General features: G+C 46.3%; 4 protein-coding genes and 1 long non-coding RNA gene across 11 annotated transcripts; 3 read left to right on the top strand and 2 right to left on the bottom strand.

The window, feature by feature from the left end:
• Window positions 1–1,806: 1,806 nt before the first annotated feature.
• LOC149352649 (ribonuclease 3-like) lies at window positions 1,807–137,989 on the bottom strand. Of its 5 annotated transcripts, XM_089581849.1 has the most exons (31): window positions 137,650–137,989; window positions 136,296–136,555; window positions 132,877–132,969; window positions 121,650–121,710; window positions 118,832–118,933; window positions 108,248–108,604; window positions 104,316–104,451; window positions 100,342–100,498; window positions 98,529–98,665; window positions 95,655–95,822; window positions 89,227–89,533; window positions 87,187–87,323; window positions 85,991–86,148; window positions 84,959–85,087; window positions 78,650–78,728; window positions 72,617–72,724; window positions 69,939–70,077; window positions 68,711–68,931; window positions 60,322–60,424; window positions 56,716–56,831; window positions 50,045–50,098; window positions 48,640–48,743; window positions 47,922–48,027; window positions 47,078–47,210; window positions 39,014–39,096; window positions 38,307–38,327; window positions 33,575–33,681; window positions 28,004–28,096; window positions 15,209–15,261; window positions 5,831–6,016; window positions 1,807–3,457 (listed from the first exon to the last, which is right to left on the bottom strand). In XM_089581849.1, exons 1-31 carry the CDS (start codon window positions 137,694–137,696, stop codon window positions 3,372–3,374), a joined length of 4,041 nt encoding a protein of 1,346 aa, XP_089437975.1. In that variant the 5' UTR covers window positions 137,697–137,989; the 3' UTR covers window positions 1,807–3,371. The 5 variants fall into 5 exon arrangements, with proteins under 5 accessions (XP_089437975.1, XP_089437976.1, XP_089437977.1 ...); XM_089581850.1 differs by lacking the exon at window positions 38,307–38,327; XM_089581851.1 differs by lacking the exon at window positions 72,617–72,724.
• A 325-nt stretch (window positions 137,990–138,314) lies between these two features.
• Window positions 138,315–144,987, top strand: LOC149352647 (uncharacterized). The gene is made up of 6 exons (XM_089581848.1): window positions 138,315–138,498; window positions 138,585–138,841; window positions 143,211–143,384; window positions 143,459–143,545; window positions 143,608–143,657; window positions 143,813–144,987. The coding sequence occupies exons 1-6, from the start codon at window positions 138,456–138,458 to the stop codon at window positions 143,895–143,897; spliced, it is 696 nt and encodes a 231-aa protein (XP_089437974.1). The 5' UTR covers window positions 138,315–138,455; the 3' UTR covers window positions 143,898–144,987.
• Window positions 138,852–140,102, top strand: LOC149352648 (uncharacterized). The gene is made up of 2 exons (XR_016290833.1): window positions 138,852–139,794; window positions 139,919–140,102. It is a non-coding gene; the product is annotated as an uncharacterized LOC149352648 (long non-coding RNA).
• LOC149352646 (WD repeat-containing protein 46) lies at window positions 144,972–175,796 on the bottom strand. Its single transcript, XM_089581847.1, has 14 exons — window positions 175,572–175,796; window positions 174,806–175,024; window positions 174,611–174,723; window positions 174,466–174,553; window positions 168,265–168,326; window positions 164,405–164,660; window positions 162,494–162,629; window positions 159,157–159,256; window positions 157,110–157,263; window positions 153,875–154,022; window positions 152,703–152,797; window positions 152,478–152,573; window positions 147,471–147,557; window positions 144,972–145,346 (listed from the first exon to the last, which is right to left on the bottom strand). The coding sequence occupies exons 2-14, from the start codon at window positions 175,022–175,024 to the stop codon at window positions 145,248–145,250; spliced, it is 1,653 nt and encodes a 550-aa protein (XP_089437973.1). The 5' UTR covers window positions 175,572–175,796; the 3' UTR covers window positions 144,972–145,247.
• Window positions 175,797–202,655: 26,859 nt separating this feature from the next.
• On the top strand, window positions 202,656–226,754 carry LOC149352645 (cytochrome P450 3A29-like). 3 transcript variants are annotated; one of them, XM_089577223.1, is made up of 6 exons: window positions 202,656–203,021; window positions 203,317–203,388; window positions 217,232–217,414; window positions 220,635–220,824; window positions 225,371–225,579; window positions 225,677–226,754. In XM_089577223.1, the coding sequence occupies exons 2-6, from the start codon at window positions 203,320–203,322 to the stop codon at window positions 226,610–226,612; spliced, it is 1,587 nt and encodes a 528-aa protein (XP_089433349.1). In that variant the 5' UTR covers window positions 202,656–203,021; window positions 203,317–203,319; the 3' UTR covers window positions 226,613–226,754. The 3 variants fall into 3 exon arrangements, with proteins under 3 accessions (XP_089433349.1, XP_089433350.1, XP_089433351.1); XM_089577224.1 differs by having other exon boundaries at window positions 203,297–203,388; XM_089577225.1 differs by lacking the exons at window positions 202,656–203,021; window positions 203,317–203,388 and adding an exon at window positions 209,004–209,287.
• The last annotated feature ends 11,421 nt before the right edge of the window (window positions 226,755–238,175 follow it).

The following is a 238,175-nucleotide window of genomic DNA, read 5'->3' as shown; positions in this document are numbered from 1 at the left end:
AATGCTCGGCTCTCATGGTTTAGATGAAAATTAGTGAGTATATGCAAACACGGCGCATGTAGAGAGTTATCGCTCCAAGTTATTATGTAAAAACAACAAATCGTCCATTGATGACGGCTTGAGGCAAGTGCGGCGCTCCTGCACAATGAACCCGGCAGCGCTGAATGTGGAGATTAATTTGGAACCTTGCAACAGTATAGGCGGCGTGAGCCACGCAGGAGCAATCGCGAAGCCCGGCCGGCCCGTCCGAGACAAATATACTGTGGCCCGAGCCCGGCCCGGGCCCGGGTGAATAGACTTCCGCAAGGCCCGAGCCCGGCCCGCGGGCCGGGCCGGGTACGGGCTTTCGGGCCGGCCCGAGCCCGTGCACAGCTCTAGTTCGAACCCGGGTACTCCGACTGAGCGGGTGGCGGTAGCGACTGATGTGCGCTGCATGCGTTGGCATTGACAACGTTGTGCCAGAAACGTGGCACTGAAACCATAGGCCGTCGGCGTTCATTGGCGTTGGCGTTGACGTTTTACACTCCGATCATTTTAAGGAACGGAAGTGCGCACAACTGGCTCCCTGGGTCTGAATCGCGCTTATAGGTACGTGGGCTGCATGCGTTAGCGCTGACAGCAGTGAGCGAACTCTCGCGATAAACGATTAACTGCCACCTGCCAAGGTGGCAGGGTGGATGGGGACTTTAATATAAACAAAGACAAACAGGAATTTCTTACCACTTATGTGGGAACATCCCATTCCTCTTGCTCTTAACGCCTCCCACGGCTGTGACAACCTCGCAAAACACTAGCACAGACGTCATTGGTGCAGGCATTGGTGCAGCTAGTCAAGCATATATCCATCTATTTCTCCGACCACAAAGCTTCCTTCATGACAATAAAGAACTATTAGTGGAGTGTTTCTTGAAGAAGGAATATGTGTGAAAAATAACAAGTTGTCTGTAATTGTACATACATGTCTTGCACGAATTCTTTGCCTAAATCTATCGAAAAGCTCAAACCACTGATGAGCTGAGCTCATATTTTGCATTAGGAAGTGACATAATCGTCGGCATTTTTTTACTGTCTCAGAAACAATGATCCAATGCAAGATCCAAAGCGTTGTATTGTTTGTTACTTGCAGAGTGCTGCATCTGTGGTGTATCTCGTGGATATGCTGCGCATTTAAATTGAAGGAGTAACAACGGCTGATGACAAGCTGACGACAGGTCATTTTGCCGACTGCGGGGAACTGAGAGCCAAGCGTGCCATAACAGATAAAACCACATGTGTGTGTACATGTTGTGAACAGCTAGACAGGACAGCACTGTTTATGCACGCAGTTGTTAACTGTAGTAAGTTTTTTTTCCTTCTCGTTTATTCGTTGTTTCTGTAATAAAACTTCACTTAAGGTATGATCTAACTGGCCGATCCAAAATGCATCGAACAAGCACACCATGTTAGCCCTCGTTTCCTTTAGTTAAGGACTTGATTTTCTTTTCATAACCTTTTGCAACAATCACATTAACTGCAAGTATGATATATTTTTTTCTTGTTATGGTGAACTCTCTACTCCACTAGTTCGTAATCCAGACTGCTGGCCTGCAGTCGACTGAAAATAATTATGTGAAACCAAAACTTGTAAGTTATTAATGAAACAGTGAATGGCTTGCACGCGACATTATGGAGACTATGACAGAGCACCACATAGCTTCCACGAAGGTTCCATGATGCAGGTAGCAATAAAGAGATGAGGCAAATGACTGCATTTTTGTCCTGACACCTATTCACAGTGCTGGGGTCAAATTGACTGGACCCCAAAAGAAAAGCATAAAGAAAAATTTATTTGTCATGCCATTGTACTGGGAAACAAATTCTGCAGCTGGAAAGAAATCATGGCATAGACACCACAGGTTTCTAAGCCTTCATAACAGAACAGAAACATAACCCAAGATCTATTGGCTAGTTGCTTTGGTCCTGAAGTACAGCTCCTTGTCAGAAATTAAACCAAAGGGAATGAATGGCTTAGAAAATATGCATATAACTGTGTGGAATTAATGTAGAAACATACACCTGTAGTGCCAAATGATAAATCAGAGGTATCCACGCAGTTCATATGGTACAGGTGATTGCATGGTAATGCAGTGCACATTAAGTTAAGCACATTAGTTTGTGACTACCATGTACGGGCCATTATATTATATCAGACATTCTGTAAGTCTAAGCTGGTATGAACCAGTAGAACTTAAGCCTACATATATCCTTGCCTCTTATCCTGACTGTTGCAATCTCATTTTCAATATCATCTAGCAAAGACAAGAAGGAACCATAACTCTTCACTAATAGTCAGGGTTGTGTGTCTTTGTATAAATATGAAAAACTCAAATTCTCTTATTTTGCACGGAGTCTATCCTAGAAATGCCAGCACTTGCTGGTTTACTTCTGGACATACTTCACTGCAAATGTCTTATTGTACCACATCTTGCAACAAAGGGCAAAAGAATAGGGTTGAACTACACCTACAGCTACCTTACTCAGTTAGCCACCCTTATATTTATTTATTTATTTATTTAGTAAGGAACCCACAGCGCCGTGGCATTACAGGGGGGGGGGGGGGGGCAATGCACAAAAAGAAGCACACATGACACCTCCGCTCGCAGGCAGAGTTACAAGCATAAAGCGTTCACCATGTACATCTCACTTCAAAAGAACACATCACAATCGCATCACATCATTAAAGAACGAAAGAACGCATCATTTGATGTCACACTCACAACATCGCTCGGTAGTCTGTTCCATTATCTAACTGACTTTGGCATTTCAAAGAGTTTAATCCATTGAAAGACACATTTCGTGTATGTCCAGGCTTGAGATCAAAAAGCGAGGAAGAAACAGGCATCAGAGTTGATACAAACTGGTTTCTTTCTACAGTAGTAGAATGACATGGATGTAATATAGAAATAAATATTGCAAGCAAATTTCAGTATATTGGCGAGTTATTCTGAGCCTGAAATACGGAAGTGTAAAGGTAAAGCTGCCTTCAGCATATGAGACTTTGAGCCACATTTGCTCGTCATTTGCAATACGACCTTCTCCGTCTTGCAGAAGCCAGCTGGACCCATACACGCATGTTCTAGACAACACATTGAACCTACCTGCACTTCTCCTTCCTCTATCACTAAGTGCCATTTCAACCCTCATTCCATGGTTTAGGTATACGCCTTTCCTTTCCTCACAACCTGCACCCCCTTCCCCACCTGCCAACCTAGTCTTGTATCAGAGCTCTTGCAATATCGGTTTTATGACGCAAGGGAAGTTGTTCGACCAATACTGTTCCCCTACATGCATGTCCTGAACTGGTACTCCTTTCAGGTTGCACAGTCAATCCGCTAGCTTTTCTTGTATCCAGTGTGAATGTCACAAGCATGTTCTTGGTTTTTGAAGATGAAACATCTTTGAGTGCTCAGAGTAGTGCCTGTAAAAATGGCAGCAAAATAGGCATTTTTATGTGAATTGTTCTTGTTGACAGTAATTTGCAGGATTTTGCATGCTGATAAATCACTTTGATCGAGAAACAGGTTTCCTTTGAATTCATGTTTCAAATTACTGTCAAAAATGCCCTGCTTTCTTGAAAAAAAAAAAAAATAATGCTGAATTTGCTGCTCTAAGCCAGTGCACCTACACGTCTTGCAGGATGGCAGTAGTGGAAGTCTTCGTTTGTTTCATTGAGAACAAACATACAATATGCTGATTCATCATGATTCTATTACAAGAATTTCTGAGCTTCATAGCGTCGCTCAAGATATCGCTGACCAAAGGTACTTCGTGTTGTGTGTTTAATCCTCAGCGGAGTCACTTTTCAATTTTTATCCCCACTGGCAATTGTGCTTGATGTAGAAGTGTGCTTCTACAACAAGTACAGTAATCCCTCGTTATAACGAAATCGCTTTACTCGAAATATCGCTTTATTCGAAATTTCTTCCGGTCCCGACCCAAACGCATGCATTTTAAGCCGCATTACTCGAAGCGCACGAAGAGCTTGACCCGCTTAGAGCGAAGTGGTGAGCGGAGGCATCGCCGCCGCAGAGCGTAGGCATCGCCGCCGTGGCGGCAACCCTTTGCGCATGCAGTGCCAAATTAATACCGCCGACGAATTAGACTCATGCAGGCATAGAACAGGCCACAAAAGTACCAAACCCACGATTGATGACCTGCCTAGTAATGGGCACCAAGAGAGTGCCGAGTGTCCCCTGCTCAGCGGGACCAAATTCCATGGTGCACCGCGCCCGAACCGTTAATCTCGGTCGGAAGCGCATTCCTGGTGTTCCCCCGTGACAGAATCCACACGAGAATAGAGTTTTCCTCGCGCTTTGCGATGCCAGAAAACCGCAGTGTTTTGGATGCGGAAAAGTGGCCGGTCATGCTCGATTCGCGCCATTTGACTAGACAACCGGTCTAAATGCGTGGAAAGAAAGCGAACGCGATTCACCGCGGCGCGAAGTTGCGAACGGCGCCGCAGCGTCCAATCGAAGCTCGCCGCCTGCGTCCAACCTGCTATAGTAGGATACAACTTAAAAAAACAGCAGTTGCTAACACTGGGCCGCGGTCCGCGGCGTCCTGTATTACTCCGCTGGCCAATCGAAAAAGCAAACGAAACCAGTTTTTTAATGTTTGACTATATCACACACTGCACGTAACAAAATTCTAGTGCTCATAACTTTTTTCTTGTGCTAAGCTTCTTGTTTATGTAACAGCAAACTCTTAAGCAGTGCACTATTTTTTCGTCGTGGAGAAATTCTGTGCGTGGAGGCTGATTGTGGGCGGAGCTTCACTGCAGACTTAAGTTGTATCCGACTATAGATGTCAACGGCGGGCCGCTCGCGGCAAACGCAACGACGGGAAGTGGGAGCCAATGCGAGCGCGGAGAGCGGCAGCGTCATGATGACGTAGGGCGCGCTCCTTTGAGCCGGGCCGGCCTGCCCAAGGCCGGTCTCGACGCGCTCGCTCGCTCCATCGCGCACGTCGAGACCGGCCGTGGCCTGCCAGCCTTGACGCCGGCCGCCGGCGTCTGCTAGCTCCGTTGCTGAAGGCGTCGCGGAAATCTAACGTATCTTTTATTATGGGACTAGTTGACAGTAAAGGGGTGCCAAGTGTAGCGCCTTTGAGTGCTGTCCAGTACCGAACCGCAAACAGCCGCGGCGTCGATGCGAAACCGGCTAGGCTTAGTAGCGACCAGGGCAGTCAGGGAGAAGCGCGCAGTTTGTCACCCGGTGTTCCTGCAGGCGGCGTCGTTGCCGAAAGCTCCACTCTTTTGAAATTTGAAAACTGTAGCATCTGTGAGGATCGCTGACCAATACTGAGTTGCCGGTAGAAGTAACAAATGTGCTACGAGCAAATTTTGTAGCAAAAGCTACGTTGGCCACGAACTTGCGATTGCGCTGTGGAAGTGCTCCGAGGAGGCACGGAGACCGACCTTGAGCCGTTGCCTAGCAACCGCCGCAGCTAGGGGACGCCGCGCGGCGTCATCCACCAGCTTCCTCGCAGTTGTGGCGCAATTAAATCTCGACTGTTTTAGCTTTTTCGAGCGGTCGCTTATATCGAATTATCGCTTATAACGAATTTTTTCGCCATCCCGCTGACTTCGTTATAGCGAGGGATTACTGTATGAGCAACAAGTACAAGCTTGCTTTTTAAAATGGTTACACACGATAGTTTTGTCAAAGCAACAAGTACATTACATGCTCTGTTTTGTCAAACAACTGATGAATCACTATGGCTGCTTTGGTGCACTATCATCAGTTCTAAGTTTCCTTGCTCTTTGATCTCGACCTTTTCCTGCTTTCACCACCTGTTCTTCTCCTGTCCAGGCTCCCATGAGGCCGTGATGAACTGTGCCTGCTTCGTGAATCCACCGTGGATTCTTCTCGTGGTTTCTTGGTTGTCAATGCAGTGCGTTCACCTTCCTTGCTAGGAGCTCGTTGCTTGAGACTTCTTTCAAGGACTCTTCTCTGATGGCTCAGCTGAGGGAAGAGTTCTGCACAAAAAAACACCACACACTCAATGTTGCCCCAAATGATTTTCCACAAAATACATTCACAAAGTTTCTGCAAAGGGCCCACTGGTGTTTGTGTCATGGCAAAGCAAAGTTCCTCATGGTTTTCAGAGAAAACAGACAACAAAAATTGGGACTGGTGCACTTGTGTCATCCCCACTTCCTGTCTACTGTCTTTTTGTACTGTAAGCCATGAATGCATTCTAACTCATCCAGCTTTCCAGTCTATTCCAAAGTTTCTTCCCCACTAATGAATACACACCAAATATGATGAACATGGAATGCTAAGAATGAGTGTAACAGTGTCTGCACACATGTACCAGACCACCTCATAATTAAAGAGAAAGGAAAACAATGCAAGAAACAAAATAAGTATGTGAAGAGGAGCATAAGGCTACATCACTACAATCCCTTATAAAAGCAATGCATTCTATCCAAAGTGTTACAGAGATGAAATGAACTTATTCACTGTCACTATATTTGCCATTCATATCAACAAGATTAACTCTTCCTCAGCATTATCAATACTTGCAGCATGGCTATAGAAGAAATTTGTTTATGCTGGGCTGAATGGTTGGGTTTCTAAAAAGAGCACGTAGCTGGAGGATGTTTGAACTCATAAAATAAACCAGCAGGTACCCAAAGGTGCATGGATTTAAAGAAACACTGAGAATAACTTCATCCAATTAACATTCTCTACAAATATTGATTCTCTGGCTATTTCGGGCTATAGTGATGTTTGTCCAGCAGCAAAATACGCGTTTATTGGTGAGAAAATTGGATTTAAAAATCTTCCCACCAGTCGATTACGAGTCTTGCTTGCGAAATCCGCTGGTGATGGGGACACCTACATTTAATTTTTTTTTTACCTTACTAGCTTATAAAAGCTCTGTTTTCAGTGGGAGTGGTCTCTTTGTGGTTAGATCACAACACCATATCAATACAAGTAAACTTCTATTTGCCCTCAGAGTCCATTTAAGTTAACTACCTCCCACATTCAAAGGGGATGCTCTACCAAAGGCCATCACAAATGGCATCACAAAAAAGTTCTTCTCCTATATGATAATATTTTTTAAAATATAGAAGCATGCCAAATATCCAGTAACTCAGTTTTTACAAACAAGAACTCGTAGAGAGGCAAACAGACACATTTGACCAATTTAAAATTCAGGGGGTACTTTGGCTCTCTAAAGTGCTGCAAGGCTAAAGCCTTTCCTTGTGCACTGGTGTGCATTGATTTCTTTGTTTTTTTCTTCTTCTTTGTATTTTTTATATTTTTAATTTCTTGCATATTTTTTTGTTGTTCTTTTTCTCCTTTTCTGTCAGGGAAGGGAGAAAGAATTGGTGTGAAGACACCATATTATTCACTAGATGCACCTTTGTTCATTCCAAGCCAATCGAGCTGGCATGGCGGAGTGGTTAGCGTGCTCGTTTCGCACTCCGGAGAACTTGGTTCGATTCCCCAACTTCACTACTTGTCTTTATTTATTTATTTTACTTGGAGCATCACTATATCATCCCCTTAATTGGCAGCATGGTTACTAGTCAAAGTACAATTGGCCCCGTTTGAAATTCGCGCGCTGTGACATCACGACCATTTCGAAAAAATGAAAAGCGTGACATTTCTGTCGACAACTCCTGCTTACAATGATGAGGCATTAAAGGCTTCCGCCTTAAAAAACAACCACAACCAACTAGTGCCAACAAAGAAGCCTATCTGCTTTGTGTTTGATTTTTTCTAAGATAAAGAAACCTTGTGAAAAATTTTTTTTTCAGAAGTGAAAAAAGCCATTAACATGTCTGTCTCTTCGATAAATTTTTAACACGTCAACTAGCATTTACTAGCAATACAGAAAATTAAAGATGAGCAAACAGTAAGCATAACAAGTAATTGTATACCATAGCCTAGAACTAGCAGATCATACTTTGTTTTTCCAAATAACAACAGCTGAGTCTACTTGCTCTGAGAGAGTATTTATGGCAGTATGTGTTACATTTCCTTGCTTTTGTCTCTCTCTGTTGCACTGCAGTGCAAATGACTTATTAGTTTTGTGTCATTACCCACTCCTGCTCAGGCCACCCAGAGGCAGCCTTAACTACACAAAATTTTAAACTAAATGAAACTTTAAACAAGCAAATCAGCAAACAAAAAACTTGGAGGGGACACTTGAGCTCTGCCTTAAAGGTATGACACGATATTCTTAATAGGTTAATGTCCATTTATGCAGAACTGGTCATTCTCTACTTTGCCCTGGAAGCCCTCACACCACTCCTGGCGCAGTGCTACAGCGGTTAAGCGATGCGCCACTGCCCTGTGATGACAGGTGCTGCCACCGGTGGGGCTTGTGCGACCCAGGCATTTAACTGCCACCTGCCACGATGTTAGTTTTCTCATAATCCTGTGGGCAAATTGTGATGATGCCGCAATGTCATGTAACCTAGGTGGCCCACTTGCCTCCTAGGTTGCTTCTTTGGGAATATTTCGTGGCTTTTTCGCTCACAGTCAACGATGCCGCTGCCGCCAACAGATTTTTTGCGACACGAGCTCCTTAACACTATCGCGTTAAAAAGTCACAAGTATAAAAGGACCTTGACGTGACACATCATTGTTACCAACGTGTGCAGAGTTCCCTACAGTAAAAAAGACACTAGCAGCAACTATGATGTAGCTGTCATTTTTCTCTGCTGCTGTAGTTATAGCAGTCTGTAAAAGCTATAAAATGTGTGCAGACACCAGTGAAAGCAGCTCCAGGGCAAATCATAGGATAGGATTGTTGCTGCCAGGGTGCTGAATGTGTTGCATAATAACAGGGTGTGTGTCACAGTCACAACTAAAGATTAAGACAATACAAATGTGCCATAGCAGCGCAGCAGATCCCCTCATCCCTACCAATTTTATGACACGCAAAACTATTGCCTTATCAGACAATGGAGACACCGGCACATTCAAACAAAAATACATTTTCAAGTCATCTTTTATGATGCAAGGTGCAAACAGTGAATGCACAAGAGCAAAGTGTGTTCATCTAAAAAAGTAAAAGGAAGCCCATCCCGCCCCCAATCCTCTTTTACCTTAGCAGCATTCAACATATCTACCATGAGTGTCACTTTTGTACTGCACGAATGAGAATAGATACAGGCACTACTTTTTTCTGCAAAACATTTGGCTTCCTCTTACTCTGCAGTTTAGTGTGTTTCATCACATACAAACCCTCGTGTGCTTGTGCCTGAACAAGAGGCCTGCAATTATACTTCTGATCTTTATCTGTTTTGCTCTTAGCATTGCCAGGATAAGGTGATATCATCCCTAGCATTAACATACTACCTTCAATCACCGTGCATCTGTGGTAAAGTACAGAGCCATATTTGCCACAAAAGCCCGCAACTAAAAACCACATGGATGCCTTGTTTGCAGTACACTAGGGTGAACAAAGGCTCATGCTTGTTATCCAATGGTAATTCCTGATTGATGTCCTGTTTGCCACAGACAATGCGAGCAAAACCCTTGTAAGACTTTAATGTGCAGGCGTGGGACAGGCAAGAAAGATTTTGGAGTAGCTCCTGGAGCAGAAAAATATGCATTCTGGAGCAGCTCTGCAGCAAATGTGCGCTCTGGAGCACCTGTGGAGCAGGTATATAACTATTACCGAGCAGTAATATCAGCATTTTGCAGCAATATAAGATCACAAACACTGTAAATGTTTGTTAAAACGAATTTTCATGTTTGAAATATTGATATGAAAATTTTTCCACGCTGCAGAATGAACTCTAAAAGGTGCTGTGTTAGTCACCATTTGTCCTGAGAAAGTTCTTGTGCCGAATTTCAGACATATTGGCCTGTGAAAATTTAGAAAAGTGCCAACAGCTAGCGGTTGTTTGTGCAGTCTATAGGTCATGCTACGTACCATGCCACGAACCAAGTTCCCCACTCAAGCACATCGAAGCATGCCTCTCGCCACTGCTCAATACTACTGTAGTTCATGTGATTCTGGTTGAGCCATGCCAAGTATGCTGCCATCAGTGAAGCTAGGCAAGGGCTGTTCCCAATGGCAAGGACAGCTGGGCATGCTAAAGGAGCGTTCACACTTGTCCAAAAATCCGGTGAGCGAAGCGGATTCGGCCAGATTCGGCCGCTTTTGATGCTGACGAAGGCGGAAAGCGGCGAGGCTGATCGGTTTGCGACTGATTTCCGTGGCGACAAACACGGCGGCGCCCTTCGAAGGAGGACCCCTTGCCTCGAAATGAATTCGTCGTTGTTGCTGCCTTTTTCAGCGCGTTCACTGGCCGTAAATGGGACACCGGTCCTTCACTTCGTCTCACCTCACCTATACGTAAACGTATGAGTGATAAATTTGCTTTATTTTTTATTTAGAGTGACGATTCTGCCGCTACTAGGCATATGAGGAGCGCCGGTTTTGTTGACAGTACTGGTTCCCGTCCTGACAAGCAGATGGTGCCACTAGGCTGGGCATTTTGTTACGAGTCTGTTTGCATATACTGAACTAAAAACGGGAATGTGCCTCCGTTTACGTACGCAAGCGTGCATACGGATATGGTACACAGACAGCATCGATTTATGCTCTTTTCTAACCATATCTGTGTACGCCGCGAGCGGTGACGTGGTGACCGGGAAACGTGTGGAAAAGCGAGAAACAGCAGTGGCGCAGCGGTACCACCTTGCCCGGGCACCAACAGATGAGAAAAAGTCCTAGTTTTTCCGGCGAACCGAATCCGTTTCGCTCGCTGGAAATCTGGTGTAGTGCGATTGTGCCTTAAAGGGACAGTGAGGAGAGCACTATTAATATTTTTTTTATAGCAAAATCTGATAGTTCGGCATGTCATGGCTTTGTTGCCACTTGGCCGGCAGCGAAAAATGCATTTATTTCTAAGAAATTTGGATTCGAAGTTGAAAAAGTTTTTCCCACCGCTCTGATTCAAACTTGGGATTCTCCTATGACGACAGAGGACTAAGTGACGTGAAATATGACGTGAACATGACGTGACGCAGACTCCGTGATTTCTGGCGGCCAGCAGTGCGGCCTAGCAGCAGCCGAAAAGAAAGCTACCGCCGGCCGCACGTTGAAGGCATCTATCGGCTATTGCGGCCGTCGCTACAGTCGCTTCGCTTATGTTTGCACCGGCGTTTTGCCAGCGTTACGATGGATCTCGTTCTCGAAGTCGTCAACGAAGTTCTCGCAAATAGACACCTTTAGCATACCGTGTACCTTGTTACCGCTAGCGGAATACCGGGAGCCCGCCTAAGGCCGGTGAGCAGGCGCTTATTGGTCCCGATGCTTCAGGCGTGCGCGTAGCTGCCGGGCACGTGGCACCATCTGGCGACGTCAAGGAGATTTGCGCATGCATTGGCTGCGCCTCAGTGATTTGTGCTACTCGTGTCCTAGCGTTGCTAGAACCATTGGTTCTAGCAACACTGTTTTGTCCTATGACGTCATGACGCTTGTACTTGCGAGTTTGGCCTGTGGCGGCGATACCTGTATTTTGGTTCTTGCTCTTTTCTATGTTACAAGAGCTTTGTTGTCAGTATGAGTGGCGTTTTTGTAATCAGGAGCTGGTATTCTGTCAATACAAGCCAACTTCAATCTCTCCTCACTGTCCCTTTAAGGGAGGATACATGCAGAACGAAGCGAGTGCCTTGGATCCATGACTCAGCTTCATTTATTTAGGGCGACAGCCTTGGAGTGTGCAAATATGAAATGTTTTAGCGCAAATTGGATTGAATATTCTCGAAACTAATTACTGGTAGCTTCAGCTAAAAGGTTAAAAAAATCTATTTTCATAAAACATAGCCATGAAAATAAACAGATGCATTGTGCACATGATCATACTTTATGCCCACAGGGCCTACTGTACAAGAGAAATTGGTGGAGGTGGAATTGTAGTAGTGAGCTTTGTTTTTGCAGACTAATAATGTACAGAATTAGTAGAATATTATTAGCTTGTCATGAAGCTTTCGAAATGATGTCAAAGAGCTTCCTAAGCTGCTCTTATGCACTGATTGTGAAACATTCTAAAGTGGCCAGATATCTCCTGCCTGGCGGAGTGATGTCAGAGGTTGCTATCAAAGTGGCACGGCAATGCTGAAGAAACACAAAAGAACGGATCAGAAAACAAATAGTGGCAACTTGGGCCATAAGGCATGCAGGACCATCCCATCCCCGCTTCCCCGTGACGCCTGAAGGTAAAGCCCCGATTCTGGAATGCAGGTTATAGGAAAAACTGCACAGCCTTCCCATATCGGCTTGACCACACTGCAAGCCGTGTGATGGGCCAAAATGCTATCACAAACCAAAGGCCCAATAACAAAACTACGCCACGAGATGCAGCACATGGATCGCTCTGTGCGAGCACCAAAAGGTTACGTTTGTTGACTGGGATTGGTTCTGGGAGCTTCTTGACACGCCGGACTAGGTGGCACCCACCCTGACTCAGAGCATCGCAGCAGTGGCCATGGATCTGCATCGTGCACGATGGAGGTGGAGGCGGATGCCCTTGCGTCAGACTGCCACCTTATTAATTTGTGGATTATAGCTAGGAGCTGCACTCCCGATATATCAACGGAGGCCACACGCATGCTGACCTCTTTCGTGTTCACATCAAGACAGCACAGATAAGGCGCCACTGCAAGCTCTTCTGCAGACAGCGATGGGAAGAACTCTGTGCTTCATTCTCAAAGAACACAGGTCCCCGGCCGCTATGAAGAACTTTTCAAGCACTGAATGGACAACAGAAGATCCAGGGCACACACAGCGTACACTATCCTCCTCAACAAGGCTTCACACATGAAGCGATCGAGATCGAGGCTGCCAACACTTTCCTTCCCCAGCTGATACAAGACTCCGCTTCCATCATTTAAGAACATGAGCTCGTCGACACTGCCTTCGAAGTCTAGAATTATTTCACACTAGCCGAGCTAGCCAACGCGCTGGTACAGGTCCATGTCAACAGTACTCCGGGTAGTACCCCGAGGAAAGATGGAGTAATCTAGACCATGCTCCGCAACCTTGGGCTGAAGCAGAAAGATGAGCTTCTCTTCTACATGAACATGGGGGACCATGGTGCAATACCAATGGAGCAGAAGCATGCAGCAGTCATGCCAATTCCCAAGTCTGGCAAGGACCCCCCCCACAAAGGCCAACCTCAGGCCTATATCTCTCACGTCGACGCTGCTCAAACTGACCGAGCGAATGGCGGCGGCCCATCTGAACCACCACCTGGAGGAGGAAGCCAACTTCCTCCACCCGTTCCAAACAGGGTTTTGCCCTAATCTCAGAACACATGACAGCCTGTACCTCCTGAGGAGAATAGTCAATTCTAAATACATAAAGAGACCCAACATCCTATAGTCACTGTGGACTTAAAAAAGGCTTCTGATACTGTAACCCACAAAGCCATCACCGACGCTCTAAAAAAAGGCCTACCCGGGGAACTTCCAAACTGCGTCCGTAGCTTTCTGAATGGTTGCACCTTTGAGATTCGTGCAGGTCGTGTGAACGCAAAGACCTTTCACAAAGGAGCGATCCTCTCGCAGCTCTTGTTCAATGTAGTCATGATCCAACTAGCTTGTTGTCTTGCCCAGGCTGAAGGGGTCCAGGAGTCCCCTTCACTACTTATGCAGAGGACATCACCATATGGGTTGAAGCAGAGGAGCACCGTACCACCCACCAGGCTGCTGCTTAGCTGCAAAAGGCACTAGATGCATTTGACATTTGAGGAAGAGCTCGTCGCCACAGGCATGCAGGGATCCATGGATGATAAGATGCAATATGGATCAAAAACTGAGGACATACAAGTGCGAGTGGAAACAACCACAAATATTTGCAGAAGTTGACTTTTCAGCTTGCAAAGACACATCTGACTTGAATGGCCATACACATGCGAGCGCAGAATAAATGCTGGGTGCAATGGCGTGCTTCTGTTTTCGTTCTCAGCTGTGCGATGCTCTTTCAACGAAATGGGTGGTAATGTGGGCCAGAATTTTTAATCTTTTTCATTCAGCCATGCTACTGGTGCAGGTCTAGCACAATTTGTCACGGAAATGCCTGTTTGGCGTGAGGTAGAGCAGCAAACCATTAGTGACGCAGTTTGGCGCAATTGGAGCAGTACTTCCATCACTGTATGTATAGTAGATGATTCCCTCTCCCTCCTCTTCATTCAATGCCTGGTATGATAAATTTTGCTCACAACGAGCAAAGTAAAATGTGTGTGTAACATACCTATTTCTTTTCATAGCTGTGTTCTGTGAAAAGCATTTGTTATTAACTACTACTTGTATTCATACTCAAAATAACAAAAAAAGTTGCCAGTTAAGCTGGTGCCTTGACACTAATAATTCAGCAAGTAACTGCTGCCGGTGTTCCGTTTGGCCATGAAGGATATCATGTTGAAACTCTGCTTCACGCACGGCTAGGTCTGATCACCGCAGACACTTTCGCTCTTGGCCGTGAGCACATTTACGAGCAGCCACGGATGGCTATTCAGTTGATACTGCGTCTACCATGCAAAACTTTCACTTCCCAACTGAAACTTTGATATTTGCACACTCCAAAACTTTGGATAAGAACTCATTTGTTACAACCATGTCAGGTATTTCATGTCTACGAGCAGTACAACTTGCCCTATCAGTTTCACGTAGGGGTGTGCAAATATTCGAATACCTGAATACTCACCAGCAATTGTATACCTCACCGACTTTCATAAGTTCGACTGTGCCAAAACCAGAATATCTGGGAAAATTATCCGTCGATCGATTTTAAATTTCCAGGAAAACAATACAAAGGTCCTGTTCCCTTCCTTCTCCGTCGTTTATCGTGTGGACCCATTAACGCCACTAGACTTGACCTCGTGCGAAATTGCGCAAGTGGGCTTCGCCACATATTGCACAAATCAAGTGATTTTTTTTTTTGAAGTCGGCAGATTTTTTTTACTGTCAGATTAGACTAACCATTTTTCCGGTCTCATCGAGTCCAAAAAATCAATCCGCGACTGTAGACAAGAAATGTGGCAAAAAGTGAGGTCTAGCTGCGAGTACATGACACTGTAGTACATAAATACTACAGCAATGTGTCAGCAAATATGAGTGCAGCTCAGCGGCCCAGATGTAACCATTTAGTGCAAAAAATTTGGGCAAAGAAATGAAACTCGGGATGCAGATACCTTTCGATGCTTCCAATGCTTTTGATGCAGCAGCCATCTCCGCTTGTTGGATGCTGAACAATATAAAAAGTTATATTAGATTTTGTCTTGATGTTGAAGAAAACAAATGGCAATATAATAAATGCTGAAAGATAAATGCAGGCAAACATGCTATGTCCACCTACAACTTGCAGCATGCTTCAAGAAAATGGAAATGCATACACACGAGTGACAAGACTCGACTATCGGAATAAAAAGTCAATGCTTAATATTTATTAATCTCTTTTACTTGTAATACTGCAGTTGAACCCTGCTGCGAGAAAATTAGCGGGATATGCAAAATATATGTAGCGAAATTAGGCCAACACAAGGACAAATTTAGGGACAAATTAGAATAGCTTTTACATGAGCAGCACTTATTTCCAGAAATCAGTCAGCTTTGGAGCTTTTTCAGTCTCAAGACTGATGCCACAGCACCATTTTTACCCCTTATTAGCAGGTACAATGTGTACTTCAATGAGATTATACAAGTTTATACGCTACAGATTTTGCCAACTGAATTTCTCACGGTCTGACAAAAATTGTTCAAGCATCAAAAACCAATTTATCTGAAACAATCATTTGAACTTCTGAATTTTCAAATGGCTTGGAGAAGCAGTAATTTTCTGCATTACGTACACTTCAATACAGTCATCATTATGAATGCAAATGACAGCATCAGTAAGGCATCTAGTATTCCATGATTCTGTAAAAATTTGTGGATTTAAGCATTTTTTATAGAATTTTGATTGGTTTATGGTTTATTAGGGTTTAACGTCCCAAAGCGACTCAGGCTATGAGGGACGCCGTAGTGAAGGGCTCCGGAAATTTCGACCACCTGGGGTTCTTTAACGTGCACTGACATCACACAGTGCACGGGCCACTAGATTTTCGCCTCCATCGAAATTCGGCCGCCGCAGCCAGGATCGAACCCACGTCTTTCGGGTCAGCAGCTGAGCGGCGTAACCACTGAGCCACCGCAGCGGCTTTTGAGTTGGCAGCCAAATTCTCACTTTTTTATATAACTGTTGTTATGGACATCAGTAGGAATGACACAATGGGAATAGGACTAATTTACCTTATTCGCACAAGTATAGCATTAGGGGGCATTTGAGACCTCAAGAAAATTTTATATAATATCATTACGATTACAATGAAATCCAAAACCAGCGCAGTTCTTTCAGTGAAAATTACATGAACCATTACTTGACGCTGAGTTGCAACAACCACCTTCAATTTTAGAAGAGGCACCTCTGCAGCATGCAAGGCATGTGCTCAAAATATAGACTTGCATGTTTCTTTCATGCATTTTATGCTTCCCGTGAAAATTTCGCGGATTCTTAATTTTGCCTCTGTGGAATTTAAAATTTTCCATCCCAGAAAGTTAGGGGCGTAAAGCATGGCAGCCATTTTTGTGCACTGGTGCTCAATAGCTGCATTACTGCACTGCTGTCAGCATGCTGTAAGCATGCTGCCAACGAGCACACGACCAAGCTTTGTTGAGACAGGAAAAAGAACATGCCGTGGTGGAAAGTGCAGTGCCCACCATACAGAGGAGCCCGAAATGGTAAGATGGAGATGATGAAAAATATAAGGCGGAACAGCCAAGACGCTGTGTGGCCATCCCTTGAGCTCCATTTTCCTGTTCCAATGTGGCTTCGTCTGCCATCTTGGGCAGCGACTTCCCGTGCCAGCTTGCATTGCCTGCATGATGCACCTGCCTTTGGCCCCACACTCCAGGCAAGGACAGTGCTGAAAGAGCTGGCCCTACTGGCTGTAAGATGCATTCCTCCATCCTGGTAAGGGACAGCCCTTCCACTTCCATGCTAGGATGGGCAACCACAGCACCCATGTCTCATCTCTCATCTTTGTTGCATATCACCAGGCCAACGCATGCAGTTTAGCAGCATTTCTGGAAGCCTCCACCCATAAGATGTGACAGCTGCATGGCACTTGTAGATATTAAAACTATTCAGGCAATCAACTTGTTCTGTAGATCACCTTTGCCTGGAACTTCCTCATGTGCCATACTGGTGAGTCAACAAATCTGCCACAGTGTCCCCTGACTGCTGCGCTGAGGGGAGCAATGTGTATGCTCCGACCCATAACTAACTTGCAGCACTACTGAAGGCAGAGACCTCCTCAGCAGATCAGGAGAGTACGTCAAATGTGTTCCTCCATGCTTAGCCGTCTGCATGTCATCTGCTCGCGGCATACACAGACATAATTAGAAAGGAGTATAAATCAACGCGGCCTACATACTATAAGCGTAAGCACACTTACGTATGCTGAACGCAAGCATGTTGCAGGACATTAAGCCATTTGTCACGTTCGCACTATTAGTTCAGCATATGCAAACAGAAACGCAACAATAAGCTCAGCCTAGTGGTGCCTTATGGTTGTTGTTGTGACTCTACCTCCGCCCCCTCCTCTCTCTGTGTGTTTCCGCCACATCCGTATCCACATACGCCATTCCCAGAGGCAGTGCAGGGTTCTGCTAAAGTAGTGTTTCTCTGAGCACGCGCTCCCGTGTGACCTCCTGAAAAGAAAGGTGGAACCGGACATGACGGACGGATACGACTCCTTGATTCCAAGTACCTCCACTGCGGCATAACTGCCGCCGCGTGTTTTTCCTGACTTAAGGAGTTCCCCTAAGCAGCACCCAACGCAGCAGTATTGACCCTGCGACCATGTATGTACATCCACCAGGGTGACATCACTCAATGCCTGCTGCCACGCACGGAGACGAGTGTCTGCTATTCATCCGGGCTTCACTCTTTTTGTCAATGGTGCGGGAGACGCCGCTGCAAGTGTTCGCCTTTGGGCGTTTCTTTGAACCAAGATATGGGAACCCCCTGGCCGGAAGGGACACTTCCAGGAGACTTTATCCAAGTGACTCAGCCGAGGAAGACGATGGAGCGGGAACCGCCGTTAAGGAGTACCCGATTTCGACAAGATGACAAAGCCAGCCAATGAGCGTCGTTAGCTCCACTCAAAGGAGGTGCTCAAAACGAAGTCGCTACGATTGGTCGAAAATGACGGGAAGACCACGGGAGGGACTATTTAAAGCGCTCGACACGTTCATCGAGCAGCGATTCCCTGAGACTCTTCTCAGCTTTACCCTGTTTGTTATTGCTTGTAACTAATGTTGTAAATAGTATGTAAATATAGTTTTCCTTTGTTTCTCCTACTCCCTGTCTCCGGCCCACGTTCCTTCCTCCGTCAGCACAGTGACGGTGCTCCTGGACCCGATGCCTAGTGGAACACGCTACTAGCTCGGCAAAACATATCATTGTTAAAACGGGAAGCATTTTTGTCAACAAACCAACACTTCTCTTTAGGAATACAAGCGGCAGAATTGTCACTCTAAATAAAAAAAGAAAGCAAATTTATCGCTCATACAATTTATTATAAGCGAGATGAGATGAAGCAAAAGCTTGCTGCCCCATTTATGGCCAGTGAACGTACTGTGTTGTGTTGTGCTGTGTTGGGTTTAGTGGCGCATAAGCATCCAAGGCTATCATGCACCAAGCTCAAGTGAACATACTGAAAACGGCAGTAACAAAGACGAATTCAGTCCAAGGCGAGGGGTCCTGCTTCGAAGGGTGCCATCATTTTGGAAGCAACGTTTCACACTATGCCGATATGTGGTTATTAGTCATGCTGGTGTGGTTGTCACTCTAGTGTGACAGACCAGTGCTTCAGCGATGGGATCGGCCGAGCAGCCCGCCGACCACCTACATCGATGTTGCGTTGACGTTGCACACAAGAGTCGCGCATGCTGAACTAGGGAGATAGCGCATGTAATGCAAGCGTATGTTAAATGCCCATTCCCATGACAGACCAAATCGGTTTCGTCTGGGCGTGGACACAGTACAATGTGACCTGGGCCGGCTTGCACGAAACAAATAAGACCGGCTTAGTTCCAGTCTAATCTTATTCGCGGTCTAAAAGCTCTCTCGGTTTTGAAGAAAGGAAAGGCGCATAGCTGGTTCATTTTGTCAGTGGACACCTCAAATGCACCACGAACTCCGACTGAAAGTTCGGTAACTCAATGTTTTAGTCGGCGTTCGTGCGCATTTGAGGCACTCACCGACAAAGTGAACCATCTATGCGCCTTTCCTTTCTTCAAAACCAAGAGAGCTTTTAGACCGTGAATAAGATTAGACTGGAAATAAGCCGGTCTTATTTGTTTCGTGCAAGCCGGCCCTGACATCACTGGCTCCGCCTTGTCCATGGACGGCGCAGGCTTTGCAAGCCGAAAATGGGCGTACTGGTTGCACACTGCCGCCCGAGCGGCAGTGTGCAGTGCTTTCAGAAGCACAGCTCTCGAGAGTGCACCCTCATCCATCAGAGAGCTCCCCGAATAACCTCAATTACTTGTAAGCATTTTCGCTTATTGTGGATAGGGGTACTTTTGTGTGATTAAATCGGTGTGGCTAGCACGGTTCTGTCACCTGCCCTATTCCTTTGTGCTGGTGCCATGGAGTTTCTAAATATTTCCAAGAGAGAAAGCTGGCACCACCATCTATACGAATTTCATAAAGGGCACTTCATCCAACGTGAGAATACTGGGAAGACAACGTGTTGTACTTGGCTTGAACCTAAAACATAACTACGACTGCAGAAATACAAATTTTTGCAAACTATATAATGCAAGGAAGCATTTTGCGATCAGTATGTCCCGCAATATGCTTACTGTACATTGCAATAAATGAGCAGAAAAGCAGACAGGCATAAACGAGCACCGAATTTTCCCCATGGCGAGAGAGGGCTTTATTTTCATGCCACCAAAGATAGCTAACCGTAGAAAATAATTTTTTTCGTTTAACAGACACACCTTTTGGAGCAAATATTCTCACAAAAAAATTGTTAACGCTTAAAATACTACATTTTAGAAGCTTCCGTTTCCGCATTGTGAAAAACAAACATTTCATTGGTGTAGTCTGCTGCTGCAGGTTCGCGTCCTATGTCCGTGCCATGAAAAACCTGCCTGAGCCGTCGCTTTTCTATGAAAAACTAGCTTGCACGAGCTAAGTGCCGGCTCTCGCCATGTCCTGGCGCTGCGCATACAGATTTTTCCAAAAACAACATGAATTAGGAAGAGGAAACCTGTCCTACCACAAGTGACGGCCGTGTCCATACTAACAAATGCAACATGCAGGTATTTGAGTGAATTAATTCATGAACTGGAAGTCCTTTCTGCATTCAATGCGCGGCCACCACCAGTCTTCTAAAATAAGCATATGCAATCCTCGAAGAGTACGGTTAATGTAAGTTGCGCTTGTCGAAGTACTTTGCGCTTTTAAAAGAAGAGTGTCTTGACTCCGACGAGAAATGTGCTGAGTGGTCAAAGTAGTAGCCGACTGTTCAGTTCTCAACTGACAAAACACTTTGTTCCCTTTTTTCACCTTTCAATGCACAGGTAGCACAGGTTCCCGTTAAGCAAACCCAGCTTGCTACGTAAATTACGCCCAGCCATAGGTGCTGAGTTTTCAATCTATTGGGGGGTGGGGGGCGGAGACAAGTTAAGCACCCTCTCCTTTTTCTTTTCTTTTTTTTTTTTGTTAAATATCATTTTAAATATCTGTTCTACCATGGAGCATGGCTACTGGAGTGAGTACACACGCCGAAGAGGGATAAGACGATGAATCAGTTAACACACTTAAAACACTTTATGTGCCAAGAATGTGGCAGTCTGTAGCACCATAGCAGAAAATATGCTGCTCCCTGACCCCATTGCTCAGTCTTCAAGGGGGGACTGGGGCTAAGCCCCCCGGGAAAAATTTCAGTTGTGGGGTGCGGCACTTGCCTCGCTCTTGGGAGGGAAGTGCAAGCAGGACAGTGGAAAGCAATGAGAGGGCGACGGCACGGGAGGGAGAGGCTTATCACAACTGGTTTTCCCGTCCGCCTGCGCAGCGGTCTACTCTCGCTGTCCGTCATGTGCATGCGAGCCACTGTCGCCCGCAGACGAGGCAGAGCAAGTGACATCAGCTGACGGGGAGCTCTGTCTGCGGATGGAATCAGTGATTTTGTTTGTAGTGTGAATTGCTCGATAAGAAAAAAGTTTGGGGCATGCACTTTAAAGAACGCTATCCCATACGCCTGTATGCTTATTTTATACTGGCACTACATCCCGCAGTGTCAGAACGTTGCCTGTACACTCATCACAGCTTCAGTAGTGCTGTGAGGAACTACTGGGATGGAGTGTAGTTCAGACCTTAGGTAGATGAGTGCACATATTGTCACGTAGTGGTGACTGCAGTCCGGTGAACAGGAACACAGCGAAAATGTCTTCGAAACGAAACTCTTTATTTGGGCTGACTTGCGCCCACAAAGAACTGAATCAATCGGCGGCGGCGTAGCAACAAGTGTGCTCGGCGGTTGTCGAACAGCATGAACGCCGCTGTCGGCCGTGCTCTTTTTAAAGCTGATAGCGAACCTTCGAGATAAAGCTTTAGAAGTTACTAGAACATTCTGGCTCAAACTAGAATCGACTCCGTCCGGATGCGATCAATCGAGATAATTCTAGGCGCGTCTTGCGTCACAAACGAAGCGATAAAGCGGCGTGCCGGCAGCCTTGAAGCATGAACAAATAAACACAACAAACAAACGCTACAAAGATTCGCGGTATTACTCCCCTTTCAAAGAAGCATCGACTCGATGCTTTAGAACATAATGCGGCTATCAACAATCAAAAACGGATTGTGCAAAAATAAACACCGAATGTGGAAACACGGCGTCCTTTAGCGTGCAGGATAGGACTTTAGGCGTACGACATGGACTACTTCGGGTCGTACGCGGCGTCGCTGGGATGCAGTCATTTGGTCAGGGACGACTTCGTAGTCCAATTCACCTAGCCGACGAAGAACCTTGTACAGGCCGAAATAGCGTCGCAAAAGCTTTTCGCTCAATCCTCGGCGGCGAATGGGCGTCCAAACCCAGACTCGGTCTCCTGGCTTGTATTCCACGTTGCGTCTTCGTAGGTTGTAGCGTGTGGCGTCGGTCCGCTGCTGGTCTTTGATCCTTAATCGGGCAAGTCTTCGGGCTTCTCCTGCGCGTTGTAGGTAGGCGGCGACGTCGACGTTATCTTCCTCGGTAATGTTTGGCAGCATGGCGTCCAGCGTGGTCATGGCCTCTCTGCCATGGATGAGCCTAAAAGGCGTCATCTGGGTGGTCTCCTGCACTGCAGTGTTGTAGGCGAAGACTACGTAAGGCAAGATGACGTCCCAGGTCTTGTGTTCGGCATCGACATACATGGCGAGCATATCGACGATGGTTTTGTTGAGGCGCTCGGTCAGTCCGTTGGTCTGCGGGTGGTATGCAGTTCTTCTCCGGTGGCTGGTTTGGCTGTAAAGGAGGATGGCTTGCGTCAGTTCCACCGTGAATGCTGTTCCTCTGTCAGTGATGAGCACATCGGGGGCGCCGTGTCGCAGAAGAATGTTCTCCACGAAAAATTTGGCGACTTCTGCTGCTGTTCCGTTCGGTAGGGCTTTTGCCTCGGCGTAGCGGGTCAGGTAGTCGGTCGCTATAATGATCCACTTATTTCCAGATGTTGATTTCGGGAAAGGGCCAAGCAAGTCCATGCCGATCTGCTGAAAGGGCCTTGAGGGGGGTTCAATGGGGCTCAGAAATCCTGCTGGTCGGGTTGGAGGGGTCTTTCGTCGCTGACAATCTCGGCAGGTTTTCACATGATGTGCGACATCGGCAGACAGTCGGGGCCAGTAATACTTGTCTTGAATGCGGCGGACGGTGCGAGAAAACCCGAAGTGTCCAGCTGTCGGCTCGTCGTGTGAGGCCTGAAGAACTTCTCCACAGAGATTTACAGGTACAACAAGGAGGTAGGCTGTCTTGTTCGCAGCAAAATTCTTAACGAGGACATCATTCTGTAAACAGAACAAAGACAATCCTCGCTTGAAAGAGGCGGGTGCTGCAGAGCCGGTCCAGTGTGTCGTCGATGCGAGGTAGGGAGTAGACGTCCTTCTTTGTGATGTTGTTCAAGCGCCGGTAATCAACGCAGAATCGCAGTGCACCGTCTTTCTTTCTCACTAGAACAACAGGTGCCGCCCAGGGGCTCTTTGAAGGCTGAATGACGTCGTCGCGCAGCATTTCTTCCACTTGGTCCCGGATGGCTTGTCGTTCTCACGGAGACACTCGGTAGGGGCTTTGGCGCTGAAGTCGGGTGTGCTGGTTGGTTATAATGCGATGTTTGGAAATTGGCGTTTGTCGGACTTTCGGCGATGACGAGAAGCACTCGCTGTAGCTTTGAAGGAGATTGCGGATCTGGTCTTGACTGTTCCGGGGCAGGGCTGGGTTTATGTCGAAAGTGAGCGAATTCTCTTGGTCAGGCGAATCTTCTACGGATGGGTCGGAGAGCGCGAACAAGTCTCGTACGTCGGATATTTCGTCGAGGTATGCAATTGTTGTTCCTCTGTTAACGTGTCGGTATTCTTCGCTGAAGTTAGTCAGCAGTACTTCGGCTTGTCCTTTGCGGAAATGTGCGATGCCTCTTGCGATGCCGATTCCTCGGTCGAGAAGCAACTGCATGTTCCCCTCGATAATGGCTTCAGCGTTATTCGCTTCCGTGGCGCCTACGGTGATGATGACGCTTGAGCGGGGTGGGACACTCACTTGTTCCTCCAGGACACTAAGTGCAACGTGATGGCCTCATCCATGGAAAGTGTGATCATCTTGGATCGCAGGTCAATGATCGCTTGATGCTCATTAAGAAAATCCATGCCCAAGATCACTTCGCGGGAACATTGCCGTAGCATTACGAAGGTGGCGGGATAGGTATGTCCCTTGAGAGTCACTCGCGCTGTGCATCGTCCTGATGGCGTAATGAGGTGGCCCCCTGCGGTGCGAATTTGTGGGCCGTCCCAAGCAGTCATTACTTTTCTCAGCTGCGCAGCGAATGCTCCGCTCATCACCGAATAATCGGCTCCTGTGTCGACTAGAGCGGTGACTTTCCGGGCGTCGATAACCACTTCCAAGTCGGATGTCCTGGCTCTGGAGTTGAACGTCGTCTTCGGCTTTGGATCACGGCTTCGTCAGGTATGTGAATCGTGGGTGGGGTGTGTGGTCGAAGCTTTTTTTGATGGCGGCGTCGTTTTGAAGGTGGTTCGCGACGTGGTCGAGGTTGTCTTTGTATGCGGCGTCTTCATACGGCGTGGTCGCTGGAGGATCTTCGTCGTTTCCTCGGCAAGCAACCTGACCACCACAGGTTGCTTTGTTTAGTTTCCCCTACGGGGGCTAGGGGACCTTCCTCGGACAGCCGCGGCGTAGCTGCGGCCCGGTGATGCAAATCGAGCGGTGGACGGCGACGGGGAGCGGGAAAGATGGCTTGCAGACCCGTACTCCCCTCTGCGCAGGTAGTCGTCGATTTCCCGTGGTCGCTGGCCGGGGAGCGGTCGAGGGGCGTCGATGGCGAAACCTCGCAGCCCGATGCGTCTGTACGGGCAGTGGCAAAGTATGTGCCCGGCATCGCCACAATGGAAACACAGTGGGCGGTTATCGGGAGTCCTCCACTGGTCGCATTTCCTAGTTCCGTTGCTTCGTTCGGAAGGTGGTCGGGCGGGAGCTAGAGGTCGTCGTTCTTGTAGAGCTGGTGCCCGTCGAAGAGGGCTTGGGGGGTCTCATCGGGGCGCATTACTGCGTAGTGCGGCGGCGTAGTTCATAGCTTCAACTTCCGTTGGTGTCTTCTGTGGCGGGGAGCCAGGTGCATGCTGAACCTCTTCACGGATGATGTCCGTGAGCGACGCCACCTGAGGGTGCTGCGTCTGCTGCGGTGGGGATGGCAGCAGCCGTCGAAATTCTTCGCGAACAATTTCGCGTACCAAATCTCTCAGGTTATCCCCGCTTGCAGCGGGTGTCTCCTGGGGGGCTTGCCGTCAGCACTTGAAGTGGTTGGTTGTAGTGACGGGTCCGCGCGTCAAGGGTCTTTTCGATTGATGAAGCTTCAGCTACAAACTCGGCAACGGTTGTTGGAGGATCCCGAATCAGGCTGGCAAAAAGTTGCTCCTTCACGCCACGCATCAGGAAGGAGAGCTTCTTTTCCTCAGTCATGTCAGGGTTGGCGCGGCTGAAAAGTCGTTTCATATCTTCGACATACGCAGCCACGGTCTCGTTTGGGCGTTGAATTCTTGATTGCAAGAGGACCTCCGCTCTTTCCTTACGTACGACGCTAGTGAACGTACCCAGTAGCTGCTTCTTAAAGGTCGCCCAGGTCGTAAGAGAAGATTCGTGGTTTTCAAACCACGTTCTGGCAGGACCGTCCAACGCAAAATAAACGTTTCGAAGCTTAGCGCTGTCGTCCCAGGCGCTCAGCGCTGCCACACGGTCGTACATGTCTAGCCAGCCCTCTACATCTTCGTGAGGTTCTCCACGGAAAGCCGGTGGCTCACGGGGCTGGCGAAGCACGACGGACGTTGGCGGTGCACTAGGTTCCATCGTGAGGGGCATAACTGGATAGCAGGCCAGCACCTCCACCAGATGTCACGTAGTGGTGACTGCAGTCCGGCGAACAGGAACACAGCGAGAATGTCTTCGAAACGAAACTCTTTATTCGGGCTGACTTGCGCCCGCAAAGAACTGAATCACTCGGCGTTGGCGTAGCAACAAGCGTGCTCGGCGGTCGTCGAACAGCATGAACGCCGCTGTCGGCCGTGCTCTTTCTAAAGCTGATAGCCAGCATTCGAGATAAAGCTTAGGAAGTTACTAAAACCTTCTGGCACAAACTAGAATTGGCTCCGTCCAGATGCGATCAATCGAGATAATTCTAGGCGCGTCTTGCGTCACAAACGAAGCGATAAAGCGGCGTGCCGGCAGCCTTGAAGCATGAACAAATAAACACAACAAACAAACGCTACAAAGATTCGCGGCAATATCATGTAGCCCTTACCCCCCAGCTCACAGCAAGTGCTGCACTGGCATTTGCTGTCATAATTATGGCATTGTTACTTTTTGCTGACACAACATTTTGCTGATACCACCCCTTATGCAATACCTCCACAAGGGGTCTTTAAAGAATGGAAATAAATAAAATGAAATGAAAAGAAATGGGGTGTTGAAATGAGGATTATGTGTTGGCATTAGAATGGTCTGTGCAAGTGGAAATGGCGACCACTGTCACATGTGGCCATCTTGGATATAACGAACTCTAGAACCAGGTTGCATCCCGAGCAACCTCTCGGGACCAGTCATTAATTAATGTGTTAGAGTTAGAGGGGTCAGTGCAAGTGGGAACCTTGTGAGGTCACCACAACCTGCCCTCCAGATTGTGATAAAACTGCCCGCTGTGGCAAGTAGCAGTTAAATTAATAGCTGGTCACAAGAGGTTGCTTGGGAAGAGCAAACTGGGTCTCACAAGCCCCACCAGTGGCTGTGTTTGAAACAGCCACCTGCCGGGGCAGTGACACATCGCTTAACTGCTGCACCACTGCGCCAGGTGTAGTAAGAGGAATCCCAGCGATCTATGAATGTAAAGTAGAGAATGACCAACTTTGCATGTTGGTCATTTAATCAGCAATACAATTTAATCAGCAGCAAGAAAAAATGCCAATGCATTTACACGACCAACTGAGGATCGTCTAAGAGTTTTAAAGTTAAATGCTAGTTGCTGTTTGGTATTGACGAAGACAGTCAGGGCTGCAATGCATTTTGCTTTGAGTGCGTCACCATCGCTTCAAAGATGGCTACCATTTTTATTCATTCATGACCTCAGCATAGATAAAGTGGAGCACTTTCTGTGGTGGGAAATTCCAAATTCTGCAGATGCAGATTTAGGAACCTGTGAAATTCCCCGGGAAGCATAAGACGCATGAAAGAAACAAGGAAGTTTATTCTTTGAGCACATACCTAGCATGCTGCAGAGGTTCATTTTCTAAAATTGAAGGTGGCTGTTGTAACTTAGCATCAAGTAATGTTTCATGCAACCTTCACTAAAAAATGGAGCTGATTTGATACAAAATCTCCATAACGGCTACAATGGAAGAGAGTACTAAGGTCATTTCTTCTATTCTGGCCCAGAAAGAAATAACATCAAAATATTCACTTTGTTTGATGTGCTTAGAAAGAAACAGTGCGAGGTCTGTGTCACAGGATTTCAGTTCTTGAGCAGTTTTCAGGTACACTTGCCATTCAGCAGCTAGGACTGGGAATTCTCGACTCAGTCCAGCAAGCATGCTTGCAAACTCCAAACTTTTTTCTGGTAGAAACCTGACCAGCAGCAGATCCTCCTTCTGCTATGGTTGGCCTGAACGGTTTCTGTTCTAATTCTAATAATACATCTTTAAAAATTTTCCTGAGGTCTCAAACACCCTGTTTGTTGTATTTATGCAAATAAGGTAATTTAGTCATTTCTGATAAAACCAAACAATGATGTCAAGCTCTGAAGGCATATTTCATTGTGCAAAAATTAAAAAAAAAATGGCAATGTTATGTTCTATGCATTGTAAAACAAATCCTCACATTTAGCTACTTTGCAATAACTTTCTTGAAGTAGAGTCCCACTCAACAAAATTGTTAGGTGGTTAGGTAATGGTGGTTATGGCTAGGTGGCAGGGAATCCAAAATACTTTGTCATAGTGGAAACTTCATTTTATTAGAACTCTTCACAGCAGGATTCAGATGTACTACTACATATTAGTTCTGGTATGAACAGACTACTATGAATCACAGCAATGCATTCCTCAGAACTTTTACTCCTATTTATTTGCTAATGTTGTCAGTGACGGGCAAGGTTAAACAAAGACAGGCATGAAAATATGAAATACTTGCCTGTGACCAGACCCTGTGGCGAGCCTTTTCCCTCGAAAATAGACAGCCACTGTGTAGACCCTGGTGTTGGTTGGCCCCTTGCATTCGATTACTCTGAAAGTGCGATAAGCAAGGTAACATTACTATGAGATCGAAAACTTAAGTGAAAGAACACTGTTCATAATGCTCACTTTTCTACATTCAAAATACGGTCAAATACTAGTAGTAGTAGTAGTAAGAGACCTTTATTCGGCCATAATTTATAGGCCGAGCATGTCGACCGCCTGGGCGACCAGAAGTCGCTGTTCTTCCTCCCCTTCAGCGCCAAGCCAGTCGAGCCAGGTGGTGGTGGATAAAGAAGGTGGGGGCTAGGAACCCGACTGCTGAGCAGCAGGGCAATAAAAGAGGCAATGGGCCAGGTCCGCATAGATACAGGGGCAGTTGGGACAGGAAGGGTCTGATCGATAGCGATAGAGAAAGAGGCGAGACGGGGTGATAACTGCATTCATTTGGATGTGCCGAAGAAGGCGAGCCTCCGGCACCGTGAGCGATGGATGAGGGGGAGGGTAAAGGCATTTGTCTAGGCGGAGCTCGAGGTAGACCTCTTTTATGGTGCGGCGAAGGGTGAGTCTCCCACCGTCCTCCGAGGGCTTGGGCCAGGAGATCAACGGTGCCCGGAAAAGTGTGTCTCGGGCGAGCTGATGGGCCAGCTCATTGCCGTCAATCCCTGAATGCCCAGGGACCCAGCGGAGGAAAACGATGGAAGGCTGCAATGCGGAGACCGCTCGTTCGACCTCCTGTTGGAGAGAAGGGGTTAGGGTGTGTTTCTGTATGTGGTGTATAGCGGCTTGTGAGTCTGAATAGACTGTGCACTCTTGAAGAGAGGGAAGGAGAGCAAATGACTGAAGGGCATGTGCAATGGCGAGGACCTCGAGGGACAGTGCATCCGGAGGGTGTAGATACGGCCCGCTGGTGTGGGTTTCAGGAGTGGAGAGGTGGGGATGGTACAGGGCGTAGCCGCAGGAACCTCGAGGAGCCACGAAGGAGGCATCCGTGTAGCCTACACCCTGGGTATCAAGAGAGGGGAATGGTGCTGCGCGGCCGCATGATGACGGCCGGCGTGCAGGACGGGGGACATGTTGGTCGGGAGGGGGAGGATATGAAGATTGGGAGCAGGGGTTGGAATAGGAGAGGTAAAAGGGGCGATGGGAATGGGCGAGATACCCGCTTGAGTCAGTAACCACTGACCCTGACGGGTGAGGGAAAGGCGGGCAAGCTGCGAGTCATGATGGAGCGAGAGAAGAGAACGGAGAGGATGAAAGAGGCCTGTGGCAAAGATCTTAGCAGTAGAGGTAGTGATAGGGAGGTTGAGAGCTGCCTTGTAGAGGCCCACAAGGGCAGTCTCGAGAGTGTTAAGTTGAGTCTGATTGAAGGAAATGTAGGGTGCAAAGTACAAGACCTTGTTGAGGGCCAGCGCGTGGGCAACTCGGCACGCGGAGCCTCGTGGAGACCAGAGCGCCGAGTGACCACGCGCCGCAGTAGGTGAGTTACGGAGTGGCAGGTGGTGACAGCGTGGTGGAGGGCTTGCACGTTCTTGGCCGCATGGAAAGGAAAGCCAAGAACTTTGCGTGACGACAGGAATGGGAGAGCCAGAAAGGTGAAGAGAGAAGAAGTGGTGTGAGCGCTGGTATGAGGAATGGTTGAGAAGGAGAAGCTCGGATTTTTCAGGAGCAGAAGAGAGGCCAGCGGTGGTGAGAAAGGAGTCAATGAGATCTAGGCCACGTTGTAGGGTGTCCTGTACGTGACCGGGAGAGCCCGACGAACACCACAGAGTGATGTCATCGGCGTAAAATATATGATGCAGGTCGGGAATTTCAGCTAGCTGGGAGGCGAGAGGGGCCATAGTAAGATTGAAAAGGGTAGGAGAGAGAACAGCACCTTGAGGAGTGCCACGGGTGAGGTGGTGGGGGTCGGACAGATGGGTGTCTACTCGAAAGCGAGCCACACGTTTAGAGAGAAATGAACGAATATAGGAGTACATGCGGGGGCCACAGTCCAGGGAGTCGAGTTGGGAAAGGATGTGGTCGTGGCAAACACTGTCCAAGGCCTTGCGAACATCGACGGTCACAAGCGCGTGAATTTGAGTGGGGGTAGGTGACAGAAAGGTGTGCTGGAGAATCAGAAGCATGTCTTATGCACAGACGCGGCGTCGGAAGCCGATGAGAGAATGGGGGAAGAACTCCCTCGCCTCGAGAAAATTAGAGAGGTGAGTCAAGGCCATTCGCTCAAGGATCTTACCAACGCACGATGTCAGGGAGATTGGGCGGAGGTTAGAGAGAGAGGGAGGTTTGTCTGGCTTTGGAATCATAGAAATGAGGGAGGAGGTCCAGGAGCTCAGCAGGCAGCCGCTGTTCCAGGCCTCATTGTAGGTATGAAGGAGGAATTCTTTGGCGCAGTCAGGAAGGTTGCGAAGTGTGGTATATGTAATGGCATCCTCACCGGGAGCCGAGCGTGTAGCATTAGCAGCCAGAACCGATTCGAGCTCTCGGAGAGTGAAGGAGTGGTCCAGATCGGGGTTAGGTCCGCCCGAGTACATCGGGTAGGAAGGTAGAGAGAGGCGAGCTGATCAAAAACATCAGAGGGAGTCCCCTGAGTGAGGGCTTTAGCTAGAGTGGGAGCAAGGGCAGGCTTAGTGCCAAGGAGGTCAAATACTATATCCGATATTAAAGCAACTCCTTTTTTTTCTTTTTAACGTGATAGTGTTAAAGGCCCTATCCACCAGAAGATCTTAGAGAGCTTTAGAATAGGGTCACTCAATTGGTTTGGGGGATAGGGGAATAGCGGGGCCCAAGTGCGCATGCACAGAACGCTGACACCACTTGGGTTTTGGGTAAGCAGGTGACCCTAACCCAAAACTGGCGAAACAGCGTGGCACCCAAATGTCGATAGGGTCGGGCATGATGGCGGCATCTGGTGAAGCGGGGGCCGCTCACTTCACCACCTATTCGTCGTTGTCGCTACTCTGCAGCTCGCATTCACGGCAAACGAATGGTGAACGAAGTTTTTTATTTGTCTGAAGATGGCCACACCACCAAATTTGAGCAGCAAAACGACTCGAATCGTGAAATTCCTACCAGATTTGACTGCGGCTAAGCTTAGGAAATACTAAGCGTTGCTTGGTCGGCATGGAGACAGGCAACTTCCTGTGTGGATAGTCTTGGCTCGGATTGAACATGTCCGCATTATAAAAAAATATTATTTTGCATCATTTTTGACATTTCCTAAGTTGTAATTGGTAACTACAACAGTTTACGTGTCGTTTTATTTACACAATGAAAAAATACAGCATATATATTAACTTATTTGTTCCGAAAGCTTCTCTTTCGCGCCGTCATGGCGCTGCCTTCAAGCAACGCAAAGCGACCACCTTCGACCCTATTCTATAGACAGAAAACGTGAACCCGTTCCCCTAACGCTAAGCGCATGTGGATAGGGTCACCCTATTCACCCCAACCCTATTCTAAATCTCTCTCTTGTGTCGGTGTTGTGAGCGAAAAATCATGGGCATAGCTGTGGCAGCTGGCACCCAGAGGGCAACCTAGGAAGCAGGTGGGACACCTAGGTCACGTGACAACCATGGCATCACCACAACCCGCCTACTGGATAGTGAGCAAACTGCTCACTGTGGCAGTTAAATTAATGATTGGTTGCTCAGGAACAGCAGCCTGGGCTACACAAAGCCCATCACTGAGACAACCTGCCATCGCAGGGTGACACACTACTTAACCGCTGCACCACTGCGTCACGAGGGGTATGAGGAGTTCCAGGGATCTATGGATGTAAAATAGAGAATGACATTCTGCATATATGGGAATTAACCCATTACGCTATCGCGTCATACCCTTAAGGCTTAAGTGTTTCCTCCAATTTTGTTATTGTGAACAGACAGCAATGAACATTAATACAAAGAGTGCACACAACACTAGAACAAGTCATCATTCAAAATTAAAAAAGATAAACAAGAATTCATGCATGTATCCAATAAGATTGCTACATTTTACTCATGTAGCAGACAAATCCAAGTTGTGCAGATTACACGTTTATTGCTTTGAGTTGTGTGCTGGGATGCCATCCTGTAGGAAACTACAAAATGGTGTGTGGTGCTGGGAAGAAAGGGAGAGGAGGGGGGTAAGCACTGACTTAAATTTGGTGCCAACTTATACACACCAATATACGGTAATTTCAAAGTTTGTCCAATAAAAGTAGTAGTGCATCCCCACAACAAAATATTTTGCATGGTCTAATTTTTTGCTGTGCCTGGTTAATTCAAAAACCTGGTTAATTCTATTTTTCTGTAGTTTTTTTTTGCAGTCGCAATGACTTCGAATTAACAAGGTTTTACCGTATTTGGACACATGTGGCATGCTCACACATTCTTTTTGTTGGCACTCATGACAAGCTGAACTCGAGTTTTCACGGGCCCTTTAAGTTCCTCTGAAAGAGAGTCTACTGTACTATTACTGTTTACTTTGCACTGAAAAGATAAAGGACCAGCCATAAAACAGTTGGGTGTGACGTTTTAAACCTGAACTTTAATAAACGCTGCCACTTATCTGCAGAAAGCTAGCAAGTTTATCCTTTGATAATGGCCATGGCAGCTACTTCACAATTACCGCAGTTTTATTGACCTCTAAGCAAGCCACAATTAGAACTAATCTGATGTATTAAACAAAGAAACGAATCAGCAAAAATGTCACGTACAGACAGCAACATACACATCACCTCCACTGAAAAAAAACCTGCCTGCAATTTCTCTTGTAAGCCATATCTGCCACAATAGCCACTTCCTGTGCTTCAGCCAATCAGTGGATATAGGGCACTTTTATTTTCTGCACTGTGAAAGTACTGATTCTCGGAATTTATTTAACTCTGTTTTGCTACACAACCTTTGATACCCAATTACACTTTCCCTTCTTGATAAAAATAGACAGGCGATCAGTGGGCTGATCCGATGAACATGCATAGCATTAGACATGACACGACACATCACACATATTACTTTACTTTACATCTAATGTTAAAGTACACTTAGCCTTGTTTGTACTCCTTAACACCTGACTCCCTTGCACACTTCCATGTCTGATCTCCAGCATCCATCGAAACTCACTTCTGAAGGTGGCTCACACACAACCACTTCAACGGACAAGTGGTATCCAGCTTGTGTGTGCTGCACTGCTATGTCCGCTCCTCTTTTCAGCTCACTTTCCTCCTCACCCTCCAACCTCTAATGGTAGCCACCTGCAGGGTTGTTCCCGTGGCAACCACCTTCAGGTTCTGCATTCCTCCACCAGCGTCACAACCTGCTCCATCCACACCAGCCTGCTTCAGTGTTCTTCCCATGTAAGCCACTTCCCGGTCTCTCCCTCCTCTCTCCTACAAGTGGAGAAGGTGATTTCCCTCTCCACACTTCTCCATCTGCCAACCGCGGCAGGTGGTTCTCAGAGGCTTCAGAGAACCCAGACAGTTCTCCCGAAATGGGGGTTCCAATGCTATCACATTAATTTTGAAACAAGTAAAAATGAGCTTGCTTACTTGTAAACAGGTATGTCTGGCTCTCCACCATCCATAGAGCGCAGTGTGAGACAGCACTGCTGGAGCTTGCTCTTAGGGTCATTCCAGTCCTGGTTCAAGATGAAGTCCTGGAAAAAAAAAAGCAGTTAAACAATGCGCATGAATGTGCACACAACCAAATGCCATTATACATACTGCACGCACATGTTTGCTACTGCACACCATCAACATTGCATTGTATTGAACATAAGTCATTATCACACAAGAATAAAATATGTCTTGAGACACACAGCTTCAATGCAACTGCTTCAAAATAGTGCAGGTTGTACTTGGACCAGGGCTCCTCAACATCTCATGACTGGTCATGAAGTTTCCTCAGAAGTTTGATACAGGAACAAAGGCAGCTGCTAGAAGTTTCGAAGTAAATAGAGGGGCAATGAAGCAGCGCTGGCACAGGCTGGTTGTGGCCAACACTATTGCTTTAAAACATATTCATATGCATTTGTGACTGTTTCTGAGGTTTCCCTTACAATTATATGCAAGTCACTGTACAGAACAAATGTTTAATTTTGACTTTTGTGGGAAAAAAATTTCTAAATCTACACTTAGCGGCTAGGCACACGAATCAGTGAAAGCTGTTACAGCTTTGATTTAGCCATATAGCCCTGCATTCTGCTGTGGAACCACCCACAGGCTGTGCATTTCTCCACCTTCATCCCAACCGCCTCCTTCCATGGTGGCCATCATTTGGGTTCTTCCCACGGCAATCACCTTCTGGTAGTGCATTCCCCGGCCGCCATAACAACCCACCCAAGCAAATAGTCCACCGTCGCCTCCCACCCTCTCTCCTTACCTCTTGCAATTCCTCCCCTAAAAGAGGGGAGGGAGATTTTCCTCTCTCCATTTTGCCACCTGCCCCCTGACACAGTCAGTGACCATTTAATTCAATAAATAAATTAATTCACAAATTAATTTAAGTTCTTCAGGCTGATGCTAGATTCCATGGTACAATGCAGGTCTACAGGGCTAAACAAAAGCTATAACAACTTTTGCTGTAAAAAGTTTGAAAGAGGCTTAAAGTGGCAATAAGGGCATTAAGTTTCAATGATGCTATGTAGTGGCTGCTGGAGAGATTTGTTTCAGCTTGATTGTAAGGCATGAAAAACTGGATTTCTCCTCACAGTTAACAGCTTACTGTTGCACAGCACAAAGCCTAAGTTTCATTTAGAAAGTGGCAGCAGCCGTGTTTAACGATGACAATCAAAAGATGTGATGTGGCTCTTCTGCTTCCATGCCCTTAGCGGAATCAGATGAAGGAGAAGCACTGAGGTCAAAAAATGAACAAGGTATGTTGGCTCCCAAAAGGTGCAATTGAAATAGATGCTACGGTGAAGCGGCTCAGGCTATGAGAGACACCATAGTAGAGGGCTCCGGACTTATTTGAACCACCTGAGGATTCCTAATGTGCATTGACATCGCAGAGCGCACGGGCATTTTGTGTTCTGCCTCCATCAAAATGCAAATGCTACAGCTGGGACTGAATCTGAGTCCTCCAACGGCCAATCGCAGTAACCACAGAGTGACCACTGCGTGTGCAACTAAGGTTTAGTATCCAGCCTGGCCATAACGAGGAATAGCCGAATTTAGTGGGTTTCTTTCTATGGTAAATAAAGTGCATTCATGCTACTTTCACAAAATTTGGTCAACTATGGACGACACAAGAAAATCTTGACACTTTTTAAACCCCGTCGTTACATTTAAACAGAAGTCTGACATGTATTGCCGAAGAATTTGCCGATGCTTACACTCAAGGACTATCACATACCTCTGCCACTCTTTGCATGGACTGACCCGACTACCATGAATACTCTGTTCACAATGGGAGAGTTGTGGACTGCCCTTGTGGGATTGCGGAGATGATGTGCAATGGGTTCTGATGGAGTGTCCAACCAAATGCTTCGAAACCTTCTGGTGAAAAGACTATGCAATTTACTCAAGTTTCTTAACGAAATTTGGGAAATGGCAGAAATTCCATCAGCCTGGTTGACAGCATGGCTGGTGCCTGTTTTGAAACCTCAGAAAGACGCAGCGGATCTCTCTTCATACAGACCAGCGTCGCTCACCTCATGCATCTCAAAATTAATGGAGAGACTGATTTACAACCGGCTGTCCTGGTGGGCTGAAACCAGACATTTCTTGCCAACATGTATGACTGGGTTCAGTTCCCGTCTCAGTGCGCAGGACAGAATTTTGGATTTAGTCAGTCTCATTGAGCACAAGAGCAATGGCCTCTTAACCCTTGCCTTATTCCTGGACGTGTCGAAATCTTATGACTATGTCCTACCACAAGCTATTCTCGCTCAGCTACATCGCATGAAGGCGACAGGCCACATTCTATGCCTTGTTCAAAAATTTCTCTGCGACCGTAGAATGCAAGTCCGTCTCGGAAAGACATTTAGCAATGTAAGGACACTGTCTCAAGGAGTGCCGCAAGAAAATGTGCTATCGCTGTTGCTGTTCAACATTGCAATGCCGACCAAGCGCACCTCTGTGGCCTACGAGGGCAATCATTGCCTGCACGTTCACTGGCTGGGCAAAGCATCCCAAATGGAAGAAGCATGGTGGGCGCGAGACAAATGCATCGTCAAAAGTGAAGCTACTTCCTGCAACTAACAGCAGCGATTTGAGAAGTTTGAATGTTTCGCTGGCCATGCTGGTCACGTGGTATGCATCATCTGTCCAGTCTACTCAGTGTTTTGCGCTGCTACCATGTGCTGGCAGTGTCAGACAGTGGACACTGCAGCTGATAAATTCCGTGCCACGAGCGCTGCGGTACTTTCATCGCTGCATGGGCCTAGGAGCAATAGATGAAGCTCTCAAAAACACACGTTGTCTGATGCAAGTAAATTTGTGGCAACACGTCGTTGACACATAGCTGGCCAGGTGTTTCCTTGGCTGTCTACGTTCCAGTGGACCACGATGTCACAGAACAGAGTGCTCCGTTGAACATCAAGTATGACCACTCCTCCACTGCTAGGAGTATGATTAATGTGACCGACTTGCCGCCAGCTGCCGCGGACGCTTCAACCATGCTTACTTATATCTCATCCATAAAGTTGCTTGTTGGCAGCAAGGGTTTCAGCCACGGAGAACACAACTGCCGTGAGAGCCTAAAAAGAGCCGCGATATTGTCTGCTATGAACAAGAAGACGCGCATAACGCAGTTATTTTCAAGAAACAGACGCCACTTTTAATGGACTTAATATTTCTGGCTGTTATACTGAGAGTTGACTTATTACGAACATCGAATATGACGAAGAAAATCCGCATGACCGTCAGGTTCATTATAAGTGGGCTCGACTGTAAATAAAATGTGTACATGCGAGAACTTGAGCAGTACCTTATAGCAGAAAAAAATGAGATGAGAAAAGCAAGCTCAGCAAAGCCCACAGCACCCAGAACTGCAAAAACTGTGCAACAGTTCAGCAGGCAAGCAAACTAGAAACAGAAACATCAGGTATGATTCCCAATTTACTGACCAAGTATTATTCAGAGATGAGTGGTAGTAGCACATCATCAGTATGGCATTCATCCATGACAGAACACTAAGAGGCCACAAGCAAAGTAAGTGAATTATACGGCCAGCACCGCACTGGCTACTTAAGTTGGACAGTAAAATTGACGTAGCATATTTTAAGACCACTAAATCTCAATTTTGAATAAACCAATTTCGAATTATTAACCTAGCATTGCATTAGTGCCCATAGAGGTTCTCATAACATGGAAACCACAAAGAAGAAATAAATCAAATAAAAATAGCACCCGATTTACCATGTTCAGCTAAGTGCGACCTAGGTGCACTAGCAAGCTTGCCCTTGTTTACCTTTGATTATTTTTGTTCAGATTTTTATAAGCTTGAAAAATATTCTTGCAGTCGTTTCTCGGCCTTCCTCTTGCAATAAGTAGCCTGAGCTGCTCGTTGCTGCTCGTTGCAATTAGAGTCGCCGTTCCCTCTCTGAAGCCACTTGCACACTCCTCTCACTGGACGCTCCTCCACCAACTTCATCATTCACATCTTTTTTTTTCTCACTCTTCTTCACGTTTCTTGCTCCTTATTCATTTGTGTCCCCCATTTAGCATGGTTATACTGTCTCCGCCACTCTGCTTCGGCTTGCTGCCTCACTATATCCACTGGGCCGGTTGACTCATGTTGGCACTCTCTTCTTTTGCACTGCTGTTCAGCTCATAGAGCATGCTGTTTAGCTTCGGAATCTGTCGAGTCACCGTTTGCTGCACTGCCTGTTTCTCTGGCAACTTCATCCTTCGCCTCTTTATAGCACTTGCACGTGACCACGTTTTTCGCTCCTCATCTTCTGAGTCCCTCCAGCTGCAGCTGGCATGATGCCCTCCTTCCATTGGTTGCAGCTAGTGCGACCCTCCTCCAAGCTTACCCAAGCTTCCTCCCCTTGGCTGCAGCTGGCGTAACAACCATTCAAGCTCACCTGAGTTACTCTGAAGCTTCATCCGCAGACAGGATGGCTTTTTCGCTAGCGCAGCGTCTAGTGCTAACGCACTAAAAAAGCAAAACTTCCTTGCTGTTTGGAGCTGCATCCTGACATTTAGGGTTCCACAGTGCAGGTTGCACAAAGAAGTGTACAGCACATTGTCAGTTCGTCGCTGCATGCTTAGGCTGCCCAAAAATTAAGCTTCATGGTGGCTTCTACGCTCCAAAAACTTCTGCGGGCAACTGTACCTGAACAGTGGTATCCAGGTGCTGGAAGTAATAAGAGAATATGTCTATTTAGGGCAGGTAGTGACAGCTGATCCAGATCATGAGAGGGAAATAACTAGAAGAATAAGAATGGGGTGGAGCGCATATGGCAGGTTATCTCAGATCATGAATGGCAGTTTACCAATATCCCTCAAAAGAAAAGTATACAACAGGTGTATCTTACCGGTACTCACCAAAGGGGCAGAAACGTGGAGGCTAACAAAGAGGGTTCAGCTTAAGTTAGGGAGAACGCAGAGAGCTATGGAAAGAAAAATGATAGGTGTAATGTTAAGAAATCGGAAGCGGGCGGAGTTGGAGAGAGAACAAATGCGTGTTAATGATATCCTAGTTAAAATCAAGAGGAAGAAGTGGGCTTGGGAAGGGCATGTAATGCGAAGGCAAGATAACCGCTGGTCCTTAAGGGTAACGGAGTGGATTCCAAGAGAAGGCAAGCGTAGCAGGGGGCGGCAGAAAATTAGGTGTGCGGATGAGATTAAGAAATTTACGGGAATATGGTGGCCGCGGCTGGCGAAGGACAGGGTTAATTGGAGAGACATGGGAGAGGCCTTTGCCCTGCAGTGGACATAGTCAGGCTGATGATGATGATGATGATGAAGCATAGCTCACGCAACTCAACTAATCAAGAAAGTGCTCAGCTGAATTATAATATATTGATTTATTTGGCTCACCTGCAGTCGTGGAAAGAAGCACACCTGGCAAAATGCATTGCAGTACTCCAGGCCCTTGTCAACAAAGAGGGCTCCCAGGAAGGCTGGAGATGAAAAGAAGGACTAAGTAACACCAATCATAGCAACAAAAACAACAACAAAAAGCACAACTCTAAGTAAGCTGTGTGATTTTCATAACAACAATATTACAGTCACAGTCAAATATTCCAAAGGCTAAGGTGAAAGTTCAAACACGCTGATAAAGCAATTTTGGACTACTCAAAAGTTTGAACCCCAGTGGCCAAGTCCACAAACAAATGCCTAAGGACTATAACAAGAAAGGCAAGACAGCTGCGGAGTGATATTGCCATGGGATGTTGAGAGGTTTGAGAAAAACCAGGGTCAAAAGCAGAGGCTTAGAAAGGCGAAGTAGTCACGCCAGAGTCCACAAGCGAGACCACCAGGATCCTCTTCCTATTTGTGCACATGGGCCGGCTCGCCTTGAGCAGGCACCAGTGTTCGTACACATGACACATATCTGCACAAGAGCGCACAGTTTAAAGATAACTTGCAGATGCTACAACATAAAGGATATGTTCTCAGCTCAGTAAAACTTTACATGCAGTACTAAGAAAATAAATTCAGGTGCTATGATGAATTCTAGCTGTGATAAGTAGCATTGTAAAAGGTTTGTTCCTTGCTCAAAAGGTGTTGTTTATGCTTCACACCTTTCATGTAGGCAAAGATACACATCCAAAAGTGGGAACCGTTTGATCAAATACGACGACTGTGGTGGTGGTAATGGGAGTTAAATACAATGGACTTACATTCATGCTATGACAGCAAAACATGCACTGTCCAAATTAATCATCAAATCTGTTTCTCTAACTACTAAGTAAGCCAAAATTACTGTATTTTCCGGTGTATAAGACGCACCTTGTTTTCAAAAATCTTGCTGGTGCGTCCTATACAAGGGTTTATACGCGAATTTTTCGTTTTTTTTTTAAGTTCAGAAATTACTCAGGTTCATGTTCAAACTTTTTTCACCGAAAAAATATCACTAGCAATAACGCGGTTGTAACACGGTTAATACTTGAATACCGGGACCGCCGTGCGCAACATTTTTAGGTGAACTTTACGTGGCGACAAATGAACAGTCGTTTGGATTTGCAGGCTTCTTCTGTCCGTAGAAGGAAGCCTCTACCGCCGTCTTGCGCATGTGTATCTGTGCAGTGCCTTTGTGCATCCCCTAGTTGACGAAAACTGCGACGAAAACCGGGACCCCTGGAAACTGTTTATCATGAAATGGGGATGACGACTTTCGGGATCACAAACACACGGCCGTTTCGGAGGCCCCAAGCAAAACTAATGTGAAATGCCGAAAGATGGCTACAATCGCACTTCTTGCCATTGTCAAGACAAGCCAAGACAAGCCAGCGTTCTTTCTTAGTCACCCTTTGCAACTTTGTTTGCTCCGTGTACGTAGTATGTACGTAGTGCAAAGAGAATGTTTCAGCTGCGTTGCCTCCAGAAATGGGCGAAATTTCTGATAGCGCATCCGAAGATGAAGAATTTGAAGGTTTTAAGTAAAAAAAAAAAAAATGTTATGGACATAAGGAGAGCTCTTTCGTTTTTCTTTCTTTTTTTGCTAAAACATGGGCGGGTATGGCGTGAGTGTTGCCTTTTTCGATCACTCTCACAAGTACGGTGCATTCCGCGATGGCTGTAAAAAGTGTTTAATTAAGCCTCACTAGCCTAACTGGGTAAACTGGGGTGCGTCTTATACACGGGTGCGTCTTATATACCAACTTTTTCAATGACAACCTGCATATATGGGGGGTGCGTCTTATACACCGGAAAATACAATATTACTTATTCATGCTCCAAGCATTTCCAGGTTCAGAAAGGAAAGAACACAATGCAGAAGACAGACTTTTGAAAACCAAAAGAAATCACATCTTTCAGTACATTACAGCATGCACAAAGGATAAATGCACACACCTTACTACACACATGAGAAAGAGAGAGAGAAAAAAAAAGAACAGCTGATGTTAGAACAGCCAGGATCTAACTAAAGGTGCATGTCAGACATTGCAAGTTCAAGAACCAGATGCCATTATAAAGATTAACTGAACTGGTTCTAGCTCTTTTCGAGAAAAAACAAACCATTCTGGAAGAGCCCTGAGAAATGGTGTAACGAAGTAAACAAAAAAAAAAAAGGTAAGAATTAGCCAAGAGCGTCAACTTGAACAGGTGTGAAGAGCTTGATGGAAATTGCCCAACATGCAACCAAAATCACTGCTCTTCAACACTTTATGCCACCCACAAGCGTACCTCACTATGCTCAGTGAGACACCTCATGCAAGACTCACTCACACTCGCAACCACTCACTCACACTCTCATCCACTCAAACTCATATCCACTCACTTACACTCACACCCACAACCACATTCCCATCCGTTCAAATTCCCACCCACTTACTCGCATTCACACTCATGTCCGCTCACACTCATATCCACTCACACTCACGTTCACTCACTGTGAAGATTGCAGTGCATGTTTATGTGTGGACAGCATCCTTCTAGAGTTATCTTTTTCCTTGTTTGCTAATGGAGGAGACAAGAGATTAACTGCTGCAGCCTACGACACCTGTGGCTCCCCTAGTGTAGCTTGGCTCGTAGAGATGCAGTGATGAGCTGCCTGGAGATTTGTCAGGCTCTTTGGACAATTTTCACAGTTTCGTAGCTTGAAGGAAGTGGTCGCTCATGGCGTGTCTTCCCTGGCCCGTACCAGTGTTATGCACATGTGCTCTTACGATTACTGCTAAGGCGATGAGCTGTTGGTTAGCATCAGCTGAGATGCTTAGCTTTACAGCCGGCACTCAGAGTGTTCTGTTTGTGGGGGTGTGCACAGATTAAAAAGCACCACTAAATGGCTGCTGTATGACACAGTTCTGGATGGTGTTTAAGTGCAGATTAACGAGTTTGCCTTGACAATGGTTTTGGACGGTGTCAAAGTACCACTAATGAGTTGGCCTTGACAATGACGTGCCCGTGAGTCTGCATGAACATACTGGACACCCATGGCGACTATGAATACTTTTAGTAGCGTGGGAAATCGAGAGTTTTTGAAAGGATCGAATACATTCACCCACAGAACGAGAAGTGGGAATGGGCCGGTTTGCTGTTGTGTACCATGGCTGCTGGTCATAAGTACAGATTAGCTTCGTGGAAAATTGAAGCAAGGGGGAGTCACCATTATCAATCTCTTTACAATAGTCGGCAGGGCTTTCTTTAAGGCACAGTTAAGAGCAGGACTGGCTTCGTGTAGCCAGAGCAGGTATGTGTGACCAATCTGTGGACACACCTGCTGCGCAGTACTTTGTCTGGCTTTACTATGCTATACGTAATGCCTGAGAACCAGTCCGCACCTTCTCGTCTGAGGCCTGTGCATGTGGAGACCATATGCGCAACTGCGTGGGCATAGGAGGTGCTAACATTGCACCTCATTATTGACCCATTCCATCAGGCCATTGGTCGAGAAAACGTTCATGAAAGAACGCTATATGCAGCTAACTTGTCAGCCATTTTGCAGGGCATGTCCTTCGATAACGGTGGTGAGGATGCTATGCGCATACACGAGATGTTATTAGAAAAAGGCTAATTTCAGAAGTTGCTCGAGGAAATTGTGCTATCCAGTTCAAAGGATTCCTCATGCTGTCCAGATACCAGAGCAGAAAGAATTACTTAAATCGGAACATGCAGACAATAGTCCGCTTACAATATTCAAAATACAAAGATCAAGCGAAATTGCGTTTCACACACCCATTTCACTCGCGCTGTGCCAAAGATTGGGCACTACCAATCAGAACCACGCCTTTCACACGCAGCATTGCCAGCACTGCTGTTCCATGTACAAGTAGCAGATGAGGGAGATGCAAATGAAAGGTGGGACCACAACAGAGGAAGCTAAGCTCTCTTATGCCTGCTCCCCCAACCTCCTGTTCTTTTCTCATCACATTTTTGGTACAGTGTCCGTCAGATTATTTTTTTCTTAGCTGCCTTCTTGGCTGCCTTCTTGGCATTGGGAGTTTGAACAGCAGCACTTTCTTCCAATATAGCCTTAAGCGAAATGATAAATGTAGCCCCTAGCTTGATTCTCATTAGCTTTCAGCTGCTTGACTTGTACTTACTTTACTTTGTAGTTTTTTTTTCTAACGAAAAGCTTGCAACACTTACAGACATTGTATTTTAAATCCATTTCCCCAAGTATAAAAGAAGAGTTTGGTGGCAGTACGCAGCGAATACGGACTTAATCTTTTCCTGTCATACTGCAGTCCTTGAAACGGAAGAATTCTTACAACGAGCCGACTCGTCCAGCAAAGACAGCTGCCCCGTCATTATCCCCAGACATTGTTCCTGTGGCTATCTGGTGCACGCGTTCTCCGTGAAGAAGCTGGCCACGATGATGGCACCATACCAGCCTACTTTAGAAGGACAACTGACAGCTGCGACTTCAGTTCGGAGACACTGCACAGCGAATACGGACCTAATCTTTTTCTGCCATACAGCAAGTGTGCCTATTTGCACTAGTCCAAGAAAAAAAAATCTATCTATGCACCACTGCTGAACACTTTGTGCGCCATGTGAGTCGCCTTCATTCTTTTTTTTTAATATAGAGCGTACTGCGATTGGTTTATTTGTATCTCTACAGTACTTGTCCCCATTTTAAAGTTTCAGTCTCGATATGAGTAAGGATGCCAAAGACATTTTTAAGGCCCTTGATGACTTGAAGCACAAACTTTGAGCGGACCTCACAGCTCTAAAAGAAAATGTTAAATTTGCAGAGACATATGTGAAGGTGTCAATGATATCAAGAAAGAGTTGAAAGAACTGCAAAAAGAATTGTTGAAAAGCATACTTGGTTCTTGCATTGGTCCCGGGCTTGAGCCGAGCCTCTGTAGTTTGCGGGACAAGCAAAGTAGGTCAGTTTCCTCAGTGGGCAATGAAAAACCCTTACGGCTCCAGGCTGGGCGAGTATTGATGTACCCATTTCATGGCCGCATTTTATCTTCGTTTTTTTTTTACCTCTTCCACACTGCTCTCCTTCTGTCTTAATCTCCTAAATTCCCCTCCCTACGCAGAGTAGCATGCTAGCGATTTTTAAACGCCGGCTAAATTCTCTGTGTTTCATTAAAGAGTCTCTCTCTCTCTCCAGGCCGGGTTCATTTGAACAATCACAGCCAGTGTAATGCTCTATTACGCTCACATCCAGACAGTGAAAACCCTAAGCGTCCACTGCAGTAGTTGGGATTCCACCTTAGGCTAATTTGTGCCGATAAGCAGACAGTTGTTGTTTCAGCGGCAAACATAGGAACTCTGCACACGAGCTTGAGCCTTGTAGGTTGTGTGACAAGAGACATCCATCCTTCTAGCGGTAGTAGTACTGTGAAATTTGATCAAAGGGCCTGCGTCCATGCCAATGCTAAACTAAGAAAAATATGAAAAGTCTGGCACTCCCACGCCAGTGGAACCCTCTGCCTCAGTCGTCTAGAGACAGCAGCAAGCTTCCTTGCCCTCGTGCATCTTAGCAGTGAATATTTGCTCCCCTCAGCTGTCAACAACAACAAAAAAAGCTAAGCAGAAACCATCCTTGTGAAACACACACAATAAACTTCGTCGTGTCCATCCACCGCTCAATCTTCTCATGTCCACTCACATCCACTCCTCCACACTCATATCCAACATGAACATTCACACTCATGTCCGTGAGTGTGAAAAAGTGTGCTGACCTATGTCCACAAAATAACAAAATGACAAAAGTTCCACATGTAACCGTATTGTTTATCAGCAGTAAGGACTGTTTCTTTCTTTTCTCTAACACAACATAATACCATATATAATATCATAATTTTCTTCACATGAAATTTGCAAAAAAATAAAATAATATAGAATGATTAAGGTTGAAAAAATCACACTTTCAAATTATTCATATTATAAAACAGGGATTCTCAACCTTTCTTGCCTCAAGGAATCCAAGCCTTCAATATAATCAATGACCAATTTTTCAGACTCCCTAGGGACCACGGAAGCGCAACTTCTGACTGTCAGTATGATGGAAGAACTAGGGGGTCACCAGTTCTGCACACATTCTGGTGCTTCGCATGGCTTTAAATCTCGCTGCATGTTGAATACACATATAATGGACGGCGATCACTTTCATAAGCTCTGCATTTGATGGCTGCACTGCATCAGCACGTTGCCGATGAAAGTGTGGGCGAAGTCCAGACGCAAAAGCGAACCTGCCACTACAGGAACTGCGGCGGGCGTGAAACGAAATGGCGAAGATGGCGATAGAGATAAGAGCCGACAACCGGCTGAAACAGGCGCTTCTTTGGCACTGGCCTTAGTAATTAGGCTTAACAAAACCAATCTCAAAACTGGCAGTATGCACGTTATTGTATGCACTCAGCTGCGGCATGCGTATAATAAAAAGCGTCTGGCCTGTCATCAAAACACAAGTTGTGACGGTGTAATGATAGAACAGTTGGGGCTATGGTGTGTTTTATTGCAGGCATGAGCTCCTCGCTTTGACAAGTACCATTTTCTTCCGCTCACAGTCTTAGTGAAGCTGTACGCCTCCCACACGCTTTGCTGCTGCAACTTTGCGGATTCAAGATGAAAGAACTCTGCAGTGATAAGTTCCGCAAACTTTCACAACTGTTCAATTTTTAGCAGTGGACGATGTCCGACAACGTTATCAGCTCGCAGCCACACGTGTGCGATATGCGACCCAGGGAAGAATATCAGCCCTGTCGTTGAAGAGGCACCCTTCTAGCTTGAACTCCGCTTTATTCGGTCAAGTTTTCGACCTCCATCCTTCTTGAAGTCTGAATTAACGAGGTTCCACTATACACTCTATATGGCGGCTTGGCAAATGGCAGCGGTGCCGCGGCAAATGTGAATTAAGTCTGAAAAATCAAACAATCGCGATGTTCCCAAAATTTTAGGCGCTCTTGTACATTGGCTTTATGGGGCCTGCTGTAGTGCCATGAAAACGTTAGAATAGTCAACTTATTATTCAGAAGCATAAGTTTGTCTCTGGACTCCTGATTTTTGGTTGCCACCTGTATATGCCAAGGATCTCCCCCATCCTCAATGTCAGTGCCAGCACGGGCGAAGCGTCACAATCGGCCAATGTTCCTAGTGAATGGATGTTGCTGTTTCGGTCTGGTTAGGTTTGGTTTATGGGGTTTAACGTCCCAAAGCGACTAAGGCTATGAGAGACGCCGTAGTGGAGGGCTCCGGAAATTTCAACCACCTGGGGTTCTTTAATGTGCACTGACATCGCACAGTACACGGGCCCCTAGAATTTCTCCTAAAAAGAAATTCAACCGCCGTGACCGGGACCGAACCCGCGTCTTTCGGGTCAGCAGCCGAGCACCATAACCCCTGAGCCACCGCGGCAGCGGATGTTGCTGTTTGATTCATCTTTGTAAGCATTTGTTTGTTTCTTTGCTTTTAGCAATCAGATTGTCATCCAGTGTCCATCTCTCACTCATGTTCAAACTGCTAACTCAACGATGATAATGCAGAGAACCAGTTGCAAAACAAACGTTCCACCACATTCACACGCTTGACTGACTGGGTTGCACACAGAATCATGTGACTGCTCGCCTAGCTTTATTGCAAAACGACGTCCACAGCGGACACTTGGCCCTACCCTGCTGACACATGTGAGATAATTTAGTATTTCAAGGTCAAGAAATAGTAAATATGAGTTCTAACAAACCAGGTACTGTGTCTGATCCACACAATCCCGCGAGAAGTGTACTGGAAAGGAGGGGACCAGTGTGGGTGCATACGGAACCCACAAAAGCGGCCGGTGGAACTCTTGGGTTCTGGAGAACCCAGTTCGAGAACCCCTGTAAAAACTAGTGAATACCATTATGCAAACAGTGCACCAATATTTTCGCTTCATTTCAAGCTCTGAGACCTAGCAACTGTACAATACAATAGTAATAGCTTGTGTGTGACTGGTCCCCCTTCCAGCTGAAAGAAGTGCACTCGACTTGTAACTCTCACCTTCAAGGATGTCAGCACGATCTTTGGTCTTGAGCTCAGCCTTCGGATATGGGTATATAGTGTATTCCACCATGCCCAGATCATCACACACTACTGCTTGCGTCCGGTTATTCACCAGGGAGCTTCGAAGAAGCTGCGAAACACACAGACAATGAGGCCATGAAGAAAGGTCTTACAAGGCCATTATTTCCTGAAAAATGACGACCAGTAAGTGGGACCACAAAACCCTCCTAAGTGGGAGGAAAAGTCAGGTGGCCAGCAGATTATACTACACAGTGGCTGTAAGTAACAGGTCTTTCATTTCGAGGAAATATAAAGTGTATTATAATACACAATATATACATTTCACACCTGCTTTTTACTGACAAAAACAGCAACAACCATTCTCTTAAAAAAGCACATGCTCCTGGCTTCTGGGGCACCCGCAGAATTATAATCCCGGATAAACCCTTGGAGATGACCACCACTTTATCACCTCATACAGCAGTACTGTAAAAGTATCACAAGCAGCTCTGGTCACATATGAATACAGAAAAAATTAATCAATTCGGGATTCACTTGTCCCACACAGTGAACTTACACAGTGAACAGACCAGAGGTGATAGTGGCCATCAATTTTCGCATGATTTACATAATAAGGGTGTGATAACTTTTACAATTATTTACAGCATCAACCCTCAATCAAGACATGCCTCACTGAAAAGTGCAAGATGCATTACAGGCATCTTTGGATCAATATACATCAATACTGTGACAATGTCAGCATACACTGCCAACTTATATTGAGCACTCTTGGGATTGCCCCATGCTCGCACTTCTACAGCCAGAGTGCAATAGAACTCACTGATAGATGGCCTTCATGATGCTCTGGGAAGTATTTGTAGAGGTACTCGGATGCCACCAATTGCAGGACAGTGTCACCCAAGAACTCAAGCCTCTGGTTTGAACCCCTGTGGGAGATGAGGAATTAAGAAAAAATATAAAACAAAAAAAAAGTTAGTTTATCTCAGTTTGAGATAGAGCAGTACTCAACATTTATTAATTTCTGGTTATTCACAATGCTATCACACGACTTCTATTGTAGTTATGTGATAGCATACTTTAAATGGTCACATAAAAGCACAGAGTTAGCTGGAAAATCATAAGACCACTGCTCTGATGAATGTCCCATTTGAGAAGCAATGAATACGAAACAAAACAAATTCATTCAAATAATAAAGGGACTGCAAGCCTGCTACTAGAACAAGAGATTTAAAACTAAAGAGATCAATTTAAATGTCAGGCTCTGCACTGCATGGGTTACTACAAGCAAACTTCATCAAAGGAGCACAATAGTGTGCTAGACAATAGTGTGTGTCTATCACACACTCCCACCTATGCTAGTTAGATGAGCAATAAGTAACTTACTAGTACTACCTTGAGATCTGTGTCATCAGAAAAGCATCCGCGCTAAAAATACTAAGGGAGAGCAGCGAAGTTCTAGTGCATGTAGAATTTCGAGCTTTACCTAATCTATTGCCAAAGAAGCACAGCCTTCTTGCATGAATAAATGGGCTACTCACAGGGTAAGGTTGTTGAATCCAATGCTGCGATGGGTGAAGGCTTTAGCCAGCAGACGGATGTGGGTGAATTCAATGCCAGTCAGCAGCTCAAACTCATTCAGTTTCTGCGAAATTATGACAACACAAGAATCCATTCCTCCGTACAACAACACAATTTGTTGCAAGATATGCACCAGCATAGTATGCCGGGTCTACACAATACAGCTTGGTTGTATCCCTTGGAGAGCGTCACCTGTAGCATCAAACTAAACTCTTCACAATAATTCACTACCTAAAGTTAAAGCTCCCAAGCACCCCCAGGTCCCTTCAAGTTCATCTTAAAGGGAGTGTACTGTACTTCACAAGGCTTAAATGCACGCAAATTGACACTGCCATTGACATTGTTTTGTGGTGCCATTAAAATTAAGATGAGCAGAGTAAAAGTGGTTGAGGCAACATGTAAAATTGAATGGCATTGCACAAGGCAGAAGAAGATCACATTTGCATTGTTTTTTTTTTTTTTTACGTCCTATTACAATCAAAATATGTCCATTGGGACTGTAGGGGGGCTGAAGAAGCACTGCCAGCTTCTGCTGGGCAAAAAATCGGGGTCCTCATTCACATGATGAAGAAGACATCCTGGCAGATCGCTTTCCGGTTGGCCTTTTGCTCCTCTGACATCACTCCCGGAACCAACTTCGCGCACACTTTCCTCATGGCTAAGTTTTCTGTCACGATCTCAAAAACTTCAGTTTGAGGAATGCTCAACTCATCACTAATCATTCTGATACTCATCCTACGATCACTGTTCAGTAAATGTTTCACTCGTTACACATTTTCGTTGGTCTTGCTGCTCGAAGGGTGTCTGGAGCGGTCGTCTTCCTTCACTCTTTCCTTACCTTCTCGGAACAGCTTTTGCCACTCAAAAAACACCTGATCTACTCATGACAGTGTCACCGTAGGCCTCCTTAATCATCGCGAGTCTCTTTGCCAGTTTTACCAAGATTTATAGAAAATATGATCGTGTATCGCTGATCCAGTAAACGCTCCATGATTCTGCGTGACGAGACATTTTGACAGGGGTTCACAGCACAAGCGTCCTGCTCTCTTCAACGGCCGAGAGCCGACTGCCGATTTTCCCCAGCATTCCTAATATCCCCCTCCAACGATCCTGCTCATGGAGACCGCCTCTCGTCCACCCGTTTGCTCAGGAAAAAATCAGTCCTACTACTTTCAGAACAGACCCTGTATTTAGGCAGTGGTCTAGGACTTCTATTCCAGCCTATTAACTTCAATACTTGGCCGCAATTCCCTTTTCCTTCCACACAAAAGTGGAACCTGCAGGTTGCTGCAATTCAACAATCCTGCATGCATTTATGCATACACTGTCCAGCACAGTGCTGTACAAAATTATGGAATAACTCACCTTCAGCAGTGGAACAGAGTCAATCCATTTTCTGTCACCTTCTGGCAGTTGGTCCTAGAATTGCAACAGCAGAGAACACATCATAGATGTTATGCACCACCAAAATATACTAAATCATGCCACCATGCTTTTGAAGACTTAATGACACCTTCAAAGAATGCAAGAACTTTTTCAACGGCAAGAACAAAAGAAATTAAAATGCCAGAGTACCATTCAGTCTTATCAGAAACATGGCAAACATAGAAAGCGCCTCGATGGAAACATTTGCACTGTGCAGCAAGGCACAGAAAGTTTATGGTAGCAACAACATAATGCTGGTCTTGCGCTTTACTAGTGCAGAACACCTGTGACAATCTCAGCAAAACTTTAGATTCTGGTCTCAAAGGCTGGAATGTCCACAAACTGTTCAATCAAAGTAACCTTTCTTGCTATCTCTAAAAAAAAAAAACATTCTGTTAAAGCTGAGTAAAAACAATCATTTCAGAGATATGTTTTTGAATCAAAGCTACATGTTTTTGCTGTGAATAAAAGCTTTTGTGCTGCCTGTGTGGGTTCTGATGTTACATGTAGGTAACAAAGTGCTTCTCCGTACTCAAGCAAAGAACAAAGAAAGCGTTCGTTTTGTTACTGAAAGTATGGTTTCAACTCAAAGCTTCTGGCTAATTGCTTGTAATTTTAGCCTGGTAATCTTCAGCAGTATAACTAAGTTTTGGCTAACTTCCTGTAAAGCGCGTCAGATGGATCAATTCTTTATGCAAGTATCTTGATATATAATTTTGCACCTCAATGTGGGTGACTAGTCTGATATATGCTCCTCATGAGTACTATGATATGTTCATTACCAAATCATTTGCACATCACATGCTCAAAGTATCCACTTATGCTGGGTGTACAACACATACAGTCATGAGCACACAAGAGTAGGGAAATGAGGGGCTCATTGAGATACATTTATGAAAGGAGCCCACACAACAACCACAGAAATCAAGATTTTTTTTTTTTTTAATGGCAGTGTTGATCAAAGTGGGAAATAAGTAGTTTGATCATTTTTACAAGGAAGATAATTTAACAAAAATATTTAACAGATAATTTACCAACAAAAAAATATCCCCCTGTGAAAATCGGTTTTTGAAGAAAGGAAATGGCGCAGTATCTGTCTCAAATATCTTGGTGGACACCTGAACCGCGCCATAAAGGAAGGGAGGAAGGTGGGAGTGAAAGAAGAAAGAGAGAAAGAGGTGCCGTAGTGGAGGTCTCCCTGTGCTTCTGTTGGTTTCAGTGACTGTTGGCTTCTTTCATTAGCACGTACAGTCATCAGAGAAAAAACACCGTGTGCTCCTCAGTACAGACAGTGCAGCGTAACAGCAGCAAGAGTTTTGTTACTGTGGTACAGTGAAAGCTCGTTAATCCGACACTGACGGGACCGCGAAAAATTGTCGAATTATCTGAATGTCGAAATATCGAATGAACAACAAAAAAACAATGTTTGTCGCAACAGGACGTACCTTTATTTGGCAAAGAAATCTGTTATCGTCGTCTGCTTTTTCGAGCGAATTTGAGCGACTACGATAGCTCTAACAGCTACCAGGTGCTCCACGACACACGCACCGTCAGAGATTTGTTCACAGAAGTCCTCCTGCACGGACAAGGCTTCTGCGGCTTCTTTCACCGAGCACTTAGGCATTTGGGGCAACTGCTCACAATCGTCACCTTCCAACGAATCGTCGTTGGCAGCGCCTGTCACTTCTTCAATTATTTCACCCTCGATGAGCTGCCAGGACACAAAGGCGAGGCGCGGAGGCACTGCGCGCTACCCAGTTGAAAGCAGCGCAGTAAACACGCTGGCAAAGCGCGCAATTGCTAAATAAGACGCCGCCTTACGGTTAAATAACCGCGATTGTGGCAGCAAGAACAAACGGAAACGACGACACACGCCAAAATGAGACTTGCTGTCAATAGGGTTAAGTGGACGACACCAACACGACGGCTGCAACACAACAAAGCACAAAGACGCCAGCCACTTCGGCCGCCGCTAACCTCACTTCCCTCGCCCTCTCTCACGCTGCTGATGATGATGACCATACGGATGGTCTATCAGCCGTACAGTAGCGCTGCTTGTGGCAGTGTTTTTTCTTTTTGCTCTCAGCGCACCGGCTTGGCGGGCTGTGGAGTGAAGTCGAATTAACCGGCGCACGGCAAAATTTGTTCAAATTAACGGGGGTCAAATTAACGAGCTTTTACTGTAATATGGTGGCCAGCCATCTGAGGCTGCCAGTGGTAGCTAACAAGCTAATAATGCTCCTTTCAACAAACTAACAGGTTCTTGGCAGCAAAGTTTTGCATGACGTTTTCTTATCTTCACCTCCTCTTTCACAATTTCATGAAAAATTATTTTAGTAAGTTCCGATTCATCTGTAATCATTCTGACACTCACCTGCCTGCAATGGTTCAGTACAAATATCACTGCAGCCACACTGCCATGTTTTCAGAGTGGACAGGTGCCCAAAAGTTAATCTTGCAAAAGTTTCTTGTCAATCCTTGAAAGCTTTGTGCCACTTGGTCCACAAGCATTTCTAAACATTTCAGGTTTCCAAAGTACTTTCATCCATTTTTGCGCAGTTTTATCTCATAATGCAGCTGTAACCTAGCTTCCATTTATCTGCAGTAAGGTACTGAAAAGGCTATCAAGATAGCAAGGATCCTGAAACTGGGCAGAAACTAAGCACAACTGAGAAGAAGCTCCTAACATACTGTACATGCCACCTCATTGTAAGGAATTTTGCTGTACCACCTTTCAAGCAAAAGACCTAATGGGCATAGCACTCGTTCTCATTTCCTCCTGAACCCATGTGGAAATCTGTGCCAATTACCGTAAAAACCCGCATATAATACGAGGTTTTTTTCCGGATTTTAGTATGTCAAATTTCTGCCTCATATTATATGCAAATGCAAGCAATTTTTGGCCAAAATCCGCAGGTCCAGTTTCGTTATTATCAAGCGCTTTTACCACCCCGCTTTGAGTGAGAGGAGGCGCTATCTAGCGGTGGCATGAAGCAGTAGTTTCGATTTTGATGCCAGGTCACTATGCTGACCTGACCTCACGACGCCCCAGCATGATCGCACCTCCCACGGTATCGGGACTACGATAGCAGTCCTTGGCTGCCTTTAAAAGGAAAGTAACCGTAGCTGCCAAAAGCGTCGGTACCGCATCAAGCGCTGCTCATGGTGTGGACGAGGTAGGGAAAGCCTGCAGTTACTGCCGCCGGACACGCGCCTCTCCAGCCACGCTGTGCAGTTGGATGACGGACGCTTGGGCTAGCATTCCCGAGGAGCTCATCGGTTGTAAACTAAAAAAATGCGGGATATCAAATGCACTCAATGGTACCGAAGACGTGTTTCAGCGGAAAGATCTCTGACAAAGGCTTTTCGGAAGACAATACACCCAACGATGACGATCACTAAAGCACCGACTACAGAACCTGCGTGCCTGCGCGTGAGCCGGTCTGCGCATGCTCGCGGCGAAGGACACGAGAAGGCGCAAGCGCAGTGCCCGATTTGTATCTGCCAGATATTTGGTGCCCGCGTTACTTGCGTCGTATCTAACACGTCGGCACTTCCAGAACATCTTCGAGCTGACTGCCTTACTCGCATTATATTCCGATGAAAACTTTTGAAGCGATAGCTTCACTACGCCAGCCACTTTGCCTCGTCGAGCGTGGTCGCACCTCGGCCGTATGCCTGTGGCTGCAGTGGACACCCGTCATCCGTTTTTAGAGGAAGGGAGGAAGTGGGAGTGAAAGAAGAAACAGAAAGAGGGGCTGTAATGAAGAAAATGAATCTGAGGAAAGGAAATTATGCAGTAACTGTGAATCCACGTCCAGGGACGAAGATGAAGAAGGAACACCCAGCGAAACGCAGCGGCAAAAGACTGACTTTGCAATTCGACTCTGCAAGTTCCACTCGGCCAGCTGTATCTATCACGTCACTCCAGGTTTAACCAGAGCTAAACCACAGCCAATTTTTTTTTCTTCTGTTTTCGCTATCCCCAAATTACACATCATATTATATGTGGCTCCGTATTATAAACAGGTTTTTATGGTATTTTAAATTTCAGACTACTGTATACAACATGCACGCCTCATACGATATACCTAGGGGTGTACAAATATTTGAAATTTTTGAATGGTGAATAGAATATTCTCCAATTAAATTTGCTCAACAAGTGCATGTTGAAAATAATTTTAAATGAATCAAATATGTTCTCAAGGTTTTGAATAGCTTTTTAATCATTGGTATGAAGTTCGAGTGAGGCATACCGTAGTTTTATTCGATAACTGTTTCAAAAACGGCTGTGACGTGATCCATTAGTGTGGCGATGTTCATACTGCTCACAGATGCGGCAGGGCTGAGGCAGGTATAGCAAACCCTGCTTCGATTCTTCATCTTGAAGGCCACGACTTATAATGCCCCTTTCATCTACTGAGATTTGGCAGTAGACTGTTTGTTGTCATCATCAGTAGCAAAAGGTAATTTTCCGGTACATTCGACATACTAGTACATTTAATATACTGACTTCGTGTTGCTTACTCCCTGTCGAAATGAGTGTTGCATCTTTTGACAGCTATAGCTATAACTCTATATAAGGAACAGCACCGTACCGCACGGCCATCACTAGTACTTTGCTAAATTATTTAGCATGATTATTTGCTTTGCACGACTATTCACACAAGTAGCAAAATTTGTAAAAATATTTTATCTGTATCTGATTCAGTTCTATCACCATATGATTAGTATTCGATTCGGTTTTGATAAAGTGCTACAATAAAAACTATATTAATTCAAACCACATGGGGACATCAAAAGAGCTCAAATTAACCGGAACTAATGATAGTCAACATTGAACACAACGCGTTGCAATCAGAAAGCAGCCTGGTAGTGAGATTATACTATTTTATTGTTTAAAGTTTGTGACCACTTTCTGCATTGTTTTCCTGGAAGGAAATGGCCAACATATGTTATAAAGCCCTCTTCCCCTTCAAACTGGAGAAGAGACTGGTAGTGTTCAGTACGTACTTACATAATTAAACAATAGAGGCTCCACACTGGAGTGACAAAGTGTGCACAACCGGCTGTGATTTTCAAACAAGGAGCAGGTTGGCAGTGCTGACAGTCACACTAGCAAGCGCAAGTCACAAGCTGCAGGTAGCTTTTCTGGAGTGGTCTCGTTAGGAACGAGAGATGTCGATTTTGACAAACCTCTCCGAGGTGCCATTGATCAGTTCAATGGTTTACGGGCAACATGAGTTGCAAGGCCAGAAGATCAAGCAGTGTGCGACTGTCTTGTGACTGTCCTCTCTTGTCAACCAAAATGGTCACACAACCTGCGAATTTAAGTGCAAATTTACAAGTCGCAGAGGTTGCAACAACATTGCACGACTGCCACATGTTGCTTGATTTTCTAGCCTTAAGACTCCAGTCACAAAACGTTAAACCAATGCCATTTCAATGAACGTCAAAAACGCGCTTTTCTGGGTCATGCGGAGTTTTGGGATGTCTCGTTTCGCTAATGGTCTGGTGTTGTCTCCATACAGGAGGTAAATAATCTCTCGAAGCATTTTGGTGTAGGAAAAAGACATGCAGTAAACATCAGCGAAAGCTCTTATTTGTTTGTTGCATGAGTTCCAGCGAGGCTGCGATGTGATCCTTTATATCTCAGTGCTGGTGGCATTATCCATTGCTTAAAAAAAAAAAAACAAGGTTATGCAAGAAGTCTGAGGTCACAAAGCAAGATACTGCCACTAAGCCGTAGCTGACGACTGAGACAGAGCTGCCAACTCCAACCCTCGCTCTTCTGGCCTTGCGCGCTGCTTTTACCTTCCTGCATGCATTTCTTCGTTGGCCGTGTAAAAAGACCACCCAGGAAAGGTGGCGCACGGTTCTAATTACTGGTAGCGGAACCAATATGCATTCAAATTAACGAGCTGGCATCAAGCTGTGCAGTTCGAATTATCCCAAATTCAAACTACTCAAGCCCAAATTAACAATCTTTCACTGTATCGGCAAGCCCTTAAACGTGCCCCATTCACAAAGAATGTGCAACAGCAACAAAGAAACAAAGAGATGTCACAATGTTTTTCCTGCAATGTTTTACAGACCACGATGACAGGACTGCATTGTGATCACCTGTAGGAAAATAATGCAGGTTTCTTTTGAGCAAGATATCAGTGCAAAAGAGTGAACTGTTGAAGCGCTTCCTATTATTTCCACTAAGTTTTACTACCCACATTCGTAAACTCCCCATGAGAGTTGGTCATAACAAGCAGTGATACTTGTTCGCATATCATCCATTGTAGCGTTGCTCCAACATGCAATACCACACTAGTATTCAGTTGTCACTGCTCTTGATACTCGTCTGACTAAGATAGCCAGCACGCATGCTATTCATGTTGTCCCTCTTTTCAATGATGCACACACATTCACTAAAAAATGTGAAAGCTGTTACAAAAGACTTTACTAAAGGACAGAAAACTTCACTTTCCAACTTAAGCTGTTTGTGTAATATGGAGCAGAGGCACCACACCATACAGGCATTCTAAGAGTGAACACGAGGGCATTATAACCTTGATGTGGCACCCCTTGTGCATACAGGAAATACAACATACGAATCTCACCTGCAAAGGATGTGGTGGATAGTTGACCCAGACATCTAAAAGGTCAGGCTCTGAGAAAAGCGTTGTAGAGAAGACACGATCAGCCACTTTGATACCGCTGTCTAAAAAGAGAGCACCTGCAAAGGCATGGAGAAAAAAAACAAAAAAAAAACACATACACTCAAATGCTTTTCTTTCAGGTCACAGAAGGCAGCAACCGTCTAGAATACAATACATATCTAGCATTACTGCAATGTATTGCATATTTTCAAGCTCACACTGAATTGCTATCTATATTTAATAACGATACTTCAATGTGGTTGGTGCCTCAAGTTGCAGCATAGCCCCAATATTAGTATTGTCAAATGAACAGGACATCAAATATAAGGAAAAAAAAAAAAGTGTTGTGAGAATAACGGACAAATAAATGTTGCTATAGGGCATCTGGCAGGATCTTGCACGCCACGAAAGCCACGAAATTGTACGAATGCCACTTGAACAAACTTTTCAGATAAATGAAGTTCTCCAAAGTCACCTGCCGAGACACCACTGTATTCAATACAAAAGAACTGCAGTTGAATGAATTTCAGCACAGTGCAACTTTCTGGTCAGCAAACATTTTGGAAAGTACTGCTTCTGGACCAGAATCCATTATGCTTGTGCGAATATTCGGAAATTTCAAATATTCTGTCGAATACTAAATTATTCGATATTCAATCTGATCCAAATGTTCGGTATTCGAAATCTCACAGTATGTCGAAAACAACTAACATTTCCGGAATGCCTGCTTTGTGTGGTTTCGGTTTAACGTACTTCTTGCAGGAGGGCGTCACTGAGTGCACAATGACGTAATCACAATTAGGAGACTGGCAGTAAGAGGTAAGTGGCAATCAAAGACAATAAAACAGCACAACTTCCATGCCTTCCACTCACGAGGCCCGGCTGGCTAGGAGGTAAATCGAACTGCCAACAGTCTTGCAGTTTTGGATTCCGATGCGATGCATGCCAATGTTACACATCCTTTGGAGATAGCCAGAAGAACTGGAAGTTTGCTCTCGTGCTAGCTACCGACATTTCGTCCAATACTGCTCTTGTCCACGAAAGTGTCCACTAGTGCGAATGAGCTAGGTATATGATGTGCAGTTCAAATTAGAGGAACCAATTTGCATATGCAATCGATCGTTTCTTTTATTTTGATATGTGGAGATCTATGAATTATGGAAAGAACTGGCACAAGCACGAGGTTTATAACACTTGTGGCTCAACCAAACTTGCCTCAGACCCCACAAACAGCTCGGCACCGCATGTAGGTCCATCCCCCAATTCCTGATGGCCATTTTTGCAAACGGTTAACATAGCTTCAGTGAGTGCAACAACGCTTCAATGAACTCTTTCTTTTTTTTTTTTCATGTCATGGCCTCGTGTGCCATGAAAATAGATTGTTTTGAAAACATCTACTGTACTTCTTTTTTGTGCCAAAAGTATTCGAAATATTTGATTCAAAACTATTATCTACTCGATTCAAATTTGCTATGAACAAAAAAAAAAAAATTCGCATAAGCTTAGAATGCATCATTTAAGGACATTTGCAGCAATTTTCATCAATGAAACTGGACGCTACAACTCTGAAATGCTTAGCTTGCAAAACTGTTGAGCGTCATTTTTTTTCCATAATGAAATACCGGGAAACCGTATCTGCTTTACACTTGTATGGCTATGCACCCGGCTTGTAGCCTGAACAGCAGCTGCATGTGCTGGCTGGCAAACTGCATTAGTCACAGTTATAAATTTACAAGACCTTCATCAAGGAAGACACTAATTAATGTTCCTAGAGAAGGTGAAACACTTTGCACTCATTAAAGATGTGTAGTAGAAAAGGTGCCAGAAACATAAGAGAACTTGCACAGTATACAATGGTAAAATTACGACGTGTAATTAAATATGCAGATAGAAATTACATTTGCAGAGTTTCAGTACTATGATATAGGTTCCTCAAGGAGTATTAAAATACCCGATATTTATTTTGGTTCATCAAAATAAACCACATTTCAGTTCGGCGATCTGTCACTCAAGCAAACATTTCCTCAAAATCCCCCGTCGCTTTGGGACGTTAAACCCCATAAAACCATAAAACCAAACCTCAAAATCCCGAGAAGTTTAAGTGCACATATTGCCACATAAGCAAAACCTCAATAATTTGAATACAGTTAATTCTAAATCATAGATAATTCAAAGAATTTCTGCAGTCCCATAAACTGTAAAGCAAATTTGACCGGATAATTCAAAGTGGCAGCCTGCACCAGCTTGGTTAATTCGAAGATTTGGGGTGCTATGCGGGAATCTTGGCCAATCCTGATTTTGCACAAACCAGTAAAGAGACGGCCCCCGGGGAGCCATGAGGCGGCGCCACAGAGCGACGCTGATGCTTGAAATGGGAAGCGCCCCAGCCCCGACACTCCCAGCACAAGGACCGGTCTATGGTATGGTTTGCGGACCACCGAAGTGCATGCCTGCACTTGTCCTTCGACACGACCCTTCTTGGTTCGTGCCTGCAAAGGGCTGACTGCACCCAATGCTGGGCTGTGCCCAACGCTGGCGAGCACAGTTGCTTTCAGTGCGGTGTTGAGGTTAGAGGGTTAGGTTACTGGCATCTCAGATTGTTTTACTACAGTCGTGTTTAAGTTGACCTTTCTTCGGAAAAACAACCATGCAATATTGGGGGGGTCAGCCTGGGGTAAAAAAGTTAATTTATATGCAAACTGGTTCCGCTAAAGCAGTTTACCTGGTTTGTTCGCACTGGCAGTTGCTTCTTAGGACGAGCGATAGGAAGAGCAAGAGCAAGAGCTGTAGCTAATTATTTAAATTGCACTGTGGAGTATCTTTTCCAGTTTTATTGCTTCTAAGGCTCTGCACACACTTATGAGCAAAAAACATACCTCAACACCATTTATCAAACTGGTCTATGCTACTGAGGATCAATTCTCATAAAAACAAAAGTCACAGTCCAGGCCTAGGAATGAGACAAGTATTAAGGAGTAGTAGTCCACTAGAATTTATTAATTAGGCACTCAGAAAAAAACTCTTTTTGCAAACTGAGGAACCAATTCAAATAAAATTGTTTTCAACTTTGAATCTGCCGTCAACCTACCAGTCGTGTGTTTTAGAAAGTTTTCTGGCAGTAACAGCTATTTTATCACATTAGGGGACATCTGCTCAATGTTTACTAAAGATTGCTTACTACCTTTATGCTCATAAAATGCTGTTACTGTATGTCTAAAACCACCCCCAAATCATCACAGCAGTTGTTCATCATGAATAATATCATTATGCACTTTCAGCCTCCTTTTGTGCTGTGGTAGTTGCACTGCCTTTCTTTTTTTGTACAGTGGAATACATTAATGCAAGCCAATTGATTAGCTGGCGCTCTGGAACAAAAGTCAAAGGCAAGATCAATGCGCAAAAGTTAAAAAGTTTATGCGAACCAGATTTTTTTCACATGTGTCTGTAAGACAGGAATCAAAGGTCCCCAAACAGTTCCCTTTATCAGAAAATTCAGCTCAACAAAAACTTATCCAAAAGGGAGACCACAATTTTTTTTCCAGTACTCTACACGGAGACAGCTCTCACCCATGAGTGCCTCAAAGCAGTTGGCCATGGCATGTCGCAGCTCCAAATCGTGACAGAGGTCAGAACCATGTGCATACAGCATGTACTTCTCCAGCTCCAGTTTCTGAAAAGGTTTAAAGAAGCATATATAAAATGGTAAGGGAAAAAAAACAAACACAAGATATGAGGTTTCAAGAAGTACTTTTCCAGGATGCATAAATAAACACAACTGGCAAACACGGAGTAAACTTATTAACACAGGTCTGCTATGTACTTTTAGAGACAAAAGTCTATAGGATGCGCAAAGCCAAAAAAGCCATCTCGTCACACAGGCATGATATTTTTCAACGGGCAATTCATTTCACTGCCCCACATTATAGCACTCAAGTAGAACTTTCACCTCCACTATTGTGAGCTGGAGCCACAAGTTAATAAGACACCCATAGACTTCAGTTGTGGCTCACATGTCCACGAGACTTTTGTCCCCGACAGTACATATGAAGTACATTACAAATTTCAGTAATTTAGAAGTGTTCACAGCAAGCACCTGACCTCTACAAACAAGTCCCAATGCTACTACAGTAGAACCCAGCTATAGTGAACTCGCATACAGCAAAAACCCGGGTATATAGCAAAGTGAAAATGAGGTCCCATTTCGCCTTTCATAAATGAGTACATTTTTTTTTCGTTTATAGCAGACATTCTTAATACGGAAGGGGCTATATAGTGGTTTGGATTACGGGGTTTAACATCCCAAAGCGAATAAGTCTATGAGGAACGCCATAGTGGAGGGCTCCGGAAATTTCGACCACCTGGGGTTCTTTAACGTGCACTGACATCACACAGTACATGGGCCTCTGTATTCCGCATCCATCCAAATGTGGCCGCTGTGGCCAGGATCGAACTCACGTCTTTCAGGTCAGTAGGCGAGCATCATAACCAATGAGCCACCGTAGCGATGAAAAGGGCTATAGTAAAGTGTGTCTGGTCATGGCAAATGTACCTTCTGCGGAATAAAATCGCGACATGCGTGCGGTCGAGGACATCTCAAAGGAACAGACACACAACGGTGTATTAGCAATGCCTGCCAACAGTCAGAAACAAATAGATATCAAAGATGATGAAACACGCTCTTTGAAATGGCTTAACTCTTTCGTTACCACACCACTATGTATCGATCTCCAGTGATCGACGGATTCAAAGTGAGATTCCAGTACTATCAGGGCTGCCGAGAATTCGTTACACTAACTAGTTTATTATTTACACACTTTACGTTCGTTTCTTGCATCGTTGGTATTTTTTTCCGCTAGCTGGAATTTTTGAAACGCCTTTGAAGTTGAGGTTCTGGTGTAGTGCACTCGTGGGACGGCGTCAGCCGCAGAGATGGCGCGCGCTTGGAAAAATCCCGCTTCGTGCAATTCTGCTGTATCTGCAGCAGATTTTTTTCGTGCTTCAAGCAGCAGTGACTCTGACAATGATACTGCATGGCTGGAATTTGATTCTCATGAAGAAACTGCTCAATGTAAACACAAAATGTGGCCACGTGTCCGCCAGTAGGCTTCAGTTTCTGTTTCTTGTCTGTTTTTTCTCTCATGGAGCCAGTTTACGCATCGCACTGTATGTCATGAATGGTATATCTGGTGTCATCATACAGGCAAAACTTACTTCCATCTACTCAAAAAAAGAATCGACTTTAGGCCCGGCAGAAATCAGGGCACCAACCTCGGATCGACGCTTCGTAATAGCCCAAAGCTGTTCGAGAAAGGTGTGGATGTCTTCAGACTGGCCCTATATCATTCAAAACGTCTTCTGAAATAGTTTCTTGTAAGATCAGTGCACTGTAGAGCATTTTCAAGCAGTTTAGAGTAAACGTAGTTATAACGAACACGGATGTTACAAATTATTGGCTTTATCGAACTCTTCCTAAATATTTTCAACAAACACATGAATTTCTTACTTTATATATCGAACACGGTTTGCCATAAAATGAATATATCAAACTGCCAAGCACCAATCTGTGACCACTCGCAAGGCAGGCAACACGCTTTGTCTGACAAAACGGGTGACTAGTGGTGGTGTGGCAAGCGTTGGTGCCATAATTCACGCTTTATCTCGCTTTTGCAAACAGTCCTACAAAAGAAACAGCAACAAGAACAGCTGACATCCAGGCAGCCAGCACAAATTTGTGCCTCTCACACCTGTAGATAGTTCCTTGGGACCAGCGACATGACTGGTTGGTGTAGCTTTCCAGCAGCCACCCTCTGCTCAAGTCAACTGTCACAAAGTGTAGGTGGTGACAACGGCATTAGCTTCAGTCTTGGCGTCCGATTTTTTATGTGACACCGCTGCATGGAGAGGAAGCCACCCTAACTGGTGTTTGACCTACCATCGCCGCATGCTGCAGTGCTTCGCAGGAAAGCCAACCTATTTGACATTTGCTGCTCGGGTTTTTTGCGGCTTTTGCAATCGCCGTGAACGGCTTCAATATGGTGGTAAAGCTACAGGAAAAGTCTGTCTCAGTTGCTGTGCTTTCGGTGATTAGATTTTGCTTCTCCAGCATCAGTTTTTGGAGAAATTTTTTAATACAAATTTCAGCTATACTGAACCATTTTTGTTTTTTACCTATTCATTATAATGAGGTTTCACTGTATTACCTCTTATAATTTTCATTGTGAGCAGATCATCACAAATGGTATGGAAGATATACTTTTTGTGTTTCTGCAATTTTTTTTTTAAACATTTTTAGCTCAAGCTAATGTCAAAAAGTACATTTATCAAGCTATATTTTGATACATCACATTTTACTTTGAAAATTATTTGCTCGGTGTAAAAAATTAATATCAAGGGCACTTTGAAGATGGACTTGCTTCATGTAGTGTCAGAAAAAAAATTTGCGAGTTACTTTTTGAGTTATAAACTCAAATTTTCTCAGGAACAAGTTGGAAACGTTTTGTACTTTCCAGAATGATTTTAGTATTCTTTCTCTTAAAGGAGTTCAGCTGTCAATACAATTTTTCTCTTAATTTTCAATTTTTTTGTGACCGCCATATTTTTTCAATATTCACATGAAGTATTTGTGTTGAAATAAACATTCTCAGAAAGCACATTTTATTGCCATCATTTTCAAGTAAATTTCACTTTTTTTACGCTTCACATATTTTGCAGGAAAAAAGTATGTCTCAGACCTATAAAAAAGTTGTTTTTCCCATGGTAACAAAGGAGTTACCCACAGGCTATACTCCATCCCAGTAGTTCCTCGCTGCGCTACCAAAGCTGTGATGAGTGCACAGGCAACATTCTGACGTTGTGGAATGTAGTGCCAGTATAAAATAGGCATACACGCACATGGGATAGCATTCTTTAAAGTGTGCATGCATCAAACACTATTCCATATCGAGCCTTAACACACGCTCACATTGCATAAGCTATTTCCGAAGTTCAGTGTGCGCGAGTCTTGCGTGCTCCAGAACATCGTTTCCAAAATGACGACACCCTTCGAAGAAGCACAACCCTTCGCCTCAGACTGAATTCGTCATTGTTACTGCCGTTTTCAGTATGTTCACTGGCCATAAATGGGGCACCAAGCTTTCACTTTGTCTCATCTCGTCTATAACGAAAAGTATAAGCGATAAATCTGCCTTATTGTTTATTTAGAGTGATGATTGTGCCGCTTGTAATCCTAAAGAAAGTGTTGGTTTGTTGGAAAAAATGCTTCCCATTTTGACGACCAGATGACACTACTAGGCTGAGATTATCGTTGCGTCTCATTTGTACACGCTGAACTAAAAATGAGAATGTGACAAATGGTGTAACGTCCCGCAAAATGTTTGCGTTTAGTGTACATGAGCGCGCTTATGCTTCCGGTGTGTAGGCAGCGTCAATTTATTCTTCTTTCTAACCATATCTGTGTCCGCCACGAGAAAACGACATGCAGACAACTAGGAACGGAAGAACACATTCAACGTGTTTTCCTGATTGGTTGAGGAGGTCTCTGGTAGCGCTGCAAGTTATGAGATGGAGTACAGAGAGCTGCAAGAAGAAGCCAACTTTTCGAAGGCCTTGGGACCTGAAACAAGACATGCACATGGGGGAAAAAAAAAGCTGGCTATAAAAGGGGAAAGAAGGCGGCGTGAGCCGCTGAGAAATGGAAGGCAGTAAAAGAGCTGCGAGATGTAGTAAAATGAAAAAGGGGGGATGGTCGCAGCACCGGGCAGCGCAAAGCACAAAGCATCAATGGCAAGAAGCAGAGGCGTAGCAGCACTGCAGGGGGGTTTTGATGCATTTGACTGCATTGTGCGCGTTTCTTAACTATCGCCTCTAAACGACACTGAGGCCGCGGATTGCGGTGCCATGTTCACGCAAAGGTTTCACTTTGATATGTAACTAGGGCTACGGTTGGGCATATTTTAAAAGCAGCGAGAACTCAAGACAAAAGTAGCCGAAAGCAGCCATGCCATTTAACCTGAGCGCCACATTTGTGGCCAAATAGAACAGAAGCGATATTATGAATATAGTTGTCATTTAAGAACAATAAATAATAGCATTTGGAATTGATGAGAGAAATGGAATACAGAGCGCAAAATTTTGGCCCTTTTGCTTGGTCTTCAAGCAAGGTACATTGCAAATAAATTAATGAATAATTATTTAGTAGTTTTGTCATATTCTAGCCAGCAACTCAGCAGGACATTGAATTAGTATTTCCTTGAAGTTGAAGACTGAACTGGATTCGTGGAATCACCATTAGCCAAGCTTCATTTTGTTGCACATCTGTTTTTCGTCAAGTTCACATGCGAGAACATGTCTGAAACAAGTTTCAAAGTTGCACCAGATATGAAAAAGGGCATTCGCCGCAAGTTTCTCTGTATGATGCCGCTGCATGCCATAAACTCATGGTGTCTTCGAGCTGATGGCACTCATGGAGTTTTCTGCATACTCGCGTGGTGCCACGCGTTCGGCTGGAATGAGCATGACACGACTGCATGACACCGTGCCACCAAGGAGACCAACAGTGGAGTGTGGTGCAATTCCGTCGTGCAGTGCGCACGAGCAGACGGTGCATGCAGACAGCGCTGTTGACACAGAGAATTTCGCTCTACAGTGGCCAATAGAAAGCTTCAACGAAGAGTAAAAACAGAAAAAGCATCTTAAGTAGACATATTTTGAAGAAATATTGAATATCATAGCTGTTGCAGTGCATTTATTTGCACTGCAATAAATGCACTGACGCAGCCACTGGCCGACAAGAAATGTGACGTGCCCATGTGAGAAAATTAAAGGTTGGTGTCAATATTTTTCATCCTGTAATTCCTACCTTCGCTCACACAGCGGACAGGATCGTACTTTTTTCTATGTTTACATATGTGAAAGGAAATCAATAAAATGACAATTTGGCGAGCTAAGATCGGATTGAAAATTGTCTACAGATATTTTCGGCAGCTACTCTAGCGAAGGCTCTACAGTGTATGCATCAAAACCTGCAAGCACACTGCAATGGTGTGCCATCTAACAAACGTGCACCACCATTCCCAGCATTTTGTGAGCATGCCCATGGGTCCCGCGTTTCCCACCGTTTCTAGAATGCCTGGTTCAAGCATGGCCCTGCACTGTTACTGAAGAGCTTGTTACTAATTGTACTAATTGCTAACTGCAGTTTACAGCGTCGCCTAATAATAAGGATGGCTTCTCGTATATTCTAGTCTTTGAGACTACGGTGAACAGACAGCAGAAACTGGCCCCTAAACAAATGCGACTAAATTCCTCTCTTCTACAGTGGGCCCTTTTCAATGGAATCCTTCAATTAGCACTTGTCCCGTCTACCTTTATGTGATGTGTGCTTTGTGTTTAGCTGTGAAGTGGTAAGTCTTAAATAAAGAGCCAACTATCCCCTAAACAGATGCTACTAAAACTCAAACATGATGTGTGATCAAGTGCATGTTAACTATTTGCAGTTGCTGTATTTCTGACTCAAGTTCGATGAAGGAACATAAAAAAAAATGCAGCTGCAGCTTCAGTATACCTTCATGGCTTTTCATGCTTTCTATGTTATCAGGATTGATGGCATGCAGCCTCTGAAGTGCAGACAAGGTATTTCGAAGCCGCTGTAAGATTTGTACAGTCATTTGCCTCAAGAACTGAAAGCAATGCTCTCTCACAGTCCCTTGATCTAGAGAAACCTTCTCTCTGAAGATGTCACTTTCTTTAGAGTCGGGCTGCATGCATGTAAGCTCGCTATTTACCCTAGCTGCATGTAGGGATGCCCTCATGAGCACGATCCTTGCTAGTGGTAATGATGCAATTCAAAATAATGGCTATTAAATGCACCAAAATAGAATTTAAAGGGAGATAATAACTGCGTACGCTTTGCTGTCGCCATCGGCTGGTGCCACGTCCTCCCTTGCACGGCATAGAAAAAAGAAAACTGCTTTTGCTTTTCTCTAATCAAGTGGAAGGGTACAAGCAAGCATCACTTTACTCCTTAAAATAAATTATTTCAGGTAAACACATTTAGAAGCGCTAAAATATTTTGCAATAATTCCAATTGGAATCATTTGGACTTGGAGGCCCTATTGTAGAATAATCAGCGCGGTTGCATATTAGTTACCTGTGACTGCTTGTGTAGTATAAATGTCACCTCTTTCGCAGTCTATATGTAACAATAAACATTTTTCCCACCAAAGATGTCTACATTGAGCGCAAGCACTTTTCACACGGCCCATCACACGTACTGAGTGTCGGTTCATTCGATGAAGAATAAATTGCATTTATCACATGTAGGTCAACAACAACAACCCAATGAGAAAGCATAACACATAAGCAGTGAACTAAAGAACATCGCCCATGGCAGCAAATTAAAAACTGGAGGACGATGTACAATCGAACTGTGGCGTTACAACGCTAAAGGTTGCAAGCCATACAGCTTTCAACCTCCAAAAAGCCCACCAACTCGCCCATGAGTTCATGTTGTGCGACCAAAAAAGTCATCACAGAAAACTCCGCATTGTGGGTGCAGCACAATACTGCTGAACAAGGCAGAAATCATGAATATGAACCCGCACTACAAGGAGCACCTACAACATACGAATACTACAACTGCTTCTGCATCGACTCAATGTTTGTGAATTTCGCATTACAAAACTTTAGTTAGTGCAATAAGTAGATGATGTGAGCTCGAGGCTGGAAATTTGGATACTGGGAGCATGACCGCTCTGCCTCTTACATGGCATGTCTCTAAACAACCAGTCCTTATCTTCAACCAGCTCAAGAGTTCCGTATGCAGAGGACAGCACACTGGCCCACACACAACCAAAAAATAACAGAGGTACAAGCTACGCATCATGTAATTTCCACGAATTCTGTGGCACCCTCTACTCCAGCAGACACAAGCGCAATTTCAAAGCAGCTGTTATTTAATTAAACTTTCAAAGAAATCACACAACTAAGCGTTTCGCACCCACTAAATCACGATGATTCCATTTGAAGTCATGCAAAAAACTTGTAAAGAACCAACAGACTTCGATTTTCTGATCTTTTAGAATTATACTCCTCCTGTACAAGCTAGTTTCTGGATATCAATTTTTTCTATTGAACAGTCTTAACTTGGGCTGCAAAGGGTTAAACGGACACAGAGGACAACTCCAGCCAATTATTGTTCCGAGCAAAAATTGATTCTCTGGCTTGTTCTGGCTATGCTGATGTTTGTCCGACAGCAAAAGACACATTTATCAGCAAGAAAATTGGATTTAAAAATGTTCCCTGTGATATATTTATGGCCATGCTGTGTTCACATTGGTTATAATTAAGCTTCAAAATTATGTGCTTCAGAGGAAAGCTAGAATGAGCTTTATACAAACAGCTACAAAGACAAAAAGACAATATCGAGTCGGGCATGCCTTCCCAATTATTAAAGCCCACAACTGCTTATGCAAAAATGTGGGGTACAAGCAGTTGAAGCCAAACAAAGCTTACAGTGCACACACTGGCATGCAAGTAAGAAAAAAATAACTGTTTAAGAAGATGGAGAGAACAATGCTGTACTCAGACCAGACAGTGCCTGTGTCATCCACCTTTATCACCCTGTTCCCGCGCTGTTCCTTTCTGTCAAACCAAACATCATTGAGAAGCTATAAATGACCTCACCTGCAACACTGAAGTGACAGCTCTAATAACTATATTTAGAAAAAGAAAACAAATGTTGGCTGAAACAGTGCTGCTTTAACAGCATGCTTATTTCACAACAATAAGCAATTTGGCTGGGCATGTTGCAAAGTTTTTTAATATCTGGCTCGGAGGTCACCTGACATTTAATCAGTTTCGCTCAGAATATTCCAAGCGTTAGTGATTCCCGAACAATTCTAGCATAAGAGCACTCGCTCCACAAACTCAAAGCAGATACCAAGTCCTCCTAGCTCACCTTAGCGAGGACAGCTAGGTGCTGGTTTTGGACAATGGCTGCTCGATAGGTGGCCAGTCCACCCTCTTCAAGGTCAGGGAACATGAAAAAGAGGTGTATGCTGGAGAGAAACTCCACGACTGCATCACCCAGGAACTCCAGTCTCTCATTATGGCTGATGCTTGATGCCGTCTCCTCTTGGCGCCCAAAGCGCGACATGATGTTGATCAACGTGTTGATACCTGTAATGTCGGGTGCACGAGAGTGAGTACAAGGACGCTCTCAAAGGCAATTACTTGAAGTCAGCTAAGACACTTAAAGGGACACTGAGGAGAAATTGAAGTTGGCTTGTATCGACAGAATACCAGCTCCTGATTACAAAAACGCCACTCATACTGACAACAAAGCTCTTGTAACGTAGAAAAGAGCAAGAACCAAAATACAGGTATCGCCGCCACAGGCCAAACTCGCAAGTACAAGCGTGATGAGATCATAGAACAAAACAGTGTAGCTAGAACGAATGGTTCTAGCAACACCAGGAATCGAGAAACCATGCATCACTGAGGCGCAGCCAATGCATGCGCAAATCTCCTTGACGTCGCCAGATGGCGCCACGTGCCCGGCAGCTACGCGCGCGCCTGAAGCATCGGGATCAATAAGCGCCTGCTCACCGGCGTTAGGCGGGCTCCCGGTATTCCGCTAGCGGTAACAAGGTACACGGTATGCTAAAGGTGTCTATTTGCGAGAACTTCGTTGACGACTTCGAGAACGAGATCCATCGTAACTCTGGCAAAACGGCAGTGCAAACGTAATCGAAGCGACTGTAGCGACGGCCGCAATAGCCGATAGATGCCTTCAACGTGCGGCCGGCGGTAGCTTTCTTTTCGGCTGCTGCTAGGCCGCACTGCTGGCAGCCAGAAATCACGGAGTCTGCGTTACGTCATGTGCACGTCATGTTTCACGTCTCTTAGTCATGTGTCGTCATAGACAAATCCCAAGTTTGAATCAGAGCGGCGGGAAAAACTTTTTCAACTTCGAATCCAAATTTCTTAGAAATAAATGCATCTTTCGCTGCCGGCCAAGTGGCAACAAAGCCATGCCATGCCGAACTATCGGATTTTACTATAAAAAAAATATTAATAGTGCTCTCCTCAGTGTCCCTTTAAAGACAAATGCTTACGACAGTTAATAGCTGAGTCCATATGAAGGACATGAAGATTTAAAAGAGGTCTTGATATCAAAAACATACCTCTTTTTCTTGTGTTGAGGTAGTGTATACGTCGATCCCCATACTCTGGCTGCCTGATGCCACAGTTGGTCAGTGAGTTGCGCGCATGGTCTGGGTTGGTGCCAAAGTTCTCCCGGTAGGATGGGTGTGTGAGTGCCAGCTGGGAAAAACGCAAACTAGCTAAACAAATGCCCAGCACACAGTTCACAGTTAAAACTGGTCTTCAGACTGCAGCAAGCTTATGTGCATGCAGTTACTCATCCTTTTACATTGATAGCGGAACTCAAAACTCCGGTATGTTGCTACCCAAGAACTCACACATTGATTTAATTAACAACAAAACAATGTTACTGGTGTGGCCCAGGCAGGGGCGCTCTCACAGGGTGAAGAAGCAGGTGGTACAGCTACTGCCGTCACTTCTTCGCCCCAGGAGAGAGGAAGTAAAGTTTGATGAGAGGAAAAGTGGAGAGGTTGGCTAGCGGTAATGTGACCCTAGCCTGCTGTTCCATAGAGGGGAAATGACGAGAAAGAAAGGGAGAGGTAGAGTTCGAATGGATGTTGATAATATCATAATACAATGGATTGCATGGGGTGATCCGGACAACAGAAATGTCCACGCACACACTGGCTGCCACTCATCTCTCATAGATTTGACGCGTAGCACACGCAGTCCATATCCTGCATACACACACACACCGAGGCATATCACTTACACGTGCTCCAGTGCTAAGCCTCCATGCCAACAAACAACTAAGCATAACATCCGTATGATGATGCAGCTTTCGTTGTGTCAGTGCTGCAGTCAACACAAAGTTGCAGAGGCGAGGTCTAACTTACACACACGTCCCAGCACATGACAATAGTGACATTCACCCCAGAATACAATCAAAAGTCTGGAGCTTCTAAGATTGCAGATAATACTTATGACATGTTTATGATACAAAATATAACATTGCAAAACTAAAGCTGAGAAAATACACCTAAAGGTTAACATTTCTCTAATGATATAAAATATAACACTGTAAAACTGAAGCAGAGAAAATACACATAAAGGTTGACATTTCTTTCATGCACCATTTCTTTCCTTTTTACAGTGCAACCTGCTATATGGAGCCTAGTTGCGGAGGAGCCTCACGTCACCTTATATTTACCATGTGATCACACGACCATAAGCCGTGACAGTCACCACGAACATGCACCCATCCAAGCGTGCTCCCTACTCGAAGAACGTGACCACTTGACACTTCTGACTGGTTGAACTACGAGCGCCACCACTGAAGTTGGCCACAAAGATGAAATAAGAAGAGGTGAGAACAAGCATGAATGAAGAGTTTCGTGGCAACAGGCAAAATTCAGGGGGCATTTTGACCGTCTAAAGTGGGTAGAGGCGGAAGCGTTTTCCGCACCACCTTCGCTGTTTCTGTAGCACTGGTGGCGTCACATATAATTGAGTACTAATTACTAAGTGATGACAAATCACTAATTAATGGCTAATTACTGATTAATGCCTGAATACTAATTAACTGATAATTAATTACGGTTAAGCTTCGCCTTTAGGAGTGGAACGCGACAGCGCGTTGTAGCGCTGCCAGGGAGTCCACGGAACGCCACCACCCGTTCGGCGCGATGCCTTGCCCTTTGAACGCTACGCTTTTTGAGGAAAGGAAATGGCGCAGTAATTCTCTGTCATTTCGGTGGACACCTGAACCGCACCGTAGAGGAAGGGAGGAAGTGGGAGTGAAAGAAGATAGATAAAGAGGAGCCGTAATGAAGAAAATGAAAATTGTATTTGAGGAAAGGAAATTACGCAGTAACTGTCTCACAAAATTCAGGGGGGCACTTTTTTGACCTAAAGTGTGGTCACTGATGTGTGGTTAAGATGTTAAGCTTCGCCCCTAAGAGTGGAACGCGACAACGTCTTGCAACGCTGCCAAGGAGTCCATAGAACGCCATCGCCCATTCGGTTCTACGCCTCGCTCGTCGGTAAATTGGTTTTTGAGGAAAGGAAATGTATCTGTCTCTCATTTGTCGGTGGATACCTAAACCTCACCGGAAGGGAATGGAGGAGGATGAGAGTGAGTGAAGACACCGTATTCACTAGACGTGCCTTTGTTCATTCCAAACCATTGAGCTGGCATGGCGGAGTGGATAGCATGCTCGTCTCTCACGCCGAAGACCGGGGTTCGATTCCTGAGCTCGACGAATTTCTTAATCGGTTTTATTTATTTATATGGCCTGACTAGTAAAGCTAATTAGGCTAATTGGGTAATTAAGCAATTAACTAAGCTCAGTCCCACTTACTTGGAGCATCACTATACGATCCCTTCAATTGGTTGCATGGTTACTAGCCAAAGTACAATTGGCCCCGTATGAAATTCGCGCACTGTGACGTCACGACCGTTTCCACCAATTGAAAAGCGTGACATTTTCTGTCGACAACTGCTGCTTACAACGATGAGACATTAAAGGCTTCTGCCTTAACAGGAAAACGTAACAGTGGAGGAGACCTTTTGCCATGTTAAGGCGACGGTAGAGGCTTTGACAGTGCCTAGGCAGTCAACAGTCGGCAATGCAGAGCCGCCACTGCCGCCACCTGAGCCCGAATCTTTTGAACACCAAGGTGCATTGCTTTTGTCGAGTTTAGCTTGTTACACAGCGAAGCATAAACACCTGGCAGTTTTTTATTCAAGGCTCCAAACCTGAAGAAGGTACCGGTCCTTAAACTCTGTCTGTATGATGCTCTCCAGAAAGTCCAGAGACTTGTGGAAACGCAGGTGGCACACAAGAACTGGAAGCAGCAGGGCATGCTGTGTGACAAACAAAAAGTACAGATAATGTTTTGACGCAAGTTCTATCCCGGCCGCGGTGGCTGAATTTCGATGGAGGCGAAATTCTAGAGGCCCGTGTACTGTGCGATGTCAGTGCACGTTAAAGAACCCCAGGTGGTCAAAATTTCCGGAGCCCTCCACTACCTTTTTGTCCCTCATAGCCTGAGTCGCTTTGGGACGTTAAACCCCAATAAACTAAACTAAACTATTAGACGCTACTGAGCATGAACAAAAGCACAACGACTCTAGACATACTTTCTTCAACAATGTTTACATACAAAAAGTGGTCTTCATTACTGCTGTCAAAAATATAGTCTCCTACCAGTTCTCCATAAAGCATTTATATATTTTATATGTGGGTACTGTTAAATAAGCATTTTACATGCTTTTTAAAGAAGATATTTAGAAGGGTGAAGCTGCAAAAAGCACAGTTTCTGCAAGGGAAATCAACTTTGTACAATAAGCTTTCCCAAATGCAAAAGACCTTGCTTGAAAACACAGCTGGAACCAATGAGTATCCAATACCAATTGGTCCCAACTGTGATTCCAGGTGTTCCAAACAGTCTTTTTTGACTCTGTTAGTAGGCAGAGCAACACTCCTGGTGTTGCAAGCCTGTTAAAAAAAACTGAAAAAGCTAGGTACTAACTCTACACCACATGCTCACAAAGCATTAGCTCAAGATGGCATCCTTGTAAGGCACTACAACAATTCCACAGCCTTTTTTTATGACTGATAAAAGGTGATGAAGGCTCGTTTTGCTATTACTGTACTGATGGCATAAACTTAGTGGAAAGCAGAGTCAGTAGTTTTACAAGATTCATGATAATGATCACACAAGCTGCCAGTGGTCTCTGCTGATAGCCATGCACAAAAACGATGAAACCACACAAATCAACTTTAGCAACTGCCCCTTACCAGCTGCTCAGTGTCAAGCCAGCTGGCAGGAGAAAACCCACAATCTTCTGCATTGTTTCAGTTAGTTTTCCTTTGCAGATTATGCTGAAAGTAGAGCTGTGGCAGGCTGCATTTTCATTTCAACTTCAGCACTGCTACAAAGACTTTTGATATTTCTCCTTATTGATGTTTGCTGAAGGAGGGTCCCTGCGTTGGCTTGTTAACAGGCAAAAAGCTAGGTAAGAAAAAAAAATGAGCTTACAAATAAAGATATTGTAGACAAGAGGTGTCACAATGCCTTTTGAAACAGGATATCAGCAGATAAAACCAAACCAAAAAGGCTCATAGAAAAACAGTATGTTGCTGAACCTTTCCTTCTTTTGGCACTACATTTCTGAATTGATACAGGCCAGCACCAGCCATCAATGTAGTGAAATTCACACGCTGCAGTGTAGCATGGTAATGAAAACTTGATGCGGGATGGATTGGTGCAAATGACACACAAGTTCCATCCGTTTTAGTGTGTACAATAAGTAGACAAGTGCAGCAAAGGTTTTGAATTCAGGAGGGGAAGTGTGGCCTCATGAGGGGCGACACTCAGTGCAAAGGGCAAAAACATGAAACAAGGCAGCAATGTTTGGGAGCAAAAGCAAAATGCTGGAGAGCATAAAGTTAAGGACGTATGAGTCAACAAAGCGGTGTTACTGTCTGACCATACAAAATATATGCATGGTTCACACACTTGTTACGGCCTGCACATGAACATTTCCACTTGAACATGACCACAGGCAAGACTGCGTGGGATGGACTTGCCCTGCTAAGCCAAATGCCGTGCAAAAATCCGCACATTCAACATGTCTAAAGAAGCATAGATAACGGATGTCAAGCACAATCATGTTCAAGGGGGATGCAGGAATCAAAACTATTTTTGTTATTTACGCATAAAATATAGCCAAATTTGCCAAAGATATTGTAACATTCAATTGTGAATGCAAAATTGCTTTTTATTTTAAGATAGGTGGCATATTTGTTGAGGAATTACAATTAACACCCTCGTAAAGTCATCCCCGGAGCATTAAATAAATACGGTAGACTTGTGATAATTCAAACTCGGATAAATTTTGGTTGGCTGGCTATATTTTCAATATTTTAAAGCCACTAAATTCAAACCATGATTTCTCTTAGATTTGGTTAATTTAAACATTTTTGTCTGGCTTCAACGCTTCTGGCGCGCTGTGATGCGCCACCAGCGCCCTTCAGCACTAGCGGCGGCCTGACGCTCGCTCAGGCGAGAAAAGAAAGGCGAAGAAAAAGAAGAGAGACGCGGGGCGTGGCGCAAGCGGCGCGAGGAGACGAGCTCGGGGAACGGAGCAGGCGAGGTCACGGCTGAACGGCTTCTTGAACCCGGGTGACCAGGCCTGGGGAAGCTGTCCTTGCCCAGTTCAGGGCAACCAGGAGCCTGCTGTCTCCTGTCTCCTGCCTGCCTCTCGCTGCCTCGGAGAGCAAGCGCCGTGCCGGGCACAGGCAGGTGCTGCCTTCCCGGAGATCCTGCCGGCCTTGCTCCCGGATCGTGCCTGCCGTCCCGTGGCTGGGACACCTTGCTGTGAAAGGGTGCCTTCCTGGCCGTGCCCGGGTGTCCGGACCTGGGCAGCCGTCTCCCCTCTGGTGCGTCGTCAGGGCCACTGGTGCTGGTGCTCCGTGCCAGACTTCTGGCCGCAGGGAGAACAGCCCCGCGGTGGTGCTTGGCCCCGGCGCCTTTCTGGCGACGGGCAGCGGAATCTCACATCGGAGCCACTCCTCGACCCTCGGCCGCAAAGCACCCAACCCATCAGAGATTGCTCTCCTGTTTTAAGTAAAACCTTTTTGTTGTATCTACAGACGTGCTCGGTTTGGGACGATTTTCTGGATCCTCCGGGGCCCCACCTCGGAGGACGCTCGAACCTGCTTGGGGGACTTTTCCCCCAAAAAATTTGGCGTCCGCGACAGGACTCGAACCTGCAATCTTCTGAAAAAGCGGCAACACGCGAAAAAGCGGCAACCAAGATCAGATGAGTCAGGTTTGCAGCGCTGCGTAAACTGAAAATCCGGCCCCTCAAAATGGTTAGCTCCAACGCGGCCTGAAAAGGGGCCAAGTCAATCGAAGTAGCCCCCTCGTTGCATAGTGTCGTTTTCTAAGCTTCGCTTCTTGCCCATGACAATCGCGGCTGTCGGACGAGTGTCTGATTCGAATGCTAATTGGCGCATTGCTGGTCCTTTTATTACAATAGCGTTAAGGAGCCTGTAAGGCAGAAAAGCTGACGTCGCTGTCGGCTTTGACATAGTGGCTGCTCGGCTGCCGCCACTCCATCACACTGCTCTTCGTGCTGACCTTGAGCAACAGCTCATTGCTGTACTGACAACGCACAGAACCAGCACCCCCTACCCGTGATGAACTGCTAAGCGGCGGCCTGATAACGTTATCGCGTTCTGCTCTTAAAGGCAAGGTTAAGAGTCCTCGACGTTTTATTTATTTTTTTTTTAGAAGGCAACTCGCAATTACAGCGGAAATGTGTGTCCCCCTCGCATCCGTCTGCATGGTCCTGTGCGTCAACAATAAGTGCTTATTATGAGCTGCTCATTGTGTGGTGAAGCCTCCTTACATGGACACTGCTGCATGTGAGGAGGCTCCACTGTTACTGCATCGTACCTGTGAAGAAGGCCGAGGAAAGCCTTACTGCTTTGGAGCAGATCTGCTTTGACGTTCCCAACAGTGGGCATGCACTACAATATGACGGAATGTCGAAAAACCGTCACTGCCACTTAAAAGCAGATGACCACTGCCTATTTTTTCATCAATTAAATTTTCAGTGGTGTGAAACAGTTTCAGGAAGTTTTTTTTAGCCATTCAACTTTTCAACCTTCGGATGGTTAAGACATTTTTTCGTCCCCTGATGTATATTTACTCATAGCGAAACCAGCACATTATTGATAACGTTTTTAGACCACACTTGAGCAAGCCAACTTGTCTCTGCCTTTCACTCTTATTTTATGTTGTGCTAAAGCATTTAGCTACATTTGCATAGAGGAATAGATCCAAAACACTACTTGTATACATAGATATCAATACAACAAATTGCATTCAGTCCTGGATCATATTAAGATGCACATCTGATAATTCAAACAAAAATCTCTGGTCCCTTGAAGTTTGAATTAACGAGAGTCTACTGTAAGAGGAAGTGCAAAAGTTTTTTCACGTCAGCATGTTCACAAAGTCCTGTTCTGTGCAATGAAGTTACCAGTTTTTCTTTTAGGTGCCTAGTAATCATGCATATTTACATGAAAACGCTTCACACAAAAATAACCTTCAAAAACTGCTGCTTGTGTACATAGAAAAAAAGAGCTTTATTGCCCTCCTCAACCTCTCAGGATTCATGCAAAAAAAACAATCATTCTACTGTCATTCGTTATGAAATGCCAAAGGGATGAGTGAAAGGAAAGTGAAAGCTGAGAAAATAAACCTTAAAGTTTATTCCCTTGTTTGCCTCAATACTGCCTTGTATGATTTTGCTTTTCGTCAGAGAAATGCAGCACTGCAATCAACGGAAGTTTTGATCTCCTGATCTCTCCTCTTCATGGCGATACTTAGATGGCGGTGCACCTTTGTCGGTCACCCGCAGAATTTGCGATGTGCCAAGACTATCAGGAGCATGATATGCTCACAGTTTTCGACGAGCCCACATAAAAAAAAATGATTTTCAAGCTTTGTACTAAATATTTCACTACAACTTTTAGTCACGAGACAGATGAAGACTCTAGGGTTATGAAAAAGAAATAAATTAAGAAATAAAAATTTTCACTAAATTGGCCATTTTATTTGCAGTGTCCTCCCTTAAAGGGACACTGAAGGTAACTGCACCCAATTATCATTCTGAGTAAAAATTGATTCTCTGGCTCCTTCTGAGTATGCCAACATTTGTCCGGCAGCAAGACACATTTATTGCCTAGAACTGGATTTAAAAACCTTTCCGCTCGTCGATTCAAACACCTGGTGCCTTCACCGAGACGGGTAGGGTGCAACCATTTTTAGGTGAATGGTTCAGCCTCTGGGATCCGTGCCAAAAAATCGGTGTTGACACATGCAGTTTACATGCAAAAGTGGCAAAGGGTGGTGACACCTGCGTTTTGTTTCTTGGTCTTTCCTAGCTTATAAATGTGCTGCTTTCCGTGAAAGTGGTCTCTTTGTAATTTGAACGCTGTACCTTAACGATCCAGCCCAACTTCAGATTGTCCTCGGTGTACCTCTGATGCAGGCTCGTGCACCTATTATAAGCAGTGCAACACTGTGGTACCAGTCCAACTCGGGTGTTCCCAAGTTTGCGGCAAACTTATAGGTTCACACACAGCGCTCCAGAACTTCGAATTAATTTGGCCGATGCAAACTATTGGTTCAAATTATACGGTATGAGAGTTTGAGAGGAGGAAAGGACCTGGTAAAATTTACATTAGAAATTAAGGACCATGAAAATTCTAGAAATTATCTGGGGTTTAGAATTAACCCATACTAAATTATGATGTTTCACTGTATTATCATTATTTTATCATCACCACTGTAAACATGCAAAAGAACAAGGAGGAGGAAAGGCAGACATCTGAACACATACACAAGCATTCTAAAACACAACTGCTATAAATACAAAAGAAAAAAAAAAGAGAAAAAAATGGATTTTTGCTACCAGCATGACAAACCTATTTGTAACAGATATATACATTTAAGCAGTCAGACGATCGAAAACTGCTGTTCTAATATTTACTGGAAGAGCTCAGCAGTAATAGCTCCCTGCTCTTTTCTGGATGCATTTTTCGTTTCTAACAGCAACTAAGAATAAATGCAAATGTTTTCAGCACAATGCACAAAGCCCATAACCACAGTACTGATTCCATTACTATGTATGATTGGTTCATAAAAAAACAAAAACAATTGAGTAAATAATGAAAGGAGCAAAGTTGGGTAAAAAAAAAAAGTTTCATACCTGAACCACATCACACATGATTCCTGTCCGAAAGAAGCCCTTGCTGCTCACTACCACAGTGACATCCCTCTTCAGGTTGCTAATAAAGACACAACAAAAGAAAAGCTTCATTTATAGGTAAACGATCACTACACCCTCTCAGCTTGAACAAAGCAAACTGAAAGGCTGAAACAATACATGACAGCATTTTATCACCTCTAAACCCCACAACCAATGCTGTAGTAACTTATGACCAAGTTAGAACTTTACCTTCCTTTAGCCTAACACAACCCTAACAAATGGAGTTCCATGAAATGGAACCCTAATCAGCATATGTCCCTGGTTTGTCTGATGCTCCACAATTGAATCAGTTTATGCCTGATGAGCTCTCAAAAGAAACAGTACTTTTACATGACCACACTGCACAGGATGAGATTAAATTGTGCCATGACATGTGATGGTGTACAGGAGCACCCACAGACTTCAGTGGAGCACTGAGTGACAATGGACATGGTAACTGCTATACAAGAACTAAGGCCCTACTGCGCTCAGGTTAACTATCCAGTTAAGGCATCACCCTTATGCATAAACTTCCATTAAATTAATCCTTAAATTATTTTGGCCGTCATACTGTAATGCACAGAATCAGCCAACGGCATTTAATGCTTATGGGTATTTAAGTTCACATGCTCTAAGTAATTCACTAAAATTGCATCTCTCACCCAATCAGCAATAACACTTCATATGTACTAATCCCCTCCTCCTCAAGTTAAAATGTCTGAATTGGTGATTTCAGTTCACAAACTACAATATCTTAATTTGCAGCTTTGGAGTTTGGAGTGTGCATAAGTGTTTGCCTATTAGCCTATTAACACCCTGAAAAAAAGTGTGCAGATCATTTACAGGATGGGAACTTTACAGTCACTTAAGTGTGCTATGCCTAACATTGTCACAAAACTTTAACACAACACAACAATACTAAAAAGACTGTGCTCTTGCGGATAACAAAGAAGAAAAATCCGTTTTCCTTCAGCTATCGCATTAATGGCGTTTCAGTTAAAGAAGTGCCAAGGTGTAAGTACCTTGGCATTTTTCTAAACACGCAACTAAAATGGAATGACCATATAGACCACATTAAATCCTCAGCTTTACGTAAACTTGGTTTTCTTCGCCATAAACTTAAGGACGCACCTAGCAAATGCAAACTATTAGCCTACAATACTCTTATAAAACCAAAACTCGAATATGCCGCCATCGTTTGGGACCCACATGCAAAAAAAGACATAAGAGAATTAGAAAAAATACAGAGGCACGCAGTACGTTTTATATTTAATAAGTACAACAGAACTGATTCCCCATCCTCGTTAATGGCAGCAAATAATATTAAACCTCTCCACGTCAGACGCAAGATAGCCCGTCTATCTTTCCTTCACCAACTAATCCACGGAAAACTAGGCATCTCTCCAGCCCCCTATGTGCAGTTTTCTGAAACGCGTAGAACTCGACGTCATCATAATCACACTTTAGCACCATACTTCGCGCATACTAATGCTTTTAAATTTTCTTTCTTCCCGAAAACTATTGACGAATGGAACGCCCTGCCTCTACAAGTGATATCGGCTGTTGATTTTGACAGCGCACTTTGTGAGCTATTTTAGATTGTATATGTGCTACACTGTTGTGTGAATGTGTTTTTCTGCCCTCCCTGCCTGGACCCAAATGAGGGTCTGCAGTATTGTGAAAATAAAATAAAATAAATTGCATATGCAGTCGAGTATGGTCAATTGGCTCTTCTTTCAAGGAAGCCCGATAGGGGGTAGCGGTATGTGTGCTTTCTGATAAAGAGTCTTAATTTTAGATGTCCTTATACAAGAGTCCACGTAATAATGAATACATAAGCATCACTTAAGTTCAAAAAAGAAAACATTCGACAGAAGTCTGTCTGGTTGGAAAATTTAATGTTAGAAGGTAAGTGACGCCAACCAAGTAAAATACAGGAAAAACACGACATTTCGGGACCGGCTCGGCCCCTTCTTCACGGTGTGACTACGGGCGAGCGCAGCTTGGCTTTTTAAGCCCCTGCGTGAAGGACCTCCGGGTCAATGGCCGCAGCCCATGGACATAGGATGCGGGGAGAGTCCCCAGGAAACGATTAACATTCTCTCGTGTTTGCTGAATGTGCCACGACTCGAGTAGAAGCCTCCTGCGTGGGTTAGCTTCCGTTTCCAATACAATGGTGCTGTCGAAGTCAATTGGGTGGTCACACCCTTCACAGAGTTCGGCCACAGCGCTGCGTTGACGATTCATGTGACGGACGTCCGCTCTGTGTTGGCTCATCCTTTCCGCGAAGTTCTTCGTTTCCCCTATGTACGACGCCGGGCAGACGGAACACGGAATTTTGTATACGACGCCCTGGGCCTTTTCTCTGGGCTGCCGGTTTTTTGGGCTGGGGAGAAGGTGACCGATAGTGCTGGTCGGTTTGTGCGTTGACAGCACCCCTTCTTTTCCGAGAATGCGAGCCAGCGCCTCGCTCACGCCTCTCACATAGGGGATGCAAACACGTTTTCGTTTCTGGCATGCGCCTGAGGAAATAATAGATCGGATTTTGTTTTGCCTTTCTTGTTTCCTGATAATGCGCCGGATGAATGAGCTTGGGTAGCCGTTCTTTTGGAGGTCAGAAATGACTCGGTTCTTCTCCTTCCTTTTTTCTTCACGTGAGGAACATATGGAGTCGGCTCTCTTCAGTACTGATGTAACGACAGATGCTTTGTGCGGGATGGGATGGTTCGAATCGAAATGTAGGTACCGTCCTGTGTGGGTAGGCTTCCTGTGCACCGAGGACTGCAGGCCTTTGTCGTGCCTTGCAAGTAGGACATCCAGAAAAGGCAGGCTGCCCTGCTGTTCATGTTCAACAGTAAATTGTATGGCCGGTTCAACTGAATTTAGATGACTCTGGAGGTTTTCTATCTCTGAGGTTTTCACCACACAAAAGCAGTCATCTATATAACGGAGGAATAACTTTGGCTTGGGATTAAAGGAGGAGAGGGCCCGGCTTTCGACGTCTTCCATGGTTAGGTTAGCCACTGTGACTGATATCGATGCCCCCATAGCAGCTCCGGTTGTTTGCTTGAAAAATTCTCCGTTGTAGGTGAAAAAGGTACTGCGCAGACAAAGGTCGAGAAGGCGACATACCTCATCGACGTTGAGTGGAGTTCTCTCGTGCAGCGTTTGGTCGTTTTCGAGTGCGCGGCGAGCAACGGACGCAGCAAGGGGAACCGGTACGCAGGTAAATAACGACACCACGTCAAACGAGACTAGGCTTTCGTCTCCCTCCACGGTAAGGTTCGAGACAAGTTGGACGAAATGCCGCGAATTCTGTACATGCGTGGGTGTTCTGCCGGCGAGCGGCGCCAGTACCTTGTGAAGGTAGTCCGAGAGACGTCGGCAGAGGAGACAGGGTGAAGTCTACAATTGGCCGAAGGGGAACGCCAGGTTTGTGAATTTTAGGTAGCCCGTAAAAGCCTGGAGCTGAGCCGTTTCTGGAGATGAGGCGGAGGTAAAGTCATTTGAAATCAGGGTGCCGCTTGAATATCTCTGCCAGGGTTTTGTTGAGTGTTGCCTGAGTGTTTGAAGTCGGATCCTTGCGAACCTTCTCATACGCCCCACTGCTCAAAAGGGCTGACGCCTTCTCCTCGTAGTCGCGTCGGTCCATCACCACTGTAGAGTTGCCCTTGTCTGCCGGGAGGATGACGATGTCGGTGTCGTCCCTGAGACCGCGTAGGGCTTTTCATTCCAGTTGAGGCAGATTGCTCGGAAATTTGGGGGGTACCTTGGCGATGACACCAATCGCTTTCAGGCGGACCTCTTCCCTGACGTGCGGCTCCAGGTGCTGGATCGCACCTTCAACAGCCGCGACGAGTTTTGGGAGGGCGGGACCAGATGATATGTTGAACCCATGTCCTTTTGCGAGAACAGACATCACGAGTGTCAAAACAAGAAGTTGTTTGCCCTACAGCAGCGGCAGAAGAAACAGCCTGACCCCCATAACTCTGGCTTTGTAAACAACCTCTCCTCCCATTGCTTAACACCGCCCGAATCCTCTGTTCTCGCAAAAGGACATGGGTTCAACATATCATCTGGTCCCACCCTCCCAAAACTCGTCGCAGCTGTTGAAGATGCGATCCAGCACCTGGAGCCGCACGTCAGGGAAGAGGTCCGCCTGAAAGCGATTGGTGTCATCGCCAAGGTACCCCACAAATTTCCAAGCAATCTGCCTCAACTGGAACGAAAAGCCCTACGCGGTCTCAGGGACGACACCGACATCGTCATCCTCCCGGCAGACAAAAGCAACTCTACAGTGGTGATGGACCGACGCGACTACGAGGAGAAGGCGTCAGCCCTTTTGAGCAGTGGGGCGTATGAGAAGGTTCGCAAGGATCCGACTTCAAACACTCAGGCAACACTCAACAAAACCCTGGCAGAGATATTCAAGCGGCACCCTGATTTCAAATGACTTTACCTCCGCCTCATCTCCAGAAACGGCTCAGCTCCAGGCTTTTAAGGGCTACCTAAAATTCACAAACCTGGCGTCCCCCTTCGGCCAATTGTAGACTTCACCCTGTCTCCTCTGCGACGTCTCTCGAACTACCTTCACAAGGTACTGGCGCCGCTCGCCGGCAGAACACCCACGCATGTACAGAATTCGCGGCATTTCGTCCAACTTGTCTCGAACCTTACCGTGGAGGGAGACGAAAGCCTAGTCTCGTTTGACGTGGTGTCGTTATTTACCTGCGTACCGGTTCCCCTTGCTGCGTCCGTTGCTCGCCGCGCACTCGAAAACGACCAAACGCTGCACGAGAGAACTCCACTCAACGTCGATGAGGTATGTCGCCTTCTCGACCTTTGTCTGCGCAGTACCTTTTTCACCTACAACGGAGAATTTTTCAAGCAAACAACCGGAACTGCTATGGGGGCATCGATATCAGTCACAGTGGCTAACCTAACCATGGAAGATGTCGAAAGCCGGGCCCTCTCCTCCTTTAATCCCAAGCCAAAGTTATTCCTCCGTTATATAGACGACTGCTTTTGTGTGGTGAAAACCTCAGAGATAGAAAACCTCCAGAGTCATCTAAATTCAGTTGAACCGGCCATACAATTTACTGTTGAACATGAACAGCAGGGCAGCCTGCCTTTTCTGGATGTCCTACTTGCAAGGCACGACAAAGGCCTGCAGTCCTCGGTGCACAGGAAGCCTACCCACACAGGACGGTACCTACATTTCGATTCGAACCATCCCATCCCGCACAAAGCATCTGTGGTTACATCAGTACTGAAGAGAGCCGACTCCATATGTTCCTCACGTGTAGAAAAAAGGAAGGAGAAGAACCGAGTCATTTCTGAACTCCAATGGAACGGCTACCCAAGCTCATTCATCCGGCGCATTATCAGGAAACAAGAAAGGCAAAACAAAATCCGATCTATTATTTCCTCAGGCGCATGCCAGAAACGAAAACGTGTTTGCATCCCCTATGTGAGAGGCGTGAGCGAGACGCTGGCTCGCATTCTCGGAAAAGAAGGGGTGCTGTCAACGCACAAACCGACCAGCACTATCGGTCACCTTCTCCCCAGCCCAAAAAACCGGCAGCCCAGAGAAAAGGCCCAGGGCGTCGTATACAAAATTCCGTGTTCCGTCTGCCCGGCGTCGTACATAGGGGAAACGAAGAACTTCGCGGAAAGGATGAGCCAACACAGAGCGGACGTCCGTCACATGAATCGTCAACGCAGCGCTGTGGCCGAACTCTGTGAAGGGTGTGACCACCCAATTGACTTCGACAGCACCATTGTATTGGAAACGGAAGCTAACCCACGCAGGAGGCTTCTACTCGAGTCGTGGCACATTCAGCAAACACGAGAGAATGTTAATCGTTTCCTGGGGACTCTCCCCGCATCCTATGTCCATGGGCTGCGGCCATTGACCCGGAGGTCCTTCATGCAGGGGCTTAAAAAGCCAAGCTGCGCTCGCCCGTAGTCACACCGTGAAGAAGGGGCCGAGCCGGTCCCGAAACGTCGTGTTTTTCCTGTATTTTACTTGGTTGGCGTCACTTACCTTCTAACATTAAATTTTCCAACCAGACAGACTTCTGTCGAATGTTTTCTTTTTTGAACTTAAGTGATGCTTATGTATTCATTATTACGTGGACTCTTGTATAAGGACATCTAAAATTAAGACTCTTTATCAGAAAGCACACATACCGCTACCCCCTATCGGGCTTCCTTGAGAGAAGAGCCAATTGACCATACTCGACTGCATATGCCATTCAGTGGCCTCACCTCTTAAGCCTCATCTCTTGAAGTTTGACCTCTTTTTGAAGTAGCTTGTGGCGATCTGTATAGAGCACCTTGGGCTTGTTTGCCAACAGGTGCCGGAATTTGACATAGTCACGCCATGCCTTCTGGTACCTGGAAGTTTGCATTGAAAAACAGTTTTGCACTTTAACACCCCATTAACAACTTCTGACCCATCTGGCGTGTCTCTGCAATTGTGTTGAATATGCTGAACTCATTTCTAAACCTGCTCTATCAACAACCAACTTGGCTACAGGGGTGAATAAGCACAGTAAATAGTGCTAAAGTATGCAGCACCCTTCTCATAAATCGACCCAATTTAGGTGCAGAACTGCTATATGCTTCCATCAAAAACTGTTTACCAAAAAGTACAAAACAAGAAATTCTAGCCTGACATCAAAGCAGAAAGTGTTGCATTATATTAGTACGAACAACAATATGAACTATAATTATAATAACTACAAGTACTATAATTCACTTGTATTAGCATAACATTTCTACTATAATAAAGAAAACGCTCCAAAACCATCCATAATTCAACATCATCATCACTGAAGAATGGCTACAAACTGACAACCCCAAACATAAGCTTTTATGCAGATGGTAATGGCTTACGCCTATATGCGGCACCCAGCTTCATATTTTTATTTTATATACCGTGTAAACTCATGTGAGGACCACACTTTTTTTTTAAAATTCGGATGTGAATTTTGAAGTTGCGGCCCATACATGAATTAAAATAAAAAACAACTTATAACTGTATTTTTTTCTCAATTATCTAGTCCAACACAGGAGGTGCGGCCCATATTTGGGTGCGACCATCACACGAGATTATATGATATTACCTTAAAATATTTCAACTGCTTCTTACATCAAAGTTTTCACCTTTTTACAACCAATTTAACATTCGTAGCAGAAGTGAAAAAGAGAGAATGATAACAAGCAAGCAATCATTTCTGCACCCACTTCACAGCTCTGTGCTTGCTGGCTTTACTGTAAACAAGGATGAATACTCACATGGGATTTCCTGCATAGCTGAGTTGTGGTGGTCGGATGCCAAAATGCACAATTTCAGGAAACACAGTCCCCTGTGCATTGCACAACTCCCGGTCCAGTTGATCCACACGAAGGGCACAGGGCTTCATGCCAGGGTTCACAACAATCATGCCTTTCACCTGTAAAGGACAGGCACACACAGTGCTTTCAGTGCACCATCTGCAACTATAAAACTGCGTCAGAAAAGGAAAATAACTTTGGCAAGTATAAGGCATGGGCGCACTTCAGTAGTGAAATACCAGACCTTACAACAAATGAGTCTAATGCAAATGTGAAATCAGTACAAATTACGTTTGTTGGCCACAAAGGAAGTCTTTGAAGAATACATTTTATGGATAAAAGCAATGCATACACACAGCTATGCTAACATGCTAAAGCATAAGCAGGAGCATGTGGCACACAAACATTTACATTTGTGAACTTCTGGTACCTGGATGAGCAGTCATAAGCAGTCATAGCAAGGATCCAGAAAGTGCATCCATCCAAATTGAATGTTTTTTTTTTGGTCTCAAGAAACACAAATGTTTACCAGCTTCTTCATGCTCTCCTACTGTAACTTTTTACCTTAAAAACCAAAGGCTAACTAAAAAGCCAAGATTCTGGAACAGCTGTAAAGATCCAGCAAGAGGAGAGGGTTGATGAGAACAGCCTCAAGTAAAAGGGCTCTCAAAGAGCATTCCATTCATGGCAGACTAGCTGGGACAGTTGCATTAGTGACCCATGATCCATGGCTTTGGCATTCAGCTGCTGATCCCAAGGTGGCAGGTTCAATCCCAGCTGTGGCAAGCATATTTCAATGCAGGTGAAAAACAAGAACAGCCATGTGCTGTGCGATGTCAGAGTTCATTAAAGAATCCCAGGTGGTCTAAATTAATCTGGAGCCCTCCACTATGGCATCCCTCATAGACCTTAGGCCACTTCGAGACATTATACCCCACAATCCAAAACAATCCAGTTGCACTAGCTGTCAAGTGGGCATGCTTTGAAGGGGATAGCAGCAAATGAAGAACTAAGTCATTCAGGCAATTGTTTGCAGGCAGTTACAAGGTTTTCAATCTCGTCTCACAAAGCTGTCTTGTTAAAGCATTTCAGAATAATATCTGCACTGCACCACTGATACAGGCCCTATTTAAAAAAGCCACAGGAGGAAGCGATACCTGGTCAGCATAAGCTTGCCACTTGCTTTGGGATGTCTTGTAAAGGCGAGGCAGATCTGCAGCCGAAACTAGGGGCACATTGTTGGTCAGCAGGTACTGCAGCACTACATTCAGTGACAGCAACTCCTTGCCATTATCTACAGGGTGCACAGGAAGAGAGACAGGCAGTCATAGTCACTGGCTTTATTTATAAGGTAAACCTCCAATGGCCCCAAAAAGACGAAGCACATGTTGCACCGGTACGAAAAGGACACTCATATTGACAGTTTCACTTCTACCCTCCCTGCCCTCTCCCTTATTAATGTTTTTCTGTCGTTAAAAGAATATTTAGACATTAATTTTAATTTTCCAATGGTTAAAAAAAAATGAAGAGGAGCGTACTGATACCAAAATGCAGTTGACAGTTTGCTGTGTAACCACTACCACACTCCAGCATTCCATATAAATTACAGAAACTTATTATCTAGTGGTATATGCATTCAGCTATATCATAATACGTATGACAACAAAATTCATGAAACATACAGAGAGAATGTGCAGCAGTGCAAGGCCTTCTATATCATCATCATCAGCCTGGCTACGCCCACTGCAGGGCAAAGGCCTCTCCCATGTCTCTCCAATTAACCCTGTCCTTCGCCAGTTACAGCCACCGTATTCCCGCAAATTTCTTAATCTCATCCACCCATCTAACTTTCTGTCGCCCCCTGCTACGCTTGCCTTCTCTTGGAATCCACTCCATTACGCTCAGAGACCAGCGGTTATCTTGCCTTCGCATTACATGCCCTGCCCAAGCCCATTTATTCCTCTTGATTTCGACTAGAATGTCATTAACCCGCGTTTGTTCCCTCACCCACTCCGCCCGCTTCCGATCTCTTAACGTCACACCTATCATTTTTCTTTCCGCAGCTTGCTGCGTTGTCCTTAACTTAAGCTGAATCTTTTTTGTTAGCTTCCATGTTTCTGCCCCATAGGTGAGTACCGGTAAGATACAGCTGTTGTATACTTTTCTCTTGAGGGATATTGGTAAACTGCCATTCATAATCAGGGAGAACCTGCCAAATTCACTCCACCCCATTCTTATTCTTCTAGTTATTTCCCTCTAATGATCAGCTGTCACTACCTGCCCTAAATAGACAAATTCTCTTTACTACTTCCAGCGCTGTGCCGTCAATTGCAAACTGCTGTTCTCTTGCTAGACTGTTGAATATTACTTTGGTTTTCTGCATGTTAATTTTTAGCCCCACCATTCTGCTCTGCCTGTCTAATTCATTGATCATGCTTTGCAGTTCATGTCCTGAGTGACTTAGCAAGACAACGTCATCAACGAATCGCAGATTACTTAGGTATTCTCCATTAACTCTTATCCCCAACTGTTCCCATTTCAGGCCCCGGAATACCTCCTGTAAACAGGCAGAGAATAGCATAGGCGAGATCGTGTCTTCCTGCCGGACACCTTTCTTTATTGGAATTTTACTACTGACTTTATGGAGAACTATGGTAGCTGTGCAATCGTTATAAATACCTTCCAATATTTTCACATAACACTCTTCTACACCCTGATTACGCAACGCCTGCATGACTGCTGAGGTTTCGACTGAGTCGAGAGCACTATTCTTAGCACATTTAGATCACCTAATCTCTGAAGATGCATTGTTGGGCTAGTTTGCACACAATTATTGAGATTACAGTACAAAATGACAAGAACAAAGCAAGATAAGACCCCACAAAGCACTAATGTTTAAGAAATTTGTTCTTTAATAAATAAGGGCCCATCATGCTCAATCACAACATCTGCAAGACTTCAAATGCAGGAAGTGCTGAGTAAGAAATAAACACCTGTTGTAAGTAAAGTTACAGCTTGTACACATGAAAACCAAGCCACAGTTATTATCTACAGCAAGTTAAGTAGGCTGCAAAAATGCACCCACACTCATTGCAACTTCGCTGCTTCCTCAGTCACGTCATACATCTGGCAGACAAATTGAAGGCTCTAGGCTATGCTATATCAATGAGTCTTAATCAGGTACAATGGGTACTCACCTTCCAGTTTTCGTGCAAAACGTGGCATAAAATGGAATCGAGGGCAGCCATCTTTATCTCCATGTGCTTGCCAGTCCAAGTCTAGCATCTCAAGAACCTCAGAGAACAGGTAGCATGTGAAAAGCTCAAGGCCTTCCACAGTAAAGTTCTCAGGCATTTGTTCCTCAATGTAGAGTACAGCATACTCAATGTTGAATCGGATCACACGACACGTTGGCAGCTTAGGCAGTGGCCAGTGCGACAACAGAGAGAAGCCCTCAAACACAAAATCATGTCCATCATGCTTGATAGTGGTAGGGCACTTCATCTGGGGAAGCAAAAGACAGAGGGAAGGCAGGAGTAGGAAGTAAAACATTAGCATTAAGATGAGTGCACAAGCTTGCATATGCCAAAGAAATTATGCACAGAAATGGAATGGAACACCATTACAAAGGGTTTCCTGGAGACTAACTAAAGACTATGGGCAGAATCATGTGCCCATTTACCATGGCTGAACTCATAGCTGCCATTGAAGATATCGAACCCAATAAAACTGTATTTGGCATTGATAGTGTACCTTATGACCTGTGCCATAATCTAGAAGGCCTGGCACTGACTTCCCTCCTGTCTTCAACAAAGTTTGGACATCCAGCAATATGCGGTCAGGATGGAAACATTCCATGGTGCAGAAGGCTACATGCTTGGGCTTGTTGGTTCATGATTCAGGAAAAAAAAATGTAGCACAAAAAAAGACAAGGACTGAGAACTACTGACACACACAGCACTAACTTCCAACAATGATTTATTGCACAAAGGAAGGAGATCTCACTTTTGAAAAATGACTGTGTAGGAGATTGTACTTTTGAAAAAATGACTGTATAAGTAGCCCTTCTGTTACGCTGTTGCCAAGGGGGCTTGTGTATCTGGGTGATATGCTTTGCTAGTGCAGTGCACTGACGGTGCAACTGTGATACGATGGTATAAAAACCACACTTCCTTTGTGCAATAAGCCAGTGTTGTATGTGTGTCTTTCACATTCCTTATCTTTTTTGCACTACATTTTTTCCCTGATTTCGTGGCAGTTCCTACACCAAACCCGATAAATTTCCTACTACCTTCCAAGCACTATGCGTGATCTCACTTATTTCAACCATCTGTAGACTGTATGGAAAACTTATTTCTTGCCACTCAACTCTCAAGGTGGCTCAACCAATATCAGAAATATTTGCCATCCAAAATTGGATTCCGACCAGGCTCTGGATCTAAAAATATCATATGTTACTCGCCTCACAGCCGACTCGTTCATACAGTGCTCACGATTGATATTTCGAAGTACTATGACAACATTCTCCATGCAGCCATTCTCGACATTATCTTCACTGGGCATGCCCTTGCAGCTTTGCCGAGCCATTCATACATTTCTTTCACAATGAAAGTTCACCATCCATGTCAATGGTGCCGTCACGGGCTGCTTCACTTGAAATCCCGGAGTCCTCCAGTTTTAGCTCCAACTCTATTTATTATTGCATTTATACCTCTTATTTATGGCCTCTCCTCCCTGCCTAATGCTCACTGCCTACATAGTAAACATCACTCTACGGTCCATCAACCACTATACACAGGTGCAACAAGACTCCCTACAAACTGCCCTTAATTTTCTTCATGATTTACTTGCTAATGCAGGCCTCTCCCTCAACCTCTCTGAGACCTGTTATGTTCACATGGGCAATAAAAGTGGCCACCATATCTTCAAGGTCACTCCATTCGTACTGACCTTTGGCCACAAACCACTTCCAGAAATGGAACATACCAATGTTTTGGGACTTCACGTTCATATCTCAAGAAAAGGCATGGCTTGGCTGTCCTGTCAGCTGTTCACAAATGTGCAACAACATAATTGGCCTCATCCACCGCACAGCCCACTGCTCTGGCAGTGCCCCCTCGGATACCGCTCAACGTCTAGTTCAGGCCATCTTCCATCTCGGCTCCTTTATACGGCTCAATATCAATGCCTTACCCAAAGACAATGGTCCTCCCTTGAAGCCCTCAACCGTAAAGCCATGTAGGTCGTCACCGGGCTACCTCGAGCAACTCCTATCCCTCTGCTTCAGCGGTATGCTCAGCTAAACACTTTGACAGACTTAATCATCCAATGTGAAACTATCAGAGCATGGAAAGCTTTGCTCCATTGCTTGTTCCAACCTCAACTGCCTCCTTGGGACTACTGACAGCTCACAACAAATAAGCCTACTTGCCACAGTTGACCTCACCTTCATTACCGGCTCCTAGCAAATCACCGAATGGTTGCATTCTTTACACAGATGTACGCCCTAACCCCATCAGGAGGACCTACTGTTTTCGTAAGCCCAATGCATCCTTTAACAGCCACAAAGCCTACTGCACTGACAGCCCATCTCCCCTTGCCTTGGAACTGCAAGCAGTATTAGATGCCACTGAAGCTTTACTTGACGACCCTCCCTATCACAAAGTCCATATCTTTGCCGATTCCCAAGAAGCACCAAAGAATGTAAAGAAAGCCCGTGCTACACTTTGGGTTGCCCAATCCATACATGCTACTTGCCAGTCATACCTGGTGCCTATACTGTGTTCAGGTTAACTCTTTCGCTACCGCGCCATAGGCCATCGTTTGCATACGATCGATTCAAATCGCCCACGCAAAAAAGCTCATTTTGGAGCGTCATGGACGTGCTCCGCCATCTAGTTAGCGAGTTCAACAACTGCTCTTTCGATTGCAGCCTTGGTTTCAGTGTTTCGACATGAGGGGGCGCCGTGAAAAATAAAACCTTGAACAGCCGCAGCAGCATCAGCCGGAGAAAATGGCGTCCGCATCGCCGCGCGCTCCTCAAAAGCGAAAGCTGACACCGAGCACGTCGGCCGGTTTCGGTTTCGTTTTTTGCGATGAAAGCAGCGGTTATTAGTCGGGCAACAACGTACAAACGTCGGATTTCGGTTTCGACAGTGAGACTTCGCCTCGGGCGCCTGGAACGTCAGCGAGTACTTGCATGCAAGTTCTGTTTTCGCTCGGTGTGTGTTTTCTGCGGTGCATACGGTTTGTAATTGATGAGAGTGGTTTATTTTTGTGCTTCAGGGTCTTCACAACGTATGGCGAACACAGTTTGCCAAATGCTCAAGGTCGCGTCGCGTTTTTCAACCAAGACGACAGCTAGGTGTCCATATCGGCACATCGCTGCGGAGCGGCGCTCGGAGATTCGCTCGACCTCTTGACTTTTTTTTATGCTTTTCACGGCGGAAATGATGAAGACCGTGTGCGGAAACACTAATAAGTATGCATGGATGAAGATTTTGAGTAGGCAAACATACGCTCGGCGTGACGGCTCATGGGAAGATGTGAATCTGTTGGCGATGCTGATGTTCATTGGAATCATCATATACATTGGAATCATTGACCTGCCATGACTATATCTCTACTGAAATATTAGAATAATCTATTATGGCCCTCTGCCATCAAAAATCATTTCTCAAAATTGGTTTTTCACTTTTTCTGTTTGTTTTTTTTTTTTTGCACATAACGGACCCAGATGGTTCAGTGGCGGCAGCATCTATTGGCAAGACTTGGAAAGTGTCCTGGCTTTTGAACCACATCGATAAAACTTATTTCATCCATCCTGATGTTTTAGAGCTTGCCTAAAATGCCAAATTTTATCAGCTGGCTTTCAGGGAGCAGCTCATTCAAGAAATCTTCGGGTATGATGAGGGAAAAGAAGTCCACGCCCCCAACCCTCCCATAGAATCCATTCAATACCAACCGAAAAAAATGAAAAGAAGAAGAAACTGCAAGCTCGGCTATCAGAGAACAAGGGAGGAACAAAGATAAAACCTTATGTGAAGCACCTGTCAGTCTACCTCTGCTTCACATCTTCACCCCTGATTGCTCCTCACAGTGGCACCACAGTCATGACCCCTGACTTGGCAGGCCATGGAAAGTGCAGTAATTTTTTCTCATAGCTGAAACTGTGAATAATGACAGCGCCTCTTTGCTGCAAACGCAGCAGCCTCCACAGCTTTCATTTTTGTAGAGTCACACCAAGTGGCACCACAACAGCTCATGTCCAAAAGCAGCACAAAACAACAGGACACTGCTGCTCAATTGCTCGCATGATTCTGGTGCTGACAGCAGACGTGCTACAGAAGTGGGGACTGTGGTTGAGAGTGCCGCCAATGTGAGACTGGCAAGCCAGAGTCAATTTCCAAGAGCCAGGTGTGTGTGTGTGTGTGTGTGTGTGTGTGTGTGTGTGTGTGTGTGTGTGTGTGTGTGTGTGTGTGTGTGTGTGTGTGTGTGTGTGTGTGTGTGTGTGTGTGTGTGTGTGTGTGTGTGTGTGTGTGTGTGTGTGTGTGTGTGTGTGTGTGTGTGTGTGTGCGTGCGTGCGTGCGTGCGTGCGTGCGTGCGTGCGTGCGTGCGTGCGTGCGTGCGTGCGTGCGTGCGTGCGTGCGTGCGTGCGTGCGTGCGTGCGTGCGTGCGTGCGTGCGTGCGTGCGTGCGTGCGTGCGTGCGTGCGTGCGTGCGTGCGTGCGTGCGTGCGTGCGTGCGTGCGTGCGTGCGTGCGTGCGTGCGTGCGTGCGTGCGTGCGTGCGTGCGTGCGTGCGTGCGTGCGTGCGTGCGTGCGTGCGTGCGTGCGTGCGTGCGTGCGTGCGTGCGTGCGTGCGTGCGTGCGTGCGTGCGTGCGTGCGTGCGTGCGTGTGTGTGTGTGTGTGTGTGTGTGTGTGTGTGTGTTTGGTTTGGTTTATGGGGTTTAACGTCCCAAAGCGACTAAGGCTATGAGAGACGCCGTAGTGGAGGGCTCCGGAAATTTCGACCACCTGGGGTTCTTTAACGTGCACTGACATCGCACAGTACACGGGCCTCGAATTTCTCCTCCAAAGAAATTCAACCGCCGCGGCCGGGATCGAACCCACGTCTTTCGGGACAGCAGCCGAGCACCATAGCCACTGAGCCACCGCGGCGGCTCTGTCTGTCTGTCTGTCTGTGTCTGTCTGTCTGTCTGTGTCTGTCTGTCTGTCTGTCTGCCTGTGTCTGTCTGCCTGTGTCTGTCTGTCTGTGTCTGTCTGTCTGTGTCTGTCTGTCTGTGTCTGTCTGTGTCTGTCTGTCTGTGTGTGTGTGTGTGTGTGTGCGTGCGTGCGTGTGTGTGTGCACGTGCGTGCGTGCGGGCGCGTTTTTACGGGAAACGGCACGCAGAAAGAGGCAGGTGCTTCTGACACCCCCACCTTCCCCCCTCTCTCTAACCAGCACATAGTGGAATATGCGGCTATATCTAGTGAAGCAGCGCAACAGCACAGGGCCAAGGGAAGAAGAGGACAAACACAGCGCTGATACGCGGGCTACGGCAGAGACGGTGACAGCTGCTGCCGCACTCGCGTTATCAATGTGATCACGAAATATCTCTCTCTCTTTGAGCAACGGGGGTTTACTGTGATTTTTGGTTAGGCCATTTCAGCAGATTTATTTGTAATTTTGGCTTCCCTTCAGCACAGTCCTTTCGAGTTTTCACAAGAAAACTGGATGTAATGAAAATTTGCAGGTTAAAAAAATTAAGAACTTTTTTCGATTTCGTTATATGCAGGTTTAACTGCCTATCTCTCTCAAATACAAATAGGGGTAAATAAGCAATCTAAAAACAATAAATAACTGCGCAAAAAAGGATGGGACCAAAGAGAAGAAGCACACGGGGCGAGCACAGACTAACAACTGGTTTATTGCACCAACACCTCCTTCCTTCAACAACAAATCTATGTAATCTATGAGATTCCGCTGAGCTGAGATAGGATGTATGTCGGGCAAACAAGCCCCTGCATGAACATTAGATTATTAGAGCATGCGAATTCCCCAGCTGATTCACAGGGGCAGCATCTAGGCAAGGCCTGCAAGCATGACGGCCAAGAATGCACTTCGCTTTTCAGCAGGAATGGTTCTCGAACGCATGAGAGAAAAGAAAGAGCACGAAATTCTTACAGCCTTAGAAATTGCGAGATTAAGGCCTGACAAATGTGTTAGTGAGGTGTCTATATAATTGTGCCACAAGAAGTTGGCATGTCTTGGGTTAAAGAGGCGATTACGATTTTTGTCTTTGTGTGGTTGGTGCACTTGCGCTTTGTTGTTGAAGGAAGGAGGCATTGGTGCAATAAACCAGTTGTTAGTCTGCGCTCGTCCCATGTGCTTCTCCTCTTCGGTTCCGTCCTTTTTGCACAGTTATTTATTGTTCTTAGCAGAGAGAAAGGAAGGAATTTTAATGAGAGGAAAAGGAGGAGAGGTCGGCCAAATGTCGTACCAACTAGCCCCTCACTGCACTGTTCTTGATAAGCAAAGTGATATGGCGAGAGCTCCCAAAGTTAACACCTAGGTAGAATTCTACGATTAGCTTTGACACACTGCACACACAAGCCACAGTAGCAATCATCTGCTGCATTACTTACAGTAAAGTTTGTGCGTGGAGTGACCACAATGCGATAATGATGGAGGCGTTCAATGTTGTTGGAGTTGGATCCACAAGGAGACAGTGGCTCTTCGCCTGGATATATTCCATGCCGAATTCCAGACCGCTGAGCCTTAGGGCTGCATCGGCATAAAGGGCCATCATTCATCTGCAACAAAAAAAGACAAAGGTACTTTGCGTTCTTCACGTGAATTTAAGTAGAAGACCGAGTTCTCAAGTGCACATGGCACCTAGGTTCAACTACAGGAATATCGCTGTTCAACTTTTTCTTGGTTCTACTCTTCTCCAGTTTTTTTTCCATTTTTTGTAAGCACTCCTTACAGACAATGGCCTTTTCAAGGAAACTTTCAGTGGTCACTTGAAACTCATTTTTCTTAACAAAACTTTTACTGCAAAACTCTCCTCTCCATCTGTACTGTTCCCTCCAAATCACACAGTATAGCAGCTCGTTCCTGTGAAAATCAATTATAAAGAGGGCAATTTTCATGACCCCAGTTCAGGCAATTTCTGTGGGTAACATTGCATCTGTGACGTCATTATCTGCACACTGAAACCCATTCAAAAAATGTCGGGCTCGTATTCAGTCATCTCAAATGTGTCAGTCATTAATGAAGCCATAGCTTGCAAAGACTATTTTAGACATTCCATAAGCATAAAAAAGTACTGCCAAATATGTTCCATCATCAATGGTACCATGCAAAGCACCGCCTCCAGCCAGGCAGCCTTTGGTTTCAATTTCCTGTTTTTTGCTGTTTTAGAACTGTTTAGAGCTGCACTTTAAAACATGATGTGTTGCAAAACAGAGAAAAAACTCCACACAACACTATCCAATTATCAAGCGAAAGTATTAAAAAAACCTTAAGGTTTTTTAATATTAAATGGTGGTGGTAGCAATGGTGGCGCAGTGCATCATGAACAGAATGCAGTTATATTATCATGAATAGAAAAATGACAATGAGCATTTGCGAGTGAATAAGGCAGGCAGCAATTCCCATACTATCACATTCACACAAGTCAGTGGGCATGAAGCACACTCGAGACAATGATCGCTGTCCCAAGTTGTGAAGGGCAGGCAGAAGTATACGCAGTGGGAACATTCCCAGAGGCAGGGAATTCAGTCTGCTTCTTCACTCTTCTGCAGCAGTGGCTAGCATGCTATTCACAAACATTCTTAGATGGTTGGGTGTTGAGTTCACTTCTTTGACTGGCCAAAGCAGTAGGTAGCACACTTCAGTAGGCTCAAATATATTGAGTGAGTGGGTTCCTTGAACCAGTGCCATTTTCCTTTAGTTGCTGTAGGCAGCGATGTGGTGGTGGTGCTAACCTGAGCTATGGGAAAAGTGGGAAGAGCAATGACTGGCTGAGAAGGGCTGAGACGGACTTGCCAACTTTCACACGCAGTTGTTAGTTAGTTTATGGGGTTTAACGTCCCAAAGCGACTAAGGCTATGAGAGACGCCGTAGTGGAGGGCTCCGGAAATTTCGACCACCTGGGGTTCTTTAACGTGCACTGACATCGCACAGTACACGGGCCTCTAGAATTTCTCCTCCAAAGAAATTCTAGCCGCCGCGGCCGGGATCGAACCCGCGTCTTTTGGGTCAGCAGCCGAGCACCATAACCGCTGAGCCACCGCGGCGGCTCACACGCAGTTGTGAGTTTTCTGCTGCGTGTAAAGTATATTATTTTGGCTCAGGTGTTCATAACGAGAAAAACTAGTGATTGCGCAAGTTTACTTACTCCTCTCAGAAGGTGTTTCTGAGCCCCTTTTAACTGCATAAAGTAAAAACATGTCGCTATATCAATTTACTGGCAAATGCTGCATGACTATTAGGATCAAGATCCTCCGGAGATCTGGTGCTCGATTGACAGTAATGATGCTTTGGCTGATGGTTTGGAGTGATGTGCGACACGTGCAACCCACGGCTGTCACTGTGACGTGGCGTTCACCAGGCCTGCTTTTCCACACGCTTCACTGTCGAAGGCCTTGCGGAAATCTATTATATGTTCATTTTAATGTGAGGTTATTGAGTGATGGTAAATTGGTAGCAAGGTCACACCGTTTACTGTAAAGAGTGGCTAGATTCAAAGAATTTTCACTTCGGCTTCGATAAGAAACACGCTAGGCTTAGTGACATCAGATGAACGGCATGCTACCACAGCATGTATTCCGCTGGTGCTCAAGCCTGGCGGGCAAAACTTCACTGCAAGGAAACACGCCGCTAGCATGAGTACTCCTAATTCTAGTTTTTTGTGCAACGTAACGTTTTGTCCTTTCTGGTACGTATGCCGAGCGCACAAGGCGAGTTAGCGCTGAAGTGCTGCATGTTTACTGTTCCAGGAAGAGTAAGGCATGTAGAACCATGTGTGCATGTTCGTACTGAGTGTTGCAGGCAGTTATCATCTGCCACCTCCCAGAGTAACCTACTATGTGGGCAAGATTACACACACACGAAGCAATTTTTTTTGGCTCACTTTTTTTTTTCTTACTTAATTACCGGCTGCAAAGTTGGGGGTGCGGCCCTTACACAGGAACGGCCCATAAATGAATATATATGGTATTTTGCCCTTTTACTACACATTCCATAATAATACTGAACACTAAATGTTCATAAGTGAAATTCATGCCCAAATCATTTGGTCACACTTAACACCACGGATTGCAAAGTCGTCTTTACTATCTGCTGTTTTCTAAAAAACGTACCCAAGCATTTGTTTATTTTCAGGAGCTATAACAATAACCACTCCGTTTCACGCATGAAATAGTGAACTAAATACAACGTAACCTCTAGAAACACTTAACAGTCACCACACAACTGAGCTCAAGTGCACGAGTTTCCACAGCACATCCACATACCTCTCCAGGGTCATTGTACCACAGTTCCTGGTGCAAACGGTAAGGGTGCTTCTTTTTGACTTCCAACTCCTCCATGGCATTGTCGTCATCTGACTCAGACTCGTTGCTTGAGGAATCGCTTGTACCGGTACTAGCAACTGCACCAAGAACACAGGTTAGCAGAGATCTCCCTGGTTCTTTATAACTTGCTGCATCAACCCACACCTGCAACACAGTTCTTGCTAAAAGCTTAGCCAGAAATTTCGGCCACCTGGGGTTCTTTAACGTGCACTGGCAGCGCACAGTACACGAGCTTCTAGAATTTCGCCTCCATCGAAATTCGACCGCCGTGGCCGGGATCAAACCTGCTTCTTTTGGTTAGCAGCCGAGCATCATAACCATTGAGCCACCGTGGCGGCCACCTCCGTTTGAGACCACTTATGATGAAAACAGATAAATAAAACCGTGTGATGTGTACAAATGATCCAATTAGATGGCACCTGGTGAGGGTTCAAACAACAGAAAAATCTGCGAAAAGAGGTTACCAGCAGCCAACAGAGCAGCTTCACTCTTTTCTGACACTCAACTTTGGCAACAGTATGACGGCACAGAAAAAATGACAAACGATTTAGCCTGGTTGGGCCCGAATGCTAATTAGGTGCGCTAGCATCCCAGTTTTCACTTCAGTTTCAGTTCGAGGCTCGGTTTTCACGGTCAAGCAGGCTTCAGACAAAGATTGGAAAAATTGGACTTAAGCTCTGCCTTAAGGGTATGACGCAATTATGTTAATGGGTTAATGCCTATATATGCGGAATTGGTCGTTCTCTACTTTACATTAACAGATTCCAGTGAGTCCTCATACCACTACTGGCGCAGTGCAGCGGTTAAGTTAAGTGACCTAGATGGCCCACCTGCCACCTAGGGGGCAGGTGGAGCCAGACAGACAGTGGCTAAATCGCCGAGTCCGGGCTTAAGTGCTAACACACTAAAACTGTGGATGGCAGTTATACTCTTCACCTTTCACATATTGAAAGCAACATACCAGACATTCAGGTGCAAGTGGACTTGAATCCCATCTACTGCATCCACTACAACCCATCCACTGCAAGCGATATATCACTGTCTATGCTGATGCTATCCAAAGGAGACACCGTACTGCATGATAAACGATTTCTGTGCCGCTCCATGCGTGCTTTAATTCCACCGTGTGGATGCAACCTTCTCGGCGGTGTACTGCCGAGAGGACGTAACGCTGCGGAGAATCCAGGTGGGTGCTCCACTGACGCCTGTGGCCAGGGCCTCCTTTATACCACAAACTCCTATTCTGACAGTAAATCATTTCTTGAAAACTTGCCGCAGACTTTGGGTGGCATGTAAGCTACACCTCGGCAGCCACGATTACCACCCTAGCCGACCACCAGACACAAGAATCTGGACCCAGGTGCCTCAATACCGGGCCTCGTTGGCATTTCTAGCCGACAAAGGCCTACATATGTACAGGTGCATTCAAAAGTAAATGGAAGGCAATATTACCAAACAAATTTTATTTTGACATCCTTATTTCATGCATTTTAGAACAGATATATACACCCTAATTGTGATTTTGCCAATTACACAGCGCACCAATAAATCTCGATTATTATGCTTTGGTTTCAACGGAATTCATTTTTTTCAACAAAGCCCCCTTCCATTTACTTTTGACGGTGGGTGTATATATAACTCACTTATGTTGAAGGGCACATTTGAGCATTAACAAAAAAGAGCATGTGCACCTCATCTCCTTACATGCAGAACACATGCTTATAATTAATCAGTACATGAGGAGCTCACTCACTAGGATGTGACTTAGGGTTGCAGAGCCTGCTCTTGCGTGGAGGAGGGTTGTAGGGCTCCTGCTTGCTCTTCACCCGTGCTGCTCGCTCCAACAGATCATGTCTAAACTTGTCCTGCAGGGCACGCAGCTTGGCTGTTCCTGTCACAAGCCCCGAGACCTGCAGCCACCACAACACCACAAGGTTGGCACTGTGTTGATTTGACAGGCAAATAGAGTTTATGGTTTATGGGGGTCCCAAAATGACTCGGGCTATGAGGGACACCGTAGTGGAGGGCTCCGGGGGTTCTTTAATGTGCGCTGACATTTCACAGTACACGGGCCTCTAGCATTTTGCCTCCATCGAAATGCCACAGCCAGTATCGAACCCGCGTCTTTCAGGTCAGTAGCTGAGTACCATAACCACTAAATGCATACGGTCCATCAATGGCAAGCCAGAATCTCCGAGTTTTTTTAATGCTTCGCCTGCTTACGCCACTGCACCTTGTGGAGAAGCTGGCAGAAAGGCTGACTCTCGCCACATTCCTTCGTACACTTTGTGCTGCGTTCCCCTGACACAGCCCTCTCGTATGTCAATGCACCGCCTCTTTTTCTTTTATGTTTCGCCTTTTTTCAATTAGGCACTGCAGGGAAGCCATAATGGCTGGCGAGTGCCGCTACACTCCAGCTCTTCATATCTCATGCCCCCAAGGCTCGCCCCACTCATATGTTTCCACATGTGCAGTTGATCACAAAATGTATTATACAACTAGAATTAGTCGAAATTTTGAATGCAGTAGCCGGGAAATTGTTTTACCCGGGTACGTGTTAACTGGAATATAACTAGCTTATTATTTATTGGGGTCTAACGTCCCAAAGCGACTCAGGCTATGAGGGACGCTGTAGTGAAGGGCTCCGGAAATTTCGCCCACCTGGGGTTCTTTAACGTGCACCGACATCGCACAGTACACAGGCCTCTAGAATTTCGCCTTCATCGAAATTCAGCCGCCTCAGCCGGGATCGAATCTGCATCTTTCGGGCCAGCAGCGGAGCGCCGTAACCTTTTAGCCACCGCGGCGGGTGGAATATAACTAGTGTAACTCCATGTGATATTTTTACTTCCCGCACGACTATAACCGTACAAATTGGGAAACCATATAAACCAGGAACGCATCAACGAGGTTCTACTGTAGTAATAGCAGTAGCAGTAGTAGTAGTAGTAGTAGTAGTAGTAGTAGTAGTAGTAGTAGTAGTAGTAGTAGTAGTAGTACACAACTGGAGGGTGGTTGCCACGGGAACCACTCAAGATGGTGGTTACAGGGGGCAGTTACAGAGGGTGGGGAGGGTGGTTATGGCAAGAGTAGGAATGTGTAACCGGATGGTGGTCACCATGTACACCGCGCACGGGAATCATACGGAGGGTTTTCACAGTGGAAAGAGGACATTATAGCAAAAGCAGAGGAATCTGCGACCAGAGGGTGGCAGCCACCGGTACCGCCGGGAAGGTGGTTGCCGTGGAAGGAGAGTGTTCATTCTGAAACAACACGAAAGACGGAGGCAAAGAACGAGGCAAGACAAACACGGCTCCGTGTCTGTCTTGCCTTGTTCTTTGGTTCCATCTCATGCGCTGTTCCAGTATGAATTCTAACCAACTCACCCAGCTTTTTGCCCTCCAGAGGAGGGTGCAGCGAAAGCAGAGGAATGTGTAACCCGAAGGTGGTTGCCATGGAAGGAGTATGGAAAGAGCTGACGAATGTGTAACCGGAGGGTGGTTACCAGAGCAACCATCCAGAGGGTTGTTACCATGGAAGGAGGAGAGTTTGGCAAGAGTAGAAGAATGTGCGACAGGACGGTGGTTGCCGTGGAAGCAGGAGGGTATAGCGAAAGCAGAGGAATGCGTAACCCGAAGGTGGTTACCGTGAAAGGAGGAGAGTATGAAACGAGGGGAGGAATGCGTAACCAGAGGGTGATTACCAGTGGAACTATCTGGAGGGTAGCTACTATGGAAGCAGCAGGGTATGGCAAGATTAGGAATGTGTAACTACACAGTGGTTACCATGTACACCGTGCATAGGAACCATCTGAAGGGTGCTGACCATGGAAAGAGGAGAGTATGGCAAGAGTGGAGGAATGTGCAACCAGAGACTGGCTGCCACCAGAACCGCCCAGAGGGTGGTTGCCGTGGAAGGAGTAGGGTGCAGCGAAAGCAAAGAAATGCGCAACCCAAAGGTGGCTGCCGTGGTTACTGTGGATGTAGGAGGGTATGGGGGAATAACAATGTGTATCTGATGGCGGTTACCATGTACACAGTGCACAGGAACCATCTGGAGGGTGTTTACCATGGAAGAAGGATAGTATGACAAGAGGGGAGCAATGTGCGACTGGAGCCTGTTTTCCACAAGATCGAACCGTGGGAGGAGGAGAGTATGGAGAGAGTACAATGTGTAACCAGAGGGTGGTTACCACATACACAGTGCATGGGAACCATCCGGAGGGTGGTTACCGCGGAAGGTGTGTATGGAGCAGAGAAATGCGTAGCAGGAGGGTAGTTACCATGGTTTGGTTTGGTTTATTGGGGTTTAACGTCCCGAAGCAACTTAGGCTATGAGGGACGCCGTAGTGAAGGGCTCCGGAAATTTCGACCACCTGGGGTTCTTTAACGTGCACTGACATCGCACAGTACACGGGCCTCTAGAATTTCGCCTTCATCGAAATTCCGCCGCCGCAGCCGGGATCGAACCCGCGTCTTTCGGGTCAGCAGCCGAGCGCCGTAACCACTGAGCCACCGCGGCGGGGCGGTAGTTACCATGGTAAGAGGAGCATATGACAAGAGTAGGAATGTGTAACTAGAGGGTGGTTACCATGTACACTATGCAAGGGAACCATGTGAAGGGTGCTTACTGTGGAAGGAGGAGAGTATGGCAAGAGCGAGGAATGTGCCACTGGAGCCTGTCTGCCATAGGAACCATGGGGGAAGGAGGCTAAAGCAAGAGCCGAGGAATGTGCAACCTAAGCTTATTTGCACAGGAGCCGTGGGAGGAGGAGGGTATGGTGAGAGTGGAGGGATGCGCAACCGGAGGAAGGCTTCTGCAGGGAACCACGCAGATGGTGGTTGCCATAGAAGGAGGAGGGTGTAGAGAGAGCAGAGGAATGCATAACTCAAAGGTGGTTACCATCAAAGGAGGGGAGTATGGCAAGAGTGGAGGAATGCGCAACCAGAGGGTGGCTACCATGGAAGGAGGTGCGAGAGTATGGACTGTGAAATGTGCCGCTCGAAGAGAGACTCAGCGGCGGTGGCAGTGCGCGACTGGAACAGTGAACTGGAGAGGAGTGCTAGTCAAAGAACGAATGTACCTAGTGCACTGCTTCACCTAGTGAGTGAAGTATGCATGTCACTCTCTTATTTCTTTACCTCAATATATCGCAAAACAAATATACTTCAACAGCTGTCACTGAATCTCGTGTTACACAATGGCAACCATCGGGTCAATTTTTTATAGCAAAGATTATTAATGAAGTGTGCTGATAATTTTACTGCACTAAGGAATTGCCATAGGAATGACTGCATAAAAAAGAAGGGACAAGGCTAAGAAAGATTATCTTTATGAGTGATAAGTGTAGAGCAAATGATCGCACACATGAATTTCAAAATTTTGCATCCATTTCAAGATAATCTAGATGAGACCAAGATTAGTCATTCAACTTATTTGTTTTCAGCTTTTTCAAAATTTAAAATTCAGAAATATGATGTGCTGAAACAAACTGCCCGAGATGACAGGTTTACTGTTTTTAAGCTGCTTATACATGTAAGTCCATCATATATAGGCATTCTGATTTAACCACGCTGTTAATAAATCCACATTAGTCATACTAGTATTGCGAAAAACCTGACCCATACACAGAGTCAGGAGTGTTCACAAGTTTTTTCACCCAAAATCTTCCCTGCTGCCAAAGCCTAAAAGGCAGGTTGAGGCGCTGGCCTTGATCATAATGAGCACCTTTTCATCTCGCTGGTAGTACAGTTCAGCAGGACTGCTGCGAATCCAGCGTGCTGACTCTAGAAGATAATCTTCCTCCTCAGCTTCATCTGGCTCGGGCTCCTGGTTAGCAGCCATCTCATCCTCTGACTGCTCACTAACCACAAAGAGAAAGAGAGAGACCATTGTTGAAACAATCAGGCACTTTTAAGCTTCAGAACAACATGCATTGGTAATTGTTTCTGGAGTTGGACCATGTTATCTAATTATTAGTTTTGGTTTCAAATGTTCAGTTGGTAACATCACTGTCTCCACCTATGGCACCTCAACTATACAGACCTTTTAGCTAGTTGCCTTACTGTCCTTTTCATATTCAACAGCTGTACCACTGCGCCACGAGCACTTTCAAATAGCAGCTTTTCAGCTGGCGAGGCTGCATCAAACTTCAATCAGCCATATGACAGCTCAAAGGCCAAAGCTGAATGCCAATTAGACAAACATTCTTACCAAGCACTTCTGGTGCCAACAACACAATTACTGGTTTTATTTCCTTGGAAACAGTGAGACCAAAGGTTCACCTATAACAAGGGGTTGGACTTTTCAGTTTTTATTTCAGAATGCAAGTTTCAGTTTTCTTTAGGCAAATATTATTTTTAATGAATTAAATACTGGCTTTTTTCAGTGATTTAATGTAGCAAATCTGCGTGGTTAAATGTAACTTAAAGTCTATCACAATGTTTTTGTTTCGTTTGGTATACAGGGGTTTAACGTCCCAAAGCGACTAAGGCTATGAGGGACGCTGTAGTGGTGAAGGGCTCCAGAAATTTGGTTTCGTTTGGTTTACAGGGGTTTAACGTCCCAAAGCGACTAAGGCTATGAGGGACGCTGTAGTGAAGGGCTCCAGAAATTTCGACCACCTGGGGTTTTTTAACGTGCACTGAAATTACAGTACACGAGCCTCTAGAATTTTGCCTCCATCTAAATTCGACCGCCGCGGTTCGATCCCGACCGCGGCGGTCAAATTTCGAACGTTGTCATCCTGAACAATTTATTTATCAGCAATTTAACAAACAAATGGCAGTACTTGGAGCTGTGCTTATAGAAGAAATTGCTATCATCATTAAAAGAGTGACTGAAGTTAAATGAGATAGCTGGCGGACAAAAACAGAAGTTAAAATTTACTTCTAAGATCAAGGCTGACATGCTATCATTAGTTTGTCGCTTTGGGTTGAGTGCGAAGGCGCGGCATCATCTGGTCTGCATGTTGATGGCAGCGATCGAACTGCTGCTCAATCATAGAGGTAGCCAGAACATACTTTTTCGTGACGCCCCTGAGCAGTTTCTAGTTGGTGTACTACATGAGGTTGATTACCCTATTTAATGGGAGAGCGGGTCTTGAAGTTATAAACAGAAAGCAAAAATTTTGATTTTTCAATGGCATATTCAGATTAAGTACACTCTGAAGTACCTGCCTACAAAGCTTCAAAATCTCAGTCAACCAATCTCAAGAAATGGATATACTTGACACCTCCGAAGCACCGAAATGGCGACTCTAGAGCCAAATATGACAGCAATCTCAGTCAACCAATCTCAAGAAATGGATATACTTGACGCCTCCGAAGCACCAAAATGGTGACTTGAGAGCAAAATGCGACAGCACTTCACGCCCTTCGCTTCCAACAACCTGGTCCCCAATGGCCGTGATATGAGACTTATTCGAAAGCTGGTGCCTGTCCCTACATACTAGTATTGCTCACTATTGTGAAATCCTCTAGCAACGTTGTTGTTGTTGTTAGTGGCTATTCATTAATAAAAATTACAATGGAAGGAAAAGATGTTTCTAGCTGCGGCATCTGCCATTCGAAACTTGAAGCACCTGAGTTGCAGCTAGCATGAGAAAAACGACAGGGAGAGTAAAGGGAGACAGAAAGAAAGGGGGGAGCGGAGCGATGGAAGAAAGGATAAGGGTAAAACGGCAATACACACTATGTACAAATGCAGAATATGGAAATACTTGGAACATCCACATTTCGCCATTTTCTGAGGCCTCTACAACGACCTCCGAATGATTGGCATGCGCACTTCAAATGCCATTTTCTCAGCTTTGCATTTTTTTAAAAATATGACTAGCCTTACAGAAGTTTTTGTTATGTTTTTATGGTGCAATTTCAATTAATCTTATTCAGAAAGAACTGAGCTGTGGAGCAATGCTACTTTTTTTATGTCTCAGTTGAACATATCAAATTTTCTGAAAAATGATGTCACTTAACTATACTTGGTAATTATGGAGTTTCCACATAATTAAACATTTTTACATGATGATGTATCTCTATAAAAATATAAATAGCACAGCTCTGCATGGCAGGTCTTTGGCTACACCTACATTTCAATCACAACCAAAAAGAGAAATACTGAGGGAAAGTGTCTTAACAACCTGCAAGAAATACCTAATTAAGCTTGATTTATTTTTCTATAATGTGAGAACTATCAAGGTATATCAAGACTAATTACATTTTTGGAAACAGCAGGAAGAAGTTCATGTACACGCCTAATTTTACTACATTTCTAATAATAAAAATTTACATTTTAAGACCTCTGTCTCCCCTTAGCTGACTAACTGCCTAAGAAGGTGACAATAGTGAACAGTGCTTAGCTAGAAGGTGGCAAAGAGGTGATGCTTCCCTGTCTGCAGAAGCATGTAAGCTAGCGGAGCAATGCCTCAAACTGCACAACTGCGCTGCTTATCCAACAACACCATCGGCTTTTTTTAGACAACAGCTGATTACAGATAGAAGGCCAATAAATCCACAAACCAAACAGCAGGCAAACCATACTTGTTTTGCAACCTGAATGCGCCATGGTCACCACAGCTGTTACTCTTGGTAGCAAGAAGATTTTCGTGGAGAAGAGATTGGTGGAGGCCTTTCATATCCACGGACAGCCCCTTCACTGTTCTGCTTCTTAACAGGGAACTCTCCTGACACACAGAAGGCTTCCTCTGACAAAAGGAAGCACTCTGTCAAGAAGAAGGCATGAAAATCCCTGCACAGGAGGTAAACAAGCGTGAAGAGCTCACGTAGCCTCATTCCTCATAGCAAAGATGCCCAAAGATGGGTGCCACCATACAATCATCACTCCTGAGGAAGGCGCATGGGAGCAAAGTTTGGGTGTGTCCTCGTGTTCATTTTGGAGACCCCCAGCATAATGACACTTCCAAGAAGTATGACATTAAGAAGTCAACGAATGCTATGTCAGCACCAACACTACTCTTCCCTTCCTCATAAAGATCTTGCTACCAACCATGCAACACAGTTGCATTCCAAAACAAATGTAATGTGGGCACTGACAGGTTCCTGGACTTACTGACCCACTACCTGTCCCAAGAAAGGGCACTTGATCCAGACTGTGCCTCATCCCCACACTCAACAATACTTTTGTAGTACTGAATCTACAAAATCTTACTTGTCAAAACGGAAAGGCAGCATGGCCATGAAGATTTTCAGGCATTTTTACAATTTACTTTTTTTATGAATATCCCTTTAAAGAAGTGCAATACCAGACCAGAGTCTGCATTGCTGAACCAATCAACACTGCATTATGTTATACTATCATACCTCTTGGGTGCTGCCCGCGTCCACTGAATGTAAGAACCCACCCACAAGTCAGTAACTCAAGCAATGTAGAATGCTGAAACTAACAAATAAAAAGCCTCTTTACCTGAACCAGATTATGAAGTCAAAATGCACAAAACAAACATCTGCTTTTGAAGTCTAGCTGCATGTAGCATTGGTTAATTTATGCCATATAAGCTGACTAGAAGTGCCGTGAAATTTTAAGGTGGGATAAAAAAAAACCAGTGCAGCAATTATGAATAACCCTAAGCAGCTCTCCTTATGGAATCCCTCACCTGCAGCTGTAGTGCATTAAGCCATCTGCACTATCCATTAACTCACCCTTCTTCTGGAGGTGTCCTTCCTGTCTCCTTGGGGCTACTCCTGCCTTTACTTCGCTTCTTCTCCTTCTCTTCCACCTCATCCTTTCTCCGCCTCTTTTCCCGGCTGTCACCCCTCCTGTCTGAAGGTCGCTCTCGTCTTCGTGAGGAGTGAGAACTTGAAGCCACACCAGCGTGAGACGAGCTAAGACGAGATGAGTCACGGCGACGGCTATGTGGAGGAGGTGAACGCGATTGGCTCCTGCGGGAATTACGCTGCCTTGGTTCATCCCGTGAACGCTGCCGAACATCGCTCCGGCTGCAAGGGGAACTTCGGCGTCGGCGCTCTCGACTGTGACTTCTCCGCCTCTCCCGTGACCTGGTGGAATAGTACAAGCGCAACACTGCCCATTGAATCTGTAGTAGCCCCCCTCCAACATAGTTATCAAGACCGTGATTAGTGCTTCTGCCCTAGACAGACAACTGCATGAGCCAGTGATAGAAACTCTCCATTTGTACTTCCCTGCATTACCATGATGCACTGATGCTACAAAATATGGCAGTTAATGCTTTAAAATAAATGGCATCAAAACCTATTTGCAAGGTTCGGATTATGGGCAATGCCCTGCCTGCTCATATTATGAGCATTACATTTGAAAGTTTTTCTGGCATGGTTGCAACCTATTCTCTGAGTTAAAATTCCTATTTTGAGAAAAAAATTTTGAAAAAAACACAAGAAAAGACATCAAGCCACAACATACCAACTTCATGTCCTTTTGCTTTCAACTACTTTTTTGTGAGCTTCACTTTTCATAACTTGATCCCACAAAAATGCAGACCATTTCATACAATAAATTTTATGTAGCTTATGCAGAAGCCAGTCACAAACAATGTAAACTTCAAGCCAGCCACAGGACTTTAAAAGAGTATAGTAAAGGAGTGTAAACACCTAATTTTCGTGGCAAGTTCTTTTTCCTTGCAGTGGTCCATAACAGATTACTATACATGGGCCATCATGTGGTATTCTCCTACGGCCGCTAAATAATTTATAATTAAATTTTGTTCTCATGCTGTTTCAGCCTCGGTTTCAACAGCTCTGCAACGTCAAAGTTCCATACAGGTCATGTCAGGCATGAAAAAACTGCAATGTTAACGCTTCTTCTTCATTCGTTGTCATTCTGACTCCTGGAGCAGGCTGGCTTTAGCATTGTAGTTAATTAAAATGATGAAGTAGTGATTATATCACTGCTTTTTCATGTCTCACGTGACCTATATGCAACTTTGACGTCACAACCATCATTTGGGTGTCGAAAACGAAACAGCATGACAGAGAAATTTGAATATAAATTATTTACCACTCATAGACAACTACCACGTGATAATCCATGCACACCAATGCCTTAAACATCATTACAAAGAAGAAGACACACAAAAGAAAATTATACCCCTGTCAAGCGGGCAAGTTAAGTGCACTTACGGAGAGTGCGCTTCGGCATCCCGAGTGACACTTTGGGCTACGCAGTGCTAAACGGGAAAGCAAAGTGCACTCATAGTAAAAAAAATGGCGACAGAAAATGAGCGGAATTTCTGAATAGGACGATGGAAAAGAAAAAAAGACTCATAATATTTGATTGCTTAACGTGATAGCGCAAATAAAACGAGGTTCAGCAGTTTTTAACATTGAAAAAAAAATGAAAATAGAAGAAAAGCCAAGACCAGCCAAGACTATCCAGAATTTCGACAACAAACAAGATGGCGGCGGGCAGCGATGTTGCATCTGATCACGTTTACTTGTTTTGTTGCTTCGCTTGTAGCTATAACCAAGGAACTTTTTTTCTGAAAACAGTGTTATAGCACGTAAAATAAAGTTGTAAGTACTTTTTATGCACTATACATTTTGTACCATTGGAACCGCTGGCGTCGAGGCTACGCACTCGGCCAGCAAAGTGTGGTCCGTGAACGCACTTTCAGCGGAGTGCACTCTTCCGCGAGTGACACTCCACTTGCGTCGTTTAGATGCGGCAAAGTGTACTTACAGCGAAGTACACTCTCCTTAAGTGCACTTAACTTGCCCGCTTGACAGGGGTATTAGGAGTCTATACTTTAAAAGTGAACAACTTGAAAAAAAAAAAAAAAGAAAATGATTACACAATGCTTGGAAAGGCCATCTGACAAATTCTGGTAATTAAGTCCAAGTCACAACATTTTAGCAACACGGTTTGTGCATGGTCGCTATGTGTACAATGCGTTGCAGTGGAACAGAAGTGTATGTTCCACAGCACGCAGCATGTGGATCTGCACAAAGCAATGCACAGTTGTATTTGTGAATTAGGCATTACGATTTCTATCTAAAGATATTTTCATGCTGTCTTGCTTCTTATTTTATCCAGAGAAACTAAATGGCGCAGCAGAAGAGTATGCCTACAAGCTATTTGAGATTAGTTTGGGAAAGACCCTCTGCATGAATTTTGGGGAACATGACAATACCTTAATGAATAAGAACTGCCACGACACTTCTGCCAGCTTTGAAGGTGTCAGTGAAGAAGTGGAGGAAGTGGTCTTTCAGAAAAGGGCTTGGCCACAGGGAATGCAGTGAACTGTTAAGCATGAAATGCTTTTGACACTCGGTCTCAGCAAACTCAGGCGAACACTGTCCAGGAATCATGCCAAACTGGAGCGAGAACATTAAGAAAATTTTCCTACACTTCCCGTCCACTGGTCCTTAAGAATAACGTAACCGCTGGTCCGTAAGGGTAACGGAGTGGATTCCAAGAGAAGGCAAGCGTAGCAGGGGGCAGCAGAAAGTTAGGTGGGCGGATGAGATTAAGAAGTTTGCGGGGATACGGTGGTCGCAACTGGCAAAGGACAGGGTTAATTGGAGAGACATGGGAGAGGCTTTTGCCCTGCAGTGGGTGTAATCAGGATGATGATGGTGATGACGATGATGACTGCTGCTGCTTTACTCATTGCTTGCATGCGATAAGACATTGGGTGTCCATAAAAAAACTGCAGACAATTTAGCATGGTCAGCCAAAATGCGAATTATATGTGCTCACACTTTAGTTTTCACTTCAGTTTAGAGTTTGGTTTAAGAGGGCAATGCGATAGCTGTGTGCTCTGGATCCATTGCGCACAGGTGGAAGTTGATCAGGACGACGACATCAAAAGTAGAGCGTGAGAGAGAGACTGCCAGTTAAACAAGCAGGATGTTTGGCTACGGTGATGACTTTGTGGTCTAATGAAGTGGCCAGCGAAGCTGATCTGTTTACTCACCGTGGGTTCGAAACCCACTCACGGCCATACGGTGTTTTATGGCCAGCTATACCGTATGGTATAGCTGGCCATAAAGTCTGCTGGGCAGATTGCCAATGGTGGGCAGGTGGCAACCCGCCCACCGTTGGCAATCTGCCCAGCAGCCGTGGCAGGTGGACCACCTGCAGTTGAAAGGGGGTGGTCAGGAAAGTGTGCGCTCCCACATGCATAAAGTACAGCGGATGTTATAGCTGTATCTGGCTACACAGGCCTGTAGTATCGTTGACTCATAAGCATGCGTGTCTCTAGCTTGTTCTGCACTTCAATGAGGTCAGTGCGGTGTGGCATGGCATGACCAGGATGAGACCAATTTTAAAGGGATACTGAATAAAAATCTGAAAACACTGAGAAAGCACCACATTTTCATTCATAAGAAACAATTACTAAAGTATGCAGCCATCCTACCGGTTATTTTTGAGCGGATAGCCATATTTTTCATGATTTGTGAACGGCCACCAGGCCACACTCAGCACGCGCCTGGCTACGATCTGGCTGAAGGCAAACTGGCTCGCAGTGTGCAGTTAAGGATTCCCCATCTAGTGCTATGCTTACAAGCATTTACACTAAACCTTACATGAACGCGCTACAACTCCAAAAGATCAAATAGTGCTTTAGGTGAGGTATCACATTAAGAAGGCAGATATAAACGCGGTTTCTGCGGGTCAGGCGAAGCGTCACAAGCTTGCTCCTTCCCAAAGCGAGAAGCACTCGTTCCTCTGGTGGGCACAAGATGCTACTACCCGTACCATTTCTGCGAAATGCTGCTTTTTGGTTCACCATCACTGCAGACAGTGAGGATTTTCAGTTCATTCTGACTGAATCAGGCAAGTAGCCATCCAAAGTATACAACCACAATGATGCAGGCGCAGAGAATCTTGAAGTGTGGACATAAGGAAGCCAAACGAAATGGACTGTACAACGAAGCAAAAGCACGTCAAACGTGTCCACTTTCATAGAGTCTGTGCCAGAGGTAGCTTGAGACAAGTAGGGTTGACGTCACATCCCGTATTGTCACAGAGCTTTCACAGACGGCCGCCAGGTATGGTGGCTTGATTTTTAATGATTAACATCCCAAAGCAACTCAGGCTATGAGGAACGCCGCAGTGAAGGGCTCCGGAAATTTCAACCACCTGGGGCTCTTTAACGTGCACTGACATCACGCAGTACATGGGCCTCTAGAATTTCGCCTCCATCGAAATGCGACCGCCGCGGCCAGGATCGAACCCGCGTCTTTCGGCTCAGCAGCCGCGTGCCATAACCACTGAGCCACCGCGGCGGTCTCCGGTGGTTTTATAAGTGTTCATTATAATAATTACTTTTTGTTCATATCTGTTTCAAAAGAGTGTTGTTTTGGTCACTCTCAGCGCCACAGCTACCATTATGGCAAGTCGCGGAGGCAAATTTTTTGTTCACTATCCCTTTAAGAATGTGGCTGGCACCGTCCGTAACCACTAACACCACTCAACATTTTCATTTGCTCCCACATGTGCCTAATTATACCATCTACGCTAACTCCCAGGCAGCCACTCGTGCCATTCAATCAAAACAATCCCATTACATCTGTCTACAGAACTTGAGGTCGCACTTGCGTTGCTGCAGACTTCCCCATTTTCCTCCATTGGAACCCTGGGCACATAGACATTGACGACAATAAGATTGTTAACCAGCCTGCCTGTGAAACTCATATCGGGCATCGTTCATCCTCTTGCCCAGGCCCTCGGAGGACGGGTCAAGACTGTCCCATCATGCCACCAAGAGTATTACAAAGCTCTCTGCCTTGACCGTAAACTCTACCCGATCCTCATCCTGGTCTTACTATGTGGGAGGCTCACAGCCTTCGACAGATATAACTCGACACTCTTGCCACACCTACGCGGCTTTATACGTACAATTCCCGCTGTGATCCTTCATGTCTCAACTGCCCTGCCCCTTATGCTGATTTCTCCCACAGTCTCTTCTACTGCCTGGTTGCTGTGCAATCAGGTTGCTTTCCCATCCCCTCCCACACTGTCGGGACCTGGATGGACTGGCTTGGAGCTGAAGGTGAAGATGAACAGCTCCTGCTCGTGTAGCAGGCCATCAACGTGTTGGGCACCTAAGTGTTGTCTCTGAATAGAGACCAATACTACTATCTCCCATCCTAAACAGTGCTACACCACTACTACAAAGCAGTTAATGCTTACATCTACTCTCTACGATGAGAACGACTGCAATTTTTTTCAACTGGAGAAGAAATCTTAGCTATTGCCATATAAAACAGAATTAAAAAAATACTTTGCAGCCTACTAACGTCGAACTACACTTCCTGGCCACACACGCAGTTTTTGTTGAAGGACCCACAGAAATGACGATGATGAATTTTTATGGCATAAGGTCATCTGTGGCCAAAGAGTGCCATGGCACAAGGTTGTTTCTTCTACTCAAGGTGGGGTCAAAGACCCATTTTTCAAGCATTTCACCCGAAAGAAGCCGAGCACCAGTCAGGGGAAAGCTCATACCCATTGTATCACCGGTGGGTACCCAGCGGCACTGGGGATCGAACCCCGCACCTCCTGCATGCGAGGCAGATGCTCAAACTACTAGGCCACCGCTGCCTTCCCCACTGAAATAATGCGTGCGATAACATTTGCACAACACAACAAATTGTTCTCTTAATGTTAAACTGTTTCCCCAAGCTGTGCTTCACCCACCTAGTAGCATTGCAGGTTGTCAGTAAAATGGAAATGAAATGCACATTGGGTGTCTAAAAAAATTACAGTTTCAAAAGAGTACGTTGTTGGGTGAGTCGGTCGTACATACTTAAAGAAGGGAATTGCGCTAAAAAGACACGGACAAGAAAGGACATGGACATGGCCCGTCCATGTCCTTTCTCGTCCGTTTCAAACCCCATGATTTTTCCACGTTTGCCTTGGCTGTTTAATTTAGAATTCCCTGACCCTGACGGTACACAATGATGCTACAAGAATTTTATGTGCAGTTTCTATGTGTTAATGGTGACGAACATGATAGACAGAACAGCAGGCATGTCCACACTAAAACATGGTAGCCCTTCAAGATTCAAGATACTTTTATCCATAAGAGCTACCACACAAAGGGAGAGATCAGAGGTTTCTCTTTCTGGCAATCATACAAATGTGGCTGCACATTTCTGCAACAAGGCTTTGAGGCCATTTGACATTTCCTGCTTCTGGTCTTTGCATGTAGCTCATCTTCTATGTTATAGAGTGAAAACTGCTTCTTGCAAACCGCACAGTAGGCCAAGTGTGTATTGCTTCATAAAAGCACAATACAAGTTGCAAATTCACAAACTTTCGGACTAAACCCACTCCTTTTTTGACATATGGAACATGCCTCGAGAACACACAACATAAAATGTAGCTACAAGGCAAACAGCGACTCTTCATCGTCCACATGACCAGCTACAGGACGAATGGTCCACGGTGAGGTTGCCACTTCTGTGTACATGACCAGCCTCATATCCAACGGCCTGATTCCAAGTTGCCGCCACCAATGCATACCACGCTGCATCATCGCAAGTCGATGATGGACGCTGCAGCTGCGGTGCAGTGGAACAGGGAGAGCGCCTGAAAGAGGGTATAAAAAGGCGAGCACCGGCCTTCTCATGCAGCTCGCCACCCTCTCTCTCCAACTACCATCCTGTCAGGTGGGGGCACGCCATAGGGGAGATATGAACGATCCCCACTTTTGTCACGGACGAGGCAACAGCTACAAGACTGCGTTAACTCCTGCCATTCCGACTGCCTCGCTAGCAGACAACTGCCATCTTGCTCCGCAGCCACCATCATGACAGCTGTATCCTGAAGCCAGTGTAGTGCATCACAAGTGGTTCGTGCGATAGCTCCAGGAAGACTCTCACCAGCTGAATAATCGCATTGCATCGTGTTTGGTGCGCTGTACCAGCACCCCTCGCAGTATAAGCAAATTATTAGACTTGTTATTCCTGTTCCCGAGTGTTGTGTTTTATTTCCCACAAATCTGTCCGGACCCTCGCAAATATTGAAAGTGTGACGCAACCCATACAGAAGACATCACACCTTGATGCTGCCATTAACCGTTTCAGGTGGCATTTTCTGTTTCCATTGAAAATAAATATTTTTGCTATGCTATACTAGTATGCCATAATGCACACCCCTCGACAGCGTTCTGTACCATATGCGAATTCGCCGCCGCTGTGCACTGCCTCCACTGACAGCTGCAAAGCTTGGAGAATTCACAGGAGACATACGAAGTGAAAACAGAGTCCCCATCCTGAGACAATGATGGCCTCACAGACTTAGAGAGGGGACACAAGGAAAGCAGCATACGCCTCCAAGCCCCAACCACACCTCTTACTCCACACGTAGCGGCACCATCTCAGCTGCAGGGAAGATAACGGCGGCCGCTGCCCCCATCACATTATCACTGTGATTTGCAATGGCACGCTTTTCTTTGTCGGCCATGCTTCTTCAGTTGCCATGCAGTCTCCTTGCACTCCCTCCTTCACCCCTCTCCTCATGGTGCAGTACAAGTGTCCACCGGGACTGTGACGATTACTACACATTTCCTTTCCTTATGAAGCACGCAATTTCACTGCCGTACAGCTACACAGAATTCTTCTTATTATAATTAAGTGTTTGGTTTGCATAGCGGAGATCACATCGTAAAATAAGGCCAGGGATTAATATTTCTTAGTACGTGTTAATACCTTAATAGCTTCATATTTTTCAATGTACAGCCTTTGTCAAAAGTTTAGAGCCCAGGGGGGTTTGCTTCTAGGCTGTGTAGTGGGGCTCCTATAGCATTCATGAAAGTCCTACCAGTTGGAAGGGCAGTGCCAAAAATCTTCTACTTTTTAAAAGATTTTGATCACTAAGGATACATTACAAGCCACAGAGTGTGGCTCGGAAGCAAATCCCCTGGGCTCTAAACTTTTGTCAAAGGGGGTACCATCAATCCAATGGGAATTTTGGTACTGGGCTTAAAAACTCCATTTCTGTAGAAATTTTTATCCATTATTACAACTTCCGAGTTCCTGACGGTTTATTGTACCAGTCAATGTGTATCACAGTTGGCACAAGGCATGCAAGGGCATCAAGACACAAGACGATTGCACATAATAACCATGCAGGACAGTAGAGCAATGAGCCCCAAATTACAATTAGAAAGAATCACTGCTGCAAAGAACTGCCTCCAGCTTACGGCACATTCCTTCTCTCGATCACCCCTGTAATCTCACTAGTTATGTGTAGTGTTGTGGGAGCTACAAGCCCATGCCATCAGCTTCTGCAAGTGCAGTCTCATCACGGGAATGTGAGCCAGCAACACAAAGCTGGAAGCTGGCAACGCACTTTCAACTTCCACAACACTAAACGGAACTAACAAGACGGAGTAGTGTAGAAACATCCTCACTTTGAAATGCATCATTTGCACAATCCCCATTTGAAATACCTCAGCTAAAGTGAATCAATCGCTAAGCACATTTAGCGTGTGGCAATAGTCCATCCAGGACAAGAAGGGACTTGGAGCTATGCTAAGCTAGCTGGGACAATTATGCAAGTTGTCAGTTTCCCTGACTGACAGTGATTGGGGCAGGTATTTCCTTGTTTTCTCAGATTCGCCAAGTTCTCTGAAAATTCCTGGCTTTCTCGGTGGGTAGGCACCCTGAAACTACACATACTAGCACTTCACAGGCACACATGTAGTCATCATGGGAAGCACGTCAGCATCTGCCATCAGTACTTCATTATACCTCATAATGACCTCATTATATACAGTACTTGGCTTGTTTTACTAACTATAAAAGGTTTTACCCTTAGCTGAGTAGGCAGCATTGCAGTGAAGCTGGGTGTAATTTCCCTACTGACGATGGCTTCAGCCAGCATTATTTCTGGGCCTTCCAGCCCCTTATAAACAATGGGAGTGCCACATCATGATTTAGTTATTCGCTACTCCTTCAGCAGAAGTTCTTCAAAGTGTGGTATTTCTCAAAGCACTCTACTGGGTGAAGGCTAGGCTGCTTCTCACACATCTTGCAATAAAATACCATCTCCCTTCTGCCACCTTTTGTCTGACTGTCAATGCAGACCGTACAATCCTTGCTGCTGCAGCCTTCAAGTCTGTACCTAAATAAAGTGTGGCGTCCCGCTGAGCCTCTGTTTCTGGTCATAATCGGATGTGCGACCTCTTTTAATGCCTCGAGGGTTGCGCCTTGGGCCTCAGTCCTTGGGTTCAAAGCCACATTCAAGAGAACACCCATAAATGCCTTTAACTTGAGAAGTTTTACCTCGAACCAAGTGTTCCACACAGACTGCTGGGGAAGAGGATGAGGAACGAAACAGCTCAACTAAAACGAAGGACCAAGAAAAAGCCGTGTTCGTGTCTCACTTTTTCTTGGTCCATCGTTTTAGTTGCGCTGTTTCGTTCCTTAAAGATGCAATACCAACTCGCCCACTATGCTATGTTGCTACAAGAGGATGAGCTGCTGCAGCGATTTTTTTCTTTTGCATGCCTAAAAACACAGCATCTCAGACCATAAATCTGACAGTGGAACCTGTAAGCTAGAGTTGGGCACAGTGAGCTGAACAGGACCGAAATTGGGGAGGTCGTCAGTGAACAATTTCTGGGCACCACTTGCTGGTACATCATCATCACTGCAGGTTGCACTACCATACTCCTTGGTTTCACTGCCCGAACTTGCTTTTGATGCTAACTGTCGTGTTGAAGGAGGCACGTAGTCTACAAAATCATTTGCCAACTTTCCGAAAAAATGCCTGGTGGAATGGAAGCCATGCCGCGAAGTTTTCGGTGCCATTTCAAGGCCTCTAGAACCATGTGATCAAAATATATTTCTACATCAGTATGATGCTCCCATCTCTCTCGAGAAAAAAGAAATAGCTAATCTATAGGCTACAACTATTCCCATCAGAAGGCACGCCCTTTTCACTGCAGATAAGACAGGCAAAATGCCACGTCGGGCAATGCCCTACCGCTGATCGGAAGCGCACTTTTTCAACGTAGAACAATGCCTGACAGATGAGCAGAATGGGTCAACTGTTGGAGAAAGGGCCAGTTATGATCTGGATGTTCCACAACAAAACTGAGCACTCAATGGATGTTCAAGAGATACCCAAAAAAGCAAAACATTAACAGAGAAAAACAAAGCAGTACCATGTATACTGCAGTGCACCATCCACAAATAAAGAAAAATTGATGTAGGGTGCCCTCACAGCAAGCAGAAAAAAACAACAAAAACAAGCACAGAATAACCAAAGTGCAATGAAATGCAAATTCATACCTGTCCCTGCTGTAATGGAAGCTCCGGCCTTTTTCCACACTGCTATTTCTCATATCAGAGACACCTTCCTGCACCCAGCTCGCGTAAGTCTGACTGGAAGTGCTGCAAAGGTACACAACAGAACCATTTCAAATGGGTTGCTTCATTAGAACACCAAAGCCAAAGCCCTTAAAGGAACACTGAGGACAACTGCATTCAATTTTTGTTCTTGGCAAAAAAACGATTGCTTGACTCTTTGTGGCTATGTTCCTGTTTGTTCGGCAGCAAACAGATTTTTATCGCTGACACAATTGAAATTTTAAAATTTAATGCATGTATATATATTTTTTGGCCATTCAGTTCAAACTCATGATGTCAATGAAGCAAAGGAGCCTACAATCACCTGATGGAAATGAATGGCAGTGTGGCATAGCCTCAAAGATCCACAACCAAAAGAAAGCATTGACATCAGAGTTACTCTGGGAAAATGATGTGTGGTGACGGTAACTGTATTCAATTTTTTTGGCCGTTTCTAGCTTATTAAAATTCTCTCTTCAGTGAAAGTAGCACCTCTGTCACAGAAACATGGAACCCGATCAATATGAGCCAACTTGTCCTCAGTGTCCCTTTAAAATGTAGTAGTGTCATGGAGAAAAACAGTTCAGTTCAGAATAACTATTGCTTCAACCCGCCCCCCTACCTGCCCTCTCCGGCACAGCACGCAGGCCTCCCGAAGAGGAGTAGGGGGTTTATTTGCTACTAGACTGACACTTAAATTTAAGTGATGCTGCAGCTGCCAGTTGGGTCAGTTCCTTTCGCAACCGAGAATATGGACTTCTTAATGCTTCATTCCATACTCTATCACCTTCACACTTGCTTTTTCCTGGAGCTTCTTTGCATTTTCTGATGATGTGATCCGTGTCGGCCACTCCTCCGCAAAAGATACATTTTTCTTCTTGGCTTAGTGTCTTTTCCTCTTCTTTCTTAATGGGTTTGGTTCATGCCCTCCATCTTGGGGAGGGGTAGTTTCCCACCTAGAGTCTTCTTAGTATCTTGCACACTCTGTAGCTTAGCTCCTTCCTGTCTGGAACGGGCAGCCTTCTTCTATCCTCCCTTTGCTTGGCCATCTTCTCCCTTGGAGAAGAGTATTCCTCTTCCACTATCTTGCTTGCTCTATTGCAATAGAGCGCTCGTCTTGATAATACTAGACGAGCAGTTCTGTCTGCAGTTTCACTGCCCGGATCCCCAGCATGTGCTGGGGTCCATGTTATTCTAACATGTCTGTCTATAATTGCACTTTCTATTCCTTCAGCCGCTTTCTTGCCGATTTTTCCTCTTGAGTAGTTGATCACCGCGTTTCTGCTGTCGCTAATGATGACTTTGCCTTTGGTAGTTAAAACCAAATTTAGAGGGCAAACTTCGTGATCTATAACATTTCCACAAATAATTGCTGACTGACTCACAAGACCAATAGGACACAGCCAAGGTAGTCTGAAGATGTACTTGTTCATGTAGCTAACATTCATATCCTTGTTCTGCACTTGCTTTCTATGTTTATGGCTACATGCACACTCTACATAACATCTGGGTGCATCAGTTTCACAGCATGGAGGTACGCAATGCCTGTATAAGTGATGATCATGACGCTATACTCTCACTAGTAAGCATGAATTTAAAACAGGTTCCAAAACAGTGATTCACAGTGAAAAGTTTCACTCAAGTTGGTGATGCCAGCTTGCTCACCGATCAAGTATTTGAAACAACAATACACCAAGACTACAAGGACCACTCTGTCAGAAAGTTGAAACAGGACCGGCTTTTCAGGCATTTTTGTACCATTTAGTCTCCGAACAAAACGCAATGCAAAATTAACTAGTTTTAATATGATCATTTGGGTAACAAACAAACCACCAAAAGAATGTCGATTTAGGCATGACTGAGCACAGTTTTAAATAAAATAAGGCACCTTTTATCAGTGCCTTAAAGGCCTGGAGGCACGACATAAGGAAGAGGAAGGGGTATGTGTCGAAGGTATGCCAAGAAAATACATGTGATGTACAACAAGCACCAGCATTAACTTGCTAGATGGAAGTTAGCACTGGTACATACAGTATACATTTATACCTATCTACTACTTCCTTTGTCACTGCAGGCACTACCAAGGACAGAAGTTTCCAGGTCATGTGAGCAGCAATTTAGTCGCACAGATGCAATGGTTGCCAAGAACTGCCTCATTTCAGTACCTCACACACTACCGCTATCGCTCCCCTCTATAGTTCCCCTGGCTACCTTCTCCCTCTCTCTTTCACCTCCGCCGGCTGCAACTTGGGAGCTTAAGATATTAGACAGCAATTGCCGCAGCTGGCAACATTCTTTTCCTTCCGTTTCTTTTTTTCTTAATAAACCACTACCACCACCACCGCACGATTTGACTACCACCTCCATATGATACATGGTTATGTGCTTTAGTTACCGTTCACAAGTCCTGAAGATATTTGTACCACAACAGTACTTCACTGGAGAAAAGTTATCACAATGTGATCACACTGCATGTCAAACACTTTACAGAGCTGAATAAATGCACACAGCTAAACGACATTATCACTGCACCAGTATGACGAAGCTGTTACATGCTGCAGCCGCACTGATATTGAAAAATATAGCTTCGAGCTAAAAGACCAGCATGTGTTGGTTTGCCACACTCACGAGAAACTTTAAGTTATATAATACCTTCTCAACATGACTTGCAAATATGGACATCCTGGCTGTGGACATTATAAAAAAAACTTGTCCTCAGACTGAAAGGATGTACAACATGCTAGGAAATGACTCTACTTACCCTGTGTAAGCCTGAGAAGTGAGCTGCTGTAGAGCAGCAGCATGGTAGTTGCGATATTGACCTGCCAAAGAAGTGTTAGTGAAGCACGGTAAGGAGATCATCCAACATAAATGTGTTGCTTTCAAACGAATTCACAAATATCAGAATTCATGAACCTGATATTCATAAATTAAGGTTATTTTTGGGGCAAACAAATTTAAAGATGGCCAACATACACACAAGATGAAGCATGCTATAGACCAGGGGTGGCCAGACAGACATATGCAAAGAGCCAAAAAGAAAAACCGCAATATAAAAGAAGGGGGGGGGGGGGGGGGGATTTTTTTTTTTTTATCTGGTGCTAACAGTGAATCCCACTCAAGCAGCGATTGCTCACTGTGCCTCTGCATTGCGATGCCTCATTAATGAAGCAAGCACCTTGAAGTTCGGCTGTCTTTAGAGGCAGAATTGGGAGGTGGGTACAGATGCCAAAGCAGGACCTCTCGCTTCGGAATGAATTTGCCACTGTTACTGGGCTTGGGTCATAAATGGGGCATCGGACTTTCATTGTGTCTCTCACCTATAACAAAATCCACGAGCGATAAATTTGCTTCATTTTTAATTATAGTGAGAATTCTGTCACTCCTGGGCCTAAAGAAGAATGTCGGTTTGTTGACAAAAATGGTTCCGCTCTCATGGCAACACTAGGCGAAAATTATTGTTGCGTCTCTGTTTGCATATGTGACAAAATGCGCAATGTCGCTCAAAATGCTTGTACTCAGTGTATGTAAGTGCACACATGCAATTCTAGAACTACCCGATGCTCCTTCATTATTCGGTACGTGGACAGCAACTGTCTATACTCTTTTCCAACCATATCTGCACACGTCATGAGCAGCTGACAAGCACAAGACAAGAAGATGATGAGGCACGGAGGAACACGTTTAACCCTTTAACCGTCAATTTAACTCCTGAAAAACGGACCAAAATCGGAATTTTTTTTTAAATTGTCATTATTTTTTCCATGCAACACTGATTTTGAAAATACATTATATCATTGATTTCTGGTTAGAATTAGCACAAAAACTAAAAAGCAAAAGCTGTCACTGAGGGCAGCTTTCCCTTAATGTATGCCGTGGTAATGGGTCACACATACTGAAATTCGAAGTATTTAATCGATGCAGAACACGGTAACACACTGAAAAGTGCACTTGAGAAGAGGAACTGTAGTAGTTGTTAACCATGAAGGTGTACCCCTTGTCAAGAAAGGGCTCTACAATTCATCACCTTGGTACCCATCGCTTCCTCGCCAGCCATGTCTACTGTCCCTTTGCCAGTGTAGGCTATCAAGTTGCAAATGCAGCCGCTTGAAGATTCGCACAATTGGAGGCCAAATGTTGCACATTTGAGTGGAAGGTATCGCTGCCGTGCTAATCTCCCCTTGAAAAGCAAGAGGCTCCCATCAACGGACAAATCCTGTTCTGGCACATAGGCAGCAAGGAAGGCCTCATTCAGCCTTGTGATAACGGGCCAGTTTCCACAGCCTGGGGTGCAGATGGGTAGTTTCATCTATGGTTATCAAGCTGGTTAAATGCAGGCACCGCATCAACGCGCTGAAGCGCTTCCTGCTTATGGTCTTCCTGAACACTGGTGTCACCAAAACTTTCTTTGCTGACCAGTACACCTCAACATGAGGTTCACCATCAATATCCTGCAATATTATTAGTGCAAAGACCATTATCTCATTGCAGTCTACTGGCTTTCGTGTAGAACCCTGAGCAGTACAACACACTACCGCGTAACGGTTAGTCTTCGTCACGATTAGGTCAATGGTGCCCCAGTCAAGAAATACATGGAACCAACCGAGAATATCATTCTCGTCAGGGGGCTGCCGCAAGATTCCGGGTAGTGAAGAAAAGGGAAAGCGCGGAGGTGCAGGTGGCGGGATTGGCCTTCACGCGCTGCCACACACGTGCACTACTCAACACATCATCATTGTCGTTGCTCTCACCACCATCTGAAGCAATCTCCAGCTCTAACACAAAGTCAGAGTCACTGTCAGACAGAAATTCCATGTCGTCAGCAACGCTGCTTTCTGTACTACTCCAAGAAGCACCTCTTTTTTTCCGAGCATCACTGCCACCAGCATTTTGCATGTGAAGCACCATTATGAAAAGACAGTTGCCAGGCAAAACATGCGCAAAAGGCACGAAATGCGGTTTTTCAAGGAAACTATCACCTTCTAGGGATGAAAATTGCAACCAAAGCAACAGACGACCGTAACTTGTCTTTGGCGGCAGAAACAAAATTAGGGTGGGCGTGTTAAAAGGAACGAAAAATAATAGCGGAAAATCAGGCCGGACGAGCAAGACGCATCGCTGGCGATATTTGTACAAACTCCCATGAAGAGTACAGCTCGGGATTGGCGGCTAAAGGGTTAATGCACTCTCCCAATTGGCTGAGGAGGTCTCTAGCTTCCAGAGAGCTGCAAGGAACTTATGAGATGGAGTATAGTTATGGAGGACTGCCTAATAAAAATGTGCAAGACTGTTGATACTGCATGCATCTCAAGTGAAGGCATGCATGAAATCCTACGTGATGGATTACACATAAAAGCTGTGAGTGGAACAAATGCCACCACTGATGACAATCATCCAAAATCGAATCTGAAAGGACATCTTCACTTAGTGTTTGGCGATGCTTAAATGCAATCTACAGGACATTCTGCATAAAACTTGCTAACATACCTAAAACATGAACTCACTTACTACACCCCCAAGTCAAAGAGCGCACAAAGTAGTGGACAACTTCTAGTGAAAGCGCTCCAAGAAAAACCAAAGGTCTTTTTGCCAGCTGGAATGATGAAGGCCATGATGTTTTGGAACTTCCAAGGAATCTAACTACTAACGGAAGGGTGAAACTATAATAGGAGCATAATATACAACGTTACTAGATTGTTTGAAGAATAGCTAGTGAAAAAAAAAATGGCCGAGGCCGCCACACAAGAAAGCGCTTATCAGGTTTCAAATTGATTTCCTGCCTCCTATTCTTTCCATTTGGCTCCATCCCATTTCTCCTTGTTTGCAAATATGAAAATCTGACTGACTGGGAAGAAATCCTCTTCTAATGAAATTTCATCACTGTCCTCAAAATGCATTTCACTACCTTCTCTCATATTTGTAACGAGCCCCTCATCCCCCCTCTCTTGTTTGCTTAATTGCTTAGCGAGGGCCTCGGTTCTGGCAGCCTTGACGCCATAGGAAGCATAAGAGGGTTCTCACACAGCTTCCACTCTCGCCGTTCGATGACGTTCTATGTCACATCAGCGGTAACCCAGGATGTGCTACGTCCGCCGCTTAAAAGCGTGGGTGGCGCTGGTGAACGCTCTAAAAGTTAGGTTATTTGTAAACATAAATACCCCCGAAAGCAGAAGAATTGACAGCCGTCGCCGTAGCTCAGCAGTAGAGCACCGGATGCATAATTCGGAGGTCGTGGGTTCGGATCCCACGGCGGCATGTGGTTGTTTTTTCTTCTGCTTTTCTAATCAATTAGCTTTAAGCGGTAACATATTCAGCAATATTCTTAATCGAACAACAGCACAAAATAAATTAATTAATTAAAAATCCCTTGTGTCCCTTGGTTTCTGTGGCTGTTGGCTTCTCTCATTTATGATGGAATGAGAAATTTGAAACTTGGTGGACAAAGTGTATATTTTTTTGCCAAAACACAGTAACCCTATGTTAGAGATATTAACACCACGTGTGTAAACGACAAACTATGCACAATAAACTGGTGTATCACATTCATAAATTCCCTTCATAAAACATTACTCTCAGTGTATGCATGCACCACATTGCTTCCATACAGAAACAAATTTTTCCCTTAGGAACCTAATAGCGCTATAGTAGAATAAACAGAATAAGCAGTGAACTACAATTTTGAGAGACATAGTGCTCTTTCACTGTCTAAACAATTTCATAGACAATAGCTGTGACCTTAAAGCATAGCAAGGAAAATTCACATTCAGTGCAAGAATGATAGCATCATCAAGACATAAAAGAGTGAACTCGTAGAAGGCAAACAAAAAAGAAGCAGTCCCCAAACACATCTATCTAACATTGCACTGACACATGAAACTGCGGAGGCCTCCACAAAGGACAGAAACAGCATCATTATTGTAGTTATAAAGTTGCAGCATCTATTTATGCCCAATAAAATGCAAATCAGGTGTTTTTTTTTTAACTGCTCCAGTCGGCAAAGCCTACACATTCATTTAGTAGAAGTGCTGAGCACATACAAACCAAATTCAAGAATAAGAATGTGAACGCTAGCTTTCTATCATTTGTGCCCCTACTAGACAGGCACTAAAAAAAATATTGAAATGGCAAAAAAAATTCATCCCTGAATAGCATTATTCTTAAAGTTCGTGCCACATGCAATCATTCACTGCAATAGTGAAACAACTTTTCTGATGCCATTCGGTGGAGCAAACCAGTGGCCCAATAAGGAGTGCACCATCACGGACAAAAGTCTACAGGTCACACAAGTGCTAACTGTGGTACGCAAGTACAATATCTACAAGAGCTTGCCTTTTTTCACAATTATATATAACAAAGCACGTTTCGCTTCCTTTGCCACAAACAGTGCCCACAGGTCACAACACCATACATTTGTACAGCTTGGTCGCCACTCATGCATCTTTAAGACTTCTGCCTCAACAATATACTGCTAGAATTAGTCCTTCACAGAAGGTTTTGCTCAGAACATTCCTGGTGCAAATTTTGCTTCATGTATTACAGATATGTTTGGCTAACTATTTTAAAGAATACTTACAAGAAGTGCCAGAAATGCAGTAGACAGCGCCACTAGAGCATTTTTGCAAATGGTAAACATGAAGTGTAATGCAAATACAGTAAAACCCAGATACTGACGAGTTTCAGCCTACAGAGGGAGCCACCAGCCAAGTAATATGGCAAACAACTGAATGATCTCAGACACCCCACAGCTTCATTGCATTCATTTAGTAACGGGTTTTCTGGCTCAATGTCAACTGCTTGAGAATTTTGGAGCCCCTGTTAGTAGGTTGAGTGGCATCCCTTGCCATAGCTGTCGGCCTCAACGAGCAGCACAACGGAGGATGAAAGAGAGTGAACGTGGAGTGCAGCAGAGGATAAAAGTATGGAAACAGTGAACGCATCACGAGAAGGAAAGCGAAGTAGGAAGGTACATTGGCAGCCAGAAGACAGGAATGGTGATCTGCTAAGGTATGGTGCCAGAGTAGCATGCGCCATCGTCAGTTCGCCCGAGGAGAGGAGAGGCGGCAGCAGACAGCTGCGCACTGCCCGAACCGAAAAGCTGCCCTCAAAAATCGCATCACCAAGAAGTGTAATCGTTGGCCACTTTTATTTCTTTTTCCGAGGTGCATTGAACTTGCTGATAAAGACATAAGTGTTGTGTTTCTGGATAAACACACAAGTGCCTAAGAAAGTCAATGCAATGCCTAACACCAGATACCGGACCAATCACAAAATCAGGCAGATTGACTAGACATAGATACTGACATTCAGATAGAGAGGACATAGTAGTAGCGCTAAATAACAGGGATGAAAAGAGACAAGACAACACAAGCGCTACTTCCCTCCTTTCATCCCTATTATTTAATGCTACTACCATGTCCTCTTTATCTAAACACCAACTAGACCAGCTTTCTGTCTTAAACTGACACTCAAGCAGATGGAAGTGCTTGCTCCCACCTCGATAATATATTTAATAGAGGTTGTAATTGCTTGTAGCCCTAACTCGATAGCTATATGCATTCTGGTGCTGCTGAAGTTGGGGTGGCAAGTTCTATTTCTAGATGCATGGACTGCACATACACAGGAATAAGGCAGACTCGCATGCGTGCAGTGTAATGTCAGTGCACATTGAAGAACCACTGGTGGTCAAAATTCGGAGACTTCCACTCTGATGTTCTCATACTCAAGGCACAGCTTCGGCACATGACGCTCAACCTACAGTAAGTCATACAGTTATCGTAACTAAATGTAGGCTGGTGTCCCAGGCACAAAGACTTCAGGCAAGCATGCTTTAATAAACTATATATTTTATTCCAAAAACAGATTTGATCACTTACTTTTACCTATAGCTAAAACGAGCATAAATTGAAGCTAAATTAACACACTGATAAAACAAAAAACATAATTCTTAAACCCACCAGATATGCTGTTTTCCTCAACATAAACTAAAAATACGCTGCAATGCTGTGTTAGCGCTTCAAACCTGCATGATATTTCATCTATGTGATCTGCTTTAGTTACAATTACTCCACTACAGCATTTGATAAGTGGGAAAGAGCAGGCTTCACGTTCGCAACTATCATCTCATTATGCTAGAGTCTCTCATTAATAGCACCAGAAAGAAATATGTCCAAACAAAATCCTAGCAAAAATGCTGCAGTACATGGAGGTCAGACATTTCTTACCAGATAAACTTCATTCGACACTGGGCACCTGAAAGGTATTTTATTTGTTTCCAAGCTCCATCAGAAATCAGTGGAGCGTTTGTCATAAGCATATTTGTGTCTCTAAGCGAATAGCTTACTAAAACGTTTATTTTTCCAATAACATATTTGGCGGCTTTTAAGTTGAATTATGAAATGACATCATCTACCCTAAAAAAGATCCAAAAAAGAGAGGTGTCGATATGTTAACTATGGGGCAGTGGTTTTAATACAAATGCACACCACTTGCCACTCTTAAAACACTGCACAGGATAACCACAAATGGTGACCCACTCGTGATTATACAGTATCTACGGACACTGGATCATAAAACAGAAGCCTTTTCATCCGCCTTACGATTCCTGTCACTGGCAAAGATGCTCTCCCAATATTCAGACTGATGAACCAAGTGAAAACTGTTCACACGAAATAAACATCGCACATTACTACAGAAAAACAAACCGCCACCAGCTACTGCCACTACTGTCGATCATCAAAGAGACAGGGACCCATTCCGCCATGTGGTGGCGCATCATTCTGTGAAACTCATGGATATCGAACTCAAAGGGGATCGCAAAATAGTTCAGTATATCGATGATTGCATATATAAAAAAATGGCAAAAGATAAGATTGTCTACAACCTGGAAGCAAGAGTATGTTTTACAGCATGAACTGGTGGGCGAGTTGGTCTGACATATCTAGTGAAGCAGCGCTACGGCACAGGGCCAAAGGGGAGAAAGGGACGAACACAGCGCTGAACTGACAACAAATGTTTATTCCGGATGCTAACAGCATATATATACTCTTTTGCACCTTAGAAAAAACAAAGAAATAGAGAGCAGCAGAAAGTGTCAATCCCAGTCACTATGCGCATGCAGCTGTATCGCGTGTACATCGATCATTTGAAATCAGGAAGTTGTGCTCTTTCACCGAGATGGCAACGGAAGGAGTGCTGATACAATTCGCACCTAGCTTCATGATCTCAGATGCCTCAATAATCTCTCGTGTAAGCTTATCCTTGTGTTTGGTAACAACTTGGCTGTTTTTGAATTCTGGGTAACATGAACAGTCACGACAGTGAATAGTACCTATGTGGCGGGCCGCGTTCTTAACATTGTTTGCATGCTCTTTAAGTCTTTCATTTAGACACCGGCCAGTTTGGCCGATGTATGACCCACCACACTTCAATGGGACTGAGTACACCACGTTGTCTTGACATGGCACATACTTCATCCTGTGGTTTTTCTTGCAATTATGACCAGATTCCGATCTTTTATCCGGGCGATTAACTCTCGCACACAAGCCACTCAGTCTGACAGGAGCCGAAAAAACAACATCTACTCCGTACTGGAATACTCCGTAGTCGTCAATTGCTTCACTAATGCACTTTAACAGCTTGTCATGAGGGATGGAATAATATTCCATCCCTCATGACAAGCTGTTAAAGTGCATTAGTGAAGTAATTGACGACTACGGAGTGGTAGCATTTCAGAACGCTAGTGGCATTTCCGCAGAAAGCTCTTTAGACCTGCTGCAAGTGTACCTTCAGTCAACCTATGCAGAATAGGAAGGTACTGTTTTTATTCAAAAGAATGGGATCTGCATAGGATCTTGCATCGCTCTATTGCTAAGTGACATGTTTCTTTCTAAGCTTGACAGGGCACTCGAACAATCACTGATGAGCTCAACAGTTGCAAGAGTGTTCCGATATGTAGATGATTACCTAATTTTACTACATTGTGACCCGGCTAGCTTCGCTGCGGAAGTGAATGACCTGTGCGCAATATTCTGTGAAGTGCTTTCGCCGCTGGAAATCACGCATGAAGTGGCTGTGAATGATCGCATTAAGTTCCTTGATCTGACCTTATATTTTATTGATTTCCATGTATGCTGGGAATTTGATCCTAGGGGTAAAAAGCCCTTACTTCCGTTGTGGGGTTACCATGGGGGAGATAAACACGTATTCCCCGTTTAAGCGCGGCTGACTCAGTTCAAAACCGCGCTTACCCCACCCCGTGGTCGCGTACGCTACTGAGCGCACGCCGACCACGGCGGGCCTTGCTCTACGGGAACAAAGGAACGACACACTGGCTGACACAAACAAGGCATTTATTGCTATAGCAACAATAACGCCAGCTAGCAACAAAATACACTGAGGAATCTAGGATGTCCGACTCACCAGCACGGCTACGAGCGAACGTCCGCCCACGGTAGGGCAAAGGGAACTCCGAGGTCGAGCGGGACGAGCTCGGCGGGAGTAAGTTCCGACCGAGGGGCGCCCGTCGACGAAGAGCGAAGCTGCGAGCGAAACGTCCGTTCGCTTCCCGTTGCCGAGGGAGAAGAGGCCCCGTAGCTCCCCGCGAGCGCGCAGCAAAACGCCATCCGTGGCGCTGGTGTCGCTGCGACGCGAGCGCCCTCCCCTGTTAGTGGAAAGTCACCGAACCGAGAGGAGTGCTTTGCGGAGGAGCTAACCACAGGGAACTAGCACGTTGAGGGAAAGCGAACGCAGGGGACGAAAGCGTCCCCACACCGTACAGCTCAGCCCATTCGAAGCTTGTGAAAAGAGGCATTGTGGCGTCATGCTTTCAAAATGCCATGCAAAGATCCTGCCCACACAAGTTTGAATTTAGTTTCTCCAATCAGGTTGATAGGCTAACAGACGCAAAATACCCCCTTCATATTCTGGCATCAGTAGCAGAAGGGATTTTGAAAAAGCTGAAGGAGGGCAAAGCTGTCCCCCATTCCAAACAAAGAAATCTGGCAGTAATACCTTATGTCCATGTTGTGTCCCACAATTTGAAGAGAATAGGCAAAAAGGCTGGAGTAGATGTTTTTTCGGCTCCTGTCAGAATGAGTGGCTTGTGTGCGAGAGTTAATCGCCCGGATAAAAGATCGGAATCTGGTCATAATTGCAAGAAAAACCACAGGATGAAGTATGTGCCATGCCAAGACAACGTGGTGTACTCAGTCCCGTTGAAGTGTGGTGGGTCATACATCGGCCAAACTGGCCGGTGTCTAAATTAAAGACTTAAAGAGCATGCAAACAATGTTAAGAACGCGGCCCGCCACATAGGTACTATTCACTGTCGTGACTGTTCATGTTACCCAGAATTCAAAAACAGCCAAGTTGTTACCAAACACAAGGATAAGCTTACACGAGAGATTATTGAGGCATCTGAGATCATGAAGCTGGGTGCGAATTGTATCAGCACTCCTTCCGTTGCCATCTCGGTGAAAGACCACAACTTCCTGATTTCAAATGATCGATGTATACGCGATACAGCTGCATGCGCATAGTGACTGGGATTGACATTTTCTGCTGCTCTCTGTTTCTTTGTTTTTTCTAAGGTGCAAAAGAGTATATATATGCTGTTAGCATCCGGAATAAACATTTGCTGTCAGTTCAGCGCTGTGTTCGTCCCTTTCTCCCCTTTGGCCCTGTGCCGTAGCGCTGCTTCACTAGATAAAAGAGTATGTTTGCACCCAAGCTAGTGACGCGCTTCTAGCTCCAACATGCCGCCTGCGGCAACCTAACCTGAACCTGACCTGTTTCACATCGAAGCTTTAGCAAACGGTGATTTGGAACTCACCGCTGCCTATCACAAGATGTCTAATCTTGTTACCGGTACACTATAAGAATTATCTCATTAAAATTAAGGTACAGATGGTTTCTACAAAGTCTTCGGCAGAGAGTAAAGCTCGTCAGGCGAGGACCACTGCTAGGTTTTAATTAGGCTGGCTTCACTGCATGACGATGATGTGGTGTGGAAAGTGAATACAACGGACCGAAGGCCACCGTGAGGCACATCCCACATTCACCTTGTCACTCAGTTTCAAAGCACTAGCACTGCCAGTAGGTGCCCAACGCTGTGGGGCCGACCGGTCTTCGCATGCGAAAAGTGACCGAACAGTGACGTCAGAAGCAGAGCCAATTGCAGGAGCTCGGCGCACCGTTCATTATACCGAACGCTCTGCTAAACAGGGGTTTGATAAATGCAAACATAACAGTGCTGTATTTTTATATGAGATTTTCAAGGACATGTTCTGACAGTTCGATGTAAACCACAATTCGGTACATTCTTGTTCGATATATCCAGGCTCGATTGTAATACTTTACAGATATCTTTTGCACACAAAAAGTGAGTGTTGTGCAGAAAGTTTTCCTCTTTCCACTATGGGGCCCTCTTGGCTCTCGTTTCTTCTTACATTAACAGCAGTATAAAGAACCGTCTCCAAGGTTTGCAGCTAAATCAACCAAACAGAGATCAAAAGGTGATGAAAAAAAAATATCTGAAGCACAACACGTGACTCAAGCTAGCAAACACTGTGCCCAAGACAACCCCCTGTATCTAACGCAGTAAAAAGCAAATCTGCAATGTCACCTTTTTCCAGGTTAAAGATCTCGGTGAGCAACTCCTGCATCTAAAGCAAGCTCCTCTGTCAACTGCACCAATCTGCAGTATCACATTTTACGGGGTTAAAAATCGTAGTTACGAGGCTATCGCATTGTTAAGTGCCTATGCAGAGCCTACACGGCCACGACAACAGGTGGTTCCTGCTGGTTTCTTGTGGTTTAACAGGTTACAAATAGAATAGAATGTGCTAATAAATAAGTTAATCTAGTAGGCTCCAATCACCTTTTTCACCTGGGCTGATGAGCAGGAGAACTACATTACACATAAGAGCAACATACATAAGTGGTTACCCCTTCACAGTGGCAATTTTCTCAGCCACCAAAATGGCCCTTACTTGATAAAGACGAGATAGGAAGAACAGGTAAACAGGATGTGTTCCACTGTGGCTGTGCTTGCAGTGGCAAATGCCCCTGTGAAGGCAGCATACCTGCATAAGTGAAATTCCATTTTAGGGCAGCTCTGCTTACAAGTACAGCTAGTCACAGACAATCTGTTTCCATTTAGGGCTAATGCACACAAGCAGAACATGCCTCAAGAAGATGATACCCAATCACCAAAGCCTCAACACCTTCAGTACATAATCTGCAAAAACTGCAAATCAGATCAAGACTGATACTCCATATGATCACATAGACTACATAATTAAGCAGAAATTTGTGCACCATGGATGCTTCACATGGCTGCTTACAGCAACAGCATCAGATGTTCCTAGCTGAAGTAAAGAATGGTATGCGAAAATGGTGAGCTAGACATACTGAAGTCACAAACACAGTACATAAGGACACTGTTCCAAATGAACGCTAGAGTGCGTTTGTGGAAAATTCAAAATTCTTATTCAAAAGCCTTGACTTGATGTGGTGATACGAAGTCTACCAGAAGGTGCAGAAATAAACTTAAACTATCTTTCAATTAGCCACATCATATACCACAATGACTGCACTAATAGAAGCACTGTGCAGAATTCTTAAAGGAAAGCCTGGTTTCAGGTTATCTTAGGATCACCTGGATAGATGGGTGAAGTTGAGCAGCCATGCTGTGGTGGGTTTTATGGCACACAAGTGTCTAAGGCTATCATGCCCCGAACACAAGATTAAATATGTCTGCTTTTGTGGTCATGAAACTATACATTTTAAAATGTCATAAATTGCAACTGTTGCTCTTTTAAGAACACAAAAACACATGAACAATAAACAAGTGCATTTTCTCCCTCCTAGAAGCACACTAACGTGGAAAGGAATGTGTCATAAAATTGTGTGGAACACTTACTTCTTGAGTTCTCGAATTTTGTGCGTAAAAATAAAATATGCTTTACTGCACCCACTACTCTGCATACTTCACATGTAGGTTTTTCTTCCCATGTAAGGTGTGTATCTAATGGGAAGTAATAAAATTACTTTGATAAAACATTCTTGGTGTCCACATGGAACAAAACAAGCTTTACCAGGTGTAGTTTCTTGTGTACTTCATTATTACATGAAGAATGTCATTTATCTCTGGATGGTAAACCTCCAAGTGACATCAAAGGCCTTCCCCAAGTAAAAGTTCCTTGGACTGTATTTCAAAAGTAAACCAGACTATAAACTGCAGACAACACTTTTTCAAACCCATACTGGTGCACATCCAGAAGATGATGGAATTAGAAAACCAGACTTAGTATGACATTCAAAACATTTTCAAATGATCTTACCAGACAACTCATACTTACTATAGTCGGATACAACTCAAGAACACAGCGGCTTTTCCCCGTCAAAGGAACCCCATCCAGCCAATGATGTCAACCGATTCTCATGACCCTGCTAGTGTGACAATGCAGGGAGCAGCGCCACAATAGAGAAAGGGGTCTACCCCTGACCATAGTGGGAAGGGATCATCCCCTTTCATCTACCACTCCCTGCTTTGTCACACTAGCAGGGTCATGAGAATGGGTCAACGCCACTGGCTGGAAGGGAGTCCTATGATGGGGAAAGCTTCTAAAGTTGTAATGGCCTTTTTTCATGCGTCAGGAGTTTTTCCTTTTACACATATTTTGTTAAATAATTTGAATAGGGCCAGCACAGAAGTCTCAGAGAGATGTGCAAGCATTTTCTAATGTAGTATTTGGTCAGAACTTTGTGCTGTTTGTTTACTAGCAGACATTACTTAATTAATTTCATGAGATGCAATTATATTATTTTAAGGTTTGTTTGCGCTATCAATTGTCAAAAACCTTTGTCTTTCAGCGGTGCTTTTGTTCCCAATAGTGGTTCTGTGTGACATAAAGAACTGGGGACTCTGAACAAATGCTTGCTAAATACATGCGCTTGCTCCTCTAGACTTCCTTGCATACCAGTGGCTGTCAACAGAAGTGTGAAGGGAAAGCAGTTAGCATTAAATTGACGGACCTGTTGCCACATTTTTTATTATAAGATCAAAGTATTAATAGATGAGAGAAAACTTTCCCATGATGTATACCCAGTCTTGCTGCGAATATAATGTGCTTCAGCACTAAGGTTGTCCTGCATTCGGCACCTGCTAAAAACAACTCATGGTTTGTTTTTCTTCCCCTCATTGCAACCTCATGTCCACCATGCTTTACAGTTTTGCCTCACTGTCTTTGAGGAATAGCTAACCAAGCTGCAGTGAGCATGCAGGCTGCAAACAATGCCCAGTCAGCTGGATGGAGTTTCCAGTGGAATAATTTACTTGGGATAACTAGTGGTGAGGATGACAACCTTACAACAACGAGCTGATGATCACCTCCATGTGAGTTATTTGAAACTTCCCTTTCCCATTCAAAAACTGATGACAACAGAATGCAAATGAAATGACAAATCTATGCAGCTCAGTTTTCCTGAGCTAGGGGAGCAGTATGGAAGTTCAACTGTACTCAGTAGACAGGCATTACTGCACAAAGAAAAATCTTCTCTTTTCTTTGTTGGCTTACCCCAAAACACAACTGAGCATTAAATCCCCAACTAGCAAATATGATTACCTGCTCTAAGACTTCACCTTATGAAGTGTTACTTCTAGGTATGTTGCAAGATATATGGAGCATACTATTATCATTCTGAATCTAAAAAAATAATAGGGAACAGGCAACAACTTCCAATTTTGTTTTAAGCTTAACTTCACAAGTTGCGATGCCACTCTGCATAACAACAGCAATGCCTCCCAAGAGCAAACTTGCCTGCTTTTGGTTGCTACGAAAGCTTCTTGAGAATTCTTGGTGGGTACAGCCGAAATAACAAGACGCAGACACAGAAAGGAACACGTAGAACGTAGACGAAGCTGTTCCTTTCTGTGTTCCTTTCTGTGTCTGCGTCTTGTTATTTCGGCTGTACCCACCAAGAATTATGAACCAACTAGCTCAGTTTTCTACTCTTCTTGAGAACACTCACATGCTGTGGCCTTTGTCTCCGGCAAATAAAGAGCTACAGGGGTCAGTGAGCTTAAGATACCTATTACATCCCTGTAGTTATTAAGTAGTCCCCTATAATTTCACTGCACTGTAAATGTCACATTTCATTTTTTTTTTTATTTTTTGATGCAGGAGAAAAAGGCAATTAAGTTTTTTCCAGACATATGATTCAGGTCTTCTTTCAGGCACATGCTTGCAACATGTGCGTGGGACTATGGTGCTGCAATTCACCATCACTTGCACATTGCAGACACCACTGCAGGGACCGCCATGCTAGCCAAACTGGTGACTGCATCTATGTGGGTCTTCTTGAACTACCCACTTGCATTTAATTTATTTCAAAACAGCACTAATACCTGCATCATAGCCTGTCCTGGCCATGGCCCTGTAGGGAATGGGTGGAGGAATGCTGGGGCGAGCCACTGGGAATGGTGCTGTGGTCATGGGCGTTGCCCAGTGTGGTATGGTGGCCATGGCAGGATTGCTTGCACGATAGAGTGCTGCAGCCTGAGCACCAAACTGTTGATGCTGCTGTTGCTGCTGCTGCTGAGGACTGCATGACGCCAAGGCTGCACGAACCAAGGCACTAGGAGCTCCTTGATTAGCCAGGTTGAGGCTGCAGCAAGTCATCCAGAAAGAAATGTGTGCCAAGATTTCTAAAACTGCTAAGCACTAATCTCAGCCAAACCACTGATCCACAGCAGCGGCAGAATACAAAGTGAAGCTACGATTTTAGTAGGGATTCCTAAAGCACTAGCTGGCCCGCCTTTGTCCTCATCTTCTTTTTCAGTGCCACAGACAACTGTATCACAGAAAACAAAGAAACAGTAACCAACAACACCATAGTCAACATTTCACGACTTCATCACTGTAACCAGCAGATTCCTTCATTAACTGTTCTCAAAACTGTTACAAATTCTGGCAAGCTTTTACTGTTCTCAAATGATTTTCGATTCTCTTTTTCTCTTTTATTTCAATCTTGTTCAAATACGCATAAATCCTCCCTTTACCTTTAAATCACTGCAATCATTCTTTTTGGAACTTGCCATCAAACCCTGGCCCTCGTGGGTATCACCCCTCGCGGGTATGTGTCATGTCAGAAGAGGCCAACAACATGAACTAACACTCTAGGAGTTTTGAAGAAAAAATAGGAAGAAGTTTAATATTTCCAAGGAAGCCATGAGGAAGCCAAAACACCACAAACAACATCACATTAGACGTCTCTGCTCCATGCAATCATCACGAAGCCGTGCTGACTTGAATTTCGCAAATTATAAGCGACATTACAGTTGAGAAAAAAAGTTTGATCCTCTTATGATGATGGTTAGACTGCGCGATCAAACAAAGCGTATAATAAAGTACGGCACGAGCATGGTGTCACGCCTTCATGTCTCATGTATGCGATGTTTTTCGCGCTGTTTAATAATAATACAAAACCAGCGCCAACCAGCTGAGCTAGCTGACAGATACTGCAATTAAATCTCAGCTCACCCTGTTGATACGCCGCCATTCAAGGAAAGGTTAGACACTTAGGAGCGAGCCGTGGTAGCTACGGACAAGAAAGCAAACATGTGAACCCAGTGGACAATTAAAGTACAACGACCTCCTGAAGCTGCGAGCATGAAATCCGAGAACTGTTGCTCCAGTAACTTTAGGAAAATGATTTGACGCCAAGCAACAACTCAAGTCACCAGAAATTATGAGACTGACCTTGATGGGTGCATTTCTGTCTTGATTACAGAAGTTGCTTCGGTCATATGTCAGAGTTCCTTGAATTCAACATCACAAACGCCGGGGATGTCACCACAAACATCGAGCAACGGCACATTGCTTCGTAGGACTTTTTTACCGACAACACAACTTTAACTTGAAGCACGTACATGGATTCCGAATAATCAGTCGTAAGCAAAAAGTCCAGACGCGGTTAATCAAGGCGAGAATGGTCACAGCTCCATGCAGACACTGCGGGCTACTGGTGCTACTGGTACTGGCGCGCTAAATATGATGCCGCTAATGCAATCTAATGCCGCGATAGTTATCATCCTTGGCTTGGCCTGGCTTGGCTTCGAGTGAGCTGCATGCGTTAATGATTCATAGCAGCAAACAAGGCGGCGAAAACGCCGCCAAAGCTGATAAAAGCAAAAAAAATATTAACTTCGTCACAAAAAAGTTTTTTTTTGTTTAAAAGAGTTTACCAGGATATTTATCACTAGTGGCTAGATGATCAAAAGTGATTTATTCAGGTCAGATTGAAGGCAAAAAAATCACTATCACTAGATCAATATAAATAGCGATTGGTATCACCAGAGTGATGTCTACCACTAAAAGATCATGGAAATATTCAATTTGCTGATAGCTAATCACGCCGTATCGCCATCGCTGCATGCATGGAGGAAATGGCTGCACGTGTGCAACTCGGTTAACTCGGTGCTATTGCTATGTTGCAATAGCTGGCGGCGGTCGACCATGTGGTAACTGGTAACTTGTACGGCGTGTTTACGTCTTCGCCAACTGCTATGGGGTTGTCAAGTAGAGTGCTGTCTAAGCTGAAAGCTTACGGTGAGACGCATGCTGCTCACTGCTACTGCAGAACGTGATTTAAAATCTCCTTGAGTATGCATGTGTTCACGCAGTTGTTGTTTCAGGTGACAGTTTTCTGGACGACAGTGATAAGACCGCCAAGACAGATGCCTCAAAACTTGTTTCAAAGAAGTCAAAATGCCAGGACAAAGATAAACGCAGAACGTGCTCCACGGCCCCACCGAAGCTTACCAAGATCGATCGCATGCGAATTGAGCTGGATCTTGGGGACGCTTGCGATGAACGGGCGGACGAACAGCCCGAGCCACCGCGGCAAGGTTCAGTGTCTGTAGTGCTCTTCCAAGACCCATCGAAACGCAAGGTCTGTTGTTTTTTTGCCACTCTCGGGAATGATGTCGTTCGTGCGCTTTTAAGAGTTTCATCTGCTTTGGTAGAGTCTCCTGCGCTCGCGCTCGGTCCTCTAAAGTGCTCTGGTCCCTCGCTATTCGCAATGTGCAGTACAGTACTATCGCTGGGCAGAGTTTCGTGCAAACTCTGCCCTATCGCTCTCAATATGACTTGCAATGCCCGGCAGCGTGGTGGAAGCATGGTGGACCGGCGAGCGGCGCACTTGAAAACGAAAGGGAAAGGATTTTGTTGGTTCAGCAGTGACCCTTCTCCCCTGTTGTGTCGTCTGGTCTTGAAAGAAGGATAGCATTATCGCATCGCCGCCGCGGTGACTCAGTGGTTATGGTGCTCCGCTGCTGACCCAAAAGACGCGGGTTCGGTCCCGGCCGCGGCGGCTGGAATTTCTTTGGAAGATAAATTCTAGAGGCCCGTGTACTGTGCGATGCCAGTGCACGTTAAAGAACCCCAGGTGGTCGAAATTTCCGGAGCCCTTCACTACGGCATCTCTCATAGCCTGAGTCACTTTGGGACGTTAAACCCCATAAACCAAACCAAACCATTATCGCATCGCCAACGCTAGCGCGGCGACATTTGTGTGACAGTGCAAGAGCAGGCGACGCGGGGTATGCGGCTGACTGGTGGAAGAGAAGAATTATTTCCACTTCGTTTTCAAGCACGCCGCTTGTTGGCACCACCGTGCGTTCGGAAAGCGCTGCGGCCACACGCTCGTGTGTTGCAAGTCATATTGAGCGCGGTAGTACTACGACGACCTGAGCGAAGAGGAAGATATCGTGGCGGTTTTGTTGTGCACAGCGGCCGTATACATTTGGGCATTTCCAGATTATATGGTCGAGGGACCCTCTCAACCCGCAGTGTGTACACTCGTCTTGCCTCCGGGAACAGATGGTTCGCCAGGGTCGAGTGTGGGTACGTGTATGTTTGGAGTCGTCTCCACACGACTCCCGTCATGTTATTTAACGACGGTTCTGGTGGAGGTACCAGCCTACGTTCCAATCTGTAATGTTGAGGGCACTAAATATCTGTTCTAAAGAATCCTGGGAGACCGTGCTGCATTGTTCGGACCCTGAGCTCCAGCTCCGCCACGTCCGACAGGCTGAAGAGGCCGCCTGGACACAAGACCTCCCGGCCAGCATCTAAAGCGGTGCCTCCTGTCTAGTGCCGAGGGGGGTGGGGGAATGCCGTTTTGGATAATAAAAGTTCTTTCCTCCTCCCCACCTGCCAGTGTTGGTGGTCAGGGCACAGTGCAAGAGTATATATTCTTACACTGTGGGTCAGGGTCATCGCTTAGCAGAATGACGTCTCACTGCTTCTCTGGGGGGTTTGGAATGGGGTCAACTGTGGAATTGAATTGACATGCCCACACCATGTGGTATATGTTAGTGGGCACTGCAGAGAGTATAGTGTGGGATACCACTGGTGTAACCTAGCTAGTGGTGGATATACGAGGTCTGTTAGAAAAGTATCCGACCTTTGGCTGAAGAAAAAAAACTGGCATAACTGGAGCATTGGAAACCTAATCACCTTCAAAGTAGTCTCCTTGGGACTCCACACACTTCTCCCAACGGTGCTGCCATTGTTGGAAGTATTCCGAGAAGGCCCCTTTCGGAATGGAGTTTAGCTCAGCTGTCGTTACCTCCATAATGTCCTCTCTTGTCTGAAATCGCGCTCCTTTCAATGGCCTCTTGATTTTGGGAAACAGCCAGAAGTCGCAGGGGGGCCATATGTCTGTTGAACTGCAGGAGTCTGGTTTTTTGTACCTTAGAGGATTAGACTAAAAACTAAGTTGACGGCGTACAAATCTCTGGTAAGGCCTGTGCTTGAATACGCCTCGGCAGTCTGGTCACCGCACTTCGCTAAAGATATCACTAAACTAGAAAATGTGCAGAAAAAAGCAATAAGATTTATATATAAGCGTTATGACCGCCAGTTCTCTCCCACAGCTCATGCCCGCACCTTATCACTTGACAAGCTTCAACACAGACGCATATGTGATCGCCTTATCACTCTTCACAAGATCATCAACAAATGCATTTATGTTGACACCCCGCTTTTCTCTTCTTTCGCCAGTTCTTCTGCACATGTCACTCGCCGTACCAACCCGCTTAATATTGTGCAGTTTATGCCATTTTTAGACTGTTTCAAATTTTCATTTTTTCCTTCGACAGTCGAACTATGGAATGATCTGGATGTTACATTACGTCAGATATCTGTTGACCGCTTTGCGCAAGAATTGCCTAATCATGTTTTTTCTTATTAATACCGCACTATTGTTTATGTAATATCTGATTCAAACTTGTAATTATGCACTTTCCTACTGTTTTATCTATGTGTTCCATCCTCTGTACAACTCCTGCAATGTCCCAACTCATGGGATAGCAGTATTTGTGAATAAATAAATAAATAAAAACGTCTGAATCAAGTGCGAGGAATGTGCAGGAGCATTGTCGTGATGGATGCACCAATTTCCTGTTGACCTCAACTCCGGTCTCTTGCGCCGCACAGCACCACGTAGGCGACGGAGGACATCCCTGTAGTACTCTCTGGTCATTTTTTGACCCTGTGGGGTGCGTACTCGTGGTGTGCCACACAGAGGGAGTCAAAGAAAGCAGTCAGCATCACTTTGACGTTGCTGCACATTTGGCAGGCCTTCTTTGGTCTTGGTGACGTGGAATGCTTCCACTGTGACGACTGGGATTTGGTTTCCAGGTCGTACCCGTACACCCAAGACTTGTCACCAGTGATTATGGTGTTGATGAAGTCTGGGTCACTGTTTGTGGAATCCAGTATGTCCTTGAGACTTCAACACGAAGCTGCTTTTGCTCCATTGTGAGCAGTTTCGGCACGAATTTTGCCGCAACTCTCTCTATGGCCAAACCTTGGTGATAATGGAATGTGCAGAAAAATTGCTGATGTCCGCCTCTTCCGCAATTTCTCGGATAGTCACACGACGGTCCCGCATCAGCACAGCGTTCACTGCAGCAATTACTTGGTCATTTCGAGCCGCCGCGGTGGCTCAGCGGTTACGGTGCTCGGCTGCTGTCCCGAAAGACGCGGGTTCGATCCCGGCCGCGGCGGCTAGAATTTCTTTGGAGGAGAAATTCTAGAGGCCCGTGTACTGTGCGATGTCAGTGCACGTTAAAGAACCCCAGGTGGTCGAAATTTCCGGAGTCCTCCACTACGGCGTCTCTCATAGCCTTAGTCGCTTTGGGACGTTAAACCCCATTAAACCAAACCTACTTGGTCATTTCGGCATGTTGATGGCCGACCGGAGTGTGGCTCGCTCTCCACCGTGCGCAGCCGTCTTTAAACCAGTTGTACCACTGCTTAATCCGCGTGCGCCTCAGCATCGTCACCGAAAGCCGTCTGAATATTCCGAATGGTTTCCACTTGGTTGTCGCCCAGTTTCTGGAAAAATTTGATGAAGTAGCGCTGCTCTTGTCGCTCCGTGATTTTCCTTGCAATAAAAAACAGACGAGAGCACTGTGCACTGCCTCACTCAAACGCTAGCGACTTACGCTATCGGCAGGGGGGAAAAAGGTTTAAGGTCAGCTTATGCAAGCGCGCTTGTTTCATATCCATCAGGTGTTCGCAAAAAAAAAGTAAAGTCGGATACTTTTCTAACAGACCTTATAAGTTTGTATTCTCCTAAGGACATTCTCTTCAGCCTTGAGGGACTTATGTGGCGTTGAGTATGCTTGCCTGGCTGTTGTGTGGCGCGAGGTAGTCTGCATACATCAGAAAAGAGTGCTAGTATTGTTTATTTGCATTCATACCAAGCACTGGGATAGAGGAATGTCGAAAATGAATCATTTTTGAAGATTGTTGGCCAATACAGAGTTGCTGGTAGGAGTGATAATAGCGATACCAGCAAATTCACAGTGTGGCTCGCCTGGCGTCTGTTAGCTCTGCTGCTGAAGGCGTTGTGGAAATCGAGCATATCTTCACTTTATTAAGAGATGGGGTTCACAGTAAAACAATGACTAGCGTAGCACCTTTATTAGTGCTGGCCAGTTCCGAAGCGCCCTCAGTTGCGGCGTTAATGTGAAACTGGCTGGCTTAACAACTAGGGCAGCCGGGGAGCAGTGTGGTTCGTCGCCAAGCGCACCCATGGGTAGTAGGACACTGTACAGACGGCGTCGTTGCCGAAAGCTTGCCTCACTCGCTAACTGGTTCAGCAGTTTGCAAGTCACAAGGGAGGAAAAGCGAGCAGCGCGCGACTCACCTGCGACTGTTGCTTTTCGGCCAAAACGGTTGCATAATCTTCGCGACTGGCAAGTGTGAATGGGCCCCCAAGAGCATGTTGTGCTTCGGTGGTTTTTCAGACAAAAAAGCGTCTGTCTGAGGAAAGGGACATTCCGAATGATGTGCGACAGAGTGCCAATGAAATAGACTTCAAGAAAGCCAGATATGATGTCCTGAAGTTTGGAATCAAAGGCTTGGAAAAGCCCAAGCAAGAAGCGGCTAATATAGCACTAGCTGTGCAGCTTGGAGCCAAGGTAGGCGAGATTATTTTATTGCTTCCACACCTGTGGAAACATACCTTATACAGAAGGACTTGCGTTTTTTTCAGCCGCCCAAGAACAAATATGTGAATTACAAAGAGCTCATTCACGAGAAAAAAGAGCAGAAAATAAAAGACCGAGAAGAAAGAATTGTGGTAAGTTGTTATAATTGAGCTGCATTGTAGGTGTACTGCATATGCATTTTTAAAATTTTCAGAATGCAAAAATGGGAGTGAAGCCAAAACGGCAAGGAAATGCCATGCACGGGTAAGATGCTGTTAGTTCATAAGATGCCAGAACTTTTTTTTTTTTTTAATTTCAAGACTTTTACAGCTCACATGTGTAGGTGACCTGTATATTTCTTGAATCCCTTAACTGAAGGCCTATTGTTGCTAGTGCAAATAAAATTGTGCTGTTTGCAGGAAAACAAACCATGTACGACATGAAGGTGTGCACGTCGTGAGCAAGGAGCTCATATCAAAGGTGCGGCGAAAAAAGATAAAATAAAGACAAACTTGCAACTCCACTTCCAAACAGCAACAAACCAATAGAGCACGGAAAGTTTCTCTTCGTCCGATGTTCGAGCCTCAGCCACCTCCATGGGACTACTGTCACATTACATCAAACAAGCCTGCTCGTCATAAGAAGTCGAAGTTCTTCTCACCGCCGTTACCCCAAGATTTTTCTACGCAATATGACAGCTGTACTCTTTACACAGATGTTGCCATAACCCCAACAGGAGGATCAACTGCTTTTGTAAGCCCCCGACACGCCTTCAACTCCACGGACACTTCATCATCTCTTCCTTTGGAGCTGCAAGCGATATTAAATGCCATAGCAGCTTTACCTGACGACCCTCCTTATAACCAGGCGCACCTATGTACCCATTCACAAGAAGCTGTGAAGCATCTAAAGAAAGTCCTTGGTACCCTTCGGGTTTCCCAGGCCATACATGCTGCTTGTAAATCTTAACAGGTACCTATACTCATCCAGTGGGTTCAAGCTCGCACAGATGTCCATAGCATCGCACCTGACATGTTATCTCGTGTGACTGACGTTCCACAAACTCCACCTGCCTCTTTGCCACCAGATCCACTTCTGACACATCTAGCATCTTCAGCCTCCCTCAGGCAGCATACACGTGCTCTTATTCCCCTGTGTACCTACCCCCTTCCCCCCCAACCTATCACGGGTGGAGGAGGTCTCTCTCAGGCGGCTGCGTGTCGGAGTGGCCCTTACGCCCGCAGTTCGCAACCAGTGGCAAAGTGACAAGATTCCTGTGCCGCAAAAATGCCCTCACTGCGAAGCACCCGCTTCCGACACCTATGTCCACCACCTACTGTGGACATGCCCAGGAACTTTGCTGGTGCGCGCTCGAGTTCTTCAAGAGGCAGGCCTGTCTTCAAACTATAACTCTAGTTTGCATGTGTGGCTAACGAAAAACATTTACGCCCGAAAGCTTATGTGACTGTTTACACGCAACCGGGCTTCATGCGTTTTTGTAGCATATTATAACGTTCGTCACTAACACCACATTTTATGCTGCGCGGCACACTCAGCGTCACAAATAAATAACTCCAGTTGTGATGTAAATAAATAGTGTTGATTTTATTTGTACTGTCGGACAAAAGTCTCTGACCCACATGCTTCAGAAATGAAGCCGATAGCCCTCTTATTAGCTGCTGGCTAGAGACCACACTTGTGGAGGTGAAAGAATAGGATTTGAGCTTTCACCTGTACAAGTGTGGTCTCCAGCCGGCAGCTAACAAGAACTATCTGCTTAGTTTCCAGAGCACATGGCCCAGAGACTTTCGTCTCCAATCCGTCGCCGACTGCACATGTACTGCAAGCACTGTATCACTTGGCCCGAAACCTGTCCAGGACAGTCTTCGGTGTTCTCTCCGTGTGGTCTTTTCGGTCAGCCTTTTTCTTTTGCTGCAGCTGTTTTATGTGTTCCTGCACAACAAAAAAAATTTTTTACGCTACTGTACTGGTAGATCAAAATGCAACAATGTGTATGACAAGCTATCTGTACACACGCACAAAGAAGCAGCCATTCCCAAGAAAAAGTTGTGAAGTAATTAAACTGACTGGTGCTTTCAGGTAAGTATGCATGTGGAACACTTCCAGCACAACTATGATGCAAGCTGACATGATCTGTGTGTGTGCTAATTGAAATCAAATAATCCCAATGGACTACACCTTGCCATGTAAAATGTTGGAAACCGGCTGCATATAAACGCCAATTCTGCTAGTGCAATCATGTTTAGTGCTATCCATGACTATTTGGTCAGTGCTATGAAGTAGGATGCTATAGAGCAAGAGTTATTCTATTGTGAGAAAGTGTACCAAATAAGTGCGACTCCCAACGTATCGCAACACATTGCTTAGGTCCACTTAACAGCACAGCATCAATTCAACAAATAAATGGTCTTGGTAACATTATCGAAGAAAAAGACGATAGTGAACATCAGAGCTGTACAGTCTCTAATATACTACATCATTTGGCTCTGCAATGCATCAGTCTCCGAGCATGTAGTGTGTGCAGCCTTATTGTTCCACATCCCAATGGCTGCCACTTTCTGTGTGCTCTGTTCACTGCCAGAGGCACTCTTCAGTGACGGGCAGAAGCAGCAATGTGCCATGCCTATTGCATTTGATAACTGAATATAAATTGCATACCAATAAATGGATTGCACAGCAACTAGTAGCCATTGGGATGCAAAAACATAGGGCAGCATAGTACTCCATAAGTGCTTGAGGAAAACTTATCCCTAACCCAAAGGCCAACAGCAGGTGTTTGCGCATCACACAGCATGGACAAGTATGCAGACAAATGACTGCACTCATATTGCTCTTTTTCCTTGTGACCAAGAATTTTGGCACCAAAACATGCACTCCTTGCAATGAAACAAGCACTTTCTTCAAAAGACTCCTTTAGTGACAGCCTCCATAATAGGCCTGCTATATCACTGAATGTTCCCAGATAAAAAAAAAAAAAACTGCCAAAAATCAGAACCCCCAGGTATGTCGTTTTTGAAGCCATTTAAAAGCGCAGTGACGAGGAATCTGAACTAGTCTTTTTGCCGCGGGAACTCAATCTACACGTTCCAAGCATTCTTAGAAACTTCGATTTATTGCCCTGTGTGGCCAATTTCCCTAATTAAATCGGATTAACGTCCGGCTCACGCCTTTTTCCTTTTTTTTTAATTCTCCCCGTACGGTGGGCGGAGTCGACCAACGCGTGGACTGCCTTTCAGCCAGCTCCGTGGAGGCTTGCCGCTCTGCCATCGGCGGAGTAATAAGTAGTAATCCGTAGTAGCGAATAGTCTGCATGTCTTTTTATTTCTACAGGCTTATTTTGCGGCTACATCATCTGCGAATGAAACTATTTATTCATGGAAATCTAAAAAAACAAAATAAAGCGAAAGCAAAGCCTCCATGGAGCTGGCTGAAAGGCACTCCACGCGTTGGTCGACTCCGCCCACCGTACGAGAATTTAAAAAAAGGCGGGAGCCGGACGTTAATCAGATTTAATTAGAAAAATCAGCAACACAGGGCAATAAGTCGAAGTTTCTAAGAATGCTCGGAACGTGTAGATCGAGTTCCCGCGGCAAAAAGACGAGTTCAGATTCCTCTTCACTGCACCTTTAATGGTTCCACGTGCATCTAAACAGTGCGAAAAAAGTATAAAATTTCAAAGAGATGCTTATGTTACAGTGCAGTCAATTTTTTTGTAGCAGTGACAGCAAATGTGGACACTACAGTCGAATACAGCTCAAAAAAACGAAGTCTACGTGCCTCTTCAGAGAGGCCCTCCAACAAATGGCATCAACATCGCGGTCAACTGCCCTACACCTACTAAAAGCACCTACACCTTGCACATCTATAAGCACCTTACATCTACGATATACTGCTGACTTGATGGCCCCTTTTTGGAGTGCATCTGCTGCTCTGTTCTTGAGTTGTATTAGACTATGATATGCTTGGCAGCAGGAACATGCCCAAATGGAATCAAGCAGATATCTCCCAATCTGTCTCGAAATTACCCCTGCAATGGAAAGAAATTTTGAAAACTACCTTCACATTTTGATCCTTCAAAGCTTGCTTTAGTTTTGAAGACTTCTTTTTACCCTTGGAAGTGTCAATTGTCTTTGGCTTCACCCCCTGGAAGCATACAAAAAGAGATGATAAACACAACAGATTCCGCATTCTGAAAAGCCTCATAAATGAGGACATACATGATCTGGCACTTATTCACAGAGTACGAACTGCCAATAACTACAAACTAATCATCTGCACTGATTACTAGCCACTTTATGCAAGCAGCGTTAAGTGTTTTGAGTAGAGCTATGTAAACAGTGAAATTTTCAAACATGAATCTGAGGAAAAATGCTTTTTAATATTGAAACAAGTACCCATTCAGCACGAAAAGAAAAAATTCGGGAAAAGAAATACTCAAACATTGCTGTCCTTATATTTTTCTAAAATAGTGCATGGTTTTTGCAACTGAAATTTAAAAAACGACTGACTCGGCACTATACCAAAAAAAAAAAAAAAGGAACATGCATGGAAATACATACATGTTACTTCACTGACAGCACAACAGTGTGCAACCAGTAATGTGGTTATGCAGTTAGTGACAAAATGAAATCCATGAAATGACATGACAGGTGCTTAAAAAGAAACCCATGGGTATTAAAACCTCATTAATTCGGACTTCAAGGGACTGGAAGAGAGTAAACGTTTATCGCCGACAAAAGTGTGGTGGGAGTCTGCGGGAGTGCAGCCTCATCGGGTGGCCTTCAGCGCTTGGCGTTCAGCGACCTCCCACTGTCTAAGCCTGTTGTAGGTATGTGGTGCAGGCAGGGGCTTATTATTTTTATTTCCTTCTCGGTTGCCCCAACCTATTCTTTGTACACACTGTCCGCGCCTTGACGGAGCAGCAAGGTCCTTACCGCTTTCGCGTTAAAAAAAGGAAGGGAAAGCAGCGAAGTCGCGTATTTCAGAGTACCCCCCGTTTCTTTTTATTTTTACCATTTTGCACCCCTCCCAACTGACCGGCGGCTGCTCACTTGGGCACGGTCAGAGTGCACGTTTCCTTCCTTCGAAATACTGTTGGTAGTGCTGGAATATGGTACTACTGCATGAGCGCAATCACATGATCTTTTTTAAAATTCATGCGCTTTATTTAAATGCCGGAAAAAAAGACCACACAGGAGTTATGTTGTTAAAAAAAAAACTAGATCGGTTCTTTCTCAGCCCCCTCTACAACTTAACGAAATGCATGTGACCCTAAAGTGAATATATTAGAAAATTTGAATAATTAATATTAGCTAATTAACTAACTAAATGGAATTTAAGAATACTCTGAGGAGACCGTATGACAAGAAACAATATGTCATTGGTTTCACCCAGCTCCAACACACCGCTTTTTTAAAACCCTTGGTTCAAGTTATGTAAAACACCATGAATAGGTTTAGGAAGGTGGTGGTTTGGAGTTGGCACCAGCCAACCTGCTGGGGTTTAGTGAGAACTTTTTGTGGGGGAAGGTAGATTATAATCTATCATTACAACAGTGTAGAGCGATCCCGTGGTAGGATACCATAAGCTCTCTCACCAGCTGTAGGTAAGGGCAGCTCACCACCCGGTCAACAAAACCGCAGGCAAAATGATGGGCTGCCTCATTGCCAAGGTTGGCTGAATGAGTCGGAACTGAGATACTTTGAATCTGGCAGTTTTTGAGGAGGTGTTACGGAGGAGGGGGATTGTGGTGGGTAGATCTTTTCCATGGCAAAGTGTCTGGACCACAGTTTTAGAGTCGCTGAGGATTACCGTTGCTGAGGTATGAGCGATGGCAAATGCTAGAAGAAATGCATGAATTATTCAAAGGTCCAGACACCAAATACCCTCCCCCCCCCCCCACCAGCAAAAATAAAAATAAGTGCTGAAAATACAGTGAAAGGCTCCATCACACAAGCAACGAGCACGCATTTTCAATGGGCTGGAAGCTTCAACAACGTGAACATAAGCAGGGGAAGTGCACATAGGTGTCAGAAATGCGAGACTGCTTCTGAAAAAGAAAAAGATGAGCAGCGATGCGGCAGTTGGCGTCCAAACCAAAAGTGGCACGCAGCCAAGTCTAGAAGGTCGATAGCAGCCAACGGAAGCCGCCACGGCAAAGCACAGAAACCAAAACTATGTGGTCAGGCTGTTGGCCTATTGACGGCACATACTAGTGACAGGGGCCCTCCTAGCATCATCATGCCTTCCACTGCGTGCATGTCAAATGTGCATGGGCTACAGTGCACCATTCGATAGGAAGAATTTTTACATGATTGCTTTACCTGTCAGTAAGACCTCGAATCAACCCCCCTTCGAGAGCCCCATACGAAATTCGTTCCACAAGTAGGCTTTCCCACATATCGCAAGGCTTGCACTAGAGTTGTCAGGGCAGCAGGGAAAGTGCCATGAGTGCGGATATTAAGCATGAAACAAATCATGGAAGAATAAAAAAACAGCGTGCTTTCACAATGTGACTGTTCTAAGCGGGTGACTGGCTATCTTGTTTTCATCAAGTGTGGTATGTGGGAAAGCCCACTTGCGGAATTTTGCATGGGGTGCAAGCCTTGGGGTCCATATGTGACCGGTCCCCATAACACATGACGAAGAAAGCGAGGACCCCTTTGCACAGTTTTTCTTATAGTAGCTAAAACTTGATCTTCGGATAAAATGCCAACTGATGAAAGTCAACGGTATTCAGTTGCTGCCGAATATTTCGAAATTTTCGAACATCGATATCTCAATTAGATATGAACCGAATAACGAACATTACTATACAATTCGTGTTCGAAATTTCAAGTATTTGCACACCCCAAGTTCGGAGTTTATCAATAATAAATTATTACATCATCCGTTACAGACCTGAGACGACATTTTTGTCCCTGTTAACTGAAATATATAAATCAGCAAGGCCAATGCGAGATTTTTCTGTGGACATTCATGCAGAAGCCACAAAACAGGGAGTCCATATGTTCACTCAACTTGAAGGGTGTAGAAAAGCAATGGCTTTTCACTGCAAGTGATGTAACAAGCACCTGGCATCTGCCCATAACAACGCTTGCAGCACCTCCAAAGATCATTATTGAAGAATGAACAGGTGCAGGGGTGTAGCACATAAAAATGCTTCACTAAGCATTTGCACTAAGCAGACAGTGTCTTTGCAATGCCCAAAATTTGCAAAATAATTCCTGTTCACACAACTGCAATGTTGAAGACTGCAAAAGGTTAAGCATATTCCATAAATTCCTTAAAGATGGGAAGCATGTGCATCTGTTCACCATCACCATATCGGGGCTGTATCAGGATGAGTGAGAAGCATGTGTGTTGGGTGTTGGCAGCATGCTATGTAGCTCCTTAAGTGTTTGGGCAGCCTTCATGGTGCAAGTGTTCAGAGGGGAGCCAGCACAATGGTCATAGGAACCTTGGTTGGTTTATGGGAGTTTAATGTCCCGAAGCAGCTCAGGCTCTGACAGACGCCGTAGAGAAGGGCTCTGGAAATTTCGCCACAGTACACGGGCCTCTAGAATTTCGCCTCCATTAAAATTCAAATGCCGCGGCCACGATCGAACACGCGTCTCTCCGGTCAGCAGTCGAGTGCAGAGACATAGGAACCTTACCCGTACTGACAGATGGACAAGTTAGTACCCTAGCATTTGAACACTAGTGCAAAAGGCGACAGCTAAGCGACAAGATGAGTGCTGTGTAGTCCCTGCATCTGTCCCCAAATCCCTTCCCCACACAGAGTAGCAAGCCAGCGGATTTAAGCGCCAGCTAAATTCTGCTTTTAAATTAAAGACGTTCTCTCTCTTTCTCAATCTCTCTCATTGTGTGTGTCTTTGAGATTACTTAAAGGACTACATATAGACATCAAATTTTTGTTCGCATGTTTTCTTCTTTCAAACGACTCGCTAGACATTGGTATACACGATGCACCATGTGGTATTCGCCTACGGCCGCTAAGTTTTTATAATTGAATTTCTTCTTGACGCAGTTTCGGTTCCATCAACGGAACGATGGCTGTGATGTGTAGTTGATGTTTAGGTCATGTGAGGCACAAAAAAACGGCAATGTAACTGCTGATACGTCGTTTGTTGTAATTCTAGCTATTGAAGCAGGCTGCTTTAAGTGTTGTAGTGAGTTAAAACTATGTATCAGTGTTTATATAGTATTGCCATTTTTTTCCTCCGTCACATGACCTAAACATCAACTACACGTCACAGCCATCGTTCGGTTGATGAAACCGAAATAGCATGAAAGAAGAAATCCAATTATAAATTATTTATCGGTTGCAGGCAAAAACCACGAGATGATCCATGTATTCTAATGTCTAAAGCATCATTTGAAAAAAGAAAATACGCAATAAAATTTGGTGTCTACAGTCCTTTAAAAGACAGTGCATCCATAGCCTATCCTCAGTGCTCAAGGCTTTGCTTGTGCTCTAGTGTTCCTTTTTCTTCTCTACTGGAATCAACCTCATACCTACTGCTGAAAAAGGCCATTGAAATTCAACACCACTGATTCTATACACGAATTTCTTGAACAGATTAAAATATTAAGTATGATTTTGGCACCCTCGCTAGTCACTGAGGCAATGCCATGTCCCACACTATGCAATCAAGAGTAAAAACTACATGCTTCATTTGCGTTGCAGGACCCTTTTAATTAGTGAAATAACTTCTGGTCAAGACAGGTTAGGCAAGGTTGCGTGTAAACCCTGTGGCTACAGAATGGGGCACACATTTGTCACTACACCTGTATTTAGATCTCTGCCTTTGAGCTTCCACAGAACCATGCACTAATCGCAGTGCATTGCTCAGTATAATAACAATGTGCTAATGCAATGAGCAACGGTACATTTGTCTGCCAGTTAGTATAAGCATGTGAAGGCACACATGATCACTAATGACTATCAGCAAACTGCAGACAGCATGATCCGCCAGCAGTTTATGTATCCTAGTCATAAAGGTTTTGACAGTAAAACAACAACCAAGACAGCACTGTGGTGTTGGAAGGCTTATCACATACCATTTTCTTGTCGTATTCTTCCACCTTTGCTTCCATCCTTTCAACGTTCACCTTGCCAAGACGTTTTGGGTCTAAGCAGATGAGCTCTGGTTGAACCTGAAAATGCCGAAATGCTCAATGTAACAAATACGCCCCTACGCCAGAATTACCATAGGAAAGTAAACCAAGTATGAAAGATGACAATTCTAGGACGAAAACTACAGAGTGAAAATAATTGGGCCGTACCTTCTCCAAAAGAGCCTTCACTTCCATTTCTCTTCGCTGCTGCTTTGTCATGTAGGGGTTACTTTCAAGTGCGTCAAAGTTTGGCTCTCCAGAGCCTGAAAATAGAATCACAACAATGACCATGTGAACAAATAGGAACTCATCCATCTGTAGTTCATACAGAAACCTTGACATCAGAATATTTCTAGTACAACGAGCTTGTCTTGTGCCACTGACTAATGGCCAGACTTATTTACTATCACCCAAATAAACTTCTGTAATGGCAAACTCTTCTGAACCACATTCTTTAATATTCCGAAGAGACAGGGTTACACCGCTGGTTTGTCACCAATGTCCTAACTGACTAACCTAGCACTCTCGCAGCGAATGCTCAACCTCAAAACTGACTTGAGGTTGCCACTGAAGCCAGTCTTGTAAAAATCAAGCTTTCCAAACTGGCGGAAATGCATGACATCCAGAAAACAAGCCCGCCTTTCATAACTAATCAATGAATCAAAATTCCACAATACTTATTCTGCATGCATGCACACACATTCTCTCTCTTTTGAGAAAACCTTTATTTTCATTCTATTTTTACAACAGTAATTTCAACCTGGATTTAGCTGAGCGGTTCTGCTTCTAGTTCTTTAAAAAGGCCCCTAACAACCTCTTATGACAGCTGCTGTTATTTAGAACATAATACAGAGACACAGCAGGCACGGCACATGCATAGCTCCCAGTGCTCTGCTAAATCTCTTTACAGCATTAGCTGCATGAATTATTTTCTGCAAGTAACTGGTATCACCATCGGCGTCATAGTACACCATAACTTAAAACTCTTGCATTCACCCGGCTGCCACTAAGAATGCTATCTAAGTGGGCCATATGGACTAGGGACATGGTACTTTCAGGAATGTGCCATTTGCAATAATGCACCCACGTGCACCTGGCCCATGCAGATGTACTTTGTGTGGTGGGCATATGCAAAGTAGCTGGCACAGTAACTTCCTCACTCAGGAAGAGTCAGGAAAGGCAAAAAGTCTAAGGGTCCTTTGTTGTATTTTTTGACAAAGCATTGAAGAATAGGATATCATTTCCTGCCATGTGAGGAATACAGCCAATGGTAGCATAACAGCTCGCACACAAGTCGTATTGAAACAATCCAAGAAGTCAGTAGCAGTGAAAAAACAAACCTGGAACAAGGATACTGGTGAAGCCTCGCTGGTGTCCAATACCTAACACATCCTCATAAGGGCAGAACTCAAGTGAAGACACTGTACCAGGGGCTTTGTGACGCAGGTAGGGAGCAGTAACAACGGAGCGGCAGCAGTCCTTATATACCTAAACATGGAGAGACCACAAAGCATGCTTTACCACATTTTTTAGTGCAAAAGCCCTGAAACCCTCAATCTAAGATTTCGCCAATGTTTGGCTACAAAGCCTGCTGGCAGATTGCCCACAGCCTGGTGGGCAACCTGCCAGCAGGCTTTATGGCCAACTATGCAAAACACTTTACGACAAAACACTCTATGGCCGCGAGTGGGTGTCGAGAATCTTGCGGGTCAGATGCTGAGTGGAGCAATGCACGCTAATACGTTTTCAGCGCTTGCTGACCTTCCCTATGCCCTCGCCCTTGAACAGAGGATTATGCGTTTTTCTTAACGGGCAATAAAAGGTCTCATTGCGCCTCAATCGAACTGCGCGAAGTGACACGATATCATTCTGCGTTGGAGTGCATTCATCAGTACCACTAGATATTGCCCGAGATGCATAGATCGATTATGAATACCTCTGAATTCAGATGAAATGTTACGTCATAGCAGAAAAATTTTGCTGCCAATCGTACGCAACAGCACCGCTCTTAGCCTAAAGTGGATGGGCAGATCACGCCTCGCAGCCAGTTTTGCCCTCGGTCACGCTGCGTGTGAGATTTTCACTTGTGAACTACCTGCGCTTGTGCGCAGGTAGTTTCCACAAGCTGCTTCTCATCAGCGCTCACCAAAGACGACATTCTGGCAGATGCAATATGCCGTTTGCGTAGAAATCTCCATATGTTTGTGTGTTAATTATACCATCAAATAATTTTTGCGTCATAATTAAATGCTACCTTCCGTCATTTGACTCACACTAAGCCTACTCAGCCGGCCAGACAAAATCAAGTCGACGAAAGGTAGACTCTAAGAACATGCAAGCCTGATGACGTCAATCGGCCTCCATCTCAACACATGTGCTGCTCATGTTTTGTACTAAGTAAGAGATAAACTGGCAGTGGCTGCAAACCATGTGCCAAAACTTCGTCGAACCGAAGATGGCTCGCATATATATGGCATAAGAAGTACACCATGTAAGCCTGAATTGCGATGTCCATTTTTATTACCGTATTTACTCGCATAATGATCACACTCGCGCAATGATCGCACCCCTGAATTCGGTTGGCAAAATTCAATCTTTTTTTATTCCACGCGTAATGATCGCACCCCGAACTTGCCACTGCAATTTGTCATGTGCCAAGTCTAGCCGATGATGATCGTGCTTGCTATCTGTCTGACAGATGGCACACGTGCAGATGACCATCTTGCTCTGTCAGCATTGCAGCAGCAGCCGCCTGTTGGTTGACCTGCAGTCACACGGGCTGTCTAAACGCCGTTATGCTTAACCGCTGATACCAAACTTAACTGCGGTTATCTCGAATCATGGTTCGCTGTTGTCACAAGGCTCGCCACCGTTCTGGGTTGTGGTGCAACGAACGAAGTGACGCGGTGATGCAAGCTTTGTGAACGTGTCACTTAATTTAATGCTGCGGCAGGCACCGGGTATTTTTCGGCATAATGGGGATAAAATGCGTAGCTTGAGCGTGTCGGGACATTGCTGCAGTACGTTGTTGCGCCTTCGTACGAGATTGAAGACCGCATAAAAGCGCCGTCGCGCGGCACTGCCTATTTTGATGTGTTGCTCTTGGAACATGATTTAGTGCGAAGAAAGTATGTTCTTGAAGCGGGCCAGCTCGTGCGCTTTTCGTACTCTACCTTCTCGGTTAACGACGTAAACCGCGAGGTCACCAAGATTGGTTCGCGATAACTGCGTTTAGCGGCGTAACCGCGGGTAGCGCGCCCGTGTGACAAGGGTAATCTGACCTGCAAGTTGTTTGCGTTTTCGGCGCTCAAAATTTTTTGTAGAAAATTTACCCCACGTGATGATCATACCCCTAAATTTGTGTAAATTTTTTGAAAAAAAAAGTGTGATCATTATTCGAGTAAATACGCTAGTCCATTTACTGCAAACTTTGGGACATACAGAACAGATGACGAGTGGCAGTCATGTCCATTATACGTGGGCTCCAGCACACCTTAACACTTTGAAATGGTGGCAAGAATTACGGTTTTATGAAACTGGGCGAGAACTACGGTTATGTTCGCCTGGATGGCCAGTGCACAGGGCCGCCAAATTCGAAAGTAGCAAGTTTGGAGCAGTTTTGGTGCAATTTACCCAATTTTTATCAGGATGGCGCAGTTTGGTGCATTTGGCGCAACAGTGCGGTGACTGAATAAGGCATAAATGAGCATTCTAGGACCATTTGGACGAAAGTTAGAGCTGGTCATACTTGAAAGAAAAAAAGCTCATTTCGGCAACTAAGACAAATTATTACGACAAATTAGCCACCACACCACTAAATTTGTTGGAAAGCCATTGCTGGCTGTCAACGAAACCTCCTTAAGGCATCATTTCCTCTTCTGCATAGCCACAATCAAACTGCCTCCAAGACCGGCTTCAAAAACTGTGACGTAACGGTCTCTCGAGTTCTTTCCTTTCTCCATGCCGCCAGCCAACCAAAAAGTCGTAATATTGATCACGTGATTTGGTAGACCAATAGCAGCATGTGTTTCACACAATTTTGTTCCTTTGTTTACCGCTTCCACGACTTGATCATGGTCGCAAACCGAAAATGCCTGAATCGCAACATTTGAAACCAAACCAAAATGGTGCCAGCAGAACGCGTATTCATTTACCTGCGGTCAACCAAACTTAGGTGCAATTTGACCTCAATTTAAAGGGCCATGCACGCGGATTCACGTCTGAGACGCTATATAATGCAAAAATCACGAAACGTTTTTCAGTGAAAATTCGTAAATAGCCGCAGAAGAACCTTAGGATCGTCAAAATGAAAAGATCAAAAATCATTTTTTTTTACACATTTTCAGCCGCAAAGAGCTGTGTCCCCCCTCAAAATTATAAATCCTTGTTTCTTCGATATTGCAGTGCTCAATTCTGACATTATGAGGAGCAATCATTCATTCCCACCATAAACTCACAACACGTTTTGGTAGTGGTCGGTTCCTTAAATAGGCAACCATGATATGAATTCAATGGAAAACAACAAAAAAGCAGCAAGCATAGACTCTTGGCACATTTTGCTATACCACAACATACCTCAACAAAGTTCCCAAGTGACAATGCTACCATCTCCTTCTGGCTGAAGGCAACATGGCCAGGACCAGCTTGGAGCTTGTAGGCATTCAGTGTCTTGTACATCCTCAAGTCCCAAATTTTCAAGGTCCTATCAGCAGAGGCTGTTGCAAGATACCTAATAAGATGGTTACCAGAAGTTAGTATTTAAGCCACAATCATTCCATTATCCACAGCGAGCACAGCCACATGTAAAAACAAATGCGCGCACACACTGACGCTACATTATAGTGCACAGAACTCATTGACTGAAAAGAAGATGAGCCTAAGTGGTCTTGTTCAGCAATGCAAATCACACTGCATATAGCAAACATCCTCACTACATTAATTCAAACCACAATCACTACAAAAGAAGGATAGGTTTCGAAGCTAGTCAGTGTGTTTTTTAAAAAGCCACAAGTAACAGTATACGCATATAATTTGTGTGTGCACACAAATACTGTTTCAGCCAGTTACCATGAAAGCAATTTGCAGCTAACAAAACTTTCCAATGTTTATCACGTCATTCACACTTCGTTCAATGCAGTAAAGCCCTGTTAATTAAATTTCATGCGACCAGTGTAAATATATCCAAATTAACCGAATGTCGAGTCACCAGAGGAATGAAAAAAAAAAACATAACAATGTACCCCATATCAACATACCGTTATTTCTTGTAAAAATCTTTAATCGGTGACTGCTTCATGCAAGAACTTTGTGTGGCATTAACTATTTTTCGTAGTTCTGCCATAAGGTGCACTGCACACACACTGTCAGTTCCACCAACACATACCGTATTTAGTTGTGTAATTTGCACACCCCTAATTTATTAGCTGCATTCATAAAAAAAAAATTCACTAGCATATTTTATGCTCCCTGCTGCGCCAGACCACCAGCATGCACAAGCGGGTGCGAAAGGTAAGTGGCGAGGGGATGAATTACATTCCATTCACTGGCTCCTTCGTGCTGAAGGTAGCTTTCCCGGACGAACAATTGCAAGAGCAAACTTACAGCAACCTCTGGCACACACTGCAATGCGAAACTAAAGAATCGTTTCCTGCTCGGTTGGGGCAGCAAGGGGTGTGAGTTGAGGGGTCGACATATAGGCAGCAATACACAGTATATAGTCGAACCCGACTAATATAAAACCCGTTTACATCGAATTACCCTGTATATCGAACAATTTATGAACACCGTAGTGTTACAATGAGAATATATAACAAAAAGTATGGATACATCAAAAAAATATAGAGCCGAGCTCGACATATCGAACTCCAAGCAGCGCAAAACTGCCCCAGAAGTTGGCTTTCCCACGCGGCGGCCGAGTGAGCTGCGCCAGCCCTTCAAAATGGGAGTCGTAACACTCTGATGTTAAAATATTTGCGTAAATTAGGGACCCCCTTTTTGAAGCCTTAATTTAAAGAAAAAAGTGCACAAACTATGTGAGTAAATATGATATGTCCTCTAGGCCACTCAGGGCATCAACAGCCTCCTCCCACATACCCACACACACACACACCCTACAAAAAAATAAAAGCACACCCTGCGTACATGTAAACAATGCAATGTAAAACGATTACATAGGCTGTGCAATAACATGAAGAAGGCTGGTAGCACAGTCAGCCATGTGCACATAACAAAAGCAAAGAAGAAACTGGCAGAATACAGTGCAAAACAAAAAAGTATCTCATCGTACCTTCTCAACTGATGATCATAAGGACAAGCACAGCGTTTTACATTCCGGTTAGACACCAGCACCACTAATACTAGATGCCAAACTTCTGAGTCGCTCACTCACTATCATCACCACCCCTATCTTTGCCACCCTGTACACATACCAGCTCCACCACCTCTCCGAATTAAGCAAAGCTGGAATAGATTGCTCTGAACTAACAAGAGTTTCACTTCACAGAATAGCAGTACATATGTTTGACGGGACCAGACAGGGAGTCCGAATTGTCCACTTTTTCTAATTAACAGGGGTCAAAATAAACAAGGTTTTGCTGTATTATATTACAGACACTTTACTTACAAACCACGCTGATCCACAGCAAGGTCTTTAACTGGCGCCTTAGCACACAACATGCTCACAAGTGGCTCCTTTACATTCGGTGACCACATCTTCACAACGCCTGAAAGGAGAAAGAAATGACCTCTCACAATTGTGTTCCTACCTCAATTCAGAAACTCAAAATATTACAAAAGTGAAATACATAAAAATATCACGAGATAAAAACAGGCAAACTCCATCTTAAGGGAACCATGGAGCGATATTTAAGTAAAGCAGAGGAGTATTAGGTATTCTATAATTTGTCACCCTAGTGCAAGAATTTTTTAGCTATCTTCACTAACGCTCTCCTCCCTTCCACTCAGCTCACTCTGGTGCACCCAAAAAAATAAAAATGGCTGGTGGTTTAGCATTGCTAAGCATGAAATACTGTGCGAAAGCATGGGGAGTGGCGGCAGCTAAGAGAGGCTCGCTCCTTTCGTGTTCCGCACAAGGAGCGAGGTGGCAGCTGCACGAGCGGCAGCGCTCAGTGAACCTGGGCCGGCCATGAGCATCCCCAGGGTTTGTTCCTGCTGCTCGGCCACTCTTTGCGCTGCCCTGGTGGAAATGCGTCCTCTCTGCTCCCGCAGAAATGACCAGGCGACATGACCGCACAAAGAACACCTCCCTGATGACTTAACGTGTTGCCGACACAAGTGTACTTGGGTCTGTGCGAGGCTATAAGCAACAAATGGCTGGCGGTTTAGCATTGCTAAACATAAAATGAGCAGTTTTTTGCAGGTGGACACCATCGCCACGTACCCGAAAGCACTATTGAGGTGTCCCCTGACTCAGGGAGACAGTTATGCGCGTCTTGAACTTTTTCATCACCAATGCCAATTTACCCAATGTACGCCTATGCTCCAGTGCCGAGTTTCTGCAGTAATGCTGCCAATGCATATTGCTCTACTGCTGTGTGTCTACCACTATTGTCCCCACCAACGCATGCAGTGCACATCTCTGCCACTACCACCACATAGCTCAAAGCATGAATATTAGTTTGATAGTAGTACTAGTTCATGAACAAGACTGTGTGCAATGCACGGCACAAGAGTGTGGTACAGTTTAACAAGATGCATGACTGGCTGCGGCAATAGCCTAGTGCTCTCGCGCAGTGGCCACTGAAGCTGATATGTTCACGTCACTGCGGCTTCGAATTTCAGTCGCGATAATATTTACATGACTTTTTTTTTTTTTTTTGGCACAAGCCCACAAACATCGCAAGATCTTGCTCGGGGTTTACCCATCGGAATAGTGCTTTTGCATTGAAAGAAATCAGGTTAGCATGGTTCCCTGCCCACTGTCAAGACCCGGTTTGTTTACTTCCAGTGGCTGTGCCTGAAGTCCCTTGATTTTCCGCCGCAGCGCCAACCCTCACAGTTCCTTCTTGACCAACTCTCACTCCTGTCACTCTGGAGACAGCAGTGAGGCACTTACTTCGCTTGTTTTTTTTGTTTTGCACGCCACCACTTGCAAGCCGGCTGGCCACATGCTAACCTTGTGGATTGAGCTTCTCCACCCTTTGGTTTTTCAGTTCTGGAGAGGGATCAAGCTTTAATGCGAAATGAAATGTCTCAACCACGAGTCTGATTACAGCAGGTACTGTCAGTACTGAATATTATTTCCGCTGCTCCTACACAAAGATACAGCTCTCCAGTTCAACTGAGCCTGTTCAGTCACCAGACGTAGCTTTAACAAAGTCTGTACCTAGCCAATGCACAGTCATGGAGAGAATATGAATCACGCTATGGTAGTCACGCCAGAAACTCTTCTGGCGTGTTACTTGGTGAAAATTGACGGTTGTCTGATATCTACGCAAGGAGACTCCACTTGGGTGCTTCTGCATAAAGACAGTAAACTTTACATTCCTGTTGCGCAATGCTATGGAAGAGTAAGAATGCCAAAGCGTGGTTGATATTGTTCTGTCCATGATGGAGAATGGTGCACACTTGTTTCCTTGTGCTTCAATGCTTTTATTGATCTCCTTTGTTCGAATGCATTGATATACATTTTTTTTTTTCCACGAACCCACATTGCACAAACTTCTGTCCATGACTGTACGTACATTTGCCAAAAATCACCACATTCCGACACCCTCAGCCCCAAATGAGAATTCAGGAGCAGATTTGGTTCCCAGTTCGCTCCCACACAAAACTGTCCATAAAGACAGTCATCCTAAATAATGAATCGTGAAAAAAAAAATGCTCAGGAAAAATTGAGTTGAGTTGAGTTGGGTTTAATGGCGCATAAGCGGCTGAGGCTATCATGCGCCAAGCTCAGGCTCAGGAAAAATATTGCCCACCTAGGTTTGCTTATGTGCATAGTGGTGGGCAAGGCATTGTAGTGGCAATTAGAGAAAACCTTTGGAGCTTCAACTGCATTATCCTTGTTGCCATTGTCTTTAAAACAATTTGGTGCAGTTTTGAGTGCCTAGTATTCAGTGAAAAACATCATGACATTCAATGAAGTGGTGACGTATTTCCTACTGAGACTATTCACACCTCATGACCCGGTAGTACATACATGCACTCAGTTGCCAGACAGGTGCTGAATGCCGCTTTCAACAAGCTGCAGAGAGAGTTTTCTTCCCAATTATTCATGCAATACAGCAAATGGGAAGGCGCGCGAGTGAACACCTTGAAATTTTAAAGCTTCAAACCACAAGAATAAATGGCATCACTCAAGCATTTGCACCTTCCCACTATGTTCCACTATGTCCTGCACTCAGAACGCAGGAAAGGAAAGATCTGGTTGGAATACTAGAGATTTTTTCCTCATTTTTGTCCACATTAACATGACAAAAATACATAATACACTGAAGAAGTTTGGTCAACAGAAAAACTGTCCATAATTAGAGTAGTCCATATTAATGGGGGTCATATTAATGAGGCACACCTGTATTAAGGTTTTGGCAATCTCACTGCCAATCTCACAGCAAGCCATGTAGCTATTAAGGTGCTTGCCCATCGTGCTAAGATTGCAATGCTCGGCGGTAGCACACGAAAGCCACAACAACGGTGAACTAACATGCTACTGAAACACCCGTGCCTTTAACAGCCACAGAAAAGCTGGAGCTGGCAATACTGATGCCGATATGGATAGCAGGAACTCGCGGCGGAGGAAAAAGTTGATGATGATGATGACCTACAGCCTCGGGAGCCATCCGTGGACGGCACCAGGAAGCTCCTGTGTGCGTGCGTGGCCTCTGCGAGCTATGCAATCATGCGCATCGTTGCTGGCAGCTGCAGCTGATCATGGAGGCCACAGCGCATGCATTTTGAAGGCTATTCCCGTGTGGGTCGTGGAAAGTCGTGGAGCTCACCATTTGTGTGTCCTGTTAGGATGACTGCATTGTATGGATTTTGCTTCATAACACTGAGTCGGCCAGACTTTGCATTGAACTGAGTAACCATCTTTCCGATGGATGTATCCAGCCATGAAAGATAACCTTTCTCACTCTGCAAAGAAGAGAGGGGGGGGGGGGGGGGCATTAACTACATTTTAATCATTATTGCTACCCTGAATTTCATTTCTGCATTTTTGCTCAAGGTTTGTTTCAAAAACTATGTTAATATATTCTGACTTCTACATTTCGACCAAGTGAAAATCAAGGCATCCCTGCTGCGAGAACTTGATACGTACCTGGTGGACACCCAGTCCATAGTTACTTCAGTGTCAACTCATAATGCACATCTCAAATATGCATAAATGTAGCATGTGTACTTCAGCTTTTGTAACATGAGCTCAACTAATTGGAAGTCTACAGTATATAAGTTGCAGGGACACTGAAACTGCTTCTTGTCTCTTGTTTCATTACATGTCTACATTATTATTAAGTTCCATTTAAACGGTTACTATATTCACTCCACTACATCCAGTCTTGTTTCACTGTAACAATGTTTAATTGTATGTACTCAAGTTCACCATACCAAATATGCTACGGCAGCACGGTCATCATGCCAACATTATTCCTCCTAAAACCACATTTAGCTCAAACTGGCAAGAAAAAAAATGCCCTCCAGAAAACTGTCTCCCAGTCCGCAGGCAATATTATTTCCACGTGTACACACAGGTGCTGAGGGCTTCAGCTCTCCTATATAACAGTTATTCCAGACACAGTACAACCCCTCTATAGTAAAGCGACTCAGACCAGAAAAACCAGGGTCTTTGCTATATCAGTTGTTGGTGATGGCATGGCTCTGAGGGTGCTCTCTGGTAATTGGCTACACTTACTAAACACAGTGTTGGTTTATGAAAGAAATACTCACAAATGCCCAGCATCCTGCTGTTATTGTCCTTTCATAGGTGCAGGCAGGGCACCATTATTTTTATTCCTTTTAGTCCCGACCCTACAGTTTGTCCCTTTATGTGATAATTGCCTAATTTCACATCTCATGTTATCACTTTTTTTATTTTGTTTACATCTTATGAAAGTATACCACATTTGCACAAATGCAAAGTGGCTACGAATATAACGCGTTTGATTTCACATGAAAACCAAAGTTTTGCTTGAACACTGCGTTACTTTCCGCAGGCTCAGCGTCGCAATAGTTAAGAAGCACGCGTGACGCAGTCAAGAAGTGCCGGTACCGCTCCCGTAGTGCCATTGCGCCTCCACTTCTTGCCGCCACTTTCCTGTGCTTCGCGCTGCCGTGCTGCGAATGTTCACCCTTTATTTTCCTTCCCTACTCTTCGCTGCACTTTTCCCCCTTTTCCTTTCTCAGCAACCCACGCCACGTTCTTTCTGTGTTCATAGTCAGCTTCACTTTTTTTTTTTTTTTATGCGCATCACATGCTTTGCCTCACGGCCCCAAGGACTTCCAGAAGTTGGCTTCTCCTCGCAAAGTTCAAGCTTGGTGATGAAGCTACCTCAAAAAACACTGTTTTATTGTTTTTGGTATCTGCCTCCGAATGTTGGCCCCGCATGTGTCACGTTATCATCATTCCATGAAAGTACATCGCCACGGCCAGGTGCTCTTCACTACAGCCAGTTTTGGAGAAAAAGAATCTTTACTCTAACCAGAAAAAAAATTTAGTCATCTATGGAAGGCGACATGGGACTGCAGTTTCACTTTACTACATCTGAGTTTTTACTATATCCGAGTTTACTACAGTGGGGCTCGACTGTATAAGCACTGTACAATGACAGCAGCAACAGAGCTGAAAAGCTTAAACGTCAAGCACACCACACATCAAGGAAGCAACACGGGACAGAAGCAAAGGGACAACTTACAGCCGTGACAAGTAGGAAGTGGTATGGCAGAAAGGCCATGCGGAGTACATTGTCCAAGGCCTTCAAGCAATGCAGCTCAACACCCTGGCTGTCATAAATGTAAGTCCACGACTTCTGAGCCACTGCAAACATTGTGGGCATGTGCAGCCACTGGACAGCATGCACCGACTCCATCACATTGGTCTCACACAGCAGGTGCTTGGTGACCCAGTCCAATGCTGCCACATGACCTCGAGCACCACCCAGCAGCAGGTGCCTGTAGTTGAGAGGCACGGCTCACTTCAATGAGCTACGCTGAGGTGATCTCTTTCAACAGCTATCTGATTAGGCTGACAAAGCATTTGGTATAAGAAATTAATTTAGCAGCAAACTAGTCTTCACTGCAACAAATACGTTAAACCAACATCTCCACTCTATGAAGTACTCAGGGGCTGCCCTTTTCAGGTTTTATATCTTTTACACCTTTTAATGCCAAGGGGGCAGTAGTGATGCATGAGGGGCATTCCTTTTATCAAGAAAGTTGGACAGTAACCAAGTTTTTATTAACAGTTCCACAGTTAATGTTTTCTCGTAATTTTTACAACGAAAAAAAAAACCTTGTGCACTTGCTTTGTTGCAAGATATAAATAACAAACTGAATTCCAGAAACATGCTGCAACTTGTATACAACAGAGAAATGTACACTACTGTTTCCTTTTTTTTTTTTTCAGACAATTCTGCCAAGCTTTTCAAGTAATCTTGCAGAGGATTTTGTCCTGGTAAGTAACTCAAGGGATGAATTACAACCACTGATTGAGTGGAGAAAGTGGAATAGTAGGCTAAAAGTTATGAGCAGTGGACCCAACTCTGCTGCACCTGCAGATTATGCTAGTGGTGAATTAAACTGGAGACACAAATAAATGCACGTAAGGGTTTTACAATTAACTGAAGCTGCCTATCCAAAGCTGAACTTTCATGTTAGCACACACAGCTCGTCAAAATATCACATCCATTTGGAGTCCTTTAGGTAGGGGTTCTGAATCTTCCTAGCCTCAGGAAGGAACCCCAGTGGCACTAAAAAGATGCTGAGGAATCCCACATGTCTTGGCTTCCATCCCTTTCTGGCTAGCATGCAAATAAGAAAGTACACACAGATGCACAGCACCTCACAAAATGCCAAAATTCAAGTAACAATGACTGGCTGTATAGTGACACAGTGTCCTACAAGCAATCACAGTACGATCAGTCCCAAAATAGAGAGTCAAGGAAATGTGGGGTTGAGGCATGCATAGATATAGGCGCACAGGGAACCTGACGAGCATTCCATGGAACCCTTAGAACATTATAGTACATGCTCGTGCAATGCATAATCTGTTTCTGAACAGCTTTGTGAGCTGTATGTTTGCATCACCCGCAGCCCACCTTACTTTACTTTCCTTGCGCAACAATGATTTGCCAAAGGTTCACCGAGTGGAATGCACTTATATATTTCTTGAAATAGGAAAATTTTGACTGTCACAAAAGAAAATTTGTTGCAGTTAACCTTACCACTAACAGCACATCAGATGTGCACTGAAGTTTTACTCTGAAACAAAGAGGAAATAAAATTCTGCTACTAACGACAAGTTTTGCAAACATTTCAGTGTACAACAGAGAAATCTGTTATTGTTTGCTCTATCAAATATTTCAGTGCAAAAGCAAACCATTGTACTGCTTGTATAACGTTGATATGTTTAAAAAAAAAAATGCAGGAAAAAAACCTACTATCCAGGAAAAAAACATCCGATCCAAACCGCCCAATTTAAAAAAAATGTAACTGCTGAATGAAGCGCATAGGCATTTATTGACATTTTCACCTCATACAAATCCAGACTAGGCACAAGGTCTGCACAGCTCCTTTTCTAGTACTTACAAAATTCAGTCCGCATCTGCTCTGTTCTTGGTGGGGGAGACACTTTGCAATACAGCCAGTCCGTATACAGCAATGTCAAAATTAGTGGTCTCTTCCTCATTTATGGATGCTTTGCATTCTTGCACAAAAGCCCCACACAGAGGCTACCGCGCGAATGACTGTCGCAGTGTTCTAGATCTGTGATCCCCAGACCCAGCCCATTCATATACAATTGCATCTGTGCAGTTCTCTGATACTCTACCCCCTTGCCCTAAGGCATTCCGAAGAAGCCACCGTCTTTCTCCTCTTCATGTTGCGTCCTCGAGGGAACAGCCCACTCTTATGTAAACGCAGAGTTTTTTTTTTGTGTGCATGTTTTGCCCCTGTGCAGAACTGCACTGCAGAGGAGCCACAATGGCAGGTGACTGCCACTAGATTCTAACTCTTCCATGATGCATGCCCCCAGGTTCATCCCAATTGTATGTTTGCACATGCATACTTGGTAATTAACGTATTATACAAGCAGAATTTGTCAAATTTTGAACGTAGTAGCCAGGAAATCGTGTTATTCGGGAACGTATTATAACTGGAAGAAAAATATTCTTCGTGGGGCATTTTTACTGTCGATTTTATCAGCGAAGTTTTACAGCAGACATAACAGCCCTTGAAAAAGTGCCACAAAAAGCAAAAACCCTTTCTAGCCGTCAGAGACTCATATGCAAAAACTAGCAAACAAATGCATACATTCATAAATTTGTGTCCTTTCTGATATGACCTTAAATGTTCACAGCAAAATTATTACACAACCACAAGAGTAATGCTTTGCATGCAATACACCATAAATCTTTTCCAATACCCAAACCTTAGTACAAGAATATATTTCAGGTGTATTAACGGTGCCTCAGCAGCTGTGAAAACCTCGTACCAACTTTGAACCTTTACCACAACGTGGCACTACTGTACAGGACTCGTGATAAGTGCGATAGCACTTATCATGGCAGTTCTAGCGACGTCAGTGTTACGTTTCATGTTAAAAAAAAAAACAGTTTGACTGCTGATGGCTCCTTTAAGTGAAATTGGTCACTTAGAGTTCCAGGTTACGATGCACTATTTTACAGACTGCGCTAGCATCTGAAACCGCCGTCATTTATCATAGGACATGCGCTTTTTCTCAAGCAACGAACACCTACCAAGCATAGGTCATCATTCTAGCATTTACCCACATCTCTTTCTGGACATGAATCTCAATGAATGAGAATACCATATTATTTGAAAGTGTCTTTTGCTGCGAGCTTCTTAGAAACTGCAAAAAAGTGTGCATTGAAACTGCAGTTCACATGGACCACTGACAAGTATTTTCTTATTGTAGAAAACACACACGGAAAAAAATGTCATTATCCCTCAAAAATGAGTATGCCGACAGGCTGCACATATCAAGAAGCAGGCAGAGTAGTAGCCGATGCTCACCGTATCATCTGCTCCTTTTGCAGAGTAGTAGCCAATGCTCAGTGTATCGTCTGCTCCTTTTGTTCTAGCATTTTGCAGATGCTATGCATTCTTTCAAGATATTTGCTTGTCCTTCAGGAATAAGCCACGAAGCCACTATTTAAGTCACTAAGTGTTGCAGCCCCACTAATCCAGCTCATCCTCTGAGCGCGGGCTCTTCTCCGCTGGCGGGTGAGAGTGTGCGCCGCTGCACAGCAGGAACCCGTCCTTTCCTCTCATGGAGTCACTGACCTAAGCTGCCACACAGACACTCCAAGCTGCATTTTTGGGCAGTCGAGCTCCTTATGCTTTGCATAAAAGCATCACGCTGTGAACACTACATCAAGTACTAAGCTCCCTCAGGAGTGCTGCACCCTGGTGGCATGGGAGGGAAGCGGGTACAGACTTTCTTCCCTGGTCGCTATGCAGCAGGTGCAGCGCATTCTTTCATCTCAAATACTTCTTACACTGTGGCCCAAACTGTACTGCTAAAAAATGTGCTTACCGGCTTTCTCGGGAGTAGTTAATGGAATATGGGCCAAACTCTGCCAAGTTCAGGTCGAAGTACTGAAAATAAACAACCAAAGATGGAATCAGATACACAGTACAAGCTACACAATCCATCATGCAACCAAATCTAGAAAAAAAAAGATCACGATAAATAACTGCAACAGTAAGCCCAACTACGGGGAGTGCTAACACACTGGTCATAAATAGGCTATGTTCCAAACTTAACCACAAGATGAACAAGATGAGTCAAACAAAGCTTTAGAAGGCATATTGTGCTTTCTAAGCTGCAGTTCTGCATAAGAGCCTCCACTGGTGCCAACCACATACACCGGAAAAGCACAATCAGGACAAAATGTATAAAAAACCATAGTATTCACTTCCGATGATGGATCGCACACTGATTTTTGCCCACAGATTATGTGTCATATATGCCATTTCGGGTTCGTCAGGTCCCTGCCTGGTCATGTTGGTGAACATAGCACGGCGAAAGGCCACATGCATGTGTAATCTACTTATTGCCCCCAGGAAAGGTGAAGGTCGGAACAAGTGGCGATAAGTGGATCAGGCATGCGCACGGCCTTTCGCTGTACTACCAGGCGCCACAGTGCAACACTCCTGATCACGGGCTAGGCGGGTACCTCAAGGACCGGAACGAACAGATCACATGATGCTTAATCCACGGGTGAAAACCAGCCTATCGTCAGTAACTGGAATCCCCCTTAAAGGTGCACTGAAGAGAAATCTGAACTTGTCTTTTTGCCGCGGCAACTCGATCTACACGTTTCTAGCATTCTTAGAAACTGCGACTTATTGCCCTGTATGGCCGATTTCCCAAATTAAATCGAATTAACGGCCGGCTCCCGCCCTTTTTTTTGAATTCTGCCTCGTACGGTGGGCGTAGTCGACCAACGCGTGGAGTGCCTTTCACCCATTCCCGTGGCGGCTTGCCGCTCTGCCATCGGCGGAGTAATACGTAGTAGTCCGTAGTAGCAAATAGTCCGCGCGTATTTTTATTTCTGCGGGCTTATTTTGCGGCTATATTATCTGCGAATGAAACTATTTATTCGTGGAAACCTAAAAACAAAATAAAGCGAAAGCAAAGCCTCCACGGAGCTGGCTGAAAGGAACTTCACGCGTTGGTCGACTCCGCCCATCGTACGAGGCAGAATTAAAAAAAAAGGGCGGGAGCCGGACGTTAATTCGATTTAATTAGGGAAATCGGCCATACAGGGCAATAAGTTGCAGTTTCTAAGAATGCTACGAACGTGTAGATCGAGTTCCCACGGCAAAAAGACAAGTTCAGAATCCTCTTCAGTGCACCTTTAAGCAACTATTACAAAAGAGATGAACACAGGACAAATTTAAGGAAGAGAATATGTCCACAAGAGTGTTGTATGATTTGTCAATGCTCACAACCTTAAGTGTGCTGTGACCAAGAATCCCTTCACTAGAGAGGTGGATATAGAAAGCATAGTGAACATAGTTTCCAATGCACTGTAAGAGTAACTGCGAACACAGCCTTTCAAAGGGAAGTTAAACAAAAAAACATTAGCTTGAACAACTCTTCTTTACTGCTCAAACAGTCAAGCCTCCACAACACACTGGCATGGCACTGGAAACTCCAGTAGCAGAAATCAAATGCACATCCTCCAGGAAAAGGCCAGTGCACATCACTAAGGCCAAGAAATTTTCAAAAAATGGTTTTACTTAAGTTATCATACATGGTCTAGATAGACATTTAATTGCATGGTGTACACTAATATTCTGTTTCACAGCAATGCTTTATTAAAAAGTCGCGGTTCTTGCAGAAAAATACTGTGAGAAGGCATGCGCGAGCAAAATCTCCGGCACTCGCGTCTTATGCAAAAATAACTTTTTTTATTTGTGCCTAACAGCACATTATACGAAACCTGTGATTAGAAATCAATTTTCAACACCATATGTACGTGAACCATCGATTTCATCTCCAATAACAATCTTTTTCTCTAGTTACTATTAATAAAAAATAAATTGGTACTGACAAAAGTAGCAACTGTCTCGCCTCTAGGTGGGCTGCTCAGCCGCACCATGAAGGAAGGGGTGAACGGGGGAGTGAAAGAAGCAAGAGAAAAAGGCACAGAACAGGAGGGCTCTGGATTAATTTCAACCACCTGGGGTTCATTAACATGCACTGACATCGCACAGCACATGGCATCTTTTGCAGTTATCGATGCAGAAATGCATTCAAGCATTCAAGGCTTGCAAGCCAAAACTTTTGGGGACTGAATTATAGACCCGCACTGCACCGTACCTAGATAATAAAATGCGCCCATGTCGCAAATGCACTGCACTGCATACACGGTCACACACAAAATACAATGCATGCATGGCTGTATACATAGGTAGGAAGTTGGGTTATCCACGTTAATCGGGTGAGCTAGAAGAAGGTGAAGATGAGAAGGAAGCAGCATAGACAAAGAAGATAACCTTGACAGAATAGAATGCATGGGCTTCTATGGGAGCTCCCAAAAGAAAAAAAGAGCAGAGCAAAGACGCAAAGACAGAATTTGTCACCAATCGCAAGCGCAATCAATGGGAATGCATTTCTGCAAAAACTGCACAAAGTGTTTCGCAAGTTTGTCAGCAATTTTTTTCCATCAAAGCAGACAAGCAGCTTTTACTGCAATATAACAAAAGACTACAGAACACTGACCTTAAACAAGAAGCATATAAACTAGAACACCGACCAAAAAAATTACAGGATGATCAGACATCTGATGTGACAGTTCTGTGAAAGCAGTTGTATATACTCTCAATGATTACTTTGAAGTTATATACCCCTCTTGTATGGCTATTCTGAAGTGGCCTTCAAACAGATAGTCTATCGATTCAAAGGCTAACTAACGCTGCTGCACTGGCAGCTCCAATGGCCATTAAGTCAATAGTGTAATGAGTGGCCATTAAGTCAATAGTGTAATGAGTCAGCAGACCAGCATGGAACTCTATCAAGATTTCAAAGCCCTTCGGCCAGCAGTAGCAGTAACAGCAGCAGTAGCGACAGCCACACGTAACTACATTGTAAACGAGTGCCACTTCGATAGGGCAGCCGTGCTTGTTAGTGCTACTCGAGCCTGTCTAGGAAACAGGCACAGCGACTAAAGTTGGTCACGGGTTTGGATCCCCTTGATTCTGGGATAGAAGCTCGGATAATGGTCAATGACAGCAGCACTTCCGTGAAACCGGAGAGCCATATGCAGTTCAGGCACATTCGCAGAGAAGAGATCGGCAACCTGGCGCCACTCGATAGCTGCGGTGCTCCTTTACATAAGTGTGGACTGCACATCTGCGTAGAGCCATTGATTTCCGAGCTCTACTACATATCTGACCTTGATATAACGCTTCAGATTTGAATCTAAAAAGTGCAGGATGGCCACCAAAGTTTGCTTAAATCTGTTGAATGAAAGGATGTGACCTCACGCTTTCTTTAATCTTGAAATGAATTCTAGGAACATGCGCTTCGTTTTTCGGTGGAGTCGTGGCCACCTAGGCGGCATCCTTAAATCGCGGATGATGTGAAATCTGCGCTTGCATCAGGGTGATACTGCAAGCTCGTGAGCTGGTGCGGCAACCTCGATGCCTACCAAAACAGCACACTAATTTTTTCACCGTGCACTGTGCTGTCAAATGCCGACACAAAAAGACATGACAGTGACAAAGCATGGACTATGCTAGCGGATACTCTCATGTCGAATTTTGTCAACACGGCGCGCAGAGTGCAAAAATGAACAACTACCTAGGCCAGTTTGCTGCCTTATGAGCAGCCATTGTGGCAATCTACGACCACCTCTGTGCAAAAGAATGACTGCTCCAGAGTGGTATCAAGGCTTCTGAAGTCCGGCCATGAGCATGCGTTGGGTGCAGAGGACTCCTACATAAGACATAATCGGCACCTTTTGTCACAGATTTGCCCGGAGTGCTCATGCACTGCAGACGCCGTAGCGAGAGGCCGGATCACCGATCACTTCCCCGCGAATGTGCCTTAACTAAATGCGGCTCTCTGGTTTTATAGAAGCACTGCTGTCAATGACCACTATCTGATGTCACTGACCGCTATCCACGCTTCGATCCCAGAATCGAGGGGAACCAAACATGCAACCAACTTACATCGCTGCACCTGTTTTCTCAGCAGCACTAACAAGCGCACTTTCCCAATCAAATTGGCACTTGTTTACGATGTCATTTAGTTCAGCTATCACACCCGGTGACTACTGGCCGAATCTCCAATGCTCATGGATTCCAAGTGGCAGCGCAACATGCGAAGAAAACATGCTTGCGGAGCAGGAGTTCGTCTGCTACATGCACCTCAATCATGGCGGCCAGAAGCGTTGCACCGCAGTGAGTGCATACCACCTATAAGACCGTACAACATGGAACCATTGAAAACCCAAAAGCCAGCTCTGCATGTAACACTTAGTGAGATTAGAAGTACTGAAGAAAAACAATATTTAACTGCAGTCGTATACAACTCAAGAACGAAGCAGCAAATGCCCCTTAAAGGTGGACTAAAGAAGAATCTGAAATCGTCTTTTTACCACAGGAACTCGATCTACTCTCCAAGCATTCTTAGAAACTGCAAATTATTGTCCTCTGTGGCAGATTTCCCTATTAAATCGAATTAAACATCCCGGCTCTCGCCATCTTTTTTTTAACTCGCCTCCGAAAAGAGGACAAGTTGGCCAATGTGTGGAGTTCCTTTCAGCCAGTCGCGTGGCAGCTTTGCTTTCATTTTATTGTTTTTTAGGTTTCCGTGAATAAATAGTTTCAGTCGCAGACTTCATAACCACAAATTAGGCCCACGGAAATAAAAATACACGTGGACTCTGATTTCGCCGATCGCTATGCATCACTCCGCTGATGGCAGAGCAGCAAGCCATCACGCGGCTGGCTGAAAGGCACTCCACACGTTGGCTGACTCCTCTTTTCGGAGGAGAGTTAAAAAAAAAAAAGGCAGGAGCAGGGACATTTAATTCAATTTAACAGAAAAATCAGCCGCACATGACAACAATTCTAAATTTATAAATTTCCAGCGGTAAAAATACGAGCTCAGAATTCTCTTTAGTGTACCTTTAAAGGAGCCCTTCCAACCAATGGCGTCGACCAATTCCCCCCTCTCTCCCTTGAATAATCTCCTTTGACTTGCTATACTCCGTTTCATACAAAGCAGGCAACGCTGCGGAGGTTGCTGAAGTAGTGCGTCCGCGAAACCATAGTACTCCGCCACGTATCCTTTGTTCTTCTTGAAACTCTGGTCATTGTTTGGATGAATACAAAGAGCGGTATAAAACGATGTAGTAGCATTGAAAATCACGGCTGAAGCTGTGAGGTGCTCAGTGTTCGGGCTCTCTGGCCACAACTCCTTTTTAAGCGCGGATTTAGTAGAAGCGATTCGCCCTACCAATTCGCCCTACCAACTGCGTATCATACCGCCATGTGTACTTTTTGCTTCTTGAAATCTCGACGAGTCGCAGGACAAAAATGTGGCAAGAGGTAAAACAAAGTCCAGGAGGTGCCAGTCACGGCACTTAAGATTTGTTGCTACGAAATGTGTTAGCGTTCGCTTTGATTGTATGGCGAACTATTTTTTGCGTACGGACTTAGCCTGCGGGAACAGGCACGCTAGCTTTGGCAGCGTTGCCTGCTATGTATGAAACGGAGTATAGTGTGAAATCACGGGGTGCCAGTTGAATGGGGAATAACCAAGGCTTAACCTGATTAATCGCGGCATCGTGAAAATTAGTCGACACCATTGGTTGGAGGGGCTCCTTTGAGGGGCATCGGCAGCTTCTTTTATTAGTTGAATCCAACTATAGTACAACCAATATTAAAATAAAATAACAAAACATCAAACCATAGCAAGACATATCTGACCCCAAAGGGCTCATGGTCATTTCTCATGTGTCTGACTACACTTTAGAATAAAAAGCTTCAAAACCTTCACAATATCCCAATAAATACATGCAACCTTCAGAAAAAATGCCTTGAAAGATTTTTACACAGACATAGGAACATAAATTATAATAACCAACAAAAGCCATAGAAACAAAACAAAGGAGGCAAGTATTTACATAATTGCTTGAAAGGGGCAAAAGTGCGCAAAATCTCAACATTAAATAGGCAATTTATTTATAAATAATACACAACAAAAGTAAACAACTACCTTGGTACAGCTTGTGATGTCCACCGCATTTGCAATATCATGTTGGCGCAGCTGAAATGTTTCTTCACCTTCATCAGCTTGCAGATACCTGCAAGAGGAAAACTTGCTTCACAATGTCGAGAACATAGAAAGGCTGAAAACTCACCCAACATCTTCAGGAAGCAACAACTCTGCACGAGCTGCCTGAAGCACTGACTGCCTAACTTTCTGTGCCCGAGCTTGGATCTTTTTACGCTGAACTTTAGTTTTAATTCCGTTCTGGAAAGAGTAATTTCAATTAATAAATAAAGGTGCAACTCCCAAGTGAAATTATGCCAAGCAGAAATGACAGACAACTTACAAGTTTCACACGGCCAGAGCGCTCATACTTTGCAGCTGCCTTTTTCAACGCAGAAGGGAGGGCCTCAGTTTCAGCCTTTTGAGCTTGATGCCCCTCTGTTTCTTGGATTTGCTTCTTTCTTTTTTTTGGAGGCACTTTCTTTGTAGCTTCATCTGCATTTGTAGGTGGACTTGTTTCTTTCTCAGGAGCACCTGCTTGCATTGCAAAATACCGACTCATCTGCAAGACAGAAACAGCAGCCAGTTACATGATTAACAGTTACATACATGACGCCAACAAATACAGCGGAGATGACTGCAAGCTAACAAGAGCAAAGCAAGGTTGATCCATGCTTTCAGTCTTAACGCTTTTTTTTTTTTTGAGGGGGGGGGGGGGGGGTCACACAAAAAAGGTACAACAAATCACACCGCATTCTCAATAATTTGCTCTTCACAAGAAAACTTCATGCAAAAAGCATTCCACAAGTTTAAAATGTGATACGGAAACTGTACGTTCCACCGGCCACTTAAGTCATAAGTTATAAACCTCCATAAATGTTTGGTTCACAGCTGCAAGCATTGCTCTCTTCGTTACAACACCAGCACGAGTTCTGAAAGTTTAAAGCATAAATTGAGCCGGTAAAAGTGCCTTCGGCACGAGTGTGACGCAACTGGCAAATCCTTAAATGTCGCACGGTTGGCACAAATAACATTGCAATTTCGAACTTCCGCACAGCTGCACATACACTACGTTCACAAAGAATTGACAAACCGTCCAAGCCTTATACCTTTTACGCAGAGCTTTTCCAAAGGTGTCGTGTAAACCAGCACACTGCACGTCACCAAGCGCTCGAAACACTGCAGACAGGGAACTGACACACGTTCAGCAACAGTCCCCACGTGCACGCGTCGCACACGTCCACTTCGCGCCGGCTGCACTCTCCACCAATTCGTCGCGCTAGGAGGGTGAGACCAAACTGACATGGACATATGACATGGACATGGAGAAAAGAGTGGTGGGCCCCCATGGAGGAAGAAAAAAACTTTTTTTCCTCCATGAGGGCCCCGAAGTGCAACTGAAAACTCATAGAGCTAATATACCAAAACTAGTTTATAGTTTAAAATACAAAAGTTAAGCATTATTATTGTATACATAAATTATTGTGATTGTTTTTTGGTCAAAAATGCGTGAAATTTATTTGTGGTACTAAGTGGTTGTATGCTGCATTCCCGCCTTCTGAGACGAGCGCGAGTAAAGCCACCGGAAGTTGGACGGCTTGTCTCGGAAGTCGAGTGTCTGCTGTGAATGCAAAAAGTCGCGTCTTTTGCCCTTTCGTTCTTTGTTTTTTGCGTTGTTCTCGTGTAATGTCTGCTGTTGTACGAAAGGAACAAGCAAGCAGAACGCGAGAAATCCTTGCACTCCATGGAGGAAGGAAATGTTGCACTCGAAGAGCTACTCGTTAGAGCTGCCGCAGTTTCAGTTTCGAGTTGGTGGCGGACGATGACGCGATTACGAGTTGCTCAAAATCGTCTCAATCGGAAAGTGTCTCAAAAAGTGTCTCATTTGCCCCGTTCCTATTGGTCGGTCGTGACCAGCGGCCATATTGGTTTTTTGCGTCACCGGCCGACGTCAGAAGTGCGCCAGAAGTGGTGACGTTGCTTGCCTAATTATGCGAGCCGATTGAGACGATTTTTTGAGACTGGACCCGTATTACGGAACTTTGTCAAAAACCTGTCAAAAGTTATTGACAGTGACGTCAAAATGACGAAACGATGTGACGTCGACGCCTGACGCAAAATTGACGCAACGAGGAATCAGCCAATTACAGCAGAGCGGCGCCCCGGAAGCGTTTGCCTGCACGACGAGGGACCATCTGCTAAATTTTTGCCAAAAGAGTAAAGAAATGCACAGCGATAAAAATAATTATTATTTTATTTTGCCAAAGAATGATGTTTAAAGCTAAAAAATATTAAGAAAAACAAGAAGCGCAAGAAGTTAGGCTATTAAATTTCCTGGTGGGTAACTTTTGCTGCCGCGGGGGTGCGCACCGGCGGTAAAACGTCAACAAGCCGCTTTGCACGTGAACAGCTGTTCCACGCCTTGATACTGTTTTCTTACGTGGCGACGAAAATCAAGGTACTGTGCGGTTGTTCTAAGTGCGGAAAAATCGACGAAGCCAACTTGTTAAGGTCTGTGTTGTTCGGCTCTTACGATCGATGAAAAAAGTGTCAAAGCGTGAAGCGTTGTATGTGATGTGTGGTCGTCTGTTTCTTTTTCCTCGACCGGTAAACAGAAGACGGCCACGAAGTGCGATTTGCAGGTGAAAATAAAGTTCTTTTTGCCAGCATAAGCATATTTTATTTGTATGTAGCTGTGGCACAGAGGTGTCGTCGGCTGCCGAAGCTTGCATGAAAGCCGCCGGTCGCAAATAACCGCTGTGCACGCAGCACCCGCCGCTGCACCGACAGCGCATTCGCACGCAAACCTCCAAATTCATCGGCGAGTTCGTCGCATAGCCACACCGCAGTCTGCCTCTCCAGTCGAAAAAGGCGTCGGAACAGCTCGTCCGGCAAGTCAAACGCGTCTTCGTGCGCCCTCCTTCGCCGTTGCTCGCGTCGCCGCAGCCGCCTCAGCCACATACGACGCCGCTGCCGCCGCCGCCATTTTCTGTCAAAAACGGAACGGTCCAATTTTGACCGCCTCGAAGCCGTCAAAAAAAATCGTCAAAATGCGCCTGCATAATTAGGTGTGCAACGTCACCACTTCTGTCATGTCCGTGACGTAAACGACAGCCACCCATGACGCAAGAAAGCAACATGGCCGCCGGCCACGGCCGACCAATAGGAGCGCGGCTACGGCGGGGCTATTTGACGAGTTTTTGACGCGTTTTTGACAAGTTTTTGATTTGGCAGTTCCGTAATACGGCCCCTGGGGCGCGATTACGAGTTTTCGTCTCAATTTTGAGACTCTGACGTCAAAATGACGACACCGCAAGATGCGAACGCGAAGACAACCAATCAGCGGTGGCCAGTGAAGTCCCTAGCTAGGGGCTTTAGCGGCTAGTAGCAGGGCTCCACCCAGGAAGCATTTAGTTGCGCAATAGGGGACCGTATGCAAACGTTTTGCTGTAAACAAGCCGTTAACAAAATGAACAATGTTTTATTTTCCCAACAAACTATGTTTCAAACCTAACAACATTAAGCAAAACAAGAAGCGTCTTCAGTTCTGCAATTAAGTTTGCTCTTCAGTCACTTTTGCTGCCGCGAGGGTGCACTGACGCTGGAAAAGCGTCGGCTAGGTGGCGTGAGCTGCCGCCTGATTCAAAGGATTCAGCTACATTCAGCCTTATCCCTCCACCCACATATTCACCCATCGTAAACATGGCAGCCAGAAAAAAAATCAGCTGATTCGACGGCTGTCCTCTTTTTTTACACATTACGCAGAATCAAAGTACTGCGCAAACGTCTGAAGTGCGCGGAAAAATCTGTTTAAAGGCAGTGATTGCTACGAGCCTGCCGAGATCAATTTGCAAGGAGCGCTTGGCTCGAAAACCGGCGAAGGCAGCTTTAAGGCAAGTTCACACTGGCAAGTTGCAATCGTCGCGCTAGTATTCTAGGCGACCGATTTCGGTCAATTAGTTACGGTTTGCGAAGCACATGTAAAGCGGAGAGGGAGCGTAATAAATCGATTTAAGCCTGTCGCGCGACCTCCGCGACTCGCCAGTGTGAACTCACCTTGCTGCTATCGATGGCAAATGTGCTCCAAGGGCGATGCGTGATTCTATTTATTTTTGTTCAGAAAATACCCGGCGACCATGAATAATCACACTGCAGCAACTGCCGACATACGGAAGCAGACCGGTGCAGCTGATGGGAGCTTGCAATCTCACTGCGGGAATTAAGAGCCGGCACGCCCGGTCACTGCGGCAACAATCACTCTTCCGCCTCGTAACCAACTCATGCCGCCCGCTTCGGGTTAAGCACTTGTTATTCGTGTTGGTGGTGCCGTTCCGTTCGGATGATGCTCGGATGACGCCGCCGGGGATACTGCGGTGGCGAAAGTTTATGCGAAGGAAGTCCACCTTCGCCGCCGCCTTGTCTTGAGGGGTCTCGCCGGAAAGCGCGCACCTTCTGCGACTTAACTTTGACAGTGGTCTCCGCAACTCACCGCAAACACTTGCACAGTCGGTTGGGCTACGCCGACGTTTACTTCATTTCCTACGGTGTCTTGAAACCCACCGGCGGCGAAGGCGCGCACAGGCACTTGCCGCTCCACTGACCGCGCACTCACCCGCACACCTCCAAGTTCAACGGCGAGTTCGTCGCACAGCCGTTATGCTCCTTCCTATGTCAAAACGTCGAAACAACTCGTCCGGCACGTCAAAACCGTCTTCATGCACCCTCTTACACCGCTGCTCGCGCGGCCACCGGCCATGTAAACAACCGCCATTTTCTGTCTCGAGCGGTTTGAGACCACTCGTTCCAGTCTCAAAAAATCGTCTCAATCGGCTCGCATAATTAGGCAAGCAACGTCACCACTTCTGGCGCACTTCTGACGTCGGCCGGTGACGCAAAAAACCAATATGGCCGCTGGTCACGACCGACCAATAGGAACGGGGCAAATGAGACACTTTTTGAGACACTTTCCGATTGAGACGATTTTGAGCAACTCGTAATCGCGCCCCTGGAACGAGTGGTCTCAAACCGCTCGAGACAGAAAATGGCGGTTGTTTACATGGCCGGTGGCCGCGCGAGCAGCGGTGTAAGAGGGTGCATGAAGACGGTTTTGACGTGCCGGACGAGTTTTCGACGTTTTGACATAGGAAGGAGCATAATGGCTGTGCGACGAACTCGGCGTTGAACTTGGAGGTGTGCGGGTGAGTGCGCGGTCAGTGGAGCGGCAAGTGCCTGTGCGCGCCTTCGCCGCCGGTGGGTTTCAAGACACCGTAGGAAATGAAGTAAATGTCGGCGTAGCCCAACCGACTGTGCAAGTGTTTGCGGTGAGTTACGGAGACCACTGTCAAAGTTAAGTCGCAGAAGGTGCGCGCTTTCCGGCGAGACCCCTCAAGACAAGGCGGCGGCGAAGGTGGACTTCCATCGCATAAACTTTCGCCACCGCAGTATCCCCGGCGGCGTCATCCGAGCATCATCCGAACGGAACGGCACCACCAACACGAATATCAAGTGCTTAACCCGAAGCGGGCGGCATGAGTTGGTTACGAGGCGGAAGAGTGATTGTTGCCGCAGTGACCGGGCGTGCCGGCTCTTAGTTCCCGCAGTGAGATTGCAAGCTCCCATCAGCTGCACCGGTCTGCTTCCGTATGTCGGCAGTTGCTGCAGTGTGATTATTCATGGTCGCCGGGTATTTTCTGAACAAAAATAAATATAATCACGCATCGCCCTTGGAGCACATTTTCCATCGATAGCAGCAAGGTGAGTTCACACTGGCGAGTCGCGGAGGTCGCGCGACAGGCTTAAATCGATTTATTACGCACCCTCCCCGCTTTACATGTGCTTCGCAAACCGTAACTAATTGACCGAAATCGGTCGCCTAGAATACTAGCGCGACGATTGCAACTCGCCAGTGTGAACTTGCCTTGAAGCTGCCTTCGCCGGTTTTCGAGCCAAGCGCTCCTTCCAAATTGTTCTCGGCAGACTCGTAGCAATCACTGCCTTTAAACAGATTTTTCCGCGCACTTAAGACGTCTGCGCAGTACTTTGATTCTGCGTAATGTGTAAAAAAAGAGGACAGCCGTCGAATCAGCTGATTTTTTTTCTGGCTGCCATGTTTACGATGGCTGAGTATGTGCGTGGAGGGATAAGGCTGAATCCTTTGAATCAGGCGGCAGCTCCCGCCACCTAGCCGACGCTACCGACGCTTTTCCAGCGTCAGCGCACCCTCGCGGCAGCAAAAGTGACTGAAGAGCAAACTTAATTGCAAAATTGAGGACGCTTCTTCTTTTGCTTCATGTCGTTGAGTTTGAAACATAGTTTGTTAGCGAAATAAAACATTGTTCAAATTATTAACGGCGTGTTTACAGCAAAACTTTAGTATACGGTCCCTTATTGCGCAACTAAATGCTTCCTGGGTGGAACCCTACTATTAGACACCACAACCTCGCTGCTAATTGGTTGATTCCGCGGTCAACAACTCGCGGTGTCGTCATTTTGACGTCAGAGTCTCAAAATTGAGACGAAAACTCGTAATCGCGCCCCAGGTGATGTTTATCGTTTTAGAGTGTCATTTACATTCCAGACGTGCTTTTAACCTAACTTCAAAGCACAGCCACGTTTCAGCTGCACAGCGCGAGACAAACGACTGGCGAGAAAGACGAATGGTGCAGCGCGCATGAGGAGCGCTGTTAGCAGGCATTACGAATAAAAGCCCATTCAGGCATAACTTGCTACAGTACGAAACAGTATATTACACACTCCGTCGGAAAAGCAGTGCCATACCTTTTGGAGGCGCTGATGTGAACCAACCGAACATCGCCCGCACCTCACCAGATAGTAGCCTCGCCCTCGCTCTGGTTCGGTCTAAACATAATTCAATAAAATGACCACTGCAAAATCGGCTGCCTGGTGAAGGTTTCCACCTATTCTTTATTAAATTTATCCCCCACTGATAGCATAGTTTGCTTGAGCTCGGGAACATGCATCACAGTAAAGAGCATAGTTGGCAACGGGACGACACGGAGCTAAGCAGACAAGGTTCCGTACTTGCTGCATAGGTCGGCACACTCACTCATGAGTGCACTAATATCGCCTCACATACACTCACGTCTGTGAGTGTGAGTACGAGTGAGTGGATATGAGTGTCGGTGGTCATGATCGAGTGTAAGTGCGAGTGAGTGGTTGCGAGTGTGAATGAACGTGAGTGTGAGTGCGAGTCAGTGGATATGAGCGGCAGTAGAGGTGAGTGGTGAGTGGACATGACTGATGAGTTGATATGTGAATGGACATGAGTGGATGTAAGTGGTGGGTGGACGCGACAGCGAAGTCGGTCGCGTATGTTTCGCGACGACAATACCCGCTTAGCTATTTTCATGTTTTTAACAGCTGAGGCCTGAGGGAAGTAAATATTCACTAGTGAGGGCGCTCGAGGCAGCATAAGGCATCATGCCAGTGTCTTTGGACAACCTAAGCAGAGGATTCCGCTGGCACGAGAACGGCAATCTTTCGTTGCTTTTGTACCGAAAACTATACATTGGCCACGAACTTGCGATTTCGCGTGGCGGTACTCCGAGGAGGCACAGAGGTCGACCTTGAGCCGTTGCCTAGCAACCGCCGAAGCTGGTGGACGCCGTGGGCTCGCCGCGCCATCTGGCATGACGTCACACCGCGCGTCTCACCGCGGAGCCGCCGCCGCCGTTTGGTATGGCGTCGCACCGCTTGCCTCGATCGTTGCGCTCGCTGGCCCGCCTCCGCTCGCTTCGCCAGTTGTGTTGCATGCCTGATAACAAGCTTTCGCTACGTATATCCTGGCATAGCCGAGCTAAGCCACTGACAATTTTTGTAGTTCACCGTTGGCCCGGGCGCAGGCCCTTCGCGGATGCAATGAGCCGCTACGAGTTTTGTGAGATCCTTTATTGAATTTCGCATTGCCAGTCTTGAAAATATAGATAGATGTCTCTTGCCACGCTCCCCGCACGACTCGATCTCATATACAAAAAGAGTTACAATGCTTACTGCTGAAAGAACGACTGCCTGTTTCTCTGCAATAACTACTGTAAGATGGGATCTCGAGCGCTGCAGTGGACTCTTAGGTTTTTCTGTGCCAAGGTGCGCGCATTGCAGAGCTCTGCTCTGGCCGTAATTTGTTGATTGGGCCCGACCCACGCAAACACCTGACCTATATGGCCCAGCTCAAGCCCGGAAACGACGCGAAAACCATGGGCGCTTTTCGGTAACGCCAGAGGATTTTTGTTTCTATCATGTATTTGGAGGAGCCCAGCGTCGCAAATCGAGCATGTGATTTTTATTTTTGTATGCATAGCATCAGACATGGTGATGATGCCTTTGACGCCCAAGGAGGTATCCAAAATGGTAATATTTTGTTTTAATTTGCGCCAAAAATAATTGTTTCGTACCCATGGTGATAGTGAAGTTCGCGGTGCTGTGCATTGTTTGCCGCATCCGGGTTCGCGCTAAAGAAATGTCCATTGAGTTTTTTTTCTGCCCTCCGCAGAAAAGCGGGTGGTCGCACTCGCTACACTGTAAACAAAAATATACCCAAAAGGGAGTAAAAATGGTGGCGGCCACCCTTTTTACTCCATTCGTGAAAACATTTACTCCATGAGTAGGGAGTAAAAAGGTGGACTGTCCTCCATTTTACTCCCACGAGGGAATAATGGAGAAAAAATGAGGATTTACCAGCATTTACTCCAGTCTAGAAAGGGAGTTAATTGTGCCAAATACTCCACTAGTGCCGAAATGGAGTAGAAAACACCATTTTGTGCAATCTGCCCCGCCGCCTAGCGTCTCGTCTGCTTCTCGTCAGTTGTCGGATAATGGCGGTAAGTGACGACCGCTTGGTTACCATCGTCGTTGGATCTCTACTGACCTCTGCTCCTTACGGGCGCCTACCGCGGTACAAGCTTCGACTTGCCGCCGTTTTCCGCTACAGTACGTTACATAATTGAATTGCTCCTGTGAAGCCTCCAGTGCTCTAACGATACCTGACTTTCCTTTGTTTGTGTCGCCACCCCGTTACAGCCCCCGCTTAGGCCTAATTCTCACAGGCTTTTTTCAGTGTGGTTCTCGCAATGTGTTGCAGCAGATTATGAGTTGCATGAACATGGAACATGTGACAGAACATAGTGTCAACGCTGAGCTCTTGATTGAGCTCATGAGGCCACATTTTTCCTCAGCTATGTTTAAAATCCAAGCCTTAATGAAGTGAATATGAAAGCAAACACTGCCATTCCAAACTACCATCAGGTGTATTTTGATCTTTTCTGCTCTGGTTTTGAGTCAAATATAGCGTGGTGCATGACCGTGAAAACTACCCAGCGTCTCCTTTTCAGTTTTGAACTACTGATTATAATGTTACATCCCTTTATCTACGATTACGGCCAACGAAACGAGCTCGTACAGCAAAAGGAGACGACAAGCAGACGACTCCTGCCGCCTACGCCGCCGCTGGGCTAGCAGACGGCGGAAAGAATGCGTAACGCGGGGCCACATTAAGGCAGCGCAGTTTCCCAAGTTGGGTTGCCGGCGGCCCGCAGAGCTACTGCCCGTTTCCGCCGTTGTCACTGCTCTAAGAATGAGCCTGAATGAGGATAAATATAAACATGACGCCATTTTTGGGCTCCATTTCTGTGGGTAGTAAAAATTTACTCCCTTTTCACTCCAAAATAACTCCCTTTTCACACCTTAATAACTCCCTTGTATAAGGGAGTAAATAAAAACACCATACATATGGAGTAAAAAAAACCTCCTTTTGGGTGTGCGTTAGAGGACAAGCCATTTACTCCCTTTTGGGTGTTTTTTTGCTAACAGTGTACCCAGCGGGATGAGGGGAGCCGGACAGCGGAGGATTCCGAGAATACGGGAAAGGTCAAACTCCCTCCGGGAACGTGTATCAGGTCGCATCCCACTGTGCACGTTCTTGCGGCAAGGCGGATCCGCGTCGCGTCGCGTGGCTTTTGTCCCAAGTCTATGGCGCGCGTTGACAGACGGTACTGAACAGATGGGCATTGAGGTGACTTTCCTCGAACTTGCATTTACCAGAGGTTGAAATAACCTGCACCGTGTGAAAGCGAGAATGTTTGCGAAGCTCGCGGGAGGAAGGGAGAGTCCTCCAAAATCTTGATGGTGGAAAGTTTGTACAGTATTTGTCGAGATTAGCTATCTTCTTTTCAAAATCATTGATTGGCTGTGTTGTCCTTTTCCAATTGTTGATTGGTGGTGTTTTCGTTACCCCAATGATTTATTGGGTGGATGTTTGTAGAGTTACCGTCCCCACCGAGGGCCAGGACTTATATGATTTAAAACCAGCTGTTTCGGCGGTACCGAGGACTGGTTTCGTCACGTTAAACAGCGATTCAGTCAAATGTAAATGTCCTCTCCTTGCTTGTATCTCCCTTTGTTTTATTATTTGTTAATAAAAACTTAACCTCTCCAGAAGTGCCCTCTCGCAACGTGATTGAGCAATATCGAATCCGCAAGGCATCAAGCATCCTTCAATGATCATCATGAACGCAATTTCCCTCTACAAGATTGAGAGGGAAACTCAACTGTACGCGATGAAAAGTTGCGGCAATTTTCGGCAGTGGATATGAGGTGGCAACCAAATTGGCAACACCCTTTTTGATTGGTTGGACGTACAGGCGCGGACAAAAGTAAACGGAGCACGCAACTGTCATCGAAGATTTTTCACGCGTCACCTAATTGAAATTTCCAGCAGTGGTACGCGCATGCTGGTAGCGGAGGTTGGTGGGCTTTCTTGTAGACAAACAATGCTTCTTCATTACAAATGGAGAAAGCGTGATTGCACTTCGAACGCAACAGCGTGATCCGTTTACTTATGGCCGCGCCTGTACAGTTCGAACTTAATTTTTATGTACTCGGGAAAGAGATATAAAACAGAATGTGCCTGAGTATTGTCACCGTTTCGCCCGAGAAAAAATGTACAGAAGAAAAGCAGTACAAGCGAATGAAAGCTAATAAGAATCAAGCTAGAGCGACAGTTTTCGTTTCTCCTAAAATTATCGTGCAAGCGAGTGCTGCTGTTCAAACTGCGAATACCCAAAAGGCAGCGAAGAAAAAAAAAACGTCCGACGGACGCAACAGCCAAAAATGTGACCAGCAGAGAACACAAAAACTGAGGGCGACGGGCAGAAGGAGGGGGGGGGGGGGGGGGCAGGAGCTTTTCATAAACAGGTCGAAGGGTGCCGGCATGTTCGACACTGGACTGTGTTCGTAGAACAAGAAAGAGTTGAAAATATAGCTCCCACACGCTCTCCTCGGAGTCAAAAAAAAACTTTTTCATTTCTTTTTTTTTTTGTGGTGATGAAAGGACTCCCGTCAGCGTCATGTAAGCGGAACTGTACGCCGTTGGCAATTTGAACTGCAGGTATTCGTAATCAACTCGGGCACAAAAAGACACCACAGCACGTCAGAGCCGATTCAAAACGATAAAGGCGAACCGAAGGTCGCAATCACAACAGCTCCTCAGGAGCTGATCCTTCGCCAGTGCCCTACGATGAAGATATATATATATATATATATATATATGAGAGAAAAAAACTGACGCCAACCAATATTTTAATTTTGCCCAACGTTTCGGGACCAACTCGGTCCCTTCTTCAGGGGTGACTAAAGTGTGCCAGCAGCAGCGGGGTGTTGCCTTCGCTCTCCCTTTGTTAGCACGTGTTAGCACGCCTTTGTAAGCCGGATGTGCCATGACTCCACATGTCGCCTCTTGAACAGGTTTGACTCCACGGCCAAGAAGCTCACCTCCTCGAAGGCTATTGGGTGGTCGGCGCGCTCGCAGTGTTCGGCGAGAGGGTTTGCTTCCGAATTCATTAGCCGGACGTCATTCTTGTGTTGCCTTATTCTTTGGGGGAGGTTTTTTGTTTCGCAGACGTATGAAGCCGGGCACTTAATTGGAGCACGGGATTCTGTAAATGACGCCCGGTTGTTTTTCTCTGGGGACGCGGTCTTTCGGTCGTGGTAAGAAGCGGCTTATTGTCGAAACAGGTTTGTGAGCAACGTAGATTCCATATTTTCCCAGAATGCGTGCATGTGCCTCGCTGGTTCCCCTCACGTATGGAAGCACCACGCGAGCGCGTTTCGTTGTTTCATTGTTGGCTATTCCTCCTGTCCTCTGAGCCTGACGGCGACCAACGCGTTGAATGAAGCCACGTGTGCAGCCATTCTTCTGTAGGTCGGCGAGAACGGTGGCCTCTTTTGCTCTTTTCTCTGCTTCGGAGGAGCAGATGGCCTTTGATCTTCTCAGAAGAGAGGAGACGACGGATTCCTTGTGGCTAGAAGCCCTTCTCTTCTTATGAAGACGTCCAGGAATGGCAATGTGTTGTTCACTTCTCGTTCCATTGTAAACTGAATTGAAGGTTTGTGGGGACGCCTTCGTCCCCTGCGTTCGCTTTCCCTCAACGCACCCCACTGTTGTTAGCTGCCCCCCCGAAAAGCACTCCTATCGGTTCGGTTACTGTAACTAACAAGGGAGGGCGCTCGCGTCGCAGCGACACCAGCGCCACGGATGGCGTTTTGCTGCGCGCTCGCGGGGAGCGACGGGGTCTCTTCTCCCTCGGCAACGGGAAGCGAACGGACGTTTCGCTCGCAGCTTCGCTCTTCGTCGACGGGCGCCCCTCGGCCGGAACTTACTCCCGCCGAGCCCGTTCCGCTCGACCTCGGAGTTTATCCCTTTGCCCTACCGTGGGCGGACGTTCGCTCGTAGCCGTGCTGGTGAGTCGGACATCCTAGATTCCTCAGTGTATTTTGTTGCTAGCTGGCGTTATTGTTGCTATAGCAATAAATGCCTTGTTTGTGTCAGCCAGTGTGTCGTTCCTTTGTTCCCGTAGAGCACGGCCCGCCGTGGTCGGCGTGCGCTCAGTAGCGTACGCGACCACGGGGTGGGGTCAGCGCGGTTTTGAACCATGTCAGCCGCGCTTAAACAGGGAGAACGTGTTTATCTCCCCATTTTAACCCCACATCTGGCAGCCCAACGTGGGGCCTGCTCTTGGAACATTGGACGACAGTCTGTTCGGTTCGAGGAACGCTCTTTGTCCGGACTTGACAAGTGCTAGGCCTAGAGTGAATTTTGATCGCTAGGACCTGCGGCATGCTTTCTTGAGTGCGAGGTGTATTGCGCTGCAGCATGTTTGAACTTTTCGACATGCTCAGCATGTTTTTTTTGTGAAGTTTTCTTCCTGGAGTTTCTTCAAGAACCACTTGGTCCGCATCGAGGGAGCGCGAGGCCTAGCGCCCGCGGAGTTGCCGAGCCCGAAGCGAGTGAGTACGGAAGCCGCGTGGGTGGTCCGAGTTTTCTGTATATATTTTCTCGCTGTCTCTTTTTCGACTCTGGGAGTCGCGGCTCTGGGAGCCGGGTGGCCTGGGGCCACGGGTGCCTTAACGAGCTCGCTGGTATTGCAGCTCGGCACCGGGCGTTCCGACACCGTCCGATACGGTGGGCGCCGATCGCTCAAGCTGCTTTGTGCAGTGAGCGGGGAGGACCACCCCACAACGCTGATGTCTCCTCGCGGCTGCGCGCACGAGACCCGTTTCGGGTCTTTCTTTTGTTGGGGGTCGTCGACCTTCACTGTGGCAGTGAGGCCTAAGGCTATTCATAGCCGCCTGCACCTTGTCAAAAGTGACACGACCACCGGACCGTGGTATTGAGAGGGGGCGCACTTTGCTGGCCACCCGTTTTTTTTAACCTCGCATGAACCGAGCATTCTCGTTCAACTCAAGAAAGGGCTTTGTTCACTCGAACTTTGCATTGCACAGCCGCCCGACACGTTTTGCTAGCGAGTTGAGCATTTGAGCCACGAGGCCCTTGTGTACGCCGTTTCCCCTCCCGTGACCTACGTTAAAGGCATGCGGAGTGTGTTTCGGAAATTTTACAGATCTGGAGCCACTGCGGCTTGCTGTCCTGTGCACATCGTCTCGCTGCCGCCTGCTGCGACGGAGCGGCCTGTATCCTGTTCGCCGCATCCATCCGGGGCAGCCGTGGCGAGACCAGACAGCAGCCACGTCTGGCTGCTGTTGCCCTGGCGACTACTGCGGAATCTTGGCCTGCAGTGGTCAACCGGCCCTCCTCTTCGCGGGCCTGCGGGCACTTAGCCCGCGGGCCATGCGAGTCGTCCCAGCGGAGACCTTCACGCCGCCTTCGGAATACCGGGGAAGACTGCGTGCACCCTGTCGGCGTGACCTCCGCTGCACGACCTGCCTCAAGTGCATGAAGACCAGGAGACTCCTCCATAGCATGTAACTTGCAGGCGCGTGGGTCTATTTAAGGTTGGGGGGATGTGGGGACGCCTTCGTCCCCTGCGTTCGCTTTCCCTCAACGCACCCCACTGTTGTTAGCTGCCCCCCCGAAAAGCACTCCTATCGGTTCGGTTACTGTAACTAACAAGGGAGGGCGCTCGCGTCGCAGCGACACCAGCGCCACGGATGGCGTTTTGCTGCGCGCTCGCGGGGAGCGACGGGGTCTCTTCTCCCTCGGCAACGGGAAGCGAACGGACGTTTCGCTCGCAGCTTCGCTCTTCGTCGACGGGCGCCCCTCGGCCGGAACTTACTCCCGCCGAGCCCGTTCCGCTCGACCTCGGAGTTTATCCCTTTGCCCTACCGTGGGCGGACGTTCGCTCGTAGCCGTGCTGGTGAGTCGGACATCCTAGATTCCTCAGTGTATTTTGTTGCTAGCTGGCGTTATTGTTGCTATAGCAATAAATGCCTTGTTTGTGTCAGCCAGTGTGTCGTTCCTTTGTTCCCGTAGAGCACGGCCCGCCGTGGTCGGCGTGCGCTCAGTAGCGTACGCGACCACGGGGTGGGGTCAGCGCGGTTTTGAACCATGTCAGCCGCGCTTAAACAGGGAGAACGTGTTTATCTCCCCATTTTAACCCCACAGGTTCGACTGAGTTGAGGTGTGCCAGGAAATTTTCGACCTGCGATGTCTTCAGTATGCAGAAGCAGTCGTCAATGTAATGAATGAAAAATTTTGGTTTTTCTTGAAGACTTGAGTGCCTCCTCCATCGTCCTCTTTCGATGGCCTCCATCGTCAGGTTGGCAGCAGTCACCGAGATCGCGGCGCCCATGGCAGTGCCGCTGGTCTGCTTGTAAAATTCTCCTTTGAAGGAAAAAGTTGTGCTGCTTAGGCAAAACTCCAAAAGCTAAGTTCTTGTGGGCTCAGGCTCGTACTGGTGGCTAGGTCAGCGTCCGCTTCGAGGGCTTGCTTCGCTGCGGAAACGGCAAAGGGCACAGGAACGCTGGTAAAGAGCGAAACCACGTCGAATGAAACCATGCACTCGTCCGTGGGACAGACGTTCGACGAAGTGGCTGCAGTTTCGCACCTGCGTTGACGTGTTGCCTGTTAGGGGTGATAGGACTAGGTGGAGCGGATGGGGCGCAGCGGAACGCCAGGTTTATGGATTTTTTTGGCGGCGATGAATAGAACTTCAGGAATGCTCCCCTCTGCGTACGTTGCCACGTGCTAACAAAGGGAGAGCGAAGGCAACACCCCGCTGCTGCTGGTACACTTTAGTCACCCCTGAAAAAGGGACCGAGTTGGTCCCGAAACGTTGGGCAGAATTAAAATATTGGTTGGCGTCAGTTTTTTTCTCTCAACTATCTCAAAAACCCAACTAGACGGAGCTCGGTCGAAGATATTTTCGTTCAGAAACACACACGCACGCACGCGCGCACACACACGCACGCGCACACACACACACACACACACACTGGGTGTCCCAACTATCTTGGACCAAGATTTAAAAAAACCTAAGCCTTCTCCATAACTGAAATCGATCGGGTGGATGTTGTTAGGGTTTATCTAAAGTTACAGCACCATTTTTGTTCGCTCGTCCTATTTGAATAATTAGTAAAGATAAATAAATGGAGTTTTTTAAATATAGCTTTAAACGTTCAGGCGTCAATAGGAGAGTTGTCGAGCTCCACAAATATTGTCCAACACATGCACTTCCAACGAGATAGACTTAGCGTGGCCGTTTTTATTCGGGAAAAACGAAAGCCCGCGGAGTTTAAAAAATGCCACGTGACAGCGCGCTCTGTGCGCCCGGATGCGCCACGATTACAGGCCTCTCATCCGTGCTTTGTAAAAAACATCACTCGCTTCACGCCTTTCGTGCTGTCCGAGACAGAGCTTCGCGTTGCTCTTGGTTCCAATATAAGCGCCAGAGGGTACCTCCCGTTTTTCAGCGTAATTCACACGACGTTATCAAGCTTGCTATATGCATCAAAACTCAAGCAGTTGAGGAAAGTACGTCTACGCCGCACCTCAAATGGTACGCCGCGGCCGGCTGCTGCCGCCCGGTTTGTGAACAGCAGCTATGACGCCGTTGCTAAGCTGCGCCCGGACAAGATGGCGTCCCGATTGAGAAAAACCATGTGATTTCTTCCACACTTTTTCCCATCATGGAGGAAGCATGTCTCCCATGATGTGATTTTCCTTCCTCCATGCTTAATCCACTCATCCACCATGGATGCCAGTGGCATGCCGGGAAGACAGCACACCGGATTGACATCTAGTGAATTGTTCACTGTGGTACGGATTGGATGTTTTGGTTGTTCAGTTTTGTCTTCACTGCTGTAGTTATTACTGACTTTTTGTTTGCACTTTGTGGTTGTGTAGTACAGCTACGCAAGCAGTTCATTTCAGACCCGAAGCATCCGAAGGCGCTTGACTCGAAGTGAGCTGAACACAGTGTCTGGGGCCTGCTAGGCCTAAATTCCGTTTGCCCCCTCTCTGGGAGCTAATTACGAAGCAGACTAGGTTTCGCTTAGCGGGAACCTATGCTACAGTGAAATGTGAAAGAGGGGAACAAGTTTTTTTTTTGTGACCTGAGAACTCAGCTGCCGGCTGCTGTGACCATTCTGCACATTTCTCGTAGGAGTCTCGGATACACTTATCTTTTAAAAGCACGAAGTATATCGACCAGCGCAACTTATGTTAACCGTACTCGCCCAGGACCGCGTTTGGTTCATTTCGAAGACTGGCGGTGGCCGCGCATTGCATGCAGGAACGGCTTTTAACTTCATGAATTAATTCACGCAAATACCCGCATGTCAGCATGAACACGACCGTCACTTAGTTGTGGTAGGACAGGTTTAATTAGCTTTCTAATTCATCTTTTTCTTGGCAAAATCTGTAAACGCAGCGCCAGGACATGGCGAGAGCCGGCACTTAGTGCGCGCAAACTAGTTTCCCATAGAAAACCGGGCGCTTGTGCAAGTGTCTCACGGCACGAACATATCCTATGCACGAATATATGCGCGTCCTACAGACTACATCAATGAAACGTTTCTGTTTGACACAATGCAAAAACGGAAGCTTCTAAAGTTTATTATTTGTAGAACTAACAATTTTTTGGCAAGGATATTTGCTCTAAAAAGTGTGAGCAAAGTGGAGTTCTGAGCCAGTTGGTAAAGCATGTTTAAGGGAGGCGTAGCGCGAAAAAAGACAGTGACGAGAGAGACACAAGACACAGGACCAGCGCTAACTTAAGCTGAAAAATATGAAGCGAATTCCCTAGCTCGAGGAACCAAACGCGCATGCCCAGCAACAGCTGATTAGATGAAGCGGAAAGATAAACCTGACCTAGCACGACTCGAACACGACCTAATCACCATGACAAGAGCTGGACAGCCCCGTTCCAAACCTTCGAGCGGTAACGCGAAAGCGACTACTTAAAATTTAGAAAGATGGATTCCTTTCGAAGCAGAACTACCGGCGTTTCACTGATGCACTTATCTCTTCCCAGCTTATGAATGAATGAAGCCTCAAGAACCTCCCTTGCTAGCTGTTCTTTAGAGCGACCAAGAAAAAAAAAGGTTTGGCACGGGGCTGTCCAGCTCTTGTCATGGTGATTAGATCGTGTTCAAGTCGTGCTAGGTCAGGTTTATCTTTCCGCTTCATCTAATCAGTTGTTGCTGGGCATGTGCGTTTGGTTCCTCGAGCTCGGGAATTCGCTTTATATTTTTCAGTTGTAAGTTAGCGCTGGTGCTGTGTCTTGTGTCTCGTCCCTGTCTTTTTTCGTGCTACGCCTCCCTTAAGCATCTAAAAAGTGTGTCTGTTAAAGGCAAAAAAAAAATATTCCCCACGGTTCGCTATACTTGGCGGTATGAAGAAAAAGCCCTCTCTCGCCATGGGCAAATTCGGCGGTCGTTTACGCATATACAGGGTCTGTTCTGAAAGTAGTAGGACTGATTTTTTTTTCTAAAATTTATTCATGATAACAGTACAAATGATTAGCGTTTTTCAGAGGAGCACCCTTGCGCATCTACACACTGCTGCCAACGAGTTTTCCAGTTTTTGTACACCTCCAGGAACGCCTGGACCGGAATGCTGTTTAGCTCCCCCGTCACGGCCTGTCGAACCGCCTCTACCGATCCGTGATGCTTCTACTTGAGCGTCGAATTAATTCTCGGGAATAGAAAGAAGCCTGGCGGGGACAAGTCGGGGCTCTAGGGGGGCCAAGAAAGCGTTGCCACCTTGTGCTGGGCAAAATACTCCATTACGAGGAACCCTGTGTGGCTCGGCGCGTTGTCATGTGCAGCCGCCATTTGTTGGCGATGGCTGGGCGGACACGAACAATGCGTTTTCGCAGTATTCTGAGGACTTCCACGTAAAAAACTGCATTAATTGTTTGTCCGGGTGGTACGAACTCTTTGTGGGTGACACCATGTTGATCAAAAAAGCAAATGAGCTTGGACTTTTCTTTGGATTTGCTCTTTCGCTCTTTCGTGGGGCGTGGGGAAGAAGGGGTGGACCCTTCTGAGCTCTACCGCTTGCTCTCCGTGTCGTATTCAAACACCCACGTCCAAGGGCGTCCGCAGAATTTTTTGCAGGGGGGGGCCCCATTGGTTGTTGGCGCCGGAGGGGGGGGGGGGGTATGTTCGTAGCAAAAAGGCACTATTTGCGGAGTAAATTTATTTATTTATATACAAATAAAATAAATAAGTAAAATACACGCATGAAAGAAAAATTACAAACAGCAAATTAAAGCGAGGCTAGGAGAGATACATTGGAGTTTATCAACGAAGAAACAATTAAAATTAATAAAAATGCAAAAAGATACTATCACTTCATGGAGAAGAGTGCGCAGTCTTGCTGCATACGGGTTCTCGACACACCCGGATTGATGACCAGCACACAGCACAATATGTTCACAAACACGCAACGACAGTCACTCAGTCAGTCTTCCTTGAACAGAAACTGTAGACGCCTCGGATTTTTCTGGGCGAATTGCGTGATGACACTGGTGATAAATTCATTTCTGTGCTTCATTACACGCTCTCGGTGCACACTCATCATACAAAGGCCGTCCAGTCTGTCGTTTGTCATCGTTGAGCGTAGCCACGTTTTCACTCTCCTCATTGTACTGAAGGAGCGTTCGACCGTACAGGTAGTAACTGGCAAAGCCAGAGCCACCTCAATGGCTTTTGCAACACCAGGGAAGAATGTCTTGGCCTGATGTAGAAGCTCGCAGTAAGTTATTTCTGATGGGTCCCCAGTTTTGTTGCACCACATCTCGTACCAAGAGATGGCCTCTTCCTTGAAGTTGTCGATGCCGTAAAAGCACTGGAGTTCTTCGGCGAGAACAGCGAACTCAACACGGCTCAAGTGCTTCATTTTTGATGGATGCAGCTGGAGAAGTTTGAAGCTCCTCTCATTGCTTTCAGAAAAGCGCCGAGCTAAAGAAGCAGTGAGGGAGTCCAAGTACGGCACATATATTGCCACACGGTAGTATTCCTCTGGCGACTGAATCCCGTAGTTGTCTCGGTGGGCCTGACGAGAGACTTGTCTTGGTACAGATATCACCACATTTAAGTGATTGGCTGCCTCCCTTGCTGCATTCATGATGTTAGAGAACTCCTCTACAGCGTTTGTCCGGTGGCCGCGAAAAATACGTTGTAGCTCAGTGATGTGGCCATGCACAGAATGGAAGTCCATGGATACACCTTGCAGAATGTTCGTAGCTGGTTCGAGCCGAGCGCTGTACTTCGCTACAATATGCAAGCAGACGATGAAAGATGAGCTTGTTGTTGCGCAGTAGAGGATGTGAGCTCGTTGTCTAGTTGCAGCGTTCGAGCATGATTCCGTGGACGCGAGCTGCTCGAGTGCTTCGACTATGGCCACGTAATGCTGAGAGAAGATCCTAATAGACTTGTACTTTGCAGACCATCTTGTCTCACACAGCATCGGAATGTTGGGCACCAATTTTCTCCGGAGCACGCTCTCGCGGAAGAAGTTTATGGTTTGTTTGATTATCCCAATTGTGTTTCGAATTTCAGAGACGTCGTTCAAATCGTTGATGACGATATTTAGTTTGTGACTTGCACAGTGGAAAAATAGTGCCTTCGGGAACTGTTTTTGTATAATTTTGTTCACTCCAGCTTCTTTTCCAGCCATTGTAGAGCATCCATCGTACCCCTGTCCAACGAGGTTCGAAAGAATCAGTCCGACATTCGTCAAAAGCTTCAAGATTGCCGCGGCGATGCAAGCGGAGTTTAATTGCTCCAGCTCTACAAATCCCAAAAACTGCTCTCGAACGCACACTTCGACTTCCGCCTTGTCAATAAAGCGAACGCCTATAGACATCTGCTCTTTTCCTGAAATATCTGCAGTTTCGTCAGCAAGAACGGAAAAAGCAAACGCTTTGTTAGTTTCGGTAACTATCTGCTCTCTCAGGATGTCGCCACAGATTGTGATGATCTCGTTCTGGACGCGGACAGAAGTGTACTTGGCATTGCCAGCAGAAGAAGCGAAGTGCTCCTGAAGTAGAGTATCTCCAGCTTCTACACGAAAGTCAAGCAGATCATTGAAGACTCCACTATCGGACTGCTTGCCGCGAATCGGCAAGTCATGCGTCGCGCAAAAGACAATGGTGGAAACTATTGGAAATAGTTTCTCACGGTTCCTTTCAACTTGCGCGTGCAGTGCTCTGTTCAGCTGCTGTACAACGGGTAGCTGCTTGCCTTTCATCACATCCATAAAGTTCTGTGAGGCCGTCATTGCCTCCTGGTGCCATTGGGATTTTACGTGATCCCTGCACGCCTCGTGCATTTTTCTGTAGTTACTGAAAGCGCGCACGATAAAACTACCTTGAGTACCCCGGTGAACACGCGGAGGAAAAATGACGCAAAAACGACAAAAGGCGCCTTTCGCTGTCGCTGAGTACGCAAGCCAGGGGGCGTAATCTCCCAGCCACTGATGTCAAAAAGGCCTCTTTCCAGGTGTTACATCCTTCTTAAAATCATATGTGACATTTGGCGACCATGGCTTAGTAAGAAGACGTAACTTCAAAAAGTCTGGTATGCCAGTGAGTTTAGCTTTGCCTAGAAACTCTCCTAAGTCATATTCTTGAGGCAAGTTATTTGTTTTCTTGATGTTGTCTCCGGACTTCGATCCCAAGCAAGGAGAAAGGGAATCGTTTCGGCTTACTGCGTGACCGGAGCTCGCTGGTGGAGTTCCTTCCATGGAGACGACGACGCCGGCTACTGTCCGGTGATGAAAGGTTGCATCGCTCTGGTCAAATCCGGACTTGAATCCCAAGAAAGGAGAAATGGAATCATCTCGGCCTGCTGCATCACCTGAACTCACTGCTGACAGAGTCCCTTCCATGGAGTCGACGACATCAGCTACTGTCCGGTGATAAAAGCTTGCATCACTCTGTTCAAATGCTACACCGTTGTCACATGTCACACCAGAATCTGCAGGGGCGCATTTGGATAATGCTTCGTCAGACAACCGCTGACGCTTGAAGAAGCGTCGAATATCCATCATTCGGGACCGCGCGAGACAAAGCTGGCTATGGAGTTCCTCGGGGTTGGTAGTGTTAAAAATATATACACATTGATTGGAAAAACGGTTGAATGCGTACGTTGAAAACAAAAAAATGACTATGTATGCAGCGAAAACTTATTTACAAGATAAATGCACGCTCGCAGCTTCATACACCTCGCTCCATCTTGCTCGCGCAACCGCACAGTCGAGTATTTGCACACACACTACTCGCCGCTCGTCGTTTTCTCGTCCGCTGTCTTGGTTGTTCTCAGCTTCGTTGACAACCGGCCACTAAAAACACCGAAGCACAAACAAAGAGGCGCGCACTGTTGTGCTCGGAGATCGGGACCAGGGTCTTCACCGCATTAGGACGAAGCAGCCAGACTACGGAGGAAAGCCTTCGGGAGGAATAGCAAAGCTGGAAGGTTTATTTTACATTTTGTACAGTAGCACGGAGCCCAAAGTCAGAAAATGAGGGAGGATGATCTGGCACCCCACAGATTGCTGCTTAAATGCAGTTCAGATTCCCCAGGTACCCAGGTAGGGAATCTGATCTCGGGTTGAGCGTCCAATGGGCTGCTAGCGTCTTCTTTGGCTCCGCCCTCCCCACGTGACGGCGCACACCGCACAGACACACACATACACGGGCAAGGAGGAACTTGGCGTCTCTGAGTCGCGAACTGTTTTCCCAGGCCCAAAGGTCGTTTGCTGCTGAGTGACGATCCTGATCGATGGGGACGCGAGCGCTGACCGCTCACACCGGTGACCTCTTCAGTTCGGTGGAAGGGACAAATCAGCCGTGTCGCCCCTCGGCTTTGTCTGCTGCCCAGGGCGCACGCGGGTAATGAGTTAGCGGCGCCGCCGCCCCGCCGTCGTCGCCACTGGGTCTCGTCGGTCAGTCCACGGGCAGTCCGGGAGAAGCACCGCGCTCAGCCTTCCCGGCGAAGGGATTAGACGTCTTTGTGTACGCCGACGCCGTCGCCAGTAGCTGCCCCACGCAGTGTCTCTTTTGTCTCCCCCGGAGAGCAGCGCTTTCCGTCGCAGTAGCCTGATGACGCCGGTCTGGCTCGCCTGTTTCCGCTGCCAGTCCCCAGGAACGCAGTCCGGCACCAGAGCCGCATTCAGCATCGCCGGCGAAGGGGATTAGAGCCTTTGTCCCCGCAAACGCCGAGCCAGAAGCCGCCTCCAGGCCAGCTTTTCCTTGCGTCTTCTCCGAGAAACAGCAGCGCTTTTGGCCGCATACCTGATGACGCCTGACTGTCTCGCCGTTCTCCGCTGGCTGGGCCTCCGATCATTACAGCACACGCAAGGAACGCCGCGCGACTTCCGAGGGGAAGGGACACTCGCCACTCCGGTCGGAAAATTTGTTTTGTGTGTTTTTATGAGGTTCAGAGCCCCAAAACGACTCAGGCTATGAGGGACGGACGGTCTCTTTACCACGCACTGACATCGCACAGTACATGGGCGCTGTTGGGATTTGAGGCCCAGCCAGAGGTGACAGGCGAGCCAGGCAGGCGCCATCGGGCTGCCTTGACCAAAGGCGCTGGTTTCCGGAGAAGACGCAAGGAACGCTGGTGTGGGGGCGCCTCTGGAGACTGCGTCGCCGTGAACAAAAGCAGCTAATCCCCTTTGCCGAAAATTCTGAAAGCAGCGCTTGTACCGAACTGCGCTCTCCCGTGGATCGGAGGAGACAGCGAGCGGCGGCGGCGCCAACTCATCGCCCGCTTGCCCCTGAGCAGTCCGACAAAGCGGGGATGGACACGGCTGATTTGTCCCTCCCTCCTGAAGAATTCATCGGTGGCCGGGGTGTGCACTGTCTGCCTCCGTGTCGCTATCTCTCTAGAGATCAAAGAAACAGGCACACATCTCAAGACGGCTCGAAACACATGCTCGCCGGTGCCGCTGTATGTCTGCAACGACGCGTCCCCGGACGCGGCACTTTGCAGATGTGACCCAAAGCGTGGAAGCAGGGCCGCTTTTACTCTTTTGGCTGAGCGCACCGCCGCCCCTGACGTGCGGCCATCACTCACGGTTCGAGTGAGTGATTTTCCAGGGGGTGCAGCCGCCCCCCCTTGCCCCCCCTCCGGACGCCCATGCCCACGTCGCGTCACACGTCACTACGTTACCCAAAAAATCGGGGTCCTCATTCACGTGACGAAGAAGACCCTGGCAGATCGCTTTCCGGCTGGCCTTTTGCTCCTCTGACAACACTCGCGACACCAACTTCGCGCACACTTTCCTCATGGCTAAGTTTTCTGTCACGATCTCAAAAACTTGGGTTTGAGGAATGCTAAAGTCATCAGTAATCATTCTGATACTCATCCTGCGATCACTGTTAAGTAAATTTTTCATCGTGACACATTTTCGTTCGTCTTACTGGTCGATGAGCATGCGGAGCGGTCATCGTCTTCCACTCTTTCCCTACCTTCTTGGAATAGCTTGTGCCACTCAAAAACACTTGATCACCAATGGAAGCATCACCGTAGGCCTCCTTAATCATGTCGTGAGTCTCTTTGCCCGTTTTACCAAGCCTTACACAAAATTTGATCGCGCATCGCTGATCCAGTAAACACTCTATGATTCTGCGTGACGAGGCGCTTCGATAGGGGTCCAGAGTACAAGCGACCTCCTCTCTTCAACGGCCGAGAGCCGACTGCCGATTTTCCCCAGCATTCCCAACATCCCCCTTCACCGATCCTGCGCGCGCAGACAACCTCTCGTCCGCCCATTCGCCCAGGAAAAAACCAGTCCTACTACTTTCAGAACAGACCCTGTATAGTGATCTATATTTACGTCCATCAGCATTTCTGCTAATTTACTGCGATGTACAGTTACCATATTTTATTACAGGACATACTAATTGCAATACAACGCTTTCTTGCAACATATAATTTGCGAAAATTTGTATTTCTGCAGTCGTAGTCACGTTTTCGGGTCAAGCCATGTACGCCATGCTGTCTTCCTGGCATTCCCACGATGGATGAAGTGCCCTTTAAGAAACTCGCATAGACGGTGGCGCCAGCTTTCCCTCTAGGTAATACTTAGAAACTCTATGCCCATGTACCTTGAATTAGCCATTAACCTGCCGGATTACCTCCAATACCCAGGATTACTTATGCCTTCACCTGGTGCAGGCCACGCTGGTGCAATAAAATGAATAAACTGATGGCAACTGTTAGCAAATTGCTAGCAACAGCAACCGTGACAGTAATAAGTTAAGGCATATGAGGTAACTATTATGACTTATTTGATTAAAAATACACATTAAGCACAAAAGTGATACAAATGACAGAGGAAACCGAACGCAACAAGTAAACAAATACTAAAAACGTAGCATATTAGCAGTTAGAAATCACCATATGAAGTTGGCGTTTAAATGACGATAGCCATGGAGCTTTAAAGGGTCACTGACCAGAGGTCTGGACATTTTAGACAAATAAGCCCAGTGCATAGATGAAGCATCGAAGATAACCTCTGCAAAATACTAGAACCATGCGCGTCCCGAAAAGCTGTAAAAATTCAAATCAAAGACCTTTCGCTCTTTCCTTCGAGAAGCAAACATCCTCATCCTCTACTCTGGCTCCCAAGCCTTCAAGCTGACGTCATCTTGAAAACCTTTGCGAAAGGCATTCCACTGGCGCATCGTTCTGACTCGCGTGCTTAGAGTGGGCGTAGCCTGTTCGTCGCGTCGTCTGCTCGTTGCACGCGCGCTTTCCGTAGCGTCTTCCATTTTCGCACACGCATACAACCCCCCCCCCCCCCCCCAAAAAAAAAAAACATAAAAAACAAGGTTTTAGTTACTTGTGCCAGTTCGTGTATGCTTCAGCGTGTTCTGTGCGTGTGCCGTGTCTTGTGTCGTAAAGCCTTTTCCTCGTTCGCACATTCTGCTTCTCGCTCGTCCATCTTGTCTACACAGCCAAGACAGGAACTTAGGAGCAGGAAAAAGACACAAACACATAGAGCCCATAAACACACATGGAGAAGCGCAAAGGTGCATTTCCAAGAAATTCCAGACGGTTCCCAGGTCCGCGCTTCGCCGTGCGTTTCGAACAAAAGCGACTCCCGCCCCTCCGGTCGTAAAACGGTGTGGAGGCCTCACAGGAAAAAAAAAAACTGCATGCATGAAAAGGAGGCTCGCTAACTGGGGATGTCACTGACAACAACAAACAGATATATGAAAAGATGCGCTCGCTAACATGTTGAGGTGTCGAGCCGATCGCGTGCAACGACGCTGTTTCGTCGTTGGATGCGCACGCAGCGACTGGAGTCGAGCCACAATCCGGTACCGATTGCCAGCAGAATCTGAGTTGAGTAGCGCCTGGCTCCAACGCATCGGCTTACAACGGTCAAGAATGTGGTGGCTTGCGGAATACACTTCACTCCGGATAACTACGTCCACGATCCAAGGCTACTTCAGGCAATGAACAGCAGTGAGGCTGGGGCGAAGGACAAAGAAAAAAAAGCGCGGCGAAACACTACGAGGAGACCCAAAGAGCAAAACAGAGAGGATGTTGGAAGACTCCCCCCCCCCATGAAATATCCGGGGTAGCAAATAGCAAGAAAAGAATTCTTTTCAAGTCAGGGCCATGACGTATACATGTGACGTACTCCACCAGACACCACGCCTCCCGCTAACATCGAAGGAAGAAGGGCGAATTTCCCTTTGCGGAGCCTACTCGACGAGGCGCGAGAGAGAAATATCTCGAGGAGGGGGACAAAAAATATTGTGGGACCATAAAAATGTGGGACCATAAAAATATTGTGGGACCATCTTCGGGGAGGGTACAGGAAGAGGGGAGCATGACGAAGTAGCTTGATTTCGATGGCTGTAACTACGCTATTTATGAGTCTTTTCATAAAATATTTGCGGCCGCGCCTTCCGGGGACGATGCCTCGCTACCAGAGAGGTAGAAAATATTTTCGATCAGAGGGTGGTCAGTGGCCTTTTAAAGGGGCCATGACATGGTCTACCAACATAGCGTGATTTTACGTTGACGCTACTAGCCACGACGCTATTATGTGCATTTTAAAAAGATGTAAGGCTCCTCTACGCGCGCATTTAAGCTAGAAATTGAAATTTGAAGTTATCGGCTCTAAGCACCTCCCTCTGGCAGCGACGGCCATTTTGAAGCAGCCTGAGTGACTTCATAGACTGGCAGCGTCGTCCGCTACAAAACTGAGTGCGCACGCCCACTCGAGTCCATCCGTGGCACATTATGGTTAAGTCGTCCAGACCGGGCAGAAGCTGCACAGAAAAGGAAACGACAGGTATTTCTTGTCTTTGTCCCCTTCCAACTTCCCCCTTCGCCCCATCGCACCCCAAGCCTGAAAAAAGAACAACTCGCTCTCTTACACTCATTACCCGCAGTATGGTCCCTGCCCGCAGTTCAGTTGTTCAGTTGCGACCAAGCACGTGACTGACAGTCCATGTCATGGTGGCTATCTATGTCGTCACGAACCGCGAACTTAAAGTGTTGCCTGACTTCCACACGGTTCGGGACAACTTTTAAAATTCAATTATAAATTTCCCGCTGCACCAAATGAGCTCATATTTTGTCCAGTTGTTCAGAGATGCATAGCGAACAACATTCAATAAACAGCTTGAGTCTGCAAAATGGTGTCATGACCCCCTAGTGGAGCCCATTATAGCCCCTGAAACTTGCGGATACCAAGGTTCTAGAGCACTGTACGGATACCGATATGCAGGCCGAAGCACTGAGCATCGTTTCCAGCCGTCAGCCGACATTTCTCGTCTGGCCTCTCGAATCTGGCGCCTTTGCGTTCCGACGCTTTGCTCTGCTCTGGTCCGACATACGAATCGCCCGACCGACGACTATAGGAACGCTGCTTAGTGTTTCGACCTGCATATCGCTACCACGAATCACTGCACCCGCTGCTTTTAGCACAGAACGCGGCCAAGTGTCAAGGCAGACAGTCGGGCTAGTTGGTGGCTCATTATTAGTTAAAAAGACTGGCGCCTAGGAAGGGGACGAAGAAATCTGAAGGAAGGACGAGCGTTCGTCCTGTCTTTTTTTTCTATTTCTTCGTTTCTGTCCTAAGTGCTAGTCTTTTTAACTAGTAGCGACCAGGTGGCAGGTGTTGCTGTCAGTTTTCCCGCCAGCGCTCACGTAGTTGATTTTTGCCCTGTCACATTCGCACTCGGAGGAAGGGAACTCCGTGCATTAGCAGCACCAACAAGCGCCGCTACGTTCACGAGTTCCATGTTTGTGGGCACCACCATCGCGGCGCGCGAGCGAATTCTCACGTGGTTTCTTTTTTAAAATTTTGTGAGCTTTCTTATCAACGTGCAAAAAGCTATCTACAGCGCACGTTAAAATTAAAACTAATGAATTAAACGTTGTTAGGCATGTTCTGCAATTTGGCACTGGAATTTTCGCGAGAAGCGCAAAAGCTGGAAAGGTAATTTAGCCAATTTATTTGATTACTCAACTCAGCAAAGTATGAATATACTCTGACATACCATATACTATTCGACAGCACGGTTAAGGTTTCCTCCACCTGGTGTGCCTCGGTATATATTTACTGTCTGACTGCGCTCGTTTTGATTCTCACTTAGATCCTCGACCCCTTACACAGGCCAAGATTCTGGGTCCTTGGACTGAACCTCCATCGCCGAGGGCAGCTGTGAAGGCGCTTTTGAAGTTCTTGAACGACTCAGGATTGAGTTCAAGGTTGTAAACTTCCAGTGTGGGCCCAGTGTACACTATTAGTGACGGCCTACGGACACGTGGTAAAGTGACCTCCATTTCCTCTCTCCTTTTTCTATCTTTCCCTCCGTCACCTTCCCTTGTGTAGGGTAGCATACTGGGCGTCGCCTATAGTTAATCTCCCTGCCTTTCCTTTCATCTTTCTCTCTCTCTCTCTCTCTCTAATATTCAGTCAAGGTTACATGGGTGAACGTACCGCTAAAGTGAACATCTACATCCGTAAAAAAAGAAAAAAAACCCTCATGCTTGAACCCAGATTATGTTCACCCGACAGCAGTTTCGTACTTCCGGCGGCCAGGAGTGCCACATGTTTTGCAGGCGATGACGACGCCAACTGCGGCATTTTTCCGACTCCATCGACCGGCAAAACATCTGATGATACTGGCCCAGGTAATCTCATTTTCCACACTAAACCCAGTAACGCAACGCGGTAAAGTTATGTTGGGAAAAAAATGCTTTTTTTTTTTTTGCAACCCAAAACAGTGCTGTGAGTTGTAACTTGTGAGGGATGCCAGGGACTGCAGATTGACTTCTCACCTTCTAAGCACAATATTTCAAGTGCTCCGAAATCTGTTACATGGGCGCTTTAGTAGCACGCCCCGCGTTATTAAGTGCGGCCGCCGCGACCATGCAGGCATCAAACCGACGACTTTGTGAAATCGTATCTGAACCAATAGTAGTTTTTTTTTTATACAATATCTATCACGAGCGAAAATAATATTTAATGCAGAAACGTTGAAGAACAGCAAGTAGCCAAAAGTTGTCGAAAGTCCTGTATCCCTGCATGCTGCAGCACCAGTGGCCATGGACGAGGTTCCACTTCCGACGTCCGAACACTGCGAGGGCACGGACACGCGACTCGATGTCCCCACGAGTCGCTATGCATGCTCGTTTTCGCAGAGAATCGCGCAGCCGTGTGTTAACTTGATTGGTCAACATTCGTTGCAGCAGTTTAAGGAGGAAGTATATGAGATGGTTCCCGCACACGGCGAGTGTATCTTAACACGTTCTCTGCGGCAGCGATTTTCGAAGCCCTAATTCCTGTGCGTTCTGGTCCACCGCTGGGCCACCCTTAAATTTTCTTGGGTGCGGCGCGACCCCGAAGTGAGCTTTTCGAGAAGCAACCTTATTGGAACCAACAATTGATTGCAATAGCAACCTGGCATGGGGTTTTTTTGGCAGGCTCTTTGAAAAACAAGACCTGTCCCACGGCTTCATCTCGCTACTCATTGTTTGTGCCGCACAGATTGATTACAAGACGTGCCCCACCGATGACCCACGAAGCAGCGAACGTGTTACCACTACGGTTCTAGCCCCCTTAACAGCATGTCGATGTATACATATGGACCACTCTGAATACCGCAGTTTTTAGCATGTACCGTGAAGCCTTGCTTCCGTCGTTATGTGTTGCAGTTCTGGGTGTAGCAGTAAATTTAAATGCTAGACGGCGTTCAAACGTAACGCAAAGACTGTTAAAGCGAAACGAGAAAACGGCCGTGTGATGTGCGACACTGTAATAATGCGCGTTAAAGAACTGAAGGCGGTCGGATTTAATCCGGATCCCTCCACAACGACGTTTCTCATGGTCTCCATGTGCAGCTCTGGGACACTAAACCACGCATATACTACTACTACTATATACTACTATTACTACTACTACTACTACTACTACTACTACTACTACTACTACTACTACTACTACTACTACTACTACTACTATTAAACGGTTTTGTGAGTAGTAAAAATGCAGTAGCAAACAAATGCTGCTGTGTCTCGTCACGCCAGGCAATAAAAATGAAAAAAAAAAAATTGGTGGCGGTTTAGCATTGCTAACAACGAAATATTATGCGAAAGCAGGTCTTTGAAGGTGAACATGAACGCCACGGACTTGAAGGCGTGACTGAAAGCGCGTTTCCTTTCCTTTCGTGACTTGTGCACCGATGGAAGTTGATGAAGACGACGACGTGTAATGCACAGAGATTGAGAGTGAGGATGACGCATGCTGTTGGCTTGTAGACAGGTTGTTTCTTGTTTCTGCGGAACACTCTTCTTCGGTCTAGCCTGACCTACTGGCGCCGAGGGCCGGTTCATATGTTGCGATTTTCTATACTTGATGGGAAGCCATGGCGATAGATAAATGTTTATGCCTTCAATAATGCAGCCCAGCGCATCAGTCTGTTTGAAGGTATGGCTAGTTAACTGGACTGTGACCGGCATACCGTACTATAATGGGTAACTTTAATTCAACAAAAGCTCTACAATTCGTCAACTGAAGCTCAAAGTCATTTTTGTAATGGCAACCTGCTTGCATTGACATGCCGACGCATACTTTTTCATTGCTGCCAGATCATCAAACATCATTCAGGGGTCTCTGGTTGAGAAACCTCCCTCATTTACGCGACGCTCTCACGCATGCATTACTGCCATTTTTGTCTTCCATACCCTGTGGAGGCTCAGGATATTCATACATCGTACGGAACACCTGCGTTTTCGACCCAGAAGGTAACATATGCCATGAGGAGAGTTACTGGTAGGTCTTTTGTAAAAGTTTTATGGCCGACATTCCGGTGGAAAATGGCGTCCCAGCACTCGATGAAAGCATGTTTTATCGCTTAAGGCCTTTTGCACAAAATGCATTTGGTTGATCAGGGGGACAAAGACGCCTTTCGCACCGAGTCGCGGTACTGCTGGGCGGGTACATGAGTGGAGCTTAAAGAAAACCAAAAAATTATAGAAGGTTTTACGGGCATTATTTTCATCCGTTTGTTTCCACAAACTCGACACCCAATGTTGATAAGCTCTGCTCCCGTTACATTTGGAGGACCAGGCGTTTTTGAGAGAGGTAATTGATCGATTGCTAGTTCTATCTTCTGAGGCGTGAAAGAGCTGCTAATAATGGAACAATCTTCTCTTGATAAATGTGCCACCAGAGGTGTGAAACGCGCGACAATGTCCGAATTTTTATATCAGGAGTGCCGCTAAACAACGCCGTGTAGTAATCCACAAATACGGACATTACTTCGCTCATTGGACATCAATTCCGAAATCTGCTTTCCAATCGCATGACGACGCTCATCAAGCAAAGCATAAGCTTGGTACGAATTCGAACTATAGGGCACCCCTGTATTGTTCCGCATCATGTCTCTGTAACTCACTTTTGACACTAGCGTATGTGTGTGTGTGTGAGTGTATATATATATATATATATATATATATATATATATATGAGAGAAGCCAACAGCCGCAGAAACCAAGGGACAGAGGGGATTTTTAATTAATTTATTTATTTTGTGCTGTTGTTCGATTTAGAATATTACTGAATATGTTATCGCTTAAAGCTAAGTGATTAGAAAAGCAGAAGAAAAAACAACCACATGCCGCCGGTGGGATCCGAACCCACGACCTCCGAATTACGCGTTGCCCTTTGAATGCAACGCTTTTTGAGGAAAAGTTCTACGCCTTGCTCGTCGGTAACTTGGTTTTTGAGGAAAGGAAATGTATCTGTCTCGCATACCTCGGTGGACACTTGAACCTCGCCTTAACGGGAAGGGAGGAAGATGGGAGTGAACGAAGAGAAAGTATTCACTAGACGCGCCTTTGTTCATTCCAAACTATCGAGCTGGCATGGCGGAGTGGTTAGCATGCTCATCTCGCACTCCGGAGACCGCGGTGTTACGTGTTACGCACTCCGGAGACCGCGGGGGAGTGTTAGGTAGAGAGAGTCCAATTCTCAATATATGAGCATTTTTAACACATTGGCTACCGCGTCGTACCCTTAGGGAAGAGGGCGGGCCGCGGTACCGCGGCTACTACCTTCACGAAGCAAATCAGAAGGGGTGCGGCGGCGTCGCGGCGGCAGCTGCGTGGAGCCATGCAGATAGAATTGCCAGCTGCGTGGCGTCGGGTTACATCACTCCGCAGCGCGCGGCGACTGCGTTCACAAAGTGAGCGGGCGGGCTTACGGCTTCTCACACGAACGCAATCTGTCTGTAGACCTTTTAGTGCAAAAGCACTACTCCAGACGTACCAACCCTGAGCAAGAATCTTGTCTTGTGCTCCGAACTAACCCGAGCTTACTCGAGTTGGGTAAGGTCGGAGGAGCGTCGCGCAAGCTGCAGCCAGTGGGAGTAAGCTCGGGTAAGTTCGGAGGAGCGTCGCGCCAGCTGTAGCCAATGGGAGGAGGGCGTCATCACAGCCTGCCGACCGGATTTTGAGCAAACTGTCCGCCGTGGCAGGTAGCAGTTATTGATTGGTGGCGAGAGGTTGTTCGGAAAGAGCAACACGGGTCGCACAATCCCTACCGGTGGCTGTGATAGAAACAGCTACCTGCCAGTGTAGTGGCGCGTCGCTTAACCGCTGCGCCACTGCCCTGGTATACTGGTATGAGGACTCGCTTCCATCAGTGAATGTTAAGTAGAGAATGACCAATTCTGCATATATGGGCATTAACCCACGAAAGCGTTATACCCTTAAGGCGGAGCTTAAGTATCCCCTCAAATTGAAGAACAAAACACGTTTTCGCACGTCTACTCGTTTTAACTACGTTAAACCCCTACCACTTTGTTTGTTTGCTTGTTTGTTTGAAAGCAACCGCAAACAAGAACTACAATTAAGACGCGTAAACACCATGGTGACCCTAAAAAAAAGACTTGGGGGCCTTCTTAACACATTCTTAAAGAAAATACGATAGCATTTAGGTTGCCTGCTGTGGTGTCTGAAACGAGTAGCGTTGTTCGTGCGATATTCCCGCCAAAATTATGGTTGAAACCGATTCCATTGCCCGTATATAGCATGCATGTATGAGTCATCACCTGCCATAATGTTCTAGTGCCTTGCACTAGATTATCGTATGGAATTATACTAATCCGAACTGCTAATTCACCTTAATCAACCCTCTAATCCCCACTATGTTGTTGTTATGTTAGTGGCTATTTATTGGTAATAAGAAAATAAAATATGAAGGGAAAAGATGCTGCTAGCCGCGGCATCTGCCATCGAAGCCTGAAGCACCTGAGCTGCGGCTAGCGAGAATAAAATGAGACGGAAAGGACAGTGAGAAGGAAAGAAAGGGGGGAGCGATAGAAGAAAGGATAGGGGTAGGGCGGAAGTATACACTGTGTACAAATACAGATAATTAAAATAAAATAAATGTGGGGTGCTGCCCGTGCAAGGTTGTTGAGAGTGCGCGCGGGCGTGCAAATTGCGTGGAGGAGGGGGAGCGGCCGGCTGCAACCGCCGCGATGCCTTTCCGGCCGGCACAGATGCGTTGCCCTGCGCCAGTGAGGGCATCGCGCGGGCCATTGTTCGTGGGGGAGCATAGGGCACGCGCACATTCACTTGGTCGTCACAGGCCGGCCGCCCAAAGGTAAATATTTAAATGCCGCGCGCGTGCCGTGTCCTGTCCCGAGGGAAGAAAGGAAAAGCAGGACCTTAATGCATTTTTGGGGAGGGCGTACTTCCAAACCTTTGGGGGTCTTCTGTAATTTGTGGGGGTGAGCCAACTTCCAAATTTATTTAGGCATCCTCATCTATCATTACATACCGTTTTATGCCCTGAGGCAATCAACATCGCATTAAAAAAATTGCAGGTTCACCTGCCACGGTGTGCAGGTTGTGATGACGACACAAGAGATGTGACCTCTCTTGACCAGTCAGGATGGCCCACCAGAGCAAGTTGCGATGACACCACAAGGTCACGCGACCTTTCTCGACCAATCAGGGAATTTCGTGACAGAGAAGCAGTAATTTTTTTTTCAGTCAACCTAAGTGCTATCGCAATAATATAAGCTAGCCTCAAGCGCATCGGGCAAAAGAATGGCGGAGACTCAGTCGCGAAAGGGACCCGTAAAATTATCTGATAATCTGGCGCCCGCTTCCTCGTTTTCCTCTATAAGGAGCGCAACTTTTTGGCAGGGTGTTGTTGCACGATCAAAAACCGATAAAACTTCGGCCAGCTTTCTTTTTTTTTTTTTCTTCTTTCTTGGGCTCCGCACTCGTACGCGGCGGAGTCCACCTTTTTCCGACCGCAAAACGACCGTCGTTCGATGAGAGGCGTCCGCATTGCTGTGTATAAGGCGGGCGTCCTGCTTGAGGCCGCGACGTGTGTTTTCCTGCTTCTCTACGCAGTCGCCTGGGCGGCGCATCGGCGCATCCTCCGTGAATGCAGTCGCGCATACCGGTTATCCCATGAACCTGCGGCGACGGCGCAGTGCGTGCTCCAGCCGCCTGTGATCCGAGCACAATCTTCGCCGCTCCTGGTCTGGTCCGGCTGCACGCACCTCTCTCCACGGTGGGTGGATTTCGATACACGCGAAGGCAGCAACGAGCGGCGCTGTACGAATCACCGGTTCTTGTAGGCAGCATGATCCCATCTATACCGGCTCTCCTGCCGCGGATTACGAACTCGATGCAAACCGAGTTCATGACGCGGGCACGCGTCATCGCTAGCGCTGACATGAAACGGACGCTTCGCACCAGGTGCTGAGCGCGAGGCGAAGTGTCCCACGACTTCCAGCGGAGGCCTAGGATCGTGAACAGACTCTCCGAACGCTCGGACCTCGGAACCTCGGAAGTTTTAACCGCACCAAGAAATTTACACTCGCCGACCGATCTCAGCGCGGCGTCATCCTTCTCCTGATGCATCGCGAATTCCTGAACCTATACGACGCCGCGCGCTATTTTCGTTTGACGATGTTTCTGACCGATCAGGGCGTCTTGCGAGAGCCGTGCCGCGCGTTCACCCCTCGGCGTCACCGAGGAAACAAATGCTACGCGCAGTAATTTCAGGCCGTTACGGAGCGCAAAGGCCATATGCTAATTTTAGCTAGCTAGTGCCACTCTTTCCAGCTAATCGCGCATGCGCAGAGGCTTCGCAGGGAGGAGGAGGGAAGGGGGTGAATGGGAAAAAGTTGACTGTGACTGTCCCTATAATTTCTACCTGCCTACACCAATAGGCTATGTGACCCAAAAACCTGCACTATCAGCTCTAAGGCACGTACTGCAGCACCACCCCTGTCCAAAAATATTGTCTTTTTTTTTTACAGGAAAACATGTTTGATATTTGTGATCACTGGTGATTCTTTTCAAACCTGCAAGCTACAGCTGGTGCGATTATTGCAGATAGGGTAGGAACTCATGAAATTATCATAACGATGTCCGAACTTGTACTCACGCGCGTGTGGCGGAGGGTGACATGAATCGCTTTCCCGTATACCACTGCATGGCGGACATCTATACTCGCAGGTCGCTCCGAACGGTCGCTTCGCGTCGTTTGAGCGCTGATAACAAGATACTGGAAATAATTCGAATAGCAGTAAGTGCCAATTGAAAGAACGTTTAATGTATGTATTCGCCGCAGTGGCAAACTGATAGTCCTTTGTGGCTAGCATCCAATGGATTTTGGAAGGCTCTCCACGCGCAATGCTGACACCTCGGCGATTTCAGAGGGAACCGAGAAGGACGCGAGAAAATTAGCGATAAATGAATACGAAAGCCGGGAGGGACGAAGAAAATGGCACGGGTGCACGCGCCGCGGCCAGCTCATAAACACAATTTTCGCATGTGCCTCTGTCGTCTTCGTCGTGTTGACTGGCCCATGGTAATTGTTATTTTTTTTTAATGATTAGTGCTCGCGCCACAGGACAAATAGGGCTGTACTCAGTAGATAAAGGCAGTTGACAAAAACAAGGCGCTTGCACCAACAAACGCTTTCTATGCGTACCTTTACTTTGATCAAAGGTATACCACTCGGTTTGCTGCTGGAGCGCGTCGCGACACCAGGCGGGGTCTCTCCGCACCCTCTAAAGTTCTGGAACATTAGGAGTGCACCACCAGCCGCATTGAGCCAGCAAACAATAGTGGAAGCCTGAAAACTGGCGCCAAAAGTTGCACATGAAGAGGCATGCTTTGACTCAGTTGTGTTTATTTAAAAAAAAATTAAGAATGTAACAGTTTCAGCTCATATGTTAGGAATCGCAATGGCATGCAGAGCGACTTCGGGCGAAGCAGCTTTCTTTCTTGGTTGCTGATCGAGTGAAGGTCGTTCAATAACCTGCTTTCTCTCGGGACAAAAGTTTCCTCTTCATGTGTGGTTGTGCTGGAATAGATGCGTCCCTCTCTCTCCCAAGGAGGCCGTGTATGGAGAAGTGGTGAAACTGCTTTATGATGCAACCTGCAACTGGCCGTCACCGCGCAGAGCAACGTAACACCGCGCCCGTAATACCGAATCAGCCTGCGCAAGCGTGCCCGGGCATTTCTTCCGCCAATTTGTACATGTATAAGCATTGAATTACAGCTTTTAATTAGCGAGAAAGAAGCTGCTGACGAGGCACCTATATTGTCTCTGAAATTTTAAATTATATTTGGAGAAGCTCCATCAATAATCAATGACCACTGGGCTCATCATCATTATCATCAGTTCTTCTTGAGTTCGGCGGCCGTTGATTCATGATAGGTCTAATGTGAGCCCCACGGTACGGGAGAAAAAACTTAAAAAACAGCGAATTCCCCAGCGGTGCGGAAGAAAGCGCGCGAAATTCGTAATTTCAGCTGGAGGAACGCGCTCCTGGTATACAGTGTCAGTAATAAGTGCTTGTTCGTGGGAAAAGAAGAAAGGGCGTGCCAGACACCGTAACTGCCTCGGTCAAGGCGGGCACCTGAATTACGGCCCCGAAGCTACACATGCGGGACGCCGTAGTGGAGGGCTACGGATTAATTTACACTGTCTGGGGTCCTTTAAATCGCACAACACTCGTTTTTTTTTTTTTTTTTTTTAAATTTCGCCTCCATCGAAGTGCGGCCGCAGCTGTCGGGATTCCATCACGTGACCTTGGGATCAGCACCTGAAAGCCAAAGCCACTGAGCCACCGCGACGGTCGGGTCAGGAGGAGGAAAAGTTGAGGTTAGAGAAGGAGGAGGAGGAAGAACATTTATTTCCGCCGAATATGGCGCGGCAGTCACCTCCGGGTCCGCACGCAGGCGTCCGGGGAGGCAGTCTGTCGCACCGCGGCCGGAGGACATCCGACCCTGTCTAGGAGAAGAGGTCTTCAGCCTCGGCCTCCAGGCGGACGGCGAAGCGCTGAGTTTTTTCGTCGGAGCTTCTCAGCGAGGTCTCCCATTCATCGCTAGTTTTAATCGCGTTGCGCCCTGGGGCACGAACGCATCTCCAAATTATGTGATCTAATGTTGCCACGTGGCCGCAAAATTTACAAATTTCGGTTTCTGCACCGTCCCTCTTCCGCCCTCTGGCACCCGTCCAACTCCTCCACAGGGGCGAGAAGAAATTCCGAGCTTGGAGTCTTCTCCAGTCGTACGACTCCTTTTTACTCAGGGATCTATCCTCCGGTCTTCAGATTTTCGGTTACATCCCTAAACCTACCAATACTTTCTTTCCTTTTAGATGATGTTGTGGAGGCGTCCGCAGCACCCCGAGGTAGCGAGGAGCGGGCGAGCATGTGGGCAGCCTCGTTGCCGGCGAGACCAGCGTGTGCTGGGGTCCAGGTTATAGTCACGCTTTCGGCGAGAGGCGACTCGTTCAGAATTTTGGCAGCACGATTGCTGACTCTACCCTTGCTAAAATTCCTAACCGCCGCTTTGTTATCGCTGACGACGTGTTTCACGCCTGGTCGTGCAATGGCAATGGCTATAGCAATCTCCTCCGCCTCTACCGGCGGTAGATGTCGGTTTCTTTCGATTCCTAAGGCGATCCCGGTGTCTAATAGGGCGACTGAGGAAGTTTATGAACATATAGAATATATACAAAAAAAACTTCCCGCCCCCTGCGCGTTAGTCGCCAGTCGACCATGCAGGGCGCTTCCCTGAAGGCTGTTAAGCTGTTCGTAATATTGCAACATGCGGCAATTTTATTACAGACGGAGGATGGGGGCGGACGCCCGTCGTCACCTGGATTGTTGTTGCTTTTGTATGCCTCCCTCTCCTGACATGGCACATTCCCACGCTGATCGTCGTTCTCTTTTGCAGGGGAATCGTACTTCTTTGTTTTCGCGACTGTTTCACTTTTCCGATGCTCAGCTAAAACACACGGGGCGAGCTATGCAGTTTCGCGAGCTAGAACAGCAGGGCTTCGAATGGGCATGAGTTCGTTTTTTGTCCAGCTAAGATCAGTTGCGGTGAGACATGTGACCTGGTAAATCACGTCGCACAGTCAGTCAGCAACCACACGTGCCTAGCGTAGTACGCCAACAGTTTCTGGTGTAGGCCGTGCCCCCTGAGCGATCGCCAAAGGCAGACTATCGCTGGGGCGTATGTCATAAGCTCACGACGGTCATCGTACATAGCGTGTTTTGGAGCGCTCTTGAGATGCAACATTACAGGAGGAAGAATGGGCTGTATACTCTGTAATCTTACCCGCGGTGTTGAAGACGTGCGTGATGAAAGACATTATGGTGCCCCAGTTTTTGCGATACAAGTCCACATATATATGCAAGGGCGTCCGCAGAACTTTTTCGGGGGAAGGGGGGGGGGGGGGGGGGGGCACCCGATGTCCGGGGATGGGGGCGGCGGTAAGTTAGCACCAAAAAGGAAGTACTGCATAAATAAAATCTGTAAATCCAGGGGGGGGGGGGGGGGCAACCGCCCCCCCTTGCCCCCCCTTCCGGACGCCCATGTATATATGTATGCATGGCACACATGTTGGTTAGAGCCCGGTATGGTGCGCTCAATCTTACCGCTCGTCTGTGGGTGATAGGGCGCTGAGTGTCAGAAAGCTCATGTGCACAAACGCGCGCTCCTCACAGGCATCAGCGGCAAACTGACAGTCTCTTCCAGAAATTATGACCCACGGGGTTCATTGTCGTGAAATGAGAGAGCGGAGTATGAAAAGGGCACTTGGTAGGCGCGGTAGCTGATGGAGGAGCGACCGTTTTTTTATTATTATTATTTTTGATTATTCATTTAATCGAACCACTACCACTACTTTCGCAGTAACAGGTGAGGCAATCGGCTCAGGACGATCCAGCGATTGAGTTGGAGACTTTAGAAACGGTCTCAGAAGGACTTGCTCAATCGGACCGCTTGGAGACGGATACAGGGAATTAGTCACGCTGACGCATCGGGCACGTGGTCGCGCACCGTTTAGTCGCAAAACGGCCTTTCGGTCAGTAAAGCCGTTCTTGGGCGCAGTGGAGTGAGAGAAAAGATAAGGATGGCCAGAGGTGGGGTCACGGTGCATTACACGTAAGGCGGAACAGCAAAGGCGCTTTGTAACTTCGAGTACAACTCGCTGGCCTACAGGGGAGTAGTTCAGTTTATACAGGAGGCCTTCGCGCACGCAAAAATGATTAGTATCACTCTGGTCTTGCACGGCGGCGAAGAGAAACTTCAGATCTGGATATATATTTTTCTTAATTTTCAGTTTTAAAGACGTTTCTCAGCGTCCGCCCAGTTCCCGCGCATGCGAGCGCCCAGTTTCGGATCAAGGTGCAGAAAAGCAGGGAATTGATTGATGAATTTCTCAGGAGCAATTACACTTTGGCAAGTTCTGTAAATTGAATTAGTGTGAAATTAATACAGCCTCCAAAACTGCGATTGCAACACGTCGCATAAAATGAGTATTTAAAATGTTATTCAACAATTTGTGGCTAATTATTTGCATAACAGTAGCAACTACTTGTGTACGTCGAGCCCAGTCACGCATTTACACTCACTCACAATCACACACTCAGTGATGACAGCATCCACGTGACCATTTGCGCCATTTTTCTATAAATCTGTAAAGATTAAAAGATTACCCGGCATGTACAACTGCGAAATCATGCTCTTGGAAACGAACAGCCCAGGGCACAACGCGACCGCACGGATCTCGAATGTTGACGAGCCAGCAGAGAAGGACTGTGAATAGGTGTCCCTAAAAGCATGAGCGAAATTGTTGTACGGCGAAGATCACTGCAAGCTATTCTTGTTTGATGACCGGGTAGCTGCGCTCACATGCCCTTTCACGTAGCAGCTTTTAACAAGAACACCACCGATGCCAACCGCACCATGCAGCATCCGCGTGAACTTTTGTTGGTGCATAAGGGTAGAAGTGCTAGAGAGTATAGGATGTGACATCAGGAGGAACTTCAGTTGGCGAATGGCGGTTTTTCACCCGGGGGTCCGTTTAAAAGAAGCGCCATTGTGGAGAAGACACTTCAGCGGGCAGGCGATGTCAGCAAAGCGATAAATGAAATGGCGGAAAAAAGAGCGTAACTTCATAAACTGCGGAGCTCTTTGACTGTATTTGGTTGTTTAAATTTCTCAACGGCCGCAGTTTTTCTGGTATCAGGCTTCACGCCCTGTTCGTCTAAAGTTTCGTTTACATGAATGCGACAGACGTCGACTCCAGTCCACTTTTTGAGGGAAAGAGCAAAAACGTCGAGGAAGAAAGTATAGAGGACAAGTCACGCCTTTCCTTCTCAATATTTGCTCTTTATCTCGAAAAATCGACTCAAGACACATTCTGTCGCATTCGTGTAAATGCCCAGGCACCAACGCTTGACGCTCACCAAAGTGGCACCGCTTGGAATTGAGAATTGTGCTGCCACTGTGTGAGCAGTCCGGCAAGGGCTAAGCGCTCGTTATGCTCATGGAATGTCTTCTCGAATATGGCAACATAATTCAATCAGCACAAATACGAATCTGCTATTTCAAGCTATCTCCGCGAATCTTTCGGTCACAGGTGCACTACAAAGGCTGAAGGGTAAACATCAAATTCGAAAAGTCCGTCAGGCGTTATAAAAATCGATTTTTTTTCCTTTTTCCTTGTAGGCTGGATGCACACGAATCTGCCAGCATCCTGCACCCGATATCCAGAGAAGTAAGGATAGCAGAAGGAAGGCACAGACGCGTTATCGGGGACAGAAGTGCCCAGGACGTGCGAGTGCTCACGCAAAAAAACGTATCGCCGGCGGCGGTGTATTTTATCACCGTGTCCATTCCTTCTAGAAGGGGTGATCGTCCGAGAATGTCCCCAGAACAATCAACGCTCCGGCAAAAAGAAGTGCAGCTTGCCGGCGCCGCATCAGATTGGATATTCTGTCCCCGATAGCACGTCCTTTCTGATGACTGTCACTCAGACGGTGGCAGTAAGCCGCCGCGTATATATAGTCTTTCTTCCGGAGCAGAATTACTGGAACTGCCCAAGAAGTGGACGACTCCTGAACCACTCCCTCCTCTAGCATGCCTTGTACTTGCTCATTAATAACCTGGTGTTCCGACGGCGACACTCGATGTAGCTTCAACATATATTTTAAAATACATTTTTTGTTTTGTTAAAAGGGTGCCTTGTTTCGCATGGTATCGTACACTGTGCCAGACATCAGAAAAGTTCATACGCGTTAACAAGTTGCTTAACTAACATCTAAAAATAGTTAACTTCAAAGGGATCATGACACCATTCCTTTCAGATTCAAGCTGTTTAGTGCATTTTGTTCGCTGTGCATATCGGAATATCTGGGCAAAATATGAGCTCATTTGGTCCAGCGAGTAATTTGTAATTGAATTTTCAAAAGTGCTCAACCGTGTGGCAGTCGGGCGATACCGGCGCGCTCGCGCACCGTGACGACATAAACCGACGGTCACGTGCTTGCTCGCGACTGAACGACGGCCGGTCTCGACGCGCGCGCGTCGAGACCGGCCGTGATTGAGCGTAGGGGAGTGGGCTGTTCGTTGTTCGAGCTAGGGGTGCGGAGGGGTGAAGGGGGGAAGTCATGACAGGGAAACGAAGGCAACAAAGACCAGTGTCCTTCCCTTTTCTGTCTAGCTCCCGATCCGTACTCCAGTTGGCGCGCGCTCTGCTCAGCACCGACCGTGCGCGCGGCAGTTTTGCAGCAGACGACGGACCTGTCGGTTTATGACGTCACTCAGGCTCAATGTGGCCGTCGCGGACAGGGGGAGGGGCTTACAGTCGATAACTTCTAACTGCAATTTATAGCTCAAATGCGCGCGTACAGCCCTACTTCTTTTTAAGTGTGCATAACAACGTCTTGGCTAGTACACTGCAACGTAAAACCACGATTTGTTAGTACACTGTGTCATGGCCCCTTTAACTATTACAGTTAGGTGCCTAACTGTGATTGTAGCTCGCCATTAGAAGGCAAGCAAAGCAGGAGACGGCAAAGAGAAGGTAGGCGGATGAGATTAGAAAGTTTACGGGGACAGGGTGGCCACAGCTGGTGCAGGACTGGCTGCAGGAAGCGCAGCTGGGCCACGCACACATGATTTTTGGCCCCACGTGCAGGCTGATATGGCGAGCGCCTGGGAGCTGTGGAACGCCGCCGTACTGGTGGCAGCGGTGGCCGTAGCCCTGGCGTGGCTGACGCGCCGGAGGCAGCAGGGTCTGTTCGCGCGGCTTGGCTACCCGGGGCCCAAGCCGGACCTCGTCTGGGGCAGCTGGAAGCAACTGCAGAGGGACCGCATACAGGTGCGCAGGCCGCTTGCTTCCTCGCCGATTGTACACCGCCACCCGTTTGCAGGGAGCAGGTACCCCGGTGGCATCTTTCATGTACACCCCCATGTCTAAAGTCTTCAGGCCACAGCGTTCGCTGGTAGTGAAATAAATGACCTTTGAATGCTCCGCTACACGGAGCATTCACACCGCACACCAAGCAGCAAGCTTCTCTTCCGCGAGAAGAAACCTTCGCCTAGCATTTCAAAGTCCCTTGGTCATTAATGGTGACTCATGATAGCTCCATTATGCGACTCAAGCGAAAAGCCTTTGGCCTGAAGACTTTGACCAAGATTGTACTTAGCATGTTAAAGTACGCAGGGGAATATTAGAACAAGGCAGGTTTACATGCTGAAGACGCTGCAGACGAGGGTGGTGTGCGGGAATAAAAAGAGACGTGGAGCCGCAGGCTCTAGTAATGACAAAGGCTGCAGCGGCTGCACCTCCGTGCTAAACACTGGGTCGTCCACAGTAAGAGTGAACACAAGAGCGCCTGATGAAGTTTGATTACAAGAGCACAGAGCGTCACACGACAGAGATGACCGCATTTCTGCGCACGTGCGAAAAGCGCTGGGACATCCAGTATATGGCGTATTCGTGTTCGCGCTAGCAGTGGACGACCGTATATAACTATGCCGGGCCTAATCTGATTCTTACATTCTGCGTTTTTTACCTGTTGTTTAGTGCTCTTTCTTCCTCCGTCCTTGTTTCCTGCTTACTTGTAGGTTAGATTCATATTCCTAGTTATTTCCACCACTGGGAGTCAAGGCTCTTTGTGTATAAGTCTGTTTTAGTTGCCCTTCTGTTATCTTCTAATTCCCTCAGGCGTTCGTCATATAATATTTTACTCTGAGCTTCCCCTGCTTCGAGCGATGCCCAGCCCATGTCCCCCTGTACTGCTTCATTTGTGGTTTTGCCGTGGGCACCTGATGCTAATCTTCCAACAGCTTTCTGATTTATTTCTAGTCCCGACTGAACTTGTTCCCTTCGGCACAAAACCGTTCCCAAAAGTATGCCCTTGCACCGTTATTGCTTTTCCACTTACATCTCAGTACTTCATACCGGTTGTACCCCATCATATGCTTAATTATTGCGGCATCCCTCCTCCTTTTGCCTTAATAGTTTGTTCGTGCTTTTCCATTCCGATCGCCTGCTGCTGACAGAGCGCTACCGCGGCCAGTGTGGCATACATAGTGTTTCAAAATTCCAGTTAGGAAATGAGTGATATCGCTAAGAACAGAATAGCGTGCTCCGTTTACCTATAGGTCAGCACATTTACACCTACACTTATTTTAGCTATCTTCCAATTTTCTCCAACTTTACACTTTCTCTCGCGGCGCGGTCCATGAAGCTGCCTGCCAGACAGTTATCGCGCATTTCGATTTTTAAGCTTAACTTCTAATACAAATATTCGAGGATAAAACTGAGCGAGGTTTGTCCGATCAGACGAATATATAATCCTGCAAAATTTTACGTTTGGTATCCTACAAATACTCCAATAAAACGACCGTCTTCGCAATCACTGCCGCGAAAAAATTAGGTGCCGCGATCTATAGTGGGCGCGTCATTATTGGGGAAATTCTTAGTACAAAGCATACTTTTTTCAATTAATGAGAGTGCTGTAATTTCCGATATACATTCCGCGGGTTATGCATGTTTATAAGTTGAAAGTTTGCGCTTTGCGGACTATATGTACGGACTATACATTTTTTTTTAAACATCATCCAATATACAGCATGACATGCCCAACGCGATTCTAGCACGAAGTTTTACAACACTTGAGCGTTGCTCCTGTTGTCATCGCGTGCTGCACGCGTGCTTACTGCCACGTTGAGAAAATGAATCTACGAGGGGGTACCCAAAAGAAACCGGACTAAATTTTTTGGCCGGCAAAGCTTCTGTAGTACCGCGTTTTGCCACTAGGAGCGCATAGAACGATTATTCCAGAGTCAGTAAGCCGAGTGCCGTCGTTGAAGGAGGTCAGACTAGTTTAGGCAGAGTTTTAGAGTGACGACTGTTTTGTGTGAACGTCGTTTTTGCAATGGCTTTTTCGTGAACAGCGTGCACCGGTCAAATTCTCATTTTTTTCTCAGAAAAAGTTGAATGCAAACTCTTGAAATATTAAAAAAGACGTACAAGGACGATGCTATGGGGACAACTCAAGTGTTCCTGAATCGAATCCTGAATCAAAGCAACAATCATGCCAATGGAAAACTTCAAATTCACCTCTCCTCAAGAAAGCTCGTCAGGTGAAACCAAACCTCAAAACAATGCTGATTTGTTTTTTCGACCTGAGAGGAGTCGTCCATTGAGAATTTGTTCCGCAGGGTCAGACAGTTAACCAGGCCTTCTTCTTGGATGTTTTGAAAAGATTGGGCAACAGTGTGCTGTGGAAGCGGTCAGATTTGTGGCGGTCGGGTGACTGGTTTTTCCATCATGGCAATGCCCCAGCTCACACAGCCCTGTCTCTACGACAATTTCAGACCAAAAATGGCATGACCCCTATTCCTCCACCCTCATACTCTCCCGACCTTGCCCCGTGCTACTTTCTTTGTTTCCTAGAATAAAAAAATAGGTCAATGGAAAGCGTTTCGTTGATGTTGCTGAGGTGAAGAAAAAAACGACCGAGGCACTGTCAAGCATCACAAAAGATGAATTTAAACAATGTTTTGAAAAATAGAATGAAAGATTCGATAAGCGTATCATTGCAAGTGGGGAATACTTTGAAGGAGATTGAAGGTCTGTGCTTAAAATGTGAACAAATAAGTTCAAACAAAAATAAGTCCGGTTTCTTTTGGGTACCCCTCGTATGTGTACCCAGAATTTTGTAAGTAGTTGGCGGAATCCTTTAAAACGATCCAATGTCAAATTATCGTCAATGACTTCATTAAAGACGGCTTGGTTACTCGTCTTTGGACGCAGAAACGACAGACCGATATCAGCCATGCATTTCTTTGCTTTTTTTTTTCGTCGAAAAGTGGGATTCAGTATGGTTTTCCTACGTAAAATTTCTCGCTTGTAGGCCCCTCCTCTCATAAATCCACGCATATTTGCACCTATACAGTTTCTAACAGCTTGCATGGCTACAAATGTGGCTGCTGTTAACTCGTTTCTTTTCTTTTTGCAAGACTTCCCCACCCCCTTCCCCTTTCCAGAGTGCACCTTTAACGCTCTCAGCTATTCGCAACGCCTGCAGGTCATGCAGGAGTGGATCGACAAGTACGGCAAAGTGTTCGGCTTCTACCTGGCTAAGGAGCCCTACATGGTGATTACGGACACTGAGATGATCAGGGAGTGCTTCGTCAAGGACAGCCACACATTTCAGGACAGGCCCATGTACTCCCTCGACATCGAGCCTTTCACTAGCTCCCTGCTTTTCATTAAAGGCAAGTCTCCGCGTGAACCATGCAATGCTTCCACACGCCATGCACCTAGCACTAGACCAGAAGACGGCAGGTTTGGAGGCAGGCATGCCTTTCACAGCCGAGCGCAGCAGACGACACACTAACTTCTTGGCGCCAGTCGCGAAGGCAGGCGGCGCATGTTTCAATGTTTCAAAATAATTACGCAACGATATTACTCAGAGATTATCAGAACGCTTGTGAAAAAAGAAAACACTTTCGTTTCCAACTGTATCACGGTGGCCGAATTTCGATGAAGGCGAAATTCTAGAGGCCCGTGTACTGTGCGATGTCAGTGCACGTTAAAGAACCCCAGGTGGTCGAAATCATTCCGGAGACCTTCACTACGGCGTCCCTCATAGCCTGAGTCACTTCGGGACGTTAAACCCCAATAAACCAATAAACCAACCTGTATCATTATTCATAGCCATCAACTTTACCAAACACACGTTATTGATAACGATAAACCATACAGCGCCAGTTAAGACTGACTCGTACCTACGGTTGCTGGGCACACTTGATCAAAGCTTGTATATATCTTTATTTTCTACCGCACTGACACGGAGGTTTCACGGATGCACAGCGCACAACTCACTATCATCCACACGAGCGCAGCGAAACGGCTGCAGAGGGAAGCTCGCAGCTTAATTTTCTTCCACAACCAAAATTCTCAGAAAGCTGCGTAGCCTTTAAAGAAGTGTTTTCGTAAACCTTTCGCCACCTATCACGCGTATCTATTCCTTCAACAGCGGGCGAGAGGAAGCACGGTGTGGGAGGAGGTGTGCCTCGGGTTATCTACGTCGTCTTCGGATGGGGCGCGCTAGGATGCCTCGGTGACCAGCGGAGGCGCGCGGACATCAAGGCACCCTACCCTTACAAAAAAGCATGTTGACTTTGTGTTGAAATTCCAGCAACCCGTGTCAACACACACTGTTGAAAGTATGTTGAAAAGGTGGAGAGTTTTGAGTGATGCAGTGTTGGCAGCATGTTGAGCGCATGTTGAAAATTGGGACATGAGTTTCTGTACATATATACATACACATCATCGTCATGCCCTATACATCATCAGATAAACAGCACGGCACAGCATTTCACACGAGGCTGTAGCATGAACTAAGAGTTCGCGACTTTTCCATCCTAAGCGCAATTGTTGTTGCGACTGAGAGAAGGATGAAAAGGAAAGTGCACGGGCCTGCCGACTGGCTCAAGCCGAGCCACCACCGCTGCCACGGGCAGATAGAAGAGAGTTGAAAGATAAGAGGAAAGAGAAAAGCGAGAAAAGACGCGCGTCGCAACAACCGCGTCCGCCGAAGTGGATGCTGGCTGAAACAAAAGATAAGCGGCCGAGTGTTGTGTAAACTCAACACACGTTGAATTTCCATTGAATTTCTGTTGGCTCAACACATGCTCAACATTGCGTCAACAGAATTTCAAAGCTCATTTTCATAAGGGTAGGGCGCGCGCTCATCCAGAGCCACCTGGCTGACCTGTGATCACACGACCAATCCCGGCTCACACCCGGAGCCTTGCGCTTCCTGCGACCTTCGTCGTGATCTTGTGGGAGACACGTCGTAAGACGCCGCCAAACACTTCGAAAAGCCTCTCGGACGCTACACGTAGCCGGGAGACGACAGTGCCCAAATTTGCGGTGGATTGAACGCAAGGAGCTCGCGCTATATAAGGACGCTGCTCTATATTGTGTAGGTATTTGGGAAGGAAGGAAAGGGACAGAGATTAAAAAAAAAACTGTCAATGTTAACACTGTAGTTCTAGATGAATTCGTCGATTTTCGCAACAAGGTGAACGTTGTAAAGGCTGCGCTCATGTGAATGCTAATGGTTAATCAGTCGCATGATTAGGTTTCGATCTAGCTTAAAAAGCGTTATCCCTTATTCCGCCCTTACAAGCAGCAAGTGTCTCTGTGCAATAAGCAACTTATGACTACCGAAGATAGAAAACGAACAAAATACGAAAGTTTCACAGCATATGCGTGACAAACCCTGTAAGCGGCGTATCTTGCGCTCCCACCAGGTGTCCCAGCTAAGGTTAGCCATATTGAAAGGTGAACAGCGCAAAGACGAAGACCGCAGCAGAAGAAACACAGGACGAGCGCTGACTCACAACTGAAAGTTTATTCGAAGACAGCAACACAGTATATAGAAAAAGGGCCAACCTATCAACAAGCATACACACAAACAAACCCGTGTTGCTATGTGGCATCAAGGCATGCAACCTCACTATCATGTAATAAAATAGATGGCTTACTAACGCACAACCTTGTTGTCTTCCTCATGTGGTAGGCTCCCATAATCTCACGTGTCAAGCGGGATGGGTGCTTGTATAGGATATCACAATAGTGCAAGGAAGGAAAACAAGACTTGCAGTCACGGGCATGGTCAACGAGATTAGTAGAGTTATTAGCTTCCAAGCTATTTGCATGCTCTTTCAAACGTGTATTAATGCGTCGCACAGTCTGCCCGATATACACTTTACCGCATGTCGCTGGGATTTTATAAACTACCTCTTCTGCGCATGGCACATACTTTGTTACGTGCTTGACCCCAGAGGTTATTTGACTTATTTCAGATTCTTTTAGTTGCTCAGCCTTTTTTAACCTAGCACGGATAACACAGCTGTACTGACGTCAATGATAGCTATATGTGTGTGCAAGGCTCGTATTGCGTCGTGGTATGCGAGGCAGTGCCTCTGTCCACCGGATCTTCCGCTGATGTGCGGTTTCCTGCAGCCATCCAAGGGCCATTACCGCCGCATGTGCAAAATACTGTCATCGGAATGGTGGAACCAAAGTCGTTTCTTCGAAGACCGCCTTCATGTTGCTTGTGAGCTGAGCGGAGGCCATCACGGCCACCTACGTATTTTCCGGGAGTGGTGTGCAACTTCTGACAAGTATACGGAGTTCCTGCGGGCCACGCTGAGACCACAACTACCAACAAGAAAGAGGACATCACAGCGGCCAGGGAAAGTCATCATTCTGGGTGAAACGACAATTCCAGAAAGGCACAAGAACCTGCTACGAATGGGACAGAAGTTCTGCGTGCAGCCTCATCTGTGAAAAGAGGAAAAGGAGACACTCTCCCGGTCGATTTCTAGTCTCGCACAGGACGTTTACCAACCGAGGTGCGTTGAGGAGTCTGTTGTCTGCATTATCAAAATCTTGTATCCATATGACAACGAAAAGCTTCAATGAGCAAATTAAAAGACTCAAGGTAGTTGGATACCCGGAGGATGTTGTATTATTGGGATGCAATAAGACACCTAAGAAGCTTAAGAATTCAGCTCTGGTACCTAGTCCAGAAAAAGAGAAGGAAAAAAAAAAAAGAAGTTTGCTATTCTCCCTTATGTACACCGTCTGTCATATAATCTTAAAAATGTAGCAAAAAAATATATAACGTAGGGGTTGTTTTTTCTGCAGCAAAGAAACTTAAAAGGGTTTGTGCGATTTTGGAAAAAATCCTGAGCAACTAAAAGAATCTGAAATAACCTGTGAGGTCAAGCACGTAACAAAGTATGTATGTACCATGCGCAGGAGAGGTAGTTTATAAAATCCCAATGTCATGCAGTCAAGTGTATATCGGGCGGGCAGACTGGACGATGCATTAATACACGTTCGAAAGAGCATGCAAATACCTTGGAAGCTATAATAACTCTACTGATCTCGTCCGTGACTGCAAATCTTGTTTTACTTCCTTCCACTATTGTGATATCCTTTACAAGCACCCGTCCCGCTTGACACGTGGGATTATGGAAGCCTACCACATGAGGAAGAAAATGAGGTTGTACGTTAGTAAGCCAACTATTTTATTACATGATAGTGAGATTGCATGCCTTGATGCCACGTAGCAACACGGGTTTATGTGTGTATGCTTGTTGATAGGTTGGCCGCTTTTCGAATAAACTTTCAGTTGTGAGTCAGCGCTTGTCCTGTGTTTCTTCTACTGCAGTCTCGTCTTTGCTCTGTTTACCTTTCAATACGTACCACCAACTCGCCCGTTTTACTCTTTTCCTAAGGTTAGCCAAAGGTTAAAATGGTTGAAGTTGCAACTTAGAACATGGTTTAAGTTGCCTGCACCAATTATACTACAGTGCAGCTAGGAGGCCACCGCGGTGGCTCAGTGGTTATGGCGCTCGGCTGCTGACCCGAAAGACGCGGGTTCTATCCCGCATGCAACGGTCGCATTTCGATGAAGGCGAAATTTCAGAGGCTTGTGTACTGTGCGATGTCAGTGCAGAACTCGAGGTGGTAGAAATTTTAGGAGCCCTCCACTACGGCGTCCCTCGTAGCCTGAGTCGCTTCGGGACGCTAAACCCTATAAACAGAAAATAAATTGAGGTTGAAAGGAGCCTCACCCGCTCCACTAAAGTACCGCGGGTACCCCATAAACAATAAAGTTAGCTGGGACACCTACTATAGTCGTCAGCCTAGTGAGTGTGGCTTTACATATCACTATAGCTGCACTGTACGACCTCGGCTGGGAGGGGGCTTAGCTGCCTGGTGTGTTACTTCCCACAGGCGATGCGTGGAAAAAGGTACGCTCGGTGCTGAACCAGGGGTTCACGACCAGCAAAGTGAAGCTGATCTTCGACACTGTAAACAAGTGCTCCGATGTGTTCCTGAACGAGCTTCACGAAGAGTGTCGGAAAGGGGATGTGGCCGAGGTCTACCACAGAGCGCAGCGCCTTTCGCTAGACATCATCACGAAAACGGCCCTCGCCTGGGAGGTAAGTCTATAAAAGTATAAAAGCACATGTTGTCCCATTATTTGCTGCGAACTGTGCCTGGACCGACACTATATAAGGACCCTGAAATGCTCTTTAGGTTGACTGCCAGAGACAGTCGGACGACCCTGTGTTGTCTGGGATGCAAAGACTCTTCCAAGACGTAGACAAGGTGGCCTTCGAGAGTGCGTTCGCGTTTCCCGGTGTGCGTGCCATTCTCCGCTACCTGTACCCGCTGACGGCCTTTTCGCGCTGCATGAAGAAAATGATGAACGACGTGGACACCACCGCCCGGCTCCGTCGCGCAGGCCAAAGGCCCCGTTCGAACGACATACTGCAGATGATCTTGGACGCCCAGGCCGGCGACAAAGACGGAGAGCACGTTTATGGCAGAAAAGTGATCGAAGACCGCTATATTCTATCGAACTGCATCATCCTCCTGCTGGCAGGCTTTGACACTACGTCAGCAGCGCTCGCGTTCACGATGTATCTTGTGGCCAAACACCCCGAGGAACAGGCATGGATCCTCGAAGAGGTGGAAGCGCGCTTCCCCGGCGCAGCCGAGCTCTCCTTCGACCAGCTACATCAACTAGAGCGACTGGACGCGGTGGTCAAGGAGAGTCTGCGCCTCTACCCGTCCGTGCCCATCATGGTGATACGCCAGTGCGCGCAGGACACCACCGTGCTCGGTCACTTCATTCCGGCGGGGGTGACCGTCGTGGCGCCGCCCTGGCACATCCATCACGATCCGCAGTTGTGGCCAGAGCCCGACGAATTCAGGCCGAGCAGGTTTTTGGGCGAAGAGTCGACCCAGCGCCACATAGCCGCTTATTTGCCTTTCGGCCTCGGCCAGAGGACTTGCATCGGCAAGCGGGTAGCACTGCTGTCGCTGAAGACCGCTTTCATCAAAGTGCTGCGAGCCTACAAGCTCGACATATGTGAGCAGACCCAAGAGCCCATGCGTGTCGTCGTGCCGAACCTGGTGCTTAACCCAGAAATCGGAGTACACCTAAGGTTTACGCCCAGGGACGCATAATCCGTGAGCATCGTCCGTGAATACTGTGAACGAGCCCGCCATCTGTCGTCGTGAATCATGGATGGACAGAAGCTATCACAAAGCTTTCACCGCTACAGATTTTGAATGTAAACAGTTCTGTACTTTGGGCAAATAGACGAAAAAAAAAACTGCTGTTAGCTGTCTTTAATACGTTGGACATTCACCGTTCCCACTTCGAGTTGCTGATCAATTCGGCCTCGCCCTGCCAACAGCTTTAGCTGTCCTGGTTAGCTTGGTAGAGCGGCGACTTCGGACAGGCGGTGTTCCGAGATTTGAGCTCTAGACCAGGACGAATTTCCCTTCAACTGCGAAGTTTCTGACACAGCTAGTTGTACAGATTTTCTTCGTAGCTGTATGGCTCCGTTTATGTGGGTAATCAATGAGTAATTGTTGCCTTGAATGAAATACACTCCACTAGGGGATAAGCTGTCCAACATCGTGCAAGTGCTAACACATTACAGTGCGCCAGTGAACACTGTGCAACCAGGAGACCCTTTTGGAGACGGCATGGGTATCAGACTCCCACTTTCATCTAAAGGATAAACAGAATTTAACCGCGACGCTATGAGGGATTAACCGTTAGGGGATTAACCGTGACGTTATGACAACCGGTCATCCCCATTTACTGGAGGGTCTTCTTTGAGGAGCATTCGCCGTTGTCTTCATGTTGTATTCGGCTATAGTGACCATGTCAGTGCGCGCTTTGTTCTTCCCCTTTGTTTTTTATGGCTGGATACTACAACGTAACTTTGCATTCCAAATGGTTGCCAACATGGATACCATCATCATATTAGTTGCCCGCGGGCGCGCGCATTACGCAACATGCGCGGCGCTCTCGCTTCACTCATGCGTCATGAGGACTGTGCGCGCGCCGCTTGGGCTGCCGGACAGAGAGTAGGCTAGTAGGCTCCTTCCTTCGCTCACCACGAGACTTGGAAGAAGCTGTCGCTGAAGCATGCGTTGCTTCGGTGGCAGCGTGCCAGGGGAGTCGGCAATTTTCGCGCTGAAGGAGCCCTGACAAGTGTCGACCACTGCGCGCGTGCTACTTGCGAATCCCCCCCCCCCCTCCCCCATCCCTACACAACCCACCCCGCTCCAAGCAGTGCCCCCGTTCAAAAGGGTGGCAGAATGCGAGCGTACCCCCCACCGTAGCCACCAGTAGGTTCGTTTAAGTTCTCCACTCGGTTCTCCCTCCGTTGTGGCGCCAAAGTCGCCTGCGGCGCACCGGCGACGGCAGCTAAAAGCATTTCATGCTTAATAAGCACCTCCATGGGCGTCCGGAGGGGGGGGCAAGGGGGGGCGGCTGCACCCCCCTGGAAAATCACTCACTCGAACCGTGAGTGATGGCCGCACGCCAGGGGCGGCGGTGCGCTCAGCCAAAAGGGTAAAAGCAGCCCCGCTTCCACGCTTTGGGTCACATCTGCGAAATGCCGCGTCCGGGCACGCGTCTTTACGCCGTTTTCAAACCACACCATCGTTAGCTCTGTTGAAGGGCGACCTGTTGCAGACATACAGCGGCACCGACGAGCATGTGTTTCGAGCCGCCTTGAGATGGGTGTCTGTTTCTTTGATCTCTAGACAGATAGCGACACGGAGGCAGACAGTGCACAGGGCATCTTGTTTTCGCCTTCGTTACGCCGGCCACCGATGAATTCTTCAGGAGGGAAGGACAAATCAGCCGTGTCCACCCCGCTTTGTCGGGCTGCTCAGGGGCAAGCGGGCGATGAGTGGGCGCCGCCGCTCGCTGTCTCCTCCGATCCACGGGAGAGCGCAGTTCGGTAGAAGCGCCGCTTTCAGAATCTTCGGCAAAGGGGATTAGCTGCTTTTGTTCACGGCGACGCAGTCTCTAGAGGCGCCCCCACACCAGCGTTCCTTGCGTCTTCGCCGAAAACCAGCGCCTTTGGTCAACGCAGCCCGATGGCGCCTGCCTGGCTCGCCTGTCACCTCTGGCTAGGTCTCAAATCACAACAGCGCCCATGTACTGTGCGATGTCAGTGCATGGGAAAGAGACCCAGGAGGTCGACATTATACGGAACTCTGTACTACTCCGTCCCTCATAGCCTGAGTCGTTTTGGGGGCTCTGAACACCATAAGAACACACAAAACAAATTTTCCGACCGGAGTGGCGAGTATCCCTTCCCCTCGGAAGTCGCGCGGAAGTAATCCCTTGCACGTGTGCGCGCCGCTGTGTTTGTGCTTCGATGTTTTTAGTGGCCGGTTGTCAACGAAGCTGAAAACAACCAAGACAGCGGACGAGAAAACGACGAGCGGCGAGCAGTGTGTGTGCGGTTGCTCGACTGTGCGGATGCGCGAGCAAGATGGAGTGAGGTGTATGAAGCTGCGAGCGCGCATTTATCTTGTAAATAAGTTTTCGTTGTATATATAGTCATCTTTTGTTTTCAACGTACGCGTTCAACCGTTTTTCCAATCAATGTGTATGATGAGTGCGCACCGAGAGCGTGTAATGAAGCACAGAAATGAATTTATCACCCGCGTAATCACGCAATTCGCCCAGAAAAATCCGAGGCGCCTAGAGTTGCTGTTCAAGGAAGACTGACTGAGTGACTGTAGTTGCGTGTTTGTGACCATATTGTGCTGTGTGCTGGTCATCAATCCGGGTGAGTCTTGAACCCGTATGCAGCAAGACTGAGCACTCTTCTCCACGAAGTGGCAGTATTTTTTTGCATTTTTATTAATTTTGATTGTTTCTTCGTTGATAAACTCCAATGTATCTCTCCTAGCCACGCTTTAATTTGCTGTTTGTAATTTTTCTTTCATGTGTGTATTTAACTTATTTTTTATTTATATATAAATAAATAAATTTAGTCTGCAAATAGTGCCTTTCTGCTACGAACATACCCCCCCCCCCCCCCCTCCGGCGCCAAAAACCAATGGGGCCCCCCCCTGCAAAAAATTCTGCGGACGCCCTTGAGCACCTCACTTAATCCTGGACGCCTAGTCAGTAGAGTTTCACTAAGCGAAAAAGATAACGTGCAGAAATTCGCGCCTTATCGACTATTTCTCCGTAATTTTACAAAGCGAAGGTTCCCGCGAGCAAAGCATGTTTGTCGTCGTAGTGCGTCCGTGCAGCCGAGCGTGACCGGAAGGGCAGGATGGACCCCGCACGGAGTGCCACCCTACGGGAGTGCTATCACATAATCATCCCGCGCCGACAAGTCTTACCGGATATATCGCGCTTACCTAACACAGAAAACACTGAGCATGCGCAGAACTGCATACAGACGAAACGCGCTTCGCCTGTACGCCGTTCTCTGCACGTTCCGTGTCTTCTGTGTCAGTTAAACGCGATATCTCCACCTGTGCCCGCAGCCCGTGCCTTATGCCGTGTGCCAATTTTCCCAAAGCAAACAGAGAGAATGTTCCCGGGAAGGGCATGTTTGTGATTATTATTAATTATGGCGCAAGAGTAGCTCTGCAGCCTAAAGAGCACCATGGCACAAGGTATTTTTCGTAACACAAGGTGGGGTCAGAGACCCATTTTCCAAGCATTTCAACCGAGATAAACCAAGTACCAGGTCAAAGGAATGCTTGTACCTATTGCATCACCGGTGAGTACACCCAGCGGCACAGGGGATCGAATCCCGCACCTCGCGCATTCAAGGCGGATGCTCGAACCACAAGGCCACCCCTGAGGTCCATACGCATGCTTGTGTTCGCATTCGCGTCCGTGCAGCCGAGCGCAGTGATGTTCCATTACGGGAAATTTTCTCTTTTAAGGGAATTTTTGGCCTAAAATTTAAGTGAAACAAAAACAGCGCGTGGAAAAAGGACACGGGAAAAGAGCCGCGCACGAGCTCTGACTAACAACTGAAATTTTATTTCAGAACAAGGCGCATAAATAGGCCGTGGGAAAATGTGAAACGCTGCGCGATCGCCGGGAATGAGTGTGTAAAAAGGTTGCGAAGAAGGGCGCAGAACTGAAGATAAAAGCGATAAGAACCGACGGTGTAAAGGGCCGTGACAAGTAAAAGGCTTTAAAACAGTCTTGGAAGGCATACAATTGAAGGTACATATGTCGTCGGTTCGAATCTCTGTAGCAAGCCAACCTCCAGATTGACTAGCACATGTAAGTTATATGCAACGAGAAATCGTATTGCCGGAAGTCTTTGTAGTTTGTTCGTTAGCGCCCCGCCGCGGTGGCTCAGTGGTTACGGCGCTCGGCTGCTGACACGAAAGACGCGGATTCGATCCCGGCCGCGGCGGCTGAATTTCTTGAAGGCGAAATTCTAGAGGCCGGTGTGCTTTGCGATGTCAGTGCACGTTAAAGAACCCCAGGTGGTCGAAATTTCCGGAGCCCTTCACTACGGCGTCTCTCATAGCCTCAGTCGCTTTGGGACGTTAAACCCCAATAAACCAACCAAACCAAACCATTCTTCAAAGCTGCCGGTATGCCCCTTTATCGCTTTGTTTGTGATGCAAGACGCGACCGAATTTATCTCAATGATCGCATCCAGGCGGAGCCGAGTCTACGTTGTTCCAGAATGTTTAACTTTGCACGCTTTATCTCGTAAGTTCGCTATCAGCTTTAAATGAAGCGCGGCCGAGAACGGCAGGCATCTGTTCGACGACCGCGAGCACGCGTGTTGCTTTGCCGCCGCCCAGTGATCGCGGTCCACTGTGAGCGCAAGTCAGCCCAAATAAAGAGTTTTGTTAAGAAGCCATTTTCGTTGTATTCCTGCTCCCCGGACTGCAGCCACCACTACGTGATAGTATGATACCACCCGGAGCGCTGTACGACAAACGGTACGTCACAATTTTGGTGCAAATGTCTGGAAAACTGGCGCCACATTGAGATTGACCAGCGGGGAGTATGCATAGACGAACGACGTACAGAGCTGGCGTGCGTGACGGCCGCGTTTTCCGTGCTCCTGCAGCTTATGACGGAGCAAACTTGCGAAGATATCAAATCTAAACCCAGGCTCACTAAGCCCGTGCTTAATATTGAGCTTTCCGCAAGTTTGCTTCATCCCGATGCGCAGGAGCACAGAAAAAGCGGCCGTCGCGCACGCCAGCTGAAGATTTGGCCGGCTGTACATGTGTAGAATTGTCTGAAGTGGCGGTGCTTGGCTTGCTGTGTTCGTCATACGGCCGCTTGATGAGTCATCAACATATTTCTTTCCATTGCTGGGATTTTCTGTACCATCTGCGAGTACGCACGCACGCACCGCCGGATTTTCTCGTAATGGAACTAGTAGTGCTTTCGCATTGAAAATGGCTGGTGGTTTAGCACTGCTAGGCACAAAATATTGTGCAAGGCACGGTTTTCTGCACGTGGACACCATCGCCACGCACCTCAAAGCGCGACAGAGGTGTCCACTGACAAAAGGAACCAGTTATGCGCCTTTCCTTTTCTCAAAATCAACAGGCGCGCTAGCTTTGGCAGCGTTGCCTGCTATGTATGAAACAGAGTATAAACCTTCCGCTGGTTTCGAAAGGGAAAGGCGCATAACTGCCTCAATTCGTGTGCGGACGCCACCGCATGCTCACAGCGCGATTGAGGAGTCCACTGACCCGGTGAACCAGTTAAGTTGAGGTGTCCATTGGCCCAGTGAGCCAGTCACACTTGCTACTCAGAGGCTTCACCACACGTACCGCTGAAACCCACGGAGACTAGAATTGTTTTTGCACTAAAATATACCGAAGTACAACAGGTGGAGCAAACTTTACCCATCTTGTCGGTCGCTGTGGCATGTAAAGTACTTCGGAGTTAATTTACATAGTTGAACTGAACAGAAAAAAAATGGACCGATACTCTGCCTTTCCAATGAAAATTTCAGCGTGAAATTGTACAGCGTCCCAAAAGACGTTTAATTCACGATTTTTCATTTTGATACGTGCCATAGATTAGTTTTTTGTGCGTTGAAAAGAAAGTGCGCGAGATATTAAAAAAAATCCCACGAGACCATGCGCTCTCACGCCGAGCAGTATGAGGTGTTCAAATGTTTCTACAGATCTACCACACACAGCACATGCGCCATCTTCGTCAAATTTCTTTCTGTAGCAGCATGCTCTTGAGTTATCCCAGAACAATTCCTTCCTGATCTCCCCTTTCCAGTATCGATATAGGTCTACACTACGCTTCTTTTCCATTGAAACTAATAAAATGTTTACCTTCCGCGCTTTTAACCTGTCTATTGTGAGACATTCCAGCGGCTAAAAAGACACGGACGAAGGTGGACGAGATAGGACGAACGCCGTCTACCTTCGTCCGTGTCTTTTTAGCCCCTGGAATGTCTCACAATAGTACTAGCAACTAGCCCAGCTTTCTACGCTTTTTAACCTGTCGTTCAATGCTCTTTCTCCGTCCTCGTGTCCGACATACTTACTGGTTAGTTTCCTAGTTCTTTTCCGTCACTGTGAGTCAACTCTTTATAAGTATTTAAATACTTTAGCGTACGGTGATATCACCGCTGCGCACACGCATGCGCGGACCAGCACGACAAACTTCACAGTAGATCAGGGGCCGTATTACGGAACTCTCAAATCAAAAACTTGTCAAAAACGCGTCAAAAACTCGTCAAAAAGCCCCGCCGTAGTCGCGCTCCTATTGGTCGGCTGTGTCCGGCGGCCATGTTGCTTTCTTGCGTCATGGGTGGCTGGCGTTTACGTCACGGACATGACAGAAGTGGTGACGTTGCACGCCTAATTATGCAGGCGCATTTTGACGATTTTTTTTGACGGCTTCGAGGCGGTCAAAATTGGACCGTTCAGTTTTTGACATAAAATGGCGGCGTCGTATGTGGCTGCGGCGACGCGAGCAACGGCGAAGGAGGGCGCACGAATACGCGTTTGACTTGCCGGACGAGCTGTTCCGACGCCTTTTTAGACTGGAGAGGCAGACTGCGGTGTGGCTCGCCGATGAATTTGGAGGTTTGCGTGCGAATGCGCTGTCGGTGCAGCGGCGGGTGCTGTGTGCACAGCGGTTATTTGCGACCGGCGGCTTTCATGCAAGCTTCGGCAGCCGACGACACCTCTGTGCCACAGCTACATACAAATAAAACATGCTTATGCTGGCAAATAACTTTATTTTCACCTGCAAATCGCACTTCGTGGCCGTCTTCTGTTTACCGGTCGAGGAAAAAGAAACAGACGACCACACATCACATACAACGCTTCACGCTTTGACACTTTTTTCATCGATCGTAAGAGCCGAACAACACAGACCTTAACAAGTTGGCTTCGTCGATTTTTCCGCACTTAGAACAACCGCACAGTACCTTGATTTCGTCGCCACGTAAGAAAACAGTATCAAGGCGTGGAACAGCTGTTCACGTGCAAAGCGGCTTGTTGACGTTTTACCCGGTTTTGTTTTACCGCCGTCTGCGCATCCCCGCGGCAGCAAAAGTTACCCACCAGGAAATTTAATAGGCTAACTTCTTCCGCTTATTGTTTTTCTTTATATTTTTTAGCTTTAAACATCATTTTTGGCAAAATAAAATAATAATTATTTTTATCGCTGTGCATTTCTTTACTGTTTTAGCAAAAATTTAGCAGACGGTCCCTCGTCGTGCAGGCAAATGCTTCGGGGCGCCGCTCTGCTGTAATTGGCTGATTCCTCGTTGCGTCAATTTTGCGTCAGGCGTCGACGTCACATCGTTTCGTCATTTTGACGTCACTGTCAATAACTTTTGACAGATTTCTGACAAAGTTCCGTAATACGGGCCCTGGGGTGGTATTCTCCCGGGGTGGTATTCTCCCGGTGTCGCCTTTTGCGACATGTCGCATTAGCTCTTCGCTGATTGGCTCGAGCCGCGGTGACGGCGGCGTGACGACACGGACCCGCCTTCCTGCTACGTCATCGTGACGTCGCCCCTATTTACTACGCTTAGTCGAACAACGGAATGCGCTGAAGCGATTCGCGCGGGCGACGGGCTACCGTTAGCGTACGAACGCAATCGGCAGTTGCGGCTTTTGCGCCCTTGGCGTGAAAACATGGCGACGTCCTTTCAAGCGAGAGCCGCCCGCTTCAGCCAATTCAGCAGTCCTTGCGATTCTGGTCGGCATGTTTACCGGCAACTACTGGTGTTGTTACTTTTCGCTATGACTTACCTTGTTTCGACGATAAAGTTTAAGCTGCAATTCAGCCTAGTTTTTTAGATACGCTCTCGATTCTGGAGCGCGCAAGCCTAATGGGACCTCCAGCTACACTGCTAGAGGAACACTATAACACTGCTACCGTCTGCAACTGCCCGAAACGCAGCCGAAACCTAGCACAACCGTCCGGAACGAAAGAAAAATAGATTTGGAACTTTTTCACGGTGTTTTATAGACTTAAATGAAGTAAAGCGAGTTTATATTAAATAATCAAATGTTTTTTTGAACATTAGACGTCATGTGATGACAAATATTCTTGCTATAAAAGATACGAAACTACTGCTGCTAGTGAATCAGCAGTGGTAAATTGTCGCTTCTCGGAGTGAATGAATGCACCGCAGACGAAAGTGCCGGCGGCTTTTTCCGTTTCTTCGAGAATCTGTAAGCACTTTTTTAGGCCCCGCCCATATGCGACATGTCGCAAAAGGCGACACCGGCAGAATACCACCCCTGTAGATACTGTGGGGACGCGCTTTACTCGTCCCCTGTGGTTCGTTTCCCCGCAATGTACCCTCAACCCATCCCTTGTGGTTCGCTTCCCCGCAACGCACCCTAGAAGTGTTACTTTTAGTAACAAGGGAGGGCGCCGGCGTCGCAGCGACACGAGCTCCACGGATGGCGTGTTTGCTGCGCGGCGGGGGGGAGACGGCCCTTTTCGGCTCGGGATTCGGCCGTGTTCAGGCCCGTTCACACTTGCCCAAAAATCCGGCGAGCGAAGCGGAATCGGCCGCTTTTGACGCCGAGTGAGGCGGAAAGCGGGGCGGCGAGGGCGATCGGGCTGGACCGATTTCTGCCGCGCGGCGACAACATGGCGGCGCCCTTCGAAGCCGGACCCCTCGCTTCGGATTGAATTCTCATTGTTGCTGCCTTTTTCAGTGCGTTCACCGGCCAGAAATGTGGCACACGTCTTTCGCTTCGTCTCATCTCGCCTCTAAGAACACGTATAAGTGATAAATTTGCTGTTTTTTTAATTCAGAGTGACGATTCTGCCGCTTCTAGGCTGAACAGTAGAGTCGGTTTGTTGACAGTAATGGTTCCTGCCCTAACAACCAGATGGCGCCACTATATGCTAAGTTTATTTTTGCGTTTGTGCTAGCATACACTGAACTAAAAGTGAGAATGCGCCTGCGTTTAACGTACGTAAGCATGCTTACTCTTATTGTACGCAGACAGCGTAAATTTATGCTCTTTTCTCACTATATCTGTGTATGCCGCTAGCAGCGACGCGGTGTGGAAAAGCGAGAAACAGCAGTGGCTCGTCGGATCCGCCTCGCCCGCGCGTGAACAAGTGAGAACAGGTCGTTTTTGCGGCGAGCGAATCCGCTTCACTCGCCAGATTTTTGAGCAAGTGTGAACGCGCCTTTCGAGCGTGTCGCGCGGCACTCAGCTCTTCGCCGGCCTCGTGGTGGGAATGTGCTCCCGCCAGCTCGTCCCGTCCGGCCTCGGAGTTTAAATAAAGTTGGTTTTTGAGGAAAGGAAATGGCGCACCTGAAGCGCGCCGTAAGGGGAGGAAGGTAGGAGTGAAAGAAGAGGTGCCGGAGTGGAGGTCTCCGGAATAATTTCGATCACCTGCGGATCTTTAACGTGCACTGACATCGCACAGCACACAGGCGCCTCTTGCGTCTCGCCTCTATCGAAACGCGGCCGCCGCGGTCGGGTTCGAACCCGGGTACTCCGGCTCGGTAGACGAGCGCCTTACCACTGAGCCACCGCGGCTGGTTATCGAGTTTCCCTCTTGCCCTGGCGTGGGCGAACGTTCGCTCGTAACCGTGCTGGTGAGTCGGGCTCGGACGTCCTCGATTTTTGTTGCTAGCTGGCGTTATTGTTGTAGCAATAAATGCCTTGTTTGTGCCGGCCAGAGTGTCGTTCCTTTATTCCCTCAGAGCAAGGCCCGCCGAGGTCGGCGTGAGCTCGATAGCGTACGCGACCACGGGGTGGTATCCGGCGGTTTTGAAATGTGTCAGCCGCGATTAAACGAGGAAAACGTATTTATCTCCCCATTTAAAACACCCATCTGGCAACCCAACGTGGGGCTTGCTCTTGGGACACTGTACGATTGTCTGTTCGGTTCGAGGAACGCTCTTTGTCCGGACTTGACAAGTGCTGGCATAGTGTGAATTTTGATCGCTAGGACCTGCAGCACGCTTTCTTGAGTGCGAGATGTATTGCGCTGCAGCATGTTTGAACTTTCCGACATATTCGGCACATTGTTCAGGTTTTCTCTGGAGTTGCTTCAGCACGAGAACCACTTGGACCGCATCAAGGTAGCGCGAGGCCTAGCGCCCGCGGAGTTGCCGAGCCCGAAGCGAGTACGGAAGCCGCGTGGGTGGTCCGAGCTTTCTGTACATATTTTCTCTACTGTCTGTTTCGACTCTGGGAGTAGCGGCTCCGGGAGCCGGATGGCCTGGGGCCACGGGTGCCGCTACGAGCTCGTTGGTATTGCAGCTCGGCACCGGGCGCTCCGACACCGTCCAATACGGTGGGCGCCGATCGCTCAGAAGCTGCTTCGTGCAGTGAGCAGGGTAGGACCACCCCGCAGAGCTGATGTCTCCTCGCGGCAGCGTGCACGTAACCCGTTTTGGGTCTTTTTTTTGGGGGTCGTCGTCACAATGGTAGTGACTCAAGCTTTTCAGAACTGCCTGCACCATGTTGGAAGAGACAAGACCACCGGACCGTGGTGTTGAGAGGGGGCGCACTTTGCTGCCCGCCCGTTTTGTAACCTCGCATGAACTGAGCAGTCTCGTTCAACTCAAGAAAGGGCTTTGTTCACTCGAACTTTGCGTTGCACAGCCGCCCGACACGTTTTGCTCGCGAGCTGAGCATTGAGTCACGAGGCCCTTGCGGACGCCATTTCCCCTCCAGTGACCTACGTTAAAGGCATGCGAAGTGTGTTTCTGAAATCTTGCAGATCTAGTGGAGCCACTCCGGCCTGCTGTCCTGTGCACATCGTCTCGCTGCCGCCTGCTTGTCAGCGGCAGCGAGACCTCCGCTGCAAGACCTGCCTCAAGCGCCTGAAGACCAGGAGACTCCTCCATAGAATTTACTTGCAGGCGCGTGGGTCTGTGGGGACGCGCTTTACTCGTCCCCTGTGGTTCGTTTCCCCGCAATGCACCCTCAACCCATCCCTTGTGGTTCGCTTTCCCGCAATGCAAGTGTGTTATTTTAATAAGGCGGGCGCTGCAACAGGAGACCGCCCTTTTCGGCTCGGGATTCGGCCGCGTTCAAGCGTGTCGCGCGGCGCTCTTCGCCGGCAGGCTCTCTCGTGGTGGGAACATGCTCCCGCCAGCTCGTCCCGTCCGGCCTCGGAGTTTCCCTCTTGTCCTGGCGTGGGCGAACCTTCGCTCGTAACCGTGCTGGTGAGTCGGACGTCCTCGATTCCTCAGCGTATTTTGTTGCTAGCTGGCGTTATTGTTGTTGTAGCAATAAA

This window comes from Amblyomma mixtum, chromosome 3 (assembly GCF_055824585.1).
Source record: "Amblyomma mixtum isolate Tamu chromosome 3, ASM5582458v1, whole genome shotgun sequence".
Lineage (NCBI taxonomy): Eukaryota > Metazoa > Arthropoda > Arachnida > Ixodida > Ixodidae > Amblyomma > Amblyomma mixtum.
Note: the sequence above shows the minus strand (reverse complement) of the source record. Positions and strands in the feature narration are given on the sequence as shown.

Coding starts and splice junctions, on each gene's coding strand:
- LOC149352649 (XM_089581849.1), bottom strand. CDS start 137,696: ATGACCGAAGCAACTTCTGTAATCAAGACAGAAATGCACCCATCAAG. Junction 87,324..89,226: donor TTTTGCACGAAAACTGGAAG/GTGAGTACCCAT, acceptor TGCACCCTGTAG/ATAATGGCAAGGAGTTGCTG. Junction 47,211..47,921: donor ATCATGAAGGCCATCTATCA/GTGAGTTCTATT, acceptor TGTGTTTCGCAG/CTTCTTCGAAGCTCCCTGGT.
- LOC149352647 (XM_089581848.1), top strand. CDS start 138,456: ATGGGGTTGTCAAGTAGAGTGCTGTCTAAGCTGAAAGCTTACG. Junction 138,499..138,584: donor GTCTAAGCTGAAAGCTTACG/GTGAGACGCATG, acceptor TTGTTGTTTCAG/GTGACAGTTTTCTGGACGAC. Junction 143,385..143,458: donor CTGTGCAGCTTGGAGCCAAG/GTAGGCGAGATT, acceptor CGTTTTTTTCAG/CCGCCCAAGAACAAATATGT.
- LOC149352646 (XM_089581847.1), bottom strand. CDS start 175,024: ATGAGTCGGTATTTTGCAATGCAAGCAGGTGCTCCTGAGAAAGAAACA. Junction 174,724..174,805: donor GCTCTGGCCGTGTGAAACTT/GTAAGTTGTCTG, acceptor TACTCTTTCCAG/AACGGAATTAAAACTAAAGT. Junction 164,661..168,264: donor AACTACTCCCGAGAAAGCCG/GTAAGCACATTT, acceptor TCTCAACTACAG/GCACCTGCTGCTGGGTGGTG.
- LOC149352645 (XM_089577223.1), top strand. CDS start 203,320: ATGACGACGCCAACTGCGGCATTTTTCCGACTCCATCGACCGGCAAAA. Junction 220,825..225,370: donor CTCCCTGCTTTTCATTAAAG/GCAAGTCTCCGC, acceptor TACTTCCCACAG/GCGATGCGTGGAAAAAGGTA. Junction 225,580..225,676: donor AAACGGCCCTCGCCTGGGAG/GTAAGTCTATAA, acceptor AATGCTCTTTAG/GTTGACTGCCAGAGACAGTC.